Below are 275,670 nucleotides of genomic sequence, written 5' to 3'. Positions count from 1 at the left end.
TCTGTAAACTCATGGCCCGGCATATCCCTCACTCTCTACCATTACCATCAAGCCAGGGGACCGACCCTGGTTCAATAAGGAGTGCAGAAGAGCATGCCAGGAGCAGCACCAGGTGTACCTAAAAATGTGGTGCCAACCTGGGGAAGCTGTAACACAGGACTACATGCATACTAAAAAGCAGAAACAGCATGCTATAGACAAGAGCTAAGCGATCCCACAATCAACGGATCAGATCAAAGCTCTGCAGTCCTGCCACATCCAGTCGTGAATGGTGGTGGACCATTAAACAACTAACTGGAGGAGGAGGCTCTGTGAATTTCCCCATCCTCAATGATGGTGGAGCCCAGCACGTGAGTGCAAAAGACAAAGCTGAAGCGTTTGCAACCATCTTCAGCCAGAAGGGCCGAGTGGATGATCCATCTCGGACTCCTCCTGAGGTCCCCACCACCACAGAAGCCAGTCTTCAGTCAATTCGATTCACTCCACGAGATATTAAGAAACGGCTGAGCGCACTGGATACAGCAACGGCCGTGGGTCCCGACAACATCCCAGCTGTCGTGCTAAAGACTTGTTCTCCAGAACTAGCCACGCCTCGAGCCAAGCTGTTCCAGTGCAGCTACAACGCTGGCATCTATCTGACAATGTGGAAAACTGCCCAGGTATGTCCTGTCCACAAAAAGTAGGACAAATCCAATCCGACCAATTACCGCCCCATCAGTCAATCATCAGCAAAGTGATGGAAGGTGTCGTCGGCAGTGCTATCAAGCGGCACTTACTCACCAATAACCTGCTCACTGATACCCAGTTTGGGTTCTGCCAGGGCCACTCGGCTCCAGACCTCATTACATCCTTGGTCCAAACATGAACAAAAGAGCTGAATTCCAGAGGTGAGGTAAGAGTGACTGCCCTTGACATCAAGGCAGCATTTGACCAAGTGTGGCATCAAGGAGCCCTAGTAAAACTGAAGTCAATGGGAAGCAGGGGGTGGGGGACGTACTCTCCACTGGCTGAAGTCCTACCTAGCATAAAGGAAGATGGTTGTGGTGGTTGGAGGTCAATCATCTCAGCCCCAGGACATTGCTGCAGGAGTTCCTCAGGGCAGCGTCTTAGGCCCAACCATCTTCAGCTGCTTCATCAATGACCTTCCCTCCAACATAAGGTCAGAAGTGCTGATGAGTGTACAGTGTTCAGTACCAGTCGCAACTCCTCAGATAATGAAGCAGTCCATGCCCACATGCAGCAAGACCTGGACGACATTCGGGCTTGGGCTGATAAGTGACAGGTAACATTCACCCCACACAAGTACCAGGCGATGACTATTTCCAACAAGCGAGAGCCTAACCACCACCCCTTGACATTCAACAGCATTACCATCGCTGAATCCCCCACCATCAGCATCCTGCAGGTCACCATTGACCAGAAACTTAACTGGACCAGCCATATAAATACTGTGGCTACAAGAGCAGGTCAGAGGCTGGGCATTCTGCGGTGAGTGTCTCACCTCCTGACTCCCCAAAGCCTTTCCACCATCTACAAGGCACAAGTCAGGAGTGTGATGGGCAATAAATGCTGGCCTTGCCAGTGACGCCCACATCCCATGAACGAATAAAAAAACCTCTTGTTTCTCCATTCCTCTCTGCTACCCACAACACGGTCGAACAAACGCTCATATTCCAAAGGCCACACCTTTGTTAACCAGCTCGGTGGAAATGCCCTTGTTTGATTGCATTCTTGCCCACCTGATTGCAGCCAGAGCCACTGGAAAGCGGCCACTATAACCAACAACAGATTCAGCATTGATCCCGTGTGGGCAGGGTTTCCGACAATCTTCCACCAAAGTTATAGCAGCCAATAGGGAGAACCCACGAGGCAATCCTTGATGTCCATCTCTAACAATGACTTCCGATTCCCACGCCGTCACTTCTGGAGTCCCCCCTCTGATCAGTCCCTGGCCCCCTCCTTCCTCATGTAATTTGCAGATGTGGCAGCTTCCACATATATACCCATGACCCCCAGCTCTATCTCTCCTGAGCCCTCCAATGCATCTGCACCAGCAGACTGCTTGTCTAACATGCAGTTTCAGGTGAGCCATAGTTTCGTCCAGCTGAATATTCGGAAGACTGAAGCCGTCACCTTTGGCCCACACCACAAACTCCATCCCCCTCTCAGCCACGCGCTCGGGCTGAGCTGGACTGTGTGCAACCTTGCCATCATTATTGATCCTGAGCTGCGCTTCTGCCCCCAGATCCCCTCCTTAACAAATACCGCCTATTTCCACCTGCGTGATATCGCCTGCGTTCACCCAAAGCTCAGCCCATTTCTACTGAAACCCTCATCCATTCCTTTGTCATACCAAGTCTCAACTATTCCAATGCTCTCCTGGGCAGCCACCCAGGAAGAATAGGGAGGTCACTTATCAATTCAATTCAAATCGCTTTATTGGCATGACAAGGTACATCTTATGTTGCCAAAGCATCGAAAAACATTCATGTTTGTACACAAAAATACAGATCTATCCATACAGTGTATAAACAGATATATCCCTGAGTGTATAAATATACATTCATATAATTTGTATATACTCTTCTTATATTTAGTGGTTGTCCCTCTGTTTATGGCAAGCTGTAACATAGTGTGCCGCTAATCACAGAAACCCCACAGTGCAGATAGAGGCCATTTCGGCCCATCAAGCCTGCACCGACACATATCCCACCCGATCCCCGTAACCCCTACACCAACACATATCCCACCCTATCCCCGTAACCCCACGTATTTAATCCCCCTAACACTAAGGGTCAATTTATCATAGCCAATCAACCTAACTTGCACATCTTTGGACTGTGGGAGGAAGCCAGAGCACCCGGAGGAAACCCACGCAAACACAGGGAGAATGTGCAAACTCCACACAGACAGTCGCCCGAGGCCGGATTCGAACCCGGGTCCCTGGCGCTGTGAGGCAACAGTGCTAACCACTATGCCACCGTGCTACACAATTTCTCTCTTCCCCTAGTAGGTATGGGAGTTTTTGGTCGTCATTCAAATTTCTGAATTCCGGGCATATTTTTGTGAATTTTGGGTAGAAATTCTCCCTTATGCCCTGATATTTTCTACAAGCTGTGAGGAAGTGCATCTCTGTCTCCACCACTCCCTGACTGCAGTGAGAGCATATCCTGTCCTCTCTTGGTAGCCGGGTCTGCCTGTGTCTACCTTTTTCGATCGCCAGGCTATGTTCACTAAGTCTGTACATTGTCAAGGTTTTTCTTGGAGGGTGCGAGTCTAGGTGGGGTAGAGGAACAAAGGGATCTCAGAGTATAAATACACAAATCACTAAAAGTTGCGACACAGGTTAGCAAGGCCATAAAAAAAAGCAAACCAAGCACTAGGGTTTATTTCTAGAGGGATAGAATTGAAAAGTAGGGAAGTTATGCTAAACCTGTATCGAACCTTGGTTAGACCGCACTTAGAGTACTGTGTACAGTTCTGGTCGCCATATTATAAAAAGGATATAGAGGCACTGGAGAGGGTGCAGAGGAGATTTACAAGGATGATACCAGAAATGCGAGGGTATACATATCAGGAAAGGATGAACAGGCTGGGTCTCTTTTCTCTTGAAAAATAAGGCTGAGAGGTGACCTAATAGAGGTCTTTAAAATTATGAAAGGTTTTGATAGAGTGGATACAGAGAGAATGTTTCCACTTGTGGGGAAGAGCATAACTAGAGGCCATCAATATAAGATAGTCACCAAGAAATCCAATAGGGAATTCAGGAGAAACTTCTTTACCCAGAGAGTGGTGAGAATGTGGAACTCACTCCCACAGGGAGTGGTTGAAGCGAATAGTATCGATGCATTTAAGGGGAGGCTGAACAAGTATATGAGGGAGAAGGGAATAGAGGGTTACACTGATAGAGTGAGATGAGGAAAGACGGGAGGAGGCTCAAGTGGAGCATGAACGCCGGCATGGACTGGTTGGGCTGAATGGCCTGTTTCTGAGCCGTATATCCTGTGTAATCCGATGTGATCCATCCTCCCCTCTCTAAACTTCCACTCATCCAGAACTCTGCTGTCCATATTCTATCTTGCACCAAGTTCCACTTCCCCATCTTTCACGTCCTCGCTGATCTATTTAGACTCCCGGTCCCACAAAACCTCAAGTTTAAAATTTGCAACCTTGTGTTTAAATCCATTGCTATTTCTGTAACCTCGACCAGCCCTACATACCCCCACCCACTTCCGCCCAGAAAATGCTCCATCTTGTGACTCCAGTCTTTTGTGCTCCTGTTCCCTTCACGCCAACATTGGTGGCTGTGCTTTCAGCCATCTGGGCTTCACACACTCTGGCTACCCCTCCCTAAACTCCTCCCTGCCTTAAGACCTCCTTAAAACAACTTCTTTGGCCCCTCTTAATTTAGCTTGCCATCCATTTTGTTTTCCTTATGCCTGGATGATGTGACTCGAGACGTTTTTTTACATTAAGACACTATCACATTATGTTTACAATCCCTTAGCAGAGGGGTCAAAAACCAGGGGGCACAGATTTAAAGTAATTGGGGGAAGGTTTAGAGGGGATTTGAGGGGAAATTTCTTCACCCAGAGGGTTGTGGGGGTCTGGAACTCACTGCCTGAAAGGGTGGTAGAGGCAGGAACCCGAACCACATTTAAAAAGTACAGGAAATTTTTGATTAACTGGCCCCTAAATAACCGGAACGCTCTATCCACCGGCAAAATTCAGGAGTCGGTTCAGGTAACTTTTTTTACTTTTAGTTACTTTTTTTACTCCATTTGTTGCTGTGCAAGGGTGTAGCTGAAGCTGTTGCTAAGCTACAGAGACGCTTTTATAATGGACTCTAGCATTTTCCCCACTACCGATGTCAGGCTTATCGGTCTATAATACCCCGCTTTTTCTCTACCACCTTTTTTGAATAGTGGGGTAACATTAGCTACCCTCCAATCCATGGGTACTGTTCCAGAGTCTGTCGAGTTCTGGAAGATGACCAGCAATGCATCTACTATTTCTAGGGCCACTTCCTTAAAGGCCCTGTACAACTGCAGCAAGACATCCTTGTTCCTGTACTCGAATCCTCTCACTATGAAGGCCAACATACCATTTGCCTTCTTAACCGCCTGCTGCAACTGCATGCTTACCTTCAGCGACTGGTGCACAAGGACACCCAGGTCTCGTTGCACTTCCCCTTCTCCCAATCTATTGCCATTCAGATAATAATCTGCCTTCCTGTTTTTGCTTCCAAAGTGGATAACCTCACATTTATCCACACTATGCTGCACCTGCCATACATCTGCCCAATCACCCAACCTGTCCAAATCATACTGGAGTTTCTCGGCATTCTCCTCACAGCACACACGCCCACCCAGCTTTGTATCGTCTGCAAATTTGGAGATATTACATCTAGTTCCCTTGTCTAGATCATTAATATATGTTGTGAATAGCTGGGGTCCTAGCACCGATCCCTGCGGTACCCCACTAGTCACTGCCTGCCACTCGGAAAAAGAGCCGTTTATTCCAACTCTTTGCTTCCTGTCTGCCAACCAGTTCTCTATCCAAGTCAGTACCTTGCCCCCAATCCCATGTGCTTTAACGTTACATGCTAAACTGGACCAGCCACATAAATACTGTGACAACAAGAGCAGGTCAGAGGCTGGGTATTCTGCGGCGAGTGTCTCACCTCCTGACTCCCCAAAGTCTTTCCACCATCTACAAGGCACAAGTAAGGAATACTCTCCACTTGCCTGGATGAGTGCAGCTCCAACAACACTCAAGAAGCTCGACACCATCCAAGACAAAGCAGCCCACTTGATTGGCACCCCATCCACCACCTTAAACATTCACTCCCTCCACCACCGGCGCACCGTGGCTGCAGTGTGTACCATCTACAAGATGCACTGCAGCAACTTGCTAAGGTTTCTTTGGCAGCACCTCCCAAACCTGCGACCTCTTCCACCTAGAAGGACAAGGGCAGCAGGTGCATGGGAACACCACCACCTCCAAGTTCCCCTCCAAGTCACACACCATCCTGACTTAGAAGTATATCGGCCGTTCCTTCATCGTCGCTGGGTCAAAATCCTGGAACTTCCTCCCTAACAGCGCTGTGGGAGTACCTTCACCACACGGACTGCAGCGGTTCAAGAAGGCAGTTCACCACCACCTTCTCAAGGGGCAACTAGGGATGGGCAATAAATGCCGGCCTTGCCAGCAATGCCCACATCCTGTGAATAAATAAATAAAAAAATATTTTTTTAAAAGATACACGCAGAGGTCAGTGTGCCCAATTGCAGTGCTCACAATTTTCTGGATGATTAAGTTGAGAATTTTATTTGTCCTAGGAAATTATTGTTCCTCAATTTATCCAGTATTTAATTCTTCAGAATATAAACCTGGGTTCACCACATTGTTATTTATAAGGCCACAAATGAAGATACACATCAGTGGGTGTACACCAGTCTATAAAACACCAGTCTGTAAAATCATTTGTTTCTTTTGGATGTAAATTTTTAGGTAATTCATCATATTTTCCAACAACCCTTGCCTGATGAGTAGTATCTCTCGTTTTGCAAGATTGCCATTTCACTTCAGGAGGAGACTTGTTTAGACACCTCCACGCTGCAAACTGATAACATAACCATGATAATCCATCTCTGTTCATGGTAATACATTAGTAGGATGATCAAATGAAGGAAATTAGCATGTTTGGTAGCGCCTTCGTCATTCTTTGAGTTACGAACTTTTCACATAATCTACACTCGCGTAAAACGCACACTTTCAAATGACTGGCTGACTCATGCTGTCCACACTTGCACATGAAAAGCGGTCTCTTAGGGAAAGTACTGGAAGGTTGCTGCTGCCTGTAGGCCTGTAGCGAAGAGGAAAAATGAGAAGGGAAGAGGAGGAGGGATCGGACAAATCTGCAGTCGTTCATAGGAAATCTGTGTTTCTTCCTAAATAATTTTGTATGTTGCACTCTTAAGGGCAGTGCACACAAAACAGACTATAGTGCAAAATATGTTCTTCTCAAATGGAGCAGTTTAAATAAATTAGAAAATATTTATACTAGATAGATAGCAAATGGATAATGGTGTATTAAGAAAGAAAGACTTGCATTTCTATAGCGCCTTTCATGACCACCAGATATCCCAAAGCACTTTACAGCCAATGAAGTACTGTCACTGTTGTAATGTGGCAGCCAATTTGCACAGAGCAAGCTCCCACAAACAGCAATGTGATAATGACCAGATAATCTGTTTTTGTTATGTTGGTTGAGGGATAAATATTGTCCCCAGGACACCGGGGATAACTCCCCTGCTCTTCTTCAAATAGTGCCATGTGATCTTTTACGTCAACTTGAGAGGGCAGACAGGGCCTCGGTTTAACATCTCATCCGAAAGACGGCACCTCCGACAGTGCAGCACTCCCTCAGCACTGCACTGGAGTGTCAGCCTAGATTTATGTGCTCAAGTCCCATGGGATTTGAACCACACAAACCCTTCTGACTCTAGACGGTGACTGTGCTACCCACTGCGCCACGGCTGAACACTAAATGTTCATGTTGTGCAAATATATGGTTACAAAGACAAAACTGTTCAATTAAACAGAAATGGTCCCTCCGTTATACTTTGTGTATAGTTGGATAGATGTTTGCAGAAATTGAGATGTTAGCAGGAATTAACATTTTTGGTTCTTAAACACTTAAGTGTGGTCCTCGTTATTCAGCCGAAACTGATGATATGTCTAATTAAACCCCTTTGTGAAAAAAAGTGCACATAAATGAATTGATGTTTCTGAGAAAGAATATCCCAACATACACCTAATGGAATCTAGATTGCTAAATGATGTAGCTAGGTCTAGAAATCCGATAGCGCTGGAAAAAGGGCGGTGGCACCACGGAATGATGCCAACTCCTGCCCGTAAAAAGAACACAGGCAGCACCGTTATTTTGGTGCTGCCGCTGATTTAAATGATCGGAGCGCAGAACTTAACGTGCAACGCGCTTTTTCAGGCAGTACTCTCAGCAGGAGGCCCAATGTAGCGTGGCCGTGGCGTCCCTGAAGCAAGGCAGCGTTGTCTTAAAGCTAGCCTGTCATTTTAGAAAGCAGTCTCGAGCCCTTAAAGGCAAACAGCCTTCTAAAATGAAAAAAATAAAAATCATTTAAAAATAGGCAGTTTTTAGCCCTTGGAGCTCAACTGCCTTCTGGGAAAAAAACATTAAAAATAATTCCAAAATGGCAGTCTTCAGCTCTTAAAGCTGAATTTCCTTCTGCACATAAAAAAGGTAAAAGTGCTTCAGTACAAACACAAATGGCTCAGCAAGCCAGGGAAGGGGCACCCAGGGTTTCGCACACAGCACTCCAGCTTTGTGCAGGGGGTCAACACTGTAAGAGAGGTCCTCTACCCACGGGGGCCAGGAGGCCCTCCAGAAAGAATGGTGTGGGACCAGATCACCAAGGACGTCACTGCCAGCAGTGTCGCCCCCACCACCTGGCTCCAGTGCCCAAAGAAGCTTCATGACCTCAGACCACTGGTCAAGGTCAGTGAATGCATCTTCAAAAGCCGTCTCCTACCAACTGCACCACTAGCCTCACACACTGCTCAATGCACATCCCCCCCCCCCCGCCAACAACCCCCCATCACTCATCTACCAACAATCTGTTCCAAACACGAGGCTCACCTCCCATTCCTAGCTTCACCTCACCCCCTTGGAGGAGACAATGCCGGCCACTCCTAGCAGGGGCATGGCTGAGCCCTTGGCGAGCAGCGGTGCTGAAAGAATACAAGATGCCAGTATCCTCTTACGTTATCCTTCTCCTCACATCCCACTTCCTCCTCATCCCACAATATCTCCTGATTTACAAGGTGCACATGGTGTAAGCATGCAACTCTTGCTTTCTCGGCCTCCGCTCACCACAGCTCCACCCTTGTGCCTTCTTCATTTCACACACCCAAGAAATGCAGTCTGCCCAGCCAGTGGTTGACCAAGAAGAGGGAGAGGAGAGTGAAGAAGAAAAAGAAGAAACACCATCACTCGATTTCACATTCTCAGCTTCCAGCTCATCAAGGTCAACCAGCAAGGCCATCTGCAGTGTCCCCCACTGAAAGTCAGCAGCCTTCCACCAGCCATGCTGCAGCCACTGGGGTAGCACTGCGTGACATCACTAGGATAGGCAAAGGCACACACAAGACACTCACTAAGGGAATGCACAAGGTTGATTTCTTGATGTCTTATTGGATGCATATATAAAGTTGGATTGGAAAGTTTGCTTTGTGGTGGCTTTTATTTCAGCATCATGGACAGAGAACACTGTGACGGTCAGTAACAGAGGGAAGGGAAGGTGTGGGACAGATGTTGAAAGGGGAATTGGGGTTGTGATCACTGGTACCGCAGGCGGATGATTCCATCCTAGATATCCCGGCCAGAAAGTCTGGGCTGCTTCTTCCTCTTCTGCACCTTCCTCTTCTGCATCTTCCTCTTCTGCTTCTTCCTCTTCTGCTTCTTCCTCTTCTGCTTCTTCCTCTTCTGCTTCTTCCTCTTCTGCTTCCTCCTCTTCTGCATCTTCCTCTTCTGCTTCTTCCTCTTCCTTCTGCGAGCAGCTTGTCCCCTTTGCTGCCTCTGCTTCATCTCCATGTGTCCCCCAGGACTGTGGGCAAGTGGTCTTATCAGAGGTAAAATACTGCGGATGCTGGAAATCTGAAATAAAAGCAGAAAATGCTGGAAATACTCAGCAGGTCAGGCAGCATCTCGACCTGAGATGTTAACTCTGTTTCTCTCTACACGGATGCTGCCTGACCTGCTGAGTACTTCCAGCATTTTCTGTCTTCTCAGAGGCCTTCCTTTATCATCTGAAGCCATGCAAGCATCCAGCAGCACTTCCTGCACACTTTAACAACTTTTTAAATGCATTGCACCAAGCCACTACTTCAATAAAAAGCTGAAATCAAAACGTACCTGAAAGATGTGTGTGTCCCTTTAAGAAGCGCTGACAGCGTCTCTGCAGGGCTGACTCACACACGTTTCTCTGTGCATACTTGGGGCAGGGCGTTATGGCGTGCGAGAATGTCCAAAACAGCAGTCGTGGCATCAAACGAGGCGTTGCACACTGAATGACTTTACGATCTACTTATTTACATTTGAGAGGCTTGCGCTGTCAATGGCCGCGCTATGGCCCTCGCCTAAATGGTGGCTGCCGTGTCCCGTGGCGGAAGCGAGGCGTCCGCCATTTTTTCAATAAAACCAGCCTTAGTGGCCGGCGCTACACCGGGAAATTTCTAGGCCATAGAGTTTAAGCTCAAACCGATCAATCTTTCACCTTCCGTGCAAACATTTTTCAGTGGGATAAAGCGGTTGCCTATAGAGATTTGTTTAATCACAAATCTGTGAAAAGGTTATATTTGCATAACATTTTCTTAAAGAAGTGTGTCTAGGGTTATCCATGAGAACTTGCCTAATTTACAAAACCAACTTTTTCTGTTTTTTTAAGTTAGTGGTATAAAGTCATATAACCTTTGATAAGACTGTAAGCTTGCTCAAATGGCACAGGTTGTGTAAAGAACATTAGCTGCACTAAAATAGCATTACCAAGACCAATGAAGCAAAAACAGGCTCCTTTGTACTTGCTGAGATATAAATATATAGCCAATCAGTATTCCGAGAAATTTAAGCTATTAAAATTGAATTATTTCTAATTCACAGCCTCTGTGGGCAGTTCTAAGGGTTTCCTGTGTCTTGCAGGGTTCCTTTTCTATTTGTGGTTTTCCTTTTGTCAATGAATGCATTATGAAACTAAAGACTTCCTGACAAGCCTGCCGCATTTGACCTCATTTCAGACCTATGAAGTTGCTATTTTCAAGACTCAAACTGGCTCGAAAATAAACTTAGACACACGAGGCCTACTGTTACATTTATTTATCCAAACTTTATATCAAATGCACTTTGATCAGGTTCAAAATCAACCAAAATCTAATCAAGACCTGACACCATGTCCGTGCTGTAATCTTAATGCTGTAGCTTCCTTGCTGGATGCCTGCTACGATGAAGGAGATGTGAACTCATGACTGGATCAGTCTCTTCACCCCCGGTACTGTCTACCACATCTACATGCGCCACCTGCTGACTGTTCCGTATGGTTTGTTTTTTAACACAATGCCAAAAATGCTTCTGAATGTTCAATGTCTGATGTTTCCACGTACGTGGTGAGTGTCTGAGCATTGTACACAAATATAAACCAGCGGCACAATCAGAAAAACTTAATTGAACCTGCACTTTGGTGTTAAATACGGAGCCCAGTTTGTTTCTTGAGGTAAAGAAGAAACATAGAAACATAGAAGATAGGAGCAGGAGTAGGCCATTCGGCCCCTCGAGCCTGCTCCGCCATTTAATGAGATCATGGCTGATCATCCAAATTCAGTACCCTGTCCCTGCCTTCTCCCCATATCCCTTGATCCCTTTAGCCTTAAGAAATATATCTAACTCCTTCTTGAATATATTTAATGAATTGGCCTCAACTGCCTTCTGTGGTAGAGAATGCCACAGGTTTACCACTCTCTGGGTGAAGAAATTTCACCTCATCTCTGTCCTAAATGGCTTACCCCTTATCCTTAGACTGTGACCCCTGGTTCTGGACTCCCCGGCCAGCGGGAACATCCTTCCTGCATCTAGTCTGTCTAGTCCTGTTAGAATTTTATAAGTTTCAATGAGATCCCCTCTCATTCTTCTAAACTCCAGCCCAAGCCCAATCGACCCAATCTCTCCTCATACGTCATTCCTGACATCCTAGGTATCAGTCTGGTGAATCTTCGCTGCACTCCCTCCATGGCAAGAACATCCTTCCTCAGATAAGGCGACCAAAACTGCACACAATACTCAAGATGTGGTCTACTCCTCTTAATTCAAGTTGCTTAATTCAATTTATTTGGAAATACAAAATGTTTATGGCACCCAATTCCCAATTTGCTGCGTTATTTGCATCGCTTAATTCAAATTATTGGATGATTCACTATTATCAGGAGTGGACCAAGACTGAGGTCATCATTTTAGCCAGGAACAAAAAATGTGAGTCACAAAGTGGTGTAGTGTTGGTAGAAAGTGCTGCTGGACTACCGTCGATATTTGTCTGATTTAAGGGCCCAGCACTCGGGGAGGGGGGGGGGAACATTAATGAAAGGTGAAAGGGTTTTAAATGTTTGTTTTTTTTGTTTGTTAAGGCCTCCTTACAATTTAGGGTCTGAAATTATGCCATGGGTTACTAACAAACAGACGCTAATGCGTTTGACCAATATCCTCTACCTGCTGTTTTAATGAAGGCATTAACCCTTTGAAAATAATCACACTGCTGCCTCTGCTAAAATAAAAAATGCATTAGTCTTCTTCCCCTGACATTCCTTGGTGTCATTTCAGGGCTTTTGACTTTGGCTCCTGTGTTAAACTATGCCAACAAAAACATTGCTTGTAAAGGATGATCAACGGAAACCAATAAAAATATATTTTATTACTAGCAGCCCGTGAGTTTGTTGTAAAAAGAAAGGGTAATATTTCACAATTTCAACAGAACACTGAGAGAAGTGAATGGTATGGTTTTTATACTCAAGGTACAGCTACAACAGAAGCAGCTTATAGAACCTGCAAATTTCATAATTAGTTGCTTTCTTTTTTCTAAAGAATCCTGGATTTATATTTTCCTTAAATATAATCATCCTCCATATTCAACTTGAATTTAGAATCATAGAAACATAGAAAAATAGGAGCAGGAGTCGGCCATTCGGCCCTTTGAGCCTGCTCCGCCATTCAGTATGATCATGGCTGATCCTCTAGCTCAATACCATATTCCCGCTCTCTCCCCATACCCCTTGTTGCCTTTTGTGTCTAGAAATCTATCTCCTTCTTAAATATATTCAGTGACTTGGCCTCCACAGCCTTCTGTGGTAGAGAATTCCACAGGTTCACCACCCTCTGAGTGAAGAAATTTCTCCTCATCTCAGTCCTAAATGTCCTACCCCGTATCCTGAGACTGTGACCCTTCGTTCTAGACCCCCCCAGCCAGGGGAAACACCCTCCTGCATCCAGTCTGTCTAGCCCTGTCAGAATTTTATACGTTTCAATGAGGTCCCCTCTCATTTTTCTAAACTCTAGTGAATACAGGCCTAGTCGACCCAATCTCTCCTCATACGACAGTCCTGCCATCCCAGGAATCAGTCTGGTGAACCTTCGCTGCACTCCCTCTATGGCAAGTATATCCTTTCTTAGGTAAGGAGACCAAAACTGTACAGAATAGCACAGGAGGAGGCCATTCGGCCCAATCAAGCCTGTGCCAGCTCTTTCGAAAAGCAATCCGTTAGTCCCACTGCCCCGCTCTTTCCCCATATCCCTGCAATTTCATCAACGCTTGCTTGTAACAGTAAAATTGACAATTAGGAAATAAACATGCAGATGGTTTAGTTATTATCAAAGAACTTTAGGTACCAGTTTTATCAGATTTTAAAAACAAAACTGCTGAACCCAAGGGTACAACAATAAATGTAAGTTGAGCAGTCCTTGATTCCAAATACATAGACTGTTGATCATTGCTAATAGGTCAGCGCCTTTAGCAGTGTTCGAATATTTGTACTTGTAGTTTCAGGCTATTTATATTCACACTTCCTAACCATATGCCAGCAACTATTCCTCACATTATTAAAATGTCTAAAAATGGAACCACTCGCTACCACATGGAGTGATTGAGGCGATTGGCGGAGATGCATTTAAGGGGGAAGCTAGATAAGTACATGAGGGAGAAAGGAATAGAAGGATATGATGATAGGGTGAGACAAAGTAAGGTGGGAGGAGGCTCGTGTGGAGCATCAACACTGGCAGAGTCCTCACCTTTCACCCCACCAGCCTCCACATTCAACGGATCATCCTCCGGCATTTCCGCTACCTCCAAAGTGATCCCACCACCAAACGCATCTTCCCCTCCCCTCCCCTTTCAGCATTCCGCAGGGACCGCTCTCTCCGAGACACCCTAGTCCACTCCTCTATCACCCCAAACAGCCCTTCCCCTTCGCCTGGCACCTTCCCGTGCAAGCGGAGGAGATGTAACACCTGCCCCTATACCTCCCCCCTCCCCACTGTCCAGGGCCCCAAACACCCCTTCCAGGTGAAACAGCGATTTACTTGTACTTCTCGCAATCTAGTATACTGTATTCGCTGCTCACGATGCGGTCTCCTCTACATTGGGGAGACCAAACGCAGATTGGGTGACCGCTTTGCGGAACACCTCTGTTCAGTCCGTAAGGGTGACCCCGAGCTTCCGGTCGCCTGTCATTTCAATTCACCGCTCCATTCCCACTCGGACCTCACCGTCCTTGGCCTCTTGTACTGTTCCACGGAAGCTCAACGTAAACTCGAGGAACAGCACCTCATCTTCCGATTAGGCAGTCTGCAGCCTTCCGGTCTCAATATCGAGTTCAACAATTTCAGATCATAACCTCGGCCCCTATTTCATTTTCACTTATATTTTTCCACTCCTTTCCTTCCCCCCCCCCCCTTTCCTTTTGTTTCTCTCTCACACCTGGCAGCTATCTTTTGCCCTGCCAGTACACTTTACACCTAATCACAGCCTATTACCATCTCGTCTAGCTTCTAATCTCTTTTACTTCTTTTGGTTCTTTTATTCTTTTGTCCGATCGCAGCCCTGCCTTCGATCTAGTTCCTTTTCTCTCCAGTTTTGAAGAAGGGTCAAACCCGAAACGTCAACTCAAATTTCTCTCCACGGATGTTGCCTGACTTGCTGAGTTTTTCCAGCATTTTCTGTTGTTATTTCTGGCAGAGACCTGTTGGGCCTGTTTCTGTGCTGTAAAATTCTATGTAATAATATGTAAATTTGTTAAACATTTACAGAGTTAAACTTTGCTGAGGCATATGCCCTACCTGGGCTCCCAAAACCTTGCCTGATTCTGGAAAGTCCCTTTGACATAAAAATTGAGGATAATAGTGACTTTCACTCCCGCTGGTAAGTGTAGTGCAGGTGATCAAGGAACTCGGTAAGGCTTCTTGGACCAGAACACAAGCCCACAATCTCCCTGCTGAGTCCACGCCTACTTGTGAAGCCATGCCCAAGTAGCTGTCTCTGTTGGGGTAGACCCACTACACGGGTAGTGTGAGCTGTGAGCCTCCTCGGCAGTCTGCAGTCCCAGGCTGTTCTTCTCCTTCTGCTGCTGCTGCTCCGTGAGGTACTGATGATTGCTGCACATAGAAACATAGATACATAGAAGATAGGAGCAGGAGTAGGCCATTCGGCCCCTCGAGCCTGCTCCGCCATTCAATGAGATCATGGCTGATCATCCAAACTCAGTGCCCTGTCCCTGCCTTCTCCCCATATCCCTTGATCCCTTTAGCCTTAAGAAATATATCTAACTCCTTCTTGAATATATTTAATGAATTGGCCTCAACTGCCTTCTGTGGTAGAGAATTCCACAGGTTCACCACTCTCTGGGTGAAGAAATTCCTCCTTATCTCTGTCCTAAATGGCTTACCCCTTATCTTTAGACTGTGACCCCTGGTTCTGGACTCCCCGACCATCGGGAACATCCTTCCTGCATCTAGTCTGTCCAGTCCTGTCAGAATTTTATAAGTTTCAATGAGATCCCCTCTCATTCTTCTAAACTCCAGCGAGTACAAGCCCAATTGACCCAATCTCTCCTCATACGTCATTCCTGCCATCCCAGGTATCAGCCTGGTGAATCTTCACTGCACTCCCTCCATGGCAAGAACATCCTTCCTCAGATAAGGCGACCAAAACTGCACACAATACTCAAGGTGTGGTCTCACCAAGGCCCTGTACATCTGCAGCAAGACATCCTTGTTCCTGTACTCGAATCCTCTCGCTACAAAGGCCAACATACCATTTGCCTTCTTAACCGCCTGCTGCACCTGCATGCTTACCTTCAGCGACTGGTGCACAAGGACACCCAGGTCTCGTTGCACTTCCCCTTCTCCCAATCTATTGCCGTTCAGATAATAATCTGCCTTCCTGTTTTTGCCACCAAAGTGGATAACCTCATATTTATCCACATTATACTGCATCTGCCATGCATCTGCCCAATCACCCAACGCATAGAGTCTAGGGTCATATTTTGCTTTGTTTGCTGATTTTACTGAAAAAGCAGACATGAATATAGAGTTGTGGCACGTCAGCTGAAAGAACTAACAGACTATTGGCCCATGGTTAACACTGCTCTGAGGATTCCCACCACTCCAAAAATGGATTAACAAAGATTGAAAGATGTCACATACTCTTACCACATACTCTTAGGTAGAAAACTCCTCCATGTTGTTCACTTTTGTCAGTGTAATGCTTTCAAGTGTTTCTCTTTAAGCTTGTTAGCACAAGATCTGACTTAGACTTAAATACTTAATTTCTTGAATATCCTCCTCCGTTACAAAAATAAATGGCGGATAGAAGTTGCATTTATATAGTGCCTTTCACATTCTCAGCATGCCTCAAAAGGCTTCATAGCCAATGAGTTACTTTTGATCTGTAGTCACTGTTGCTTTATGGGCAAACACAGCAGCCAACATGTGCACAGCAAGATCGCACAAACATCAGATTAGATTTTGGTGTGATGGTTGAGCGATAACCATTGGCTAGGACACCAGGAGAACTCCTATACTCCCATAATGGTATGGAACCTACCTAAGTAGGAAAATGAGCCCATGACCTTCTGACTCATAGAAACATAGAAGATAGGAGCAGGAGTAGGCCATTCAGCCCCTCGAGCCTGTTCCGCCATTCAATGAGATCATGGCTGATCATCCAAATTCAGTACCCTGTCCCTGCCTTCTCCCCATATCCCTTGATCCCTTTAGCCTTAAGAAATATATCCAACTCCTTCTTGAATATATTTAATGAACTGGCCTCCACCGCCCTCTGTGGCAGAGAATTCCACAGGTTCACCACTCTCTGGGTGAAGAAATTCCTCCTCATCTCAGTCCTAAATGGCTTACCCCTTATCCTTAGACTATGACCCTAGTTCTGGACTCCCCGGCCATCAGAAACATCCTTCCTGCATCTAGTCTGTCCAGGCCTGACAGAATTTTATACGTTTCGATGAGATCCCCTCTCAATCTTCTAAACTCCAGCGAGTATAAGCCCAATCGACACAATCTCTCCTCGTACGTCATTCCTGCCATCCCAGGTATCAGCCTGGTGAATCTTCGCTGCACTCCTTCCATGGCAAGAACATAATTCCTCAGATAAGGCGACCAAAACTGCACACAATACTCAAGGTACTCAGAGACAAGACTGCTACCTTTGAACCAATCTGACATCTTTCAATCTTTGTTAATCCATTTTTGGAGTGGTGGGAATCCTCAGAGCAGTGTTAACCATGGGCCAATAGTCTGTTAGTTCTTTCAGCTGACGTGCCACAACTCTATATTCATGTCTGCTTTTTCAGTAAAATCAGCAAACAAAGCAAAATATGGCCCTAGACTCTATATAGTGTGGTCAAGTATTAGATGAAATATATTTTACAAAATTTGAAAAAACAGAATAAATTGCTAGAGGTTTGTGTTCATAAAAGAAATCCTAGTTGAGATGATGTCAAACAGAGATTTTCCATTCTCCACATATACCTGAAATATTATTTACTGTTGAATAATGCATTCATTTTCAAGGTAAGAATGTGGATATGTTTTTAATACTGTAAGTTAATATTAGTCAACCTCAGGAACAGCCAAGAGGCCTTGGGTTATGTTATGAAACCATCCTTTGGGACTGGTACTTGTGCCAGAGTGTGAGTCATGTAAATTAATACAGCATAGAAGTGAAGAATGTGGTGGCAATTTACAGGAAACTTTGTGTTATCCGGAGGCTAAATGTCCGGCAAGCTCGAGCCACTGGCAAAAATCAGGAGCCGTTTCGTTAGGTTTTTTTTTCTTTTCGTTGCTTTTTTCTCAACAGTCAAGCTCTGCAAGGTCTCGTTGAAGCTGTTGCTAAGCTACAGAGACACTACAGAGAGTACGGCCGACTGTTTAGAAGCTGTTGCTAAGCAACAGGGTTTGTTGCCAGATACGGAGCTCAAAATCTCCGTATGTTTCAACATTAGCGCTGGTGTGTCCGGCAGTTTTGAGGGAACAGCAACAGCTCGGTCCCGTCAGTGCCGGATAGCACAAAGTTTCCTGTACTGATCATCGCAACCGCTGGTGAAGTACTATTTTCTTGAATATGACTAACTTGTTGATTTGAGAAGAAAAACCATTGGCCTTGAACTTCCCCTAGAGTGCTCTCAATCGCCTGCCATCATTTTGAAACCCCCCAGAGAAACAGTGTGAATGGTTGTTTTTTAATTGTTTACCCTATTTCTTCAGGGGTTCCGTTGATCTTGTGCGAGAGAAGCCAATTGTGTCAGCGGGTTGAGATGTGGAGATCACTTAAAGAGCAACACAGTCAAGTGGCAAACTGGTTCTTGCTACCAAAACAAAGGCTACAAATGTTTTGAGTGTTGAGTACTTTTCCCAAGGTTTTAACATGCTCAGGAATCTTGCACAAGGCCAGGGTGCCCAGATCAGACGAGCTGGGCATAAATTGCCTGTAGCATATTTTCACTAAAAAGCATGGCTAGGTATCTGGGCGCCGGTCAACAACCACAACAACATATGGTTTTGTAGGTGCAATGTGTCCTAGTTTATGTTACAGTGTCCAACTCTCTGAGTCGAAGCACTTGCAGAGCTTTCCCAATCCACAATTAACCCTGGTAGAAAACAAGCGATTCAACAAAGGGACTTGTAAACAACTGAGTCAATGTGCCGCTAGAGACCACAAACATCATATTTATTCTGGTGAGCATAATTTCCCTACAGCAGTGGTAGGAAACACGACATTTCTAAGCTGATGCTGCCCTGTGTTGAGGTGAGAGTTCACTAGATCAAATCCGATTGACCAGTTTTTTTCTTTTTGCTATTTTCCCATTTTCCCTTCTCTTTTCCTAATTCAGCTTCAGTTCTATCACAAAGTTAAATATAAATGATGGAGGCATTCAGCCCCTCTACCTCATCCTCCCTTCTTCTTCTTCTTAGGCAGTCCCTCGGAGCCGAGGATGACTTGCTTCCACATTAAAAATGAGTTCGCAGGTGACTGATGAGTCCAATGCGGGACCTACAGTCTCTGTCACGGGGGGGCAGACGGTGGTTGAAGGGGGCGGGCGGGTGGGGTGCTTGGGTTGACGTGCGCTCCTTGCGCTCCCATAGAGCTCCACGGTCCCCAGCATCACTTGCATCTCGCCATTTCTTGAATTATTCCAGAGATTTTGTTTCCACTACCCTACCTGAAAGATCATTCCAAGTGCTTCCTGAATTGGCTTTTACAAGTTTGTATCTATGTCCCCTTCTCCTGAAGTCTTTTTTTCTTCCAGTTTAACGTGAAAGAGTTAATCTTTTCTAATCCACTTAGCGCCTTATATACCTCTGATTCGCCTCCTTTCAAGGCTAGAGTTTGAGATTTTCCACTTTCCTCATAACTCAGTCTTCTAACAATAGTTTCATGGTACTTTTTTGCACCTTTTCCAGTGTTTGAATGTCTCCCTTGTGCCTCTGTGACCAGGCTGAACATACTACTTAAAGAAAGACTTGCATTTCTATAGCGCCTTTCACGACCACTGGACGTCTCAAAGCGCTTTACAGCCAATGAAGTACTTTTTGAAGTGGAGTCACTGTTGTAATGTGGGAAACGCGGCAGCCAATTTGCGCACAGCAAGCTCCCACAAACTGCAATATGATAATGACCAGGTCATCTGTTTTTGTTATGTTGGTTGAGGGATAAATATTGGCCCCAGGACACCGGGGATAACTCCCCTGCTCTTCTTCAAAATAGTGCCCATGGGGATCTTTTACATCCACCTGAAAGATGCAACCTGACCAGAGAAAGATACAATTGAGTATAATGACCTCAGACATACACATACTGATTGGCCATTATAGCTCAGCATTCTGCTTGTGTTATTGATTGGTGCTTTGCAATGACTATACCTGGTGCCGCGTCTACTATCACACTCAGATCTCTTTCTCTATTATTAAATATTCCGTTTGGCATAGTTCTGTCCACTTGCAAATTCTATCTAGGTCCACTTGTAGTTCCTTGGCTGCTCTATCAGACTTGACTGCTCCTCACCCTGTTTAGTAGCTGTCTGCAAATTGGACCAACTTTCATTGCATTTCTAAATCCAGGTTGTTTATGTATATTGGAAATATTGGCATCCAAGTAATGATCCCTGGGGCATTCCACCTAGTACATCTCCCCAGTTGGATCTCACTCCCCTAGTTAGCACCCACTACAAAGATTCTCAGTCAATTCCCTCCTTCCTGGGTCTTGCTCAGAGATTACTGCAATATTGTCCCGGACAGTCGCATGGCTCCAAATGACTAAGAGTGAGTCCACTGTACAGACAGTGACACAGCCTGGGATGGCAGCTCTATGGGGCTTGGAACTGATGAAAACATAAACATATTAACTATAAATATTCCTGGTTTTGTCACGCCGAAGCGTGTTATCAGTATAAACATGAATGAGTTCATGAGAGGCAAAAATGTCTCCAGGTTGGGGTTTGGGTCAAATCAGTGATAGCATCAGGTGTAATGAAGCTGGCCAGATGTTATGAGTAGATCGAGGAGTTACTGTGTGAGCAACTGGCAGTATTCATTAGAATTAAAACCTACTGACTAGCCATCATTGGCATTTATCTCAGCAACTGTGTCTCCATTGAGGACGTTCATCCCGTGGAGGGAGAGACCCTGGACTCTTGGGCCTAGAAATTCGGTAGGCTTAGCGCCGCATTTGAGGCGCTAGAGGGCCTAGCGCCGGAGTTATGGCCAGTTGAGAAATTCCCTGGGGCCCTAAATCGGCGTTGCCCCGGTAGCGCTGCGCCGGCACCGATGACGTCATCGGTGTGCGCAGCGTCCCGGTTGCCGTGGTAACCCGGCCCCAAGCCGAAATTCAGTTGCGCCCGCCTCGCCCGTGGCAGGCGCAACTAAGACTCTGGCAACAGAGTCTTCCCCCAGTGTGTGCCGGCGCATAAAGGTGGAGCGGCGGCCGGCCGCGTTCCCGGCGACCGCCTGCCCGCACCTCCCTTCCCGGACTCCTGCATTCCCCCCCCGCGGCCCTGATCAGTGTCTGATGCGAGCCCGGCACTTCCCCGAGGTGCCGGGCTCAGATGTCGGGTCACTCCGCCGGACAGTTGTCGGCTGCAGGCAGCTCCTCCTTAACAGGAGGAGGAGGCCTGCAGTTCCCCCGCCTGCCGCACCGCATCAGGTGCCGCAGCGGGGGATTAGCGCCGGGAAACCCAAGTTCACGCCCGTTTTGAGGCGCTAAAGGAGGGTTTTAGCGCCCGCCGCCGTCTGGGCCCGGCACACCCGAATTTTTGTCGCGCGCTGCCGCATTACCGCTGGCGCAAACTTTCTGGCGCTACAGCCCTGGCAAGACCAAAACCCAATTTCTAGGCCTTGGTCTTTATTTACCTTTACATTCTCGTGTCTGGATTCTTTTTGTTTCTCTAGGTGAACACACTGACAAATTCCAAACGCGACAAAAAATCATTTAACAAGACGCCCCAAACCATGTGACTTTGATAACGTGTCCACTTCTGTATCATTTCACTTTGTAACTACATGTCTATGTGTACGGTAACTTTGTTATTTATTGTATGCTAACTTTGTCGTGCAACTGGAAATTTCTCTCTCAAAGAAAAGAGAATGTAAATGAATACTTAGTATTAATTTTTATTTCAATTGTGGAGCTATGGAGTACAAACGCTGTTTCAACAGCACCACCTATTGTCTGTGCTCACAGATTTCATCTAAGATACATGTTTCATTTGTCCTTTTAGGTCGTTTAAATGCATGTCATGGAAATCTCAGCTAGATGTGACAAAAATTCAAAGATCATCTAAATATTATCAACATAGATGCATTGATTTGTGTGCAATGTTTTTCATTGTGAATTATTATATAATTCCTAAATGCCCTAACAGTACCTGAACACTTATTGCTGTCTTCCTGCCTTCGCATGTTTCTATTTTACTCCATTAATGTTTTTCTACTGTATATTATGTATTTAGCTATTTATATGTAACTGATATTTCAATCCAGTCTTCTCCCCCGCACGGCTGACCCTTTCTCCCGCTTTCAGAATTCTCGTTCTGCCTGGACCCCTCCCCCCTGGCCTCTTACCCTCTCTAGATCTTTTCATTGCAAACTGCCGGCGTGACATCGGCCGTCTCCATTTCTCTCATAGAAACATAGAAGATAGGAGCAGGAGTAGGCCATTCGGCCCCTCGAGCCTGCTCCGCCATTCAATGAGATCATGGCTGATCATCCAAATTCAGTACCCGGTCCCTGCCTTCTCCCCATATCCCTTGATCCCTTTAGCCTCAAGAAATATATCCAACTCTTTCCTGAATATATTTAATGAACTGGCCTCCACCGCCCTCTGTGGCAGAGAATTCCACAGGTTCACCACTCTCTGGGTGAAGAAGTTCCTCCTCATTTCAGTCCTAAATGGCTTACCCCTTATCCTTAGACTATGACCCCTGGTTCTGGACTCCCCGGCCATCTGAAACATCCTTCCTGCATCTAGTCTGTCCAGACCTGACAGAATTTTATAGGTTTCGATGAGATCCCCTCTCAATCTTCTAAACTCCAGTGAGTATAAGCCCAATCGACACAATCTCTTCTCATACGTCATTCCTGCCATCCCAGGTATCAGCCTGGTGAATCTTCGCTGCACTCCCTCCATGGCAAGAACGTCCTTCCTCAGGTAAGGTGACCAAAACTGCACACAATACTCAAGGTGCGGTCTCACCAAGGCCCTGTACAACTGTAGCAAGACATCCTTGTTCCTGTACTCGAACCCTCTTGCTACGAAGGCCAGCATACCATTTGCCTTCTTAACCGCCTGCTGCACCTGCATGCTTACCTTCAGCGACTGGTGCACAAGAACACCCAGGTCTCTTTGCACTTCCCCTTCTCCCAATCTATTGCCATTCAAATAATAATCTGCCTTCCTGTTTTTGCCACCAAAGTGGATAACCTCACATTTATCCACATTATAGTGCATTTGCCATGTTTCTGCCCAATCACCCAACCTGTCCAAATCGTACTGGAGTTTCACGACATCCTCCTCACAGCTTACCCTCCCACCCAGCTTTGTGTCATCTGCAAATTTGGAGATATTACATCCAATTCCCTCGTCCAGATCATTAATATATATTGTGAACAGCTGGGGTCCTAGGACCGATCCTTGCGGTACCCCACTAGTCATTGCCTGCCACTCGGAAAACGACCCGTTTATTCCAACTCGTTGCTTTCTGTCCGCCAACCAGTTCTCTATCCAAGTCAATACCTTGCCCCCAATCCCATGTGCCTTAATTTTGCACGCTAATCTCTTATGTGGGACCTTATCGAAAGCCTTCTGAAAGTCCAAATACACCACATCCACTGGTTCTCCCTTATCTATTTTACCAGTTACATCCTCAAAAAATTCCAGTAGATTAGTCAAGCATGATTTACCTTTTGTAAATCCATGTTGACTTTGTCCGATCCTGTCACTGCTTTCCAAGTGCTCTGCTATTACATCTTTTATAATAGACTCCGACATTTTCCCCACTACCGATGTCAGGCTTACCGGTCTATAATTCCTCGCTTTTTCTCTACCACCTTTTTTGAATAGTGGGGTAACATTAGCTACCCTCCAATCCATGGGTACCGTTCCAGAGTCGATCGAGTTCTGGAAGATGACCAGCAATGCATCTACTATCTCTAGGGCCACTTCCTTAAGTACCCTGGGATGTAGACCATCAGGCCCTGGGGATTTATCAGCCTTCAGTCCCATCAATTTTCCTAACACCATTTCCCTACAAATACTGATTTCTTTCAGTTCCTCCCTTTCATCAGACCCTATGTTCCCCGACATCTCTGGGAGGTTATTTGTGTCCTCCTTTGTGAAGACAGAACCAAAGTATGTATTTAGTTGGTCTGCCATTTCCTTGTTTCCCATTATAAATTCCCCTGATTCTGACTGTAAGGGACCTACGCTTGACTTCACCAATCTTTTTCTCTTCACATATCTATAAAAGCTTTTACAGTCAGTTTTTATGTCCCCTGATAGCTTACTCTCATATTTTCCCTTAATTAATCCCTTTGTCCTCCTTTGTTGACTCCTAAACTGCTCCCAATCCTCAGGATTATTGCTTTTTCTAGCCAATTTATATGTCCTCTCCTTGGATCTTATGCTATCCCTAATTTCCCTTGTTAGCCACGGTTGAGTCACCTTTTTTGCTTTATTTTTATGCCAAACTGGGATGAACAAATTCTGTAGCTCATCCATTCGGTCTTTGAATGTTTGCCATTGCCTATCCACTGTCAACCCTTTGAGTGCCATTCCCCAATTAATCCTACCCAACTCACTCCTCAGACCATCGTAGTTTCCTTTATTTAAATTGAGGACCCTTGTCTCTGAGTCAACTACTTCATTCTCCATCTTAATGAAGAATTCGATCATATTATGATCGCTCCGACCCAATGGGCCTCATACAACAAGATTGCTAATTAATCCTTTCTTGTTACATAATACCCAGTCTAAGATGGCCTGATCTCTGGTTGGTTCCTCGACATATTGGTCCAGGAAACCATCCCGTAAACACTCCAGGAATTCCTCCTCCACAGTATTGTTACTAATTTGGTTGGCCCAATCTATATATAGATTGAAGTCACCCATGATGACTGCAGTGCCCTTATTGCACGCTTCTTTAATTTCCCTTTTAATGCCATCCCCAACCTCCGCCTTACTGTTTGGAGGTCTATATACCACTCCCACTAATGTTTTTTTCCCCTTAGTATTTCTCAATTCTACCCATACAGATTCCACATCATCAGAGCTAATATCCTTCATTACAATTGTATTAATCCCTTCTTTAACCAGTAATGCTACCCCACCTCCCTTTCCTTTTTGCCTATCTTTCCTGAATATCGAATACCCCTGGATGTTGAGTTCCCAGTCTTGGCCATCTTTGAGCCACGTTTCCGTAATCCCAACCAAATCATATCCGTTTACCTCTATTTGTGCAGCCAATTCATCCACCTTATTATAAATGCTCCTCGCATTAAGACACAAAGCCTTCAGGCTTGTTTTTTTAACGCTCTTAGACCTATTAGAATTATTATCTCCTGTGGCCACGTTTGATTTAAACCGTTGATTTCTCTGACTGCCACTTTTGTTTTTCTCCTTCCTATCTTTTGCTTTTATCCCTGTTTTCCTTTCCTCTGTCTCCATGCTCCGGTTCCCAACCCCCTGCCATTTTAGTTTAAACCCCCCCGAACAGCACTAGCAAACACTCCCCCTAGGACATCGGTCCCGGCCCTGCCCAGGTGCAAACCGTCCCGTTTGTACTGGTCCCACCTCTCCCAGAACCGGTTCCAATGTCCAAGGAATTTGAATCCCTCCTCCTTGCACCATTCCTCTAGCCCTAAAATCAGCTCAATTTTATTTAACTATTGAAAAATCTTTTACAGCCAGTGCACTTCCTACTAGCTGGGGGGAGCCCGGCTTTGCTAGGGCTGTTTTGGGCCAGGCGGTTTAAATCGAGTGCCAGGCTTTGGGGCCTCTCTGTGTCCCTCTGTGAATCTGGTGCCGGGCAACATTTTAAATCGAGTCCCAGGCTTTTGGGCCCTGTCTGTGTCCCTTTGTGAATCTGCTGCCGGGCAACATTTCTACCTTTTAATACCTTGAAAGATGAAAGTGAAAGTACTTATAAAACGTTTTTGGTAAATCTTATGTTATTTTTAAAAGAGATTCTAACTTTTTCAAAGCTGGATGATCAAAGTAGTTTGAGCTGGAAGCTGAAGTAATGGCAGTGAAACAATGGCTGCCACATCCCTGAGATGAAAACGATTAGTCCCGCCCACACACACACACACACCGATTGGCCAACCATCAGGGGACCGTACTGTAGGATTGGTCAATCGTGACGGCACAGGATTGGTCGAACCTTGATGTCAGTCAATCAATGCTAAGTAGCAGATAATGAGTTTAATTTTGAAGGTTTTTTGCATAAGGCGCGAACAATTTACGTCCGACCGAAAAGTAAATATGCTTACGAGCGTCCCGGAAGCGTAAGCTTTCTTCGGAGGTAACGCGCGCGTAGGTACGCTCTATAACTTTTGAGCGCATAGCCGGGCAGATGCACACGTGAGGACAGACAGACAGAAGGACAGACAGACAGACAGATCGATTCCTTTATATATACATATAATAATATACATACCTGTCCTATGATATTTTAAGATCTGTTGTTCGGAATTGTTTTAACTTGCCATATCTGGAACTTTTCAGCTGAACATTGGATGCGAGAGCCAGTTCAGCAGTGCCGCTCCTGTTCTCCTTCAGTTACCTAAATGAGAGCGCATAGAATCGGAGGCAACCTATTGGCTTGTATTGGGAATTGGTTCGGAGGTAGGAGGCAGAGTAGGGATAATGGAAATGTGTTTCAATTTGCTGGATGTGACGAGTGGTGCCCCCCAGGCACCACAACTTTTCACTATATTGATAAATGGCTTGGACGAAGGAACAGAGAGCCGTATATCTAAGTTTGTTGATGACGCTAAAGTTAGGTTTCACGGTAATTGTGCAGATGGGAGCAGAAAGTTGCAAAGTGACATTGATAGATTAAGCGAGTGGGCAAAACTGTGGCAGATACAGTTCAATGTGGGGAAGTGTGAGGTCATCCACTCTGGACCTAGGAAATCTAGATCAGCGTATTTTCTAATTGCCGGGAAGCTCGGAACTGTGGATGAGCAGGGATTTAGGGATCCAAGTACAGAAATCACTAAACGCTAGTGGTCAGGTACAAACATTTTTTTAAACATCTAATGGAATGTTGGCCTTTACCTCACGAGGGCTGGGAGTTATGCTGCAGCTGTGCCGAGATCTCGTGAGACCCCATCTGGAGCACTGCATTCAGTTCTGGGCACCGCACCTCAGGAAGGGTTTATTGGCCTTGGAGATTCACCAGAATGATACCGAGGCTAAAAGGGTTAAGTTATGAGGACAGGTTGCACAGACTAGGATTGTATTCCCTTGGCTATAGAAGATTAGGGGGCGATCTAATTGAGGGATTTGATAGGGTAGAGAGAAACTATTTCCTTTGGTGAGACTCGAGAACAGAGGTGGGCCAAATACGGACCGCCGGCTGCTTCTGGAAATTACCAGAGAGAAAACAAAAGGTTTTTACTCCTGGTGCTTTGATTGGCTGCTGCTGGGGCTCCGTGGCCCTCTAGGGGTCGATGAGTTTGGTATGTTCTATCTGCAGTGTCCCTGGTGTTGGTTTTGTGTGGGTCAGTCTCCCCGACACTCCTCTGTATCTGAGACTATTGGAATACATAGAAACATAGAAGATAGGAGCAGGAGTAGGCCATTCGGCCCTTCGAGCCTGCTCCGCCATTCAGCGAGATCATGGCTGATCATCCAAACCCTAGCACCCGGTCCCTACACCGACAGCCATCCCACCCAAGCCCTATCCCCGTAACCCCACGTATTTAATCCCCCCTAACACTAAGGGTCAATTTTTATCATGGCCAATCAACCTAACCCGCACATCTTTGGACTGTGGGAGGAAACCGGAGCACCCGGAGGAAACCCACGCAAACACGGGGAGAATGTGCAAACTCCACACAGTCTCAGGTACAAAGACTGTGCGCGCACTGGAGACTCTTTTTACAGCACGTGTTGGGTGAGGTCGCAGCTCGAGGATTATCCAGGTAAGTTTGTTTTGATTATCCGTTTGGGGCCCCGCTTTTTAAAAATAAATCTGTATACAGGAAACTCTCTTTTAACCGGCGCCTAAATATCCGGAAATCTCTCTTAACCGGCAAAATTCAGGAGTAGGTTCAGGTAAGTTTTACTATATATTAGTGGCCGTGTAACAGGGACTCCTGGATCTGTGGCCGTGTGACCAGGACTCCTGCACAAGTGCCGTGTAACCGGGGCTCCTGCACCTGTGGCCGTGCAACAGGGACTCCTGGATCTGTGGCCGTGTGACCAGGACTCCTGCACAAGTGCCGTGTAACCGGGGCTCCTTCACCTGTGGCCGTGCAACAGGGACTCCTGGATCTGTGGCCGTGTGACCGGGACTCCTGCACAAGTGCCGTGTAACCGGGGCTCCTGCACCTGTGGCCGTGTACGGGGCTCTCGTACCTTGGTAAGTATACCTCTCTGTAATCCGGACTTTTTGATCAATCGGCACCACGCCGGTCCCGTCGGTGCCGGATTAAAAAAAAGTTTCCTGTACTTAAATTGAATGTGTAGATGGGTTGGGAGCGGAGGTGGCCTGAGTATCATCGGTGGCAGGGAGGCCTGGGGACAGCCTAGACATTCATTCGTGGGTGGGGGGGGTGAGTCCGGGCAGGCGATCGGTGGCATCCTGGGGATGTGGGGGCTAAGGGTGGGGGAAGGGGGTAGGACAAATCAATGCCTGCCCTCTTTGGCTGTAGCTAGTTGAAGCTGTGGCCGTGCAGTGCCATCAATGGAGAGTGCGCGCCATGTGGCCTTGGAAAGGGGGAAGGGGATGGAAAGAAAGAAACTTCAGTCTCTGGGCCTGTAGCAAGCCTTCACCCCCTGCAGGTAGCTGAATGGCCAGTTTAGTGTACTCGAAACTGATTCAAGGTCTTGAGAAGGAAATCATGTATTGCAGGTTTAAGGAGGCAGTAATCTAATTTGATCTATAATCCCTATTATAACTTAATAGAAGTTAAGAGATTTTAAGCTATATGTCTATCAACCGTTGCATTTTAAAACTTTTAAAATTATACCTAGCAAAGTTGATGACAGGTCTGCATAAGAACAATATGTCAATAGACCTTGTGTACAATACTCTTAACTGCTTGACTGAATATTTAGCGATTTGGGTCTCGTTGATTTTGATGTGACTATGTTACCAGGTCTGACCAGAAAAATACGCTCGAAACCTAACCAAAATTTGGAAATGAGTTCATCAAAGAAGAGAAAGGTAGACGCTGAATGCCGAATGTTCAACAAAACACGGACATTTACATATTTTTTTTACTGATGCGGGTGGAAAATCTGTGTGCTTAATTTGCAAAGAAAGTGTGGCAGTGCTCAAAGAATACATTGGGCCAGTAATTCCGGTCCCAACGCGTGAGTACGGACGGGGTAATCACGCGTGGGCCCGTTGGAAGTGCCGGATTTCAGCATGCACAGCGCATGCGCGGGAAACCGGCATTTCCTCCAAGGGGTTCAGAGGTCCAATGCGTGCGCGCAGGACTTTGTGCACACGTGTTGAACTTCCTTCTTTTTGACAGGTTTGCCCGTGTGTAAGGGCCTCAACTTTTTAGAAATGTAAAAAGGAGACGTAAGGACTTGATTCTTTAAGGTAAGTGGTCTATTATTTAAAATTATAACATTTTTTCCACAGCTTTATTGTTTTTAAGGACTTTACAGTAAGGTAAGTTTATTTTTAGACCCGATTTCTTAAAAAATTATTTTTTTCAAAAATTTGATTAATTGTTTAAAATAGTTTTTTAAAGTTATTTATAGTTCATTTAATTAGTGGGATGTTTTTAAAATTTTATTTAAAGTTTAAGTAGTGTTTTGGGCGCCCGTAGTTTTCATGAGTTTGACAGTTCTTACTATCAAACTCATGAATGAAGTTTTCCCTCCCCTGATTGGCTGCACAGTGCTCACCTGATCCCAGCCGGCACATCGCACTAACTACGCCGCTGGATCAGGCAAGCACAGCGCGCTGACAGCTGAACCGGGCCAGTGACAGGAATTCCAAGCAGGCCCAGGCTTCAGCTGTCGGCGCGCCAGGTAAGTGCACATCGGGGGCTTGCACGCGCGGCAAGCCCCCGAACCTAATTTCTGGGCCAATGTGAATCGGCATTTTGAGAGCAAGCATGCATCCAAATATAAAAACTTGTCTGTCGAAGCAAAGATAGCTGATGATACGGTTGCTCGTATGCAAAAAGAGCAACGTTTTTTCATAAGACTATCAATGGCACAGGACGGAGTTACCAGAGCGAGCTACATGATTGCTACACAAAATCGCCAAGACAGCAAACCGTTCTCTGAAGGAGAATTTATTAAGGACTGTATGGTTGAATATAAGAACAATAAGATGTAGGAGCAGGAGTAGGTCATTTGGCCCCTCCAGCCTGCTCCGCCATTTAATAAGATCATGGCTGATCTGATCTTGGCCTCAACTCCACTTCCCTGCCCGCTCCCCATAACCCTCGACTCCCTTACCGTTCAAAAATCTGTCTATCTCCACCTTAAATATACTCGATGACCCAGCCTCCACAGCTCTCTGGGGTAGAGAATTCCAAAGATTCACGACCCTCTGAGAGAAGAAATTCCTCATTTCCGTTTTAAATGGGTGCCCCCTTATTATGCCCCCTAGTTCTAGATTCCCCCACGAGGGGAAACATCCTCTCTGCATCTACCCTGTCAAGCCCCTTCAGAATGTTATGTTTCAATAAGATCCCCTCTCATTCTTCTAAACTCCAATGAGTATAGGCCCAACCTTTCTTCATAAGACAACCCTTTTATCTCTGGAATCAACCTCGTGAACCTTCTCTGATCTGCTTCCAATGGAAGTATATCCTTCCTTAAATAAGGAGACCAAAACTGTATGCAGTACTCCAGGTGTGGTCGCACCAACGCCCTGTACAGTTGTAACAGGACTTCCCTACTTTTATACTCCATTCCCTTTGCAATAAAGGTCAACATTCCATTTGCCTTCGTAATTACTTGCTGTACCTGCATACTAACTTTTTGCGATTCATGTACAAGGACCCCCAGAGCCCTCTGTACCTCAGCATTTTGTAATATCTCCCCATCTAAATAATAATTTGCTTTTTTATTTTTCCTACCAAAGTGGATAACCTCGCATTTTCCCACATTAAACCCCATCTGCCAGATTCCTGCCCACTCACTTAGCCTATCTATATCCCTTTGGAGATTCTTTGCATCCTCCACACAATTTGCTTTCCCACCTATCTTTGTATCATCAGCAAATTTGGCTACATTAACACTCAGTCCCTTCATCCAAGTCATTAATATAGATTGTAAATAGTTGAGGCTGTGACTCTGCTATGATTTTGTGCCCAGACAAGGAAAAGCAGTTTGAGAACATTTCCTTGTCGAGGCGAACGATTGTGAGACATGTCGAGGATATCTCTGAGAACCTGGACCTGCAGTTGGAAAGTGAGTTGTACAATTTCTCCTATTTTGCACTGGCACTCGATGAGAGTTTTGATGTCAAAGACACAGCCCAGTTGCTGATTTCCATTCGAGGTATCACCGAAAATTTTGAGATCAAAGAAGAATTGGCGTCAATGCAGTCAATGAAAGATACGACAACAGGAAAAGATTTATTGGAGGCTGTAAATCAGTGCAAGTCAAAATTAGGAGTGAAATGGAAAAAACTGACGAGTGTGACCACCGATTGAAGCCCAAATCCGACAGGTAAACATGTTGGATTACTGAAAAGAATTCAAGACCAAGTCACAGAAACAAATTCAGAACAGAAAATTATTTTTCTACATTGCATTATTCATCAAGAGGCCCTCTGTAAAAGTGTTCTAAAACTAAGCAATGTCGTGGACACCGTTCCGAAAGTGGTCAACTACATTCGAGCAAACGGATTAAACCACAGGCAATCTATAACTCTGCTTGAGGAATCTGAATTTAAGCTGATGGGTGTTCTGTATCATACCAACATAAAATGGCGGCTTAGTTTGGGTAAGGCTTTGAAAAGAGTGTGGGAACTGAGAGCCGAGATTGGTTTGTTTTTTGAAAATGAAAGAAAAAGGATTCACATTTCCCACAGTTGAAAGAAGATCTCTTGATTTTTTGCATTCACCATTGACATCTTGGGCCAGATGAATGAACTGAACTCAAGACTACGCGGGGCCTTTTGCTCATGATTTGTATTTCAGTGCGAAGTCATTTATGACGAAGTTACCCCTTTTCTCCCGTCAGATAGAAAACAAGGAATTCAGCCATTTTCCCACTTTGCAAAAGATTACTGTTTGCGACGAAAAGCTGAAAAAGTACACGACTTGCCTGTTGAATTTTCTCGCCGATTCCAGGATTTAAAAATGATAGAAAATGACCTCTTTGGTAACCTCGCCGTTCACACTTGATGTTGACAACGCTCCATGTGACCTCCAACTCGAGCTTATCCATCTGCAGTGTGACTCATTGCTTGCAGAGCAAATCAAATCGGGGCCACTTCCTGGATTTTACGCCTCTCTCAATGAACAGAGCTTTCCAAAGCCCGGAAGATGCTTGTGCTGTTTGGATCAACATACATATGCGAGCAGACATTTTCTGTGAAGAAATTCAATAAATCAAGACATCGACCTTGGATGAGCAAAGACCACCTTGCCCGCATTGCAACAATGGAGATGTCTGACTTCAATTCTCTGGTTAGTGCATCAGAGGCTTCATTCTTCCCATGGAGTGAGTTTATTTTTTTTTAACCCAATTTTCAAAATACAAGTGTAAGACTATATTTTCAGTTGTTATGCAATTGCTTCTGTACGCACCACTCAAAAAAATCAGAACACATTTAAAAAAATAAAATTACAATATTTTGTAGATGTTTGTTAGTATCTATAATTGTTACATGTTCTGAAAGTTTATAACTGCGCGCTCACTCGGAGGTCGAACTCCAAACCATCGTAAACACCTTCACCGAAGCATACGAGAGCATGGGCCTTACACTAAACATCCGTAAGACAAAGGTCCTCTAGCAACCTGCCACCCCCACACAGTGCTGCCACCCGATTCTGAAAATCCACGACAAGGCCTTGGACAACGTGGACCACTTTCCATACCTCGGGAGCCTACTGTCAACAAGGGCAGACGTCGATGACGAAGTCCAACACCGCCTTCAGTGTGCCAGTGCAGCCTTCGGTCGCCTGAGGAAAAGAGTGTTTGAAGGCCAGGACCTCAAATCCGGCACTAAGCTCATGGTCTACAGAGCAGCAGTGATACCTGCCCTGCTGTATGCCTCAGAGACATGGACCATGTACAGCAGGCACCTCAAAGCACTGGAGAGATACCACCAACGCTGCCGCCGCAAGATCCTGCAAACCCATTGGCAGGATAGGCGCACCAACGTCAGTGTTCTTGCTCAGGCCAACATCCCCAGCATCGAAGCTCTGACCACGCTCAATCAGCTCCGATGGACGGGTCACATTGTCTGCATGCCCGATACGAGACTCCCAAAACAAGTGCTCTACTCGGAGCTCCGGCACAGCAAGAGAGCCCCAGGTGGGCAGAGGAAACGCTTCAAGGACACCCTCAAAGCCTCCTTGAAAAAGTGTAACATCGCCACCGACACCTGGAAATCCCTGGCCCAAGACTGCAGAAAGTGGAGAAGCATCCGGGAAGGCGGCAAACACCTTGAGTCTCTTTGCCGGGAGCAAACGGAAACGAAGCGCAAGGAGCGCACGTCAACCCAAGCACCCCACCCACCCGCCCCTTCAACCACCGTCTGCCCCACCTGTGACGGAGACTGTAGGTCCCACATTGGACTCAGCAGTCACCTGCGAGCTCATTTTTAATGTGGAAGCAAGTCATCCTCGGTTCCGCCTGCCTTAGAAAGTTTTCCTTTTTTTACAACATTTTACAGCAGTTGTTGAGTAACCGGTTTTAATTATGGCAGAATAATATCAATGGCTAAGTTTTGAGTAAATCTGTGTACCATGTTCGTTAGCATGTTTTTATTTTTATTAAGTGTGGAAACAACACAACGGGATCTTTAGGCAATAAATGCCATAACAAAGTTTAACAGTTGCTGTCAACTTTTTACATGTGCAGCAACGTTCCTGTTGAGCTGTGTGGCGGTCTAGAGGTCCCGTGCAGACAGCTCACCAAAATTTAAGTGGCCCTCCAGCCCAAGTAATTGCCCACCCCCTGCATAACCTTAAAATTATAGCTAAGTCAGGGGGAGGTCAGAAAGCACTTTTTCATACAAAGAGCAATGGAAATCTTGAACTCGCCGCACAAAGCTGTTGAGGCTAGGTCAATTGAAAATTTCAAAACAAAGCTAATTTTGTTGTTAGGCGAGGGTATTAAGGAATACAGTACCAAAGCAGGTAGATGTAGTTAAGGTACAGATCAGCCATGATCTAATTGAATGTCTGCACAGGCTTGAGGGGCTGAATGGCCTACTTCTGTTCTTACATGGTGATGATCTACAACACCTTTGACTGCTACTCAAAAATTGCTTTGCCCCGTCCTGCTGCTACTGGTCACCCATGGAAAGGGGTGCGAAACTACTCGGCTCTACCAAGCAATACATCGGTGCACAGCCGATTGGCTGTTGATGTGTCCAGTGTCAGACTCAACTGTAACATTTAACATTGCAAGCTCCTAGCGTCACGTTTTAAGCTTTTTGCTATTTGGAATGGATTTTTTTGGCTTAAGTTTGTGTTTTTAATGTAAAGTTAAGTTCAGGATCTTAAGGATCAATTTCCAGAATTGCAGCACACTTTTCTAACTCAGCAGCAAAAAAGCCTGAAGCCATTGAAACAAAGGGTGGAGGAAACGACAGACTTGCCCAATAGAAAGTAAACAATTGAGACAGTGTTTTGAGCCGGGGGGGGGTGGGGGGCAAGAGAAAGAAATGAAGGGGAAGGAGAAAATTCGTAGCACCCTCATCACCTAAAGACATTCACTTTAACAAAAGAACTTGCACTTTTAACGTGCATTTACAAGTTTTACAGTCACGTAATACTTTTGAAGTGTAGTCACTGTTGTAATGTAGGAAACGTGGCAGCCAATTTGCACAGAGCAAGCTCCCTCAAACAGCAATGGCCACACTTTTTTTTTGGCACAGGATTAGTTTTATTCAGCAAGACCAAATAGTGTCTTAGTGAACAGGTGATTTAGATGCCGTAGGAGAGAGTAAGATAAGAAATAGGCCCTTTAGAGCCTGCTCTGTCCCTCAGTAAGATCATGGCTGATCTTCTACCTTAACTCAACATTCCCACACTGTCCCCTTATGCCTTCTAAAAATCTATTAATCTGTCTTGAATATACTCAACGACTGAGCATCCACAGCCCTCTGAGGTAGAGAATTCCAAAGATTCACAGCCCTTTTGAAGCAAAAAGACTTGCATTTATATAGCGCCTTTCACAACCACCGGACGTCTCCAAGTGCTTTACAGCTTTTGAAGTGTTGTCACTGTCGTAATGTAGGAAACGCGGCAGCCAATTTGCACATAGCAAGCTCCCACAAACAACAATGTGATAATGACCAGATAATGTTTTTGTTATGTTGGTTGAGGAATAAATATTGGCCCCAGGACACCGGGGATAACTCCCCTGCTCTTCTATGAAATAGTGCTGTGGGATCTTTCAAGTCCACCTGAGAGCAGACGGGGCCTCGGTTTAATATCTCATCTGAAAGACAGCACCTCCAACAGAGCAGCGCTCCCTCAGCACTGCACTGGAGTGTCAGCCTAGATATATGAGCTCAAGTCCCTGGAGTGGGACTTACCTCTGAGTCAGAAGGTTGTGGGTTCAAGTAGGCTACCCACTGAGCCACAGCTGACACTTAAAGGTTGCAGTTTTGATTGGTAGCATGATCCAAACTATGGAGCGGGGCAAAGATTAAGCTGCTGGCTATGTACCTACCTCTGGGGCAAGTACTTCTAAGTGAACACCAGCCAACTCAAGTACTGTCTGGTACAAGTGAAGATAAGCCCAAAGCCTGTGCAAGGTTACAAGGAGCATTAGGAAACAGTACTCAAAGGTAACTAGATGGTGGTTAAGGGACTCTGCAGCTCAGATATATGACCAGTGACAGTGAACCCAAGAGATTATCTTGTGTAGGCCAGCAATTTCAAAAAGGCAGGTTTCAGCGCCAGCTATTATTCAGTAACAGCTTCCTTTGTATTATGTCCCTTCATACATTACTACTTGTATATTCTGAGGAGAGCATTGTGTGCCTCATGCAGTCTGGCATTCCTCCATTGCTGCTCCTCTTTCAAAAGGAATGGGAAAACCTATTGTATAATCTTATATTTGGGACATGACTACCCTACAGTAAAAGGCACAAGAGACAGGACAGTAGTTGGCAATGAGAAAATATCAAAAAAAGTTAAATGAAATTTCTCTACCACTATAGTAGTTCAAAAGGCATGGCTTCTACAAGCCACTAGCAAATAGGAGTCCTGGCAAACTGGAGTGGGTCAGATTTTGCACACAGTAATTCAGTTCTTGTATTCAACTGCCAACACAAACATTCATATCTATACACTGGTGACTAAGTAGCTGGGTACCTGGCACATCTTGAGCTTAGTGACACCCCTGTAAATGGTAACCTTGCAGTATATTTCACACATTTGAGAATCAGCAGCACTATCATAGCAATTGATGTGTGGTTGGATCACTGTTGAGCAAACAATTTGATCACAAAAATATGGATTGTCTAGATTTGGTCAACATCAATAAATAGGTATGAAGCATTTTTTTTGCTCCACCGACCTAGACTGCCAAACTCAATTTCACACAAGTCATTTGACTTGCATTTATATTAGTGCCTTTCACAATCTCAGGGCAACCCAAAAATCTTTTTTGAGCCAATGAAAGTACTTTTGAAGTGCAAGGTAGGAAACATGGCAGCCAATTTGCACATCAGGTTCCACAAAATGTGATGATGACCAGATAATCTGCGATACAATCGCAAAATACTGCAGATGCTGGAAATCTGAAGTAACAGAAAATGCTGGAAACTCAGCAGGTCAGGCAGCATCCGTGGAGAGACACAGATAATCTGTGATGTTGGTTGAGTGATAAATATTGGCCAGGGCACCAGCGAAAACGCCCCAGCTTTTCTTTGAAATAGCACCATGGGATTGTTTATGTCCACCTGGCTTAACATCTCACCTGAATGATGGCACCTCAGTGTCACCTAGATTTTGTGTTCAAGTCTCGAGCAAGATACGAGCCCACAATCTTCCGACTCAGGCAGAGTGCTACCACTTAGCTACAGCAGATACCCAACTAAACATAAACAGTCATCCAATCTAACTGGCAGCATCTGCCAAGTTTAAAAAAAAAAGTTTAAAAATGGCCCGTCTAATCTACTACATTACCCAACCTCAAAGCTACAACATAGCTGGAAAAAAGTAAATTTCCAAATCTGATAGTGTATGGAACAATTCAAGAAGTCAAATCCTTTAACAGCAACATTTAAAATGGCTATTTGTTTCACGCAGTCTATCTAAATTAGACAGAAAGCTCCCTGGCTAATGCGCAACGCTGGCCAGTCAGGTTTGTGCTCACAATTTATGCGGTGCAGCTTTGGTCATTCTGTCCTCCACTTTGCAGTGAAATGTGCTAAAAAGAAAAAAAGGGCATCTTGCAAACTCAAGTTATCAATCCATCATTAATGATTGAAGTCCAAATAAATAGTTTTCTCTTTTATTTCAAGCTCAAATAAAAATACAAAAAAGTTATATAAAAGTGTAAACAAGTTTCCATAGGAACACTTTAGAATGTGATCCCATCTCCTAGTCAACCATTTTGTTGCATACATAAACTAATCCATGATATTTTAAAATTCAAATCACACAGCTTTCTGCATCAGTTACTGGTCCCAAAAGGCAGCCATTTAATACATTACCCAAACCTCCTAGTTCAGCTAATAATTGCCAACTGGTCAGTTAAGAATTATATCTAACAGTTTAGACATTAACTCTTGCTGATGAAGAGCATGAGGATGAACAAAGCAGCTCCATTCCACTTTCCCAGGCACAGGATGCCAGTACAGTATTAGCAGCATGATCCTCAGCTTGGGAGGGAAAGTCCGCTTCCTTGATTTGCTGCATTAATTGCCTACAAAACAATAAAAAAAATTATTAGCTCACACTGCATTCAACTAACCACTGAAGCAACGTGAAAAGTGGTTGCAAATTTAGATAGAAAACTGCACTGTATGGGACGATTCCGAAAGCCTTCAGAGACCAGAAATCTTAAGTCTGCGCTGGATTAATGAGGCTGCAAAATCATTCTGGAAACCAGCAACACCTGCTGGAAGTAGAGTCAAATTTTGCAGGCTTGAATGATCACATTGCGACACCAGAGTGTCACCCATCTGCAGAACTATATCCCCAAATAAGCCACTGCTTTGTTGGAAGAGGAGGACAAGTGGGAAACCATAAATGAGGCTGGTTTCACTAGTACATGCTAAATGTAGGGAAACCAAGATCTAGCGAGAATGGCAATTAAGCCAGTCAACTTGAAAGTACAACAGCAAAAATAAAAGTCTCAATGATGAAACACTGTACCAGGCTGGCCTTGACATAACATAGAAGATCTGGGGTCTTTGAAATCCATTGAAAGTTGAAGCAGCAGCAACGGTGTAAGCTCCCATGTTCTCATACACCATCCAGTCACCAACCTGCAGCTCTGGCATATCACAACGCTCTACAATACGATCAAGCCCATCACAAGTTGGGCCCCAAATGCTGGTCGAGTACAGCCTCTCATCAGACTTTTGTTTCTACAAAAAAAAAGGTTAACGAACAGGTCATCCAATATATAGACATTTGCACAATTTAGTAGGATTTTGATAAAAAAAGGTCTTACCTTGAGCAGAACTGGCATTACATGAGCATGATCATACAGTATGCAGTTGAATGAGCCATAAACACCATCATTTACATAGTACATGAGGGTTCTGTCATTTTCACCATCATCTTCATCTTTAACAAAAATATTGCACATATTAGCTGCATGATGCAAATAAGCCTGTCTATATTAAAACATGTCATTGAAAATTTAGTATGCCAAACAGTCAGAAAATCAACTACTTAATACTGTTCATTTTGTCATTAGCAATGCAAGCAGGAATTTGTAAGAGTTAAACAGATCCACCAACCGAGTCATTTTCAAACTATAGGAAAATAAGCAATAGGTATAACATGGTAAGCAATTTTTAGTTATGGGATATGTAGTACAAACAATACTGCAATAGGGATCTGTACCAAAAAAAGGGAGTCAACACAGCAGGTTAAATAAGCATATAGTTTTACATTGTGCTCAATTCCCTACTGCTATGGATCAGAGTAATTATTTGCCCTCTTCTCCCAATCAAGTCTCAATTCAAAATAACTACAGAGAATGCTGGAAAAACTCAGGTCAGGCAACATCCGTGGAGAGAAATTTGAGTTGACGTTTCGGGTTGAAACCCTTCTTCAAAACTGGAAAGAAAATAAAAAGATCGAAGGCAAAGCTGCGATCGAACAAAAGGAGACAATAAAAGGTATTAGAAGCCAGATGAGATGGTAATGGGCCCGTGGAGACAAAAGGCAGCTGAGATTAGGTGTGAAGTGTACTGGCAGGATAAGGACAGCGGCCAGGTGAGAGAGAGAGAAACAAAAGGAAAGGGGGGGGGGGGGGGGGGGGGAAAAGGAGGACCCAAAACAAAGGGGTGGAAAAAAATTAAAAGGAAACAAGTAATAGAGGCCGAGGTTATGATCTGAAATTGTTGAACTCGATATTGAGTCCGGAAGGCTGTAAAGTGCCTAATCGGAAGAGGAGGTGCTGTTCCTCGAGTTTACGTTGAGCTTCCGTGGAACAATACAAGAGGCCAAGGACGGTGAGGTCCGAGTGGGAATGGAGCGGTGAATTAAAATGACAGGCGACTGGAAGCTTGGGGTCACCCTTACGGACTGAACGGAGGTGTTTCGCAATTCATTGTCTTTTTACACCCCATCTTGAGCAATTCCTACATCCGCCATTTCAGAAATTCTCAGCATGCTCTACAGAGAGCCGGCATGGACTCGATGGGCCGAATGGCCTCCTTCTGTGCCGTTATGACCGACTGGAGAAAAGGATAGATGTTCCATATACTCACATTATAATTAGCTTAAGAATTTGAAGGTTAATATGATTGCGGTCGCTATCTTTCTAATTGGAACTTTCGAGCACATGTTTTAGAGGATGACTAAATGTTAAAAGGATCACAAAAACAGTTTAAAGAAATCCTCAAACAGGAACATTCTGGGGTTAATAGTGCAATAAATGGCTAAACTGCCATTGATATACCTACCATCAGAGCTACTCTGTTCATTGAAGACCACTTTCTTAGCAATGATATTCACAGAAAGGGTGTAGGCAGATGCCACATAGAACCGACCAGGCTCAGCAATGACTTGAACTCCAGAATCAATGGGGAAATATTTGTCCAATGCAGGATTGATAACAGCTGCAATCTAAAAATATTAGAGTTAGAGTTAATCAGCTCTCATTTTCAGGCAAATTCACTTGAGATTAAACAGCAGCACGTCTCACCTCTTCAAATTTGAGCTTGGTGTCTTCTGAGCCGGGGAACCCACCACCGATATCAAGCAAATACATGTTGAAACTGTACTCCACCTAAAATTAACAGGGCAGGGTGAGCAAACTAAACAGTCAAGGTACAAGTCCAAACCAATAACTTTTGGACTTCAAATTGCAATACATGTATAAAAATGGCAATGGACATCATTAAACACTTAATTCTGTTTAAACGAAGACATTAAAAACTGGTGAAATCAAGATACCTACCCCCATATCAAAAACAAAACGAGCATCTGCAATAGCCTGGGCATATGTCTGAGCGTCTGTACAACCACTTCCCACATGAAAGCTTTCACAGGGGAGACAAAAGAGTTCATACAAGTCAGTACCTAATAAAGCTAAGAGATTTCAACCAGTGTGATACAGGGGTGCTTTTTAAACCAAAAGTGTACTTAAACCCTGGTTTCTACTGATCCAAGTACAAACTGAAATGGGGGGTGGGGGGAAGGAAGAGAAGCTGCTTTCAGATACTATTAATTCAAAGTGGTGATGGACAGTAATGGAATGTAGCAAATTGCCCACTTTAAAACCATATTGCATATTTAAGAAACCCAATCTAAAATTCAAGACACCAGTCTTGTGAAGGTGCCAAACATACACAAATTGTGCAAAAGGCTACACTAAAAAAATTCATCCACATTAACTGGCACACAAGATTATTAAAAGCTCCAATATTTTCTGCATCACGTCAAAATCTAGAAGTTTCATACCATAATTACAGTTGGGCCACATTGATTATTTTAACCCCTGTCAGCTAAGATCTGACAATTTTTTGTAGTGTTTGTTTCCATGCAATCAACCTTTACATAACACAAACTATCAGCCCAATTCAAAATAACAATGGCAGATCTACCTCACTCCAATAATGTCAATATTCAGCTCTTTGGCACGTTCAAGGAGAAGTCTACTAGTCTTGAGTGTTGCTCCAAACTTCACACTCAGGCGGCAGACAGCCTTGGAGTCATCAGTAGTAATACGCAGAACTAGCCTAGGACAGAGGAAGAGGTGGATGCATTTTACCGCAGGATTCGACGTTAGTTCTGATAAAGGTGTCAATGAAACAGTATAAAGGAGAATCCAAAATCCAGTAGATGAATCACCACAAGCAACCTAAAATAGGAAAACCTGTGCAGGAAACAACATCCTAGAATTAAGATCCGTCAGACAAAACACCTGACAGAAGCGAGACGAAACAGCACAGCTTGCCCAATTGAGATATTCTGGAATATTTTAACATAAAACTAGTCTAAAAACAAAATAACCTAAAAGATGAAAACGGGGGATATGTAAATTGTAATGCCAACTGTCAATATCACAGAAACCCCACAGTGCAGATAGAGGCCATTTCGGCCCATCGAGCCTGCACCGACACATATCCCACCCGATCCCCGTAACCCCTACACCAACACATATCCCACCCTATCCCCGCGTATTTAATCCCCCTAACACTAAGGGTCAATTTATCATAGCCAATCAACCTAACCCGCACATCTTTGGACTGTGGGAGGAAACCGGAGCACCCGGAGAAAACCCACGCAAACACGGGGAGAATGTGCAAACTCCACACAGTCACCCGAGGCCGGATTTGTACCCGGGTCCCTGGCGCGGTGAGGCAACAGTGCTAACCACTATGCCACACATGGTGGATTAACTTGCCAGGGCAAGCAAAACGTCGTGACCATCCTTCATACCTGGGTTTTCATAACTAAGTTTGATCCTAGCCTCCATTTCCAGCTGAAGCTCAATTTTCCTCAGTCCAGTAGACTCATGCCAATAACTAAACTGAGTATCTAATTGTGAAGAAAGCCACATGCACAGCATATGTTACTTGCCATCCTACATATCATTTCCACTAGACTGAAGTCTCCCAACCAGATTCAATATTTTCCCCTCCCTCAGTAACTGCTGAAAGATCCAAAGGATTGTTGAACATTCGCATTCTCCTCCCACCCCCATGTTCAAAAATGTACAGGAAACTGCGCTATCCGGCACCCATGGGACCAAGCTACTGCCGTTTTTTTTTTTTTTTTTTTTTAAAAAGCTCCGGATAGACCAGCGTCAATGTTATCAGATAGGAGCTTTTCATCGCAGTATCTGACCACAAACACTGTTGCTCAGCAACAGCTTGTAAACACTCGGCCCGTGGCTTGGAAGCGTCTCTGAAGCTGTTGCTAAGATACAGAGACGCTTTCTAGAGCCTGCCGTACCTGACCACAAACACTGTTGCTCAGCAACAGCTTGTAAACACTCGGCCCAGTAGCTTGGAAGTGTCTCTGAAGCTGTTGCTAAGCGACAAAGACGCTTTCCAGAGCCTGCCTGTGAAAAGAATGCTAGGAGAAAAAAAAACCTAACCAAAACGGCTGCTGATTTCTGCCGTTAGATCAAAGTTGCCGGACATTCAACTTCCGGATAGCACAAAGTTTCCTGTAGTATGAAGAACACTTTTCAACTCTGCACAAGCTCAAACACTTTCAGAAGAGCAGTTTATTTACTAAAATGCCCTACATAATTCAGAGTAGACCAACATGCCATGGTCCAGGCTGGTTTCACATTTCCCTCCCACCACACCCCAGTTAGCTGTACTTTCAGCCAGCTGTATCCTACACAAACTCCCTCTCTGCCTTTAAAAGTCCCCCTCACTGTTCAAACTTTGTCAACTTCTAAAATTGTACCACTAATTATCTTGGGATGTATTATTAAAGGTATTATAAAAAAAATAAATCAGAAGTGCCAAAGTTGACATTCAAACCCAATAATTTCCACCCATTTCATTACAAAATTCAAAGCTACGTGCAAGGTTTTTGAAACTGCATTAGCATTTTTGCACAAATTTGAGTTTTCCTCAATAGTACTCGATCAGCAACTTACTTGGCATTTGGGTGGCATCTTGCTACTTTCATCAGCTCCACTTCGCTATCAAATGTCATCTTCTGTACCCCATGTGCTGCAGCATATTTGATCTGAGACAATTGTTTGCAAGGGTTAGCATAGATTATTCTCTCAACTGGAACATCAAGGCTCTGTACCATCTGAATTTCGGTCTGTAAAGAATGATTGTAATGATTTTAATACAAACGTAACATACAGGGAAGCTTAAATTAGAATACAAAGAATTCAGAATATTAGCATACCTTGCTAGCACAATCAAATCCAGCGCCCAAAGTAGCAAGGGTTTTTACCACAGCTTTATCATCATTGCATTTGACAGCATAAAATGGAGTGATGCGAGGAAGGACTCTGTGCCACCGCATGTGCTTCTTGACAATGTCACCCAAGTCCGCAACATAAAAAGCATCTTTGTCATCCTAGGATTAGAATAGGTACAAGGTCAAATTCTCATGCTCGAAATAGTCATAAAAACATTATATAGCACCTTTAAAATGTAGAAAAATGCCCTGAGAGGAGGGGACAAGAGGCCAAAGTCTGATACAAGTTAGGGCAAGGCCACAGTGGAATACTGGGGCAAGGCTACAGAAGGATAACAAAAACTGGCATTTATATAGTGCCTTTAACATGGTAAGATGTCTCAATGCACTTCACGTGACAATTATTAAATAACATTAATACTTACAGAATGAAAAACTTCATTTATTTTGCTCTCCAAGATGTCTCTGGCACTGAATCCTTCCTCAATGAAGGCAAAGTCAAAGTCACCATTGCTGAAGTCATTCATTCTGAGATTTGTAGTAAGTTTCACAAAGCAGGAATTCGCAATATGCAACAAACTGAAAAATAAATAAGTAATAAGCTAAATGATACAGGATAATAAAATCAAACATTCCAAATAGTGTTAACTGGTAAGCATTTATACCCACATGGACAAGTAAGAGATGGAATCTAATTAAAAGCAAAACTCAGCTGTCTCGCCAAGGCGGCTTTCCAACAGAGTTAAACCCTCGAAGATACAACGCAAGGTCTGGGCTCTCCACGTAGCCGTTGTATACCTTTCTGGCTTGTTCGTTCTGAAACAGAATTGCGCACAAAATTATTAGATGGTGAATATTTTGAGCAAAACAACAAAAAATCAAGCCACGGTGCGTCTCCCCCCCCGCTATTCTGAACCCAGTAACAGTCGCGAGTGCATGCTGCAGTGACACCAAGTCGACCAAGTATTGCATTCTGCAGCAACACGCACTCGATTCGGCACTGCACCGGTGCATGGCACCGCGCCGCAGAATGCAGAGCACGGCACCGGTGCATGGCGCCGCGCAGTGCAGAGCACGGCACCGGTGCATGGCGCCGCGCCGCACAGTGCAGAGCACGGCACCGGTGCATGGCGCCGCACAGTGCAGAGCACGGCACCGGTGCATGGCGCCGCACAGTGCAGAGCACGGCACCGGTGCATGGCGCCGCACAGTGCAGAGCACGGCACCGGTGCATGGCGCCGCACAGTGCAGAGCACGGCACCGGTGCATGGCGCCGCGCCGCACAGTGCAGAGCACGGCACCGGTGCATGGCGCCGCGCCGCACAGTGCAGAGCACGGCACCGGTGCATGGCGCCGCGCCGCACAGTGCAGAGCACGGCACCGGTGCATGGCGCCGCGCCGCACAGAGCACGGCACCGGTGCATGGCGCCGCGCCGCACAGTGCAGAGCACGGCACCGGTGCATGGCGCCGCGTCGCACAGTGCAGAGCACGGCACCGGTGCATGGCGCCGCGTCGCACAGTGCAGAGCACGGCACCGGTGCATGGCGCCGCGTCGCACAGTGCAGAGCACGGCACCGGTGCATGGCGCCGCGTCGCACAGTGCACGGCACCGGTGCATGGCGCCGCGTCGCACAGTGCAGAGCACGGCACCGGTGCATGGCACCGGGTGTCACAGTACAGAGCACTGCACTGGTGCATGGCACCGTGCCACACAGTACAGAGCACTGCACTGGTGCATGGCACCATGCCACACAGTACAGAGCACTGCACTGGTGCATGGCACCGTGCCACACAGTAGAGCACTGCACTGGTGCATGGCACCGTGTCACACAGTACACAGCACTGCACTGGAGCATGCTACAGTCAGCGTTGCCCAATCCCCCCCTCTCCCTTTTTTTTTAAAACTGGCTCCCATTCATTTTCTCCCCGCACCAACCCCGGGAGGTCATCCATTTGACTGACGTGTCCGTCGCCCAATGGGAAAGCCGAACGGGTCTGCCCCCAGGTGGGCCGGGCGCACCCCGGGAACCAATGGGGAGACGGAGGGGGCGGGGCCCGCCGCCAGAACTCAGACGGACACCGCCGAGGCCGCAGGCCGCCCCAACCCCAAGGTATTTCATCACAGCCGCCGGGGCCCAACCCGTTTCACTTACACATCCTCACACTGACTCAAAAAAATTACCAGACATTAATTTAAATTAATCCCCCCCACCACCCGCTTCCTCTCCCCGAAGCAGCTGGAAATCGGAGGGGAGTTTCCTCCACTAATTCCATTCGTCACTTGAAATAAAGACTTAATTTTCCCCCCCAGTACAAGTCAGGCCGTTTCATTAAAAAAAAAATTTAAATGTTAAAACAAAAACGAATTTCTTTCCCCTACCACCACCTTAAAATTAACACGTGGCACACGGCAAATTTATATCGGTTCCGTGAGGAGAAAAAAAACCCGCCGACAGAGAAAAAAAAAAGTTTTTTATTTATATTTTTTTAAAAATTACCTTAAAAAACATTTACGAAGACTGTGTCCATCGAAGAAATAAGTTTATAAAAAAAAAAGGAACTCAATCTTCCCTCCCGCTCGCGTCGCTTTCTCTGAGGCAGAAATGAAGCCGGCCGTCGCTCGGCCGCCGCCTTTTATAGCGCCAGGCCGGGTTGCCAGGCGACGGCTCCAGCCCAAACCGGTCCTGATCGGTTTGCTCTCGTCTGCGCTGACTGGGAGCGCGCGCGCCCTCGCCACCGCGCGTCCCCGCGCACGCCCCCGACCCCCCCCCCCGTGCGTGCGCGTCCCCCGCGCCCGCTCAATAGCCAAGGCGCGCACGTCACCCTTCACCTGACCAAGGAGCAGCGCTCCGAAAGCTGTTGGACTGTAACCTGGTGTTGTGTGACTTCCCACATTTGTCCACCCCAGTCCAACACCGGCATCTCCACATCATGTCACCCGCAAGTCGTCCTTGCCCCCCCCAAAATTAAAAATTCGTCGAGGAAAGAGAGGGAACAGACAGCAGCACAGCATATAGGGGTTCTTGGTTTATTAAATAGTGGCAGCTTGTACTGTAAACATTATTCATTTACCTGTAAATATTATTGTTGTATTTACATTGTTGACCATAATTGGTCAATGAATGTAATGGATTTACTATGTAACTGATGAGTTGTATAAGTACTGTTGTACTTGAATGTTAATTTTTTTTTTAAAAGGACAACAGGTTATACCAAGCAAAAATGAAGAGTTACTAGATTGCCAGTATTGTTTTTTACTATGGGTACCTGTATTCACAGAATCACAGAAACCCCACAGTGCAACTAGAGGCCATTTCGGCCCATCAAGCCTGCACCGACACATATCCCACCCGATCCCCGAAACCCCTACACCAACACATATCCCACCCTATCCCCGCGTATTTAATCCCCCTAACACTAAGGGTCAATTTATCATAGCCAATCAACCTAACCCACACATCTTTGGACTGTGGGAGGAAACTGGAGCACCCGGAGAAAACCCACGCAAACACGGGGAGAATGTGCAAACTCCACACAGACAGTCACCCGAGGCCAGATTCGAACCCGGGTCCCTGGCGCTGTGAGGCAACAGTGCTAACCACTATGCCACATTGTTTTTGTTTGAAAAAATTTATTATTGTATTTGTACTGTTAATCTTAAAGCTGTTTTTTTTAAGGCTTAGCCTTATTGTGGTTAATGAATGTAATGGATTTATCATGTAGTTGATGAGTTGTAACAAGTACTACCAGATTTATTTAAATAAAAGAGGTAGGCTGAAGAAAAAAAAACAGCAGCATAGCATATGCTTTCTTTTCTTGGTTTATTAAATAGTGGCAGCTTGTACTGTAAACATTATTGATATACCTGTAAAAATTTATTTTTTGTATTTATATTGTTGACCATAAAGCTGTTTTTTGAGGCTTTATCCTTTTTATTGTGGTCAATGAATGTAAACATAGAAACATAGAAGATAGGAGCAGGAGTAGGCCATTCGGCCCTTCGAGCCTGCTCCGCCATTCAATGAGATCATGGCTGATCATCCAAATTCAGTACCCTGTCCCTGCTTTCTCCCCATATCCCTTGATCCCTTTAGCCTTAAGAAATATATCCAACTCTTTCTTGATTACATAGTAAATCCATGTAATGGATTTACTATGTAATTGATGAGTTAGAACATAAGAACATAAGAAATAGGAGCAGGAGTAGGCCAATCGGCCCCTCGAGCCTGCTTCAAAAGTACTTCATTGGCTGTAAAGTGCTTTGAGACGTCCGGTGGTCGTGAAAGGCGCTATATAAATGCAAGTCTTTCTTTACTTTTGTTTTTTGGGGAGTGTAGTCACTGTTGTAATGTGGGAAACACGGCAGCCAATTTGTGCACAGCAAGCTCCCACACACAGCAATGTGTTAATGACCAGATTGTCTTTTTTTTATGGGATGTGGGCGTCGCTGGCAAGGCCAGCATTTATTGCCCATCCCTAGTTGCCCTCGAGAAGGTGGTGGTGAGCCACCTTCTCAAACCGCTGCAGTCCGTGTGGTGAAGTTACTCCCACAGTGCTGTTAGGGAGGGAGTTCCAGGATTTTGACCCAGCGACGATGAAGGATCGGCCGATATACTTCTAAGTCAGGATGGTGTGTGTGACTTGGAGGGGAACTTGGAGGTGGTGGTGTTCCCATGCGCCTGCTGCCCTTGTCCTTCTAGGTGGAAGAGGTCGTGGGTTTGGGAGGTGCTGCTGAAGAAGCCTTGGCGAGTTGCTGCAGTGCATCTTGTAGATGGTACACACTGCAGCCACGGTGCGCCGGTGGTGGAGGGAGTGAATGTTTAAGGTGGTGGATGGGGTGTCAATCAAGCGGGCTGCTTTGTCCTGGATTGAGGGATAAATATTGGCCCCAGGACACCGGGGATAACTCCCCGCTCTTCTTCGAAATAGTGACATGGGCTTTTTTACGTCCACCTGAGAGGGCAGACGGGGCCTCGGTTTAAAGTCTCATCCGAAAGCCGGCACCTCCGACAGTGCAGCACTCCCTCAGCACTGCACTGGAGTGTCAGCCTAGCTTTATGTGCTCAAGTCTCTGGAGTGGGGACTGTGAACCCACAACCTTCTGACTCAGAGACGAGTGTGCTGCCCACTGAGCCACAGCTGACACTGGAGGGGGAAAACAGGAGCACAGCATTGTAACTGTTTTAAAAAAAAAAAAAAATTAATCTTGTGCTTATATAATAAAGTAGGGAAGTTATGCTAAACGTGTATCAGCTGTAGCTCAGCCCCTGAGTCAGAAGGTTGTGGGTTCACAGTCCCACTCTTGAGCACATAAAGCTAGGCTGACACTCTCCCAGTGCAGTGCTGAGGGAGTGCTGCACTGTCGGAGGTGCCGCCTTTTGGATGAGATGTTAAACCGAGGCCCCGCCTGCTCTCAGATGGAAGGTCGAAGGGTGTTTTTGTGTCTGGAAGGCTGTTTCCAGTGGGATTCCGCAGGGCTCAGTACTGGGTCCTTTGCTTTTCGTGGTATCAATGATTTGGACTTGAATGTAGGAAGTATGATTAAGAAGTTTGCAGATGATACAAAAATTGATAATGAAGAAGAAAGCTGCGGACTGCAGGAAGAGATCAATGGACTGGTCAGGTAAACAGTGGCAAATGGAATTCAATCCGGAGAAGTGTGAGGTAATGCATTTGGGGAGGGCTAACAAGGAAAGGGAATACACATTAAATGGTAGGACACTGAGAAGTGCAGAGGATCAGAGGGACCTTGGAGTGCATGTCCACAGATCCCTGAAGGTAGCAGGACAGGTAGATAAGGTGGTTAAGAAGGTATACGGGATACTTGCAGGGAGGTTATGCTTGAACTGTATAAAACACTAGTTAGGCCGCAGCTAGAATACTGCGTACAGTTCTGGTCACCACATTACAGGAAAGATGTGATTGCACTAGAGAGGGTACAGAGGAGATTTACGAGGATATTGCCTGGGCTGGGGAATTTTAGCTATGAGGAAAGACTGGATAGGCTGGGGTTGTTTTCTTTGCAACAGAGGAGGCTGAGGGGAGACCTAATAAAGGTGTATAAAATTATGAAGGGCCGAGATAAAGTGGATAGAAAGGACCTATTTCCCTTAGCAGAAGGGTCAATAACCAGGGGGCATAGATTTAAAGTAATTGGTTGGAGGTTTAGAGGGGATTTGAGGAGAAATGTGTTTCACCCAGAGGGTGGTGGGGGTCTGGAACTCACTGCCTGAAAGGGTGGGAGAGGCAGAGACCCTCATCACATTTAAAAAGTACTTGGACGTGCACTTGAAGTGCCGTAAACTACAGGGCTACAGACCAAGAGCTGGAAAGTGGGGTTAGACTGGAGAGCTCTTTGTCGGCCGGCACAGACACGATGGGCCGAATGGCCTCCTTCTGTGCTGTAAATTTCTATGATTCTATGCACTGTCGGAGGTGCCGTCTTTCAGATGAGACGTTAAACCGAGGCCCCGTCTGCTCTCTCAGGTGGATGTAAAAGATTCCATGGCACTATTTCGAAGAAGAGCAGGGGAGTTCTCCCCGGTGTCCTGGGGCCAATATTTATCCCTCAATCAACATAACAAAAACAGATTCTCTGGCCATTATCACATTGCTGTTTGTGGGGGCTTGCTGTGGCAAATTGGCCACATTTCCCACATTACAACAGTGACTACACTTCAAAAGTACTTCATTAGCTGTAAAGCGCTTTGAGACATCCGGTGGTCGTGAAAGGCGCTATAGAAATGCAAGTCTTTCTTCTTTCAAAACCTGTATCGAACCTTGGTTAGATCACACCAACTGCTGCGAGCAGTTCTGGTCGCCAGATTATAAAAAGGATGTCGAGGCAGCTGGAGAGGGTGCAGGGAAGATTTACAAGGATGATACCAGAAATGGGAGGGTATACATATCAGGAAAGGATGATCAGACTGTGTCTCTTTTCTCTTGAAAAAAGGCTGAGAGGTGACCTAATAGAGGTCTATAAAATTATGAAAGGTTTTGATAGAGTGGATACAGAGAGAATGTTTCCACTTGTGGGGAAGAGCATAACTAGAGGTCATCAATATAAGAGAGTCACCAAGAAATCCAATAGGGAATTCAGGAGAAACTTCTTTACCCAGAGAGTGGTGAGAATGTGGAACTCGCTACCACAGGGAGTGGTTGAAGTGAATAGTATAGGTGCAATTAAGGGGAGGCTGGACAAGCGTATGAGGGAGAAGGGAATAGAGGGAGGAGGCTTGTGTGGAGCATAAAAGCCGGCATGGACTGGTTGGGCCGAAAGGCCTGTTTCTGTGCCATATATCCTAAGTAATGAATCTTTTGGCGGTTGGGGGGGGGGAGGGGGGCTGCTGTGAAAGTTACATAATATTGATCTAATCATTTTAAAATTAAGGTTATTTGGCATCTGTCACTAGTTTGGAGTTATGTTTCTTTTGAGTCACTTAGGTCTACTACACATCTATCCCTCAACATCCGCACCCTCCAACCCCACTTTCTTTAAAGCGTCTGCCTGCCCCTGGAATAAACTCCAAGTCACTTACAATTGCACATCCAAAGTATCATTCCTCAAAATACTTATGCAGTTGTCAGTCTGCTCAACCGCTCCCTCACCTCCACCTTTGATGTCTTTTGTCACAGATTCATTTTTTTAAATTACACCTCCCTGAAGCAGCTGGAGACATTTTTCTATGATAAAGGCGCTATATAAATGCAAGTTCAAACGTCCTATGCCATGTTATAATGACAACCTTCCATCAGCGGTGGTGCTGTAGAGGCTCAGTTTTCCATCTCCCAGCTCCCCAGATTGTACTGTAGAGAAACTCAAGCTCCAAACCAATTCCACTTCCCTCCTTTCCAAATTACTGTAGGTTCTGCTTTTAACTGTAGATTATAGCAGAACGTTAAATTATTATATAAAAGTAAAGGACAGATGTATGACTTTTAAATGGGGATTGAATTTCATCTGCGTGCCCTGATCCAATTATTGCCCACCCACTAATCCTGCTTCAATTGAAGATTATACTTGGCCTTAAATGCCTCTGTGCAACATCACTGGAGACCGACTAGTAGTTCATTAAAAGTCTTGTGTCTGGTGCACACTTACTCCCATGAACACTTCCCCTATTCACAGTAATGTTCCATTATAAACCACAGTATCCTATGACTAATCGTAATCTGCTAGTAATCTATCTATATATTATTAAAAAATCTTGCATAGGGCAAACACATCCTCGCCATAAATTTTACTTCTTATTGTCATGATTTTTGGTCACGCATCTGACAGCATTTATCACTGTAAATTGTTATGTCAACATTTCCCTTTCAACTTTGCTATGTCAACCGTCACAATGTAGCTGCAGACTCTGTCCACTAGATGGCTCTGTGGAGCAGGTTTCTGACATCTCTCTTCCAACTCCATCACCATTATATATCATGGAACCATAGACTAATACAACACCGAACGAGGCCATTCGGCTCATCGTACCTGTGCCGGTATATAAAAAGAATCTTATATTCATCATCTGACTATAGGCAACTTACTAGTAATATTTTAAATTCCATTCATGTGGCACACATTCTATTGAAAACTTATATGTAAACCAGCTCATATGAAGAATCTTTTGCAATTACAATTACCTGTGATGTCTGTATCATAGAATGATACAGCACAGGAGGAGGCCATTCGGCCCATTGTGCCTGTGCCGGCTCTTTGAAAGAGCTCTCCAATTAGTCCCACTCCCCCCCGCTCTCTCCCCACAGCCCTGCAAATATTTCAAGTATTTATCCAATTCCCTTTTGAAAGTTATATTGAATCTGCTTCCACCAGCCTTTCAGGTAGCACATTCTAGATCCCTCGCTGCATAACGTTTTTTTATCCTTATCCTGTCTCTGGTTCTTTTGCCAATTACCTTAAATTTGTGTCCTTTGGTTACCGACCCTCCTGCCACTGGAAACAGTTTCTCCTTATTTACTCCATCAAAACCCTTCATGATTTTGAACCCCTCTATCAAATCTCCCCATAACCTTATCTTCTCTAAGTAAACAACCCCAGCTTCTCTAGTCTCCACATAACTGAACTCCCTGATCCCTGGCACCATTCTAGTAAATCTCCTCCGCACCCTCTCTAAGGCCTTGACATCCTTCCTAAAGTGTGGTGCCCAGAATTGGCCACAATACTCCAGCTGGGGCCTAATTAGTGTTTTATAAAGGTTTAACATAACTTTCTTGCTTTTGAACTCTATGGGGGATAGGGTTGCAAAATTCTGGGAATTTTTAAAAGGGGAAACTTTCCATGGGAATTTTTGGGAATTTATGGGAATTTTGGGAATTTATGGGCATTTTGAGTTTTTTTGCACACTGATGGTTTTTGTCTCTGACCCTTATATTATCTTTGTCGTCAAAATAGACATACTGTTCCATACAAATAAAAACAGGCTTTCAAAACTTTATTTAGGTTATAATTTTGAACTTTATTTAACCCCCACAAAAAAGACCCATCTAAAATAAAATAAAAAGAGCGTCAGCTTATTTAGCCTGTAATTTGTCATTATTTTGTCCCTTTGAGTCTTCTACTCATGAGTCTTCTGAGTCTTCTACTCCTCATTGCTCCTCCTGATTCTCTGACTCTGGCTCTGACGTGTCCATTTCCTCCTCTGTGTCAGTGTCTAGCTGTGTGGTGGACACTTCTGTATCTGGCTCAATAAGTTGTAGGTTCGCCCGGATAGCCACCAGTTTCTCCACTCTCTTGTTAGTCAGCCTGTTGCGCACCTTTGTATGCGTATTCCCAAAAAGTGACCAGTTTCGTTCAGAGGCCGCTGATGAAGGTGGGATTTGGAGTATCACCGATGCAATAGGTGACAGGGCCTCAGATGCACAAAGTCCCTTCCACCAGGTATGTGCACTGATATGCTTGCATGATTCCCATATCCCATCCCCATTCCAAAGACCTTGCTTGGTAGAGAACTTTGCCAGACTTCCAAGAACTTTGCCCACATCCAGATTGAGATGGTGTGAGAGGGTAGAAATCACACTGTAAGCGCTGTTGATCTGTTCTCCAGAAAGTATTGGTCTCCCAACATGCTTTGGGTCCAGCATGTATGCTGCAGCATGAATCGGCTTGACACAAAATTCTTGACGCGTCTGTATGAATTGAACAATTGCCTTCTCCTCTGCTTTGAGCAGCAGGGATGTGGGTAGGGCAATGCTGATTTGTTCTTTTAAATCAGTAAAAAGCCTGAGAACATCTGACAAGACATCATCTCCTTCAATCTGAGCAATTACAGATGCTACTGGTGAGAGTAGTTTAAGGCTGCTAACCACTCTCTCCCAAAACACATCATCCAGCAGTATTTTCTTGATGGTGGTTTCCATATCCCCAGACTGGGATATTGCCATTTCTTGCAGCGACTCCTTACCCTCCAGAAGGCTGTTGTACATTATGACAACACCACCCCATCTAGTGTTGTTGGGCAGCTTCAGTGTGGTGTTCTTGTTCTTTGTCATTTGCTTGGAGTTGTAGGTTGCTGCAACTACCTGTTTTCCCCTGACATACTTAACAACTTGCTTGGCTCTCTTGTGCTTCCATGGTTCTCAAACCCATGATGTCCTTGAGGAGCAGGTTAAGCCCATGAGCTGCGCACCCAATAGACGTAATATGAGGGTAGGCCTCCTCCACTTGAGCCCAAGCAGCCTTCATATTCGCAGCATTGTCAGTAACTACTGCAAAGACCTTTTGTGATCCAAGATCGTTGATGACCGCTTTCAGCTCATCAGCAATGTATGTGCCTGTGTGTCTGTTGTCCTTCGTGTCTGTGCTCTTGAAGAACACTGGGAGAGGAGTGGAGACGATGTAGTTTATGATGCCCTCCCCTCGTACATTTGACCACCTATCTGAGATAACTGCAACACAGTCTGCCATCGCTATCGTTTCTTTGAGCTTTCCTTGGACTCTGTTATACTCAACCTCCAGCAAATAAGTAGACAAAGCATGTCTGGTGGGAGGACAGTATGCAGGGCGAATAACATTGAAAAATCTCTTCCAGTACACATTGGCTGTGAGCATGAGGGGTGAGCCTGTTGCATATACAGCTCGAGCAAGGCACTCATCTGCATTCTTCTGGCTATGGTTATCCATTGTATCAAAGAACCTTCCAAGTGGGCCAGGAGTTGCTGATGATAAGGAGCCTGATGCTGAATGAGAACCATCATCTTCTTGAATGGAAGCAGAGGAACTCTGGACTGACTGCTGTGAGCTTTGAGTGAAGTTGTTGCATTTGGATAAATGCTGCTGCATCTTTGTGGCATTCTTTACATATGGCTTTCTACAGTGTTTGCACATGTACACAGTCTTTCCATCTTTAATGCCTGGGGTAAAATGCTTCCACACATCCGACGGTAAACGTGGCATTGTTCTATGCAGAGAAATAAAGGGCATTCATCTCTGTGTCGAACTGCGGTCGATCAGCACGATTGCAACAGGGTGAGTACATTTTTGCTGATGCTCCATGTGATGGAAGCATGACCTGTACACACACGACGCTACATCACCAATAGTGTATTATTTTGTATATTTTAAATTGAAGGACAACAGAGTTCAACAAGTAACTGGTTTATTTGGTATAAAGTCTGATTTACTTACTGCATCATCACAACATCAGCAGAAAACAAAATGACTTCCCTCAGGACCCCTAACCTGGATCTTAAAAAAACTATAGCAGTCTTACAGATGCCTGCAGGCCAATCACAATTCGATATACAAATATTACAAATAGAGGGAGCTAATCGCTCATCCACTCATCCAACCAATCAGGACACATTTGTTCACAGTCACACACAAAACTTGTAATTATTAAAACAAGCCAAGTAAGAAGATAAACATATATTGATTAAGAAATTCCTTAATAATTAAGATTCCATCTCTGTTAGTAATTTTAAGAGAGGACCTGTGGAAAAAAAAGAAAGAAATACAAAAAAAACAATATTATGCTAGCATGTGCTTTTTTGGGCAAAATTCCCAAGCTAAACTTCCCGTGGAAAATTTCCGGAAATTTACCGGAAACTTTCCACCCCTTTGCAACCCTAATGGGGGAAAAATTGGGTATCGCCCATTTTGGGGGGCTAATATCGGCCGGGCGCAAAGTTTAGTGCCCGGTGCTAATTATCGCCTCCGACTGCAAAATTCGTCTCTCTCGCCCCTGGAGGTGATTTGAGCGCTAAATCAGGCGCTACACACCTCTCTTAAGGCGCTAACGTTGGGGAGCGAGGCGTTACCTCAGAACACTACCGAAGCTCAGGCGATGTCCGTTACCATGGAAGCCAGACAGACTGGCGCCATCCAGTTCTTAAAGGGGAGGGGCCATCTTGCTGGCCAGCCACACCCTGCTCATTGCAGCCTTGAATCTCGGCCTGGAGAGACCTCGAAAACAATTGTGTTGGGAACACTAATGGATCGGCCCAGGGAAAGAGCTCGGCGATTAGGAACCTCAAAAGTGGTGTTGAGGGCGTTAAATCTCTCCAATGTCTCTCTCCCTTGCAACCCGTCTGTACCAAAAATTTTGCCGACAAGAAAAGGCAGGAAGTGCCCGCCTTTAAATAGCGCTCCCCCAGCCCCTTCCCGACTTGAAAATGTTCCCCTCTACCTGTCGTTCCTAGCGGCAGGCGCTAAGGCAGGGGGCGCGACTCAATATCCGGTCCGGTGTGCTACCGGGGCGTTACACGCTCGACTGACGTCACGATCTGCGGGCGCAGGAGATCGTGGCAGTAGTGTTTAGCGCCACCGCAAAACAACTGGTCAATTTCGCGAGCGACGCTAAAATCGCCGCGCCCGGGCACTAAGTTCCTAGCGCCCCGTTAGCGTCCCCCCCGAGGCATTAACGGGAGGCGCTAACCAACCGAATTTTTCCCCCTGTGCCTCTATTAATAAAGCCAAGGATCCAGTATGCCTTTTTAACAGTCTTCTCAACTTGTCCTGCCACCTTCAAAGACTTGTGTATGTCCACCCCCAGGTCTCGCTGTTCCTGCACCCCCTTTAAAATTAGTTTATATTGCCTCTCCTTATTCTTCCTGCCAAAATGAATCATTTCACACTTCTCTGCATTAAATTTCATCTGCCATGTGTCTGCCCATTTCCCTGGTCTGTGTTCTCTTGAAGTCTGCTACTATCCTCCTCACTTTCATGTCATCTGCAAACTTTGAAATTATTCCCTGTATACCCCAAGTCCAGATCATTAATATATATCAAAAAAAGCAGCAGTCCCAACACCAGCCCCTTGGGCACACCACTGCACACTTCCTTCCAGCCTGAAAAACAACCATTCACCACTACTCTCTGATTTCTGTCCCTTAGCCAATTACGCATCCACACAGCCATTGTCCATTTAATCCCATGGGCTTCAATTTTGTTAACAAGTCTACTATCTGGTACTTTATCAAACGCCTTTTGAAAGTCATATATACATCAACTGCACTATCAGCAACGCTCTCCATTACTACATCAAAGAACTCAATCAAGTTAGTAAAACACGATTTGCCTTTAACAAATCCATGCTGGCTTTCATTAATTAACCCATATTTTTCCAAGTGCCAATTAAATTTGTCCCAGATTATTCTCTCTGAAAGCTCCCCCACCATCGATGTTAGGCTGACTGGCTGGTAATTGCCGGGTTTATCACGCGCCCCCTCTTAGAACAGAGGAGTAACATTGGCAATATTCCAGTCCCCTGGCACCACTCTCATATCCAAGGAGGATTGGAAGATTGCGGCCAGAGCCTCCACAATTTCCACTCTTACATCCCTCAGCAACCTAGGATGCATCCCACCTGGACCAGGTGACTTTTCCACTTTGAGCGCTAACAACCTTTTAAGTACCTCCTCTTTATCTATTTTTATCCTATCCAATTTCTCTACTACCTCCTCCTTTACTATGACATTATTAGCATCCTCTTCTTTAAGAACATAAGAAATAGGAGCAGGAGTCGGCCATTTGGCCCCTCGAGCCTGCTCCGCCATTCAATAAGATCATGGCTGATCTTCTACCTCATCTCCACTTTCCTGCACTGTCCCCATATCCCTTGATTCCCTTAATATCCAAAAATCTATCGATCTCTGTCTTGAATATACTCAACGACTGAGCCTCCACAGCCCTCTGGGGTAGAGAATTCCAAAGATTCACCACCCTCTGAGTGAAGACATTTCTCCTCATCTCAGTGCTAAATGGCCGACCCCTTATTCTGAGACTGTGACCCTTGGTTCTAGACTCCCCAGCCAGGGGAAACATCCTCCCTGCATCTACCCTGTCAAGCCCTGTAAGAATTTTGTATGTTTCAATTAGATCACCTCTCATTCTTCTAAACTCTAGGGAATATAGGCCTAGTCTACTCAATCTGTCCTCATAGGACAATCCCCCCATCCCAGGAACCAGTCTGGTGAACCTTTGTTGCACTCCCTCTATGGCAAGTATATCCTTCCTTAGGTAAGGAGACCAGAACTGTACACAGTACTCCAGGTGTGGTCTCACCAGGGCCCTGTATATTTGCAGTTGTGGCGACACGCCACCACTGGACACAATCCGCTCACGGCGGTATGGACAGTTTAAGCAGACGCCCCCAACCGGGGGCCCTTTCCTCCAGCAACTTGTTTCCCACAGGGACAGGCTGCCGGGAGCACTTCCTGTCTGGGGAGTATTTAAGTCAGGCGCGGGCTCTTCCAGTTCCTGTTTTGCCATGAGGCTGAAATAAAAAGCTATTCCGTTTTACTAGCTCTGGTCTCGACTCCCACGTTTGCCGCGGTATCTCAACACTGGTGACCCCGACGCTCAGGACGAATCCTAAGCTAGCATGGCGGATACAAACGCAGTCACGGTTAAATTACCAGACTTTTGGGAAAACTTGGCCGAAGCCTGGTTCGTTCAAGCCGAGTCCAGATTCCGGCTGAAAGGCATCACAGGCGGCACCACGAAGTACGACTACCTCGTCTCCTCGCTCACGTACGCTACCGTCCCCAAAGTTTGGGCAGCGCTGCAGGACCCACCACAGACTGGCAAGTACGAACATCTGAAGGCTGCGCTCCTTAAAAAATTTCAAACGTCCTCTTACCAGCGCCACTGCCAACTCCTTGACCTCCCTGGTCTCGGTGACGCTTCACCATCAGACCTGCTTTCCCACATGCTGTCCCTCGCGGACGACAAGCCCCCCGGCGCCCTCTTTCGCACGCTTTTCATTCGGCAGCTTCCCGCCAGCATCCGCCCGCTCATTGTGGAGTCCGGCTCCACGGACCTGAATGACATAGCAGAAAAGGCGACCGGCTGCTCTCTGCACAGTCCGCGCGCGACGTCACGCCCGACCTCGCGGCAACGACCACGCGGTCTCCCCGGCCCACCAGGCCCGCCCGCCCTACCACTCCGGGCCACTGTTACTACCACACCCGTTTTGGCACTAAGGCCCAACGCTGCACGCCACCGTGTACCTTCAATTCCCCCCCCGCACCGGCCCCCGCGATGGCCGTGGGGCAAAAGGGGCCTCTACTGTACGTCACTGACGACAGAACCAACCGCCGATTTCTGTGCGACACAGGGGCCCAGCACAGCATCACCCCCGCCTCCACCCTCGAAATCCAACGCGGCACACGAGGTATCACGCTGGCCGCCGCCAATGGCTCGGACATCCGCACATATGGCACCCGCATGGTCACGCTTGACCTCGCGGGCCGCCGCTACCGCTGGGAATTCCTCACCGCCGAGGTCCTCTGCCCACTCATCGGCGCCGACTTCCTACGCGCCCACGGCCTCCTTGTCGACATTCCGAGGCACCACCTCGTTGACGCCAACACTATGGCCACCATCCCCGGCGCCTTTACCCCGGACCGTTCGGCCGGCCTGACGACCTACTGCCTCGCCAGGGCCGTGGACGACTACTCGGCACTCCTAGCCGAGTTTCCCGCCCTCACCAACCCGACCTTTTCGGCCAAAGCCGCCAAACACGGGGTGGAGCACTATATCCCCACCACCGGCCCTCCAGTTTCTGCCCATGCCCGCAGGCTCAACCCGGCCAAGCTGGAAATCGCGCGGGCCGAGTTCACCACCATGGAACAACTCGGCATCATCCGCCGCTCCAGCAGCCCCTGGGCCTCGCCCCTCCACATCGCCCCTAAGCCCGGCGGAGGCTGGCGCCCTTGTGGGGACTACCGCCACCTTAACGACGCCACCACCCCCGACCGACACCCGGTGCCTCACATCCAGGACTTCTCGGCCCGACTGGCCGGACGAACCGTCTTTTCCAAAGTCGACCTGGTGCGCGGTTACCACCAAGTCCCCGTACACCCCGCGGACATCCCCAAAACGGCCGTCATCACCCCATTCGGCCTGTTCGAGTTCCTGAGGATGCCCTTCGGCCTCAAGAATGCAGCCCAGGCTTTCCAGCGCCTTATGGACTCGGTCCTGCGGGACCTGAACTTCCTATTCGTCTATCTAGACGACATTCTCGTGGCCAGCTCCTCCAAACAGGAACACCTCGAATACCTTCGCGTCCTGTTCGGGCGCCTAGCCCAACATGGGCTCATCCTCAGCCCGGCGAAGTGCCAATTCGGCCTAACCGAGATCGATTTTCTCGGTCACCACATCACCCCTGCTGGGGCCGTCCCCCTGCCCAACAAGGTGCAGGCCGTCCAGCAGTTCCCCCGCCCCATAACCATCAAGGGCCTCCAGGAGTTCCTCGGGATGGTGAACTTCTACAACAGGTTCATCCCCAGAGCTGCAGCCCTCATGAAGCCCCTATACGACTCCCTCCGAGGTAAATCCGGCAAGATGGCCGTAGCCTGGACCACTGACACGTCAGCCGCCTTCGATGCCACCAAAAACGCGCTCGCCGACGCCACTCTGCTCGCGCACCCGAGGGCCGACGCCCGGGTCGCGCTCACCACCGACGCCTCCGACCACGCGGTTGGGGCCGTGTTCGAGCAGTGGGTTAATGGCGCGTGGCAGCCACTTGCCTTCTACAGCCGCCAACTGCGCCCCCCGGAGGTCAAATACTCCACTTTCGACCGCAAGCTTCTCGCGCTCCACCTGTCGGTCCGCCATTTCAGGTTCCTCCTGGAAGGCCGCCCCTTCACCGCGTACGTGGACCACAAGCCACTCACATACGCGATGGCCAAGCACACCGAACCCTGGTCCGCTCGGCAGCAACGCCAGCTCGCGGCCGTGTCCGAGTTTACCACGGACATCCAGCACGTCTCCGGTAGAGACAACGTTGTCGCCGACTGCCTTTCCCGTCCCGCCATCTGCGCGAATCACCTCGCGGTCGACTATGCGCAACTAGCAGCGGCCCAGCTCACGGACCCAGACCTCCTCTCGGCGGCTACCAGCCTGCCAGGGCTACGCCTAGCCAAGGTCGCGCACGGGCCCGAAGCCACGGCAGTTACTTGCGACATCACACTCAGCCAACCCAGGCCGGTCGTCCCTGAAACCTGGCGCCGCCGCGTCTTCGACGCGCTCCACGGGCTCTCCCACCCGGGTTCCCGCGCGTCCGTCAAACTCCTCTCCCAGCGTTTCGTCTGGCGCGGCCTCAGCAGAGATGTTCGGACTTGGGCCACCTCCTGCCTCGCCTGCCAACGGGCTAAGGTACAACGGCATACAAAAGCACCCCTGGGAGACTTCGAGGTACCCAGCCGCCGCTTCGACCACGTACACGTCGACATCGTCGGGCCCCTGCCGCCATCGCAAGGCCAGACTTATCTCCTCACGATGGTCGACCGCTACACACGCTGGCCTGAGGCAGTGCCGCTGACCTCCACCACCACAGCCGACATCGCCAGGGCGTTTGTTAACACCTGGGTAGCGAGGTTCGGCGTACCGGCCGACATAACCTCCGACAGAGGCGCCCAGTTCACCTCCGAACTCTGGACGGCCACAGCACGCAACCTCGGTGTGACGCTCCACCGAACCACGGCGTACCACCCGCAGGCCAACGGGCTTTGTGAACGCTTCCACCGGTCACTCAAGGCCTCACTCCGCGCCAGCCTGCAGGACAGTACCTGGACTGACCGCCTACCGTGGGTACTACTAGGCCTACGCACCGCGGTCAAAGAAGACCTCCAGTCCTCGGCAGCGGAGTTAGTCTACGGACAACCGCTGCGCGTCCCAGGCGAATTCCTTCCGGAGGCTACCACGCCTTGGTCGGCCGACCAGCAGCGGCTCAACTTTTTCTCTTCCGCTCAGCAGTTCGCCCCACTTCCGGTCAACCGACACGGCGAACTCACACCTCACGTTCCGCCAAATTTACAGCAGGTGCGCTTCGTCTTCGTGCGACACGACGCGCACCGCGGACCCCTGCGACCCCCGTACGACGGACCGTACGAAGTACTACAAACCGGGGACAAGGTCTTCAAGCTGCGACTTGGCGACAGGGTCGAGACAGTCTCCATCGACTGGCTCAAACCAGCACACACACAACCAGGGGAACAGGTCCCCGTGGCCTGGCCTCCAACTAGAGGCCGTCCCACCAGCAAGCCAGCACAGCCAGCAGCGAACCGCCAGACCCCGCCAACTAGACCGGCAATCACGCAGAGCCGCTGCGGCAGAACCATCAGACCACCGTCACGACTCGTCCACTCCTCCTAAGCGGATTCTGGGGGGAGCTCTGTGGCGACACGCCACCACTGGACACAATCAGCTCACGGCAGTATGGACAGTTTAAGCAGACGCCCCCAACCGGGGGCCCTTTCCTCCAGCAACTTGTTTCCCACAGGGACAGGCTGCCGGGAGCACTTCCTGTCTGGGGAGTATTTAAGTCAGGCGCGGGCTCTTCCAGTTCCTGTTTTGCCATGAGGCTGAAATAAAAAGCTGTTCTGTTTTACTAGCTCTGGTCTCGACTCCCACGTTTGCCGCGGTATCTCAACACAGTAAGACTTCTTTACTCTTATACTCAAATCCTCTTGTAATAAAGGCCAACATACCATTTGCTTTCCTAATTGCTTGCTGTACCTGCACGTTAACTTTCAGTGATTCGTGTACAAGGACACCCAGGTCCCTCTGAACACCAACATTTCCCAATCTCTCACCATTTAAAAAATACTCTGCTTTTCTATTTTTCCTACCAAAGTGGATAACTTCTCATTTCTCCACATTATATTCCATTTGCCATGTTCTCGCCCACTCACTTACCTGTCTATATCCATTTGAAGCCTCTTTGCATCCTCCTCACAACTTACATTACCACCCTGCTTTGTATCATCAGCAAACTTGGATATATTACATTTGGTCCCCTCATCCAAATCATTGATGTAGATTGTGAATAGCTGAGGCCCAAGCACTGATCCTTGCGGTACCCCACTAGTTACAGCCTGCCAACCAGAAAATGACCCGTTTATTCCTACTCTCGGTTTTCTGTCCGTTAACCAGTCCATGCCAGTATATTACCCCCAATCCCATGAGCCCTAATTTTCTGTAGTGAAGTCAGATGCAAATTACTCATTTAGTACCACAGCCATGCCCTCTGCCCCACAATAAGATATTTTTTGGTCTGAATCAGCCCCTCCCTTCCTTTGACTACCCTTTTACTATTTATAATTTTATATAAAAACTTTTGGGTTCCCTATTATGTTACCCACTTACCTATTGTCACAGAATCACAGAATCACAGAAACCCCACAGTGCAGATAGAGGCCATCTCGGCCCATCGAGCCTGCACCGACACATATCCCACCTGATCCCTGTAACCCCTACACCAACACATATCCCACCCTATCCCCGTAACCCCACGTATTTAATCCCCCTAACACTAAGGGTCAATTTATCATAGCCAATCAACCTAACCTGCACATCTTTGGACTGTGGGAGGAAACCGGAGCACCCGGAGTAAACCCACGCAAACACGGGGAGAATGTGCAAACTCCACACAGACAGTCACCCGAGGCCGGATTCGAACCCGGGTCCCTGGCGCTGTGAGTCATACACTCTTTGCCCCTCATTTCATTTTTCAGTTCTCCTCTGTACTTTTTGTGTTCCGCTTGGTTCCCTACTGAATTATGAACCTGTCATTTATCATAAGCCTCCTTTTTCTGTTTCATTTTAATGTCTATGGCCTAGAAATTGGATAAGGCCCGAAAACAGGCGGTGTCAAGGGCCAGCGCTATTTGCCTGCGCCCGTTGAAAGTAGTCCAGGCAGCATGCAAAATTCGTGTTGCCTGCACATTACAATGATTGCAGCGCTGATCTCCGCACTAAGCACGCTGCCGATTGGCTTAGTGCACAACAGCTGGACCAATATCGGGTGCAGTCTGATGACCAGTAATGTTTGGCCTAAGCTCTCTCCACTACTTAAATGGGAGATGCATTGTTGTAGCAGCACCTCATTGTCAGTCTAAACAAAGCCATGGCACAACAGCCCAGAGAGAGCAAGAAGGTTTTCAAATGCTGCACTCGAGGCTTTGGTATAGACAGTTGAAAGGCGGCGGGATGTTCTGTTCCTGCAGGGTGGCAGGGAGCCATTGAAGGCTATCAGTAGAAGGCTCCGGTAGGAGATAGCTACCTAAGTCATGGCCACCAGTGTCGTGCCAAGGACATAGTTCCAGCGCCAAAAGATATTTAACGACCACACACGGCAGATCAAGGTGAGTGAAGGCTTCAGCAAATGCCATATCCCACCATCTGCACCACAAGCCTCACACACTGCTCAATGCACCACACCCCCATCACTCACCTACCAGCAATCTCTAGCTATCACCACTCACACCTCACAATCATGGCTTCACTTCACCCTCACAACCTTACCACTGCTGCAAACATTCACACTCACATCTCACACTTTGCACACACAGACAGCTATTCAACTATGGCAGGCATATCACCCAAACACATTGCACGACACTCACTGATACACACATCACCCAAACACATTGCACTACACTCACTGATACACACATCACCCAAACACATTGCACCACACTCACTGATACACACATCACCCAAACACATTGCACTACACTCACTGATACACACATCACCCAAACACATTGCACTACACTCACTGATGCACACATCACCCAAACACATTGCACCACACTCACTGATACACACATCACCCAAACACATTGCACGACACTCACTGATACACACATCACCCAAACACATTGCACTACACTCACTGATACACACATCACCCAAACACATTGCACCACACTCACTGATGCACACATCACCCAAACACATTGCACCACACTCACTGATACACACATCACCCAAACACATTGCACTACACTCACTGATACACACATCACCCAAACACATTGCACCACACTCACTGATACACACATCACCCAAACACATTGCACCACACTCACTGATACACACATCACCCAAACACATTGCACTACACTCACTGATACACACATCACCCAAACACATTGCACCACACTCACTGATACACACATCACCCAAACACATTGCACCACACTCACTGATACACACATCACCCAGACACATTGCACCACACTCACTGATACACACATCACCCAGACACATTGCACCACACTCACTGATACACACATCACCCAGACACATTGCACCACACTCACTGATACACACATCACCCAGACACATTGCACCACACTCACTGATACACACATCACCCAAACACATTGCACCACACTCACTGATACACACATCACCCAAACACATTGCACCACACTCACTGATACACACATCACCCAAACACATTGCACCACACTCACTGATACACACATCACCCAGACACATTGCACCACACTCACTGATACACACATCACCCAGACACATTGCACCACACTCACTGATACACACATCACCCAGACACATTGCACCACACTCACTGATACACACATCACCCAGACACATTGCACCACACTCACTGATACACACATCACCCAAACACATTGCACTACACTCACTGATACACACATCACCCAAACACATTGCACTACACTCACTGATACACACATCACCCAAACACATTGCACCACACTCACTGATACACTTCCCTTACTCTTGCTGGCAAAGGTGGCTCAGAGCCACCGGGAACAACGGCAGAGGGGAGGCGGCCAAGCTACTGTACAGACCCTCAGCCAACTGGAGACATCCGTGCTCGACAACAATGGAGGGGCAGTCACCGAGTGCCGTGGCAACGGGAGAAGTTGAAGCCCTTGCTGACAATGACAGTATAGTCATTTCTCATCCTTCTTCTCACATCCCACTTCCCCCTCATTCCACAATCTCTTCTCATTTACAAGCTGCTGATGGTGTATCTACGGATATCTTGCTTCCCCCCCCCTCCCCTCACCACAACCTAACTCTTGTGCCTTTCTGCTTTCACATACCCAAGAACTGCCAGCAGGCCAGCCTGTTCCTCATGCTATGCAGGAGAGTGAAGGAGAAGAAGACACATCGTCACTGCATCCGACACTTGCAGTCAGCAGCTCAGAAACTGGTACTGCACACAATGTAGAGGGTAGTATAGAGGCAGCTGCACATGGTGAGGCACTGGGCACGAGTGGGCTGCGGCAAGGCCAGGGGAAGGGGTAGCTCGGGGGCGAGTTCCCCGGAGGGCGAGTTAGCGCACAAGTTCTGCACAGGACTCAGATGAGGACCTTGATGTTGCGGCCTTCAGAAGACGGGTGATGGCCATGCATACCGAAATTCTAGGTGCAATGGCAAGCCTCTTGTCAATGTCAACGAATATGGAGGAGTCCGGCTCCAACAATGGATGTGGCTTTGCGCAGAGCTGGAAATGATGGACACCTCCAGGAGGGAGCTTGTCAACCCAGGCATGATGTTGCGTGTGATGGACGATGTCGCCGCTTCCATTGCAGCACAGGCGGAAGCGACCCAACGTCTCTGCTGTAGTGGAAGTGCAGACTGCTCTCATGCAGTTTCAGCTTCCTGCCACCCAAGCTCAGACTACTGCCATCGTGGCTGGGTGTACGAGTCTCGAAAGGGGCTTGCAGGGTGTCGCAGTAGTCCCGCAATCTGTCCTCCAGCAGATTGCTAGGAATGCTTAAGCACTGCCCCAGGGGAGTGGCAGTGGGTCAGTGGAGCAAGAACCTGCTGTTCTCTCTCAGGATGACAGCATTCCTACTCCCATCACTGCCACTCCGCCATTGCCCTTGCCGCTGCCAGTCAGCCAGCCAGCCCAGACTGTTGCCGCCCATGCCGAGGTGGTACAGTCTACAGCCGGGCCTTCTCGGTCCACCGCTGGTCGAGGTCATCCTGCAAGGCCATCTGTAGTCTCCCCCATGGAAACTCCGCAGCCTTCCACCAGCCATGCTGCAGCCATTGGGGGAGCATTGCATAGGAGCACAAGAATAGGAAAAGGCACACGAACGACAGGCACTAAAGGAATGCACAAGGGCGATTAGTTTATATTGTAATGGTGACTGAATAGTGATAAATTTGTTCTGACGACAAGCTCATCAACCTGAAACGTTAACTCTGTTTCTCTTTCCACAGGTGCTGCCTGACCTGCTGACTATTTCCAGCATTTTCTGTTTTTATTTCAAATTTCCAGCATCCACAGTGTTTTGCTTTTGGATAAATGTATTAATTTTGTTTGGAATGTTTGTTTTGTGGTGGCTCTCATTTCAGCTTTGTGCCCAGGAGGACGCAGTGATGTTCCGTGACAGAGGGATGGTGCGATGGGGATGTGGTGAGCAACGGGGACCTGTGGTTTCATTCACTGGAACCGGAGTCTGATGAAGCCTTCACAGACAGCCCGTCCAGAACAGGGATCTGCAGCCTGCCTCCTCCATTCCTTCTCATCCTCCTCCTTGTCCTCTTCCTCCTTCTCCTCCTCCTGAGGTGGTCCCACAATCCCTGCTGGCAAGGGCTGTGCCCTCATGATGACCAAGTTGTGAAGCACGCAGCAGACCACGACAAAATGGGACACCCGCTCTGGCAAGTACTGGAGGGCTCCTCCCGAGCGGTCGAGGCAGCGGAACCATTGCTTCAGCAGCCCGATAGTCTGCTCGATGATGTTCCTGGTGGCAGCATAGCTGCCATTATATGAGTGCTGGGCAGGAGTAGTGGAGTTGCGGAGGGGAGTCATCAGCCAGGTGTAGAGTGAATAGCTCTTGTCTCCGAGCAGCCACCCCTGGGTTTGACATGGTGGCTGGAAGATTGCTGGCACACTGAAGTGACGCAGGATGAAGGCATCATGACTGCTGCCAGGATAGCGGGCATTGACCATCATGATGCGCTGGGTGTAGTCGCACAACAACTGCACATTAAGTGAGTGGTAGCCTTTGGAACATCTTAGGATTGATATACCAATCATTTCTCCAAATCAACCACTCGTTGACATACTTTGACAATGCTGAACTTCAAGGTCAACGAATTAATGTTTTCCATTTTGCGATCTCTGACCTCACATGATAGTAAAGACTCAATCAATCAATCAATGGCACATTAAAGATGTTTTTACTTGGACTGCTGCAGTGATAGATAATATCTGGCATGACTGGATATTTATTGTGGGTCAGCTCGATATTTGATTGCACATTTGTGGTCTGACAAGTAGTTTTCAGCTGTTGTTTTACATTGCTTCAACCCGTTTATTACTGCATTTTGGGTCTTTTGTCTCAACTTTTAATGTTCAACGTGTAATGAAGTCTACAAGTTTTAGCCTGACAGGTAGGAGCGGTCTGACACTTAGTATTTTGCCCTGCCAAAGGAAATGGGCAAATATGATGGGCATTCCATGTAATCACTGGTGTACTATACACCATAATTAAGGGTAATAATTAATCTTGGGATCGGTAGTCTACACACGGAATGTGCAAAGGTGCAGGTTTCAGATTGTAGGAGGCTTGGACTGCTCATCAAAATGTCTTTTTACCATGAACCCAAGACAGGAAGTTCAAACTGTAACAATTTGTTGGATTAATATTTGATTCCAAGTGGTATCTTGTGTTTCAGCAACTGCAGATAGTGGGGATAATTTTGGCTTTAGGTGGAAATGTAAAACGGGCGATATGGGATCAGCTGCCCGTTTGACATTTCTCTTGATTTTTATTTACATTGACTTCCATTGATGTACAACGAGTGTCCAAACTGATATTGGCTGTTTTACACAATCGCCCAAAGTCAACATTACCTCCAGTGAATCTGCGCCAAAGCTCAGTGGCTTTTGTTCCCAAAGCTGATCAAATTATTGCTGTCTTTAAGAGTTCATTTACTGTTTAACTTTCAACAACTCAGATGGAATTGTGATTTCAATTACTGTCAAACATACAAAAATGACAGATGGGAAAAGACCCACTGGACCATCTATCTTGTCCCATATAGTTGTGATATGCTATGCATTACGATACAGACATCTCATCTACATGCAGTCCCTCAGCGACATCATCTGAAAACATGTCAGGTTCCACATGTACGCTGAGGACACCCAGCTCTACCTTACCACCACCTCTCGCGCCCCCTCCGCTTCTCTGATTTGTCACACTGCTTGTGCAACAGAAATTTCCTCCAACGAAATATTGGGAAGACCAAAACCATTGTCTTTAGTTCCCTCGTCACCAACTCCACCCCTCTCCCTGGCAACTGTTTGAGGCTGAACCAGTCGGTTCACAACCTTGGTGTTATATTTGACCCCGCGATGAGATTCCAAACACATATCCGCTCCATCATCAAGATCGCCAACTCCCAACTCCATCACTCGACTCCGCCCCTGCCTCAGCTCATCTGCTGCTGAAACCCTCATCCATGTCTTTGTTACCTCCAGACTCGACTATTCCTCTGCTCTCTTGGCCGGCCTCCCAGCTTCCACCCTACATAAACTTGAGCTCATTCAAATCTTGGCTGCCCATTTCCTAACTTGCACCAAGTCCCGTTCACCCATTAGCCCTGCGCTCGCTGACCTACATTGGCTCCCGGTTCGGCAACACCTCCATTTTAAAATTCTCATTCTTGTTTCCAAATCCCTCCGTGGCCTTCCCCCTCCCCATCTCTGTAACCACCTCCAGCCCTACAACCCCTCCCTATCTCTCCAATCCTGGCCTCCTTGGCATCCCCGGTTTTAATCACTCCAACACTGGCGGCCGTGTATTCAGCGGCCAAGGTCCTAAGCTCTGGAATTCCCTCCCTAAACCTCTCCATCTCTTCTCCTTTAAGATGCTCCTTAAAACCTACCTCTTTGACCAAGCTTTTGGTCATCTGTCCTAGGATCTCCTTATGTGGTTCGGTGTCAAATTTTGTTTGATAACACTCCTGTGAAGCGCCTTGGGACGTTGTACTACATTAAAGGCGCTATATAAATGCAAGTTGTTGTTGTTGCATGATCCGTGAGAATGATCCTACCCTTTTCAGAAGCAAGTTGTTCAGTGATAAAAAAAGACTTGCATTTATATAACGCCTTTCAGGACATGCCAAAGAAATACATAGTCACTGTTGTAATGTAGGAATGCCCAACGCCCAATCTTATTTCCAACCAAGAAAGTTTAATTCTCCCTCTTGGAATAGTTTAATTGTCCAGTCTTTATGGCTTCCAATATTTTATACAGTTATCGGGTTAGTGCCTCTCGTCAGTCCCCAATCTCCCCTTCTTTTCAACAACAGCACATTAGCAGCCTATAATAAGCAACCCACACTGTTGCTGCTAAAGAAAAGAAAATGATGTTCCCGTGATTGATAAGGAACGTGGGATCGTTCTGTTCTCTGTGGTTACACTGAATCCACATTCTATTCATTTCAGGCCCATGATTTAAATATATATATTTATATATCGTGGCTGCTTCTGCCACTTGTTAGCTATGCTATTTAGGATTCAAAGGGGATTTGCATGCCATTGAGCAGAGCTCATTTGTGAATTCTCTCTGCAGACTGTCTGGGGAACAGCAGCTGGATTACAAGTTTTGAACTGACCTCTTGTGGTGGTGGGTCACCCTCTTCACTCCGCAGATTGAGGGAAAGGAGTGCATTAATTCACCATGAATTAGAAATGGCTATGAAGCTCAAAGAAGGTATTTATTATTTATTAAAGTCGCTTAATTATACGGACCCCTTACTTTTGGCCATGTGTTAGCTTTCGGTACAAAAGGAAAGTACAAGCGAATCAGGAGTGAGAGGAGCTGAACTACCCTGTGGTAGTGCCCAGAGCTGTAGGTGGTTCTACTATATGACTGTGACTGCCAACATATAATAAACTAGCTGGGGGAGCCCGGCTTTGCCAGGGCTGTTTTGGGCCGGGCGGTTTAAATCGAGTCCCAGGCTTTGGGGCCTGTCTGTCTGTCCCTGTGTGAATCTGCTGCCGGGCAACATTTCTACCTTTTAATAGCTTCAAAGATGAAAGTGAAAGTACTTTTAAAAATTACATAACATTTACCAAAAACATTTTATAAGAGATACTAACTTTTTCGAAGCTGGATTAGCAGAGTTTGAGCTGGAAGTAAATGGGGTTTTTAGCTTGAGGCAATGGCTGCCAGACCCCTGAGATGAAAACGATTAGTCCCGCCCACAGACACAGCGATTGGCCAACCATCAGGCGACTGAACTGTAGGATTGGTCAATCGTGCCGGCACAGGATTGGTCGACCTTGACGTCAGTCAATCAATGCTACTTAGCAGATAATGAGTTTAATTTTGAAGGTTTTTTGCATAACGCGCGAACAATTTTTGTCCGGCCGAAACGTAAATATGCTTAGGACGGTTCTGGAATCGTCAGCTTTCTTTCGATGTAACGCACGTGTAGGTATGCTCTATAACTTTCGAGTTAATTCAAGACAGACAGACAGACGGAATGACAGACAGAAGTATCCTTTTATTTATATATATATAGATAGATGTTACAAAAAATTAAAGCAGAGTTTTTGCTATTTTGTTCTTCCAAGTAGTTGCTACTTGAGCATTATTTTATTAGAACTACTCAATTAAATTACTGCCTTTTAACTCACTGTCAGCTACCTACAATATAGAACACCATATAAAGTACAGTATATGTAATAATTGCATGAAACATTGCTGAATTTACAATATTTTTGAATAGCTTTAAGAGAATTGCATTTTTTCATGTGTGAAATTGGTACTGCATTCTCAAATAGCTCATCTAAGGTACATCTAGAATGTGTTCTTATTGCATAAAAGCTCATGTTTGCAATGCATCGCACTGGAGTGGCCAATTTAGAAGTGGGTACACGTACATCCTGTACAGTACACGAGAGCTTTGCTCAGACATTAGTGTCTTGTTTCTCCTTTAATGTTTCAACTTCAGTGTTTCTGTCTCGATTTCCCACCTCTTCTCATTTGCCTCTCTTGATTTTTGTTGTTTTTTCCCCCCTGTTCTAGCTGGAGATTAGAATGAGGCCAGTGAGTTAAGAATGGCACATTTCAGCAGTTTATATATCGATCTTCCTTGCTGCAATGCTCCATCTCACCCTCAGTAAGCTCCCCACTGGAGAGGAGCTAACTTACAGAACAAACGGGAAACTGTTCAACCTCCGTCTCCTCCAGTCCAGATCCAAGGTCGTCCCATCCTCTGTCATCGAATTACAGTATGCAGATGACGCTTGCGTTTGCGCTCACTCGGAGGTCGAACTCCAAACCATCGTCAACACCTTCACCGACGCGTACAAGAGCATGGGCCTTACTCTAAACATCCGTAAGGCAAAGGTCCTCTACCAACCTGCCCCCGCCACACAGTACTGCCCCCCAATTATCAAAATCCACGACAAGGCCTTGGACAACGTGGACCACTTTCCATACCTCGGGAGCCTACTGTCAACAAGGGTAGATGTCGACGACAAAGTCCAACACCGCCTTCAGTGTGCTAGTGTAGCCTTCGGTCGCCTGAGGAAGAGTGTTTGAAGACCAGGACCTCAAACCCAGCACCAAGCTCATGGTCTACAGGGCAGCAGTGATACCTGCCCTGCTGTATGCCTCAGAGACATGGACCATGTACAGCAGGCACCTCAAAGTACTGGAGAGGTACCACCAACGCTGCCTCCGCAAGATCCTGCAAATCCATTGGCAGGATAGGCGCACCAACGTCAGTGTTCTTGCTCAGGCCAACATCCCCAGCATTGAAGCTTTGACCATGCTCAATCAGCTCCGATGGATGGGTCACATTGTCCGCATGCCCGATACGAGACTCCCAAAACAAGTGCTCTTTTGCCTTTATTTAAGTGCTGGCTACAGTACATTTCTACCCTGGGCCAATTGTCCAACTGTTGTAGTGAACCCCAAATCATAGCCTCAAATGGCAGTGGGACACCATTGAGGAGGAATCAGGGAAGAGAGTCTGGGCCTGTGAAAGAGAGTGGGACTAGAGCTCGGGCTGGAGCAAGAGGGGAGGCCAACAATAAGCTGCTCCTTTGTTGCCGAGGCCAGGAGGACTGGAAACTTGTATTCGAGGCTCGGCGTTGAGGCCAGCAGCTGAGTGCGACTATCCTACGGGGCAATGGAAACCAAGGCTGGAATGGCTTCAGAAAACAACCAACAGGAACTGAATCTCATTTGATTGGCCCCTGCTATATCCAATGTTGCTGATAGAATCTGACTCACCGGTGAGGCTACACTTTAACAGCTGTTATGTATTTATTCACTTGCCTTATATAAAAGCTTCGAGAGCGCCTGTCACATTTCAATGACAAGAATGTTACAATCTACAACCTTCCCTTAACAAACAATGATTAAACTCGGATTGACCTCAGGCTGCTTTCTGACACAAATTAAACTTTATGATCTTAAAGAGACTGGGCAACTTAAACATAACTAGCAATTGGGTAATGATGGTTTAGGTGGCTGAAAATTATACATTGTACAATATGCTCATCATTATGAAATAGCATTTCACCTGTCCTGCTGTGGGCAACAGCAGAGGACATCCGCTTGTATAAATGAAAAACAATACTCCTTTTGTCTGTTCATTTCCTGTCTATTGGTCTACACTAACCACACGACCGATAATGAATTCATTTTCATCAACACTGAGACTGCCCTGGCTAAAGTCATAAACTGCATTCTGTGTGACTATGTCCAAGGCTCCGTACTCTCTTTTGACAACATCGACCATGCCCTCCTCCTTCAATTTGTGTGAAGCTCTGGTGCCTAGACTTCCACATGAAGAAGTGATTAGTAAGTGGGGTGGAGAATTAAAATGACAGGCAACCGGAAGCTCGGGATCACACTTGCGGACTAAACGGAGGTGTCCCGCAAAGCGGTCGCCCAATCTGCGTTTGGTTTCCCCAGTGTAGAGGAGACCACATCGTGAGCAGCGAATACAGTATACTAGATTGCAAGAAGTACAAGTAAATCGCTGCTTCACCTGGAAGGGGCGTTTGGGGTCCTGGACAGTGGGAAGGGGGGAGGTAAAAGGGCATGTGTTGCATCTCCTGCGTTTGCACTCCCACCTCTACCTCCGACACTGTTCTAATGAAGCTCAATGGAAGATTGAGGAACAGCACCTCATTTTTCAATTAGGCATTTACAGTCTTCCGGACTCATGATTGAGTTTAACAATTTCAGATAATAAACACTGACCCCATTTTTTTGGACAGCAGCTGTTGATGATTCTGCCATTCCCATTTACACCTCTCTAGACCCATCTTTTGTCTCTTTACTTGTCCCATTACCATCTCTTTTCGCCTTGCACCATCATCCCTTTTGTCATTTAATCTCTCCTGCCTTCCACCCTATCGCAGACCTTCCCTTTTGTTCTTTCCTCTCCCCTCCCCCTGGCCCCTGTACTTGCTTAAAACCGGTTACCTCTATAACTTTTTCCAGTTCTGATGAAAGGTCATCAACTTGCAACGTTAACTTTGTTTCTCTCTCCACAGATGACCCGCTGAGTATTTTTAGCATTTTCGGTTTTCATTTCCGATTTACAGCATCGGCAGTATTTCGCTTTTGTAGGAAATGATCAGACTTGTTTCACTAAAACGATTCTTGATTCTCAATATGACGGTTGGAGCAATGGTGGCCGGAGCAGCACTTTGTTGTTGTGACTTTTAGATTTATCAGCAGTGATTGCCAGGGGATCCATCCAGAGGCACCAGTGGCTGTCTGGTGTGTTACTAATCACTTCTTCAAATGGAGCTCTGGGCACCAGCAACAGCTGTTTCAATATGGCCACAGGAAATATTTAAATTCATGGAAATATATACATCAATGCCCTGCCCGTCAAATAGCCTCTGGTCTCATTACTTTGTCGTGGCACCTGGACATCAGTTAGTTGCTGATCGCACCCAACCTACATCAACTTTATCAGGCCTCTGACTTTACCTCCAGTTTTCCCGCGTGCTGTCTCCTCGCTATGTCCAGTGTATTTCAGAACATAGCTATCTTGATCTTGCATGTAACCACGCCTGTGTAGCTTAGTTTCCCCGTGTCCATTTTGGCTGCCACTCCAGACCCGAGCTCACCACTTCCAGTTCCCCTTTTCTCTTTACCCCTCCTGCTGTCATGCCTTAGTTTGTTTCTCCACCCTCGGATACTCTACCCTCGCAAACCCCAATCCTTTGACACTCGTCGTCTTTCCTACTCTCCTGCCCCTGTCCCAGGCATGACTCTCTCAAATAATCCTACAGCTTCCCCCTGTGCCTCTCTTGGCATCCTCTGAAGGGCTTACCGAGGCACTCGGCGCTACCTCCTAATGAGCAGCAACCTCAATTGTCCCGTCCGACTCTCTCCCCGACCTTCCCGCCCAGCATGCCTGCCGGGGGCAAACCTTGCCAACCTCCTTGTCCTACTCACCACTCCCTGCGTTGGCTCATTAAACTCTGCCAGTGGATCGGCTATCGCCACCCCTCTGCTCATCGCAACAACAACAACTTGTATTTATATATCTCCTTCCAAAATGTACGCTCACTTGTGAACAAGGCCCTTGGCATCCATGAGTTTATTGTGGATGATCATGGTGTTGATGGAGACATGGCTGAAGGGTGATGATCAATGTTCCCTCGAATTTTTATTTGTACTGAGCGGGGCCACAAACTCCTCTGAGCGCAATTTTTTGGTCTATGGGCAAATTTTACAACAACAACTTAAAAATACAACAATGCAAGTAAATAAGGTTAATATTTATTCAACATTACTCAGTTACATCATGCTGGAAATTTCTCTGCTTTCCAGTGATGGAAAATTCTGACAAGGTCCCATTCCGTCTCTCCCCTCGCTGGTCCCATTCCACCTCTCCCCTCGCTGGTCCCATTCCACCTCTCCCCGCGCTGGTCCCATTCCGTCTCTCCCCTCGCTGGTCCCATTCCACCTCTCCCCTCGCTGGTCCCATTCCACCTCTCCCCGCGCTGGTCCCATTCCGTCTCTCCCCTCGCTGGTCCCATTCCACCTCTCCCCGCGCTGGTCCCATTCCACCTCTCCCCTCGCTGGTCCCATTCCGTCTCTCCCCGCGCTGGTCCCATTCCACCTCTCCCCGCGCTGGTCCCATTCCGTCTCTCCCCGCGCTGGTCCCATTCCACCTCTCCCCGCGCTGGTCCCATTCCACCTCTCCCCGCGCTGGTCCCATTCCACCTCTCCCCTCGCTGGTCCCATTCCGTCTCTCCCCGCGCTGGTCCCATTCCACCTCTCCCCTCGCTGGTCCCATTCCGTCTCTCCCCGCGCTGGTCCCATTCCGCCTCTCCCCTCGCTGGTCCCATTCCGTCTCTCCCCGCGCTGGTCCCATTCCACCTCTCCCCTCGCTGGTCCCATTCTGCCTCTCCCCTCGCTGGTCCCATTCCGTCTCTCCCCTCGCTGGTCCCATTCTGCCTCTCCCCGCGCTGGTCCCATTCCGTCTCTCCCCTCGCTGGTCCCATTCCACCTCTCCCCGCGCTGGTCCCATTCCGCCTCTCCCCTCGCTGGTCCCATTCCACCTCTCCCCTCGCTGGTCCCATTCCGCCTCTCCCCGCGCTGGTCCCATTCCGTCTCTCCCCTCGCTGGTCCCATTCCACCTCTCCCCTCGCTGGTCCCATTCCACCTCTCCCCTCGCTGGTCCCATTCCGCCTCTCCCCTCGCTGGTCCCATTCCGCCTCTCCCCTCGCTGGTCCCATTCCGTCTCTCCCCTCGCTGGTCCCATTCCACCTCTCCCCTCGCTGGTCCCATTCCACCTCTCCCCGCGCTGGTCCCATTCCACCTCTCCCCGCGCTGGTCCCATTCCACCTCTCCCCGCGCTGGTCCCATTCCACCTCTCCCCGCGCTGGTCCCATTCCACCTCTCCCCGCGCTGGTCCCATTCCGTCTCTCCCCTCGCTGGTCCCATTCCGCCTCTCCCCTCGCTGGTCCCATTCCAAGTCTACTCACACATCTCACACCTGGACTGTTCAATCCTCTTTCACAACACAAGAGCTTTCAGTAGAGTAGATGGAACGCGAAAGAGCGGAGAGGATACACACACCTTGAAAGTCTGGGCTTAGATCATAAACCGTAAAAATCCATTCATCTCGTTAAACAGTGAAATGAAACTCATATAATCTGGTCTCATCCATTATCCATTAGCCTAGACAGCTTCAATTAACCTGCGGTTTCCAGGCTGGTATATGTGGCTCAGTCAATGCTAAAGGCAATTGTTCATTGGCCATGTGCCATATAGATGATCAATAACCCAACCTGCATCATAAACCTGCCTGTCAGAAAGCATTAGGTGCTCACTGAGAATGAAACTAAATCCATTGATCAACTTCACCCCAGACTGTGTGTATTTATCTGGCCATGATGGCCCATGCCCACTGGTTATGTGACCTTTAGTTGTTGTGGCCATTCGGCTCAAGGTCGAGTCCTGGAGCATTGAGAGCCGCTGAATGGGGAGCACTCCCGAGTCTTGCTCTACTCCAGGGCTGTCAACCAGACTCTCCGCGGGCCCGATCACCAGGAGCGGATTGGGAACTTAAAATGGCCTTGGAAAATATTTTGAAAGTGGCCCATGTTACCCATCCGATAGCAGTCTTATGACTTCATTTTCAGTAACCCTATTCCTTCTTACTCAGTTATTGTTATGGTCATTTGTAGACAAATTACAAAGAACTCACAATTTTATAATAGTTTTATGAAATGTATTTGTACATACTGCTTACTGTACAATTACATGTACTGCTTATGTACAAAGCAACTTAACATTAAACTGAAAATCAGTATGTATGACATTATCTGAAAATAATAACAGTACAATTGTCAGGTTATTGCAGATACCACCAGGAAGAAGCACTGAGAGTAGCAAGGGCACAAAATGTACTCTGGGTGGGGGACTTCGATGTCCATCACTAAGAGTGGCTTGGTAGCACCACTACTGACTACTGACCGAGCTGGCCAAGTCCTGAAGGACATAACTGCCAATCTGGGCCTGCGACAGATGGTGAGAGAACCAACACGAGGAAAAAACCTACTTGACCTCGTCCTCACCAATCTATCTGTCGCAGATGCATCTGTCCATGACAGCATTGGTAGCAGTGACCACCGCACAGTCATTGTGGAGATGAAGTCCCATCTTCACACTGAGGACACCCTCCATCGTGTTGTGTGGCACTACCACCGTGCTAAATGAGATAGATTCAGAAGAGATCTAGCAGCTCAAAACTGGGTATCCATGAGGCGCTGTGGGCCATCAGCAGCAGCAGAATTGTATTCCACCACAATCTGAAACCTCATGGCCCGGCATATCCCTCACTCTACCATTACCATCAAGCCAGGGGACCAACTCTGGTTCAATGAGGAGTGCAGAAGAGCATGCCATGATCTCATTGAATGGCGGAGCAGGCTTGAGGGGCCGAATGGCCTACTCCTGCTCCTATCTTCTATGTTTCTATGCCAGGAGCAGCACCAGGCCTACCTAAAAATGAGGTGCCAACCTGGGAAAGCTGCAACACAGGACTACACGCATGCTAAAAAGCAGAAGCAGCATGCTATAGACAGAGCTAAGCGATCCCACAATCAGTGGATCAGATCAAAGCTCTGCAGTCCTGCCACATCCACTCGTGAATGGTGGTGGGCCATTAAACAACTAACGGGAGGAGGAGAATAGCCCCATCCTCAATGATGGTGGAGCCCAGCACGTGAGTGCAACAGACAAGGCTGAAGCGTTTGCAACCATCTTCAGCCAGAAGTGCCAAGTGGATGATCCACATCGGCCTACTCTTAAGGTCCCCACCATCACAGAAGCCAATCTTCAGCCAATTTGATTCACTCCACGTGATATCAAGAAACGGCTGAACACACTGGATACAGCAAAGGCTATGGGCCCCGACAACAACCCGGCTATCGTGCTGAGGACTTGTGCTCCAGAACTAGCCGCGCCTCGAGCCAAGCTGTTCCGGTACAGCTACAACACTGGCATCTATCCGACAATGTGGAAAACTGCCCAGGTATGTCCTGTCCACAAAAAGCAGGACAAATCCAATCCGGCCAATTACCGCCCCATCAGTCTACTCTCAACCATCAGCGAATTGATAGAAGGTGTCGTCAACAGTGCTATCAAGCGGAACTTACTCACCAATAATCTGCTCACTGATGCCCAGTTTGGGTTCCGCCAAGACCACTCGGCTCTCGACCTTATTACAGCCTTGATCCAAACATGGACAAAAGGAGCTGAATTCCAGAAGTCTTCTTCTTAGGCAGTCCCTCGGAACCGAGGATGACTTGCTTCCACATTAAAAATGAGTTCGCAGGTGACTGATGAGTCCAATGAGGGACCTACAGTCTCTGTCACAGGTGGGGCAGACGGTGGTTGAAGGGGCGGGTGGGTGGGGTGCTTGGGTTGACGTGCGCTCCTTGCGCTGCCTGCGCTTGGCTTCTGCTTGCTCCCGGCGAAGAGACTCGAGGTGTGCGGCGCCTTCCCGGATGCTTCTCCTCCACTTTGTGCGGTCTTGAGCCAGGGATTCCCAGGTGTCGGTGGGGATGTTACACTTTTTCAAGGAGGCTTTGAGGGTGTCCTTGAAGCGTTTCCTCTGCCCACCTGGGGCTCTCTTGCCATGCCGGAGCTCCGAATAGAGCGCTTGTTTTGGGAGTCTCGTATCGGGCATGCGGACAATGTGACCCGTCCATCGGAGCTGATTGAGCGTGGTCAAAGCTTCAATGCTGGGGATGTTGGCCTGAGCAAGAACACTGACGTTGGTGCGCCTATCCTGCCAATGGATTTGCAGGATCTTGTGGAGGCAGCGTTGGTGGTACCTCTCCAGTGCTTTGAGGTGCCTGCTGTACATGGTCCATGTCTCTGAGGCATACAGCAGGGCAGGTATCACTGCTGCCCTGTAGACCATGAGCTTAGTGTCGGGTTTGAGGTCCTGGTCTTCAAACACTCTCTTCCTCAGGCGACCGAAGGCTGCACTGGCACACTGAAGGCGGTGTTGGGCTTCGTCGTCGACGTCTGCCCTTGTTGACAGTAGGCTCCCAAGGTATGGAAAGTGGTCCATGTTGTCCAAGGCCTTGTGGATTTTGATAATCGGGGGGCAGCACTGTGTGGTGGGGGCAGGTTGGTAGAGGATCTTTGTCTTACGGATGTTTAGTGTAAGGCCCATGCTCTCGTATGCTTCGGTGAAAGTGTTTACGATGGTTTGGAGTTCGACCTCCGAGTGAGCGCAGACGCAAGCATCGTCTGCATACTGTAATTCGATGACAGAGGATGGGACGACCTTGGATCTGGACTGGAGGCGACGGAGGTTGAACAGTTTCCCGTTTGTTCTGTAAATTAGCTCCACTCCAGTGGGGAGCTTACTGAGGGTGAGATGGAGCATTGCAGCCAGGAAGATCGAGAAGAGCGTTGGTGCGATGACACAGCCTTGCTTGACCCCGGTTCGTACGTGAATTGGGTCTGTGGTGGAACCGTTGTCAGGATCACGGCTTGCATGTCATCGTGAAGCAGGCGGAGGATAGTGACAAACTTTTGAGGGCAGCCGAATTTGAGGAGGACACTCCATAATCCCTCACGGTGGCATAGTGGTTAGCACTGTTGCCTCACAGCGCCAGGGACCCGGGTTCAAATCTGGTCTCGGGTGACTGTGCAAACTCCACACAGACATTCTCCCTGTGTTTGCGTGGGTTTTCTCCGGGTGCTCCGGTTTCCTCCCACAGTCCAAAGATGTGCAGGTTAGGTTGATTGGCCATGATAAAAATTGGCCCTTAGTGTTAGGGGGGATTAAATACGCGGGGTTATGGGGATAGGGCTTGGGTGGGATGGCTGTCGGTGTAGGGACCGGGTGCTAGGGTTTGGATGATCAGCCATGATCTCGTTGAATGGCGGAGCAGGCTCGAAGGGCCGAATGGCCTACTCCTGCTCCTATCTTCTATGTCTATGTCTATGTTAAAAGGAGCTGAATTCCAGAAGTGTGGTGAGAATGACTGCCCTAGATATCAAGGCAGCATTTGACCGAGTGTGGCATCAAGGAGCCCTAGTAAAACTGAAGTCAATGGGAATCAGTAGGAAAACTCTCCACTGGCTGAAGTCATACCTAGCACAAAGGAAGATGGTTGTGGTGGTTGAAGGTCAATCATCACAGCCCCAGGACATCGCGGCAGGAGTTCCTCAGGGCAGTGTCCTAGGCTCAACCATCTTCAGCTGCTTCATCAATGACCTTCCCTCCAAAATAAGGTCAGAAGTGGGGATGTTCGCTGATGACTACACAGTGTTCAGTGCCATTCACAACTCCTCAGATAATGAAGCAGTCCATGCCCGCATGCAACAAGACCTGGACGACGTTCAGGCTTGGGCTGATAAGTGGCAGGTAACATTTGTGTCACAGAAATGTCAGGCAATGACTATCTCCAACAAGCGAGAGTCTAACCACCACCCCTTGACATTCAACGGCATTACCATCGCCGAAACAAACACCATCAACATCCTGGGGGTCACCGTTGACCAGAAACTTAACTGGACCAGCCACATAAATACTGTGGCAACAAGAGCAGGTCAGAGGCTGGGTATTCTGCGGTGAGTGTCTCACCTCCTAACTCCCCAAAGCCAAAGGTACAAGTCAGGAGTGTGATGGAATACTCTCCACTTGCCTGGATGAGTTGCAGCTCCAACAACACTCTAGAAGCTAGACACCATCCAGGACAAAGCAGCCCGCTTGATTGGCACCCCATCCACCACCTTAAACAATCACTCCCTCCACCACCGGCGTACCGTGGCTGCAGTGTGTACCATCTACAAGATGTACTGCAGCAACTCGCCAAGGCTTCTTCGGCAGCACCTCCCAAACCCACGACCTCTTCCACCTAGAAGGACAAGGGCAGCAGGCGCATGGGAACACCACCACCTCCAAGTTCCCCTCCAGGTCACACACCATCCTGACTTGGAAGTATATCGCCGATCCTTCATCGTCGCTGGGTCAAAATCCTGGAACTCCCTCCCTAACAGCACTGTGGGAGTACCTTCACCACACGGACTGCAGCGGTTCAAGGCAGCGGCTCACCACCACCTTCTCAAGGGCAATTAGGGTTGGGCAATAAATGCTGGCCTTACCAGCGATGCCCACATCCCATAAACAAATAAAAAATATTTATAGCTCCTTGCTACAATAAACTTTTCAATGATTCATTATCAATGATTGCATCAGGAGCTATACGATGTAAATGTTGTAATAGATTAAATCATTGTTTTAAACAAAGAAAGTGCGTGCATCCAACTATGCAATACCAACCTTCCGCTATCTCTGTGCTCCTCCAATTCTGGCTCTTGTACATCCCCGATTTTAATCGCTCCACCATTGGCGGCCGCGCCTTCAGCTGCCGAGGCCCTAAGCTCTGGAATTCCTTCTCTAAACCTCTCCGCATCGCTACCTCCTTTAAGATGCTCCTTAAACCCTGTGGGGGAGAAATTGGGTGAGTAGCGCCACCTGTTAGCGCCTAAAGAGGCAGTCAGTGGCTGTAGCGCCACTGGCTGCGTCTCCGGCGATATTCAGTTGGGGCGCTAATGGTGGCGTTAGGCATTTGCGCTGCGCCGCCACCGATGACGTCATCGGTGTGCGCAGCGCCCCATTCGTGCCCCGTTCGCGATATTTGGTAGCGAATGCCGCAGTTGCGCCACTCGCTAACCGCGCCCAGTTCACGGGGCCTTACTGTACCGGCAGCGGCGCAAGTTAAGGTGGAGGTGCGGGGCGGCCGCTTTTTCGGCGGTTGCCTGCCAGCACCTCCGTCCCCGGCCTCCTAACCCCCCCCCCCCCCCGCAGCATTGGCGGCTGTTTCCCGAGAGCCCAGCACTTCTCCTGGTTCGGGCTCATTTGCCGGCACTCACGATCGGGGATCGCGCTGTTGCAGGCACCTCCCCCTTAACAGTGGGAGGAAGGCCTGCAGTACCGCAGCGTGCCATGCCGCAGCATGTGGCGCTGCGGCACATTGCGCTGCGATAATCAGTTTCAGCGCCCTAAGAGGGACGCGGAGTGCCTCGAGCCTCGCCCCGTCTCCCTCGAGGGGCACTGAAACTGAATTTCTGACGATCGGTATCACTCCGATTGCTGCGCTAAATCCTGCGCTTAGCCGACATTTGCGCCACTTTGGCGCCCCAACCCAATTTCTAGGCCATTTGACCAAGCATCTGCCCTAATGTCTCATGTGGCTTGTTGTCGAATTGTGTTTGATAATGCTCCTGTGAAGTGGCCTGTGATGTTTTACTACTTTAAAGGCGAGATATAAATACAAGTTGGTGTTGTAGACGCTGTTGTTGGTGCAGGCAAACTACGCTTCAAAAATCAATCAAGGAATTTTCACCATTCAGCACGGAAGCGAACTTCAGAATTGATCGCTGATCAGCGCTGGCCTAACAAAAAGATAACGCCTGCCCTACATTCACACAGCAGAGGGTTGGTTACTTGCACATCGGCTCCAACTTCAGGAACTAGGCCTTGGCCGCATTCAATGCCATTTACTCGAGGCAAGCGGTTGCCTGTTGCTAGGAGACATGTCTCGCGAGTGCAAGAAGCACGTGTCGCGGAGGGGGTCTGGACCATGGCCCCGCCCCTTGCTATCAGTGTGCGAGGGAGAGGTGGGGCAATGAGTCCGCTTCTACTCCCAGGTACTTTATTTACAGTGGATCAGTCCCACACTTGGACAGTGTTAGGAGCCGGAAAGACGTTTGAGCACCTGCGCATTAGAAGCCCGCTCCTGCGGGCCTGACAGCCTGCTCCGTTTAGTGCACAGCACCTCCGAGCTTACTGCATGGCCACAGGAGCATTGGTGGTGACACCTTTCCCCTTAATGAAGCTTCCTTGCCTGGCTATACCTTCCACCACTTGCCCCACTCAAATCGCCAGAGTGGTGGTGTAGCCCTTATCTAAATCACACCTAAATCAATCTGTCTGTCTACTCCTATGTCAACTTCTCCTTTGAGCATCTCACCTTGGTCCACCCCTCATTTAAAATCCTCGTTCTCTACTACCCATCCAAGTATCACACCAAGTTTCTCACTGAAATATCTTCTCTGCTTTCCTCCCCCAGCCTCTGCCCCGGGCTACTTCTTATCCTTGGTGATTTCAACCTCCAGCTCAACTCTTCTTGCTCTCTCTCCTGAGTTCACTACTCTCTCTCCCTCCATATAAACTCTCCTACCCATATTCACGGCCACCATTACCAGACTACACGAGGTCTGGACTTCTGATGTTCGGACCAGTGTGTGCTGCTTCCTGGCAGCAGTTCAGAGCAAGGAAACTGAAGCTTTGCATATGGTTAGTTGCGAGCAAACATTAGATTTTGTCAGGAGTCAATAATCAGGTCATTTTAACCTGGAATGCAACTTGTGGGAGGGAATTTCTCCATAAGTGGAGTTCAGCACATGACCAATTGTACTTGTTAGTCTTGGTGAGAACAAACGAGTTATTTCCAGAATAGAATCACAGTGTTAAGTATTTATCTCCAGGGGGCTGGAATACCATGGGGAGGAAGTTTTGCTTCAGTTGTAGAGCCTTGGTCTAGACCCCCCTCTGGAGCACTGCGTTCAGTTTTGGGCGCCCCACTTCAGGAGGGATATACCAGCCTTGGAGGGAGTGCCGCGCAGATTCACCAGAAGGATATGGGGACTTAGGGTTCAATTTTGAGGACAGATTGCATAAACACGGCTTATATTCCCTTGAGTATAGCAGATTGAGGGTTGATCTAATCGAATGTGTAAAATGTTAAAAGGATTTGAAAGGGTAGATACGGAGAAACTGTTTCCTGTGGTGGGGGGAAGTCAGGAACAAGGGGACATAATCTTAAAATTACAGCTGGGCCAGTCAGGAGTGAAATCAGGAAGCACTTTTTCCACATAAAAGGTTATAGAAATCTGGAACTCTCTCCCCCAAAAGGGTGTGGATGCTGAGACAATTGGAGCTTTTAACATGGAGATGGATAGATTTTTGTTAGGTAAGGGTATCAAGAGATACAGAGCAAAGGTGGGAAAATAGAGTTGGAGGTGGTGTAGATCAGCCATGATCTAACTGAATGGTGAAGCAGGCTCACAGGACTGAATGGCCTAATGTTCCTAATATGTGTTCAACATTGACGCCTTACTAAACTATTAAAAAAAAATCAACCAACATTTTTGGGTGTAATGTATGTGTAATTTATCACATGCAAACTGTTTCTGGGGCTACAATTTAAAGGTACATCAGCTATTAGCAATGTTAGCGCGGCCACAAATGAATTTCTGTTTCGGACACAAATGAAAATCGTTAATTTGTGTTTCGGACTAGGAGGGGGGGAGCCGGGCATGGCGGTTGGAGGCCGGACGTGAGCGTGAGAGGCAGGCCCTGGGCCGTTGCAAATTTGAACCGGCGACAGTGCGGGAAGCTCGCAGTTCGAGGGGAAGGAGGGAGAGCCGGGCATGGAGACCTGAGGCCAGACGGGGAGCGTGAGAAGAAGGACACCATATTGTGGAACCGGCAACAGGGAGAAGGAGTCCGCAGAGATGGAGCGGCTGATGGACATCGCGTTCCCACAGCCATTGGACGCAATTGAATTGACTTTTACTGAACATGGCGCTGTAGAATAGCGATGTGTCTCTGTGAGCTCCCACAGCCTATTGTGGAAGTGATCGGGGAGTAAAAACATTCCATTGTAGTAATACATATGGCAAATGAAATTGATTTGATTTGAATTGATTTGATTTGAAATGCTGCATTTATACCAGTCTGACCAATACCCGGTCTACATTGCCAGCTGCCCACTTGGCTCGAGCTCTGATTCTTGTGCCCAGGAGAGAGCCTGTACAGGGTTCCTCTCCCAGAAGTTACATTGTGAATGTTTGCAAATTGTGGACAGTAGCAACTGCATGGTTTAAATTAACTCCAATTAAATTAGCCTAATTTAAACTAGGTTTATAAAACGTACCGCTCAATAAGAGACCCCTCAGGCACTTTTTAAACGTTGCTGAACACCACACTGAAGTCACACTCCATGCAGTGTTGAACCCGAGTGGCGAGAGGCAATGACTGCTGCTCCAGAACAGGTAGGCCCGGGGCCAGGGGCCTCAATTTAATAAGACTGGTGAGCTGCGGGTATCTACCATGCGTCCCCAGGCTGTTCACCGGTGAGGCAAAAATGAATGTCGCATCACTGTGATGCCAGCATAGTCCCTTGGGTAGATCCTAGGAAGGGAAGGGATTAGGAGGGGGCCATGCAGGGACCAGCAGCGGTCTTCGGGAGTGGTGTGGAGCCAGGAGGAGCACTCCAGCTTCTGCAGGCTCCACATTAAGGCAAGTAATTAAAAAAAAAACTTACCTTATTGCATGTAGACTGAGTAATCCCGAGCAGAGCAGGTCTAACACCTGCTCTGCTCGGGGCAAACAAATGTCCGGGATGGGTGATAAACAGGCGTCACGCCCCTCATTAACATATACAAGGGGTCTAAACACCTGTTTTAAGCAGCCGCCAGGGACACCTGAAAAAATGCCGGTTGATTTTCCCCGGATACTTTAGGCCCTAAAGAGCCTCCAAGGCAGCCAAGATGGGGTCTTGACCGGCAATGCTTGGTTAGCCCGCCTTTAGCACAAGACGCCATCTTGGTAAAGGAGTTTAAGCGCACACTTGGAACGGCCGCCCCGAGGATGATTAAGCCTCTGATTACCAATTAAATTGGCCCCTAACGCTCATTAAAGAGGCTGCACAGCATTTTGCTGTTATTTATCGACCTCTCCTAACAGCGACCAACTAAACAGGAGTAAAGAAGTCATTGGCGAGGATTGCGAGCACTACGTGAAGCCGTGATCAGCTTTTACTGTTCACTTGCTGCTGGAGATCGACTGACTACACTGCGTTTGAAGAGGACTTTTGATACACATTGGGAGACTTCGTCAAGGCTTCACCAGCACTCTATCAACATTTATTCCAGAAATTCTATGAGGACTTCACCTAAAGGCAATGAGTTCTGTGCTACTCTACCTTATAGGAGTCACCAGGAGAAACGGAGTGGTTGGTCATGGGGATCTTGATAGGGGTCCGCCTTGGTCTGTAGGAGGACTGGGAGGAGGAGATGAGGCCAGGCAGAGCAGCACCAGCTGCGGGAGGAGAGAGGGACAGGAGGGCTCCAGATTCGTGGCGACTTGCTGCATGCTTCACAATCTGATGATCATGAGACCAGCCATTACCACCAGCAATTCTGCCAGAGGGTCAAGCTCAGGAGCCACTAGAGGAGGAGGAAGAGGTTGAGGAGGAGTTTGAGGAGAAGGAGGACGATAAGGAGACTAGGGGGAGCACCAGAAGGTTCTAGGTAGACGGCTCACACCTGGGAGGGACACTCGCCGCCATCTAAATGGAGAGACGTCCTCCATCAGACTTCAGAGCACGGTTGCCACATGCCTTACCCTCCACAACCGAGAATCCATCAAGAAATCCACCATCTGCACTCAATCCTTTGAACCCCTTCTCCATGAAGAACACAATAAAAAAACACCACCAATTCCAGCACTACCCAATTACCATAATCACTCTTTATCTAGAGCAAAAATAAACAATGAAAACATGACACAATCAACAGCAATTACAAATATTAAACCATTCACCCTGGTGTTTACCCTTAGTGGCTATCCTACAAGTGCTCTTGCCTACTCTGGTGCTTCTATGAAGTGCATCCCGAGTGGCAGCAGTGCGCAAGGCGGATGGCTGCTGAGAATCTAAAGAGGGCAGTTCAGATGTCCTCCTGTCTCGCTCTCGACAGGCTGTGGGCCGTGATGGCCCTGCCTCAGACTGCACCATCTCAGCATGGGCTTGAACAGTCTGGGCCGCCCGGCTGACAGGCAATTGCAAAGGGCAATGATGGAGTGGCGGAGGAGGAAGCGGGAATGCTGGCATCTCGAGAGAGGCCTGTAGGTTCCTGCTCCATGATTCCCACAACATTACCTCAGAGCCTCCATTCAGCCAGCCCAGTGATCTCCTGGAGGACAGATCTTTGGCAGCCGAGACATTCTGCAAGTCCATTTCAACCGAGGAGCCCAGAGCCATCTTAGCAACGCCCTGAGCTTCCATTGCAACACTTTGTTGTTCCATGGAAGCTGCTATGACTGCAGTGGAAGCTGTGACCTCAGTCACCAGACGCTGTATGATGTTGGACTCCACAGGCCGCTGGATGGAATTGGCCAGCTGCTCCACGCTGGAGAGGATGGGTTCCAGGCTCTGCGTCAAGCCACGGGACAAGCTGGAGGCGGTCTCCTCCATCCCTGTAGTCATGATCCGTAAGCTTTCAGGCAGTCTGTCCATTGCACCAAGCATTTGCTTTGTCAGACCCATCAGCCTTCTTCTGAAGCTTGGTCCGGTGAGGTCCTCATCTGACTCTTCTGCGGCAGAACTAGTATGTGACCTTGTGTGCTGCATGGACAGGCTGGCCAATTATATCCAGCGGCCTGTGGGGTCCAACATCACACAGCGTCTGATGACTGAGGTCGCATCTTCCACTGCAGTCTTAACAGCTTCCATGGAATGACAAAGTGCTGCAATGAAAGCCCCTCCGGCAAGGTGGCACCTGTGATGTCTCTTCCACTAGTGGGCAGCAGCCATACCGGGTGGAAAAGACATCACAGGTGCCACCTTGCGTGCGACTGTGAGGATCCGTGTTCTACCCTAGCCTCTAAGTTACGAGTGGTGCCAGTCTCTGAGCTGGTGCCTGCGACGGTGGTAGCAATTGATGCAGTGCATTCTTCCTTTTCTCCTCCGAGGGGCGAGGTGGATCTTGCTCCTGGGAGCCTGCAATGATAAAGTTAGAAGGGTTGGGGCGCAGCACGTGTGGCCACTATAGGAGGGTGTGTGTGATGTGATCATGTGGAGCTTGTGAGTTAGGATAGGTTTGGGGATTAGGGATCAGGAATAGTTGTGGATATGTAAGGAAGCTGGAGTGACCACTTACCTTTAGGCGAGATATACCCTGATCTGCCTGTGGCCATAGCATCCGCCACTCTCAGCCTCCAACGCCAGCACTGCCTCCTCAAGGGGTGTGATCTCATGCGGTCGTGCTTCCCCTCCCCTAGTCAGGTCCTGCTGGCACCTGTTATGTGCTATCTTGTCCTGGAAGAGAAAAAGGAGGTATTGTGAATGAGTGTATTGGCAGGTGTATGTGTGTGTGTGATGCCTCACATGGTCGAAGGGCTGTGAGATGTGTCTGAAGTGTGAGTAGTGCCTGTGAAGGATGCAATAGTGTGGGGTGTGTGAATGTCAGTGTATAGTTAGATGGTGGATGAAGTGTGTTGAGGTTGTGATGCTGGTGGTGGTGCTGTTGTTGAGAAGTGTGTTTGTGAGCTGGGATCTTACCTTGATCACTTGTGCCAAATCGTTAAATTTCTTGCGGCATTGCAGCTATGTCCTGGGGGGCAGGGCTCCTGGCTGTGACCTTCTCGGCGATCTCCTCCCGCATATGCCACATTATTTGCATCTGCGGGCCCCACCCCCACCCCCACCGTGGGTACAGGACATCCCTCCTCCTCCGTACTTCCTCCACCAGGATCTCCAGTGCAGCGTCAGAGAACCTGTGCCTCCTCTCTCTCTCGGTCCCGGAGCCATCCTGATAACGTACTATTGTCTGTCAGCCAGCGCACTTCACGCCTTCAGTGGAAGTGCATGTGTGGAGGTGGTGGCGTAGTGGTTATGTCACTAGACTAGTAAGCCAGAAGCTCAGTCAAATGCTCTGAGGATACGGGTTCAAATCCCACCACGGCAGCTGGTGGAATTTAAATTCAATTCAATTTAATTCTGGAATTAAATGTTAGCCTTAGTAATGGCGACCATGATACCATTGTCGATTGTTGCACAAACCCATCTGGTTCACTAATGTCCTTTAGGGAAGGAAATCTGCCGTCCTTACCTGGTCTGGCCTACATGTGACTCCAGACCCACAGCAATGTGGTTGACTCTTAACTGCCCTCTGAAATGGCCTAGCAAGCTACTCAGGTGTAAACAACCGCTACAAATAAGAATAAAACCGGACGGACCACCCGGCATCGACCTTGGCACCGGAAACGACAATGGCAAACCCAGCCCTGTCGACCCTGCAAAGTCCTCCTTACCAACATCTGGGGGCTTGTGACAAAATTGGGAGAGCTGTCCCACGGACTAGTCAAGCAACGGCCTGACATAGTCATAATTACCGAATCATACCTTACAACCAATGTCCCAGACACCACCATCACCATCACCATCCCTGGGTATGTCCTGTCCCACCAGCAGGACAGACCCACCAGAGGTGGTGGCACTGTGGTATACAGTCGGGAGGGAGTAGCCCTGGGAGTTCTCAACATTGACTCAGGACCCCATGAGGTCTCATGGCATCAAGTCAAACATGGGCAAGGAAACCTCCTGCTAATTACCACCTACCGCCCTCCCTCAGCTGATGAATCAGTACTCCTTCGTGTTGAACACCAATTGGAAGAAGCACTGAGAGTAGCAAGGGCACAAAATGTCCTCTGGGTGGGGGACTTCAATGTCCATCACCAAGAGTGGCTCGGTAGCACCACAACTGACCGAGCTGGCCGAGTCCTAAAGGACATAGCTGCCAGACTGGGTCTGCGACAGGTGGTGAGGGAACCAACAAGAGGGAAAAACCTACTTGATCTCGTCCTCACCAATCTACCTGTTGCAGATGCATCTGTCCATGACAGCATTGGTGGAAGTGACCACCGCACAGTCCTTGTGGAGACGAAGTCCCGTCTTCATGTTGAGGATACCCTCCACCGTGTTGTGTGGCACTACCACCGTGCTAAATGGGACAGATTTCGAACAGACCTGGCAACTCAAAACTGGGCATCCATGAGGCGCTGTGGGCCATCAGCAGCAGCAGAATTGTATTCAACCACAATCTGTAACCTCATGGCCCGGCATATCCCTCACTCTACCATTACCATCAAGCTGGGAGATCAACGCTGGTTTAACGAAGAGTGCAGGAGAGCATGCCGGGAACAGCACCAGGCATACCGAAAAATGAGGTGTCAACCTGGTGAGGCTACAACACAGGACTACTTGCATGCCAAACAACGGAAGCAACATGCGATAGACAAAGCTAAGCGATCTCACAACCATCGGATCAAATCAAAGTTCTGCAGTCCTGCCACATCCAGTCGTGAGTGGTGGTGGACAATTAAACAGTTAACAGGAGGAGGAGGCTCCAAAAATATCCCCATCCTCAATGATGGTGGAGCCCAGCACGTGAGTGCAAAAGACAAGGCTGAAGCATTTGCAACTATCTTCAGCCAGAAGTGCCGAGTGGATGATCCATCTCGGCCTCCTCCTGAGGTCCCCAGCATCACAGATGCCAGTCTTCAGCCCATTCAATTCACTCCACGTGATGTCAAGAAACGGCTGAAGACACTGGATACTGCAAAGGCTATGGACCCCGACAACATTCCGGCAATAGTACTGAAGACTTGTGCTCCAGAACTAGCTGCGCCCCTAGCCAAGCTGTTCCAGTACAGCTACAACACTGGCATCTACACGGCAATGTGGAAAATTGCCCAAGTATGTCCTGTCTACAAAAAGCAGGACAAATCCGACCCGGCCAATTACCGTCCCATCAGTCTACTCTCAATCATCAGCAAAGTGATGGAAGGTGTCGTCGACAGTGCTATCAAGCAGCACTTACTCAGCAATAACCTGCTAACTGACGCCCAGTTTGGGTTCCGCCAGGGCAACTCAGCTCCTGACCTCATTACAGCCTTGGTCCAAACATGGACAAAAGAGCTGAACTCAAGAGGTGAGGTGAGAGTGACTGCCCTTGACATCAAGGCAGCATTTGATCGAGTGTGGCATCAAGGAGCCCTAGCAAAACTGAAGTCAATGGGAATCAAGGGGAAAACTCTCCATTGGTTGGAATCATACCTAGCACAAAGGAAGTTGGCTGTGGCTGTTGGAGGTCATTCATCTCAATCACACGACATCACTGCAGAAGTTCCTCAGGGCAGTGTCCTAGGCCCAACCATCTTCAGCTGTTTCATCAATGACCTTCCCTCCATCATAAGGTCAGAAGTGGGGATGTTCGCTGATGATTGCACACTGTTCAGCACCATTCGAGACTCGTCAGATACTGACGCAGTCCGTGTCCATATGCAGCAAGACCTGGGCAACATTCAGACTTGGGCTGACAAGTGGCAAGTAACATTCGCACCACACAAGTGCCAGGCAATGACCATCTCCAACAAGCGAGACTCTAACCATCTCCCCATGACATTCAATGGCATTACCATCGCTGAATCCCCCACTATCAACATCCTGGGGGTTACCATAGATCAGAAACTGATCTGGACCAGCCATATAAATACTGTGGCTACAAGAGCAGGCCAGAGGCTGGGAATTCTGCGGCGAGTGTCTCACCTCCTGACTCCCCAAAGCCTTTCCACCATCTACAAGGCACAAGTCAGGAGTGTGATGGAGTACTCTCCACTTGCCTGGATGAGTGCAGCTCCAACAACACTCAAGAAGCTCGACACCATTCAGGATAAAGCAGCCCGCTTGATTGGCACTCCATCCACCACCTTCAACATTCACTCCCTCCACCACCGGCGCACTGTGGCTGCAGTGTGTACCATCTACAAGATGCACTGCAGCAACTCGCCAAAGCTCCTTCAACAGCACCTTCCAAACCTGCGACCTCTACCACTTAGAAGGACAAGGGCAGCAGACGCATGGGAACATCACCACCTACAAGTTCCCCTCCAAGCCACACACCATCCTGACTTGGACCTGTATCGCCGTTCCTTCACTGTCGCTGGGCCAAAATCCTGGAACTCCCTTCCTAACAGCATTGTGGGTGTACCTACACCATCTGGACTGCAGCGGTTCAAGAAGTCGGCTCACCACCATCTTCTCAAGGGCAATTAGGGATGGGCACTAAATGCAGGCCTAGCCAGCGACGCCCACATCCCATCAATGAATTAAAAAAAATACACCGCTCCAGGAAAATTGCTCCTAATCAGCACTTTAGTGCTAAACATGCAGGTGTCCGTTTTTAGCGCCTCCAGGCACATTTCAATCCTGGTAATCATCAATTAGTCCCAAAATTACTGGCTAAAACCAGACTTTTAAACAGGCATGTCTTATTAGCACAGCATCCACTTAGCACCTGTTTTCACCCTTTTCCCAAATAACCCCCTGCCAGACCAACTATGGTTTCAGATGTATTTCAGACATCTTTGGGTCTAAGAGCTAGCCCCACGAAATTGGTCCTTTTTGCCCCCGTTTTTCACCTGGATAGCCAAAGTTATAGTGGAAGTGCACCAAAAATAGCAATGGTGAAATTTTGCTTTGAATCCTTTGCACGTTTCAAAACTATATTCATTCGCATTCAATTACAACAAATTATCTTTGGTTAAAGTAAGCTTGAACTAAAACTGATTGAGCGTTTCATCAGAAACTTGTAATCTGGTGACGAATGGCTTACTGTAACTCAGCCTGGAGTTAGTTATCGGTCTCTCCATTTCGTTAATTAGTCAGTAGCATTTTGTCATATGGCTGCTGGCCATTGCATAAAAGAGCACCTCAAAGATCTAACCATCAAAGAGCCCCGCTGAAATCCATTTTTAATAAACAAATGCGGCACGCACTCTTATCAAAACGTTTCAAATATTCACAATAGATCATGAACATGTGATTGTGATTGTGATTGTGTTTTTGAATTGAATATAATTTGAAATCTGAAAAGCCACATCTTCACTTGTTGACGCACAGGATTATATATTGCCAAAATATAATTAGTGTAGTACCAACATAGTACTTATAGACAAAGGGCTCCAACTGAAGGTTATTTCTGGTCATACACTGGAACGCTGCAAAATTGCTTATGTGGCAGTGTGAAGCCTGGATGGAATCCTTCCAAAAGTTATCTTCTTCAGACAGACACACACACGACCAGAACATTTTCATCACATAGCAAACATTGTACACAGGACATCAAATGAACTTTTACATCATTACACTAATGTGAAAACTAATCTGGGAACAAAACATTCCTCCTATGTGATGAAATGCATTTCAGATGCTTAACAGGGTTTGGACTGAAAGGGGAATAAGAAGAAATGTATTGATCAGACAGCTGTTCTGCAACTAGTCATGATCGGAGGAACTTGTGACTGCTGGCCAGACACTGTGGCTCTGGAAATCCACGCCATCCAATGACGTGGCATCAGGCTGCACATGTACTAGGAAGACACTCAACTTTACCCCCCTCGCCACCTCCCTCAAACCCGCCGCCGCCTCCCTCAAATCCTCCGCCGCCTCCCTCAAATCCTCCGCCGCCCCCCTCAGACACTCCGGCAACTCTCGATTTCTCAGAGGGATTCTGAAACAAGCATTAGGCCTCTCATTAGCACGTGCAAAGAGCCTAATGCCGGCTTTAGGCATCCGATCCAGACATCTGAAAATTGTCAAAGACCAATGCGGCGTTGAATGTCTTTCAGGCGCCCTGGGTCTGTCTGGAAAATGGGTACACCGATGACCAATTTCTAGACTCGCGAGTTCTTAATCCCGTAAAGGCCTAACCATTCTCTATTTCTTACAACCTCCTCCAGCCCTAAAACCCTCAGAGCTCTGCGTTCCTCTAACTCTGGCCTTTTGTGTAATCCTTTGCTGCACCATTAGTGGACATGCCTTCAGCCACCTAAGCCTTAAGCTCCAGAATTCCCTTCCTAAACCTCTCAGCCGCTCTCTCCTCTTTAAAACCTACTTCTTTGATCAAGCTTTTAGTCACTCCTTCTACATGGTACTGATGTGGTGTTTTGAGGGAAAAGGCTGATGCCTGGGGTAAGCTATTTTTGGAACTCTCTCCCTAAACCTCTCCACCTCAACACACTTCTCTCCATCTTTAAAAAACCTCATTAAAACACATCCTTTTGACCTAGGCTTTGGTTACCACCCCCACCCCCCCCAATCTTTTCTTTTCCAGCTCCACCTTCTTTCATTATGTCTATTTGTGTCGTGCTTTGGGACTTTATATGTTAAAGGTGCTAAATAAATGCAAGTTAGTGTGTTGTTGTTGTACCAATATGACATGCAGTTAATTCCATAATTAACATTCCTGTAGGCTTTCCAAATACTGGACATCATTTTACATAGAGCTATGGATTTACCCGTTTTCAATGAAATGCAGACAGAGACATTGAAATCATACTGTTTGCAGAGTAACAGAGACAGGGCCATGCTGGTCCGGAGTCAAACATGATCTACAGGCTCACTAAATAACTAGCTAGGATACTATAATCAAGAGATGGTTCTGTAAAGTATTTGTGTGTGACTATTAAAATTCTGATTCAAGTCATACCTGATTTCAGTGCCATGTTGCTCTATGGACTATACTGATTTCAGTGCCATGTTGCTCTATGGACTATACTGATTTCAGTGTCAGGTTGCTCTATGGACTATACTGATTTCAGTGCCATGTTGCTCTGTGGACTATACTGATTTCAGTGCCATGTTGCTCTATGGACTATACTGATTTCAGTGCCATGTTGCTCTATGGACTATACTGATTTCAGTGTCATGTTGCTCTATGGACTATACTGATTTCAGTGCCATGTTGCTCTATGGACTATACTGATTTCAGTGCCATGTTGCTCTATGGACTATACTGATTTCAGTGCCATGTTGCTCTATGGACTATACTGATTTCAGTGCCATGTTGCTCTATGGACTATACTGATTTCAGTGTCATGTTGCTCTATGGACTATACTGATTTCAGTGCCATGTTGCTCTATGGGCTATACTGATTTCAGTGCCATGTTGCTCTATGGACTGTACTGATTTCAGTGCCATGTTGCTCTATGGACTATACTGATTTCAGTGCCATGTTGCTCTATGGACTATACTGATTTCAGTACCATGTTGCTCTATGGACTATACTGATTTCAGTACCATGTTGCTCTATGGACTATACTGATTTCAGTGCCATGTTGCTCTATGGACTATACTGATTTCAGTGCCATGTTGCTCTATGGACTATACTGATTTCAGTGCCATGTTGCTCTATGGACTATACTGATTTCAGTACCATGTTGTTCTATGGACTATACTGATTTCAGTACCATGTTGCTCTATGGACTATACTGATTTCAGTGCCATGTTGCTCTATGGACTATACTGATTTCAGTACCATGTTGCTCTATGGACTATACTGATTTCAGTGCCATGTTGCTCTATGGACTATACTGATTTCAGTACCATGTTGCTCTATGGACTACATTGATTTCAGTGTCATGTTGCTCTATGGACTATACTGATTTCAGTACCATGTTGCTCTATGGACTATACTGATTTCAGTACCATGTTGCTCTGTGGACTATACTGATTTCAGTGCCATGTTGCTTTATGGACTATACTGATTTCAGTACCATGTTGCTCTATGGACTATACTAATTTCAGTACCATGTTGCTCTATGGACTATACTGATTTCAGTGTCAGGTTGCTCTATGGACTGTACTGATTTCAGTGCCATGTTGCTCTATGGACTATACTGATTTCAGTACCATGTTGTTCTATGGACTATACTGATTTCAGTACCATGTTGCTCTATGGACTATACTGATTTCAGTGCCATGTTGCTCTATGGACTATACTGATTTCAGTACCATGTTGCTCTATGGACTATACTGATTTCAGTGCCATGTTGCTCTATGGACTATACTGATTTCAGTACCATGTTGCTCTATGGACTACATTGATTTCAGTGTCATGTTGCTCTATGGACTATACTGATTTCAGTACCATGTTGCTCTATGGACTATACTGATTTCAGTACCATGTTGCTCTATGGACTATACTAATTTCAGTACCATGTTGCTCTATGGACTATACTGATTTCAGTACCATGTTGCTCTGTGGACTATACTGATTTCAGTGCCATGTTGCTTTATGGACTATACTGATTTCAGTGTCAGGTTGCTCTATGGACTGTACTGATTTCAGTGCCATGTTTTGAAGAAGGGTCAAACCCGAAACGTCAACTCAAATTTCTCTCCACGGATGTTGCCTGACTTGCTGAGTTTTTCCAGCATTTTCTGTTGTTATTTCAGTGCCATGTTGCTCTATGGACTATACTGATTTCAGTGTCATGTTGCTCTATGGACTATACTGATTTCAGTACCATGTTGCTCTATGGACTATACTGATTTCAGTGTCATGTTGTTCTATGGACTATACTGATTTCAGTACCATGTTGCTCTATGGACTATACTGATTTCAGTGCCATGTTGCTCTATGGACTATACTGATTTCAGTGCCATGTTGCTCTATGGACTATACTAATTTCAGTACCATGTTGCTCTATGGACTATACCGATTTCAGTACCATGTTGCTCTGTGGACTATACTGATTTCAGTGCCATGTTGCTTTATGGACTATACTGATTTCAGTGTCAGGTTGCTCTATGGACTGTACTGATTTCAGTGCCATGTTGCTCTATGGACTATACTGATTTCAGTGCCATGTTGCTCTATGGACTATACTGATTTCAGTGCCATGTTGCTCTATGGACTATACTGATTTCAGTACCATGTTGCTCTATGGACTATACTGATTTCAGTGTCATGTTGCTCTATGGACTATACTGATTTCAGTACCATGTTGCTCTATGGACTATACTGATTTCAGTGTCATGTTGTTCTATGGACTATACTGATTTCAGTACCATGTTGCTCTATGGACTATACTGATTTCAGTGCCATGTTGCTTTATGGACTATACTGATTTCAGTGTCAGGTTGCTCTATGGACTGTACTGATTTCAGTGCCATGTTGCTCTATGGACTATACTGATTTCAGTGCCATGTTGCTCTATGGACTATACTGATTTCAGTGCCATGTTGCTCTATGGACTATACTGATTTCAGTACCATGTTGCTCTATGGACTATACTGATTTCAGTGCCATGTTGCTCTATGGACTATACTGATTTCAGTGCCATGTTGCTCTATGGACTATACCGATTTCAGTACCATGTTGCTCTATGGACTATACTAATTTCAGTGCCATGTTGCTTTATGGACTATACTAATTTCAGTACCATGTTGCTCTATGGACTATACCGATTTCAGTACCATGTTGCTCTGTGGACTATACTGATTTCAGTGCCATGTTGCTCTATGGACTATACTAATTTCAGTACCATGTTGCTCTGTGGACTATACCGATTTCAGTACCATGTTGCTCTATGGACTATACTAATTTCAGTACCATGTTGCTCTATGGACTATACTGATTTCAGTACCATGTTGCTCTATGGACTATACTGATTTCAGTGCCACGTTGCTCTATGGAATATACTGATTTCAGACTCCTGTCTGTCTCTGCTTTTATCAGTAATTCACCATGTATGTTTCAAACAATGAGGCACTCGATGTGTAAATGATAATGTACTGAACTTGCAGTCAGAAGTTCTATTAGAGATAAAAGGGAAACCTACGAATGCTGGTCATACCCACTGAAGAGACGATTACTTCGATGTGTGTTGTCAGCATTTTCTGTTTTCATACATTCAGCATAACTCACTGTTTATGTTCACACATGAAGAATGGTCACTTGCACTCATAAAACTGTATCCCAACATGAATCGGTAACATCAGGACAGGAATGGAGAAAAGTTCAGGGTAAAAGAAATAAAATGACTCCCAACATATGATTAACGGTAGAATTCACATCACTTTCTTGTTGTGTTAATCTTTCACAGATGGACCTCAATAATGACAAAAGAAAACTGACAAAGTGTTGTCCCTGCATCCCTGCAGTGACCACAAATAAAGATGCTGTATTATCCATATTTAAATGTAATAGGTTATGTTTTGCCTGTCTATTTGTAATACATCTCATTTGGAACAATGACATGTTTTACAAGGTGAAATTAAAGGAAAAAAGCTGCTTTCTTGCCGAGGCTTTCCCATTTCAAGGCTACCAAACAATGAATCTTCAGATTGAAATAACTTACTCAGCACAACTTTTTGCCCATTACTGGTTTCAACAGGTTTCAACAAATGAAAGCGCAAGAGCTTTGAAAAGCCTTTGTATTCATCAGCAGTAAACACAGAGGACTGCTTTCACCATCGCTTTGTGTCAACCCACCATGTCTGATGAAACTCGAGTTTAACACTGAAACACCGCAAAATCTGGCGTCCATCTGCATAAACTACTGCTAGTATCTTTTCTCTTTTTTCCCCCCCACCCGTTAGCGCTTCCTTCCTCCTGTGCTCAAGATGCTGAGTTGTTGCTGAAGTACAATTACGGACATATGAAAAAGACACGCAGAAAAAGACCAGCAACTAGGCAACATGACGCTCAATGTTGCCCACCCACCAGCAGCCACGAAACCTCCCGGGAGAAGCAAAAGACACTTTTTTTAAAACCCTACGCCAATTCAGGGAAACTAGTGGGGGCAGCCCAATTGAGGTTATGTACTGTAACCCTATAGGATGCTGTCCTGTACATTATAGGTCTATATATCAAATATCTGCAAAATTAATTTTTTTAAAAATGCATACACAAATTACACAGCTAAGCTTTACAGACTTGATATGAATCAAATGTCTTTCCATAATGTACAAAATTCAATTAAATGTACCTTTCAATTAATATTAATATTTCAATTAATATTAGGAAAAAAGAATTCTGGCAAATTCCTTTCTACTTCTGAAGACGATCAAGAAATGAGTTCTAGGAGCGAATAGTGACCATGAGGTACATTGCCCAATATCCCACCTATTGTACGCAAAATACTTCCCACAGGGGCGGGGGGTGACGCAGGGCTCGCCAATCTCACCGACACTCTAATATTTACATAAATGAATTGGCAAAACTACTTGAACAATCTACAGCACCCGGCCTCACCCTATATGAATCCAAGGTTAAATTCCTCCTCTATGCAGACGACCTGGTTCTGCTGTCACCAACTAAGGAGGGTCTACAGCAGAACCTGGATCTGCTGGAGTCATACTGCCAGACTTGGGCCCTGACAATAAATCCCCCAAAAACCAAAGTCCTTGTGTTCCAGCAAAGATCCAGACATCAGGGACCCAAAATAAATTTCACACTAGGAACAACCAAAATTGAACAAACCACTAACTACACATACTTGGGCTTAAAAATCAGTTCTACGGGAAACTTCAAACTGGCTGTGAATGAACTGAAAGAGAAAGCAAGAAGGGCTTTCTATGCCATTAAAAAATCAATCCAAATAGAAATCCCAATTAGCATTTGGCTAAAAATTTTCAAATCCGTAATTGAACCAATTGCACTCTATGGCAGTGAGGTATGGGGACCGCTAACACAACAAGAATTTGCAAAATGGGACAAACACCCAATTGAGATCCTACATGCAGAATTCTGTAAAAGTATCCTCCGGACTCAAAGGAAAACAGTAAACAATGCATGCAGGGCGGAACTAGGCCAATATCCATTAATAATCACTATCCAAAAAAGAGCCACCAAATTTTGGAATCACCTACAAATGAGCAACCCCCAATGCTATCACTACGACGCCCTGAAATGCCAAGAGCTGACCATAAAGAAGAATACCCTCAGTCAACTAGTCCTGGGACTCAGTGAAGTAACTACTAACACTACTAACAATAACCAGCCACCGGACAGTGACAGCGTAACACAAAGAATTCGACCCAACACAATCGTCGCTAAGCAAAAGGAAAAATATCTGACATATTGGGCAGAAACAACAAAAACCCAAAGCAAACTCAATTGCTACTTGGCCCTAAACAGACAATACAACATAGCTGATTACCTGACCATGGTAAAGGACAGCAAACTGAGAAAAATCTTGACAATGTACAGACTTAGTGAACATAGCCTGGCGATCGAAAAAGGTAGACACAGGCAGACCCGGCTACCAAGAGAGGACAGGATATGCTCTCACTGCAGTCAGGGAATGGTGGAGACAGAGATGCACTTCCTCACAGCTTGTAGAAAATACCAGGGCATAAGGGAGAATTTCTACCCAAAATTTACAAAAATATGCCCGGAATTCAGACATTTGAATGACGACCAAAAACTCCCATACCTACTAGGGGAAGAGAGAAATTGCGTAACATTAGCGGCACACTGTTACAGCTTGCCATAAACAGAGGGACAACCATTAAATATAAGAGTATATATAAATTATATGAAAGTATATTTATACACTCAGGGATATATCTGTTTATACACTGTATGGATAGATCTGTATTTTTGTGAACAAACATGAATGTTTTCCGATGCTTTGGCAACATAAGATGTAACTTGTCATGCCAATAAAGCGATTTGAATTGAATTGAATTGATATCAGTCCCTCCAGGAACTTGGAGGGGGGTCCCTTTTGAATGTTTGCACTGAACTCACACTCACTGCATGAGCCGGCAACTGGTTTTAGGTTAATGACCCCCTGCGAAAAGAAAAACCTCCCATCATCTAAACTAGTTTAATGCTTACGTAACTTATATGCACATTCTCCATAACCTATCTACCTTAAATAATCTATCTACGTGAACACAGTCATTTTAAATACTTCAATTAGGTCACCCAGAAATCTATGCTTTTCTAGAGTAAAAAGACCCAGTTATTGTGATAGCTAAAGGTTTTTAAATTAGGTATTAATCTAAAAGGCCGTCTCCGAACCTCTCCAAGGCCTCAATATCTGGGGACCAGAACTGGACACGATATTCTAGATGAGTACGATAGCAAAATACTGCGGATGCTGGCAATCCAAAATAACAACAGAAAATGCTGGAAAAACTCAGCAGGCCAGGCAACATCCGTGGAGAGAGAAATAGAGTCAACGTTTCGAGTCAAACTCTTTGTCGAGGCTGGAAAGGCACAGGAAATGAAATAGATTAAGAGGCCAGGCTGGGAGAGAACAAAAGAGAAGTGAAGAGACATTAAGAGGTGTTCAAAACGAGACGAGATGGTGATAGGACTAGTGGAGACAAAAGACGGCTCTAGATTAGGTGTGAAATGCGCTGGCAGAATGGGAGACAGCTGCCATGTGGGAGAGAAAAATTAGAAAAAAAAAGGGGGGGTGGGGGGAAAAGGCCAAAACAAAGGTGGGGATAAAAAAATAAGTAAAAATGTAATAGGGGCCGAGATGAGGCCTGGCCAAGGTTTTGTACAAGGACACTATAGTGGTTTTTGTTTTATATTGGATTGTCCTAGCTATACATCCTAATACTCTATTTGTTTTTGCTATAGCCTCTCAGCATTGGTCGTGAACCTTTAGAGATTCATGCATTCACACACCCAGGCCTCTTTCCCACTCAACTCACATTAATTCAAAACCTTGCTTGGCATTAGCCCTACCCACATGCATAACAGTACATTTATCTACATGAAATGACCATTCCCCCATTCCAACTAGATCCGATTGTTATTTTTTTTCCTCCTCAAGGGTTCTGACACTGGCACAAATCTTCATGTCATCTGCTAACTTGCAGACAGTAACCCCAATGGCTTCATCCAGATCATGAATATAAATTGTGAAGAGTAACAGTCCTAACACTGATCCCTGTGGGACTCCACTGGTAACTTGTTGAACCATTACCATTAATGATAACTCTCTGTCTCCGAGAATGCAATCAATTCCCTATCCACCCTCCAATCCCACAGGACTGTTTTATATCGTAATAACTTCTTCTGTGGCACCTTATCAAAAGCTTTTTGAAAATCCAAATGTATAATGTACCTTCGTCCATTAACCTAGTAATCTCAACGAATTCAACCAGGTTGATAAAACATGACCACCTTTTCCAGAAGCCATGTTGCGAGTCCCTAATAACCCTTCTCTGTCAAGATGGTCGTACAGAGTATCCCTAATGATCACTTCTAAGAACTTTCCTATAACTGATGTCAAGCTAATGGGCCTACAATTTCCTGGTTCTGCCTTGTTGTCATTTTCAAAAATTGGTACAACATGAGCCTCCCTCCAGTCCATAGGAATGATTCCAGACGTTGTGAGCTATTATGTAAGCAAAGGTCTCACTTAGCACAGAGTCCATTTCTTTGACCATCCTCGGGTGAATGCAGTTTTGACCAGCAGCTCAATTTGATTTGAGACCCCATATTCTCTCCAGTATTAGATCTGCATTCAGTTTAACATTTACAACTTTACTGTCCATGGATGCTACCTGCCCTCTAGTACCTCACCCAATTGGCCATTATTTACTCATGATAGTGAATATCTTGGCCCAAAGCTCTGGAATCCCTCTCCTAAACCCCTCTATCTCACCAACTCTCTCTCCTCCTTTAAGATGCTCCTTAAAACCTACCTCTGACCAAGCTTTCAGTCATCCCTCTTAATATTTCTTTCTTTGGCTCGGTCAAGGTTTGTCTGATTACGATCCTGTCAAACACCTTGGGACGTTTTACTACGTTAAAGGCGCTATATAAATTCAAGTTGTTGTTAGTGTGCTATTCGACAATGGCGGCATCACAGTCCAATCCAGTCCAATCATCAGACATCCTCACGTATGCACTTCCACCAGGATCATTAGATAGTGATCAGAAGTGGAAACGCTGGGACAATTTCCCCCTCAGTGGCAGAGGTGCTGAGGTCAATTGTACTGCTCCTTGTGAGTTCAACCAACTCAGTACAGATTAACGATTAAAATTGGGACCTCCTCATCTGTATGGTTCAACTACTCACTGCCTTAACCAGTGAGCTATTGGGGGAAGGCACCACGAGCACATTTTCAACAACAAACCTCATCTCAAGTTATACATTTGGCTACATTAATATATTCACGTCAGCTTAGAACAATCATTTTCTCTCTTGCAATCCCAGTGATCTTTCTGATCCAGCTCGGCTAAATTGGCACAGGTTTAACTTTTTAGACCTTGCTCCGAACATATTATACATTGTGCAAAATGCTTTGCTACTTTGTCATAGTTACATTTGCATGCTAGGAGAGATGTTATTCATGCACTAAAGCCACGCATTTAGAGTTGCAAGGTCATTATATTTTTGACATTGTTGCAAAAGCATACAGCATTAAAAACCCTTCACTTAACAAAACCGGTGCCGCAAGAACTTCATTTAAAAGACCAGTGTCGTGTTTAGTAAATCTCTGAGGAGGCAGAGCCAGAATAGCTCTGCATCATTTTTGCCACGTTCACATTACACAGACTAGGTGCGATGATGCGCCCGATCATGTCATATGTTTACAAGCAAGCAAAAGGTTTATGCAAGATTTTTTTTCATGGTGGTGGTCTTTTAATGTAATTCTAAAATATCAAGAGTAATATATGGCTGTAGTCATGAATCCAAGCAACAATAAGAGTAATATGGCCTGCACTCATGTCATAATATATGGATTATATCAACAATATCAATGTATTCAAGCGGTAAAAACAGGTTTTAGAAGCTGTATTAACGCAGCCAAGCTTGATTTTCCTGAATACGTGTAACTTCTACTGCACCAACCTACAAGGGATCTGGAACTGAAGATATACAACTTCGCCTTATAGGGAGGAGGGTAGAGGAACGATTAGATTCCTTTAAAATAACAAAATAGGATTTCCCTAAAATACAGTGTACAAATCTCCACAAATGAACCATGTGGTTTTGAACCACACAAAGAAAGACTTTCTGTATGAATGCTGGAGGAGGGCCAGTATTGTGATGACTCCCAGATTCAAATAACCGGACTCCCACATTTAAATAACCGGCTCAAACTCACTGGAATAGGTCTTGACTGGATTGCGGGCAAGAACAGAACTAGGGGCCATAAATATAAGATAGTTACTAATAAATCCAATAGGGAAATTCAGGGGAAACTTCTTTACCCAGAGAGTGGTTAGAATGTGGAACTCGCTACCACAGGGAGTGGTTGAGGCAAATAGTATAGATGCATTTAAAAGGAAACTAGATAAGCACATGAGGGAGAAAGGAAAAGGAGGATATGCTGATGGGGTTAGGAGGTTGGGAGGAGGCTCATGTGGAGCATAAACACTGGCATGGACCTGTTGGGCCGAATGGCCTGTTTCTATGCTGTAAATACTTTGCAAAGGCCTATATGGGATATAGATGCGAGCTTGAAAGGGCAGGGGGGTGGGTAATCTTGACTGGGCGATAGTGTAAATCAGGCGATATCAGATCAGCCGCCTGCTATACATCTCTTCCGGTTTTTATTCCCATTGGAAGTTTTACACTATCGCCCAAAGTCAAAATTACCCCCAACAGCTCAGTTCATTTTACACATTTGAAGGCAGACCCATATTAGAACAAAATTGGTTTGATTAACTCCTCAGACAATGTTCACGTTTGCAACTACAACAAAGGCAGAACTGTTATCTGTAACGGCTGTCTCATATGGAGGTATCTTGCTAGGGAAGCTCATATTGTATCAAAATTCACACCAATGACTTGAAAGACTTATTTTTGGTATAAAGGGGCTGAGATTACTGCACGTTGTTAGTTCATTTGAAAAAATGCATGTCCAAATCACTGTGGCATGACAGAACTCAATAAGCAGAAAGTTGGCTGATTGTGTAAATAAAATCAAAGTGTACAATTCCAAAGGCAATCTGAAAAGAGACGAGACAAAGAATCTTGAAAGTCATGTTGGATTTAGCACTGTTGAATGTACTGAGGAAAGCCAAGTCCTGTATTCATATTTTTATCCACTGGTTTAACTTCTGTGCACATTTCCTTCTTGTCATAAACAATTTGTAGTTTAACCCAAAGTATACGATCTGTCAGCATGCTGTTTTTTACCTATTGAAGATCAGGATACTATATCTGGTATAATTCAATAGTAAAGGGTAGCTCATTAGCCCCAAGGAACAATGACCCGGATATTCCGATTGAAACTTCGAATTTGTGGAAATTTGGACGTGGGGATTTCACAGCACTTAGATCTATTGGTATTTCTGAATCCACAAAGGATTATTTAATTGAAACAGAAAATGTTATTTGTAGCATTTACTGACTTAGAAAATGTTATGTTTCTTTTTAAACAGAGTAATGCACAACAGCTTTTTAAGCACCTTCAGACTCCCAGGCCATGTGATTTTTGCGGCCTGGAGGAGTCCATGGATATATAGTGCGAGAGGTTGCAGCCCTTGTATAGTTATCTGAAGGGGCTGCTCTTCAACTTCTGGTCACACTTTAGCTCCACGCTCCTAATCTTTGGTCGCCTGGTGTGGGTAATCTGGGGATCTAATCGTGGGCCTGGCTAAAACAGCAATTTGTAGGTCTACGATGGGCAAAGTCCATGGAGGGGAGGGGGGGTAGGTTGGGGTGTTCGCACTGCCTGGCTGACACACTTCCGTGGTCTTGTCTATGCCCAGGTGGCCATGGAGAGGGAGCATGCAGTGTCCAGCAGTATACTTAATGCCTTCCTAAGCAGTGGGCACTGCAAGGTATAGAGTAAACACTGATAACATTTTGATTTAGTTGGCAATGTATCCCTTTGCTTTTGTTGGGATCTTGTTGCTTATTTTGGCTTCCTTTAGTTTGATTGGGCCATATGATTTTTTCCACATTACTGGTGCCCTAAGAGAGATATTGGTGGTGCTGATTCACCAGAACAACCTAGTGTCACTATTATTGGTCCATCAGAAAAAAAACAGAAGCTGCTATCAGGTATGTAATAAGGTAAGAAATTAAAAATAGATTTATAATTTGGTATAAAATAGAAAGAAGTTATTTTACATTTACTATAGGCAACAAGAAGCTGTTATAAGGAGAATTTTATAACACCAAAGACTAGGAGCCAGTGTTCCAAGAATAACCCAATTTTTCTGCACTCCCACCTGTTATCGAAAGCCTTCATTCCTTGTGGTCCTACAGCTACAATGTGTGATTGTGCACAATCTCAAGGACTTTGCAAAATCAGTTATGTACTCAAGAACTCTCAAGTATCCCAGAATCCTATAGAACATTTTAATTTTTATCTGAATTGCTGCAGATGTATAATAGCTGCTACACTTGTAGTGTGCAGAATTTTGAGGATATATATATACACACACACACAGTGTTATATATACACACACACATACGTACGTGGAGCAGGTCAGTCTATCCTGAAACATAGCACAAGCAGCTGTAATTCAGTTTCTCAGCAACAACAAAAAATGGATGCTAGAAATTGGATTCTCGAATGTACGAGGTTATGATTCCAAAGATTTTGAAAAAAACTAACGAAATGTTCAATGTTCTTTGAATAGGGGCAAGATGCATTTTGAAGCTTTGCCACAATTTCGGTAACTACCTTTGCTAAATTCTGGCTATAAATGGTTAGAATCAAAATTGGAGAACATGCAAGAGTTGACTCACAAAGGCCAAATATTGGTTTTATAAAAGGCATGATCATCCTCTACCAACAGTATTCAAGAATTTAGAAAAAGGCTAAAAATCTACTGTTCCATCTTCTTGAATGCAGGAAAAGTAATTAATCATGGAGTTTTGGAGTACAAGAGTGTTTCTGGACCAGAATTGTGTTTTTATGGGGTCACTGTCCCAATATAAAAGATCCCCGTGTAAGTTCACAAGGGCAGACAATTGGCCTGCTTCCAAACCTCAACCAATGCCTCCTTTGGTTGGTCACAAGAAACTGCTCAGGTTGAACTTCCATGCTCAATCTTCCTTCCTCCTGCTGGGAGATGCTGCAGCTTCCAATAACATGCGACCAACACTTACCATGACTCTGCTCAGAGGACCATACCTGCATCATCCCACTCATTGGCACCTAACATCAGTGCTCCAATGCTTAATGTCACTGTGTTGCGTATCAACAGCAACAACTTGCAATTGTACAGTGCCTGTAACGTAGATAAATGTTGAGGCAACTCCTAGAAGCATAATCAAAAACTTAAGAGGCGCTGGACCAAAGGAAACATTAGATGGGATGACCAAAAGCTTGTTCAAAGAGCTGGGTTTTAAGCAGGGTCTTAAAGGATGAGAGGGATGTGGAAATGTAGAGGGGTTTAGGGCAGGAATTCCAGAGTGTGGATGCAGGGGGCTGAAGACACGGGCACCAATGGTTGAGTAGGGGAGGGGGAGGAATGCACTGGAGTCCAGAGTTGGATTAATGGAGAGTTGCCGGGGGGGGGGGGGGGGGGGGGGTGGTTGTAAGGCTGGAGGAAGTTACAGTGATTGAATAACTGAGCAAGTAAGTACTATCAGGTGGTTTCTTGACATGTTCTAGGCTACCAAATTTAAGGATTAGTTCTTCATTTGAAGAGGGGGGGGGGGAAAGAGAAGGATTTAAGGCAGTGGTGACACAGGTAGACTGTGATTAAACAGAAGAGCCGACTGGTGATCAGTTGTACTCTGATACACCTTGAGGGGTTCTCCGAGTGATGGTCACCCTGATGCTCTCGTTCATATACTTCTGGCTTCAAAGCAGCTAGAGACCTCCCCAGGAATGTCCACATTCAGTCCTTTTTGGGTAACAAATTTGTACAGGCAACGTAACTACATACAACTAGGCAAGGAGCATACCCCAAAGCCGCCTCCCCAACCAACTCTCATGGAACCAAAAGCACATCTTTAAGACATCAACAGTTTGCTCAATCATTACTTTGATAGAGGAATGTGTCTCAACAGCGCACTCCTCTGCAATTGTGCAACTCTTACAGGGTCATTTAAAAAAAAACTAGACTGTTACTTTGCAGATGTGTTTTATTTAGCCTAAGACAACCAACCCAACTCGATGAGTATTCAGCTCATCTCTTTCCAATGTATTATCAGGGTACATTTCACATTTGACAGCACCGTTATCATTCAGCAGGCATCAACTACAGGTAGAAAGTTTTTGCCTGCTAAATGACAAAGTGACAGTGTCCTTGACCCTGCTCCACCATTCAGTAAGATCATGGCTGATCTTAGAGCTCAATTCCACTTTCCTGCCCAATTTCTATATCTCTTGAATCCCCTAGAGTTCAATTTCTATCTATCTCAGCCTTGAATATACTCAACGATTCATCCATAGGCCTTTGGGGTAGAGAATTCCAAAGATTCACAACCCTCCGAGTGAAGAAATTCTTCCTCATCTCAGTCTTAAATGGCCGACCCCCTTATCCTGAGATTATGCTACCCTGTCATTTCCCCTCAGAATCTTATACGTTTCAATGAGATAGTCTCACAGTGCTGTTAGGGAGGGAGTTCCAGGATTATGACCCAGCGACGATGAAGGATCGGCGATATATTTCCAAGTCAGGATGCGAGGGAAACTTGGAGGTAGTGGGGTTCCCATGCACCTGCTACCCTCGCTCTTCTAGGTAGTAGAGGTCGTGGATTTGGGAGGTGCTGTCGAAGAAGCCTTGGCAAGTTGCTGCAGTGCATTTTGTAGATGGTAAACACTTTCAGACCCAGGACATTTCAACTGCTGGGCCTCATCTGCATGCCGCCATTCAGCTGTCCACCAGAAACTGATGGCTAAGAGTCAGTGGGTGAGAGAGAAAGTTCAGGCATCAAGGAGACTATCTGCTGGTACTAAGGGAAGGATCGCTGGCACACAGGTAAGTCTCCCAGGAGGGAAAGGGGAGGCCCATACACTCCTGCTCCTTCTGGCCCCACAAAGAAAATTCTTACACCTATCTTGGAGGGCCCCTTCTGTCTAGCAGGAAATCTAGCATGGCTTGCCCACTCAGGTCCCAGTTAATGATATTATAGGACCCTGATTAGCAGTTGTGTACAAGTCTTCCACCAGAGTTCAGTAGCTGCCTCACCCACCGACAAAACCAGCAGCAGCAAAATCAGAAACTAGGGGGATTGGAGTGAGAAATGGAGCCGCTCCATTTTAATGGTTGCCTATTCTATTCCTGCCCAGTGAGGAAAGAGAGCGCGCGAGGAAAAAGAGCGACAAAAAGGGAAATGAGGAAGGAGCAGGGGAAAGAGTAGGAAAGTTCAAATCCCCCCAAAGTTGGGGATTAGGAGATTCAAGTAGATCAGGCAAATCAAATACAAACAGATCTGGTTATGTAAAAAAGAGTTTTTACATGACATTTATAAATCATCTGCAGTGTTTCAGCATCCTTTTAAAGGAATGCTTGAGGAAATCCACCTTCACCAATAAAAACCATCAACACACCTACATTAAGGCATTATATACTGATCAATCCATTCCATACCACAAGATTGCTGCTTTCATTTAAAGGAAAGGAACAATGCTAAACTAATAGAACAAGTTGTTTTCTGTTTCTGCTTGTGGATATGGAAAAAATGCTGATTTCGAAAAAGTGTGCTGCTCAACAGACAAAACATGGACAAAATAGTAATTTTTTTTTTTTTAAAAACCCTTGTGCTGATAAATATACATGATATTTTGTCTGTACAGTGGAGAATGTTATCAAAAAATACAAATTTTCAAGGTCTCGCATCTAAGTTCTTCCACGTTGTCTAATCTGAAGTAGCAGATGGCAAGAGCTCCTGTCTGAAGCTACTGCAAATAGCCTTCATTGTTGGTTTTCATTTTACTGATGGTGCTTTGACTCCACAGTGTTTGGAACTGCTTGGCACCCAGTTATTCATTGAGGGAAATAAAATGGAAACCCAGTAACGTTCTTTGCTTCAGAAGAATGGCTTCCCTTTCACTGCTTTGCTTCGGAGGTGTCCTGCAGAACGCCGGAGTCGTCTCCTTTCTTCATGATGCTGCTTCTCAGCCTCTTGTCGCTTCTTTTGTTGTTCAGACTATGAAGGGAAGGTTAAGAGATTCAACAACTTGCATTTCTACAGCTCACGCAGAAAGGCGTCTCAAAGCACTTTACACCGAGGATAAAGCAGTGGATGTGGAACAGAATGGGAAAAATGGAGAGGATTAAGCTGGGGGAACCAAAAGCAGAGGTTTTGGGGAGGTTCCTGAAAACAGGGAGGAAAGGCCAGGGATTTCTGGAGGGCAGAAATGTAGTGGCTAAATAAGTGGCCTCCAATGATGAACAATACACAAATCAAGTGTAGTAGTTATTGCAAGGTTATCAGGGAAATAATCTGCATTGCAGCCAAAAGTCCCATTAATAATTTAGCATAATTTCTAAGTACTACATCCTTTAATAGTTTGCGCTGTTTTTTCCAGAATTGTTGAGTTGATTTTGCGCATCAGAAACCTGAACCTGTAAGACCACAACAGTTGCATATAAAATGTGCATCAATATACAGTACTTAATCAAGATGTTCATGCAAACCTATTTGACACAGAACCTGAAAAGTTTGTGCTTGTTAAGAGGCTTAAGTTTGGAGCCCCTCAGGTTTTTGTTCTTTATAAAATTTTCTCTTAAAATATAAAAATATTTAAAATGCAAACCTATTTTGGGCTGTCAGATATCTGAAGGTACTTTGAATTGAAAGGTTGAGCATCCCGGATTATAATCGCTCCACCATTGGTGGCCGTGCCTTCTGTTGCCTGGGCCCTAAGCTCTGGCATTCCCTGCCTAAACCTCTCCGCCTCGCTACCTCTTTCCTCCTTTAAGACGCTCCTTAAAACCTACCTCTTTGACAAGCTTTTGGTCACCTGCCCTAATTTCTCCTCATGTGGCTCGGTGTCAAATTTTGTGTCTTATAATACTCCTGTGCAGCGCCTTGGGACGTTTTACTACTTTAAAGGCGCTATATAAATACAAGTTGTTGTTATTGAACTAGTACTATGAATTTAGACTTATTACATGCATCAGCTGTGATTTTGTGTCTCAATAAATCTCATTAGTGGTAATTTATTTTCCCCGTTGTAAAACTTTGGAAGAACCATTAGAAACGTCAACAAAAATTTAACATTTGTTGCTTGTAACTAACACTTCCAAACACCAATTACAAATGGAAAGAAAAGTTAGATACTCGAAAAACTGCGAGGGTTCAGAATACTTTCCCAACTTTTAGAATCAAAATTAATGCATGCAACAGTAAGGACAATGCACCTTTTAAATGTTAATCTAGTCTGTATATCTACGGCAGTTTGAAAGTAAAAAATTACACCCAGAAATTTAGGCTGCAACTACTGACGTACTTAAAGATTCACAAATAAAAATAAGGTAATGCCAAGGTAAGGACGATGCTTTTTCCTAGCTGCAGGAAAAAACATTTTTTCTCTTACTTGTGCATGGAAGTACAGATCTTTTAAATTTACCACACACATAAAAAACTTAATCATTAGCAGGACAGACTTTGCATTGTTTTATATATTTTTTTAACCATCAAGGGACCGGTCACTCATTTCCTCCCAAAAAGAGGCTTCTATGCCAGATTCTCCTCCACCTCAATGTCTCCGTCTCCTCCTCCCCCCCCTCCCAATTTTTTTCACATACTGAATTTCAGGAGGTTGCTTTAATTTAATAGCAAATGTTTGTGCGCAAAGAGAACAGAACACTTTCTACTTTTGCTATCCAGTGTCGGCATCAAATGTCAAATACAGAGCAATGCTTCATCAACTCTGTCCAACAAGGCAACCTTATTCCCAAACCAGAAGAGTGCCCCTATTGTACCAGGATGATTTTGCTCCACTCCCACATCAGTGATGAACAACTTCATGCCGATTTGATGTGAACACTGTAGTTCTGTAAATAATCTCCACGAAACAGAGAATTAATGTGACGTAGATAAGGTGCCCATCTGGGGCATCACTTTGTTGGTATTGATGACACTTTGGGGTAGATTTTTGTCTTCACTGTCCGAGCGATAATCTGGAAGATTGCCTATCTAGCCCATGGTCTCTATACCTTATCCAATCGCCTACTGATGGAGGTTTGTGATTTTCTCTAAGGCAGTTATGCAAGATACTAAAAGGGCCTGTGCTCTATCTCAGACACAATGGTGACAGGTTATATCCACTGGGTCAGAGTATTCTTAACTGGAGGATCAAATTGAAACTTCACTAAAAAAAGAAATTATTGGAAGTTTGATTTGAATGTCAACTGCAATGTCCACACAAGGTCACTGTACATCACATGACCCGGTGACAGATCAAGCAAACCAATCTGTTGAACTGGCTCGAAATGGTAAATCTCTGTTTTGCAGTGACCTGCCTTTCAATCTGAGGTTAGTCTCACAAATCCCAGAGTAGCCAACACACTGAAAAAATGTTTGGAATGAGATTTTTACATTTAAAAAGAGTGAGACCAACTATAATCCAGATTAAACATGGAGTGGCATTTACTTTTTAAACAGATTACATATTGAGACCAAGATGAGAGAGAACTCATTCAGAGATTTTAAAACAGGTCTGTGAACCAGGAATCTGTATTCCAAACCAGACTAATAGCAGTGGATTGCAGCTGACAAGTATTTTGTCAAGCATGCATTTATCAAGATACAACACTTTCTTTGCCTGCAATTAACCATTTACATAAAATTAGAAGTTGTGGGTCTGATGCATATCTGTAAGATGTCAGAAAGCACGGGTCCCTTTGCCTGTGTGGGCATGAAGCATAACAATTGTTTAAATTTACCAATCAAAGCAGCATTTTTACAACTGCATGCTATTTGGCTTAAACTTTTCATTCACTAAAAAAGCAATCAACAAAAAAACAGCAACCGTCAAACACAACCATGAAATTTTAATAAGATGACCTCAACAATTTTAATCTCCTTTCAGCTGCTGTGCTAGTTAGCAACCCCCCCCTCCATATATACTCTAGAAAATACAATTTATTCACACGATTAACACTAAATCCTAGTTAATTCAATAATTGTACTCAGTTATTAACTTACTCATCCATCCCCCCCACACACAGCCTAATGTACCCATACTGCAAGCCTCAACAGTCTCAATCCGATACACCCTAGCCCAATGGCAGCCAGTGCCATTTCCACCAACCAGCCCAACCCAAACCCCACAGTCATGGCACTTACAGCACATCCACGTCCTCATCACTCACAATGCCTGCTGTCTCCAAGGCAGAATTTTTTTCCCCTCCTGAATGCCAACCTCTCTCCTGCTCCCCAGCCCATGTTTGGGATCTACATCTGCTCTTCTAGTACCGTGTTCCACCAACTAGGTCCAGCCTCTCCTGTTCTGCCCGGACTGTCTGCCACAGCTGCTAAAGCAACTTACTTGGTCTGAAAGTCAGTTGTTGGGGAGTCAGGCAATGGGTATTATATTTCAACTCGAGCACAACATTTCAACTCGAACACAAAAAGAGCCAATAGATGGTCAAGTTCTGCTCCCAAAACTCAACAGCAGTTCATCATGTTTGAAGCTAAAAGTTTCACTGAAAGAATGTCAGATATAATGGCCTAAATTTTCCTGTCAAAATAACGGGCGAGGCTAATGGCGCACTGTTATTTATGCACAAATGGTACAGCAACTTTAGGCAAGGGGCACATCCAAAAGATGCGGTCAGAGTTGTGTTACTCCGCCGTTATCTCTGCAAAAACAGCATCTCGCTGGTTGCCTCACCATTAAAATACATTGAGTGGCGTGAAGTTGCTGTATTTGTGCGGTAGAAACAAACTAAACTCACCACAGAAAGTTAAGTCTGGACCATTCCAGTTTAAGTATCCTTTTAACAATCTGATAAGTGTTAATTACTGCCAAACAACCTCTCCAACACTGAAAATTAACACAAGCGTGGAGTCTCACTCCTTCAGGTTTTAATTGGAGATTTTTTAAATGTCAAATTGTAATTTGTTTCTGTAAAATGTTTTCCTTTGTCTCTTTTCTCACGCTCAATCTGATCTCTCTTTCCTTCTCTTTCTCTACCCGATTTGATATTGAATTCACATGCTCTAATTTACACTTCCATCTCAGTCCTGCTGTTAATGTCACAATCCTTTAATCTTATTGATTATGGAGATGCACAGTTGCTTGCCCAGCTCACTTGGTCTCAGATGCCCGGTTTCCCTTGCTATGGCTTTATCAGCTCGCAGTTTCAGCAACTTGTCATGCACAAAATTTGAAAACCTAAAAGTGCAAAGCAAGTCTAACTAACGGCAGACACGGTTAGATGCCCTGCTACAACAACATTTGGCCCAACAATTTCAATTGGGTTTTGTTTATTAATTTAAAAAAAGAGTAGGGTAGGACAGCCTGCAGATAATTTTTAAAAAATCTGCTCTATTTCACACACCCACCCACAAATACATACACAGTCATAATGGCACAGAAGGAGGCCATTCGGCCCATCGAGTCCGTGCCGGCTCTCTGTAGAGCAATCCAGTCAGTCCCATTCCCCCGCTCTATCCCCGTAGCCCTGCAAGTTTATTTCCCTCAAGTGCCTATCCAGTCTCCCCTTGAAAACATTGAGTGTCTCCGCTTCCACCACTTCCGTCGGCAGCGAGTTCCAGGTCCTCACCACTCTCTGCGTAAAAAAGTTTTTCCCTCACCTCCCCCCGTTATTTCTTGCCCAAAACCTTAATCTGTGTCCCCTAATCCTTGTACCATCAACTAGTGGGAACAGCCTTTCCCCGTCTAGCCTATCCAAACCCATCATAATCTTGTACACCTCGATCAAATCACCTCTCAACCTCCTTTGCTCTAATGAAAACAAATCCAGCTTCTCCGGCCTGTCCACATATATAACTGAAAGAGCCATAATAATGAATTTTAAAATGCACAGATCCTCCATGAATGTCTACTGTTCAGCATCAATGCAGTAGTAAAATTCCATTCCATTATGAAATGCCCCATCTGCTGCAGCAGATGAGAATGCTAACTGACATTACAGTTACTTTGTCCTCAGACTCAAATTCATTAGTGCTTTTTTGGTCAAACTAGGACGGCTGAGTTTTAGGTGTTGACATGCCCAAAAGATGTGAATAAAAGTAACATTAAAATGCTCAAAATATTGGAAACAAATCAGGTAGCTCATGTGGTAAACATAATTTGACAGGAATGTAAAGGTTTTTTTTTAAAAAACTGAAGCCTCCAAAAAGTAATGGAATTTTTAAGATTGCAGGCTTACTTCAGTGACTAACCACTTTGAGCAGTGTGAAAATAATATAACTGGTCTTATGAATAACACTATTTCCATACAAACTAAGCTTTTCAGTCTCAGCCAAGATTTATTTTTCCTGAGAAAATGCTTAATTATTGATTGACATGAACAATTGTGAAATTTGTATTATTCAAGAGCTCATGTTGCCAATTTCAGGACTACATGCTCATCCTCATTTATCACTGTAAAATGAATTATTTGATTACATTAAGGCATTTTAAGAGGTTTTTTTTGATACGATCCCCCACCACACCCCCCAAAACACAGGATAGAAAGACTGGAAGCATTTAACAGCTTCCTCTCATTTCTGGTTAATCAGGATCAAATTAAGTTACAATCTTCCATAAGAATTAGTTTCTGCTCTGTAACAATCCTGGCACTTCATTTATTTATGTCTTTTTTTGTTCCAATCACAATGTTTTAAAAATTCTTAGGCTGTGGTTGTAGCTTTGAGTACCTGATAAGGATATAAAAACATTGGAAAAAAGTGTAGATTCACTGGGATGTTAGAGATATTTGAGAAGTTAGGGCTTTTTTCATTAGAGCTGAAGAGATTAAGGGGGTGATCGGATAGAGGTCTAAAAGATTCTGAAAGCTTAGAAGGAAAGAAGTGATAGTTTGTTGTCACTGGTCAGCAAGACATTAACAAGAGGATACAAATTTAGGATGATCACAAAAAGAATTAAAAGGGAGGTTAGAATTTATATTTTATGTACACAGGTGGTTAATAAGTGTTACAAATTAGTTGAAGCAGTGTCCATAAATTCTTTTAAAAGGGAGTTAGTTGTTTGAAAAAGATTAAGGGTCTTGGGGCGCAAACAGCGGAGTGGGATTAGACTAGGTGGCTTATGTGGAGAAAAACACTGGCACAGACTTGATGGGCCAAACACCCGGTTTGTGTACTATAGCATTTAATGATTCTTATCTATAGGGATAGATCACAGTACTGACTACAACAACTGAAATCTTCAAAATGGATCAAGGTGAAATTAGATGCTTGCATTGTTAAAACTGCAGTAATTGCAGCTGCATTATTGTCCAAATATATATGTTTTTTATTTCGAAGGGAAGGATTTCTGCTCATGAATGAATGCTGCCTAATCCATTTAACAATAATAGAATTTTCCAAGTGAGGACTGTAATGAGAGTGCTATGTAACTGGACACAAGTTTTCAGCCCTCTTAATTGATGGTCAACGTGATAATTTTGTAGTTTTACCTTATTTGTTCACTCTTACTTTATCACATCTATGAGTATTCCAACCTTATTGTAAATAACACTGTAGAATTAACTCACCTTTTTGAGGGTGAATGTTAACTGTTTACTGCCGACAGTGGTGTCAGATAGATGGAGTGTTCCAGACTTTTCCTCATCTTTCAAGCGGTCTTCAAGTGCGGTTCTGTACAATATCAAGTAAAAAGAAAATAATGGCAAGCAGAGAAATTTGAAGTGTTTTATACACCTCTATAGGATGCTACAAGTGCCAGAAATGTAAAATATGTAGAATGGTTAGAATGAAGTTGCTCAGCAATGTAACGTTGGATGACTATCACTGCCCGCTCTCAGATTCCGTTTCCCATGCTTTCTGAAAGCAGGGGGGGTCACGCTAAGATAGGGTTTCACTGTGTGAATGTCAAGTACCTCAACCGTAGAGGCTATATACAGTCACTTATCATCAGGCTATTCAGCCGAGGAAATAATCCAAATGGCTTCTTCGCTGACCCAACAGCCACACATGCGTACTTCCAGTAGGTATTATTGCATAGTCATTGAGGATTAAGATTCCTCATTGATTTTTTAAAATAAAGCCTTGGGACACTGAAGGCTCCTGTACGCCTACTGATGGTTGGCTGAAGTCAGCTAATGCAGCACAGGCAAGGAAGCATTCGGGTTCATATGGTTCAATACCACATCATACATTGCATTTACCCACAAAGACATGGAGTAGGGACACCTCGGTAATGCTTTTACATAAGATTACACAGGATATACAGCACAGAAACAGGCCATTCGGCCCAACCAGTCCATGCCGGCGTTCATGCTCCACTCGAGCCTCCTCCCGTCTTTCCTCATCTAACTCTATCAGCGTAACCCTCTATTCTCTTCTCCCTCATACGCTTGTCCAGCCTCCCCTTAACTGCATCTATACTATTCGCTTCAACCACTCCCTGTGGTAGCGAGTTCCACATTCTCACCACTCTCTGGGTAAAGGAGTTTCTTCCGAATTCCCTATTGGATTTCTTGGTGACTATCTTCTATTGATGGCCTCTAGTTTTGCTCTTCCCCACAAGTGGAAACATTCTCTCTGTATCCACTCTATCAAAACCTTTCATAATTTTCCAAGAGAAAAAAAAGAGACCCAGCCTGTTCCTCCTTTCCTGATGTGTATACCCTCTCATTTCTGGTATCATCCTTGTAAATCTTCCCTGCACCCTCTCCAGTGCCTCTATATCCTTTTTATAATATGGCTATAGGCACTGGAGAGGGTGCAGAGAAGATTTACAAGGATGGTACCACTCTTTGGATAAAGAAGTTTCTTCTTTATTGAATCAAAATTGCATTACTTGGGTTTTCTGGTGAAGGGGTGAAAGGGGGAAGGGTGGTTGGGAGAATAGGGCAGTTACTATAAATAACTGGCTTAGCATTTTAACGGTTGGTCCCATCATTTTTACATTTTACAAATTTGCAACTATAAGAACAAACTTCCTTTATACAGTGCCTTTCATGTCCTCCGAACATCCTCAAGTCAACAGATTAACTCGAAGTGTCATCACTGTTATATAGGCAAACGTGGCAGCCAAATTGCATACTGCAAGGCCCCAGAAACAGGAAATGAGATGAATGACCAGTTAATCTGCTTTTGTGGTATTAGCTGGGGAAGAATACTGACCAGGACAGTGAGAGAACTCCCCGTGCTTCTTCAAATGATGCCACAGGATCTTTTATATCAGTTGAGTAGGCAGACAGGGCCTCAATTTAATGTGCCGTCCAAAAAATAACACCTCTGACAAAGCAGATCACCTCACGGAAATGCCAGCATAGATTATGTGGGAGAAATTCGGTTGTTTTAGTGCCCCGGCCGCGATCTTCGGTAGCACCCCGATTTACCGCCGGACGCTATGTCCGACGGGGTCAGGGAGCCTACCTACAGCCGGGGCGGCGCTAATTAAAGGCGAGGTGCCGGGCGGCCATTTTTGTTGCTGGCCGTCTGCCAGCACCTGCCGCCGTTGCCATCCCTGGCCTCCGGATGCGCTCCATGAGCCCGGCACTTCTCTTTTGTTTTGGAGAGGGTGATGAATTTTGGCCACGCGGGGGGGGGGGGGGGGGGCTAATTTTTTTTCGGGGCGCGACTCAATTTCCCCCCCTATGTGTCCAAACCCAGAGTGAAACTTGAACCCACAACTTTGACTCAGAAACAAGAGTGCTACCAAATAAGCAAAGCTGACCCTCAAATATTGATAAAATATCTTCAAATACTTAAAAAAGAGTTATTGATATCTTCGATTAGAAAAGGTAGACAACTTTGCCCAGACGTCCTTCATTTGGGGGCAGGGGAGGAAGGCAGAGCATCAACACGCCTCATAGGATCAAGGAGGCCATTCAGCCCCTCGAGCCTGTTCCGCCATTCAATGAGATCATGACTGATCTGTATCCTAATGCCGCCCACCTAACTTGACTCCATATGCCTTAATACCCTTGGTCAGAAAAAAAAATCTATCGCTCTCAGATTTAAAACTATTAATTGAGCTAGCATCTACTATTTTTGTGAGAGAGCTCACCCTTTGTGTAAAGTGTTTCCTAACTTTTTTCCTGAATGCCCTGGCTCTGATTTTAAGATGTCCCCTTGTCCTAGACTCTCCCACCAGCAAATAACGTTTCTCTCCATCTACCCAATCAAATCCTTTCAAAATCCTAAAAACCTCAATCAAGTTACCCCTTAACTGTCTATATTTCAGGGCCTATTTTAATTTATGTAATCTCTAAACCTAGTTTATATAATCTCTTATTATCTAACCCTTGGGAGGCCTGGTAACATTCTGGTGAATCTCATCCATCTACTACTAGGGAAATTTGTATTATGTACACGATCAGAAAGGTAAAAACCATCAGTTTACTGAAACACAGAAGCCACACTCACTTGAGCAGCTTTTGTTTTCGGGCAGCATCTTTAAAACTTCTGAACTCTTCTCCAGTTTTGATCTCAAAGAATTTTGGCTTCAAATGCGTTTGCTGATCATGTTCCATCAGTCTCAATTTTTGTTCTTTGCGCAGGAGTTTATGCTGCTTTTGGACCTCTTCAACCCAGCCTCGATCATCATCGGAACTTTCAGAGCTCTCCGCGTCACTAGGTTTTCCTTCCAACTCCTCCTCTTCCTTCTACAGATTGTAAAAGTACATTTGTAAGTACAAACATAAATTATGAAAATGTCCAAGATTTTAAAACATTTTTGTATTGTCACCATTATTCGTATGCTTAAATCATTTACATATGGCAACATTGAGGTTAACCAGTTTTTAACATACAGAATTATACAAAACTATGTCCAAATGAGCTACACATTAAAAGAAATATTTTCTAATAAAATAATTAAACACCAGTTTAGGGACTTTGGCCTAGAAATTCAGTGGGCTGCGCCACCCGTTAGTGCCTTAAGAGGGCGCTAAGTGGGTCGGAAGCCACTGGCCATGCCTCCCGCTAAATTTAGCGGGACGCTAATGGCGGCGCTAGCCGTTAGTGCTGCGCCACCAACGATGACGTCATCGGTGCGCGCAGCGCCCCGCTACTGCCCCGATCGCGATATTTAGTAGCGCCCCCTGCTTTAACGCTGGACGCTATTTGCGACCGGTTGAGGGGGGCCTACCTGCGGCGGTAGAGGCGCTGAGGTGCGGGGCGGCCATTTTTTTTGCTGGCCGCCTGCCAGCACACCTCTGCGCTGCCGCCCCCGCCCCCCCCCCCCGCGGAGTGCTGACTGCATTCCAAGAGCCGGGCACTTCTCCTCGGTGCCGGGCTCTTTTGCCGGCACTTGCGATCCTCGATCGCGCTGCACAAGGCCCCTCCCCTTTAAGAAGGGGAGGAAGGCCTGCAGTACCGCAGCGCGCCATGCCGCAGCGTGTGGCGCTGCGGCACATTGCGCAGCGATCTTCAGCTGCAGCACCGCAAGAGGGATGTGGGGCGCCTCGAGTAGCGCTGCACTTCCCTCTGGGGCGCGCAAAGTGAATTTCCGGCGGGCGGCCGCGACTACTTCCGGGGCGCTACTTTTAGTGCCCTGGCGAGGCTGGCGCCCCAAACGGGGCGCTACTGAATTTCTAGGCCCAGACCGTTTCACATATCCTAACTTTCAAACTATATTTGAATACACTGCACGTTTAAGGGAAATGCTAGACAAATCTTCACACCTTACTCTGATCTGTTTGCTTCTTCATATAAATGACCTCCATTTATCATCCAACCCTATTTTATCCTTTGCTACTGGTTCAACAACTTCCTTCAAATCACAATTTCAGTGCAAACAATCTCCAGACAGAAATCTTCTCTTGCAATGGGGCAACAAAATTTTTATTTGTTTCACTGCTTTTAAAGAAACTGTTTCTAATCAACAATTGAAACCCAATAATTATGATGGCCCCGCCATCATTACCGACCAATATTCTTGGCCTTTGACCTAAAACGTACCTCATACATCTGCTCCATGGCTATGGCCAACTCAAAAATCACCTCAACAATTCCCAACTGCCTATGAAGCCCACATCTATCCAAGACTGGAATCGGTGGGGCTCTTCCACCAATTATTTTGCACTGCTGGACATGATGCAAGGAAATGCTCATCTCTTACCTCTACTCTCCGAGACCTCTCGAACACAGCTTTTATTTTATCTATTCTACTATGGCCAGCATTCCTCTGAACTTTAATCTCATGCTCCTTCCAAATATGCTGTCTCACATGCTCATCTTCTACTCTACATTCCCACTTGTTGAAATCAGGACTTAATGCACACATTTCTACTTTAATCATTTCCCAGGACCTCAAAACCGTGAAACATCCCAGGCTTTACTTTTGTTTTTTTTAAAACTCCAACACCTCTACGTTCTTCAACATGAAAGACCTCTACTGTAAGTGAGCCCATGCTCCCTTATCTTTAGATTGTAGCTTAGGCTATAAACTAGAGCAGTTTAATTAACAGATATACAATATGAATATTGTACAAGGAAGATCTATATCTCGTCAAACATTGGAAGTAAACAGACTCCACACTTGCCAGTACTCTTATTAATACTGGACCTGGGATTGCGTCCCTTAATCATAACTTTAAAAGCTTCTTTGCCCTCAAGAAGACTTTTGCTTTTCTCTTGATGGCCTCAGAAGAACTGGGTAAATGCTCTCCCAGATATACCCCGGCACCCTTTGAAGTTTGACCAGGAGTCAAAAAATGTATCTTTCAAAATCAAATAAAGCTGGCAATCACGTATGTACTTAAAACACACACTGAATGTTTGCAGTTCCAGAGAGTATCCTCTGCAGTGTTCATCCAATAACTACAAGACCCAAATTCATCTGCCACCTGGACTGCACATTCTTCTCGTCTTAGTGAGCCAGTTACAGAACAAAGCCAGTCGTTGTACATTCCAGTATGTTTAACAAGTTTTGCAAACAAAATGTATTTGCTTGGGAAGAATGTTCTGTTATTTAACGGATTATGAAAGCCATAGATTTTATCTGCAGCAGCTTATGTAATTTTAGCTGAATATAACTTACAGTAACCAATATTTGAAGTGACTGGCAGTTTCCTATACATAGATATCAAATACATGGAGGTTTATGGTTAGAATAGAGACTGAAACACGTGTTTCATCACACCCTCTTCCTACAGTCTTCGAGCTTTTAAAAACCTAATGCTGATTTCACCTAATCACTACTCATCTTCTACTTTACTCTTTTCAACTTTTATGGTGTCCAAGCTTATGGGGCTTTGTTTCTCAAAGAAATGGACCAAGCTTTGTTTTAGCGGATGCACTAAGGACAAATCCTCTATCCCGGTTATCACCAACAATGCATTTTAAAACTTTAACATATTTAAAACATCACATATTCTCATTTATTTCCAATGCTATTAGAGCTTTGTACCTTAAGATGTTGCTGCCAGTTTAATAAAGTGTTACCTGTTCAGTCTCTCCGTGCTCTTGCAGTTGCTTAAGTTTTTTCTTCCTTTTTTCTGAGGCTTTGGACACAATTGGATTGATGAGCCGGAATTCTTCGCTGGCTTCATCCACTTGGAAGTCTGGATTTTCAAACATGACCTTGAACCGCTCATCTCGTAGAATGTTGGGTAGACTCTGACAAAACATAGAAAAGGCTCCAGATCTTTACTTGCTTTTTATTTGTAAGTCATGACAGAGCAAATAATTATCTTTGAGTGTAATAGGCCAAATTTGTGTCTGTTTTGCTTAGAAAACAAATTTAAATTCCCCATGCTGTTTTACACCTTTATTAGTCAGTTTTGAAACGGTGCTCCTGGGGCAGTTCAGATGAACTTACTTCTCCAATTTCCTGTTCCCTTAATCTAGAGAGATGCCTCACCTTTGCTGGCCAGGTAGCCTCGCTTCCCACGGATGGTTTAGCCGAAATCAGGAACTCAACATGTGCAAAATCAGAGATGAATCAACATCCCATCAATCTATGGTGCATCATGTTAATGCACCAGCCAGTTGCCAAAGTTTTGGTATTTTATTTAGAGGATACTGTGCACACAGAAATAGTCCATGGTTTCACATATTCCTTCAAATCCAACTTACAATTCCAACATTCAACGAAAAACCTGTTTGGTTTAAAAACCCAGGTGTGAATTTTGAAAGTTACTACTGAAATTCAGTACTCAACAGGATTAGAGTAAAGTTGTTTTCATTCTTCCAGATGGAAGAGCCTTCCACATACAGGAGTAACCCTGGACTGCTCCTCTGGCTTACTCTTGTACGGAGAACTTAGGAATGTGGGGGGGGGGGAAACACACAAAGATACCATACTTATTCAGATTAATTGCAGATCAACTAACTGAGCAATATTGTTTCAGATCAGTGAATATCCATAACTGCTTATATTTGAAAGTATTAAACTCCTATATTAAAAAGGATGACTAAGCAGTTGATTAAGAAACTTGTATCTCATGCTCCTTGGCTCAGTTCTTCGCACATTTGCTTGAATCAGAGGCCTCACCTAGGATTTGAGAACATAATCTGCGGTGGCACTTATGTGCTATACTGAGAGTGTTGTATTGTTGGAGTACTCTCTTTTGGATGTGCTGTTAAAACAAGGCCTCATCTATCTGTACAGAAAAATCCAATTGCACTATTCAAAAGGAGAGCAGGGCGGCCTCCCTATGTCCTGACCAATATTTGCTCAATCAACATTAACAAAAAGATAGATTCATTAGTCATTCATTTTACTTGTTGTATGTGGAATCTTCCTGCGCACAAATTGGCTGTGGTGTGGAGATGCCGGTGTTGGACTGGGGTGGACAAATGTAAGAAGTCACACAACACCAGGTTATAGTCCAACAGCTTTATTTGAAATCACAAGCTTTCGGAGCGCTGCTCCTTCGTCAGGTGCGGTGACTTCACCTGACCAAGGAGCAGTGCTCCGAAAGCTTGTGATTTCCAATAAAACTGTTGGACTATAACCTGGTGTTGTGTGACTTCTTACAAATTGGCTGAACACTTACCCAACAATAGTGACTACACTGAATTGGTTCTGAAGCAATTTGGGATGCCATGAGGAGGTGACAAGTTGTAATATAAATGTAAATTTGTTATTTCTTTCAGAAGACTTGTATCTTCCACTGTGATCCAAGCTATTTTTATTACAAATGGAAAATCTGTTCATAATGCCCATGTACCTTGGACTGGCTTCAAAACAAACCAAACATTTCCTAAAGAACACAGTGTGACTTCTTCATGCAACGTCAGTCAAACTGGGAGGGGGGGGGGGGGGGGGGGGGAAGAGAAAGAAGAGGCATGACCAGAGATCAGGTGAAGCAGTGCATAAACTGAAGAGCTTTTGGTTAGAATGTCCTTTCTCTGTAAAAGCACAATTCGGACTTATTTACCAGATTTTTTGCACCGAGCTGAGAAAATAAAAAATAAAAAAAAGAGTACAGACCAAAAACTACAGAAAAAGAACCATATATGGAGATAAAATGAATGATTTAAATAGGGCCAAAATTAAACACATTATATGCAGTATTTAGCCATGAACTGGAGTTCGCCCAATTAGTCAAAAATAGTGTGAATATAGGAAAATAATTAGGCTGGTGTTCAGTTGCTTTGAGATTTCTTGATGGCACACTGAATAAAATCAGGGGAGTTCTATGATTTGAGAGTTTTGAATTAGCATTTTTGATCACAACCTTGAAGTAGCTTGATTTACACCTTGTGAAACATTCCAATACATTGGCAAGTGGCAAGACATATAAAATAAAAAAGAAACTTTCATTTACACAGCACATTATCACATTTCAAAAGGGTTACACATACAAAGAATGACTCAGAAATGGTGAGATTATTGCAAAAGTACACAGCAATATTCCATCAACAGGAATTAAATAAATGACCAGTTAATCTACTTGTGGTGGTGCAGGTTGAGGGTGGAAAGTTAGTCGGGTCACATTGAACAACCTGCTCTTTTTCCAAATAGTGCCACAGGATCTTTAACATCCACCTGAACCCATATTGTCTGTTTCACATCTCATCCAAAAGGACTGCACTTCCAACAATGCAGCAATCCCGCAGCATGCACTGGAGCGTCAAGGTCTGAACCCACAACATTTATTATTGATTTATTTTGTTCACACATAAATCATGGGAATCAAAGGATTGAAACATGTAAAATCAGAATTCTTTAGCGAACACCAAGTCAGTGTGAATAGAATTTAGAAATTTTAAATATGCCAAGATCATCCACTTTTAATTTAGGATTTGTAATATTATTAGATGGATCCATCAGCCATTGAATAATCTAAATAACGATTCTTCACCAACTTGTAAATCATGTGCCTTTTTCCTCGAAGTATCAACATGATTACAGGATTAACCCTGCTGCAGATTATATTACAATCACTTTGAAAATCACATTATTTCCTTTGATAAAACAGAATTTACAACTTTCAGTTTTCAAGTATGCCATTTTAAATATTCTCAACTGAAGGAATTCAGAATATTAATGGTCACCATTTTCATGATAAAGTTATCACACCGTTTCACTTATTTGCAAACAAATGATGAACGCGTAGAAACTACACATTATGTCCGTTGCATGTGACATCATGAAAAAATAAGATAGGTCCTCTTCCTAAAGAAAAAAAATTGCCAGTTCTTTATCAATTTATCAATTCTTTAGCAATTTATTATGGAGTAGAGTATGATCAGCAAGTCTTCATTCACCTGATCTTAATAATAGTGTTATCTGGATTATCTGCATTAGACATATTTTAGTACAGCTCTACAGTAAAATGCAAAAGTTTAAAATCAGCTTGAAATATGTAGTGTTATTTGGCACTTTAACTTGAACCAGAGTGAATGCCTGGAAACCATCATACAAAAAGAGAACCATTGATTCATTTTCATTTCCGCTGCAAATTCCATGACAAGAATCTATGATTCCAAAAATTGTTGAATTTTACAGGAAAAAAATTCAGAAAATTAAATGTGTTTGAATGTATGCATGGTGGATGGGTCTTCATGTATGAATCTAGATAAGGAATAATGGTAGGCTATCGAATTGTTGGGAGTATCACAGATTAGTCTAACTCCCCTCTTCACACCCATGCATGCAAATTTTCAAAAACGGGTCACTGGGTAGAAATTTGGTTGATATTTTACCCTTTCCTTCCCAGCCTGGAGAGAATGCAATTGGCCTCAGCGCCCTACTACAGGAAACTTTGGTTTATCCGGAGGTTGTATGGCCAGAAACCTCGTTCTAACGGCAGAAATCAGCAGCCGTTTTGGTTAGGTTTTTTTTCTTCTCCTAGCATTCTTTTAACAGGCAGGCTCTGGAAAGCGTCTCTGTAGCTTAGCAACAGCTTCAGAGACGCTTCCAAGGTACGGGCCGAGTGTTTACAAGCTGTTGCTGAGCAACAGTGTTTGTTGTCAAATATGGAGATTTTCATCTCCGTATGCTTCAAGTTAACTTTGTATGTCCGGCAGTTTTGATATATCAGCAACACGCCGGTCCCGTCGGTGCCGGATATCAGAACTTTTCCTGTACCACTCTGCCAAGATTAGCTAACTCAGCATAGACCAGAGATTGAACTTGGGCCCTTCTTTGTCTATATGGTCTAATAATATACAATGCAACACAAATGCCCACTAACCTGCCAGAGGGGCATTACACACACATTTAAGAATTAAAAACACACATTTATATGATGTGAACAGGTGTGTCCAATTGCAAGTGTCCTTTGATTTGAATTGCACATAAAATACACTACTTGTAATCTTCAACACCACAGTTACAAGTCAAATTACCAGCAAGCAAAACAGCCTGTACTGTTGACCACTAACACAATGGTGCAAAGTACTGGCATCTCATTTTCACCAAAAGTGTAGGGAAATTCCCCTGAAACGAGGGAGGCAAGCAGTCCTACTGTTCACAAGGGACCACTGGAGTCTGCCACCAATTCAAAATTTTTTTTACTTACCTGAATGTGGAACCAGGAGAGCCCTTCCTGGCTCAACATTAAAACTGCATGCTGTTGCCGGCCACCACTTGCCCCCGTCTCTTGACTTCACCCTGCAGTATTCACAGTAGGTCCGGGACAGGAGCCAATCTTCGACTTCTTCACGACCGGCGTACTTACTCTCAGGACATGACTGGCATCTCCAGCACGCTGGTCACGTCCAGATGACGCAAGAGAACCAATTTTGCACGGCCCTCTTGCGCATCAGTTTCAGCACAGCGGTTCATGGTTGCCGCTCGGTTTGTACGTGAAGCCGGGTGCAAACTAATTTCTAGAGCCGTGTAATTTTCTTCCTAACATTTGGTAAAATTCAGGTTGAAGTAGAAGAATCATAGTAGCAGTGGATTGAGAACTGGTCAGTAAGATGAAAAGTTCATGTGCAATAAAGAAATATATATATGCAGAAAGCAATTGAACAAAATCCGGAGAAACTTATGAAATACCTCACACTCAACATGGCTACAGAATCTGTGGAAAATTAGGTACCAAGTTCAGAAACTTCCTGGCTATTTTGCATAGTTGCTAAAGTTTAAAAAACAAAGTCAGCTTTTTCAACAAAATTTCACATTAAACAAAACACAAGAATGAATAGTTTGTTACCTTCCCCTTCTTCTTCCTTTGTACCTGCTCTTCCGCTTCCTCTTCTTCAATAAACCTCATTGCTAGCTCTTTGTTTACCTTTGGCAGTTTCTGTTTACAGGATTATTAAAAGTGAGATTGTTATACAAATTAATACACTGCCTCAAAACTAAAGAAAACAAAGGATCGAACGGCGTAGTTGTCAAACGCTTGCTATTTTATATATCGGTTAGCTGCACTTTTGGGAACACTTGCACACTTATCAAAAACTCTCATGCAAGTGTGATGCTGCATCCAGAATTAATTAGATTATCACAATGCATTATTACAAAAACAATTGTGTGTTCTCCCAAAGTATTCCTTAGATTCAAATAGAGGTAATTGCGAATTTTTGGATACCATGCCATCGGAGTCACTTTAAAATGACATAATTAATCACTAGATAGTTCGAGGAGATTCAAAATTGGACAGAAACACATCAACATTTCAGTTTTCAGCTGTGATTCATTTGAGTTTGTACTAATCAAGACTTGCAGTATATCCAAAACCACTTTCTAGACCAATAATTAAAAATAAATGTTCCATGTTTGGAGGGGAAAGGCCAAGAAGCTCGATCACCAATCATTAAACCTAGTATCATTCAAGAAACTACCACTTTGGGATGGAGCAGGGCAAACTGAGATTGCATTGGGATTAAAAATAAAATCAAACATTCTGGCTTCCAGATCTCCAGGACCAGTTTAAGAACCTTCACATTTTCTATTTCATTATTGAGTAGATTTAGATTTGTACAATTCATTGCAGATGGTGTCACGTTTACAACATCATGCGAGAAGTAATGAACACTCAAAACTTAAAACATTCTGTTAACCCCAGAATGAATCATGTAAACAAAAAAAGTTGTAAAAAGGGGGAAAGGCATTTTACCAGTTACTTTAAAAAGGAAAATAGTCTGTAAATTTGAGTGAAATTTCATTCACTCTTGGTTTTTAATGGTGAACATAAATCACTCAGCACTACCACTTCTTAAATGTGCATAGTTTCTCGAGAACAAATCTGAAAAGAAATCAATTTTCTTTGTTATGCCATTAACACCACTACTAGCTGAGCAGTGACCTCTTACCTTTACTTGGACTCTTTGAGCACGTGTTTCCTCTATCTTCTGCCTGATCTTATCTTTTCGGTATTCCTCATAGGCAAATGGATTTGCCATAGCTTTCACCTTTTAATTACACAACATAACAATTAGTAACCCTCTTTAGAAAACATTCTCAACAATTTATGTTCCAATAGGCCCTCTCAACATAGGTTTGAGTTGAAGTAAATAGATTTAAAAAAAAATCAAACTTGCAACGTAGTCATCATTTTTATGTATGAAAGGGATAGATTTAGTATTGGAAAGGCCAAAAACACAGACTGTGCATTGTATAGTCTTTAAACAGAAATTTGGGGATCAAACCCTGAAAGCAACTGTACTAGCAGACTTGCATACCTTGTGATATAGTCGAATGTCCATGAAGAAGCCATGCATGTATGCACGAAGCAGTGAAGAGCCAATAAGATGAACAAGACCTACAAGAAAATGTCAAGCACATAAGTACACTTACAAATTATTGCTAAAAATATAGAATCATAGAATGGGTACAGCACAGAAGGAGGCCATTCGTTTGTCGAGCCCGTGCCAACTCTCTCTAAGATCACCTCAGCTAGTCCCACTCCCCCTGCCCTTTCCTCGTAGCCCTGCAAATGTTTCTCCTTCAGGTACTTATCCAACTCCCTTTTGAAAGCCACGATTGAATCTGCCTCCACCACCCTTTCAGGCAGTGCATTCCAGATCCTAACCACCATATATTGCAACCAATAATAGGATCCTTATGTGCAGCTTTCACACACAATCAAATTTCTGACAATTGTTACTATTCTCCCATAAACACGCGCACACGCACACGTTTTTTGTTGGCTGGGAAAGTGTTTGGCCCCAGTAAAGCTCAGGTCATCAATCCTGGCAATGGCACCAATATCATTTAAAATGTAAAAGATTTCCCTATCCTTCAAAGTGAGTAGCAACTCTACTAGGTGGGCACACAACCAGCTTCTGTATTTGTGCTGATGTAACCTAGCTCTACCTCTCCACCACTTCCCTCAACCCACAACAACCTCTGTTCTGTCAGAATGCTTGTCTTGACATTAAGTCATTGAGGAGTCAAAATGTTTTGCATCTGACCAACAGGAAGCCATCATTTTCAGTCCATTCCATAAAATCTGTTGCCTTGTTACTGATTCTAGCCCCCTCCCAAGCCACTCGCTGCGGCTAATCAGGCTATGCAAAACCTCAGCGTCCGGTTAGACGAGAGACAAGTTGCAACTGTCAAATCCCATCAATCACCAAGACCCTTCACTTTCATCTCTGCAACATCGCCCATCTTTGCCCCGCCTCAATGAGACAATTATACAGACTTTCAACACCTTCAGACTTCATTTCTTCCTTACCGGCCTCTCATTCTCCACCCACCATCAACTCCAAACTGTCTAAACTCAATCATATGTATCCTGTCCCGCACTTGGTCGCACTCACCTATGCCCTCTAATTGTGCTGACCTATATTGGCCCCTGGTCTTCCAACACACTGAATTTTTGAGGATGTAACTGGTAAAATAGATAAGGGAGAACCAGTGGATGTGGTGTATTTGGACTTTCAGAAGGCTTTCGATAAGGTCCCACATAAGAGATTAGCGTGTAAAGTTAAGGCACATGGGATTGGGGGCAAAGTATTGACTTGGATAGAGAACTGGTTGGCGGACAGAAAGCAAAGAGTTGGAATAAACGGGTCTTTTTCCGAGTGGCAGGCAGTGACTAGTGGGGTACCGCAGGGATCGGTGCTAGGACCCCAGCTATTTCACAATATATATTAATGATCTAGGCGAGGGAACTAGATGTAATATCTCCAAGTTTGCAGACGACACAAAGCTGGGTGGGCATGTGTGCTGTGAGGAGGATGCCGAGAAACTCCAATATGATTTGGACAGGTTGGGTGATTGGGCAGAAGCATGGCAGATGCAATATAACGTGGATAAATGCAAGGTTATCCACTTTGGTGTCAAAAACAGGAGGGCAGATTATTATCTGAATGCACTTCCCCTTCTCCCAATCTATTGCCAATGAGACCTGGGTGTCCTTGTGCACCAGTCGCTAAAGGTAAGCATGCAGGTGCAGCAGGCGGTTAAGAAGGCAAATGGTATGTTGGCCTTCATAGCGAGAGGGTTCGAGTACAGGAACAAGGATGTCTTGCTGCAGTTGTACAGGGCCTTGGTGAGACTACAGCTTGAGTATTGTGTGCAGTTTTGGTTGCCTTATCTGAGGAAGGATGTTCTTGCCATGAAGGGAGTGCAGCGAAGATTCACCAGGCTGATACCTGGGATGGCAGGAATGACGTATGAGGAGAGATTGGGTTGATTGGGCTTCTAAACTCCAGCGAGTACAAGAATGAGAGGGGATCTCATTGAAACTTATAAAATTCTAACAGGACTAGACAGACTAGATGCAGGAAGGATGTTCCCGATGGCGGGGGAGTCCAGAACCAGGGGTCACAGTCTAAGGATAAGGGGTAAGCCATTTAGGACAGAGATGAGGAGGAATTTCTTCACCCAGAGAGTGGTGAACCTGTGGAATTCTCTGCCACACAAGGCAGTAGAGGCCAATTCATTAAATATATTCAAGAAGGAGTTAGATATATTTCTTAAGGCTAAAGGGATCAAGGGATATGGGGAGAAGGCAGGGACAGGGTACTGAATTTGGATGATCAGCCATGATCCCATTGAATGGCGGAACAGGCTCGAGGGGCCGAATGGCCTACTCCTGCTCCTATCTTCTATGTATTTAAAATCCTCATCATGGTCCTCATCTTCAGATCCCTCCATTGCCTTGCCTCACCCCATGTTTGCAACCTCCTCCAAATTTAGAACCACATCTACGCCTTTGGCTCTCCAAATCTGACCTTGGTGCATCCCCCTCTTCCCACCATTTGTGGCACGCCCTTCAAACATCTTCGCCCTACTCTCTGGAACTTTGTTCCTGAAAATCTCTGCCTTTACAAGCCTTCTTCAAACACAACTTTTCAGCAAGTTTTCACTCAACCATCTCACCATGGCTCAGCATCCATTCTTTGCCCCCACGCCCCCCCATTTTTCTACAGTAACATCACTCAAAAAAGTACTTGCTGTTAAGATATAGAATGGTATAGTAGTGTAATTGGAGATTTTCAGACCAATAGTTTTTAATTCTCAACAACTGCAGAATACAATAGTTGGATTCTTTTCTGAAAATTCCTTCTGTAACCACATTTATATTTATAAATAGCAGTCATTTTATTCAAAATATCCTCAAGAGGATGGCCTTGAATCAAAGAGTAAATGCAGTTATGATCAAGGCATCATGAACATCCAGACAATACTGTACATTGAAAAGTTAAATGGAAAAAGCACTGCAACAACAGTTTGATATACAAAAAGTAACAGGTAAATGGCACCAAAGAAATGCACTGATATCAAACATGGATATAAATTACTGCTCAAGAAAGGTAATTAACCCAAGTGCAATACATTGGGAAAAATGGCAATATAAAACTGACTCAATAAACTTCCTAGGAATATCTACTTAGCAATGCTAACTATAATTCATTTGTTTGAAATATTTGGCATTTTTCATCTGATCAGTGTAACCCAAGTAGTACATACTTGGCAAAATTCAGGATTGGATATGGGTTAACCAGATTTTACTGAAGTAAACACCAACTTTTTGGTTCAAAGAGCCAAGGCTAAAGTTTGGACCACTGGTAACCTGAAAATGTAGTCTGGGTTATCCAAAGACCTGAACAGATATTGCAAAGTACAAGCTTCTTTAAAAAAAAGTTATTTGCTGTTCCATGGAAGTAATTTCACAATTCAACTAGCCACCCTCGCCAAACATAAAATTGAATCCGTAATATAACTTACCCAGGTTTTCAAGATCCTTTCTGGTGACAAATTTATAATCATCATACACTGTAGTTTCTGGGTTTTCTTCTAGTTCTTCTGTTAAATTATCCAGGAATGAACACCAACGGGGTGCAGGCCCCAAAGTCTATGTTTAAATTGAAATGTTGACCGTTAGATCATAAACCCCCAACTAAAATCAGCATTTGCTCCCAGTTATCCAGAGTCGCAGCAAAAACTACTCAATCTGGAGAGGTACAATAATAGGTTTCATTTACAACCCATGACAAGCTTCATCGTGATTTGGGGGTGGAATGAGGTAAGGGAAAAAACAAACAACCTTCTAAAAAGGTATGCCTCATTTAAAAACTCTAAATATTAGTTTTACTCACAAATACAAACATATCTTAAAACAATGAGCACTGCAAAAAAAAACACCGTATGCGTTCCTTTATTTCCTCGTTGCCTATTTATTTCCTCTTCTCCCAAAGGTGTTGACACTAGGCTATGGCTGTAGGGTCAGAATTCAAGCTCTGGTACCTCACCCAAATGGTCATTACAGATGTATGCCTTGATAGTCAATGCTGGCAAGCTCCCATGCGAAGCTAAACCCATTCCTCTTCACCCGACACCCATACACATGTACTTGTTACAGTACTCAAGGGATAGCAATCAGAAATGGGAATCCTCGCCAATTTTCTACTGACTAATCCAAGGTGCTGCCCTGATTGCAACATCCATACCTTCATCTAGGCTTAGATTAGTAAGTTAGGTATCGAACCTGTAAACTTACTCAGCCATTGATAATTCAATATTTTCCTATCCATTAGAATGCTTTTTTCTTCTCCTCCTTAAAGCTGATTTGTTCCCAAGTCTCTGCAAATACTATGTCAATTTGCATTGGGTAAACATTTGAGGTGCCTAAGCTTGCTTGGTCCCAGCAACATTACTATGGGTATTGATGGAAGTGCTCTATCCACATTCGTTGCGATGCAGCATTTGAAGCACACACTGGAGCAGTTCTCTATTCTTTAATATATTGAGTGAAGTCTCCTAATAACGCAATGAGTAAATGCACTGTATGGAGGCACCCACAACAAGGCAAGGGGCCAAGTTCAAAAGTTCATCAGTGCTGATTCAGCAAGGGTAGTAGTGGAGATGCTATAATTAGTGGCAGTATCCTCAGGCTATGGATGGAGAAAAAATATCAGCCACTGTTACAGATCCAAATTGCTGTCTGGCTGCCCTCTTCTACCCAGTAGGCATGTAAGGAAATGCTAGAAACACTAAAGTGGGATTTTTTCCTATTCATTCATGGGATGTGGGCGTCGCTGGCAAGGCCAGCATTTATTGCCCATCCCCAATTGCCCTCAAGAAGGTGGGTGAGCCGCCGCCTTGAACCGCTGCAGTCCATGTAGTGAAGGTACTCCCACAGTGCTGTTAGGGAGTTCCAGGATTTTGACCCAGCGACGATGAAGGAACGGCGCTATATTTCCAAGTCAGCATGGTGAGAGATTTGGAGGGGAACTTGGAGGTGGTTAGACACTCTTGTTGGAGATAGTCATTGCCTGGCACTTGTGGAGCGAATGTTACTTATCAGCCCAAGCCTGAATGTTGTCCAGGTCTGGTTGCCTGGGGCATGGACTGCTTCATTATCTGAGGAGTTGCGAATGAACACTGTGTAGTCATCAGCGAACATCTCCACTTTTGACCTTATGATGGAGGGAAGGTCATTGATGAAGCAACTGAAGATGGTTGCCCTGCCCTGAGGAACTCCTGCAGCGGTGTCCTGGGGCTGAGATGATTGACCTCAAACAACCACAACCATCTTCCTTTGTGCTAGGTATGACTCCAGCCAGTGGAGAGCTGCCCCCCCGATTCCCATTGCCTTCAGTTTCACTAGGGCTCCTCGATGCCACACTCGGTCAAATGCTGCCTTGATGTCAAGGGCAGTCACTCTCACCTCACCTCTGGAATTCAGCTTTTTTGTCCATGTTTGGACTAAGGCTGTTATGAAGTCTGGAGCAGAGTGGTCCTGGCAGAACACAAACTGGGCATCAGTGAGCAGGTTATTGGAGAGAAGTGCCGCTTGACAGCACTGTCGATGACACCTTCCATCACTTTGCTGATGATTGAGAGTAGACTGATGGGGCGGTAATTGGCCGGATTGGATTGGTCCTGCTCTTTGTGGACAGGACATACCTGGGCAGTTTTCCACATTGTCGGATAGATGGCAGTGCTGTAGCTGTACTAGAACAGCTTAGCTGGAGGCACAGCTAGTTCTAGAGCACAAGTCTTCAGTTCGACATCCGGGATGTTGTTGGGGCCCATAGCCTTTGCTGTATCCAGTGCGCTCGGCCGTTTCTTGATATCACGTGGAGTGAATCGAATTGGCTGAAGATTGGCTTCTGTGATGTTGGGGACCTCAGGACGAGCATGATCATCCACTCGGCACTTCTGGCTGAAGATGTTTGCAAATGCTTCAGCCTTGTCTGCTGGGCTCCGCCATCACGGAGGATGGGGCTGTTCATTGAGCCTCCTCCTCCAGTTAGTTATTTAATTATCCACCATCATTCACGACTGGATGTGGCAGGACTGCAGAGCTTTGATCTGATCCATTGGTTGTGGGATTGCTTAGCTCTGTCTATAGCATGCTGCTTCTGCTGTTTAGTGTGCAAGTAGACCTGTGTTGCAGTTTCCCCAGGTTGGCACCTCATTTTTAGCTATGCCTGGTGCCGCTCCTGGCATGCTCTTCTACACGCCTCATTGAACCAGGGTTGGTCCCCCGTCTTGATGGTAATGGTAGAGTGAGGGATATGTGGACCAGGGGGTTACAGATTGTGGTGGAATACAATTCTGCTGATGACCCACAGATTTGACTATGACAGCCCCATAGTTGAACAATCCCAGCACTGACTGCCCAGACTTCTACAATAATGGCAAACACACAAAATACTGGAGGAGAAAAGCACTTAAGAGCTGTACTGCTGGCTCATGTTTAATGAAAGCTGCTGTTTAATGAGCAAAACGCAAGTGAAAAGTTATATAGCACTAGGACAATCACACAGTACAAGCAAATTATGTTATTTTACCTAAAATAAGCTTCTCAATAGAAACCTCCAATTAAAAAGGCGGATGAAATCCTAGAAGCTAGACAAGTACAAAATAATCTTTCCACAATTTTGTGAAAACATCACAAAGAAATTCACCAATCTGCTTTACTTACTGGAACATAGAATGTATTCATCTTCGGCGATTCATTAGCCAGGAAGAACATTCCTGGAAAGGTAAAAATAGAATTGGGAAAACAAATCAAGATATATTCAGGAAAATAGAGAAACATAACTTGTTCTGCTCTAGTGAGTGTGGACAGCTTTCATAAATGTTTACTTGGACCACTTGCTTCTGTATTATTAACCTTTCACTGTTTCCCCCCAAGTCTCCACTGCATCAGAAGTCTTTCTGGGATGATTAAGGCCATAAATACAGGAAACTTTGGTTTAACCGGAGGTTAAATGTCCGGAAAGCTCTATCTACCGGCAAAATTCAGGAGCCGTTTCCTATAAGTTTTTTTTACTTCTCATTGCTTTTCCCCCCCCCCCCCCCCCCCCAGTCGTGGCTCCCAAGCGTCTAGCTGAAGCTGTTGCTTAGCTACAGAGACGCTTTTAAGCTGCGGCCAACTGTTTTGAAGCTGTTGCTAAGCAACAGGGTTTGTTGTTTCACACGGAGCTGAGAAGCTCCGTATGTTTTAACATTAGCGCTGGTTTATACGGCAGTTTTGATGGGACAGCACCAACTCGGTCCCGTCAGTGCCAGATACCAGAAAGTTTCCTGTAAAACTATAGCCACCATTAATATTCTCCCAGCAGAAAAGAGGGAGGGCGGGGAAGAGAGGAACTGGTCTGCTATTTAAAAAAAAAAAACCTGCCCCACCTTCATAAAATCAAAGAGTCCAATTTAACCAATTTCCTATATCCTTTTTTTCTTCCTTCCTATGGAAGGGATTCCAGATCCCCTGTGCAGTGTGAAAACATTGAACATGCTAGAGCTCAATGTCAAAACAAAAAGGGGAAAAAATTTAAATAGTTTTTCCATGGATTTAATTTTGTCATTGTTAAATTAGGAGTGAGTGAGCACTTAAATAAATGGATAGTAGAGTTGAGAGCTCCTATATTTTAATTTTATTATACTGGCATTAAACAAAAATGTACAACACAATTGCAACATGCAAGATAGCAGAAAGTAGATGGTGAAAAATAAATCTGTTCTTTTCTTACATTGACACATCATTACTATATATAAATATTTATTTTCCTTATACTGAAGCAACTGTGATAAATTGATGGGAATAGGCACTTCTATGCTTTGGGTTGAACATTTGAATCATTAGCAGAGATAATTTAGATATAATGGCCTAGAAATTCGGTGGGCTGCACCACCAGTTAGCGCCCAAAGAGGGCACTTAGTGGGCTTAGCGACACTCGCGAAATTTAGCAGGGCGCTAATGGCGGCGTTAGCCTGTAGCGCTGCGCCACCACCGATGACGTCGGTGTGCGCAGCGCCCCGCTAGCGAAATTTGGTAGCGCCCCCCGCTGTAACGCCGGTCGCAATTTGCGACCGGTTCAGGGGGGCCTACCTGCAGCAGTAGAGGCCCTAATTAAAGGAGGGGTGCGGGGTGGCCATTTTTTTTGCTGGCCGCCTGCCAGCACCTCTTCGCGCCGCCGCCCCCGGCCTCCTGAGCCCCCCCCCCACCCCCCGCGTTGTGCCGTCTGTGTCCCAAGAGCCCGGCACTTCTCCTCGGTGCCAGGCTCTTGCCGGCACTCGCGATCTCTGATCGCACTGCAGCAGGCCCTCTCCCCTTTAAGGGGAGGAAGGCCTGCAGTACCGCACGCTGCAATTTTCAGTTGCAGCGCCCCAAGAGGGATGCGGGGCGCCTCGAGCAGCGCCCCGCTTCCGTTTGGGGTGCTGAAACTGAATTTCCGGCTGGCGCTCGCGGCTCCTTCCGGGGCGGTACTTCCGGCATCCAGGCGAGACTGGCGCCCCAAATGGGGCGCCACCGAATTTCTAGGCCAATATATCCAACACCACAAGATCTTCTGCAGGCAGGAGTAAGTTATTTTTAAGACTGAGATCCCCATTTCATTCACATTAGCTATAGGCAGATCCCAGAATTTTACTGTATCCTGTTCACCATAGGATTGCAGAATGTGTATATTTGAATGTAAAACACAGGAATGACAAGCTGACTTGGACATCAGCAACAGCTTCCCTCATGACATACAAAAATTTAACCCAAGTGTAGGAGTACATCAAATGAGATGCTGCTGTTCTTTCTCTCTTGGCCCAAGGCCTCCAGAGTGGGAAAAACCAAAGATTATAAAGAACTAAAATAAAACACATGGACAGACAGCTTTTGCAGAAAAAGTGCTTTAGTAATGCAGGCAGGAATGAAGTCAACCAATGTAGCGTTTATTCTAGAGAAGTGTTAAACGCAAAATACAAACATTATACGGTCAGTTAACAGGAATGCATTCCTAATTAGCTTTATTGAGAGTCTGGGGCTTCAGAATTCAGTTCACAAGACAGATGTTCAAACACTAAGGGGGAGAAATTCATTATAGCCCAGGAATGGGTGGTAACTTTTGAAAAGGTTGAGAATTAGCACCAGGCAAAATTCCATCTCACTGCACAAAGGATTGGAGTGCTAATGACCTAGCTCAGTGGCGTTAAACTCAAAGCAGTGACCAATATCAGGTGCAGTCTAATCACAAGTCATCATTGGCACAGGCTCTTTTTTAGTTCTTAAAGGGGAGGTTCATTGATGCTGCAGAAACTAATTTCTCCCATCCTGCCCCCTCCCCTTAACCTCAAGCTTGTGCTTTTATGATTTCAGATAATGAGCAAGCCCCCAAACAGCCTGTCCAAGGGCACTGTTGAGAGTGAGGCAGAAGAAGAGAAGGAAGAAGACACTATGTCACTGCATGTCTCACCCACAGGCACCAGCTCAGATACTGGCACTACACGTTCTTTAGAGGCTAGTATAGTAGCGGGATCTGCACAGGGGACGAGCGGGCTGCAGCAAAGCCAGGGGGAAAGGGTAGGTTGGGAGCCAGCTCCCCGGAGGGCAGGTTTGCGTGGAAGTTCTGCTGCACAGGACTCAGATGAGGACCTCGATGGGGAGGTCTTTAGATGAAGGGTGATGGGCATGCACACTGAGATGATAGGTGCAATGGCAAGGGTGCCAGAGAACCTCTCGGCAATAGTAAGGAGCATGAAGGAGTCCACCTCCAACATTGCATAGAGCTCTGTGCACACCATGGAGCCCATCATTTCCAGTCTGCAAAGGATGGTCGGCTCCCAGAGAGATCGTGACGACCCAGACCTGATGCCGTGTGATGGGTGATTTGGCAGCTTCCATTGCAGCACAGGTGGAAGTGACGCAATGTAGTCTATGCTTGGTGGCATTCAATCTCAGGCTGCTCTCATGCAGTCTCAGCTTGATGCAACGCAACCTCTGACTGCTGCCTTCGTGGCTGAGTCTACCACCGTTGCAGCAGGCCAGCAATCTGCAACATCCGATTGCTAGGGATGCGGAGGTGCTTCTCCGGGGGAGTGGTAGTGGGTCAGTGGAGCAGGAAGCTGTTGTCCTCTCAGGATGACAGCGTTCCTGCTCCTACCACTGGAACTCCACCACGGTCCATGTCGCAGCCCATCATCCAGCCAGCCCAGACAGCTGCCGCCCATGCCGAGGCGGTGCAGTCTACAGCCGGGCTTTCCAGGCCCAGAGCTGGTCGAGGGCGTCCTGCAAGGCCATCTGAAGTCTCCCGCACGGACACTCAGCAGCCTTCCACCAGCCCTGCTGCAGCCACTGGGCCAACACTTTGTAGGAGCACTAGAGTAGGGAAAGGCACAGTAACGAGAGGCACTAAGGGTTTGCATAAGGGTGAATAGGTAATATTGTTGTTGTAGTAAATATGTGTTCACTGATCATTGATAAATTTATTAATTCAGTTTGGATTATTGTGTTTTAAAAAAAAATTTGTTCATGGGATGTGGGCGTCGCTGGCAAGGCCAGCATTTATTGCCCATCCCTAATTGCCCTTCAGAAGGTGGTGATGAGCTGCCGCCTTGAACTGCTGCAGTCCGTGTGGTGAAGGTGCTCCCACAGTGCTGTTCGGGAGGGAGTTCCAGGATTTTGACCCAGCGATGATGAAGGAACAGCCGACATATTTCCAAGTCAGGATGGTGTGCGACTTGGAGGGAACTTGGAGATTGTGGTGTTCCCATGCGCCTGCTGCCCTCGTCCTTCTAGGTGGTAGAGGTCGCGGGTTTGGGAGTTGCTGCAGTGCATCTTGTAGATGGTACACACTGCAGCCACGGTACGCCGGTGGTGGAGGGAGTGAATGTTTAAGGTGGTGGATGGGGTGCCAATCAAGCGGGCTGCTTTGTCCTGGATGGTGTCGAGCTTCTTGAGTGTTGTTGGAGCTGCACTCATCCAGGCAAGTGGAGTGTATTTCATCGCACTCCTGACTTGTGCCTTGTAGATGGTGGAAAGGCTTTGGGGAGTCAGGAGATGAGACACTCGCCACAGAATACCTAGCCTCTGACCTGCTCTTGTTGCCACAGTATTTAGTGGCTGGTCCAGTGATGTTTCTGGTCAATGGTGACCCCCAGGATGTTGATGGTGGGGGATTCGGCGATGGTAATGCCGTTGAATATCAAGGGGAGGTGGTTAAACTCTCGCTTGTTGGAGATAGTCATTGCCTGGAACTTATGTGGTGCAAATGTTATCTGCCTCTTATTAGCCCAAGCCTGAATGTCGTCCAGGTCTTGTTGCATGCGAGCATGGACTGCTTCATTATGAGGAGTTGTGAATGACACTGAACACTGTGCAGTCATCAGCGAACATCCCCATTTCTGACTTTATTTTGGAGGGAAGGTCATCCTGCAGTGTTGTCCTGGGGCTGTGATGATTGACCTCCAACCTTCATCCTTTGTGCTAGGTATGATTACAGCCATTAGAGTGTTTTCACCACCCCCCCCCGCCCGATTCCCATGGTGTCTCTCATTTCAGCTTTGCGCTATGATATAGCCTGCGACAGAGATGGAATGATGGGGATGTGGTGAACAACGGGGATCTGGGGTTTAATTTATTGGAACCGCAGTCTGATGAGGCGGTCGCGGACTGCCTTCCGGAAGGCCGATTGAGTGTCCGCCTCCCCCTCCCCGAGGTGGTCCCGCAATCCCTGGTGGCAAGTTGTGGAGCATGCAGCAGACCACGACGAAATGAGACACCCGCTCAGCAGAGTACGGGAGGGCTCCTCTCGAGTGGTCAAGACAGTGAAACCGTTGCTCGAGCACCCCAATGGTCTGCTCGATGATGTTCCTGGTGGCGGCATGGCTCTCATTATATGGGGTTGCGGAGGGGAGTCATGAGTCAGGTGGAGAGCGGATGCTTCTCCTCCAGTTTGTGCGGTCTTGGGCCAGGGCTTCCCCGGTGTCAGTGGGGATGTTGCACTTTTTCAAGGAGGCTTTGAGGGTACCCTTGAAGCATTTCCTCTGCCCACCTGGGGCTCTCTTGCCGTGTCGGAGCTCCGAGTAGAGCTCTTGTTTTGGGAGTCTCGTATCGGGCATGCGGACAATGTGACCCGTCCATCAGAGCTGATTGAGCGTGGTCAGAGCTTCGATGCTGGCCTGAGCGAGAACACAAGACATTGGTGCGCCTATCCTGCCAATGGATTTGCAGGATCTTGCGGAGGCAGCATTGGTGGTACCTCTCCAGTGCTTTGAGGTGCCTGCTGTACATGGTCCATGTCTCTGAGGCATACAGGAGGGCGGGTATTACTACTGCTCTGTAGACCATGAGCTTGGTGCCGGGTTTGAGGTCCTGATCTTCAAACTCTCTTCCTCAGGCGACCGAAGGCTGCGCTGGCACACTGAAGGCGGTGTTGGACTTAGTCATCGACATCTGTCCTTGTTGACAGTAGGCTCCCGAGGTTTGGAAAGTGGTCCACGTTGTCCAAGGCCTTGTCGTGGATTTTGATAATTGGGAGGCAGTACTGTGTGGCGGGGGCAGATTGGTAGAGGACCTTTGTCTTACGGATGTTTAGTGTATGGAAGCCAAGCGCAAGCAGCGCATGTCAACTCAAGCACCCCACCCACCCGCCCCTTCAACCACCGTCTGCCCCACCTGTGACAGAGACAGTCGGTCCCGCATTGGACTCATCAGTCACCTGAGAACTCATTTTTAATGTGGAAGCAAGTCATCCTCGGTTCCAAAGGACTGCCTAAGGAGGAGGAGAGCGGATAACCGTCGTCTCCAACCAGCCAGCCACAAGCTTGACGGGGTGGCTGGAGGAGTGCTGGCGCAGGATGACGGCATCGTGGCTGCTGCCAGGATTGTGGGCATTCACATTGAGGATTCGCTGTCTGTGGTCGCACACCAACTGCACATTAAGTGAGTGGCAGCCTTTGCGGTTATGGAAGATCTTAGGATTGTTATGTGGTGCCCGCAAAGCCACGTGGGTGCAGTCAATGGCGGCCTGCACCATGGGGAAGCCCCCTATCCTGGCAAAGCCACATGCGCGCTCGTCCTGCTTCTCTCTGGTGATGGGGAAGGAAATGTAGTCTCTTCTCCTACTGTAGAGAGCCTCGGTGACCTTCTGGATGCAGCGATGGACGGCGAACTGCGAGATGTGAGATGTTAGCTATGTCTCCTGTTGCAGACTGGAAGGATCCTCTGGCGAAGAAATTGAGCTCCTCGGTGACCTTGACTGCCACTGAGAGCTGTGGTTGCCCTGATCTGAGACTAGAGGTCTGGTTGCAGGAGGTGGTAGAGTTCTGTGACCACCTCCTTGCTGAAGCGGAGCCTTCTAATACACTGCTCCTCACTTAATTGGAGGTAGAAGTGCTCTCGGAATACCCTATTGAGAGCCCTCATGGCCCTTCACCTCCCTCTGGCTACATGTTCCAATCTTTCTCGCTGCCTCTGCCACAGATCCTGGAGGGCGAGGTCGACTGCCAGTACAGCCCCCATTAATGAAACCAAGTGTAGCATTTTGACATGTTGAGAGAATAAATGTAACTAATTGTGCGTAGCCACAACACTCCTGATACTAAACAACCTCTAAAATGACTGAATTAAACTGTTGCACAATGTCAAACTGCAATCTAGTATACTGTATTCGCTGCTCACGATGCGGTCTCCTCTACATTGGGTGACCGCTTTGCGGAACACCTCCGTTCAGTCCGTAAGGGTGACCCCGAGCTTCCAGTCGCCTGTCATTTTAATTCAACGCTCCATTCCCACTCGGACCTCACTGTCCTTGGCCTCTTGTATTGTTCCACGGAAGCTCAACATAAGCTCGAGGAACAGCACCTCATCTTCCGATTAGGCACTCTGCAGTCTTCCGGACTCAATATCGAGTTCAACAATTTCAGATCATAACCTCGGCCCCTATTTCATTTTTTCTTGTAATTTTTCCACTCCTTTCCCCCCCCCCCCGACTTTCCTTTTGTTTCGCTCTCACACCTGGCAGCTATCCCTTGCCCTGCCAGTACACTTTACACCCAATCTCAGCCTATTACCATCTCGTCTAGCTTCTAACACCTTTCATTGTCTCTTTTTTACTTCTTTTGTTTCTTTTATTCTTTTGTCCGATCGCAGCCCTGCCTCCGATCCATCTTTTCTTTCCAGTTTTGAAGAAGGGTTCGACCCGAAACGTCAACTCAAATTTCTGTCCACGGATGTTGCCTGACCTGCTGAGTTTTTCCAGCATTTTCTGTTGTTATTAAGGAAGCAGTGAAACTGCACTAACATGACAGCTGCGACTCATTACCCATGATCCCTATAAGTAGCGCCCCTGGAGCCAGCATCCGCTTCTTGACGCCTCCTCTCCGTCGTGGCGAGGCACTAAGGCCGTGGGGGGGGGGGGGGGAAGACAATAAATTTTGCCGATCGGGCACCCAGTGAGCGCTGTACTCTCACTGACACCACGATCTGCTTGGCACTGAGGTCCCTGGTGGTAACTCGTAGCGGCGGTGCTACGGGGGCAGGGGGGGGTATTTGGCATGCTTTGCTGGATTCGCCTCGCACCAGCGTTACTGCATCAGCGCCCCAGCCAGGTGCTAACTGGAGGCGTTAACCAACTGAATTTCACCCCCTCCCCTTTGTGTATTTTTCTAGGAGACATCAGACTGACAAAATGCATCTTGTAAAATGTACATGTAGCAGCACTTTCATGTGCAAAGTGATGTTGCACTTACCAGAGTTAGGATAAAGGCAAAGGTCATTGATGTCATGCTCCGCTTCAATGGAGGTGAATATTTTCCCCTAAAAAGAAATGAATTTCTGGTCACTAAAATATTTGTACATCTTGGTATCATCTCATCTTTCTTCCCCTTCTACTACCCCACTTCCAGTTTTTTTCCATGTTTATCTTGATGCCCTTTTATTCTCAACTCACTGCTACATTGCCGCCAGAAATATTAGGCGGGCCACACCTATTGGAGACGATCAAACACAGTTGCACAGCAAAGTCACTGGATTGTTGGAGATTTGAACCTTTGGGAAATTGCCCCATCAGCAGATGAAAATCCTGGTATAATCACACTGCCAGTTTATTTACTCTGTAGTTGTGTTTGGGAGACACTGCTGATAATGCCCTCCAGTAACTGTTGTCCAAAGTCTGAAGTTTCCTCACCAGACATACGTCTGCATTCATCATTGTGGAACGGCCTACACAGGAAAGCTTGCAACATGCTAGACAACATCATGTTCTAAATGTCCAAATCCAATGCCACATACCAAGCTGGCATGTCACAAGCTCCATGTGTAAGGGACTTTAGCAAAGAGGCGACAGTGGGTGTAGGCAAGTACATTACCCGTAAGTAGCATATAAAAGTAGTGAATCACTGAACCAACAAAGGAAGTAGATAAACACTTGGAAGAAAAATAAGACAAATAAGACAGGATACAGGAAGAGTGCAGCTCCAACAACACTCAGGAAGCTCGACACCATTCAGGATAAAGCAGCCCACTTGATTGGCACCCCATCCACCACCTTCAACATTCACTCCCTCCACCACCGGCGCACTGTGGCCGCAGTGTGTACCATCTACAAGGTGCACTGCAGCAACTCGCCAAAGCTCCTTCACCAGCACCTTCCAAACCCGCGACCTCTACCACTTCGAAGGACAAGGGCAGCAGACGCATGGGAACATCACCACCTACAAGTTCCCCTCCAAGCCACACACCATCCTGACTTGGACCTGTATCGCCGTTCCTTCACTGTCGCTGGGCCAAAATCCTGGAACTCCCTTCCTAACAGCATTGTGGGTGTACCTACACCATATGGACTGCAGCGGTTCAAGAAGGCGGCTCACCACCATCTTCTCAAGGGCAATTAGGGATGGGCACTAAATGCAGGCCTAGCCAGCGACGCCCACATCCCATCAATGAATTAAAAAAAAATTAAAAATTTTTTTGGAAACCAGATTAGAGCAGGTAGCTCAGATATAATGCTAGCACTGACACACACACAATCAGCCAAATGGCCTTCTGTGATTAAAGTTTCTAGCTAGCAATCAGCAAACAGACTAATTTGAAGTGATGCATGTTTTGCAACCAATGTGTTTAAATTGAGAAGCTGCTTGTCTTATAGCAACTGAATTCAGAGCACCTGTGACAACACAAGCTGCACAAGTGGAGTTACTGAAAGTCACAACTGCAACTAAGTTTCTGGCCACGGATGACAGATACTGGGAGAAGATCTGCACAGGCAATACATACAACTAAAATACATTGCTGGTTTGTACAGGTGGACTGAGTGCTCAGTCACAACGAGGTGGGTTTCTGTGCCACTGGAGTCAACACGACCACCTCATTTATATTCAAAACATTAATAACCTACCGTATTCTGATTCCACATTTTTACAATCCTGGAATCTGCTGAAATGACCAAATCCAACTGTTCCTGGAATTCAATGGATTTAATTGGTAGTCCATAATGATGGTCCTTGACAATCAGCGGACGGCTTGAACGAAGATCATATAACAAAACCTTGTATGGAATATCAAAAGAACATTTGAATTTTGATTAGAGTTGGTAAATGATTAACTGAATTGCATTACTGTCGACTTTACAATATGCAAACAAAGGTCACGTTCATAAAAAGAGAAATATTCTGAACGCTTTGCAAATGCTAATTAATTAAAAAAAATTTATCTTAGGGATGCGAGTGAAGCTGGCAAGGCTACATTTATTGCCCATCCCAAGTTACCCTAGGAGCGCGATGGTGGACCTCTCTCTTCCTTGCGCTGCATTCCTTGTGGTGATGGTGCTCCCACAATGGTGATAGGTCAATGATAACCCCCCCCAACATATTGATGGCAAGGACTCGGCAATGGTGGCGCCATCGAAAGTCAAGGATAGAAAGAGAAGAGCCACTCTCCTGACCTTATGACAGAGGGAAGGTCATTGACGAAGTAGCTGAAGATGGCGGGACCGAGGACGCTTCATCGAGGAACTCCTGCAGTAATGTCCTGGGGCTGTGATGACTAGCCTCTGACAACCACAACCACCTTTCTTTGTGTTAGGTATGACTCCAACCAATGAAGAGGTTTCTCTTCGACCCCCATGGACCTCAGTTTTGCTGGGGTTCCATATTTGGTTGAATTCTGCCTTCATCTCAACAGCAGCTATTTTCATCAAATACCAAGTTCGCGGTTGTGAGAAAAAGATTTGGAGAATGCAGTCAAAGCTTTTACAAATCAATTATTTTATTGATTGCCAAAATTGATTGCACAGTTCTCTCTCTCTCTCTCTCTCTCTCTCTCGTGTGCCAACACCCAAATACAATTTTTTTTTATGGCTGTAGCTGGGCAAAGGAAGCAATGCCTTAAAGTAACAAGGTCAAAGAGTAATAAAATCCATTTATGTGTTGCACAAAAAATGTACCATAAATCTGGAGTATAATAAAATCGCGCTCCCAATTTGAGGTCACAACCTTTGTAGTTTAGTATCCATGAGGAGTGTGTTTTATACTTGAAAGTTTATGACACTTTAGGCACCCAGTGTTACTGGAACAGGATTCAAGACAAAGCTAGCTTTCGTACAGCAGAAGAGAAACAGTGTGGTGTTAGGCAAACTGTCCATAGCTGTAATTGGCAGCTTGAATATTTGCTGCTCTGGTGATTGAGAAGCATTTCAGTGAAGTAGAGCAGGCATGGCTTAATAATAGGATGAAAATCATTAAGTTCACAAGCAAATTATAATTGGCCCAGAAATTCGGGTCGGGGGCTTCCCGCGGGTGCAAGCCCCCGACCTGCACTTACCTAGCGCGCCGGCTGTTGAGTTCTGGGCCCGCGTGGGATTCCGATCCGGGGCCTGCTCCAACTGCCGGCGCACTGTGCTTGCGTATCCCAGGGGCGCAGTTAGTTCGATGCGTCCCCTGGGATCACGTGGGCCATGGGCAGCCAATCGGAGCAGGAAATGCTCCATTCATAAGATTGACAGGAAGAGCTGTCAAGACTTATAAATACTACGGCCCCAAAATAGCACTAAACCTTCAAATAAATTTTTAAAAAATCACATTTTTTAAATAAACTATAAATTACATGAAATAACTATTTTAGAACAATAATTTAAATTTTTGATTTTTTTTTTAATATGCTAACGGGGCTAAAAATAAACTTACCTTGCTTTAAAGTATTTATTTAAAAATAATAAACCTGTGGAAAAAATGTTTTAATTTTAATTAATTCACCACTTACCTTGCAAAAAGCAGGCCTTACGCCTGTTTTTTACATGTCTAACTTCTGCAGGCTTACCCTCCCGGGAAAACCTGCAAAAAAAAAACCCTAAGTTCGACGCGCACGCGCAGCCTCCCCCGCGCTCAACCTCTGAACCCCTTCGTTCAGAGGAACGGAAGTGCCGGTTTCCCGCGCATGCGCAATGCATGCAGGAAACCGGCACTTCCATCGGGTGAGTACCCCGTGCGTACTCACCCGTGGAGACCCGAATTTCTGGGCCATTAATTTCTAGCTTTTTAGATTATTTTTTAATGCCGGCTCAGCGGGGTAAACAACATCCAGAGCAATTACATCAGCTGGTGTGGTGTATTGGTAATATGACCATGACAACAGAGTGGGAGCTTCAATTGTTTTGTAAATTTGTCTTGGTCTTAATTATTTGCTAATCAGCAGCATTAGGGCTGCATTCATGCTGCCACTTTTGCACTGATGCAGAGTGGTTTTGAATTCAATGCAAAAATGGCAGTGTAACTCAGGAGACTACTGAGGGCGCTAAATTCCTGAGGAATGAGACCCCTGGACTGATTCGATTTCCCAAAGTTTGCAGTACAAGTCCAGCCCAAGTAGATTTCTAAAACAAATCACTGGTCCCACTCAGCCTACATGTGTCAATGCAGCACACCTCTTTTCATGTTGGCATGGAGTTTCCAATTCATGAGGTCAGATGCTGTAGGAACTTTTGTAATAAAATTCATACAAAAAGGGAGAGAAAAAAATTTCACATTGAAATCTTTTCAATTTAAAAAAGCAATTTATAAAAAGATAAGAATTGATGTTTCTGAATGAAATTGCAAGATTATGAATTTCACACGTTGCATCATGACAAGGACAACAAAGTCAATACTTTTTTTTAAAGTAAAGAAAGTCTAAATGAGTACATTTAACAGATCAGACATATTCTGGAAAACATGATACTCACCTGGCCTGTTGTGGTGCCAACAACCATATGTAATGCTCCTTTAAACTTCAAAGCAGAAATAGAAGGCAAACCATCAATCCTGTAATTAAAAAAATACAATTAAAAAGTGCAAGAAGGATATTATACACTATTACTTTTAAAAGCTGGGTTAATTCCCTTTTTGTCTGCCAGGTATCTCCAGACGGAGAACAGGTGATCCAGACCTCTCCTCCTGCCAATGCTGCTCTAAACCTCTTTAGCGGATGGCAGGTGCTCAATAACATTCCAGGATAGGAATGTTCAAACTTTTATTCTTCATGGAGGTGCTTAGGTGCATACTATGGAGCCCGAGGGACCTCACAGAAAGTTTGGAATCAATGTTCCAACAAATTTATATAGGTGTCGAGTTACCCACAAATTCTGGTGTTCTGATTTAGGATTTATCCACATTGGGGCAACAGCATCAACAATAGCCAAACCCACCCCCAACATTCAAATAGGACAAACCAATGAGTAGGAAATAAAAATGGAAGTAGAACCGAGCTGCTTGTACATCATGGGTGAGATTGCCAGGACTTGCACATGGCTCATGGGTCGTAGTTTGGACACTTATTTGAGGATAATTCCTGTTTCCCCCTCCTTGTGGAGAAGCAACACAGTTTATATTGTGAACTCAATATAAAAGAACAGAAAAAAAACTGAGTTATCCTACCACTGCTACAAGGCACTGCAGCAGTATACTCCTAGTGAGCTATAAACCAGACTGAACATGACTGTACTTTCAAAATACTAGATTGGCCTAAGCAGTCTGGTTGGATTGAAACTCAGCAAACAAAGAAGAATGTTCACCTAGTCTGAAGTTTTTATGGCTGGTAAATCAAATCATATTACAGGAAACTCTTTTTACCGGCACCTAAATATCCGGAAATCTCTCAACCGGCAAAATTCAGGAGTAGGTTTAGGTAAGTTTTACTATATATTAGTGGCCGTGTAACCAGGGTTCCTGGATCTGTGGTCGTGTAACCGGGGTTCCTACACCTGTGGCCGTGCAACAGGGACTCCTGGATCTGTGGCCGTGCAACCAGGACTCCTGCACAAGTGCCGTGTAACCGGGGCTCCTGGATCTGTGGCCGTGTACGGGGCTCCTGCACCTGTGGCCGTGTAACCGGGGCTCCTGCACAAGTGCCGTGTAACCGGGGCTCCTGCACCTGTGGCCATGTACGGGGCTCTCGTTCCTTGGTAAGTATACCACTCTGTAATCCGGACTTTTGATCAACCGGCACCACGCCGGTCCCGGATTAAAAAAAAGTTTCCTGTACTAGCAGGTGATTGAGAGTCCTAGTAGCAACTTTTACTCTAGCATTTTCATTATCAACTGCAAACTCAGTGGGCTAGCTCCAAGTTTGGAACTTAGTGACTGACTTGAGCTAATCTACAATTCTGGAACTGCTATCTAAAAAAAAAGGGGAAAAAAACATGTGCCAAATAGCTTTCATTGGCTATATTAGCAAGATCTCGGATTGTGTTGGGAGGATATGCTATTTCATAAATGAGAGGAGCATTATACCATATAATACATAAAGTATAACATAACAACAAGAGTCTTGATGGCTCTTTCCTACAGGAGCAAAGGAACTGCCTTGATAAAAGCTGTTTGCTAAGGTGGATCTCTGTTTTAACATTACCCGGCCCTTTAAAGCAACAAAAGCCTAACTAGACCAGGGCAAAAATCTGAGTTTCTACTTGCTCGATCACTCGAGATGTAGAGATACATACTGCAGGAAGTGGTTGACTGTTGTTCCTCAGGGCAGTTTATATGCAAAACGAAATTGAAATTACTTGTGCAATATGTTCTCCATTTTGCTGCTTGTGAAACACACTAGAGTTTGTAAATTAGCTGCCACATTTGCCTACAAACCAACAGCGACTGCACTTCAAAAGTAATTAATTGGCTGGAAAATGCTATGAGATGTTCTGAGAGCATGAAATAAAGTTATTTCTTGAGACGATATTTATTTTGTTAATTTTCAGTCATTTCTAGCCAACAGTGAAAATGACTTGGTCTAGATTAATCGTCCAGGCTCCACACACAGAAAACAACTAGCTCCAATTGAAGAGTCCGAGGTAGAGCATTATATGGGCTTGGGTCTGCAATCAGGTTTCTCAATCACTGACATTATTATTGGGATGAACTAGTGGAGGATCCCTACATGGAGGAAAAAAATTAAATCAGACAAAAGTAAAGTCAGAGGCACGGGTTATCAGATTGCAGCGCTAAATCTAATCAATATTGATAGAACTCCCATAGTGTTCCAGAGAGTCAAGACTAAGTATAGTATTCAGGTCAAGGTGGTTAGAAAATGGTAGGCTAACTGAACCCAGTGGGCAAAAAATAAAGGGCGGGGGGGGGAGGAGAATCAGGAAAGGGATGGGAGAGGTAGATGGAGAAGGGGAGATTAGAGGATGAGGAGGGAACAAGTTCCAATTTGAATTGTTATTTCACTTTACTTACGCTATTACTAGTGAAATTATTTTTTTCCTGTATGTTTGTTTCCCTTTCAGTTCCATGACTTCTGATGTGTGCTTATTTTTCAGCTGACGAGCAGACTGAAGTTGAACTGCTGAGAAGCTGTTTCCCAAGCTTCGCTTCAATGATTTGAGTCCGCAAGTGTTTTTCCATCATTTTTCGGTTTCAATACTTAATTTTTTTTTTTTTTTTTTTTTTTAAACTTGCTTTGACCTGGGGCAGCCAGAAATCTGATTTTTCTGCGAACAGGTTACATTGGGAATTTTTATGTCCAAGTAAAAGGCTGTCGCCCCCACTAAACTCAATTATTCACATTTACATTCACAGTGCCACCTACATGTGTCTTTGGTATCTTGAAATCACTCAATGTTTTTTATTATAGATGCATTCACACTATATTGCTTACTCTGTATCATTTGTCACACTGCTCAAGGCACAGTCAAGTATTCCTACTCGATTTCTTGTTCGTGGATCCCAACATTCTACTTTACCCTAAAATGGACAAAAAATATTTTAAGAGGTAAAACATTAAAAAAATCTAAATAATTACTAGCTGCAACTTTATCACCCAATTAATCTCACTTCAACACCTAAACTGTGCTGCTATGACTATAAAGAATTTAAATGCGACAATGCTCTTAACTGAATATTTTTAATCTAGTATGTGCTCGCCAGAATGGTCATAAACATGAGCAGTTCAAAACTGCCACGGGCTGTGGTGGAAAGGGTGGACAGCTTTAAGTTCCTCGGAGTCCACATCACGGAGGACCTCTCCTGGTCCCTCAATACCTCCTCTCTGGTGAAGGCGGCCCAGCAGCGCCTATATTTCCTAAGGAGGCTGAAGGGATGTAACTTGTCACCCCTGATCCTCTCTAACTTTTACCGCTGCACAATAGAGAGCATCCTGACGAACTGTATCACAGTATGGTATGGCAGCTGTAGCTACTATGACCGGAAAGCCCTGCAGTGGGTAGTCAAAACTGCCCAACGCATTACCGGCACCCGGCTACCGACCAGAGCACATATACCAGAAACGCTGTTTACGGAGGTCACGGTCCATCATCAAAGACCCTACCCACCCCAGCCACAGTCTGTTCGCCCTCCTGCCATCTGGGAGACGCTACAGATGCATTCGCACCCGAACGACCAGATTTAGGAACAGCTTCTTTCCCAGGGCTGTCATCCTACTGAACTCCACAAATAAACTCTAAAGCCTGCACATCTGCCAATGCACTTTATTAGGGTTATGTTTATGTTAATGTATTACAAGCCAAATGTATGTTGAATGTTTAAATGTCTTAATCTAAATGTACACTCTCGGGAGCCGCAAGCCTACATTTCGTTGTACTGCACTTGTGCACTAACAATGACAATAAAGTTGATTATTATTATTATATTATTAAATCCACAAAACTAATCAGCAATATTTTATGAATTTCTGATCAAAGTTGATCAAGATTGAATACCCCATCTCCTGAGGAAGCAATGGCTCATCCTGGAGTACTACTCCATGGGCACTGCCAGTCCAGAAAGTTAGTGCTGACAAGTTATTTGACTAAGGCGCTTGTCCGAATATAATCATCATGTAATAGTAAAGAAATTGTAACTCTGCATCAGCGGCAAGTACACAAATTTTTGAAGGTGACAGGACAAGTTGAGAAGGCTGTTATAAAGACGGTACAAAAGCAAGGAAGTTATGCTAAATATTTATAAAACACTGGTTAGGCCCCAGCTGGAGTACTGTGGCCAATTCTGGGCACCGCACTTCAGGAAAAATGTCAAGGCCTCAAAAAGCAGCAAACACTTTACAGCCAATGAAGTACTTTTGAAGTGGAGTCACTGTTGTAATGCGGGAAAGAATCAAAGGCGACATGAGGATTTAAAAAACAACAGGAGTCGTGATGATCTGGAATGCACTGCTTGAAAGGGTGGTGGAAGCAGATTCAATTAATAACTTTCGAAAAGGAATTGGATAAATACTTGAAGGGGAAAAGAAATTGCAGGGCTATGGGGAAAGAGCAGGGGGAGTGGGACTAATTGGAGAGCTCTTTCTGGCACAGGCATGATAGGCCGCATGGCCTCCTTCGGAGCTGTATCATTCTACGATTCGAAGTATACCCACTGTATGTGGTATCTGGTATCTCACTATATTCTGACAAGGAAACCAGTGTTTTAGGTATTACCTCAGTTGTCCCAGTAGCAAACAGGTAGTGTGTCGGGTTAATATCACAAACATTGTTCTGCCTGAGAATATAAATAAATAGTTAACATTAAAATGTATATTTAAGATAGCATTTTGTATGACATCTTGCTATAAAAGACACACACACAATGTAATCAAATTCATATTAAAATAGGTATAATATACAAAATAAATCAAATGCTATATAGTGTTCCTCAAATTACACTCCGGCCATGACTAATTTGAATTTTTGTTGAAAGTTTGTCTGTTTTATTTTTGAATTTCAACTCCAAAGTCCTGCTTCTCTCCTAACCCAAGCTTAAACTGAGCAACCTTTCTTTATGGATTCATTAGAAAGCATACATGGTTTCCCTTTTTACCTTCTGATGATTCCCCATTTCTGTTGGAGAAATGTTAGCTTGTTCTTTCCATGTTGTGTACAAACCTTAAGAACACAAACATAGAACAAGAAAAGGCCATTCAGCCTATCAAGCTCCTATGCCTTTGCGATGTTTAAAATAATTAACAAAAATGATGCAATGACTTAACAATTCCACATTCCTCTCCCGCCTTGGACTACATGTTATACAGGTTCCGTTGGTTAAAGTAACGTGCATTATAGCAAGGCAATAGCTCCCCCCAGTGGCAGACTTGTTTACTTGCATAATATAGGCCACCTCATACAATGTTCCATGGTTCAGCAAGAGAAGGACGCAACCTCGGTGTCCTGTGAGCGAGCTGAATTTCAAACTGAACATCCTAGCCACCACTGCTTATTTCCATGTCTGCTTCATCTCCATCTCTACTATAACTCATTCCCACATGTTGGCCTTGCTGGCCTCCACAAAGTACAACGCATCCAAAACTTCACCACTCATGCATTGATTTCAAAATGCTTGTCCTCATCTAAGAGTCCCTCTAAGGCCTCACCCTGCCCTACCTCTGTAACCTCCGTGCGTGCCCTTGCTCATCCAACTCTGATCCATTTTGTACCTCACCTCCCCTCCAGTTTCAACAGGAGAGCTTTCAGCCACCTCGACCCGTACTCTGGTACGCTCTCCTTAAACTTGCTCCCCTCCCTCAAAGTCCACCTCTCTTGACCATGCCTTTAGTCATTGACCCCAACCTCTCTCACACTACTGCTCGGTGTCCAATTACCTTTGGCTCTGAAATGCTGTGGGACATTTTATTATATTAAAGAGCGAGAACAATGCAAGTTAAGATACTTACGAAGCATCTGTCTGTAAGGAATTTAGGAATCGTCCCTGCTCCAAGTTCAATCTGTAGACTTCAGAACTGCAGAGGAACAAAAAAGTTAAGCAAAACAGCATTTAAAAGAAAAAGTGAAGTCAGTAAAGGTTTTTATTTTCATTAGTCTTTAGTTTATCACTGTCAACAGCATTTTCCCTGCAGTCTGGAAGTGCTTATGATGGCATCTTGGTGTTGCAGAGGTGCTTATTTTTCTATCCATCCCACACCGCCCCACCCCCGAGTTTATAAAGTTTAATCATTTTTCACTCCCAATTATTACAAAATTTTTGGTCATGATTCATTATAATTTCAGTCAAGAAGACAACTGTACAATTTTAGAAAATGTTCAACCGTGTAAAGTGAATTGTAACACTTATACAGGAAAAGTTCTGATATCCGACACCGGCGTGGTACCGATCTATCAAAAGTCCCGGAGTGGTGAGCGGATTATCTACCCAGGCTGTTTTTAACTAAGAAAAATTTAAAAATCAAGAAATGTGCAGTATACAGTAATTGGGTACTCACCTACAGAATGTTGTGTTAAATGGATGGTGAAAGATGCTTGATTAAGTACAGTACTGCCAGTTGATGGTAATCCATAACTCTTTAATAACTTAACAGTAAAACAAAACTTATAAACGACTGTGCAGTGCACCAAAACTTAAACGGCTGTACAGTACAGTATAAAGTACTGTACGGTGGTTGACTGTGCACTTATTCCAAGCCAACTGGGTCATCAGGATCATGCACTTCAACAGATTGTTCAGGCACTTCCACTGCTCCAACTCTTTTGGAAGCTTTCTTAAACAGGTCCTGGATGTCTGATTGCTTAGTGGACTCTTGCCTTCTTTGTAAAAAGGTAGACTGCAAAATATGGAGCTGCATAACTTCTTGGGCAGAATAGCAAGAACGGCTTTCAGCAAATTTCATGAATGAAGCAAGCTCTGCTGCAGCTTTAGCCCAAGAAATCTTGTTCACTTCAGAAATCTCATAGTCTTCATTTTCCATCACACTTTCCTTTCTTTGGATTCAAAAGTCTCCATTATTTCATCATCACTTAGCAAATGCACAACAGCAACTTCTCTATCGGCATCAACCCATTGCTCAATATCACTTTCACTGAGATGATGTAGAGGGTTTGCTGGGCCTACATCTGTCACCATGTCAGCCATTTTCATTACTGCAGTCTTCCGCGGACGAAGATTGAACCCACGAAATTTCTCCTCTGAAGAAGAACCTTCAGCAAACATTACAGAAGGCCACAATTTGCGCCAGGCTTGTCTCAAAGTGTGACCTTTCACCAATTTCCAGGAACATGCAACATTAAAGATGGCATCTTTAAGATTGTATTCCTTCTGAAATGCCTGAATACCTGTATTGTCATCTTGGCTTATCAGTCTACGTAGGAAGTCTTTCTTGTAATGACACTTGAGATTTTGGATAACGCCCTGGTCCATGGGTTGTGAGAGAAGTTACATTTGGTGGCAAATAAATGGTGAAAATATTTCCAGAAACCAACTCGGATTCATGCGGATGGACTCCACAATTATCCAGCAATAAAATGCATTTGCTATCTTCAGGTTTCCTTATTCTACGGAAATGTTCCCTCACAGATGGAGCAAAAGTATGATGGAACCAATTTGAAAAGATTTCCTTATCCATCCAAGCATTTGCTTGAGCTTTGTACTCAACAGGTAAGTGCCTCACATTTTTAAATGCACGGGGATTTTTATACTTCCCAATGACGAGAAGTTTAACCCGGTGTGATCCAGCAGCGTTCGCACATGTTAGCACGGTTACACGATCTTTATTTTTCTTGTAACCTGAAGCATTAGCCTCACTAGCCCCAGGAAGTGTTGATTCTGGCAAAAACCTCTAAAATAAGCCAGTTTCATCGGCATTGTATATCTGTGCTGGCGACAAATCATGATGCTGCACAATCCGATTGAAATAATCGCAGTATTCTTCTGCGGCGTCGTGATCAGCTGATTTCTTCTCCCCGCAAACATCGAGTCGTCGTATCCCATGCTGTGCCTTGAAGCACGATAGCCATCCATCAGAGAAAGCACACTTGTCAGTGAGCTCCATCTTTGCGTAAAAATCCTTCGCTTTTTCGATTAGCATGGGTCCGGAAGTCGGAACACCCTCTGAACACTTCAGAGCAAACCACTCAAAGCACGGTATCCAGCTCTTCAAGCTTAGGCTTACGAAGCGTGCGCCGTTTCTCTACACTCTTAGATGTCTCCGAGCTTGCATAAAACTTGAGCAGCTTATCCTTCTGCGCTTTGATGTCGTACATTGTTGACGAACCGATTTTGAATTCCTTCATAATGTGCATACGCTTTGCTCCCATTTCTAGTCGTTTGCATATATCAATTTTCTGTTTTAAAGTTAACACCACTCTCTTCCTTTTGGTTGGATCAACTTTTGGGATTTCCGTAATGCAGTCCAATGAGTTGCAGCAGCGTTGGAGACACACAGTACTGTACTGGAACCCCAAAAAATGGCGGATCAGAAGAGGCTACCGGCAGCGTGGGAGGGTGAGACTCCTGATGCAGGGTTTCTGAGGTGATCCGAGTTCCGCTGGCGCCAAGAGGCCGAGTAGTGGCAGTTTGTAGAACTACCCCCACTGACCAACGGTTGCCGAGTTAGAGACTCGGACTCGGAACCGGCAACATTGCCGGTTACTCAGGCGCTGTTTTCGGGGGGGGGGGGGGGGGTGAATTCTGCCGGTAGAGCGAGGTTTCCGGACATACCACCTCCGGTTAAACCAAAGTTTCCTGTAAATGCTAAATTTTCTGCAGTCACTGTCACTATAGCTGGAATGCCCGAAACATCCTCCAATGGCTCTAGTTAGGCATTCCTCTACTCTACCCAAAGTGCATAGATAAAGCAAAACGTATTTCTTTTGTAAAATAAAGACAGATGTGGATCTCCAAGGTCAAAGTGGTACTACAAGCACGGATAAACCATGGTCTAAGCCCATTGGCAAGGTTATAAATAATTCCCAATGGAAGAGAGTCAATCTCCCCCTTTACAGCAGTGTGAAATCTGATGCCCACACCAATAGGGTGGTGGGGTAAGAAACAGTGTGCAAGAGAGTTAAATACAAATCACTTTGTTTGACTATCAATAATAGCACCGCGACACATATTTAGCAATTCAAAACAAAAAAAGTGTCCCATTAAAACAGAAACTATAAAATTCAGAAATATAGGTCTACATACTTAGTTTCACAGCCTAGTGTTAAGAACACATTTCAAAGACAATTGTGAGGACTTACTTGTTAAAAGTCACCAAAATATTGTGTACATTTTATGTAAATGCCCCACATTATCCAGTGCTACTTATCATCAACTATCTGGCTCAGAACTGAAAAGTAAAATATATATTTTTTTAAATCCCATTTGCATACCTCGCTCCTACAAAATAGAGATCACATGATGGATAATGGTAGGAAAAATCTCTACCAAACTTGGGGATTCGTGTCCTATAATAGCGACCATGCTGTGAATGAAACTCGACATAACGGTCACACTGCAAAAAGACTATCTATAAAAGCAGAAAAACAACTATTAAAATGAGAACAGAAGCATAATTACTTGCAATTTGTTTGAAGTGCTGGGAGAGGTTTCGCAGAGACACATTAAGGCACTATATAAATGCAAGTCTTCTAATCGTTTAAAATACAAACTGTACATTAGTAAAATACAGCAGGACGTACATACCTTTGAATAATCATCTGACAAAATCTCAAATGTTACAACTGCAAAACAAAACCGATTGAAAATGACCACATTATGTTTACTTTCACTATCAATATTCGACTACAAACTGAAACACAAAATATAAGTAAACAAAATTCAAATTTAACTCTGAAATTAATGCTTCCTGGCACTCAAGTTTGCTGCAATTTCACAATTCCTAAAATGATTTTATCATCTCATGTTCTTAATTCTAAGCAAGTCTTACTGCTCAACAGGCCGCCTTGTTTGGAAACACACATCAAAGTTCATTATGCCAATACATTTTTTAACTAGTTCAATCAAACCTGAAATCTGATCTTGAAATAAAATGTCTGCTGGAAGTTTTATTCATTTCAAAATCAATATAAAATGAGAGCCATCTCAAAAGATTGCTGCCAGTTTTTTCTCCCCATCCAAGTTGGAAAATTGCCTGGCTACCATTTGATACCCCCAAAAAAGCAGCAGCCAATACTGTAAGAGTGCAGGCATAATCCACTTATTCGCCAATCTCGGACACCCATGTTGAGGTGCCAGGGTCCCAACCACTACATAGCCTTAATCCAAAGTAACATAAAAGTTAAAAACAATTGGACATAAGGTTATGTTCACTGACATTTTACAAATCACTCAGATCTAAATATGGTTCTTTAAAGGTATCTAGGGGCTAACCGTGGCAACCTCCTTCCTGTCTCGCTCACCCCACCAACCACTACCCCTTGGACTCTGGTAGTGGATCACCAATCACCACCTTTCTCTCGACATTTCCCTCCAGAATGTCCAGTCACACATGGACAAGGCCCTTGCCACCCATGATGTTCTTGTGGACGGCTCCAATAACATGGATGTGAAAGAAACATGTCTCGCAGGTGGAAACATCTTGCACCTTACTGAAGCCTTCCCACCTGGCTATACTTTCTACCTGCTTCCCTGCCCAAATAGTCATGGTAGCAGTGTGGCCCCAATACCAAATCACATCTTCCCCAAGGTTTCCACTTGTCCTCCCCCATCTCCCCTCGACCACGTTCCCACTAAACTCCTAACCACCCAACTTTCCCTTCCTGGCCTCCATGCTGGCTTTGTAAATGGTTCCCTCTCCTCAGGTACTGTCCCCACAACATTTCAAAACAGTGGTCATTACACTCCTCTTGAAAAAAAAAAAAAACACCCTCAAGCCCTCTGCCCTTGCAAACTACTTTCAACCTCCTTTTCCTCTCCAATTTCCTTGAATGTGCTTTTGCCTCCCAAATCCACGCCCACCTTTCCTGCAACTACGTGTTTGAACTCTTCAATCAGGTTGCCCCCCTGCTACAAAACTGAAACATCCCTAATCAAAGTCACAAATGACTTCCTCAGGACTGTGATGCAATATTCCTCCCTGACCACCCTCCTTCAGCGACTCGCTTTAGTTTCCTCTTCAGTAGGGCTGCTTTTGCATGGTTCCACTCCTCCAATCCAATCACAGTCAGAACATCTCCAGCAATGACTTTAGTTACCTCGAGTCTCCCAAGGTCTATTCTTGGCCCCTCCTCTTTCTTATCTATATGTTGCCCCTTGAGGATATCACACAGAGACATGGGGTCAGGTGGCACATGCATGTGGATGACATGCAGCTCTACCTCACCACCTCTCAATCCCTCCCACCGTTTATGATGTCAGTGTGCTTGACCGACATCCAGTCCTGAAGAGCTGCAAGTTCCACTAGTTAAACATTAAAGCCACTGTCTTGGTCTCCACTACAAACTCCATACTCTTGCCACTGATTCGGTCTTCTTCCTTAGCCACTGTCTCAGGTTGAACCTGACTTAACCTCGGCGTCTTATACGACCCAAGCTAAAAGTTTCTAATTCCATATCCTCTCCATCACAAAGACTGCCTCTAACATTGCACGTTTCTACCCGTCTCTGCCCATTTGCTGCCAAAACCCTCATCCATGCCTGTGTTACCTCTAGACTCGACTATTCAAATAACCTCCTCGCCAGCCTCCATAACCTTCAGCTCCTCCAAAGCTCTGCTGCCTGTATCCTATCCTGTACCAAGTCCCACTCACCCATCACCTCTGTACTCACTGATCTACATCGTCTCCCAGAACCCCCACTGCCTCAAGTTTAAAATTTGTATCCTGATGTTCAAATCCCCTCATGGCCTCGCCCCTTGCTATCTCTGTAACCTTCTCTATACCTACAACCCTTCAAGAGCGCTGCGTTCCTCCAGCTCTGACCTGGTGCATCCCAAGATCCCTTTTCCCCACCATTGGTGCCTGTGCCTTCAGCCATCTATGCCCCAAGCTCTGGAATTCCCTCCCTAGACTTCTCTGCCTCCCTCCAAGACCCTTCCTAGATCCTAGCTCTTTGACCAAGCTTTCAGTCACTCCTCCCAATACCTCCTTCTTCGTATCAGTGTCAATTTTTGCCTGATTAAGTTTTGGTGAAGCGCCTTAGATCTTTTTTTTTTTTTTACAGTAAAGGCACAATGTAAATGTAAGTAGTTGCTGTTTAAAGTTAATCATACAAGTCAATTTCTTTGTACAAAATTATATTAAATGGAGAACAATTTTCCTTGAACATAGCTGCAAAAAGAAAAAACAGGAAAAAAAACAATAATCAAATTTTAGGTGGGTGTTACAAACTTATAATTAAATGTTGCATGGTGTAGACTGAAAGTAGAGTCGAAATGTATTACATTTTCTTTAGGTCACTCATTAGAAGTGTTATTTAAACATTGACAGTTAAATTATTAAAAGATAGAGAAAATTATTTATCCAACCTTCTGAATCTAGGCATCGTTCAAACTTCATTGATAACTGGTATGTGTCGTAACATCGAATCCGAGGTTTGTATGTGCCTGCAAAGATAAAAGGTTTGTATTAGAAATGGAGAGCGAAAGTATTATACACATTCATTCTCAAAAAGAAGTTGCTCTAATATCACCCATAAATTCTGTACTCTTGCCGCTGATTCAATCCCCCTTCCTGGCCACTGTCTCGGGCTGAACCATACGGTTTGCTATTTCAGATTTACAGCATCCGCAGTATTTTGCTATTATATTATATACGGTTTACAACCTCAGTGTCCTATTTGTTCCCGAGCCAAGATTCTAACGCCATGTCCTCACCATCACAAAGACCTCCTACTTCCACTTCTGCAACACTGCCCACCTCCACCCCTTCCTCAGCGCCTCTGCTGCTGAAAAGCTCATCCATACCTTGGTCACCCCCCCAGACGCAGCTATTCCAACACTCTCCTGGTTGGCCTTACACCCTTCACCCTCCGTATATTTCTACTCGTCCAAAGCTCTGCTGCCCATATCGTATCCCACATCAAGTCCCCCTTGCCTATCAGCGCTGTTCTTGCTGACTTACATAGGCTCCCGGCCCCCCCCAATGCTTAAAGTTTAATAATCTCATCCTTGTGTTTAAATCCCTTTATACCATTGCCCGTCCCAATCTTTGTAACCTCTTCTAGCCCTACAACCCCCGCTCCCCCCAAACTCTTCATTTTGTGGACTCTTACGCCCTCCTTTCATCCCACCGTCAGCAGTGATGCCTTCAGCCACCTAGGCCACACACACTAATTCCTTCTCTAAACCCGTCTATCCTCCCTCTCTTCCTTCAAAACCCTACTAAAAGCTCACCTCTCTGACCGATCTTCTGGTCACTCCTGCTAATATTGCCTTCTTCGGCATGACGTCCATTTTTCTGTCTCTGAAGAGCCTTGGGCTTTATTTTTTTTACATTAAAAAGGTACTATATAAATGAAAGTATTGTTGTTTACACTCCTCAGCATTAACTTTCACCTGCCATTATTCTGCCCACTTACATATTTTGTCTAAATACTTCTGTAATTTCTGACCTGCCTTCTCCAATTTCCTCCTCCTGTTTTGGTGTCTTGTGCAACTTTGGCCACTTTGTAATGAGCCTCTGAATCCAAGTCATTTATGTGAATTAGAAAGAGCATGGTCCCAGCCCGGAGACTCCCCACTCAGTGCTCCCCGCCCACTCCTAGCCTTTAGCCAGCTTCTTATCCATTCCCAGAGTTTACACTGAATCCCCACAGCTTTGAACTTAATTAGTAGCCCTTATGGGGCACTTCTATCAAACATAGACCACATCATACAGCTTGCCAGTCCACTTGGGTTATCAATTTCTCAAAGAAGTCGAGGAGCTTAGTCAGACAGGATTGTCCCCTTCTGAAGCCTTACTGACTGCTGTTAATTAGGTTGTTGTGTAGACGATCCTCAAGTTTACTCCCGATAATCGATTCCATTATTTTACACAAGAACATAAGAATTAGCAGTAGACCATACGGCCCCTCGAGCCTGCTCTACTATTCAATAAGATCGTGGCTGATCTTCAATCTCAACTCCACTTTCCCACCCGATTTCCCGCCTTGATTCCCCTAGAGTCCAAAAAAAATCCATCTCGGCCATGGATAGACTCATCGACTGAGCATCCACAGCCCTCTGGGGTAGAGAATTCCAAAGATTCATAACCCTCCAAGTGAAGAAATTCCTCCTCATCTCAGTTTTAAAAGGCCAACCCCTTATCCTGAGACTATGCCCCCTAGTTCTAGACTCTCCAGCCAGGGGAAACCTCTCAGCATCTACCCTGTCAAGTCCTCTCAGAATCTTATATGTTTCAATGAGATCACCCCTCATTCTTCTAACCTCCATGGAATGGACAGAAGACTGATGGGTCTGTAGTTGCCGGTTTGTTTTGTCACCGATTTTGAATATGGGCACCAAACAGCCCATTTCCAATCTACTGGTACTGTCCAGTGTCCAGGCACCCTTGATGATTGGCAGCACCTCACATATCCTCCCTAGTTTTTCTTCAGAATTCTGGGATAAATGCAACCTGTTCCTGGAGATTTGTTGGTCTTACTGTAGTCTTCTGCACCAAGTGGTGGATTTTCTATCTAATAGATTTCAATGCTGTATAAAACTTTCAGCTAAATAGCAGTTTAAAGAAAATAAAAAAACACAAATGTTAACTACCTTTTTTTTGCTTTATCTTACTGGGAGATAAAGTAAGAAACCAATTTAACTGATAATACTACTCCATAATGGTTAAAATGTTATATACTGTACATCGAGGTTTTTATAAACCAAGTTGAAAGATGACCAATAAATGAAACAATTAAGCACGAGAAATAATAATAAAAGTTCATATAAAACAGTCATTTAATTTACCAGTTGCAATGATATACTGGCCATCTCTTGAAACCTTAATGGTAGTACTAACTGTTGGCATCTCAAAGTCCTGGATAAGCTCAATTCTTCGTCGTATATCTAGAGAGAAAAAAAATATTTGTTTTTTGCTCCCAGACATCAACCAGCTGATATCCCCTAGCACTGCTGGTTTATAAGAAGTGTTAGATCATATAGTGCTACTAACTGAAAAAAAATCTGACACTGTATGTTATCACTTGTCATCCATAATGTACTGTTGAATTCCCTGAACCGTGCCCCACCCCTTCTCTCAGGACTCAAGGAATCAATAATAATGTAGAATTGGTAAACAGACAGATATCTCTGACAAATGTACCAATAGGAAGGATCCTAGGGTCATCATCAGTTTCTGTATCCGACAGCGAGTGACTGATTTAGGAGAAACGTATTATTAGTTGATCTGGCTTGGTGTGGCTGCATCTCACGCATGATGTTTATTTTGATCAGTGTTACAGGAAATGGGTATAATATTGGAGAAAGTACAGAGAAGAATTACAAGGATGATTCCTAAATCTAGAGGCTGAGTTATGAGGAAAGATAGTCTACCCTGGGACTTAACTGTCAAGAGAAGAAGAATGAGGGCAGACTTTATACATGGAGGTCTTTTAAAGATGTTCACAGGCACATCGAACATTCTTCTGTCGGGCGTGGGATTGCAGGACAGTTTAAAGGTAACTCCGAACTAGAGCCCTTTGCCACTCAGTAATCTCCTGAGCCTGCTTTGTTCCACTCTTTCAAGTCTGTCTTCACACACAAACACACACCCACCCTGTGCATTATCCCAATGCCCTACTCCACCCATTGTTATTTTCTCTCAGATCCTGGAAATTCTTTGTGGGAGTTAAAAATAAATATATTTAATAAGTTATATAAGTTCTGTAAAATGGTGGGTAAATAGCATTACAAATATTATACAGTAGCCTGAGAGACAAATGAGTGATACCTGTACCTTTCAGTATCAAAAAGGTGTGTATGGTTTTTATCTCGAGTCAGTGGCATGTTGATTATGCTGAATTGGTGTTGTCTGAACCAGTGTTGTATCTAAGGCACCAGCAGGGCCCGAGAAACCTGGTAAACACCAAACCAAACTCCAAGTCCCATACTATCTGTTACCAATACCATGGGAGACCTACTAATATATATACACAATAATATACCAGTCCTGTCTCTACAGGAGTAACAGCTTGCAGTTATACTGCTTCTTTAACATTCAAGATGCTGTAAGGTGCTTAACAAAGGGAATAATCAGGGGAGCGTACAACCATCACAGTTTTTATTTTTAATACACACACATTAAAAATCTTAATTTGTTCACACTTCCTGACTACGAAACCTTGTGTAATCATCTTTTGATCACACTATTGTGTCAACTGTTTCTCAATTATAAATTCCCATATCTGTATTTATAAGAACTACTTATGTAAACGTATCATACTGCAATTACATCCTCCCAATGAGGGTGTTCCATTGCCCTACTTTTGCTTCTCCCAGCTCCTCACCCTGTACTGCAGCATAAATGCTATGCTCCCACCACTTTACTTCTCGGCTTCCTAAATTGCCCCAAGTTCTGCTATTTTTAAACTATAAATATCAAATCAAAGCCTCATACAAAAATAAAGACAGACTGTACATGGGAGTCTGAAAATCTTACATATGCGCACCTTGGTCCAACTAGACCCTGCCCAGTAACTACCATTTCACCTGAAGACCACACTTGTTCTGGACTAGTCATGCTCAGTGTTACAAATGATCAACTAATGTGTTAAAAGTTTTGCAACTGCATACACTTCCTGTCAAGTAACAATTATTTCCTTCTGCCAGGCTATTTCCATCACATTAAACTTGCCTATTAACTTTACAAATCTGTGGTTGAGACATGGAGTGCATGTCCACAGATCCCTGAAGGTAGCAGGCCAGGTAGATAAGGTGGTTAAGGCGGTATACGGAATGCTTGCTTTTATTAGCCGAGGCACAGAATATAAGAGCAGGGGTTATGCTTGAACTGTATAAAACACTAGTTAGTCCACAGCTAGAATACTGCGTACAGTTCTGGTCACCACATTACAGGAAGGATGTGATTGCACTAGAGAGGGAACAGGAGATTTACGAGGATGTTACCAGGACTGGAAAATTTTAGCTATGAAGAAAGATTAGATAGATCGGTGTGGTTTTCTTTGGAACAGAGGAGGCTGACGGAAGACTTAATTGAGGTGTATAAAATTATGAGGGGACTCGATAGAGTGAATAGGAAGGACCTATTTCCCTTAGCAGAGAGATCAATAACCAGGGACCATAGATAAAGTAATTGGTAGAAGGAGTTGAGGGGAACTTTTTTTCACCCAGAGGGTGCTGGGGGTCTGGAATTCTGTGTTAGATTTCAGGAGATGGTTTTATTCCTGTTCCTGGCTGGGGTGGAGATCGCCTTTACAGAAGGTAAGTACTGTAGAAAATATAGGGACAGAGTGATCTCCTGGACGAGTTTTGATCGCCTAGATGGGTCGGAGAGGAATTTCCCAGATTTTTTCTCCCAAATTGGCCATTGGGTTTTTTTAATCTGGTTTTTCGCCTCTCCCGGGAGATCACATGGGTGCGGGTGGGATGGAGAGTGATAGAAGATTTGAGGTTAGGATCAGATCAGCCATGATCTTATTGAATGGTGGAGCAGGCTCGAGGGGCCGATTGGCCTACTCCTATTTCTTATGTTCTTATGAACTCACTGCCTGAAGGGGTGGTAGAGGCAGAAACGTTCATCACATTTAAGACGTACTTGGACGTGCACCTGAAGTGCCGTAACCTACAAGGCTACGGACCAAGAGCTGGACAGTGGGATTAGACTGGAGAGCTCTGTCGGCCGGCACGGACACGATGGGCCGAATGGCCTGCTTCTGTGCTGTAAATTTCTATGATTCTATGCCTCCTAGCTGCAAGTCCTAACTTGAAGCTCCAAAATCAAGCATCACCAACTGACCTCTGGGATAAGCGTATTTAGACTCCTTCCCCAAAGGAAGTACTTGAGCATTGGCCTTAAAGAGGCAGGCCAGGTTACGCACAGTCCCATCTTACTAACTGAACATCACAATCAGACCTGTCTGATCTCAGACTCGCCATAAGCAATGCCATGGAAGCAGCTTAAAAATACTGCCATGTGTAAACAGAAAAAAGGTGATAGCTCTAAAATATTACATTAAAAATCACATTTCAATGGGTTATGATTAAAAATTTGGTCTGAATCTTGTACTCACCAACATCATTCTTCTGTAAAGTTCTCTTTTTTCTATCTGAAAGCCACTGAAATGAAAATAAAAATTCAAATAAATGCAGCTGCTGTTATAGTTCAGGCAATAGATATTTGGAGTTCTTGGAGGTGATGTGACTACATAATCATCTGGCCACATGATCATTCTACAAAAGTTAATAATAGTCAACTTCTGAAACTTAAAACAATGACACTCAAATACAGGGCTTAAGATTGTAGCCAATTGTTAAAGCTTTGGCAACCATACAGTAGCCCGTGTTGAGATGCATCACTAGAGCTACATTTTTTGGAAAGCCTTCACAACCCTACAAAAATGTCAAGCACACACCTAGCTTTGTTTCTTTCTATAACTGTATCTCAGCACACTTGGCATTGCAGATATTTTGCACATGCTAGGCAGTTTAAAAAAAAAAGTTCCAATGATCAAATGGTTAACTACAGGAAACTTTGTGCTATCCGGAGGTTGAATGTCCGGTAGCTTCGATCTAACGGCAGAAATCAGCAGCCGTTTTGGTTAGGTTTTTTTTCTTCTCCTAGCATTCTTTTCACAGGCAGGCTCTGGAAAGCGTCTTTGTAGCTTAGCAACAGCTTCCAAGCTACTGGGCCGAGTGTTTACAAGCTGTTGCTGAGCAACAGTGGCCTAGAAATTCGGTAGGCTTAGCGCCGCATTTGAGGCGCTAGAGGGCCTAGCGCCGGAGTTATGGCCAGTTGAGAAATTCCCTGGGGCCCTAAATCGGCGTTGCACCGGTAGCGCTGCGCCGGCACCGATGACGTCATCGGTGTGCGCAGCGTCCCGGTTGCCGTGGTAACCCGGCCCCAAGCCGAAATTCAGTTGCGCCCGCCTCGCCCGTGGCAGGCGCAACTAAGACTCTGGCAACAGAGTCTTCCCCCAGTGTGCACCGGCGCATAAAGGTGGAGCGGCGGCCGGCCGCGTTCCCGGCGGCCGCCTGCCCGCGTTCCCGGCGGCCGCCTGCCCGCACCTCCCTTCCCGGACTCCTGCATTCCCCCCCCGCGGCCCTGATCAGTGTCTCATGCGAGCCCGGCACTTCCCCGAGGTGCCGGGCTCAGATGTCGGGTCAATCCGCCAGACAGTTGTCGGCTGCAGGCAGCTCCTCCTTAACAGGAGGAGGCCTGCAGTTCCCCCGCCTGCCGCACCGCATCGGGTGCCGCAGCGGGGGATTAGCGCCGGGAAACCCAAGTTCACGCCCATTTTGAGGCGCTAAAGGAGGGTTTTAGCGCCCGCCGCCGTCTGGGCCCGGCGCACCCGAATTTTCGTCGGGCGCTGCCGCATTACCGCTGGCGCAAACTTTCTGGCGCTACAGCCCTGGCAAGACCAGAACCCAATTTCTAGGCCAGTGTTTGTGGTCAGATACGGCAGGCTCTGGAAGGTGTCTCTGTATCTTAGCAACAGCGTCAGAGACGCTTCCAAGCCACGGGCCGAGTGTTGACAAGCTGTTGCTAAGCAACAGTCTTTGTTGTCAGATACGGAGATGAAAAGCTCCTATCTGATAACATTGACGCTGGTCTACCCGGAAGTTTTGAGGCAACGGCAGCAGCTCGGTCCCGTGGGTGCCGCATAGCACAAAGTTTCCTGTACTCAGCACTTCACAAGCAAGGACTTACTCAAAGTTTTAAAAAGTACCATTCCTAATGTCAGGGGTCTTTCCCAGTGCCAGAGTATTTTGACCTAAATGACATTCCTTACTCCATTGAATTTTCAATGGAAACTAAACAGCTACTTTACATAGCATTCAAAATGTACGCTGCAACTGTTGAAACATACCAAACTAAGCCAAGTGTTTAATTTAACATCCAGAAAAAAGAAAAATCCTTACTAGTTATAGGTTAGTCAAGGCGAGTAATGTACAACCTCTGCCTAAAGCTCAAGAAATATTACCTTCCTGGAGGCCTACATGACATTATTTCCTCCAATGTGGTACAGATTAACAACTCAACTCAATTCTACCCCAAATGTAGACTCCAGCAAATCTCCGATCTCATAACTTCCCCTCGGTCCCACACAATAAACCAATAGTTTCATTCATGAGCAATATCAGTAACGGACAATTACAAACAAATCTATTGTCTCAACACATGCTTCTGTAAATACCGCTAAACAAAATATGACAATACCTGTGGAAATCAATATAAATGCAATGCTTGGGGGGGGGGGGGGGGGGGGATAAAAATAAAGTTATTTGAGATTAAAAACAAATATTGGAAATCTGCAACAAGAACAGAAAGTTTTCAAATGCGGAGCGGTGTCACAATTTGTAGTCACTGAATGATGCACAGAATATCATTCACATTACAGTCTAACTACATGGTGGAAAACCATGAAATATTAAAATATGTATTTAAAACTTTAAAATGATCTAATTAGGGGTTCAGATAAAATCGTAAAGTATTTTCAAATGCGTGAATCTCGTGTGACCAAATCATCCCCCACCACTCCCAGCTGAACCAGAATGTGTTTCCTTCTCTTCCATAATAGGTAATCTCATTTCCTTTCCCCAACAGGATCTCTGCCCTCCACTCCCTCCCTCCCCAAAAGGGGATTTATCTTCTCCCCCTGAATATGACCGATGCATATCTTGCCCTCTCTTGCTCTCCCCAAAACCAGATCGCAAAGAGGGACTCTCATACCTTCCCAACCCCAAACAGGTCTTTTCCTACTCGGGGGGAATGGTCTCTCGTTCTTTCAACTCAAGAGCAACTCTCACTCCCTCCACTACACAGCATCTGCCTCTCGGTCCCCCTTTCACCTAGGCCATACCACAGCTGAAATAAATATATTCATCAGAAGACTGCTGCACATGAGTATATTAGGGCTATTTATTGTAGATTATAGGAAGCAATAAGCTCATTCCTTTCTTGCACTGAAGTCATCGCCATGTGGTGGTTTCTGGGTATTGTAGATAGGACTCCTGCACATGCACAGTTGGTTTGTTTATAGTGGCTCTCCAAACTTAAGGAATGAGCTGACCAGGTGGGGATCATGAAGTAAACAGGAGGTGGGTGTATCCCGAATCCAGGATGTTCAGACACCCTGCCGGGTGTATCAGAGTTAATGGAAGTGGGTGGGCGAAAGTGTGATATGTTTGTATATTTATCATGTGATCAATTTTATTGTAATATGTAATGGGGTGAGCAAAGAAATGCCTGAGCAACTGTATCCCACTTTTGCTTATTTTGTGATTGCATAGAACTTCTTTGGTGAAATGTAATCAGTGAAAAAATTTAAACCTTGAGAAAAACCTGTAATACAATGGGCGAAAACACAAAAATAACCACAAAGAAACTATCCATAACCATAAGGAACAAAATAACTGATGCATTATTAAGTCTGCTTAGAATTGACAAATAAAGCCCAAATGGGAAAAGTAATGGGACATAATTTGCTGTCAAAATAACAGATGCTACTGGCGCTCGCCGCGATTTATGCACATATGATACAGCAACTTCAGGCAAGGGGCAGATGTGCGGTTAAACTCAAATATTCAAAAGTTGCGCCGCTTCACAAAAACAGCATCTCACTGCCTGCCTCACCAGTGACATGCACTGAATGGTGTGAAGTTGCTGTATTTGCGCAGAAGATACAAATTAGACTCGCCACACAGTTAAGTCTTGTCCATTTTAGTCTAAGTGCCCAGTTAATAACATAAGTATTTATTACTGCCAGTCAACCTCGCTGGCCCTGAAAATGAACTATTACAAGTTTTGTGTCTCATTCCTTCAGGTTTTAATGGTTGGAGGTTTTTTAAATGTCACTTTAAAACAAAAATGTACATTTCCTCTGTCTTTTTCCTTTCTCCCTTAATCCAATCTTTCTTTCCCTCCCTCTATTTCTCTTTCTGTACCTGATTTGACATTGAATTTACCCACACTAATTTACACTTCCTTCTTAGTCCTTGCGCTGTTAATTTCACAATCCTTCAATCTGATTGGTTAAGGAGATACACAGTTGCTTGCCCTGTTCACTCAGGTCCCAGGTGCCCAGTTTCCCTCACTGTGACTTTATCAGCTTGCACTTTCAGCAACTTGCCACACACAAAAAAGTTAAAACGTAAACATGCAAGGGCAAGTCTAATTAACGGCAGACACCATTAGATGTCCTGCCATGGTAAATTATGGCCCAATATAAATTTTTAAAGAAAACTGCAACTGAAATTGTAAAAGCAGAACAGCACAGGTGTGGGAATTCGTGAAAATAAACTACTTGTTTAATCGCCACCGTAAACCAGGCCACCTGCCAGGTATTCAATTGTGCTACTTGCCATTTTATTTTTCTGTAAACCATCACTTTACCATGCACCCTCTATTGACATGATTACTGGAGTCAGTCGCATCAGCACCTGGCAGATTTAGATGCAGGGGCACTACAGAACTAGACTGCAATGCAACACCCTCACGGAGCGGTCACAGCAGTGAAAAATTCAATGTTGATTTTGATCTCACCATGATCAACTTTCAATTTAAATTTTCATAAATTATGCTTTTTACTTCAATAAGCCTAAATTTAAATTAACAATTTACTGAAATTCACTCAGCACTTCTGAAATGTCTTTTAATTTTAAAAATTGCATTTGCATATAGTTGCTGTGCTACAATTACAGGAGCTAGAGGCATTTATGGACACATCAAGAGATGGTGATTTACAAAAAGACAGTCACATAACTCCCGAGTGCTGCAAGTACATGAGTTATGCACACCCTTTTCAACTTGTGTTGTACGAAAAGACTGGTGACACACTGTAATATCACAAGTTATTGCTGCATGGTTGTTGAAGTTGGAACATTCTCAGTTTAACTTTAGACATTAGTGGCGTATTAGTGAAAGCAAAGGCACATACAAACACACACATAGCTGACTGCAGTGGGTAATGTACTCTCTGCAGATGCTGGGGTTTTGCAGAATAAGCTATACCCAAAAACAATTAAATTATCCTAGGATTTGGATGACATTGTAAGCCATTATTATAGCATTCTCTGTCAATATAGGCAACAATTTTTGTTGTACTGTATACACAATATACACCGCATCAGCATGTTTCTTAAAACCTGCTGCCAGAATGCTTTTGTTTAGGGCATAACAGTTCAGTGACAGGCAATAACAGATAGTCCAGGTATACTGTGAAATTTACCCACGTGGTTTTTGGGAATAACAGAAATACTCAGGTTGTGTTGAGGTACCAACAGGCAAATCAATCTACTCTCCAGCAGATTTATTGTGCAAATGAAGGTAATCTCCATCTTCAAGCTTCTGGTGACGACACTGCATGGGGGCATTTTGCAACCTGGTACAGGACTGACAACCCAACCAGAGCTCTTCAAAGTTGGCGAGGGTGGGTTGTACCATACTGCAGCCCTTCCTCAAATGCAATGCTTTTACAAGAAACTCTCTGGTATCCGGCACCGACGTGTTGCCGGTTGATTAAAAATTCTGGATGACGGAGAGGGTTATCTACTGAGGCTATTTTTAACAAACAAAGAGTCAGACTCCTGTTATTGAGGTGTTCCGACTTCCGACAGTGCCAAGAAGCCGAGTAGTGGCAGTTTGGAGAACTACCCCCACTGACTAACTCGGCCACCGCGGGAGACTCGGACTCGGCAACATTTCCAGTTATTGAGGTGTTTTCGGAGTATGAATTTTGCCGGTTAATAGAGAATTCCGGATCTTTAGGTGCTGTTTAAACGAGAGTTTCCTGTACTTGGCTGTCTAGTGCATGGAGTCCAGAAGAAGATTGGCTTTCTGCATAGCCAAATACAGTTACAAATTTCTGTTGATCAGCAGACAGGCTTCACATAACACTGAAGCTGCAAGGGGGGAAATAAAGTTATACTTTGGTGGGGATTCCCTCTCTTCTGCCAGCTTTTTGTATCTGTTTCCCCAACGTAGATTAGATGTGGTTACTATGCAAGAGCTTTGCATGGAGCTGGAGTTAGATTATCCTGCTGCAAAGCACTTTTTTTTTATTTTTTATAAACACTACCTACTAGAAGTAGGTGCACAACTCTTTGCTTCACTGCTCAAGAGTCAGATTGTGGCCAGACTCCATAATTAGACTGCTGCTATACATCAAAGCAAAAGTAAAGAAAATAATGGTTGCTTAAGGGTGCAACACTGCTACTTTCAAGTCAAGGTGAAATGGTTTTCAGTGCCAACTAATGTAAAAGTGGTATTATATGGGAACGGTAGCACAGTGGTTATGTTACTGGACTAATGATCCGGAGCCGCGAGTTCAAATCCCACCACGGCAGCTGGGGAATTTAAAGATAGTATCAGTGATGGTGACCATGAGACTAATCGGAGCGTCATAAAAACTCATCTGGTTCACTAATTTCCTTCAGGGAAGGAAATCTGCCGTCCTTACCTGGTCTGACCCACAGCAATGTGGTTGACTCTTAACTGCCCTCTGAAATGGCCCAGCAAGCCACTCAGTTGTAACAAACCGCTACGAAAAACAAGAATAATAAAACCGGACGGACCACCCGGCATCGACCTCGGCACCGGCTACGGACACGACAACGGCACACCCAGCCCAGTCGACCCTGCAAAGTCCTCCTCACCAACATCTGGGGACAAAAATTGAGAGAACTGTCCCACAGACTAGTCAAGCAACAGCCTGGCTTAGTCGTACCTTTCAGCCAATGTCCCAGACTCCATCATCATACCTGGGAAGGACAGACCCACCAGGGGTGGTGGCACATAGTCGGGAAGGAGTGGCCCTGGGAGTCCTCAACATTGACTCCAGACCCCATGAAGTCTCATGGCTTCAGGTCAAGCATGGGCAAGGAAGCCTCCTGCTGATTACCACCTACCGCCCTCTCTCAGCTGATGAATCAGTACTCCTCCATGTTGAACACCACTTGGAAGAAGCACTGAGAGTAGCAAGGGCACAGAATGTAGTCTGGGTGGGGGACTCAATGTCCATCACAAAGAGTGGCTCGGTACCACCACTACTGACCACGCTGGCCGAGTCCTGAGGGATGTAGCTGCCAGACTAGGACTGCGGCAGGTAGCTAGAGAACCAACACGAGGGGAAAAACCTACTTGACCTCGTCCTCACCAATCTACCTGTCGCAGATGCAGTATTGTTAGCATTGACCACCGCAGAGCCCTTGTGGAGACAAAATCCCATCTTCACACCAAGGACACCCTCCATCATGTTGTGTGGCACTAACACCGTGCCAAATGGGATAGATTCAGACCAGATCTAGCAGCTCAAAACTGGGCATCCATGAGGCACTGTAGGCCAGCAGCAGCATTGTATTCCACCACAATCTGTAAACTCAGGGCCCGGCATATCCCTCACGTTACCATTACCATCAACAAGCCAGGGGGCCAACCTTGGTTTAATGAGGAGTGCAGAAGAGCATGCCAGGAGCAGCACCAGGCATACCTAAAAATGGGATGCCAACAACATCCCGGCTGTCATGCTGAAGACTTGTGCTCCAGAACTAACCGCGCATCCAGGCAAGCTGTTCCAGTACAGCTACAACACGGACATCTATCCAACAATCTGGAAACTGCCCAGGTATGTCCTGTCCACAAAAAGCAGGAAAAATCCAATCCGGCCAATTACCACCCTATCCGTCTACTCTGAATCATCAGCAAAGCGATGGAAGATGTCGTCGACAGTGATATCAGGCAGCACTTACTCACCAATAGCCTGCTCACCAATGCTCAGTTTGGGTTCCGCCGGAACCACTCGGCTCCAGTCCTCATTACAGCCTTGGTCCAAACGTGGACAAAGGAGCTGAATTCCAGAGGTGAGGTGAGTGACTGCCCTTGACATCAAGGCAGCATTTAACCGAGTGTAGCATCAAGTAGCCCAAGTAAACATTAAGTCAATGGGAATCAGGGGGAAAACTCTCCACTGGCTGGAGTCATACCTAGCAAAAAGGAAAGTGGTTGTGGTGGTTGGCGGTCAATCATCTCAGCCCCAGGACATCGCTGCAGGATTGCTCAGGGCAGTGTCCTAGGCCCAACCATCTTCAGCTGCTTCATCAATGACCTTCCCTCCAACAGATGGTCAGAAATGTGGGATGTTCGCTGATGACTGCACAGTGTTCAGTTCCATTCACAAATCCATATATAATGAAGCAGTCCATGCCCGAATGCAGCAAGACCTGGACGACATTCAGGTTTGGGCTGATAAGTGGCAGGTAACATTCCACCACACAAGTGCCAGGCACTCATTATCTCCAACAAGCGAGAGTCTAACCGCCGCCCCATGACATTCAACGGCATTACTATTGCCGAATCCCCCACCATCAACATCCTGGGGGTCACCATTGCCCAGAAGCTTAACTGGACCAGCCACATAAATACTGTGGCAACAAGAGCAGGTCAGAGGCTGGGTATTCTGTGGCGAGTGTCTCACCTCCTGACTCCCCAAAGTCTTTCCACCATCTACAAGGCACAAGTCAGGAGTGTGATGGAATACTCTCCACTTGCCTGGATGAGTGCAGCTCCAACAACACTCAAGAAGCTCGACACCATTCAGGATAAAGCAGCCCGCTTGATTGGCACCCCATCCACCACTTTAAAACATTCACTTCCTCCACCACCGGTGCACCTTGACTGCAGTGTGTACCATCTACAAGATGCACTGCAGCAACTCGCAAAGGCTTCTTCAGCAGCACCTCCCAAACCCACGACCTCTACAACCTAGAAGGACAAGGGCAGCAGGCGCATGGGAACACCACCACCTGCAAGTTCCCCTCCAAGTTCCCCACCATCCTGACTTGGAAATATATCGCCGTATCTTCGTCGTCACTGGATCAAAATCCTGGAGCTCCCTCCCTAACAGCACTGTGGGAGCACCTTCACCACACGGACTGCAGCGGTTCAAGGCGACTCACCACCACCTTCTCAAGGGCAATTAGGGACGGGCAATAAATGCTGGCTTTGCCAGCGATGCCCACATCCCATGAACAAATAAAAAAAAATTCAGGTGAAGTCCCAATCACACAAAAGCCAAGTGGTGAGAGACCCCTCCAATAGGGCCATAGGATCTTTTACATTCACCTGGACGGGCAAATGAACAGGAAGACAATTTGAGGGGGGAAAAAATAGGGCAAGCAGCATCACACTGTTGAGCTGCACCAAAATCCTGGTCGGAATCCCGCAATATCCTATATGCAAGTTTTGGATGCATTGAACAAGAACTTAGAATGAGGTACCACCTAGTAAAGATACAGCAGTGCTACCTGTATTCTAAACATAAAAAGCAGCAGACTATAGACAGAGCTAAGTGGTCCCACAAGCAACGGATCAGAGCAAAGTTCTATAGCCCTATTGCATCCAGTCAAGAAGTGTGTTGGACAAACAAGCAAAGGAGGCTCCATGAACATCCTCATCCTCAACTACGGCACATTGCTGAACGAGACAAAGCTGAGGTGTTTCCAAATGTCTTCAGCCACATGTGCCAAGCAATTTTCCCTAATTTTTTTTTTGGCCTGCACGGCCCCTTAACGGGCTGCACGGGCCATTCAAAATTCCACACAAGCGCTGTTTTACTATTTAAAAGCCAGCTCACCGGCTGTGCGGGACCAGCAGAGCTTTGCATGTCCGCGCAGCTTAAAAGGGAACATTGGTTCCAAGTGCTCATGCTATCCCAATGCAGCTATGATACTGGCATCTTCTAGGCAATGTGGAAAATTGCCCAGGTGCGTCCTATCCAGGAAAATAAAGACCAAATCTCACCTGGAAAATACAGCTTAATAAGCCTCTTCCCAATCATCAGGAAAACTGATGAAAGGAATCATCAACAGTGCCATCAAGCAATACATACTCAATAATAACCTGCACACTGCTGCTTAGTACATGTTCCACCAAAACTGCCCAGTCCCAGACCGTGTCATAGCCTTGATCTAGACATGGACACAAGAGCTGAATGCCAGAGGTGAAGGGAGAAAAGCTACCCTCAACATCAAATAAGTATTCAACCACGTTTGGCACCAAGAAGTCCTAGCAAACCGAAGTCAATGGGGTCCAAGTGGAAAAATCCTCCAGTGGCGGAGATCATGCCTGACACACACAAGATGGTCATAGCCTTGGGGGGAACCAGAAGCTTAACTGAACCATCCAAATCACAAAGGGGCTACAGGAGCAGTGCAAAGACCGAGTACTTTGCGACAATGGGCTCCCATCCGGACTCCTCAACCAGCTACAAGGCTCAAGTCAGGAGTGTGACCGAATGCTCACCTGGACAGGTGCAGCCACAATACGAGGCTCACAGAGCAGTCGAGTTGATTGGCACTTCTACCCCCGCCACCACTGGCACACTGTGGCTGCAGTATCTGCAGCAACTCACCCAGCTTATTATGACAGCACCTCCCAGACCCACAACCTTTACCATCAAGAAGGACAACAGCAGCATCATCATGGGAATACCAAGGCACACTGTGCCAAATTGGACATATACTGCCATTTCTTCAAAATCCTGGAACTCCGCAGTATAGTGTGTGTTAAGGACAGGGTCCACCACTATCTCCTCGGGCAGCTAGGGATGGACAATAATAATGCCTTTGGTAGCACTGCCCACTTCACAAGAACACATTTTTTAAAAGAAGCAAAGTTCCATCAGCTACTTGATTTGACGCCTAGTGGTTCAGGAGGGCAAGTGAAAAGGGATGAATGAACTTACACTTCTACTGTGTGGTACTACACAGTATTTAAAGCACGGAAACAGACCATTCAGCCCAACTGGTACACGTCAGTGTTTATGCTCCACGAGACGACGACTCTTCTAACCCCATCAACATCTCCTTTCTCCCTCATGCACTTATCTAGCTTCCCTTTAAATATATCTATGCTAGTCATCTCAACTACTCCACGAGGTAGCGAGTTCCACATTCTAACCACTCTCTGGGTAAAGAAGTTTCTCCTGAATTCCCTATTGGATTTAATAGTGACTCTCATATTTATGGCCCCTAGTTCTAGTCTCGCCCGCAAGTGGAAACATCTCTCCGTCTACCCTATCAAACCCGTTCATAATCTTAACGACCTTGATCAGGTCGCACCTCAGTCTTTTTTCTAGAGAAAAAAAAGAGTCCCACAGCCTGTTCATCCTTTCCTGATAGGTATAACCGCACACTCGCATTTCTGGTATCATTGCAGCTTTTTTGCACCTTCTCCAGTGCCTCTATATCCTTTTTATAATATGGAGCCCAGAATTGTACACAGTACTCCAAGTGCGGTCTAACCAAGGTTCGATAAAAGTTTAACATAACTTCTCTGCTTTTCAATCCTATCCCTCTAGCAATGAGGATGCTGGTTTACTGCCAATGAATTACCCTTGAAGTGCAGTCACTGCTGGTTGGTAGGCCAATTTGCACACAGCAAAATCTCTCCCCCAGTGCAGAGATAAAGATTGGCCCCGACACCAGGAGGACTCCCCTGCTCTTCCATGTCTTTAAGCTCCAGCCAGCCAAGGCCTCAGTGCAACATCTCCTTTGACAGTGGGGCTGCCCCGAGAGCCACCACCAATTAGGAAAGCAAATGGTATGTTGGCCTTTATTACAAGAGGATTTGAGAATAAGAGTAAAGACGTCTTACTGCAATTATATAGGGCCCTGGTGAGACCACACCTGGAGTATTGTGTACAGTTTTGGTCTCCTTAACCAAGGAAGGATATACTTGCCATAGAGGGAGTGCAATGAAGGTTCACCAGATTGGTTCCTGGGACGGGGGAGATTGTCCTATGAGGAGAGGTTGAGTAGATTCGGCCTCTATTGATGAGTTTAGAAGAATGAGGGGTGATCTCATTGAAACATATAAAATTCTTACAGGGCTTGACAGGGTAGATGCAGGGAGGATGTTTCCCCTGGCTGGGGAGTCTAGAACCAGGGGTCACAGTCTCAGGATAAGGGGTCAGCCATTTAGGATTGAGACGAGGAGAAATGTCTTCACTTAGAGGGTGGTGAATCTTTGGAATTCTCTACCCCAGAGGGCTGTGGAGGCTCAGTCGTTGAGTATATTCAAGACAGAGATCGATAGATTTTTGAATATTAAGGGAATCGAGGGGATAGTGCAGGAAAGTGGAGATGAGGTAATAATTTTCCAAAACTCCCTGGACTCAGCAAAGGTCCCAGCAGACTGGAAAACTGCTAATGTAACACCCTTATTTAAAAAGGGCAGCAGACAGAAGGCTGGAAACTATAGACCGGTTAGCCTAACATCTGTGGTAGGTAAAATTTTGGAGTCCATTATAAAGGAGACAGTAACAGGACATTTGGATAATCATAATTTAATAGGACAAAGTCAGCATGGTTTTATGAAGGGGAAGTCATGTTTGACAAATTTGCTGGAGTTCTTTGAGGAAGTAACATATAGGGTGGATAAAGGGGAACCAGTGGACGTAGTGTACTTAGACTTCCAAAAGGCATTTGACAAGGTGCCACACAAAAGATTATTGCTTAAGATAAAAAATCACAGGATTGGGGGTAATATTCTGGCATGGATAGAGGATTGGCTATCTAACAAAAGGCAGAGAGTTGGGATAAATGGTTCATTCTCAGACTGGCAATCAGTAACAAGTGGTGTTCCGCAGGGGTCAGTGCTGGGTCCCCAACTCTTTACAATCTATATTAACGATTTGGAGGAGGGGACCGAGTGTAACATATCAAAGTTTGCAGATGATACTAAGATGGGAGGGATAGTAGTGAGTGAGGAGGACATAAAAAACCTGCAATGGGACATAGACAGGCTAAGAAAGTGGGCAGAGATTTGACAGATGGAATACAATACTGGAAAGTGTGAGGTTATGCACTTTGGCAGGAAAAATCATAGAGCAAGTTATTATCTTAATGGCAAGAAACTGGAAAGTACCGAAGTACAAAGGGATCTGGGGGTCCTGGTGCACGAAACTCAAAAGGTTAGTATGCAGGTGCAGCAAGTGATTAAGAAAGCCAATGGAATGTTGGCTTTCATTGCTAGGGGGATAGAATATAAAAATAGGGAGGTATTGCTTCAGTTGTACAAGGTATTGGTGAGACCGCACCTGGAATACTGCGTACAGTTTTGGTGTCCATACTTAAGAAAGGACATACTTGCTCTCGAGTCAGTACAAAGAAGGTTCACTCGGTTAATCCCGGGGATGAGGGGATGGACATATGAGGAGAGGTTGAGTAGATTGGGACTCTACTCATTGGAGTTCAGAAGAATGAGAGGCGATCTTATTGAAACATATAAGATTGCGAAGGGGTTGGATCGGGTGGATGCGGGGAAGATGTTCCCGATGATGGGTGAAACTAGAATTAGGGGGCATAGTCTTAGAATAAAGGGCTGCTCTTTCAAAACTGAGATGAGGAGGAACTACTTCACTCAGGAGGGTGGTAGGTCCATGGAATATGCTGCCCCAAAAAGCTGTAGAAGCTACATCATTACATAAATTTAAAACAGAAATAGACAGTTTCCTAGAAGTAAAGGGAATTAAGGGTTACGGGGAGCAGGCAGGAATTTGGACATGAGTCTAGGTTCGGATCGGTCATGGCCCCGTGGGTAGCAGAGCGGGCCCAGGGGCCGTGTAGCCTGATCCTGCTCCTATTTCGTGTGTCTAATTCTGTTAGATTCAGAAGATGGTTCTGTGATAGTAGATTGGCGGTTAGGATCAGATCAGCCCAGCCATGATCTTATTGAATGGCGGAGCAGGCTCGAGGGGCCGATTGGCCTACTCCTGTTCCTAGTTCTTATGTAAACATAAAAGATAGGAGCAGGAGTCGGCCATTCGGCCCCTCGAGCCTGCTCCACCATTCAATGAGATCATGGCTGATCATCCAAACTCAGTACCCTGTCCCTGCTTTCTCCCCATATCCCTTGATCCCTTTAGCCTTAAGAAATATATCTAACTCCTTCTTGAATATATTTAATGAATTGGCCTCAACTGCCTTCTGTGGTAGAGAATTCCACAGGTTCACCACTCCCTGGGTGAAGAAATTCCTCCTCATCTCAGTCCTAAATGGCTTACCCCTTATCCTTAGATGAGGTAGAAGATCAGCCATGATCTTACTGAATGGTGGAGCAGGCTCGAGGGGCCGAATGGCCGACTCCTGCTCCTATGTTCACCTGCCTTCCGACTCAGGGGCTGCCGCTCTAGGCGGCGATGGCGACTGCACAGACTGACTGAGCCCGCCTCTCCCCCCGGGCTTCCCAAATCCCCTCCCCAGATCCCCCCGGGCCCCAGGTCAGCCCCAATCCCCTCCCCAGCTCCAGCGCGCTCACCTCCGGCAGCGACCTGCCGTCACTCAGGTTGTAAATCTTCACGTCGTTCACACTGGAGACCTGCATTGTCTCCTCAGCGGGCGGGCCAGCCGGCCGTCGGTCGACAATTTAATCGCGGCGCCTCGTGCGGCCTCCCCGCGGACTCAAACCGCCCCCGCCAGGCGGCGCACAGGTCAAAGGCCAACCCCAACAGACGTGATATGCAAATGTAACGCGTCTGCGTCACCGCCCGCTGGCGTTTGCAAATAAGGGAGGCGTGGTTTATGTTAATCAGGGGGCGGTGCTCTGTGCTGCGCTGCGCAGCCAGTCCTGCGCACCAGGAGATGCGCTTTCTGCCTCACCTGTAACAGTTTCTTCCTTGTTATTGTTGTTGTATCGGCGCGTTGGAGTTTCAGAGCAGAGAAAGGGGAGCCCAGGTCAGTAACTTCAGACAGACAGAGAGAGGGGAGCCCAGGACAGTAACTTCAGACAGACAGAGAGAGGGGAGCCCAGGTCAGAAACTTCAGACAGACAGAGAGAGGGGAGCCCAGGTCAGTAACTTCAGACAGACAGAGAGAGGGGAGCCCAGGTCAGTAACTTCAGACAGACAGACAGAGAGAGGGGAGCCCAGGTCAGTAACTCAGACAGACAGAGAGAGGGGAGCCCAGGACAGTAACTTCAGACAGACAGAGAGAGGGGAGCCCAGGACAGTAACTCAGACAGACAGAGAGAGGGGAGCCCAGGTCAGTAACTTCAGACAGACAGAGAGAGGGGAGCCCAGGTCAGTAACTTCAGACAGACAGAGAGAGGGGAGCCCAGGTCAGTAACTTCAGACAGACAGAGAGAGGGGAGCCCAGGTCAGTAACTCAGACAGACAGAGAGAGGGGAGCCCAGGTCAGTAACTTCAGAGAGAGGGGAGCCCAGGTCAGTAACTCAGACAGACAGAGAGAGGGGAGCCCAGGACAGTAACTTCAGACAGACAGAGAGAGGGGAGCCCAGGTCAGTAACTTCAGACAGACAGAGAGAGGGGAGCCCAGGTCAGTAACTCAGACAGACAGAGAGAGGGGAGCCCAGGTCAGTAACTTCAGAGAGAGGGGAGCCCAGGTCAGTAACTCAGACAGACAGAGAGAGGGGAGCCCAGGACAGTAACTTCAGACAGACAGAGAGAGGGGAGCCCAGGTCAGTAACTTCAGACAGACAGACAGAGAGAGGGGAGCCCAGGTCAGTAACTTCAGACAGACAGAGAGAGGGGAGCCCAGGTCAGTAACTCAGACAGACAGAGAGAGGGGAGCCCAGGTCAGTAACTTCAGAGAGAGGGGAGCCCAGGTCAGTAACTCAGACAGACAGAGAGAGGGGAGCCCAGGTCAGTAACTTCAGACAGACAGAGAGAGGGGAGCCCAGGTCAGTAACTTCAGACAGACAGAGAGAGGGGAGCCCAGGTCAGTAACTTCAGACAGACAGAGAGAGGGGAGCCCAGGTCAGTAACTTCAGACAGACAGAGAGAGGGGAGCCCAGGTCAGAAACTTCAGACAGACAGAGAGAGGGGAGCCCAGGTCAGTAACTTCAGACAGACAGAGAGAGGGGAGCCCAGGTCAGTAACTTCAGACAGACAGACAGAGAGAGGGGAGCCCAGGTCAGTAACTCAGACAGACAGAGAGAGGGGAGCCCAGGACAGTAACTTCAGACAGACAGAGAGAGGGGCTCTCAGTGACAGGACTCACTCGCTCAGCCACACAACAAAAGTCAGTTGTTAACAACTCATCGGCAATCACTGAATATTATTCGCCGAACGAAATGACAAGCGGATTGCAAAACTGAGAGGCAAGGAGATTATTATTTTTTTAAAATTTTCCCCAGGGACACCGCCAAGTCCAGTAAATTCAGAGGTAATGTGAATGACGTTTCTTTTTATTTCACAATTCAGTTTTTAAAAATTATTTTATATGTAATGCAGCAGTTGAATTGTGGCAGGAGGCCGTAATCTACCTGATTTATAGTTTTCAATGCTTCCATAGCGAATACAACAACCGAACTCTTCAGTAAAACAGAAATTCTCAAAAGAGAAAAACATATAAAACTGCATATACAGAACAAGAATTGCGAAAGGCGGATCTGATCTGGCTGGCTACAACCACCATAGTGAGTATGGTACAGTAATTCGTTCCGTTCCAATAAAGACTTTTTCCCTTAGTAGAAGGGTCAATAACTAGGGGGCATAGATTCAAGGTAAAGGGCGGGAGGTTTAGAGGGGATTTGAGAAAGAACTTTTTCACCCAGAGGGTGGTTGGAGTCTGGAACTCACTGCCTGAAAGGGTTGTGGAGGCTGGAACCCTCACAACATTCAAGAAGCATTTGGATGAGCACTTGAAATGCCATAGCATACAAGGCTACGGACCAAATGCTGGAATATGGGATTAGATTAGACAGGGCTTGGTGGCCGGCGCGGACACGATGGGCCGAAGGGCCTCTATCCGTGCTGTATAACTCTGACTCTATGACATGACTTTTTTCGGTGAGGAACAGAAAATCAGTTTCGTGAACTTTCCTATTTTACTATAGCAGTGGAATTGTCTTCTAATAGGTGTAATTAATTGTAAAAGTAATTATTTAGTCTCGCGAATATATTTATGTGCAGTTTGTTAATTGTGTTATTTTACATTGAACTTCGAAAGCCGAAGCACAGTCAGCACGTGTGTTAATTTAACTGTTCACATTTTGCACTGTAAGTGTGATGATTTATCACAGTTTATGACACAATAGTATAGATCAAGGTATGTGGATCGTCAAGCAGATTTTTATACAGTGAAATCAGTCGCAAAAGGTCCCCTGTGTTGAAGGGGATAGATAACCCCACTATCGACAGTGTCATGAATCCTCCAAGCTTGTGCCAAAAGATCCCCTTTTTCTATCCCAAGATTGGTTGTTCGACAGTTTCCATTGAAACCGGTGGTCTGGTCTCCTAGTTCAAGTTGAAGTCCGAACAATTAATTTGGTGTCGACATTGAATGGCAGATGGTTTGTACATAGAGTGAATGAACCTCAATCATCGTCTGTCAGCCTGTTTTTCTCTGATAACTCTTTCTGACACACAGGTGCAGTGAAGAGCCCGCGTTCCAAAGCCTCACAGGACAACATGAGCGAATACTGGTTAATTTCAGCCCCGGTAGACAAATCGAACCAACAAATATGGGAAAGAATGAACACTGTAACTGAAAAAGCCAGTTTATCGAATAATTTTAAATTCCCGATCCCTGAACTCAAGGTACCTTCTATTTCTGCTTAAGACAACCTGTAGTGAAACCTTTAACTGGAAAGTTGTAGCACTGTATCGGGGCGTTTTTCTAACAGGATGTGTGACGAGAATGTAATAGGGATACAGTTTATCAAACACTTCAGTATCTTGTGGAGCAGGGTTATTTCAGTTCGGTTACATTTGCCTTTTCCGTCATGTGACCATTACATTACTTTATTCCCAGTTTCAAACTTCTTTAAATTGCATTTATTATTTTTAAAAATGACTTGATTACACATTTTTACTAAGTCCAGTCGTGTGATTGTTTGGGATTTCTTATTTCACTGTTTCAGATAGTTTAATTGTTATCAGCAACAAACATCACGATGTTCTGCATTCTCTCTCAGGTGGGGACATTAGATTCATTGGTCGGACTCTCGGATGAACTAGGAAAGCTTGATACGTTTGTTGAAGGGTAAAAACATACATTATTTACTGTATACAAACGAGTTTTAAAGCGTGTTTGAATCGTGCAAGGGTGTCCTGCTGTGTAACTGTTCCTTAGTCCTAAACTGACCGAGTGCAGATTTAACTCGGTTTAGGCAGCTTGATCCAAACTGATGTCACCGCATAGCAACAGAGATCTGCAAGGCTCTGGTTTCATCTGACAGCCAAACTCAGAACCATTCGCAGCCCAGCAGACAAGGTGACATAAAGATGAAAAATATAAACGGATAATGATTTTTAAAAAATTAAAGGGACAGGCAATGTTAAAATCTAGTGGTTTTTCTTGTGAAAGCAGAATATAAAAGTTTGCCTTAAACATGTGGTCAATCTGCCTTAAAACATTTTTGTTCTCTAACCATGACTTTCAATGTTATTTAAATATAACTAAATGCTTGAAACATTGTGAATCACAAATATATGTAAAATAAATGAAAAAAGTGTGTTCCAGGTTAAAATATAATTCCAAACTAATCTGCACAATTTATTTATTATCCGGCCAGGCAGCATCCGTGGAGAGAGAAACAGAGTTAATGTTTCAGGTCTGGGACCCTTCTGACCTTAACTCTGTTTCTCTCTCCACGGATGTTGCCTGGCCTGCTGAGTATTTCCAGCATTTTCTGTTGTTATTTCAGATTTCCAGCATGTGCAGTATTTTGCTATTTTATTTATTATCCCATTGACAGATTTGCAGAGGGCAAAGAATGTAAAAAATTGAGCTATTTTTGTCAAGCCAAAAAATATAATTATAAGGATACAATATCGGTCTTCTCCAATCACTTCGTGGGTAAATGCATTATTGATATATTACTGAGCCATTAATCTCCCAGACTTGATCTCTGATCAATGTTGCCTCAGTTGGTAGCACTCTTGCCTTTGAGTCAGAAAGTTATTAATTTAAGCCCTCTGACCATGACTCCAAATGTACAGACCAACTTGGGCAACACATTGATTCACAAAAGTCTAATCAAATTGCAATAGTGTGCCACCAAGTCCTCTGTGCATCAGAGGGCCACATAATTACAGATAGTTGTTAAATCACATCAAACCATGGTTCCCCTCCTGCTCATTTAGAAGATAGGAGCAGGAGTAGGCCATTCGGCCCCTCGAGCCTGCTCCGCCATTCAATGAGATCATGGCTGATCATCCAAATTCAGTACCCTGTCCCTGCTTTCTCCCCATATCCCTTGATCCCTTTAGCCTTAAGAAATATATCTAACTCCTTCTTGAATATATTTAATGAATTGGCCTCTGCTGCCTTCTGTGGTAGAGAATTCCACAGGTTCTTGCTGCCCTTCATCAAAGACCAGATACGGCATGCTGGACTACAGACAACAGTCCATATGTAGCACCCCAGGGAGAGATCCACTGTCTTCAGCATTCTAGTTCACTGAATGGTATAGTTACATTTCGTATTAAATGCATGGGAGTGCCTGCAGCGACCACTACCGATTGATAGAATCTGGAATGTTGTCATTTTTTCCCCTTATGTTCGATAAAGTACAATTAAAAAGCCCCCATATTGGCATTTAAAGTTTCCCTATGTCTTGTAGTAAGCAGTATTACATCATCACGAAATATTGCCAATAGCTGTTTAATTATATTTCGCTTGTTGGTGATTAACATGAAGTTTTCTTTTCTATTAATGATTATCCTGCATGTTAGTGAAAGAAAAATGTAGTAAAACACACAGCACATAATTGCAGCCAGAAATGTACTATTTTCATTGCATGATTGAAGGCTGTTACCAGTCTTTCAGCAGCAGGATATAGTTTGAACTTTTTAATGTAAATTAAACACTAATTAATTGTTACTAGCACAAAATATTGAAATAACATTATGTATATTAAATACAACATTTTTTAGAACCAGAGTATCTCCCTCACAGCATCAGTTTACATGCAATTCAAAAGTAACATTTAGGGATTTTGAATGATACTGGAGGACTGGGTGGTCCAGAGGGTTCACACACATCGGAACATGAGCAGCCCATTCAGCCCCTCAAGCCTGTTCCAGCATTCAATTAGATCATGGCTGATCTGTATCTTAACTCCATCTACCTGCCTTGGTCCCGTAACCCTTAATACCCTTACCTAACAAAAATCTATCAATCTCAGTTTTGAAATTTTCAACTGACACCCCCCCCCCCCCCGCCAGCCTCAACAGCTTTATTGGACAGAGAATTCCAGATTCCCACTACCCTTTGTGTGAAGAAGTGATTCCTGACGTCACCACTTTCTGACACACTGTCCCTTCTTTTCTGGCGTTTGTGGTTGAATCCTCCCAGACTGATGGAATACAAGACTTCTCTTTCCTCTTGCTGTATGAAATGTGTTTGAGCAGTCTCAACTGAATTCCTGATGGTCATGGACCCCTAGCATTAACTTGACTAATTTGGCACTAAATTTGTCAATTATCATTCAGAGAGGCCACAAGGATGACTGGTGTGGAAAAGGAAAAAATAATTTATGCAGTGGGGCATGATTAGGAACATGAGTAGGCTATTCAGCCCCTCGAGCCTGTGACGCTCTCTGAGGTTGGAACTAAAGCACAGTGTCAGGCCAGAGTAGAGGATGCTTTATTCAGCAGCCTCCTGTGCTATACATACCGCCACTGTTGGGGGCCATGTCAGGTGCCAACCTGCCCCAAGCTGCCTAGAATTCTAGCCCTGCTACCAGGTCTAGGGGAGAGGGTGTCGGTGCCTCCTATAAAACCAGAGAAATTTAGCTTCAAGCAGCCTCCTCTATAAGGAGCCTCAGTTTCATAAACCAAAAAAAACCTCTTCAATCTTTGGGAATCCAGGCCACAATCCCAGCCTGGACCTTCCCCGCCCTCCCAGTGGGGCCCACTTATGTCCTTCAGAAGGCTGGTACACCTCTTCTCACTCAAGTAGTTGAGTCGCTGTGAGGGCACGAGAACTGCCAGTAATAGGGAGTACCCACTCACTAGCCCTACCCCCTCTGATACAGCTGAACCTTGCCTTGTACAGGAAACTTTTTTTTATCCGGCACCGACGGGACCGACGTGTTGCCGGTTCATCAAAAATTCCGGATAACCGAAAGCTATAGTAAAAGATACGGAGCTGAGAGCTCCGTATAAAGCAACAAACCCTGTTGCTTAGCAACAAGTGCAGAACAATGGCCACAAGTTCCAAGCGTCTCTGTAGCTTAGCAACAGCTGCAGCCACATCCTTGCACAGCAACAGATCGAGGAAGGCAAGTACAATATGAAGTAAAACTTACCTGAACCTACTCCTGAATTTTGCTGGTTAACCGAGATTTCCGGTTATTTTAGGTGCCGGTAAATCGAAAGTTTCCTGTAAATGGTTCCATTCTTAACTGGCCAAGTTCGGCCAGAACCCAGTGTAACTGGGTCCTGGTGGATTTTGCAGCCTCTCATGAGTCCACTGGAACAACTAAGGAACTTCAGCCCTGTTATGTCTATTGCAATTTAATAAGAAGAAATGGGGAGGGGGCTTACCAATGGGCCATAGCTTTCTTCTGTTCTGCTATATGGGAATCGGATACACTTTTACAGTTCTTGTAAACCTGGTTGCACTTTTTCAATGGCTTTGTTAACAATATTGAAATTGTCCAAATATTACTTCAGTGTGTTAGGAATTATTTTTTAACCATGTGTGCTCCATGTTTCAGGATAAATAACACATTTAATTGTTGCTTTCTTTATAGAAATATATTTTGCTTACTTGGTTACCTTTTGATTGTTTCAAGTTTTTAGCAAAAGTATTTCTTTAAAATTTAAGATCTGTGTACCAATATGCTCTCATCAAAAGGGATATTAGCTTTTCTTCTGTCTCTTCTCTTGGTAATAATTTGTAAAAAACATTGTCAGTAAAAGCTGCCAATGCAGATAGCAGTTGTGGCCAAATGTTGTCCTCTTACAAATGCATCAATTTAACTTTGAGCTTCAACTATTCAAATCTATGGTCTCTCATTCATTGACTGAGTTTTGCTGCTTTTGATTAGGTTGAAAGATCTACAGAAGTAAGGCAGTTTATAGAATCATAAAATGATACAGCACAGAAGAGGCCATTCCTTTGAAAGAAGTATCCAATTAGCCCCATTCCCCCGCCCCTCCCCCATAGCCCTGCAAATGTTTTCCCTTCAAGTATTTATCCAATTCCCTTTTGAAAGTTACTATTGAATCTGCTTCCTCCGCCCTTTCAGGCAGTGCATTCCAGATCACAGCAACTCGCTACGTAAAAAAAATTAGCTGGTTCCTTTACCAATTACCTTAAATCTGTGTTCTCTGGTTACTGAGCCTTCTGCCACTGAAAAGAATATCTCTTTATTTACTCTATCGAATCCCTTCATGATTTTGAACACCTATTAAATCTCCCCTTAACCTTCTCCACTCTAAAGGAGAACAACCCCAGCTTCTCCAGTTTATCCACATATAACTGAAGTCCCTCATCTCTGGTACCATTCTAGTAAATTTCCTCTGCACCCTCTCCAAGGCCTCGACATCCTTCCTAAAGTGCGGTGCCCAGAATTGGACACAATACTCCAGCTGGGGCCTGACCAGTGATTTATAAAGATTTAGCATAACTTCCTTGCTTTTGTATTCTATGCCTCTACGGAGTCCCACTCCAGAGATTTGAGCACAAAAATCTAGGCTGACACCTTAGTACAGTACTGAGGGAGTGCCGCACTGTCGGAGGTGCCATCTTTTGAATGAGACGTTAAACCGAGGCCCCGTCTGCCCTCTCAGGTGAACCTAAAAGATCCCATGCACCAATTTGAAGAAGAGCAGGGCAATTCTCCCTGGTGTCCTGGCCAATATTTTTCCCTCAATCAACATCACTAAGAAACAGATTATCTGGTCATTATCACATTGCTGTTTGTGGGAGCTTGCTGTGCACAAATTGGCTGGCACGTTTCCTATATTACAGCAGTGACTACTCTTCAAAAGCAGTTCATTGGCTGTAAAGCGCTTTGGGATGTCCTGAGGTGTGAAAGGCACTATATAAATGCAAGTCTTTCTTTCCCTGTTAAAGCCGAGGATCCCATATGGTTTTTTAAAAGCCTTCTCAACTTGTCCTGCCACCGTCGAAGATTTGTGTACATACACCCCCTGTTCCTGTATCCCATTTAAAATTGTACCATTTAGTTTACAGTATATTGCCTCTCCTCATTCTTCCTACCAAAATGTATCACTTCACACTTCTCTGCGTTAAATTGCATCTGCCACCTGTCTGCCCATTTCACCAGTCTCTGTATGTCCTCCTGAAGTCTGTTACAATCTTCCTCACTGTTTACTACTTTTCTGAGTTTTGTATCATCTGCAGACTTTGAAATTATGTCCTGCATACCCAAATCCAAGTCATTAATATGTCAAAAAAGTAGTGGTCCCAACATGAACCCCTGGGGGACACCACTGCACACTTCCTTCCAGTCTGAAAAACAACCATTCACCATTATTTTCTGCTTTTTGTCTCTTAGCCAATTTTGTATCCACGCTGCCACTGTTCCTTTAATCCCATGGGCTTCAATTTTGCTAACAGGTCTATTATGTGGCACTTTATCAAATGCTTTTTGAAAGTCCATATATACAGCATCAACCGCATTACCTTCACCAACCCTCTCCATTGCTTCATCAAAGAACTCAATCAAGTTAGTCAAACACGATTTGCCTTTAACAAATCCATGCTGGCTGTCATTTATTGACCCATATTTTTCCAAGGGGCAAATAATTTTGTCTCGGATTATTCTCTCTAAAAATTTCCCCGCCACCGACGTTAGGCTGACTGGCCTGTAGTTGCCAGATTTATCCCTCGCCCCTTTGGGGCTGGTGTGCGGCAGGAAACAGAGCAAGGAAAAAGTGCAGGATGAAGCCTATTTAGCACCAGCACTCTTCATGTCAAATGATTAGGGGTATTTTCAATGGCAGCTAATATTCTACAGAGATCTATTCTTTCACTAATTTAAATGTTTATTTCAAATGATTTCTTACCATATTTACAGTTGGTTACTTAAAGAATTGGTTCTGTTTATGTGTGTTTGATCTAAGCATCGTAAAGAAGCTGGCACAGTACACAGCAGATATTATGGAGGATTCCAAGGAGAAAGCTCAAGAAAACCTATTGGCTAATGGAGGTGGGTTCGAAAATACACTGTAGTACACGCCCATTAAAAGTGACATTTATTCAACAAGATGCTGCAGCTTTGAAAGATGTGTGATGTACATTGTTCAAAAATTTAATGCTTTTAAACTATTCTTAATTTCCCTGCAATAAAGATGGTGAGTATATTTGTTATGTATTATACTCCTATATTTAAAATAATCACACCTTTAAGCCCTAACTCTTATTTCTAATGTATATCTTTCCAATCAGTACACTTTATTTCTTTCAATCAGTACACATTTTCATTTTGTGATGTCTCTTTCAAAAATAATACCCATACATAAAACATCTTGTCTAATAATGTCTTGCAGTTGGTAGTGATCTCGATGTGGTACTGGGCCCTGTGATACTTGTACAGATCTGACACTTACGCTGAAGGCTCACTAATCCTGACATTTAAATTAATATTTGATCAGTGATTGAACATCAGCAGCCTGCTTAGATGAAGTTGAGCATTAATTTTCAAACAACTGAGAATAGTCTGGCCTGTTTAAAGATACTTTTCTACATATGTGATTGGCTACAAGGGAACGTTCTTTAAACTGCACACTGAGGATGACTTTTGAAAACTGTAAAGGACTAGAAAACCATATTAATGGCTGATCTGGTTTCTGTTTTCTTCGTTGTGAACTTGAGCACACCAGCACTAAGAGTAGCACCAGTCTCCTGGTCTCCACTTCATTGGCCAATCAACTGCTAATTATTAAAAAAAGAAGGTTCATACCAGTGAATTAGGAATATTGTGCTACTTGAAATGCTGAATCTGCAATCTTACTATGCCTATTCCCAGTACAGATGGCTACTACTTTAATATTACTTGGTGACGGTCAAGAAATGTAGGGAAGGCGGCCTACTTCATAACCAAATGGTTGTAGAATATGCTTCATTATACAGTACCTAACTTGCCAATTGAAAATTGGGCACATTGAATAATTTTGTCTCAATTCTACTCGCCAGATCATTTGGTGCTTCAGATTCCTTCAAAATTTGGAGCATCGCTGTAGATGCACCATGTCATCCATTGTATTTGTGCCTGAAAATCTGTAGTGGTGCTCTGAGTTTTGCTCAGTTTATGTAGCCAATATAATTTGGTTAATCACACATTGGCCTAGAAATTTGTTCGCCCCTGAAAACGGGCACACAGGTGTGCCACACCTGTTCATGTGGGTGCAGGGACCAGGTGAAATCTAGATCACCATGTGTCAAACTTGCAGCCAGCAATACCTGCACTGCTTATTTGCTGTGTGCCTGTTTGTGTGAGTGGGAAACCGAGCATCTCTGACTGGTGGTGAGGACAAGTGAGCGTAAGACCCATGAGGCTGGACTGCAGGAGAGCAATCAGATGGTGGTTGTAAGGATGGTAATTATAAGGGTGGCTGGACTGTTGGTGTAACGGGGAGGGGAGGGATGGTTCCGGTGTAGCGCTCTCGTATCAGTTGTTCTCTAAGAGCTCTGGCAGCTAGTGGCACTGAGGGCCGATGCTGCTCCTGCTCTTCCTCCTTCTCCACATCTTGCTGCCCAGGTGGTGTCAAGGGTTGGTCCCTCAGTATAGCAAAGTTATGCAGCATGCAGCAGACGAATACAAATCTGGAAGCACGGTCTGGGGTATACTGCAGAGATCCTCCCAAATGGTCTGCTCAACGATATATCTGGTGGCGGCATGGCTTTCATTGTAGGCATCTGTGGCCAAGTTCCTGATAGGAGCCATAAGCAATGTCCGGAGGGGATATATAGAAACATAGAAGATAGGAGCAGGAGTAGGCCATTCGGCCCCTCGAGCCTGTTCCACCATTCAATGAGATCATGGCTGATCATCCAAACTCAGTACCCTGTCCCTGCCTTCTCCCCATATCCCTTGATCCCTTTAGCCTTAAGAAATATATCCAACTCCTTGTTGAATATATTTAATGAATTGGCCTCTACTGCCTTCTGTGGTAGAGAATTCCACAGGTTCACCACTCTTTGGGTGAAGAAATTCCTCCTCGTCTCTGTCCTAAATGGCTTACCCCTTATCCTTAGACTGTGACCCCTGGTTCTGGACTCCCTGACCATCGGGAACATCCTTCCTGCATCTAGTCTGTCTAGTCCTGTTAGAATTTTATAAGTTTCAATGAGATCCCCTCTCATTCTTCTAAACTCCAGCGAGTATAAGCCCAATCGACCCAATCTCTCCTCGTATGTCATTCCTGCCATCCCAGGTATCAGTCTGGTGAATCTTCGCTGCACTCCCTCCATGGCAAGAACATCCTTCCTCAGATAAGGCGACCAAAACTGCACACAATACTCAAGGTGTGGTCTCACCAAGGCCCTGTACAACTGCAGCAAGACATCCTTGTTCCTGTACTCGAACCCTCTCGCTACGAAGGCCAACGAACCATTTGCCTTCTTAACCGCCTGCTGCACCTGCATGCTTACCTTCAGTGACTGGTGCACAAGGACACCCAGGTCTCGTTGCACTTCCCCTTCGCCCAATCTATTGCCGTTCAGATAATAATCTGCCTTCCTGTTTTTGCTCTAAACTTTGCACCCAGCCAATATTAGCGCCCCAAAATGGGCGACACCCAATTTTTCCCCCTGTAACTTTTCCCAGTGATTGATCAGAAACAATAATGACAAGGAAGTGCTTTATGGAATAGCGAGGGTTGTTATTTTTGTTGTGCTTAATTTAATAATTCTTCACTTTCTTAATTACTCTGTGCCCAAAAGCTAGAGTAGAACCAGCATTTCTAAACTGTATACTATCGCCCTGTCTGAAAGGCACGACATTTGTAAGAATTTGTGCAGTTATTCAGTCCACCTTGTGAAAAGGAAGCAATCAAATTCTAAGGCAAACTTGCTCAGGCGGGGAGAAAGCTGAGACTGAAAAACATTAAGGGGCAGACATCCTGGTCTAAGTGCAGGGATGGTGACCTCTGCTCCTGACCTTGCCAAAGTACCCAGGGTTGGGGGGAGATTACTAAGGGTGAATCTTGGACTTTCTGGGGCACCTCTCGAAAACACGCTGCAAGTTTGCCAATGAGGTTCAGGCCACGAGCCAGGCCTCACTTGCAACCCCTTTAGCTGCTGGTATACCTCTTTTTATTGGGCTATTGGCTGCTGCCGTTGTCCCAGCCCAGGGACAAGGAAACTCCCAGTCTCGCCTCTGCCCTGGGCTTTGCCCCCAGTCTCCTCCAGCCGCAATCAGCATGGATCCTCCTCCTGCATGACTTACCTGGCATGGAATACAATGCATTACGTCTCAAAGTGCTTTACAGCCAATGAAGTACTTTTGAAGTGGAGTCACTGTTGTAATGTAGGAAACGCAGCAGCCAATTTGCACACAGCAAGCTCCCACAAACAGCAATGTGATAACGACCAGATAATTTGTTTTTTGTTACGTTGGTTGAGTGATAAATATTGGCCAGGACACCAGGGATAACTCCCCTGCTCTTCTTCGAAATAGTGCCATGGGATCTTTTACATCCACCTGAGCGAGCAGACAGGGCCTTGGTTTAACGTCTCATCTGGAAGACGGCACCTCTGACAGTGCAGCACTCCCTCAGCACTGCACTGGAGTGTCAGCCTAGCTTTATGAGCTCAAGTTCCTGGAGTGGGACTGTAAACCCACAACTTTCTGACTCAGGCGAGTGTGGTACCCACTGAGCCAGAGCTGACACTACATGGTACATAGGACAGTAATGTGATGATGCTATCCATATCTATCATGGCCTCTTCTTGGGACGTTGACTGTGTTGTGATCCTAATTGTTCATATCTCACAAAATTTGTTTACATCAGATAGCCAAGTCACCTTATTTTCTGGTTTTGTCAGACAGGAGCTTGTTTAGGTTGATGTCGATCATTCATTGTCAGTATATGACCACAGGATTGCTATTGATGGAGCCTCATCTTCTTTATCAAAGAAGTTGTCTACTACTTCTTCAGTCACTCGTTGCCACCCAATGTTCTTCTCAAATGTTTGCTTTCAACCCTTTGCACTTTCTTTCAGACCTTTCCAGCACTTAGCGCATCAAATATATTAGTGCAATCAATTACTCATAAAAGACTGAGAGTTAAGAGAGTAACTAAAGGCTTTTATTAACAAAAGAATGAAGGTCTGCCTCGAGTGGTCGACCGGTCCAGAAATACAAAGGGCTGGGGAGCAGTCACCTTTATACTAGGACTTGTGGGAGGAGTCAGCCGAGGCATGTCCAGGCATGTACACAGTGGAATACAAACAGTGGTTTACCACATTCACCCCTTGTTTAAAATTGAGTCCGGCGGGGTGAAGTGTATTAAAAGTTAGTGTATTGGAGTCTCTCCAGAGGTCTTGTCTGCCGCTGTGATCGGCGTGGTGACGGCAAGGGTAGTGGAGCTTCCGGCGTCGAGTCCTGCGTAGGCTGTGGCACAGGCGTGTCATCCTCGTAGATGTCGAGCGGGTCGCGGGGCCCAGGCCTGCCGTCTGCTGGGGCTGGATATCGGATCGTGGGGGGGGGGGGTGGTAGTGAGTAGTGGGTTACTGCGGCCCCCGAGGGTGCAAGGTCTCTTATGGAGACTGTGTCCTCCCGCCCGTCCGGGTATGCAATGTAAGCATACTGGGGGTTGGCGTGGAGGAGGTCGACCCTCTCGACCAGGGGGTCCATTTTATGGGTCCTCATGTGTCTTCTCAGTAGGACCGGCCCTGGGGACGTCAGCCATGGCGGTAGCGATGTCCCCGATGTGGACTTCCTTGGGAAGACAAACATTTTCTCATGAGGGGTGGCGTTAGTGGCAGTGCAGAGCAGTGACCGAATAGAGTGGAGCGCATCGGGGAGCACATCCTGCCAGCGGGAGGTTGGAAGGCCCCTAGACTTTAAGGCTAGCAGGGCGGCCTTCCAAACTGTCGCATTTTCTCTTTCCACCTGTCCGTTCCCCCGGGGGTTGTAACTGGTGGTCCTGCTTGTGGCAATACCCCTAGCTAGCAGGTACTGACGGAGTTCGTCGCTCATAAACGATGAGCCCCGGTCGCTATGGATATAGCTGGGGAAACCGAACAGGGTGAAGAGGTCGTTCAGACATTTAATGACCGTGGCACTGGTCATGTCCGGGCAGGGGATGGCGAACGGGAAACGGGAGTACTCATCAATAATATTGAGGAAGTACACATTGCGGTCGGAGGAGGGGAGAGGCCCTTTAAAATCAACGCTCAGGCGCTCGAAGGGCGAGTGGCTTTTATCAGGTGGGCCCTGTCTGGTCTATAAAAGTGCGGTTTGCACTCAGCGCAGACTTGGCAGTTCCTGGTCATGGTCCTGACCTTCTCAATAGAGTAAGGCAGGTTGCGGGCCTTGATGAAGTGGAAGAACCTGGTGACCCCCGGGTGGCAGAGGTCATTGTGGAGGGCCCGCAGTCTATCGATCTGCGCGCTGGCGCAGGTGCCACGTGATAGCGCATCCGGGGGTTCATTGAGCTTCCCGGGCCGGTACAAGATCTCGTAATTGTAGGTGGAAAGTTCGATTCTCCACCTCAAGATCTTGTCATTTTTGATTTTGCCCCTCTGCTTGTTGTTAGACATGAAAGCAACTGAACGCTGGTCAGTGAGCAGGGTAAATCGTTTTCCGGCCAGGTAGTGCCTCCAATGACGCACAGCCTCCACAATCGCCTGGGCCTCCTTCTCAACAGCGGAGTGTCTGGTCTCCGGGCCTTGGAGGGTTCGTGAAAAGAAGGCCACGGGTCTCCCCGCCTGATTGAGGGTAGCGGCCAGGACAAAGTCGGACGCGTCGCTTTCCACCTGGAAGGGGATGGATTCATCCACTGCGTGCATGGTGGCTTTGGCAATGTCCTCCTTGATACGGTGGAAGGCTAAGCGGGCCTCTGCCGTCAAGGGAAAAGAGGTGGACTTGATCAGCGGACGGGCCTTGTCCGCATAGTGGGGGACCCACTGGGCGTAATAGGAGAAAAACCCTAGGCACCTCTTCCGGGCCTTGAGGCAGTGGGGCAGTGGGAGTTCCATAAGGGGACGCATCCGGTCGGGGTCGGGGCCGATGACTTCGTGTTCCACAACACAGCCAAGGATGGCGAGGCGGTTTGTGCGGAATATGCACTTCTCCTTGTTATATGTCAGGTTCAGGAGTTGGGCGGTGCGGAGGAATTTTTCGAGGTTTGCGTCATGGTCCTGCAAGTCACGGCCGCAGATGGTCACATTGTCCAGATATGGGAAAGTGGCCTGCAACGCATTTTGATCTACCATCCGGTCCATCTCCCTTTGGAAGACGGAGACCCCGTTGGTGACGCCAAAGGGAACCCTAAGGAAGTGATAGAGGCGGCCGTTTGCCTCAAAGGCGGTATACTGGCGGTCCTCAGGGCGGATAGGGAGCTGGTGGTACGCTGATTTCAGGTCAATGGTCGAGAAGACGCGGTACTGCGCGATCTGGTTGACCATATCAGCTATGCGGGGGAGTGGGTAGGCGTCCAGCAGGGTGTAACGATTTATTGTCTGGCTGTAGTCGATGACCAGGCGCTGCTTCTCGCCGGTCTTAACGACCACAACCTGGGCTCACCAGGGGCTGGTGCTGCCCTCAATAATCCCTTCCTTCAGGAGCCGCTCCACTTCGGTTTTAATGAAAACCCTGTCCCCGGCACTGTATCGCCTGCTCTTTGTGGCGATGGGCTTACAGTCGGGGGTGAGGTTAGCAAACAGTGGGGGGGGGGGGGTGACTCTGAGTGTGGAGAGGTTGCACCTGGTGCGCGGCGGGCAATTTGGAAGCTGCTGGCTGCGGACTGTGAGTGGGGGTAGGGGTCCACCGTACGCCATCGTAACACTTTTAAGGTGGCACTGAAAATCTAACCCCAGCAGGACGGCAGCGCAGAGGTCGGGCAGGACCAGAAGTTTAAAATGATCGTACACAGTCCCGTCTACTACGAGTGTCACCACGCAGTAGCCGCCGATGTCCGCCGACTGGGACTCGGAGGCCATAGAAATCCGCTGGTGCGCAGGCAGGACTGGGAGAGAGCAACGCCGCACCGTGTCAGGGTGGATGAAGCTCTCCGTGCTCCCAGAGTCAAAAAGGCAGATTGTATCGTGACCATTTACCTTAATGTCCATTGTGGAACTGGCCAGCTGGTGCGGTCTCGCTTGGTCCAGTGTAACGGATGCCAGCGTAGGGGTCGGTGTGTCGCTGCGGGTATCAGATGAGGCGGTGTTGGGGGCCTGCTGCGTTCCGGCTGTCGTCCAAGATGGCGGCGTCCATGATCCCCATGTGGCTGGAGGCGTCCAAAATGGCTGCTGTACCGGTGGTTCGCACATGGCCGGGGAGGCCCAAGATGGCGGCCCGCATGGCCCACATGCGGCGCTGCTGGGGTTCGGGGTGGCTTTGGCCCTGCAGACGCTAACGTAGTGTCCCTTCTTCCCGCAGCCCGAGCAGATCGCGTTTTTCGCCGGGCAGCGCGCTCTGGGGTGTTTTGCCTGGCCACAGAAGTAGCATTTCTGGCCTTGGGGCACTGCTGTCTGGCCTTGGGACACTGCTGCGGTAGTTGGGCCGTTGCTGGGGTGTGGCTGGGGTGGCACGGCGCTATGAGGCGGTCCTACCGTGTCCCAGGCTGTCATTCCCCGCGGCGTCCACGGTGCAGAGGAGTAGGCATCCATGCCCCGGTAGGCTGCATCCAATGATAGTGCGAGTTCAGAGGCCTTGTTGAGGTCGAGGTCACTCTGCTCCAACAGTCGCTGTCGGGTGTAATTGGATCTGTGGCCCGCTACAAAAGCGTCCCGGATAAGTTCCTCTGTGTACACGGCGGCCTTTACATCCTTACAACCACAGGCCCGGCCAAGCACAGACAGTGCCTGAAGGTATTCCACGGTTGATTCCCCAGGTTGTTGTTTACGACTCCCCAGAAGGTGCCTGGCGTACACTTCGTTCACTGGGCGCGTGTACTGGTCCTTGAGGAGCTTGATAGCGTCCGCGTACGAGGTCGCGTCTTGGATGACCGAGTACACTCGGTGGTTCACTTTGGAGGTCAGGACATCCAGTTTGTCCTCGTCCGATTTGATTGCTGCGGAGGCGGTCAGGAATTTTTCGAAACACTTAAGCCAGTGAGTAAACTTGGTGGATGAGTCCGCCTCCCGATGATCTAAGTCCAGGCATGCTGGTGTGAGGATCTTCTCCATTATAAAATTTTTAAAAATAAAATTGATGCGCTATCAATTACTCATAAAAGACTGAGAGTTAAGAGAGTAACTAAAGGCTTTTATTAACAAAAGAATGAAGGTCTGCCTCGAGTGGTCGACCGGTCCAGAAATACAAAGGGCTGGGGAGCAGTCACCTTTATACTAGGACTTGTGGGAGGAGTCAGCCGAGGCATGTCCAGGCATGTACACAGTGGAATACAAACAGTGGTTTACCACAATATTACAACCATTTGAATTCAGAATGAGCATCCCAAATTTAATTCGGAATTGGTGCCAATGGCCTAGAAATTCAGTAAGGCCCCGCCAGGTCTTCAGCGCCCGAAATTTAGCGCTCGCCCGGATTCCCGCAGCGCCCGCCTGAAATTCAGTTGCGACGGGCCAAGACGGAGGCGGGCGCTACTGCAGGGTTTGGCCGCCTCGCTTGGGGCGATGAAAGTCTATTTCAGGCGTCCAGCTGCCGCTGCGCCACCCGATGCGGTGCGGCAGGCTGGGGTACTGCAGGCCTCCTCCTTCTCTTAAGGAGGAGCTGCCTGCAGCCGTGAGATCGCCGCTGGATTCCCCCGGCAAATGAGCCCGGCACCATGGAGAAGTGCCGGGCTCGCGGGAGTCAGACAGCAATGCCGCGGGGGGGTGGTGCAGGAGTCCGGGGAGGGAGGTGCGGCCATGCGGCCGCCGGGAAAGCGGCCGGCCGCCCCTCCACCTTTATGCGCCGGCCTCTCGGAGCTGCAAGGCCCCGTTTTCCAAACGTTGTTTGCGGCCGCTGCAGGCGAGGCGGCCGCAACTGAATTTGGCCTTGGAACGGAATCGCGTTGGAACCGGGGCGCTGCGCACACTGATGACGTCATCGGTGCCGGCGCAGCGCTACCGGCTAACGCCGATGTTAGGGCCCAGCTTAATTTCGGGCACTAAAAAACTTCCGGCGCAACCCACTCTTTCGCCCCTAAGTGGGCGCAAACGCAACTGAATTTCTAGGCCTTTATCTTTTGAAATGTTATTTCCTGCACTGATTTCCAAATCATAGGCTGTGAGGTTGCTTGTGGGCCTTTTGTTGGCTGTTTTGGCGGGCAGTAGCAGTGTTTTTGAATAATTTGATGAACATTTTGGAGGTGCAGGTGTCTTTCAGCACTATTATCTTTATAATGGGCATTCTGTTGGATCTGCCATTGTGGCTGGAGGTTGATGAGCAGCAACACCAGCAAGGAAGAGCGCACAGACCAGGAGATGTTGGTAGAAGTGGGCAAAGGAGGAGAAAGCTGCCGAAGGTCGTATACCCTGTGTGCATCGAGGAAGCGGATCTCCTACCTAAACCTGACTGAGGAGCAGTGTGTGTGGTCGCTCCACACCCCTGAGTGAAGCTGTCACGGAGCGGTGTCACCTGTTGTGGCACCCACTGGAATCCTGCACTTGGGCAGGGGTGGCGGCACTGCCTTGTGGCCGTTGAGGGGTCACTGGCCCTTCGTTTTCGTGCCACAGGACCTTCCAGGCTGTAACTGACACCAGCGACATCGCACAGTTCGCTGCCCACTCCTGTGTCATGGATGCGACAGAGGCACTGTACTAAAACAGGAACCAATTCATTTCATGCCCCAGTGGAGGCAGTAGAGCAAGAGGGAAGAGCTGCCAGCTTGGCCAGGCCAGCTGGTCTCCCACGGGTGCGTTGCCTTGCGTGCTCCATGTGAAGACCCAGGGATTTAAAAAAAAATATTCGTTCATGGGATGTGGGCGTCGCTGGCAAGGCCAGCATTTATTGCCCGTCCCTAGTTGCCCCCGAGAAGGAAACGGGAGGGATTCCCCACCTTGAATGTTCAGCTCGTGTGCAGCAACAGGCAGTGCATTATGCAGGTCTGTGCCCAGTTTCCTGGCAGTAGTCATGATGCCTTTATCCTGCGCTAGTCCTCAATACACCTCCTCTCTTCCACCCAGACCACTGGGGCTGGTTGCTTGGCGACAAGGGGTATCCCTTGACCACCTGGCTCATGACTCCTGTCAGGAACCCAGGGACAGACTCTGAGCAGCGCTACAGTCAGAGCCATGCCGCCACTAGAGTTCTGTTAGAACAAACCATCGGCCTTGTGAGGCAGAGGTTCTGCTGCCTGGACAGGCCTGGAGGTGTTTTTGCGGTACAGCCCCGACAGAGTCTCCAGATTCACCGTCTGCTGCAGCGTTCACATTTGCCCTGCAAAGGGACCAACCCTTACAGACATCCGGAAAAGAAGAACTGCGTGAGGAGGAAGATCAGCAGGAAGATGAAAATGCCAATGAAGAACAAAAGCCACAAATCCTGCTAGCTCTGCGGCAGCAACTCATCGAGCAGAGAGAGGGTCACTTGAATAATCCCTCCCTCCCCCTCCGACAGTCCCTCCTCCCATATTACCAAGATCATTACACCCACCACATGAATGCCCTCAAGTCTGAGCTCTCATCGAAGCTCTCAGAGCTACCACCAGAGGTTCCCGTGGGCCCCACTGCCGTGTTCATTGAGCTGACCACTCGCTCCGTGGTCGACTGCGTGGTCTTGCACGCCGTGCACGAACAGCCCGCCCAAGTTGGAGCTGGAATCCTCCATGTTCTCCGACGTTAGGCACAAGTTCGCTGACAGAAAGGTCTGTGCATTTAGAAGGTGCTGGTGTACAGCCACCAGTCGTCTTCTGTAGCCTGGGCCCTCAAAGTCTTTCTCTGTGCCCTCTGAGCAGGGCTAGGCTGCGAGCTCTCCCTCCTGCTGCTTCGTGAGCTGTTCTATCCTCCTGGTCTTACTCCTGCACACTTGTGCAGGGTGAATCTCCCAGTGCAGACCCCTCCCGCTGACCTTTTAAAGTACACGCGGTGCCACTATCCGAGCTGGTGCTTGTTAGGTTAAGGTCGAGTGATGCTTCATGTTCTGGAGGGCTGTCCTCCTCGTTCTCTGCTCCCATTGTGCTCATTTCAGCTGCTGGACCTGAAAAAGGAAGAGAGGGACAAAGGTCAATATTTAGTGTCGAGGGAAGCAGAGACCGATGATTATTGACTGCTGAAATAGCAGCACTTTGTAATGCATCGTGTGTGAGGGTGAGATTCCAATGAGAAAGAGAAGGTGGTCAGAAACCCTGCGGACGGCTGCTCCAGCCTCGCTGATCTCTACGCTCCTGTTGCGCCTCGTATCCCTGGCGTTATCTTCCAGTGGACAGTACATGGAGGGACGCTCACCCTCCTCCTGTCCTTCCTGCTCCCTCCTATTGTGGACTTCAGTTCTTCCTACAGTATAATTACAGCTAAAAAGCGTAAAAATATTAAATTTATTTATTGAATTTTTAAAAATTCATGGGATGTGGGCGTCGCTGGCAAGGCTGGCATTTATTGCCCATCCCTAGTTGCCCTTGAGAAGGTGGTGGTGAGCCGCCGCCTTGAACCTCTGCAGTCCGTGAGGTGAAGGTACTCCCACAGTGGGAGTACTTCTTTGTAATGATTTGGTACAACTGAGTGGCTTGTAGTTAAGAATCAAGCACATTGCTGTGGGTCTGGAGTCACATATAGGCCAGACTGGGTAAGGGTGGCAGATTTCCTTCCCTAAAGGACATTAGTGAACCAGATGGACTTTTACGACAATCCGATAGTTTCATGGTCACCGTTACTGATACTATCTTTTTATTCCAGATTTATTTAATTAATTGAATTTAAATTCCCCAGCTGCCGTGGTGGGGTTTGAACTCGTGTCTCTGGATCATTAGTCCAGGCCTCTGGATTACGAGCCCAGTCACATAACTAATGCTACCCGTGCCCGATAATGATTTTGGCCTTCAACTGTATGTCTATTTCAGTAATCTGGAGCAAGACATAAAAATATATAATGAATACCCCAAAAGAGACGAATATGTGAGAGGACCTAAAGCAATGCTGGTTTTTAATATTGCTCTTTACTGCCACGGGTGTAAAGCTTGGTGGGAGGTCACTAAAGGTCATCCAACTATGAATCACCTGTTTTCTTGAGCATGTGCATTTGAATTTGAATTTTTTTTCCGAGTGATAATCTGGACACGTGGCTACAGTGGTCAGGTTACGATGGATTAGAACCAAATAGCTTGGTCGCGTTGTCCATATGATCAGGAAAACTTCAACCTTTGAAGTAAAACAAAATTGGCCATGAAAGTTTATTTTTATCAGGGATCTTTACAAAATCAGTTAGGCAACCAAGCTAGCATTTATACAGAAACGTAGAGGATAGAAGCAGGAGTAGGCCATTCGGCCCCTCGAGCCTGCTCCGCCATTTAATGAGATCATGGCTGATCATCCAAATTCAGTACCCTGTCCCTGCTTTCTCCCCATATCCCTTGATCCCTTTAGCCTTAAGAAATATATCTAACTCCTTCTTGAATATATTTAATGAATTGGCCTCTACTGCCTTGTGTGGTAGAGAATTCCACAGGTTCACCACTCTCTGGGTGTAGAATTGTAAATCATATGAATGTAAATCAGTTCCATTAAGTTGAGTGGATTGATAGACTTGTGAGGATACATCAGCCCTCTTTTAGCTGGTGGGTTTTTAGGGTTGTGTGTTAGTGCTGCTAAGTAGAAGTACAAATTTTAACAAAAAAATTGAACATGAATTTGTATATCATCACTGTGCTACATAACAATGTGTCAGACGTGTAGCTCTACTGGTCAATATTGTTGTGACGGGCAAGGATCGATTCAGGGGCTGACATTTCAAAAACAAATTCTTTGTAATTTTTCCCTAAAAGGCTTGTTGTTTTGTAGTTATTTTCCCCAAGGTATCTAATCAAACAATTTTATAATAATTAAGAGTATTTTTGAGAGTCTGCTCCATATCCATTATCAATGATAAAAATACAAATGAAAGAATTGTGACAGTAAAAATGATCAAGATGTACTTTGGAATCATCGCCTCTCACTTCCCCCACCCCTTGACTTTTTTTAGTTAGAATCCATATTAGTCAGGTCTGGCTGGATTTTGAGTGAATAGTTCTGATGCCAAGTGATGCTTATAAACCAGTTGGAATATGGGAAGGAGCAACAAGACTCAGGCAGAAGGCAGAGGCACTGTTTTCCTACATCACTTTCACTATGGCTACAATTCCTAGTGGTAGGAAGCAGCGTCAGAAGTTGTGCTTATTATCGCTCGCTTCTGAAAACCCATCAAATGGGATTTTCTTTTGGATTTGTAACATTTATAAAGGTAAACAGAAGCTGGACTATGTATTCATTCAGCTCCTATTGGCTGCTATAAGTGAAATAAGACAGGGGAAGTAATGACCAGCCACGTAACAACAACTTGCATTTATACAGCGCCTTTAACATAGAAAAATGTCCCAAGGCGCTTCACGAGCGATTATCAAACAAAATTTGACACCGAGCCACATAAGGAGAAATTAGGGCAGGTGACCAAAAGCTTGGTCAAAGAGGTAGGTTTTAAGGAGCGTCTTAAAGGAGGAGAGAGAGGTAGAGAGGCAGAGAGGTTTAGGGAGAGAATTCCAGAGCACGGCCACCAATGGTGGAGCGATTAAAATCAGGGATGCTCAAGAGGCCAGAATTGGAGGAGCGCAGATATCTCGGGGGGGATGTGGGGCTGGAGGAGGTTACAGAGATCGGGAGGGGCGAGGCCATGGAATGATTTGAAAACAAGGATAAGAATTTTAAAATCGAGGCGTTGCTTAACCGGGAGCCAATGTAACCACACTTCAGCCTTGTAATTTATTATTTAACGCATGAACGTAAAATATTTTCACCTTTTTTTGGTCAATACTGTATTTGTTTGTGGTGGTGTATGGTTTGCTACGTGTGGCTAAAGGAACATCAGCCATGCCCCTAATTCCATCTTGTTTTCTTTATTTTTTTAGTTGATCTTCACAGATACGTGACACATTTTCAGTGGGACATGGCTAAATATCCTATAAAACAGTCACTACAAAATATAACAGAAGTTATTGCCAAGGTGAGATTTGATATTGATTCATATCCAGAACAATTTGTCAGTAAAATTTTAGTAAAATAAGCCTGTACAAATAAAATTTGTCTAGTACCTATATATTATTAAAAATCTTGCATAAGGCATACTCTTCCTGTCCCTTATCCCTTACTTCCTCATGCCATGATTTTTTTTTGGTAATGCTTTGATTTTACAATGTCAAGATAGAGGGGATAAAATTCAACTTCGGCAGGGGCGTAAAACAGTATTTCGACAGGCCATTATACACCCTGCCCGATTTTCCTCTCTATTGACTTCAATGGGTGTACAACGGGTGGCCAATCCACTACCACCTGTTTTGTGCCCCCGTCGAAGTTGAATTTGACCTCCGCCCCCCCCCCCCACCCCAGTATGTAAACATTTGTATTTGAAAATGCGTATAGCAACACTTGCTATCGTAATGTAGTTGAAGTCTCTGGCCACTGGGTGGCACCATGGTGTCGTTCCCTTTCCGTCTCCCAGCTCCCCACCTACTCCGCCTCCACCTCCTTCAGCTCCCCACCTCCTACAGCCTCCACCTCCTTCAGCTCCTCCACCTCCTTCAGTGCCTCCACCTCCTTCAGCTCCTCCGCCTCCAGCGCCACTCCTCGGTCAGCTCCTGCACGCTGACCCCTAACATTCTTAAAATCTTTGGTAAGCTTTCTGTGCTCTTCCACACCTCTGCAAATCTTCCTGCCCTTTGTACCTCTGGCTCCATTTGTCTAGTCCCGCTGCCTTCTGTCTCCAGCCTTGTGGTCCATTTCAGCCATCAACCCTGTCACTCGTGCCTCTTCTGGGCCACTTTAGGCCTGTTTGGTGCTCTTCACTACTCCTGCTCTTCACCACTTTTCCCGTGTCTGAATTGCACTTTTCCCTCGGCCATTCTCTGCTCCCAGACCTAATCCAGCTATCAATTTGGGCTGTATCTATTTGCAACACCAGATTTCTGATTGGTCCCCTTGGAGGACAAGCCACAGCCATTTGTCTGGATTGTGCAATTTGATCCTGGCTGCAAGATCTTTGCAATGTGTAATTTGATCTATTCATTGTGACAGCCAGGCTCCAGAGCTCACAGTGCTAACACTACTGCTTTCAGAGAACAGACAGGGCTCACCCTCCTGGGTTAGGAGCACTCACAGCGCTCACACAGCCAAGTTCAGATAGGAAGGGGTGAGGCCATGGAGGGATTTTAACATGAGGATGAGAATTTTAAAATCAAGGTGTTGGTGGGCAGTGTTCCTCCTAATATTTTTTGGGTGTGAGGTCCCTTTAACGGGCTGCGCGGCTCATTCAAAATTTTGCACGTGCAAAATCTCCTGTTCAAAAGCCGGTAAGCGGCCTGCGTGGGACCTCCAGACAGCTGTGCGGCTTAGCGGGCACGTCATTGGTGGACAATGAGCCAATGTAGGTCAACGAGCACAGGGGTGATGGGTGAATGAGACTTCCTGTGAGTTTGGATACGTGCAGCAGGGTTTTGGATGGACCCAAGTTCATTGAGGGTGGAGACGGGAGGCTGGCCAGGAGAACATTGGCATAGTCGAGTCCGGCATATAACACATAAATGTAATGTTCTGCATGTTGTAGGACCAACACGGAATACACTCTCACTTTTTAAAATTCATTTATTTATTGCCCATCCCTAGTTGCCCTTGAGAGGGTGGTAGTGAGGTGCCTTCTTGTCTCGCTGCAGCCTGGGGTGGGGGGGGGGAGGAGAGGGAGAACGTGATCCAGGCCTAACGGGGCGGGAGAACGTGATCTGTCTTCCCATCTGGATCACGTTCTTGCTCTCATCGTCCCCCTCTTTTAGACATGGCTCACATTCTTCCCCGTCCCCCCACTGTTCTCACCGTGCTCCCCCCCCAACAAGTTCCTGACCCTCTCCCTCCCCATTCCCCCGAGTTCCTGACCTTCTCTCCCCCTCTGAGCTTGTCTCGCTCTGCTCTCTGAGCTCCTCTATCTCCTCTCTCCTCTCCCCCCCCTTCAATCCGCTTTCTCTTCCGTCCATTCGATCCCCTCCTCTCTCCCCCTTCCATCCCCTTTCCCCCTCCTCCCCTTCGATCCCCTTTCCCCTCCTCCCCTTCGATCCCCTTTCCCTCTCCTCCCCTTTCCCCCTCCTCCCCTTCGATCCCCTTTCCCCCTCCTCCCCTTCGATCCCCTTTCCCTCTCTCCCCCTTCGATCCCCTGACCTCCTTCGCATGGAGCCCAGGAGAGGGTGGCGGTGCAGGCCGCTGCACTGTTCGTTACTGCGCCTGTGTGACTGGGTGGAGTGCGCAGGCGCAGTACCAAACAGATGCGCATACGCAGAGTGAGTCAAAAAGACCGTGCAAATAATCACTCATCAGTTTGTGACTTAAAGACCATTCTGTCATCGTCCCTGCTCTCAGACACAACCTTTTAAATTTACCCTTGGGTGCTTGGGCTTTGGCAGGTTCCCAACGGTTAGTTAGCAAAAGTCTTTAAAATTTTTCACCGGCCAGAAGCATCAAAAAAGCTTTTCAACCTCCAGCCCCAGTGTCCACATTTGGGCCTCCAAAGAACCTCTACCTTGACCGACTTTCCCCCTTGATGCGCCATCAATTACTCAAAAGACTGAGGTTAAGCGAGTAACAACCAGGCTTTTATTAACTAAAGAATGAAGGTCTAGTCTCGAGTGGTCGACCCGTCCAGAATACTAAGGGACTGGGAGGTAGTCACTTATATACCTGGAATAGTGGGAGGAGTCAGCCGAGGCATGTCCAGACCTGTACCTAGTGGAATACACATACAGACACAGACAGGTTATAACAGTGGTTTACCACATTCACCCCTTGTTTAAAAATGAGTCCGGCGGGGTGAAGTGTATTTAAAAGTTCGTGTATTGGAGTCTCTCCGGAGGTCTTGTCTGCCGCTGTGATCGACGTGGCGACGGCAGGGGTGGTGGAGCTTCCGGCGTCGCGTCCCGTGTAGGCTGGGGCACTGGAGTGTAGTCCTCGTGGGTGACGGTCCAAGGCGAGCCGGCTGCTGGGGTTGGATATCGGGTCGTGGGGGGGGGGTGGTAATGGGTAGTGGGTTACAGCGGTCCCCGAGGGTGCGAGGTCTCGTATGGAGACTGTGTCCTCCCGCCCGTCCGGGTACGCAATGTAAGCGTACTGGGGGTTGGCGTGGAGGAGGTCGACCCTCTCGACCAGGGGGTCCGTTTTATTGGTCCTCACTTGTCTTCTCAGTAGTACCGGCCCTGGGGACGTCAGCCATGGCGGTAACGCTGTCCCCGATGTGGACTTCCTTGGGAAGACAAACATTTTCTCGTGAGGGGTGGCATTGGTGGCAGTGCAGAGCAGTGACTGAATCGAGTGGAGCGCATCGGGGAGCACCTCCTGCCAGCGGGAGGTCGGAAGGCCCCTAGACTTTAAGGCTAGTAGGGCGGCCTTCCAAACTGTTGCATTCTCTCTTTCCACCTGTCCGTTCCCCCGGGGGTTGTAACTGGTGGTCCTGCTTGTGGCTATACCCCTAGCGAGCAGGTACTGGCAGAGTTCGTCGCTCATAAACGATGAGCCCCGGTTGCTATGGATATAGCTGGGGAAACCGAACAGGGTGAAGAGGCTGTTCAGACATTTAATGACCGTGGCACTGGTCATGTCCGGGCAGGGGATAGCGAACGGGAAACGGGAGTACTCGTCAATGATGTTGAGGAAGTACACATTGCGGTCGGAGGAGGGGAGAGGCCCTTTAAAATCGACGCTCAGGCGTTCGAAAGGGCGAGTGGCTTTTATCAGGTGGGCTCTGTCTGGTCTATAAAAGTGCGGTTTGCACTCAGCGCAGACTTGGCAGTTCTTGGTCATGGTCCTGACCTCCTCAATGGAGTAAGGCAGGTTGCGGGCCTTGATGAAGTGGAAGAACCTGGTGACCCCCGGGTGGCAGAGGTCATTGTGGAGGGCCCTCAGCCTATCGATCTGCGCGCTGGCGCAGGTGCCACGCGATAGAGCATCCGGGGGTTCATTGAGCTTCCCAGGCCGGTACAAGATCTCGTAATTGTAGGTGGAAAGTTCGATTCTCCACCTCAAGATCTTGTCATTTTTGATTTTGCCCCTCTGCTTGTTGTTGAACATAAAAGCAACTGAACGCTGGTCAGTGAGCAGGGTAAATCGTTTTCCGGCCAGGTAGTGCCTCCAATGACGCACAGCCTCCACAATAGCCTGGGCCTCCTTCTCGACCGCGGAGTGTCTGGTCTCCGGGCCCTGGAGGGTTCGTGAGAAGAATGCAACCGGTCTCCCCGCCTGATTAAGGGTGGCGGCCAGAGCGAAGTCGGACGCATCGCTTTCCACCTGGAAGGGGATGGATTCGTCCACTGCGTGCATGGTGGCTTTGGCAATGTCCTCCTTGATACGGTGGAAGGCCGAGCGGGCCTCTGCCATCAGGGGAAAAGAGGTGGATTTGATCAGCGGACGGGCTTTGTCTGCATAGTAGGGGACCCACTGGGCGTAGTAGGAAAAAAACCCTAGGCACCTCTTCAGAGCTTTTAGGCAGTGGGGCAGTGGGAGTTCCATAAGGGGGCGCATCCGGTCCGGGTCGGGACCGATGACCCCGTGTTCCACAACACAGCCAAGGATGGCGAGGCGGTCTGTGCGGAATATGCACTTCTCCTTGTTATATGTCAGGTTCAGGAGTTGGGCGGTGCGGAGGAATTTCTCGAGGTTTGCGTCATGGTCCTGCAAGTCATGGCCGCAGATGGTCACATTGTCTAGGTAAGGGAAAGTGGCCTGCAGCGCGTTTTGATCGACCATCCGGTCCATCTCCCTTTGGAAGACGGAGACCCCATTGGTAACGCCAAAGGGAACCCTAAGGAAGTGATAGAGGCGGCCGTTTGCCTCAAAAGCAGTATACTGGCGGTCTTCGGGGCGGATGGGGAGCTGGTGGTACGCTGATTTCAGGTCAATGGTCGAAAAGACGCGGTACTGCGCGATCTGGTTGACCACGTCGGCTATGCGGGGGAGTGGGTTGGCGTCCAGCAGGGTGTAGCGGTTTATTGTTTGACTGTAGTCGATGACCAGGCGTTGTTTCTCGCCGGTCTTAATGACCACAACCTGGGCTCGCCAGTGGCTGGAGCTGCCCTCAATAATCCCCTCCTTCAGGAGCCGCTCCACTTCGGTTTTGATGAAAACCCTGTCCCCGGCACTGTATCGCCTGCTCTTTGTGGTGATGGGCTTACAGTCGGGGGTGAGGTTAGCAAACAGTGGGGGGGGGGTGGGACTCTGAGTGTGGAGAGGTTGCATCTGGTGCGCGGCGGGCAATTTGGAGGCTGCTGGCTGCGGACTGTGAGTGGGGGGAGGGGGCCACCGTACGCCATCGTAACGCTTTTGAGGTGGCACTGGAAATCCAACCCCAGTAGAACGGCAGCGCAAAGTTGGGGCAGGACCAGGAGTTTAAAATTATTGAACACAGTCCCGTCTACTACTAGTGTCACCACGCAGTAGCTGCCAATGTCCGCTGACTGGGACTCGGCGGCCATAGAAATCCGCTGGTGCGCAGGCAGGACTGGGAGAGAGCAATGCCGCACCGTGTCGGGGTGGATGAAGCTCTCTGTGCTCCCGGAGTCAAAAAGGCAGTTTATTGCATGGCCGTTTACCTTAACGTCCATTTTGGACTGAGCTAGTTGGTGCGGTCTCGTTTGGTCCAGCGTAACAGAGGCCAGCGTAGGGGTCGGTGTGTCGCTGCGGGTATCAGATGGGGGGGCGTTGGCGGCCTGCTGCGTCCCGGCTGGTGTCCAAGATGGTGGCGTCCATGATTCCCATGTGGCTGGAGTCGTCCAAGATGGCTGCTGCTGCGGTGGTTCGCACATGGCTGGGGAGGCCCAAGATGGCGGCCCGCACGGCCCACACGCGGCGCTGTTGGGGGCCCAAGATGGCGGCTCGCACGGCCCACACGCGGCGCTGCTGGCGTTCGGGGTGGCTTTGGCCTTGCAGACGCTAGCGTAGTGTCCCTTTTTCCCGCAGCCCGAGCAGGTCGCATTCTTCGCCGGGCAGCGCGCTCTGGGGTGTTTGGCCTGGCCACAGAAGTAGCATTTCTGGCCTTGGGATACTGCTGTCTGGCTTTGGGACACTGCTGCAGTGGTTGGGCCGTTGTTGGGCTGTGGCTGGGGTGGCACGGTGCTATGGGGCTGTCCTACCGTGTCCCAGGTTGTCGTTCCCTGTGGCGTCCACGGTGCAGAGGAGTAGGCATCCATGCCCCGGTAGGCTGCGTCCAGCGTTAGTGCGATTTCGGAGGCTTTGTCGAGGGTGAGGTCACTCTGCTCCAGCAGTCGCTGTCGGGTGTAGTTGGACCTGTGGCCCGCTACGAAGGCATCCCGGATCAGTTCCTCCGTGTACTTAGTGGGCGTTACCGCCTTACACCCACAGGCCCGGCCAAGCACGGACAGTGCTTGGAGGTATTCCTCAGTCGATTCCCCAGGTTGTTGCTTGCGACTCCCCAGGAGGTGCCTGGCGTAAACTTCGTTCACAGGGCGCATGTACTGGGTCTTGAGGAGCTGGAGGGCGGCTGTGTACGAGGTCGCGTCCCGGATGACTGAGTACACTTGGTGGTTCACCTTGGAGATCAGGACAGACAGTTTGTTCGCATCCGTTACGACCGCAGTGGAGGCAGTCAGGAATGCCTCGAAGCACATGAGCCAGTGAGCAAACTTGGTGGAAGCGTCCGCTTCCCGACTGTCCAGGTCCAGGCATGCTGGTGTGAGGATCTTCTCCATTATAAAAAATTTAGTTAATAAAATTGATGCGCCATCAATTACTCAAAAGACTGAGGTTAAGCGAGTAACAACCAGGCTTTTATTAACTAAAGAATGAAGGTCTAGTCTCGAGTGGTTGACCCGTCCAGAATACTAAGGGACTGGGAGGTAGTCACTTATATACCTGGAATAGTGGGAGGAGTCAGCCGAGGCATGTCCAGACCTGTACCTAGTGGAATACACATACACATACAGACAGGTATAACAGTGGTTTACCACACCCCTGTTTATAGAGTCAGCGTGGCCTGTGCTGCTTCAGTCTACCCTCCTTTCTCTGCCTCGCTCTCGCTCACCTGCTGGCTCTGCTACGCAGCCAGGATTGACACCGAGCTGCAGAAAAGTGGCAACAGAGATGGGTTCATAATAGGTGTGTTCATTCCTTGGTTCACTTGTCTGCCTTGTGCCCGTTGCTGTATTAACTTATTGATTTGCTGGTGGCTGCTGCTTTATTCATCAATTCACTGGTACCTGCTCTTTCTTCAATTTTTGTTGTTGTTGATGTGTTTGATCCCAGCTCCATCCATCCATTCATTCATTTATTCAGTCGTACCCACTTTGCCGTTGAATTGTCGGTCTGCCTGCTGCTTTATTAAGTTACTCATTCACAGATGCCGGGTTCTCCATTATTATATTAATTTGCAAGCGCCTGCTGAATAACTAATTTATTGATTCGATGGTGGCCAATGCTTTATTACTTTTTTTTCTTTGCCTGTGCTGCCGTGTTCATTAGTAACCTTTTGTTGTTGTGGTTGAGTTGGTCATGCATGTGTTTTTTGTTATTTTGCCTGGGGTTGAATTTTCCTGCTACAATTGTACAGTGTCAAACAAAACCAATAACATACTTTGTTGCAATTTAAATTCCCTCGTTTATTGTATTAATTTTTAATCTCCATGTTATTATAGTGGCAGCTTCTGTTCTCCACTGCTTTAGGTTATACACTCATCACATTCTTTGGGAACATTGAGATAAAACTTTTCAATACTGTACAGGTCTTGACTCTCCATGTGCAATGTCACAAGAAATTGACTAGTTATCACTGAGAACTTGTTTGATGTTTAAACTTGTTTCCCCTTCTTGAAGTATTTCGATCCCTTCTCTAGTTTTGGTCTCCCAGTGTCATGAACCAACCCCTGATGGAGAGGGTAGGTCAGTAACCTGTTCCATCAATACCACTCTGAAGCCACCTGTGAAGGAATGCGCATGTGGCCAAGAAACCCCAATTGCCATTTAAATTCCCCCTCCTTCCCTATGGAAAAGTGAGTGTGAGTGTGAGTGTGTCATGCCACCATCCCATCTATCAAAGTGCTATACAGTTACTAGTACAGCAACACATACAACAGACTGATCAGTATGCCAACACATTTAGTTTTGTAAATAAAGTTGTTTCGAGAATGTGAGATTATAGTTTAGAAATTTTGGTTGGCGATATTAGCATATGGATGCGTTATGTGTTTGTATGGCATTCTTCAGTCTGTTATTTTACTGGAAACACTCTCCCATTTAAAATACAGATTAACTCCTCCGTTGAAATAACAGTCGTACAAAAATATTAATTGTTTGTATGTTAATATTGACAACCATAGTTTTGATGCTTAGATGTCTCCAGTAATAATCTAACTGTGTATCATTGTATTGTGTAGGCATTTTCTCTTGTAATTGTAAATTGTCGTAGAAGTGTTGGTGCATGTATTTAAAATATAGTTGAAGAGTTGGTTATTTAAAATGATTGTAGTGACATTGTGAAAGCCAGCAGCATTTTAGTCAAACAAGGAATGGTTCTTCGAACACCAACTTCTGTCTTGCTCACTCATACAGTTCAAATTGGCTCTGAAACTGGCCACAACTCAACCTCATAATTTTCAATGTAATCTACTTGAATAATGGCTGGCAAGTTGATGGCCATTGCAAAACACTGCAATTGTTTGCATGCTCGGACCAGAATAGATGCATGGGAGTGTAACTTGGCAGCGGACTGAGCTGAACCGCTCCGCTCCGCTCTGCTCCTACCAGGCATTCCAATCATACCAGCTGCTCCACCCCCCCCCCCCTCACGTGTCTGTCACAGTTGCTAAGTTTCAGCCAATGTCTTGCCTAACTTTGCTTCACTTTAATGGACATGGGTAACATATGAAGGCCTATAAAATGTACCCAGTATAACTAGGAAAACGCCACCAACCTGCCCCCCAGTATCTTGGATTACAGCATCAGATGTTGTGATAGCGTTTCTCATGTATTTTGATGGCTAGTGGTGTACGGCCCTTTCCCCCTAAAATTGTATCTGTTTGCATGCCAGAAATGGCTACTTTTCATCTGATTCTTTAAAGGTATTATTAAAAAAAAAATCAACTATGAAATAATTGAAAATAATGTCATAATTTATAACAAAGTAACTGTTCACTACGTTTCTTATTTTCAGCAAATCTCACAGATTGATACTGATTTAAAGTCTCGTGCAATGACATATAACAACACCAAGGGAAACCTACAAAATCTGGAAAGAAAAGCAGTGTATGTAAACTGGCATCATTTCTTAATCTATGCATGGTGGAAAACCACAAACCTAGATGTTTGGAAAATACACCAACTACAAATACAAGTCTTGGTACAAATACAAATGCAGTGTCAGCTGTGGCTCAGTGAGTAGCACACTTGCCTCTGAGTCAGAAGGGTGTGGGTTCAAGTCCCACTCCAGGGACTTGAGCACAAAAATCCAGGCTGACACTCCCATTGCAGTGCTGAGGGAGCGCTGCACTGTCGGAGGTGCCGTCTTTCAGATGAGACGTTAAAACCGAGGCCCCATCTGCCCTCTCTGGTGGACCTAAAAGATCCCACAGCACTATTTCAAAGAAGAGCAGAGGAGTTCTCCCTGGTGTCCTGGCCAATATTTATCCCTTAACCAACATAACAAAAAAAAAGCAGATTATCTGGTCATTATCACATTGCTGTTTGTGGGAGCTTGCTGTGCGCAAATTGGCTGCCACGTTTCCCACATTACAACAATGACTCCACTTCAAAAGTTCACTTCATTGGCTGTAAAGTGCTTTGAAACGTCTGGTGGTTGTGAAAGGCGCTATAGAAATGCAAGTCTTTCTTTGTTCTTCCAAACTCATGAAATATGAAATTAAGCGGTGTACCATGATACTGATATTCTCCAGTGCAGAAACGAGCAATACTGGCGAGTTTCTTTTCTACCTATTACGATTGGTGTACAAGACATTAGGGGGGTAACTTTCAGCTTGGGTGGCGGCCTAAAGCTGGAAAGAAAAGTCGGGCGGGGTTTATACCGTGCAGCCGATCCAATACTGGCACATTTCCCCCACCAAAGTTGAAAGTTAATCCCAAATGACTGAGTTTTCATGCAAAGCTACTGAGAACTATTTCAGTCAGGGGTGCCCCCTCGTGTATGGTTTCCCACCTGTAGGCTTTAAAGTGTGATATTTTTTAGTAGTACCCAGTCCAATCATTGAACTTGAATATTCTACATAACTTAATTTAGTATATTGTATTAAAAAAAAATAAAAGGACAACAAAATACCCACTTTCCAAAACAGAACTGAACCCAGAAATTGTATATGACTGAATGACTTGTTTGGATGTGGGAATTTTATTAAATATCTGTCCGTAATATAAAATTTTAAACTTAAATAAAAGATAAAAAGACTCTCACACGCAACAAATCTATAGCTGCATCCGATATTGACATTTGTTAAGTTCCTCAGATTGCGACATCAATAATGCACTAAAAAGAAGATTTAATGGAGACAAAAATGGAGTCTGTGTCTGTAGAATGGGTTTATCATAATTAACCAATACAAAATATTAGTTGTATTTTTAAACAATGGTTTGGAGGAGATTTGCCTTTGATAACTTATTAAATGTTTTAATGTTTTACTTGAGTCTAGACACTATGGGGGAAATTTTAACCCCCAAAAACGGGTGGGTTGAGATCGGGTGGGAAGTTAAGTGTTAAAAATCTGAATCCTGACCAGAAGTTGCCTACAACCCGCCCACTTCTGGTTTTAACGGAGGCAGGATGAGGGGTGGGCAACCAACCCGCTCCCAGGAGACGGGTTGTCCATTTAAATACATTAATGAGGCTAGAAGCCTCTGATTTAACCTCCATTTTGAATTTAACTTTAGCTGGTTGGGCTTTGCAGGCCTCATGAAACCCGCCAGCTAAAGTAAGGCGAGGACTGCTGGATCCAGGAGGTAAGTGCCTTTACACTCACCTCCTGAATCGTGCCTCCCTGTCTAACCCCACCCCTCACGATCGGACACCCCCCACAAGGCCTCCAATCCGCCCTTCCGAGGCCTCTGATTCCCCCCCCCTTTCTCCTCTGGCCCCTGATCTGTTGCTCCAACCCCCGATCATTGCCGACCCCCCCTGCTCCTCTGGCCCTCCCCGTGCCAATCGTCCCTTAACTCACGCCTCGCTTCGCTGGCCTCTGATCATTCCCAGGCCTTACTTCTGCTTTTACCAGGCGTAAGAATTTCACGGGCATTCGCTGGGCAGAATAGCGCAACTCTCCGCCCACGAACACCCATCTCCCGGGGATGCGGATGATCTGTCAGGAAGATTCTTGACAGATCGCAAGTTCCGGCTTTTCGCACATGCCTCAACCCGGAACCTGTGCGGTCCCTTACGGGTGCATGCGCACCTCGCACGCACCCACAGGGGTCGCAAATTACAGCCCATTGACCCCTTGGTGGGTTATGTTTTCGCTTGCACCACTTACCAGAACCGTACCCAAATAACCATTATTCGTTTGTGTGCTTTGGCGCATGTGCCCTTCCAGCAGGTGCCATTGGATAATGATTAGGAACAGGAACAATTTTCCTTCCTTCAACACAAAAACTAAGGGGTGAAATTGGTCAATGCCATTAGCGTAAAACGGGTTAATAGCAAATTTATGAACGGGGCAAAGTCAATGGGAAAGAAACTCTGGTGTGGTGTAAAACGGGCTGTCGCTTGTCCATCAACCCATTTTACTCTACCGGCATTGATCAATTTTGTCCCATTTGAGGCCAGTTATCGAACCCCTTACTGCTGCCTGTCTGAAATTAGTTAACTTAGCAGAGAATCTGGGACTTTCATTGTCTGTATAGCTCCAATATTCACTGCTATAAACTGTGTGACTCATCAGAGCATCTCGGAAATGGCTTATAATTGTACAGAAGGAAAAAGTTTGTTATAATGGCAGGATTGTGATAGCATGTTTGTACGCAATGATGCTTGAATGAAGATGATTGAAAAAACAAATGACTTAAAAATAAAAATAAATGTATCACACTTAAAGATTGATATTTTTTGACACCTAATAGGGTGCAAATTGGTATACAAAGAATGATGATTGCAACATTGTGTTACTAGTATATGGCAAATATTATGGCTTTACCACAATAGCATATCAGATTTTTAAAAGCATCTTAACACAAAAGAAAAAAATATTACTTGGAAGTGAGGGCTGTATTGGTAAAAGAGTCTCCAATGAGGGCATTAGGTCAAGTTGCAGAATCTTTACCCTTAGGCTTTCCACAAGCCTTTATTCAAATCTTAATAATACATCATAGTGATCTTTAGATAAAGTTACATTTTTATTACCAATTATTATAATTTTGCAAGTTATTTCAGTTCTACAATCTGGACCCACTCTCAAGACAATCACAACACAAATATTATTTGTTTAATTAGCTGTCAAAAAATGTGATATATTTGATGTTATTGAGCAACAATTTAAATAAGGTGCCTTACACTTGTCTCATTCTCAAGATTATTGACTAATAACTCAAAGACTAGTTACTCACGTCCTGAAGGAGTATAGTTTTATTGCTTTTACTGACATTTCAGTCTGAAACTATAAAAAAAAAACTGCTGTGAAGAAAGAATTTTCTTCTTCTTGGCCAGTGACTAAGTGAAGCTAATTACTTTCGTTGGAAAGAGTCCAGTCTTCCGCCAACCCAAACAAGATCACACACAGATCTCTGACTTCGCTTAGTTTAGATTAGCTGGTTAATAATAACTCCAATTAACTTCTCTAAACAAAACTGTCTCACAGTTAAACCTTGCACTGAGGGTCAGCAGGAGACTGGATTCCATTTGAGTTAAATTAACTTACTTGGAGGAATCCAATTTCTCTCTAACCCAAGCTAAATTGAGCTCCGCCTATCGTTAACCAAAGTGAATAAGTGGTCGCCTTTCACTTTATAAAGTGTGCAACTTTGCAAAATATTAAGAAAGTTCACTAGAATGAAATTAAATGCTTGAGGGTGTACTTCAATATCAGTAATTGGCGAGAAGGAAACAAAAGAACCGAAAATGAGTTATTTATAGAAAGCAAATATTAAAATGGTGTTCTGGGAGATATTTAATTGTTTAAATCATAACATAATTAATTTTATGATTCATTGTCATTGAATTTATACAGCTGGTCAATTGAGAGTTATATTAAAGTTCTGACAGCTTTAATTTTATATAAAGCAAATACAATTGCCTATAAAGAAGTGGTTTGTATCATATATTACTTTCTAACAGTGATATAATTATTAGAGGCTGCATTAATGGAACTATTTCAAACATCTAAAATAATTGAAATAACAGAAAATGCTGGAAACACTCAGCAGGCCAGGCATCATATGTGGAGAGAGAAACAGCGTTAACGTTTCTGGTCGATGACATTTCATCAGAACTCTGACTAAGGGTCCCAGACCTGAAACGTTAACTCTGTTTCTCTCTCCACGGATGCTGCCTGGCCTGCTGAGTGTTTCCAGCATTTTCTGTTATTTCAGATTTCCAGCATCCGCAGTATTTTGCTATTGTATTAATCTAAAATAGTTGGTTTGTTATTAATATTTGATTTGATCTATTTTTGATATACTGTATAATGAAATTAAAACCCAACAAATGGGGGCAGTTTTGCTGTTATTGTGCTTGGGTACATTGGATTACCTGGGTGTAATGCGCAGAGGAAAAAACAGAGCCCGCTCAATTGTCAATTCATTAATTTAAATAGAAAAACATCGAAACATCGAAAAATAGGAGCAAGAGTCGGCCATTCGGCCCTTCGAGCCTGCTCCGCCATTCAATATGATCATGGCTGATCCTCTATATCAATGCCATATTCCCGCTCTCTCCCCATACCCCTTGATGCCTTTTGTGTCTAGAAATCTATCTATCTCCTTCTTAAATGTAGATGGGAAATTGGACAAGCCCACTTAACAGCATGTGATTCTCCGGTCGGGTTTTCCTCTCTCTGCTATGCCCAGGGTGATCCAATATGTCAACAGCACAATAACAGGAAGTTTGTGTAGGATGTATCTATGCTTACAGAAGAAGAGGTTGACAAATGTGATCTGACACAAAAATTGAACATTCTAAAATGTTCAGGTGCCAGGGCACTGTCTTTGTATCTTACACTCACTAAATATGGTCTGATTTTCTCCATTCATGTTTTTCCAGGGGTAGCCTTTTGACCCGTACCTTAGCAGACATTGTAAATAAGGAAGATTTTGTGTTAGATTCAGAATATCTCACAACACTTCTGGCTTTTGTCCCAAAGTAAGTTCCCTGCTTGGTGTGAGTTAGTGCAATTGGGCTTTGATGGTCCCGTTAAATGCTTTTATAACTAGTTATTATTTGTATTACTTTTGTTATGCATCAGGTCTAATTACTTTAACTGGCAAAAGACATACGAGTCCCTGTCTGACATGGTGGTTCCTCGATCAACCAAGTAAGTTTATAAAGAATAATTTGCATAAGCTGAAAGATGATTTGTGTATTATTGTTTGAGGAACCTCATTAACCAAATTACTTATCATAAAATTTTTTCCTCAACAAAATGTTATAAATTATTATAAGAACCCAGGTCGAGACGTGATGATGCAGAGACATTAAAATGGCCGGAATTTTCCTTACCTAGGCGGGTCCGGGGGCGCCGGTGTCCGTGGCGGGTCGTGACCCCGCCGCTGGCTCCATCCCGCTGCAGAAAATGAACTTACCTTAGTGGAGCCTATTAAGCTCGCCCAGCACGTTACCCAGCCCAATGAGATGGAGCGGGTCCAGTGACATCACTCATGACGCGTTTTAAGCCGGGATCCTTAAAGGGACATAGTTTAACATAGTGGGTGTTGAATCTTTACTGTACAATAATATATTAAAAGCTATATATGAGTGACAAAGAAATATTTACATAATATTATTAAAGTAAAATGACGCCATCTACAAATACGATCAAGAACACAATTAAAAAAAGTGCATTAATTGGGAAGTTATTGGTGCTTTAGTCACAAATCTATAGACTTTTGTATCAGTAACTGGTACAAATAAAAGATGTGTGTGTATAGGTAATATGTAAAATTAAGCAGATTTTAAATGTAATTGTAAAGGGGTAGATTTACAATCTTATGCAAATTCAGCAGAAGAGCTGCGGAATCCCTGACAAACAGTGTAAGTGGTGCTTACAATGTTTTTCTGGGATTTCTGCAGCTCTTCCGTTGAAGTTAACAATGGACAATTGAGAGAACCTCCTCAGAAGTTCACCCTAAAGTCTCAGACTGAAAAATTAAATTAGTCATATTCAGGGACTGAAAGCAAATTGAACCAGTGGAATGAGTGATGAGAATGAAATTGTTATGGTTGATGACGTGGTTTAATGTGTAACTGGACAATCACAGTATACTGTGAGAAAAACCTGACCAGAAACAACACAAACATTTCTTTAAATGGTATGTCATTTTTTATAGTGCCGATCAATTCACTGCAATTATTGTTGAGTCGGAAGACAACAGCCGAGAATGGCCAGTGAAAAATATATTTCCCTCACCATCCAGGGTATCACTTAAGTCCCTTCAGGAATTTCTCAATTAACGTTTACCAGTAGTTTTTCAAGTAGAACAGAATCTCCATCAATCTGTTAGCTGATGTAATCCACATGTTTTTATTTTGGTTTGTTTTCCATGCTGTCAAGTAATCAGCTGGATCAATGGCCACTGAGCTCACGCCTCAGGTTGACAGACATGGTTCCCGAGCTGCGTGAATCCCGTGGCCGTGCAGGGAAATTTGAAACATAGGGGGGACAAAGGCTCTTAAGTGCTTGTAAAGTACCTCATAATGATTTCAATTGGGTCGCCCGCTGCTGCCGGTCGGGTCGGCTCCGCGATGACAGATGCGCCGGGGGGAAAGGCGCGTGGGAGCGAGATGACAGCGGGTTCCCGACCCACGGTCAAAAAATACAACTTTCCCACCCGACCCGCCACCGATCGCGCCGGCTACCACCACGGAAAATTCAGCCCATTAAGCTATGTCTGCACAGAGTGTTGGGATGCAAGTTCAATCCTACATTCAGTTCCAATCTCTGATGTGCTATTGTGTGAAGCCGTGACCCCGATATTTACGGGGAGGTGGGGAGGGAGGGAGGTGTAGCGGCCAGGAATCCTGGAAATACGGGTTTCCCAGAAGTCCTGCCGAACTTAACCATAGGACCTCATTTAAGTTTTTTGACTCTGGATTGAGAGGCTGTCTGGCAGGTGGACGGGCGGGAAGGCCTGCGGCATCAAGTGGCAGCTGGGAGTGGAGAGGAGGGAGGGAGGAAGGGAGAGATGGTGGGCAAGTGGACCTCGTGGCGGGGGCGGAGAGGTCATCGGCGGGGTGGGATGGGGTCGGAGAGGCACTGGGAAGGAACCTCTGGTTCCCGATCAGGAGGGGGAGGGAAGTCGGCAATCGGGGGGCAGGGGTGGAGATTGGGGAGTGGGGGGAGGGGGAGGGCTGGCGATCGGCGCTGGGGGAGGCCAAAGGCTTCCTTGAGCGGTCTGGGGGGGCAGCACTCCCGTTCCTCCTGGCCCACAGAGAGTGCTGAAAGAGCCACTCAGCTCGGGAGCCAACAGTTCCCGCCTTAGACCAGCTGCCTGGAATCCCACAGCTGGGGCCTCCCACTCACTTTCTGCTAAATTTACGTCACGGCAGCGATGATGTCACCAGGCCATGACTTTGGTATGTTAATTAGGCCCCCGCCTGCCTTTTGTGGGAGCCTCGGCCGCAATGGGGTCGGGTTTCCCGATCCTGATATTTTAACTCCCGCCCCCCCCGACCCGCTCACACGCTTTGGTGGGAGAGGGGGAGGGGTTAAAATCGAGGTCTCTCAGTGATACAAACATCGATGACACTGCCTGCAGATCTGTCTATTTTTATAAACGCCCCATGTCTCTTCAACATCAATGGAATCCCGCCCTGGATGGGCAAACAATCACGTGTTCAATCAACATTCGGAGAAGAGGGGAAAGCAAAAGGAATGAAATTTGTTTATTAAAGTGAAACCTAGCTACTGCTAACCATTGGCACTAAGCATTGGCCCCTCCTTAATTGTGACTTAATTTCTGACCTAAATGCTGCCAGCACACCGCCAAGGAGCCAGTCAAATATTTTAGTCTGCTCGTCATTGCTAGGGCTTGAAGAATTGTCAGTATGCGAGGTAAACAGATTTACCATTGATGGTAATCAGTTGAAGAGAAAAATCTTGGCCCCAAGCTGTAAATGGCATTTGGTGCCACTCTCCATCTTTTTTTCCCCCCTATAATTAATGAGGAATCTATTTGTAATCATTTAGTTTGATTATATTTGCTCACAAAATGTAATATTTTTAATCAAAGAACACGCTACCTGAAAGTGTTTCACAAAATGTGACTTATTTCTACATGCTGATGGCACTATACGGGAGGAATAATTAACTTTGGAAGCTGCATTATAATGTGCACTTTAGAACTCGGTTGGGCACTGAGTAGTGGAATCTTCCTTTCATGCATTATGAATGAAGGGAAAATTCCAACAAGTTGGACGTATGTGCAGTGTTTTTTGTCTGTACCAATAAAACATTTCTGATGGTTATAATTAACAGGGCAACCTTTCGATTTTTACTCGTTCGGCACATCCTCTGTTAAAGCCAACCTTTAATCAATATTCCAAAAGTCAGTTGTTTTAATTTCCTCAAATTAAAAATGCTGGGCTAGATTTCACTGTCAAAATAAAACGGTGAGGCTAATGGAGTCGCTGTTATTTATGCATAAGTGGTTCAGCAACTTCAGGCGAGGGGCAGGTGCGCGGTTAAATGCCAATATCCAGATGTTGCTGCCAGAGTTGTGCCACTCCGCCGTTAGCTTCACGAAAACGGTGTCTCGCCGTCTTCCCCCGCCGTTGAAATGAATTGAAAGGCGTGAAGCTGCTGTATTTGCGCAGTAGATCCGAACTAAACTCGCCACAGAAAGTTAAGTCTTGTCATTACAAGCGTAAGCAGCCTTTTAACAATGTGATAATTGTTCATCACTGCCAATCAACCTCTCTGGCCCTGAAAATTAACTATTACAAGCGTGGAGTCTCATTCCTTCAGATACTAATTGCTGTTGGAGATTTTTTTAAATGTCACATTTAAAATTTTTCCTTTCTGTCTCTCTCTTAATCCAATCTTTCTTTCCCTCCCCTTTATTTCTCTTTCTGCACCAGATTTGACATTGAATTCACTCACTCTAGTTTACACTTCCTTCTCAAGCCTTGCGCTGTTTATTTCTCAGTCCTTCACTCTGATTGGTTATGGAGATACACAGTTGCTTGCCCAGTTCACTCAGGTCCCAGATGCCCTGTTTCCCTCGCTGCGACTTTATCAGCTTGCACTTTCAGCAACTTGCCACGCAAAAAATGTTAAAACCTAAATGTGCACAAACAAGCCTCACTAACAGCAGAAGTCGCTCGATGCCCTGCTACAGCAAGATCTGGGCCAATATTTATGGTTAAGTTGGACAAACGTTGCATTAAATTGAATTTTACCGTTATAAAATTTAGGCAATGGTGTATCATCTGTGGGTATGTAAATATAAGAACATAAGAAATAGGAGCAGGAATTGGCCCTTCGAGCCTGCTCCGCCATTCAATAAGATCATGGCTGATCATCGACCTCAACTCCACTTTCCTGCACTATCCCCATATCCCTTGATTCTCCTCAATATTCAAAAATCTATCGATCTCTGTCTTGAATATACTCAACGACTGAGCCTCCACAGCCCTCTGGGGTAGAGAATTCCAAAGATTCACCACCCTCTGAGTGAAGAAATTCCTCCTCATCTCAGTCCTAAATGGCCAACCCCTTATTCTGAGACTGTGACCCCTGGTTCTAGACTCCCCAGCCGGGGGGGGGGGGGGGGAAACATCCTCCCTGTATCTACCCTGTCAAACCCTGAATATAGGGGAGGAAAAGAAAGATTTAGATAAAGCACACAGTGGTAGCTGGAAGCACACAAGTGGTAGTAACTGGTAAAAAGCAGTATTTCATGTCTTTGATGTTGCCACCTCCTTAAGTGCCAGCGGTTTGAACTTTGCCACTGCTTAGTGAAGAGGGCGAATGGACCAGTCTTCAAAGAGCTGACGTACTATTTACCCGCAACTAACTGCTTATGTTTTCTGGGGGGCTGCTACTATTGATACAGATGAGGAAGATGGGCCTATCCAGATGACTAAATGTGATTTAAACTCCAAAGAACCCATTTGTTAATGAGATCTGGACATCTGTTTTCAGTGGAGCTTGACTCCAGTCAGACACTGCGATGGATTTCCTGAAAATAAATACTAAGCCACACCTCCCAAAATGAACCTGTTGCACAGATGGATTTACATTATACATCACTGGCAGCTACAATGGATGCTACAGTGCTCAAAGAGAGCTGTGGAGGCTGGGTCATTGAATATATTTAAGGTGGAGATGGACAGATTTTTGAACTATAGGGGAGTCAAGGGTTATGGGGAGCGGGCAGGAAAGTGGAGTTGAGGCAAAAATCAGATCAGCCATGATGTTATTAAATGGCGGAGCAGGCTCGAGGGGCCGAATGGCCGACTCCGGCTCCTATTTCTTATGTTCTTATGTTCAAACCCACTCTAAAGGCATTTAAAAATTCAATGCAATTTCACTTAGCTGAATAAAACGCAGATCTTAAATGGCGTTGGATTTTCCATCAGCATTGGCAAACTCCCTAACAATTATCTATGTGCTCTTTTTAAAAAAATAAAATAAAAATAATTCTGAATCTGTTAACTGGAGGTTTCTTTGAACTAAAATCAAAAGTTTTCTGATGCACAGAATGATCATAGAAGATACAGAGGGAGCCCTCTTTACAGTAACCCTCTTCAAGAAAACGGTGGATGAATTCAAAATCGGAGCCAGAGAAAACAAGTAAGTTTTGAAAGTGTTTTAAATAGTTTTTATCAATCAAAATTTGACTCTCCTGCCTTTAGTATTTTAAATAGGAATAAATGACTGAATCATAAATTTGTGACTGAAAATACTAAGGGATTGATTTTCACTTCCATCAGTCACTTAGTTTATTCAGTGAGGAGTTGTTTGACTCCTCTGATGTCTCAGCGGTTAATGCACGGTATGTTCTGGGTACAGGTAATGTCCATTCAAAAAAAACGAGGAACAATTTCTTTCCCATATTCAGAAACGAGCATCTTCTAGAAGCCTAGTAAAGCAGCATTTTCGTTCACCTTGTAAGTTTTTTTGTTTTAATCATTCAGGGGGATGTGGGCGTCGCTGGCGAGGCCGGTGTTTATTGCCCATCCCTAATTGCCCTCGAGAAGGTTGGTGGCGAGCTGCCTTCTTGAATACAACCGAGTGGCTTGCTAGGCCATTTCAGAGGGCAGTTAAAGGTCAAGTCATGCAAGACCAAAAAAAAAATCAAGAAAAATAAAATCACCTCTAATAGTCCTGCCTTGTGTATGTGCTATATGGGACTGTGCCACATGTCAGGAAATAGCAGATGAAAAGATGACAGTTGTAGTTTCACTTAATGATTTGTTTGAGCAAGCGGCATTAAAAAGGAGTAGCGCGATGGGAATACTTTAATTTTCAGTCTGGTAGCAACAGTAATTACACGATACTGGGCGTGGGGAGGAGGGACACAGTCATCAAAGGAATGAATCAGGAATATCAAAATTAAATGTACAACTCTGTTACGACAAAAAACGATATCAGTCTTTCTGTGGTGTATACTGTCTTGCCACTGTATTTTGATGAGTATTGGCACATGAATAGTGCAGACTAAGGACCTTCAATATAGTATTTGCTATTGTACAATATCTACTATAAAAATTGTTAATTAACATTTTTAAGCTAAGTTTACAGTAAAAAAAAACACATTTTTAATAAGTGTATGTTTTGCTTTAAACAAGAAGATACCCATGTGCATTATTAATAGAGACTTGGCCATATAGTTCTTTCGTGGCAGTAAATAATTTTGCCCCCATTTCATTTTATTTTAGAAATCTTAATTTACAAGGTGCCTCCATGGAACCCTTGACACCTTTGTCTCAAGTCATCTGTCTGGGGTGGATATGCTGAGGTGACATTAGTCAATAGACTTGGGGTGGGGGGGTGGGGGCGGTGCGGAAATGGAAAACTCAGCCAGGACCTGTGAGACTTGGAAAGGAAATACTGATTACATAGAAATACAGAAACATAGAAGATAGGAGCAGGAGTAGGCCATTCGGCCCCTCGAGCCTGTTCCACCATTTAATGAGATCATGGCTGATCATCCAAATTCAGTACCCTGTCCCTGCCTTCTCCCCATGCCCCTTGATCCCTTTAGCCTTAAGAAATATATCTAACTCCTTCTTGAATATATTTAATGAATTGGCCTCAACTGCCTTCTGTGGTAGAGAATTGCACAGGTTCACCACTCTCTGGGTGAAGAAATTCCTCCTCATCTCTGTCCTAAATGGCTTACCCCTTATCCTTAGACTATGACCCTTGGTTCTGGACTCCCCCGCCATCGGGAACATCCTTCCTGCATCTAGTCTGTCCAGTCCTGTTAGAATTCTGTGGAACAGACTCATTAAACAGGGATTCCCTTGGCAGAGCTCACCCCAGTGTATCCGCTCTGCACAAACTGCTTAAGACGGAGGACTCCATGAAGAAGCCCTGTGAGTTCAGACTTCTCAGAAACAAAAACATTGAGGAACTTGATGCTTACGGAGTTACCTGAGATACCTTCTTTAAAAAGACAACAGGGCAGATTTTTATCTTCACTGCTCGGGTGGTCATTTGACGGAGTGGATTGCCCACCCTTTTATAGAACCTGCCTGACTTTCATTCCAGTCATTTCAATAGAATGACAATCGGCTGGGTTCTATAATAGGTGGACAACCTGCTGTGCCCGATTACTGCCCAGGTGGTGGAGGTGAAAATCTACCCTCCGTTCCTTGGCGATTAAGTTCTTAAGTGAATTCAAATACAAATAGCAGCAAGAGTTTTAAAAAGAAATGTTCTGTGCTAGATTTATGGTACGTGAATTTAACTACAGTGAAGAGGAATTGTACGCCGAGAAGGAGGAAATGACACGACTAAGTGCAGACAAGAAACAACAGTATGTGAGTACAGGAAACTCTTATTTATCCGGCACCGACGGGACCGGCGTGGTGCCGGTTTATCAAAAAGTCCGGACTACAGAGAGGTATAGTTAAAAGGTACGAGAGCTCCGTACACAGCAACAAATCCAGGCTTCCCTGTTGCTTAGCAACAGGTGCAGGAACTCCGGCCACAAGATCCAAGCATCCCTGTTGCTTAGCAACAGGTGCAGGAACTCCGGCCACAAGATCCAAGCATCCCTGTTGCTTAGCAACAGGTGCAGGAACTCCGGCCACAAGATCCAAGCGTCCCTGTTGCTTAGCAACAGGTGCAGGAACCCGGCCACAGATCCAGGAACGGCCACTAATATGAAGTAAAACTTACCTGAACCTACTCCTGAATTTTGCCGGATTTCCGGTTATTTTCGTACCTTGAAAATAGACGGGCAACTAATTTCACTTTATTTATAATGTGCTTTAGGAAAGTATTATTGTCACCAGTTATGGAAAATAATTGATGCAATGATATGTGACAATTCATGAAACACGAGGTGCTAATTAAAAAAAAAAAAATTTCACCAAATTATATACAAAAGCAACCAGACCCCCATAATCCTGTGTATAAACTGCATCGACTATACCCCACCGAGGCAGATTAGCAGAGAATACACAGAGGTGGTGTCAAGCTCAAATGGCTCTGAACTGGAATGTGGATCAATTTGGTTTCTGGAAGTGCTTTTAATTCCTAAAAGTATACTTTTGCCAATGTGGTCGAGCCACAAGTGCCAGCCCATCACTCGCCACACTAACTAAGAACTAGTGGAACGCCAGTGCAGTTATAAATGATATTTTATCTATCCGTACATATTAATTAATATTGCTTATAAGGAACAGGCAGCGCCAAGCCCAAGGTGGGCCAAATGTAAGTGAGGATAAATCAGAACGGGTTCAGTTCATGGATTTGTAATTCAGCATGCTGCCCAAACCGAATACAAACTGACATTTATAAATAAAGTTCACTCGGAAATCTGAATGTAAGGGGATGGGATCGGAAACCCGAAGTGAATTTGCTGTTCCTCTGACATGCTCCTGAGGGTTGATCTCGGGTGGAGCGGATTTTCTGCCTGCCTCGTGTATGCATCCCGAAACTCCATCCCAAATCATGGTGCCAGATTCATTAGCTTGCTTTGGCGTGAGGGTGAGTAGCAGAAAAAATAGTGGGAGGGTGGCTGAAAGCCCAAAAAGGACCAGGGGAGGACAGGCACATTCTCTTGGGTTTTCTCCCCCTCAATGGCAACATATTCCAGCTCTGCCCCTTTAATACTGCCAGACTCTGCCCCTGCAATGGTCCATTCTTCTTCTCCCAAGATTTTGACCCAGCGACAATGAAGGATCGGCGATATACTTCTAAGTCAGGACGGTGTGTGACTTGGAGGGGAACTTGGAGGTGGTGGTGTTCCCATGCGCCTGCTGCCCTTGTCCTTCTAGGTGGAAAAGGTCGTGGGTTTGGAAGGTGCTGCCGAAGGAGCCTTGGCGAGTTGCTGCAGTGCATCTTGTAGATGGTACACACTGCAGCCACGGTACGCCGGTGGTGGATGGGGTGCTAATCAAGCGGGCTGCTTGGTCCTGGATGGCTCTCAGACTTAAGAGCCTATTCCCCAATGCTTTCTGATCCTGAGAGTCCCCTTTCACCACTACCAAGCCCTAAGACATCAGTCACAAAGCTCCCACACACCAACCTCCCATCCGTGCTCCAACTTCCTAGAACGTCCCAATGCCCCTATACCCTAGAAATATCCTCCCCACTGCTCCCATACCCGGAGACCCTTTCGTCCCAATGTTTGCAGACCTTGAGATCCCTTATGCACCCAAATTCTGGAACCCTTACCGATGCTGAATCCTGTAGGATGCTTCCAGACTCTAAGGCCGAAATTTTACCGGCGCTGAGAGGACGGGATCGGAGGCGGGTCAGCTGTGAAATTTGAAATGATTGACAGTGGGTCGGGACTCTGCTGTCAACCCGCCTCCACGCGAGTCTCCCAGGTGTCGGGTCTGTCGGCGCTGAACAGACCCGACACCAAGCGGCGGGGGTGGCAATTTAAATCATTAGCTGGATTGTTAAGACTAATTAAATAGTATTTTAAGCTTGCTTCAGATTTTTAGAGTTCGCCAACAGCTTCCCCACTGCTTGGGGATCACGTCAGGTAAGGAGGTCGGGTGTTGTGTCAGCACGGGATGATTTACTAACTTGACAGCTGCAAACGGTCTATAAAAGCTCCCATTTCATAGCTGTTCACTTTCCAAGGTCAGAAGCTGTTGCTTACTGCAATTGGAAAACAGATTAAGCTTTATGCAGCTTGCAAGTATTTGGAGCAAACTCTTTATCCAGTGTCACCTCATTGGAACAACCTCTCTCACCATTGACAGATCGCGTCTGTCATCTCATGTTCACCTGCCATCTATTCCATCAGCATCGGTGCCCTTGAAACTATCTCACTTTGGTCCTCAGAATCCCACCATAATCAGCCCCAACACCAGTAGCATCAGGCACACCAGCAGCACCAACATCAACACCAACCTTCTCTGCAATCAACTGATGCTGTACAGGACACAGGGCATCAGCACCCGACAACATTGCTGCCCAGGACACCAGCGATGGCCTCACCATGTCCAAATTTACTTCACTTGACGCTGCCACATGATGCGCCAGGCTGGCACCACCACACGCCATAAAGCATTCCTACAATGCCCAAGTCATTCCTTTCACACTCATCACCATTGCGGGGGGTACCGTTATGTCTCACCATTCACTGCAACTCACTAAGCCACTTCCAAAGGTGCACACAAATCTGTCCAAGAATGCAAAGTGTTGAAAATAAAGATTTCAATGTTTGCCAACACATTAACAGAAACTTCACATGAACGTTGGCTAAAACACCCAAGTGCCTACCCTTGTGTGTTGTTAGTTGGTATGATTGGACTAGGATGAGGGTGAGTGTGAGGGGTGGCTAGTGAGATGAGGATGTGATAATGTAGACAGAGAGGGATGGGTGGAGGTGCAAGGTAAGTTGGTGTGAGTAAGGATGTGCAGGAGTAGGGTAGGGAAGGCAGAGTGATGGGGATGTGATGAGTGGCACAGCAGGATGAGGTTGAGTGAGGCATTGCAGTAACGTTTTGTGATCTACTGAGATCATTGAAAGGTTTACGCCACTGCAGCCAGGGACTCCAGACAACATCCCTGCTTGTGCCCTCCTGTGCAATGTGCAACCAGGCTGTGTTGATCTCCTGTGGAGGTCTCTTTTGCCCATTAGAAGGGAAGAGGACCTCCCTGCGTGCTGTGACTCCCTCCAGGGTGTCATGGGAGAGCCTGGGTGCAGCCGTGCACCTTTGTGCAGTGCTTGTCAGTGTTTGCAGCACCTCAATGCTGTAGAACACTGACAGCACAACTGTCAAAGTAAATTTGGACATGGCCCCTTTAAGGAAACCGGCTGATGACGTGTCATCAAATGACGTCATCAGACCCGCTTCCTTTTAATTGTCCGGGAACCTCGCTGGGAGGGTTTAACAAGCCTAATCAACATAAAATCACTTCAGAGTGGGCTGGAGCAGGCAGCGGGCTGGGACTGTGCTGCCGCCCCGGACCCGCCTCGGTAGGTGAAATCGTGACCTAACCCCACCCCACCCCCCCATTTCTACCTAATTGTATCACTCAACCCAAACCCCAAGAACCTCAGGAACCCTCCACCTAGTGTCGCTAAGCCACACAAACCTTCCTCTCAGTTCTGCCAAATCCACAAACCCTGCCCCCCCACCCACATTCCCAAAGCCCAAGGAACCCTGTACTCCTCAATTACAAGACCCCTCCAGTCCTGAAAAATATCAGCATAGTGCTTAGAGGCTCCAGCACTACCACCCCACTCCTATCAAACTGCACCACCCCGCCCTTCCCCAAACCCCAGGAATCTCCCACTCTGTGTTGCTGGATCTCATGACCTTCTCCCCCAGTACTCGTGAATGGCAGTACTCCCCACTTCTGCAATGCTGCTACACATCTGGCACCTACCTGCAGCCAATGCATTATAATAATATAAAAGACCACCGATACACAGTTTTCACAGGAAAAATATATAGAATCACAGAATTTGATGCCCAAAACACGGGTAAAAATCCAAGAATATACATAATAAAATAAAATTTCACTTAATCAGTAACCATAAATTAGTGGCCCTGATAATATCATGGGACCTAGCACCCTATTATCAAACCACATATTTTTTGACTTATCATTAGGAATACCACGGGAAATCTACTCCTGTATTCAGTCCGTGATGCTTTAGACATCACATTTAGTTATCGGTGCAAAAACAATCTTTAAAAATAGAGGAAGACACTCAGTTGTTTCACTGTCTTTTCTGACTTGGGGAAGAACTTGGATTTACAACCACTTGCCAAAGGCCTCCTAATTAACTTTGGGATATGCCTAAGGGGAATTAGCCAGTAATTGACATCAGGAGGGTCCTTATTTACAGTAATTAGGCCTTGTGGCTTTAGCAACGGAATAGTATCCTGTGAATTACATGGTATAATGCTAATTTCCTTATAACATAGCGCCTTCTCTGATTTACCGTGTGCAGCACCACAAGAGAGCCACTGGTCAGTAACAAATTCTAAACAACTTTTGTGCTGTGTAGTCCGCTGCAGCTATCGGAGAGAGGAAGCTTTCAACATATTGCTGTGGGCTAGATGTAAATTAGGGTGCCAGAGGTGAAAGTACAGTGAACGAACCCATTGTAACACCAAGTTTCCTTGAAAAGTGGTTTAACAGTGGCTGATAAACATTACATCCGAATAACTAGACCATAGTTCTATAGTTTGTAATTCTCCATTTATAATTTACCTTGGACACAAGGTCCCTTTTGTCTTTGTTCAGCCATGCAGCATTGGATTATTGCCACTAAGTTGATAGGACGAGGCACGAATAATCACAGCATCCTTTCATGCATTTTGTTCAGTATGCACCTTGTTTCACCATTTTGTTCCACACCCACATAATATCCACTCACGTTCATGCCACGTTCCTACAATGAAGGGATCAGATAGTTCAGCTAATTGTAATTGTTCCGGTGCTGTAGCTCTTTGGCTAGGCCAGGGGTGGCATGCTCTGAAGTCAGACAAGTTGTAACTTTGACCCACCTAATGTTACTGACTAAGAATACTGTGAGCATCGATTACTCATGGAAATCCATGTCCATCAGGGTGATAGAGTATTGACTTCCATTAGACAGTGAAGGTATAACTTGGAAGGAATGAAATAAACACCTTAATCACTTGTTTCCCTTTTTTTAGAAGTTACAAATACAGTCATAGAGTCATAACGGCACATTCTGACCCATCGAGTCCGTGCCGGCTCTCTGTATACAATCCAGTCAGTCCCATTCCCCTGCTCTATCCCCCGTAGCCCTGCAAGTTTATTTCCCTCAAGTGCCTATCCAGTCACCCCTTGAAAACATTGAGGCCTAGAAATTCAGTCGCGTTTGCACCCACTTATTGGCTATAAAGTGGTTTGCGCCAGAAGTTTTTTAGCGCCCGAAATTGAGTTGGTCCCTAACATCGGCGTTAGCCGGTAGCGCTGCGCCGGCACCGATTACGTCATCGGTGTGCGCAGCGCCCCGGTTCCAATGGTAATCCGTCCTGATGGCCAAATTCAGTTGCGGCCACCTCGCCCGTCGCGGCCGCAAACAGCGTTTGCAAAACGGTGCCTTGCAGCTCCGAGAGGCCGGCGCATAAAGGTGGAGGGGCGGCCGGCCGCTTTCCCGGCGGCCGCCTGGCCGCACCTCCCTGGACTCCTGCACCACCCCCCCCGCATTGGTGTGTGACTCCCGCGAGCCCGGCACTTCTCCGTGGTGCCGGGCTCATTTGACGGGGGAATCCAGCGGCGATCTCACGGCTGCAGGCAGCTCCTCCTTAAGAGAAGGAGGAGGCCTGCAGTACCCCAGCCTGCCGCACCGCATCGGTTGCCGCAGCGGCAGCTGGGCGCCGGAAACTGACATTCTTCGCCCCAAACGAGGCGGCCAAACCCTCCAATAGCGCCCGCCTCCGTCTTGGGGCGGCGCTACTGAATTTCAGGTGGGCGCTAGGGGAATCCGGCCCAGCGCTAAATTTCGGGCACTAAAGACCTGGCGCGGCGATACCGAATTTTTAGCCCTGAGTGTCTCCGCTTCCACCACTTCCGTCGGCAGCGAGTTCCAGGTCATCACCACTCATTGCGTAAAAAAGTTTTTCCTCACATCCTCCCTGTATCTCTTGCCCAAAACCTTACATCTGTGTCCCCTGGTCCTTGTGCCATCAACTAGTGGGAACAGCCTTTCCCCGTCTAGTCTATCCAAACCCGTCATAATCTTGTACACCTCTATCAAATCACCCCTCAACCTCCTTTGCTCTAATGAAAGCAAATCCAGCTTCTCCAACCTGTCCTTGTAGCTAAGATCCCCCATCCCCGGAACCATTCTGGTAAATCTCCTCTGCATCCTCTCAAGGACCTTCACATCCTTCCTAAAGTGTGGTGACCAGAACTGGACGCAATACTCCAGTTGTGGCCTAACCAGCGCTTTATAAAGGTTCAGCATAACTTCTCTACTTTTGTACTCAATACCTCTATTTACGAAGCCCAAGATCCCACATGCTTTGCTAACCACTTTCTCAATATGTCCTGCCACCTTCAGGGACCTATGCAGATTAACTCCCAGGTCCCTCTGTCCCTGCACACTCTTTAAAACTGTGCCATTAAGTGTATATTGCCTCTCCCTGTTCCTTCTGCCAAAATGCATCACCTCACACTTCTCTCTATATTAAATTCCATCTGCCACTTGTCTGCCCATTCTGCTAGCCTTTCTATGTCCTGTTGCAGTCGATTGGTATCATCCTCACTGTTTGCCACACCCCCAAGTTTGGTGTCATCAGCAAATTTAGAAATTCTACTCTGTATTCCAATATCCAGGTCATTTATATATACAGTATCAAAAAAAGCAGTGGCCGCAGCACTGACCCTTGAGGAACACCACTGTCTACCATCCTCCAGTCTGAAAAACAGCCATTTACCACAACTCGCTGTTTTCTGTCCTTAAGCCAATTCGTTATCTAAGCTGTCAATGACCCACCTATTCCATGAGCCTCAATTTTGTTAACCAGCCTTCTATGTGGTACTTGTCAAATGCCTTCCAAAAATCCATGTAGACAACATCCATTGCATTCCCTTCATCAATCCTCTCTGTTACTTCATCAAAAAATTCAATTAGATTAGTCAAACACGATTTTCCTTTTGCAAACCCGTGTTGGCTCACCTTAATTAGCTTAAATCTCTCCAAATGCCCGTTAATTTTTTCCTTGATTATTGTTTCTAAAACTTTACCCACCACTGATGTTAAACTGACCAGCCTATAGTTACTAGGATTGTCCTTACACCCTTTCTTGAACAATGGTGTCACATTTGCCACTTTCCAATCCTCAGGCACCTCCCCCGCATCTAGGGAAGATTGGAAAATGATGGCAAGCCCTTCCGCTATCTCCTCCCCCAATTCCCTTAACAACCTGGGATGCAAGCCATCTGGACCAGGCGACTTGTCCACTCTAAGCATGCCCAGCCTTTCTAGTACATCCTGTCTATCAATTTTCACCCCTTCCATTGTTTCTACCTTTTCCACTTCTACCGATATTTTGTCAGCATCCACCTCCTTAGTAAATACCAATACAAATATTCAAGGTTTTGAAATATTTAGTTTCAAATTCAAAGAGAATACAAAATTTAGTGGATTGAACAATAAACCATTGAGTGACTTCAGCTATATAACTCCAAGATTAGTGAGTTATATAAGCTTATGTCAGTTGGCGCTTCATTTTCTATAAACATCAGAGGGTTAAATTTTCGACTCCCTGGATGGTAATGGGTGGAATTTCGGGGTGGCATCTAGTTACGCCAAGTTGCTGCCCCTTTTCTACTAGGTTTCCAGATTCCGCTGGAAATGGCGGTGAGCAATTCTTGCATCCACCTCCTTCCATACAGACATCATAGAAAGAGACGCGACTGGGCAGGATAACGTTATCTGTCAGAATTCCCGCCAATTCCACCTGCAACATATACCTGCATGAAGCAGGCGTACTTGCTTGCCAGGTCAGTGGAGGCAGTGATATTTACAATTGATTGCCATTAGGAAAGCAGCAACTTTAAATTTCTATTGCTTTAAAAAAAATTCTCGATCATCAGTTGGCACAGCGACACGACTTACGCTGCAACTATATGCCGCAGTAAACCCCCCGCCCCCCCTCTGTCCAGTGAGACGAGCACACTAGTTATGCTGAAAATAGCATGGGCACCTGGCCAAAAAATGCTAATATTCCTGGCCCCAGGAATCTGGGACAGGGTCGAGGTCACATCCATCAGTTCTTCCCCGCCCCAGATCCACTCCTAAAAACCCTCCTGAGGAATTTCAGCTCTCATCATCTATCTTGCTCATGCCATAATTATTAGGCAAGCAGTATAAATTACAAAAAAAATGACACTTTCCAATGGATTTACGGTTACAATTAGTGTCAACAATGGACAAGGCAGGTTCACCGAGAGTGAGAAATGTGCTACATACTAGGGGTGAAATTGGCCACCTCCAGTAGCACAACACAGGCTGATACTGAATTGGCAACCTGTTTTACACCACACCCAATTGTCCTTTCCATTGACTTCAACGGAAAAGAAAATGGGGCCCGGTATCAAATGGGCAGTCGGTTCACTGTGAGCCTGTTTCACACTATTGGCGGTGGCCAATTTCACCCCCATTGAATCTTGTTAGAGGGCAGAAGGGCTAAAGGCTTTTGCCATCAGCTGCTGCTTGGTGAAACTTTGACAGTTGAAAAGTGGCAGTGGTTAAAGATAAACTTGCAAATAAGCCACCAATTTAGAGTCCACAGGGCTGATCTTTGTCCGCTGGTGTAAGTCAGTTCTAAATGGTTGTGAACTGGTGCTGGTGGTACTCACAGTTTGTGGGTCAGTTAATTTGCATAATTACTCAGATCCACGAGCAGACTTAGGTGTGTATAGGGAGCACAATAGTGGCGACAGTAGAAAATTGGGTGTAAGTAAAATTTTAAGGGATGAGGAGAATAAAAAGAAGCACAATAGTGTGATCAAATTTCTGAAAGCCTTAAAAACCATCTCCATTCATTAGCGACTTTTTTCAAAGCTGAAGGTGCAGGAGATTTAAGTGACGAACAAAAGTGAAGTGAAAGTAAACCAAAGGTACGGCCTTGAATCAGCAGGCAAGTGACTGAGCAGTCCAGCATCTCAACCCGTGTGATGGGCGCTGCATGAGGTGGTTACAAGGTGGCTTACCCTCTGTGTCACTCTAAGGGCAGCATGCCAGGGAGGAGATAGAGGCAGGCTTAAGGCTGCAGTTGACTGGTACGGTCACTGACCTTGCTTTTCCTATGCTGCATGTTAGCAGCAGGTGCCCTTACAGCAGAGAGCATCATTTTGCATCTTGCTCTCTGCTGGCCTGGACCCTTTGAAGACTGTTCCCCACAGCTGTTGCTGTGTAGATGCGACAATAACAGCAAATATGGTTGGTGGCATCTTTTGCAGGTGCAAACCAATCAGTCTTTGTTGGCTGCAGATCACGCTGATGTTTTTTCATGCAGCATTGTGAAAAGCGGGACATGTTGTTGGAATAGATATTTGTGAAGGCCTGATTGACCAGTGTAATGGTTAATCAGGTTTTCACACATATCTATTTCAACCAGCCTTGAGAACTGGAGCCCCTCCAAGTAAGAATTGTCTGGCAGTGAGGTATGATCACCTCTGCAGATATGGGTATGTGAGCACCAACAGGTAGCCATAGTGCACCTCTTATGTAGCCTGACCTGTTTGTTATCCCTCTATTAGTCCTCATCTTCTTCCAAATGTATCAAATGGAGCGATTCATATTGGTAAACCCATTGGTGCCAGTAATAGTGCAATTGTCACAAATGCTTATAAGAAGCTAAGTTCCAGCAGAATAAAATGGTGCAGAAATAATCTTAAAAGTGTTGAATGAATCTTTTTAGTCGGCCTTTTCAACTTGCTTCCTCTCTGAGGTGGGGGGCTTCCACTGCTTGGCCCACTCTCCCCGACCCACCTTGAATACACGCCACACACAAAAAGGGCAGACACCTGACATTATGAATCTCCACCCTTTTTCTGATCCATTGTGCCCGATGAATTGGTCCACGTGAAGCATTAAGGACATGAATATCAGCCCCTACATGTGTGGTATGATTCAAAATATGAGTGAATAAAATTCCTTGGACCAAGTAGCACGTAGATATCAAAAAAAAGAATTGTGACAAATATACTTTAGTTTCAATAAGACATGCCTACCTGAATTTATTACTTAATTTTATATTATTTGCATTTCCAGGGTCCTTTGCTGCGCTGGCTGAAAGTTAATTTTAGCGAAGCATATATTGCCTGGATTCACATAAAGGCTTTAAGGGTTTTTGTTGAATCCGTCCTTAGGTACGTAATATTTGTTTTATCTCGACAAATCACTGAGAGCACTTCCATTTAGACATTATCGCCAAAGCCTAGAGATTGCTTGTACAATTCACATGTTATTGAACAATCATGTATTCAATGTCAGTTTCAGAGCCCGCAGAGAGTATTGGCTTCAAAAGGTACATAACTGTTGTGAGGTGAAAGCTGAGTCTGAATGCTACAGCACTGAAGACATGCATGAGAGTCATTGTCCTTCATTTTTCCAGCGTAATAGCTTATAAATAGCACAGTTCATCATATTGCAGTGCTAACGCATAACATGTACGACAGATTGCTCGCCCCCATACTAAACTGGCATTGCTACAGAGGCTGCAGTCCATGGAATCCTTAATAAACAGTGAGCTGCTGCTAATTTTATGGGATTGCTGGCCTTGACACAGGAAGGCAGCCAGAGCAGAAAAGGGCTGCCCTGTGATGGCAGGTGACCTGCATGGTGCACCATCAGATTCTGCTGCTGTGCGCCACAGTGGAACGACTGTAATAGACAAAGTTCTCTGGGAATGCCAGAAGAAATCTGCCTCACGGGGCTCAGGTTTATCAGGGAGGCTGCGACAGAGCTTTGCCACCTCCTTCAGGAAGGCCTCCATGCAGCATGCCGACATCTGCACAACTCCGCCAGTGGCCATAAAAGTCAACTTGCTCCCCAAGTTTTAGGGATTGAGCTTCTTCCAGGCTCTTACTAGGGACATTACAACGGCGACCACACGCCCAAAAGTACTTCAGTGGCTGTAAAGCGCTTTGAGACGTCGCGAAAGGCGCTATATAAATGCAAGTCTTTCTTTCTATCTGCAGTATTGGTTAGTTTGCTGTCCACAGATGTATCAAAGAGGTCACAGATGCATCATTCAGCAGTGGAAATTACCTCGTCACTTTCAGTGACAAACCGCAGCAGCTTGAGAGGGCAATATCTACAAGGCTTCCCAAGAGCCCAGGAAGTCACAGATTATGTCCACTGTGCACAGGGGCCTGAGTAGCACCATGTTATGACCTATATTAACTAAGGTGGACTTTACTCTCTCTTGCTGAATTACCTCCTTGTAAATGATTCTTAAACCTAAATTACTTGCAAGAAATAAATGCTCTGGCTTGGTGGCAAGCTTTCACCGAGAGTCTCTTGGGATTTTGCTTGTCGTGGATCTCCTTGGGCTAAGCAATGTGAGGGCCACATCAGGTACTAGGATAGCTGATTGCCCCTGCCTTGTTTCTGTCACTTCCTCTCATTCCTGCTGCTGTTTCTGGGGGTACAACCAGTCCCATAAATGCCTCTCTCCTCTTCCTTTCCGGCAGCTGGCTGGTAAATCTGCCTTTTGCAAAACTTCAGCAATTTTACCCAGTTAACAACCCCCTCTGGCCAGCTAAGTGATATTTCCATTGTTTAACCGGCTTCCAAATGCAGTTCAGAGCTAAGAATGATAATTGCTCCCTTTTCTGTCTTATTGTCTGGCTGCATGGTGTGGACATTAAGGACAACGTTTTAGCCCACGCATCGAAAACAGTAAAATTACCAGCTTTTTTTTTGTCACCTCGGTTAACTCCTGAAAAGTACAACAACAGTAATTTCCAGACTTAAATCTTTAAGCAGAATGTCCTAAAATCCTTTCTGGCTTAAGATCTCAAATCTTTCAACAAGTTGAAAATGAAATTTCATTTCATTCTGGAAGGTATTTGAGCAAATGACAGATGTATTTCTGTCTGCCAAACTGAGCAAAGACGGAACAGCTGAAGGACAAGACCGAAGGACAGATCGACCACTGTTCAGGCCCATACTAAATTTGCAAAGTCAGAAAAATAAAGTATGTTACATACTATGTAATTAAATTTTTAAGTCTGTCACCACCAGTACTCTTTTTAAAAATTACAAAGAATTATGAACCTTTGACTATTCCTCTGCCTTCCTACTCTCTGACCCCCAGCCCAGGCTTGACTCCTCCTGGGGTAACCCCACATCTACCCTCTGCACCTCTATGAAGGGCCCGCCAAGGTATCAGTTGCTGCCTCCTTGGACTATCAATCTGTTTCAAGAAGACCTGGAGACAACCAGTAACATAGGATCAGTTTCTACAGGAAACTCTTTTTTATCCGGCACCGACGGGACCGGCGTGGTGCCGGTTTATCAAAAAGTCCGGATTACAGAGAGGTATAGTAAAAGGTACGAGAGCTCCATACACAGCAACAAATCCAGGCTTCCCTGTTGCTTAGCAACAGCTGCAGGAACCCCGACCACAGACCAAGCATCCCTGTTGCTTAGCAACAAGTGCAGGAACCCCGATTACACAGCCACAGATCCAGGAACGACCACTAATATGAAGTAAAACTTACCTGAACCTACTCCTGAATTTTGCCGGTTAACAGAGATTTCCGGTTATTTAGGTGCCGGTAAATCGAGAGTTTCCTGTATTAATGCTCTGGATAGTTGAGCACAAAATGATTTTCAGGTTATGAGGGTAGACTTTGTGGCATGCATACTAGGAACAGTGAAATCTGTACAATAGAATCCTTTTTGAGGACGGTTCTCTACTGTCCCATCAGGACAGCACTCCTTTCTCACACTTCATCAATCAGGACCTCCTGTGCTAGGTCATCGAAACATGCTATTTTCATGCTCCCTACCTCTATTCTACAGCAAAATTGTGGAGAAAATCCCTGGGCTGGGGTTTAAGTGCCAGTTTTGCCCATTTAGCTGTTGCTAAGGATGTCAATCATTGGCATTGCTAGATTGAATAACCTGCTCTGTGGGCACAAAGTCCCATGGCCTAAATATGCAACTAAAGATAGTGATATCGAGGCTTAAAGAACAGGCAGTAATTCTTCCAAAATCCTTAGAGACTCCAAAATAGCACACCAACAGCAAAATCTGGGCTGAACAAAAGTAAACGGGAAGACAAATCAAATCAGGAAATAGTGATTAGATGATACCAAGCTTTGGTTTTAGAAGCCTGAAAAATGTTGGAGTAGAGGAACAAAAGTAAGGTGACCGAGACCGAGACCGAGACCGAGACCGAGACCGAGACCGAGACCGAGACCGAGACCGAGACCGAGACCGAGACCGAGACCGAGACAGAGACCGAGACCACAAATCAGGCAACAAGTTTTTCCTTTTTGTCCTGTTCAGGAGCATGGAGAGAAGTGGGTTGGTGGGGGGTGGGGAGGGGGGGGGTGCGGTGTTGGGGGGCAGGGAGTGGGGGCGTTGGGGCGGGTGGGGGACGGGGAGGGGGTGTTGGGGGGCAGGGAGTGGGGGTGTCAAGAGTCTTCAAGTATTCAAGCCTTGATCAGACTGCGGCTTTATTGAACTGAGTTTTTGAAAGATTTTGGCACAAAAGAGGAAACTAAACTTTTTGGAGGCAGTTTTTTGGGGGTGCAAGAGGTTGAATTGAGATCAGAGGAGATGGCGAGGCTAAGAATACCATTGGATAATGAAGAACTAAGGGTAAAGGCATCAAAGGGAAGACATTATATATGTTGATGAGGCATGCAAGAGGCAATGTTTTTGCAGATGTTGGTTAGACATGCTTTTGAAGAACTGAAATAAACATCTTTATTGCCTATTGGAGGGCATGTAGCTCAAAATATGCTTTTTTATATTTCTTTATAATTGCCGGCAAGGCACCTGACTCAAATTGGCCCGATTGGCATCCACAGCCTGCCCGAAATATGCTGATGAGGCCCAAGGCACAATTTTGGTCAAGCTTCGAGCCTCTGGGTCTTGCTCCCAGCGTGCCGACCATTCTGCACCCAAAAACATGCCAAAACAAATTTCTCTCCCTATATGCCTGAGTCAGGATGGTGTGTGACTTGGAGGTGATAATGTTCCTATGATATTGCTGCTCTTGTCCTTCTTATTGGTCGGGGTTGCTAGGCTGGTAGGCGCTGTTGAAGTAAGCTCAGTGAGATAGTACGTACTATTGAAGTACGCTCCTGTAGATAGTACGTACTATAGCCATTGTGCACCAGTGGTGGAAGGCTGGATATGAAGTCAAATAGCAGGGACATTAATCTGTGAACTGTTCGTGTTGGTTCCTTTACTTTCTGATGCAGGTCCAATTTCACAGCTACGTCCTTTGAGGTTTCGGCCAATGGTGGTACTACTGAGGCACTCTTGATGGTGGACATTATAGTGCCCCAACCAGGGAACATTCTGTACCTCCCCAAGTGGTGTTCAACATGGAGGAGTGCTGATTTGTCAATTGAGAGGGGGGGGGGGTGGTAGTAGTTGGTAATCAGCAGGAGATTTTCTTGGCCTTGTTTGATGTGAAGCCATAAAACTCTGTGGGGTCTGGAGTCAATGTTGAGGACTCTCGGGGCCAACCCCTCCCATCTCTATACTACGGTGCCCTCTCCTCCCTCTTCTAGTGTGTCTGTTGTGCTGCAGAACTGATAGATATGATTTGGCGAGTGTTACTGTGTTGCTTGACTAGTTTGTGAGACAGCTCTTCCAATTTAAACACCAGTCTCCTGATGTGTGTGAGGAAAGCTAGGCTGGGATTGCTGGAATCTTGTCCTGATCAGATACCTGGGTTGTTGCTGGTAGGTTTATCCAGTGTTGCTCTGACGATTGTGATATGTAGCAATTATTTATAACTGGGTGGCTTGTTAGGTCACTATAGAGAGCATTAAGAGTCAACCACAGTGGGACTGACAGGGGTAGCAGATTCCTTTCCCTGAAGGGCATTAATGAAACAGTTGGATCTTTACAACAATCTGGCAGCTTTGATGGTAATCTTGTCTGGTGCTAGCCCACAAATGATCAGAATTCAATTTCATAACTTACCACGACAGGATTTGTAGTCACAACCACTGGGTTACTGGTCCTGTGCTATAACCATTACATTGCCGTACCCTTAACTCAGTCATTGCAGTGAGAGAAATAAAGGTCGTGCGCATCGAGGGCTGTAATTTGAAGGAAGTTGATGAACGTAGGGTGAAAACATTGGAGCAAGGTGGATAGCATTGGATAATGAGGACAAGTTATTTTGTTTGTGGAGGAACTGGATTTGTTGAGCCAAGTACAGCCGTCACCTAAATGGCAAACACAATCTATATCTTCTGTCCCGATGGCTATAGCTGTCCAAATAATATATCTGCATTCGTATCAGCTTTTATGTTGTGCATACTGTAGGTCAGTGGGGTGTAAACGATTTCTTCATAGCATGTTTCTGGGATCAGATGTACATAACTTATGATTGATCTTTGTATGGTGGGAGTGGGAGCTGGAGCACCATCAAACCAGTGAAAAGTTAGAATGAATTCTTGGAAATTCCTCTCCCATGATTATTTAAGCCAAAAGATACTGGTACTGTAAATAAGGACGGCACTCCCATTTCTGAATTTCTGTGACTAAGTTTCCTTCTAAGTTTAAAAAATTCTGTTCGTAGGCTATTAAATCTATCAGCTACCTCTCTGTGAAGTTGTTCGCATTACTGTCCTTTTGCCTTTTACCTGCTGTCCTTTGCTCTCTTTGTTTTGGTCAGTTATATAAAGGAGCTGTCCCACTTTCCTTTATCGGCTCTGACAAAGGGTTACCATTAACCTGTCTATTCTCTTTTCAGATATTGATGGACATGCTGTGTATTTCTAGCATTTTCTGTTATACCCTGAATCCTATGTCCGACTGCCTCCCAACCCACGCTGAACATAAGCAAAATACTGCGGATGCTGGAAATCTGAAATCTAAACAAAAAATGCTGGAAATACTCAGCATAGAATCATAGAAATTTACAGCACGGAAGGAGGCCATTCGGCCCATCGTGTCCGTGCCGGCCGACAAAGAGCTCTCCGGCCTAATCCCACTTTCCAGCTCTTGCTCTGTAGCCTTGTAGGTTACGGCACTTCAAGTGCATATCCAAGTACATTTTAAATGTGATGAGGGTTCCTGCCTCTACCACACTTTCAGGCAGTGAGTTCCAGACCCCCACAACCCTCTGGGTGAAGAAATTTCCCCTCAAATCTCCTCTAAACCTCCAACCAATTACTTTAAATCTGTGCCCTCTGGTTATTGACCCTTCTGCTAAGGGAAATAGGGCCTTCCCATCCACTCTATCTAGGTCCCTCATAATTTTATGCACCTCAATTAGGTCTCCCCTCAGCCTCCTCTGTGGGGTTGGTGGGGGGGTGGGTGGGTGGTGGATGGTGGGAGGGTGGGGGGTGGGTGGCGGTGAGGGGACAAAAGAACAAAATGAACACAGTTGGTTGGAAATGTTAAGCCGACTCAATTTTGTATTTTTCCTTTTTTTAAAAAAAATGCACGCGATTGTTTTAAAGCTAGTACCACAGTGAGGGGGCCTATTTGATTTTAATCTTCTCAGGATTGGTTTATGACCACATTTTGAACGTCTCAACTGTTATATACTACCTGCTTGCATCACTGATTAATGTCTTATTCTGTACACAATTGCAACTTTTCCAGATACGGGCTTCCTGTTAACTTCCAGGCCATGCTTCTGCAGCCAAACAAGAGAACCATGAAGCGACTGCGAGATGTGCTCAATGCACTTTTTAAACACCTCGATGAAGTTGCTGCAGCGAGCACCATTGACGTAAGTGTGCGCAATAATGTGCTCATAGTGGGTGCTATAAGCTGTCATGCCTTTGCTTGCGTGATTGAAAAGGTTGTGAAGTCAAGCCCTTGCCAGTACGCTGTACTCATTCTGTACTCCAATTTTTCTCACCTCCCTGCCAAAGTCCCTGCTAAGCCCAGCAGTCTGGAGGTCACCGGCTTTACAATGGAAATGGAGTGGGCCGCGCAGCCAGTTAAAGGGCCCGCGCACCAGAAAAAATAAATTACAGGGACCATTGCTCCTTGCCCAGCGCTTCTCAGCTCCTCTAATCTGAGGGGGGGGGGGGGCGGTGGGGTGGTGCAGGCGTAAGGCCCAAGACTTCTTTTCGGCCCCTTTCCTAATGGGGACTCATCCCGGCTTTGGGGTGGGAAATGAAGCAGGAGGTTCCATGACATCATTCTTGCCACATTTAACTCCAATTTCAATGTTTGCACCAACTTCTTGGCAAGCCCCTCCTTGGGGGAAATTCTGCAAATCCCAGGGCAGTGCAAAAAACAGTGCAGACCTGACATCATACATTTACTTTGAAGGGTTTACATCACCTATCGCCATTTAACCATTTAACAGCTTTTAAATTGAATTCTCAAAACTCTACATTCACTCATATAATATATCTATCTCCTTCTTTGGGCCTGGGAACTTAACATCCCCTGGATGCAAAGCAGAAGAAAATCAACCCCTACAGCTCTCATACTGCTGTTAGGGGCACTAAATGTCTTGTACAATTTACAGGAATATCTAGTGTATTCTATACCTTTTTTTTCTGGTCAGCTGAGTGGCGTGTGAAAATTGTTGACCGTGGTTAAGAGTCTCCAGGCTACGCTACTGAGAATTACATACAGGTAGGGGGTAAAAATTGGCTAGCGCCCGAGAGGGAGGAGGGGTGCTACTGGAAGCACCCCGCGTCCCTCTTGGGGCGCTGCGAACCAATATCGTGGTGCGGTACTGCAGGCCTTCCTCCCCTTATTAAAGAGGTGGGGCCTGGCGCAGCCCGTCCCAGCGCCCAGCTGGGCCACCAGGGACCGGGAGTGCCGGCAAACGAGCCCGGCTCTCGAAGAGCTAACGGTTAGCGCCGCGCAGCTGGTGATGGTGTCATCGCCGTGGCAGCGCCCCGCTTGCTAACGGTTAGCGCCGCCGCTAGTCTTCCACTGAATTTCGCGGGAGGCATTAGCGGCAAGTTGCTTCCAGACACGGGTGGCCTGATGGGGCTTCCTCTGGGAATTGAACGTGACTGGGAGAATGAAGAGAGGCCACGCAGAGCAGGACAAGTTGCTCGCAGAGGGAGGAGGAGGGGGAGGGGAGAAGAGCACTCAACAGGAAGCCATGTCCACTGAGGGTCTTCAGGGAGCAATTCTCTTACCTCAACTTCAGTAAGGACCAATGCTTGAGATGTCTTCGCTTCACTAAAGAGGTTATGACTGAAATCTGCCAACTGCTGCGGCCACAACTGCAACCTCAAAGCAGGGCAAGGACCGCATTGCATTGCCTGTGGCTGTTAAGGTGTCTGTGGCTCTTAACGTTTATGCATCTGGTCCCTTCCAGCCTGCTGCTGGAGATATAAGCAACAATGCTCCCGTTAAGCTGCGCGACTGAGCGGCCACGCAGCGCTCTGGAGGTCCCGCGCAGGCTGCTTGCCGGATTCACGATAGGAAAAGCTGCACATGCGCGGGAATCTGAACGGGCCGCGCAGCCCCTTAAAGGGGCCACACACCCAAGCAAAAATTAAAGGGAACATTGATGAGCAACATCTCGAAGTTTGCAGTGCATTGATGTGTAAAGGAGATTGCTGACGCTCTCTATACACAGAAAAACACTTTCATCTCATTCCCTCTTGCCAGAGACAAGCATGAGGTTTTGCACGGATTGCAGGTTCCCCCACGATGCAGAGTGCCATTGACTGCTCGCACATTGCCTTGCATGCGCCTCGTGTGAACTCGGCCATTTTCATGAACCAAAAAGGATTTCACTCCCTCATTGTGCAGCTGTTGTGCGACCACAGGCAGCGCACCGTACAGCTGAATGCCAGTTATCTCGGCAGCAGCCATGATTCCTTCATTCCGTGGCAGTCCTCTGTTCCACTTGTATTTGAACCACCATGGCAAATCAGAGGCTGGCGACTGGGCGACAAGGGTTATCCACTCATGACATTGCTCGTGACTCTGGTCCAGAACCCACAGCAGGCCTACAATGAGAGCCAGGCTACCACAAGGAAGGTTATAGAGCACACCATCGACATCCTCAAGCAACGCTTCCGCTGCCTGGGCCGCTCTGGAGGAGCCCTGCAGTGCTCAGCTGAGCAGATAGCAAATTTTGTGGTAGTATACTGCGTGCTGCACAGCCCGGACATTATGAGGGGGAACAGCCCTTGCCACCACCAATCAGGCGCAAAGCTGAGGAGCAGGAGCACGAGGAAGAGGAGGAGGAGTGTGATGAAATATTTCCATTCATCACTGCCTGTGACTGAGATCGGTTTCAGTGTCATTTCCCTTCCCCCAGACCTCATTGTATTGTGTACTGGAATGTGCTGTATTGTATACTGGAATGTGCTGGAATGTGCTGTGTGTAGGGCTCTGCCCATACCTGGCCCCGTTTGTAAGCTAACTCAGTCTGGCCTCAGTCTCCAGAAGGAAGATATCTCTCTCTCTTACGTGTTACGTTCTAAGTTAATAAAAGCCTTGTTTTGTTCTGCTAACTTTGAGACTCGGAATTATTGAGGCACATCAATTTTATTAACTTATTTTTCAACACTATGGATCAACTCCTGAAACCCGAACGTTTGGATTTGGATCAACATGCTCCGGACGCATCAGCACGCTTCGGACACTGGTTTGAGTGTATGGAATTCTTCCTGGACAATTCCGCAGCCGTCAAAGACGCTACGGACGCTGCGAGGATGAGACTCGGAATTCTGCGGAATTGGGTAAGCCACCGGGTTTACCCCCTCATCCAAGACGCCGAGACGTACCTGGCCGCCTGCGACATCTTAAAGGCGCATTACCAGCAGCCTACGAATGAGGTGTATGCTAGGCACCTGCTCGCCACCCGCGCACAGCGACCTGGGGAATCGGTGGAGGAGTTCCTAAGCACCCTGAAAATGCTTGGCAAAGACTGCAAGTGCCGAGATGTAAAAGCCGCAGTGTACACTGACGAGCTTGTTCGCGATGCCTTCATCACAGGCCTCAGCTCCACTTACATCCGGCAAAGACTGCTGGAAAAACGGGGTTGGACCTGAAACAGGCTGCGGACACCGCGCGATCCCTGGATGTGGCCCAGAGAAACTCGGACGCCTACTCTTCAGCCCGCGCCGTCCACGCCGCCACGTGTGCACCGAGGGCGCCGCCATCTTGGAAGGCATCTTCCCCGCCCGACAGCCCGACACTGGCTGGGCCCTGCTCTCCCCCCAGAAGCCCTACGACAGCCGCGACGCGTCAGGGACCCAACTGCTACTTCTGCGGGCAGCCAAAGCACACCAGAAACCTGTGCCCGGCGAAAGGCACCACCTGCTTTAAGTGTGGTAAGAAGGGGCACTTTGGGAAGGTGTGCAGAGGGAACCCCGCCGGAAAACCAACCGCCGGAAAACCCGCCACCGCCGCGTGTGCGCCGTGGGAGCGGCCATCTTGGACGCCATCTTGCCCGACCTCGTGGGGTCCGCCATCTTGTGAGCAGACAGCGTGGACGCCATCTTGTATCGATCAGGGCCCTACAGTGGCATCGGTCACAGTGGACCAGACCAGGCCGCACCCGCTATCCAGATCAATGGTGGACATCGAGGTAAACGGGTGCCGGGTTAAATGCTTAATTGACAGTGGAAGCACGGAGAGCTTTATCCACCCAGAACTGGCACAACAACTCTCCCTAAAGGTGGTCCCTACTCAGGGTACCATCTCTATGGCTGACAAAACCCAGACATCGACCATTCTGGGTTACTGCACGGTACAATTGTGCGTTAACGGAACTGTATATGATAATTTTAAAGTATTAATCATGAAGAACCTATGTGCGAGCGTGATCTTGGGCCTGGATTTCCAGTGCAACCACCAAAGCATCACGCTCAAGTACGGTGGGTCCCAGCCGCCCCTCACAGTGTGCGGTCTGGCTACCCTGAAGGTAAAGCCGCCTTTGCTATTCGCGAACCTTACCCCTAACTGCCGGCCAATAGCGACCAAAAGCAGGAGGTACAGCTGGGAGGACAGGCGGTTTATCGCGACCGAGGTAGACAGGCTCCTGAAAGAGCGCATTATTGAACGCAGCAATAGCCCGTGGCGCACCCAAGTGGTGGTGGTAAGGGGTAGCGAGAAGAAACGGATGGTGATCGACTATAGTCAAACGATCAACAGGTACACCCTACTAGACGCCTACCCGCTACCCCGCATATCAGAAATGGTGAACCAAATCGCCCAATACCGGGTGTTCTCCACCACCGACCTCAAGTCAGCGTACCACCAGCTCCCTATCAGAGCAGAGGACCGCCCGTACACCGCCTTCGAGGCGAACGGACGCCTCTACCAATTCCTCAGAGTCCCCTTTGGGGTGACGAATGGGGTCTCGGTCTTCCAGAGGGAGATGGACCGCATGGTCGATGACCACCACTTGCAGGCAACCTTCCCCTACCTCGACAACGTCACCATCTGCGGTCACAACCAGCAGGATCACGACTCGAACCTCGAGAGGTTCCTGAAAACCGCACAAAAACTCAACCTCACCTACAACGAGGACAAGTGCGTTTACAACACCACGCGCCTCTGCATACTAGGCAGCGTGGTGGAGAATGGGGAAATCGGACCAGACCCCGACCGATTGCGCCCCCTACGGGAGCTGCCCCTGCCCAACACTCCCAAAGCCCTGAAAAGGTGCCTGGGGTTATTTTCTTATTATTCCCAATGGGTCCCCAACTACTCCGACAAAGCCCGCCCCCTCTTGAAAGCATCCTCTTTCCCGCTCTCTGCTGAGGCCCACGCCGCCTTCAAAAGCATTAAGCAGGATATTGAGCGGGCCACGCTACAGGCAGTGGACGAGAGCACTCCATTTCAAGTGGAAAGTGATGCGTCTGACTTTGCCTTGGCGGCCACCCTCAACCAGGCGGGGCGGCCCATAGCTTTCTTCTCGAGGACCCTCCAAGGGCCCGAGATCAGACACTCCTCCGTGGAAAAGGAGGCCCAAGCCATCGTGGAGGCAGTGCGCCACTGGCGCCACTACCTAGCCGGCAAACGCTTCACCCTACTTACCGACCAGCGGTCGGTAGCGTTTATGTTCAATAATAAACAGAGGGGGAAGATTAAAAATGATAAGATTCTTAGGTGGCGGATCGAGCTCTCCACCTTCGAGTACGACATCATTTACCGGCCAGGGGCCCTTAACGAATCCCCTGACGCCCTCTCACGAGGGATGTGTGCCAGCGCCACCGGGGATCGGCTACAGACCCTCCACAACGACCTCTGCCACCCAGGGGTCACGCGGCTGTTCCACTTCATAAAGTCCCGTAACTTACCCTACTCGATTTAGGAAGTTCGGTCCCTGACCAGGAACTGCCGCACTTGCGCTGAGTGCAAGCCTCGGTTCTACCGCCCAGATAGAGCCCACTTAATCAAAGCTACATGGCCCTTTGAGCGGCTCAGCTTAGATTTCAAGGGCCCCCTCCCGTCCGTCGACCGCAATGCTTACTTCCTGAACATTGTGGACGAATACTCCCGGTTCCCATTCGCCTTCCCCTGCCCAGACATGACCAGCGCCACGGTCATTAAATGCCTCAACAGCCTGTTCTGCCTGTTCGGTATGCCGAGCTACATCCATACGGATAGGGGGGCGTCCTTCATGAGTGAAGAGCTACGCCAGTACATGCTGTCCAGGGGGATCGCCACAAGCCGTACCACCAGCTACAACCCCCGGGGTAACGGCCAAGTGGAGCGAGAGAACGGGACAATATGGAAAGCAGTCACTCTAGCTCTAAGGACCAAGGGCCTCCCTATCTCCCGCTGGCAGGAAGTCCTCTCGGATGTGCTCCATTCGATACGGTCGCTATTGTGTACGGCCACTAATACCACGCCTCATGAACGAATGTTTGTCTTTCCCCGGAAATCCACCTCAGGCGTATCCATGCCGTCATGGCTCTCCACCCCAGGTCCGGTACTCGTGCGAAGGCATGTGAGGGGCCACAAGACGGACCCTCTCGTGGAGCCAGTACACCTACTCCACGCCAACCCCCAATACGCATATGTCCGGCACGCCGACGGAAGGGAGGACACCGTGTCCATAAAAGACGTCGCCCCAGCCGGCATTGACAACAACCACGGCAATAGCGGCAACGACGATCACAGCAACTCTTACCCACCCACTACTCTTTCATCACCCCCGGAAGAACACCGACCAACGGCACCCCCACCAACTACCCCTTCAACAACCCTGGCGGCACCCCCGGCAGAGACCCAGGAGGCTACCGGGGACACCCAGCCGACACCCGCGGCACCGCAACAGCCACGTCGGTCGCAGAGGACTATCAAACCCCCGAACAGACTAAATCTATAGAAGGGGTGAATGTGATGAAATATTTCCATTCATCACTGCCTGTGACTGAGATCGGTTTCAGTGTCATTTCCCTTCCCCCAGACCTCATTGTATTGTGTACTGGAATGTGCTGTATTGTATGCTGGAATGTGCTGTGTGTAGGGCTCCGCCCATACCTGGCCCCGTTTGTAAGCTAACTCAGTCTGGCCTCAGTCTCCAGAAGGAAGACATCTCTCTCTCTTACGTGTTACGTTCTAAGTTAATAAAAGCCTTGTTTTGTTCTGCTAACTTCGAGTCTCGGAATTATTGAGGCACATCAAGGAGGAAGTGGAGGAGGAAGAGGAAAAGGTGCAACAGGAAGTGGAGGAACAGGAAGAGGAAGGGAGGCTACAACGTAGAGAACCCCTTTCTTCCCGGGCTCTACGTAATCAAATTATTCATGAGCGATACGAGTAACCTCAACCACACCTCCCCATTCACCAACCGTCCCACACTCCTTACCTTTCCTCCAGCACATCGTCCTCTCCCTGAGCACAAAAATAAAAACCACCAGAAAAAGCACATTCCAATCCAATTTTATAAATTCACTACTATTGCATGCAGCTAATGAACAGTGCGGGTAGCGTTGGCTGCATGCAGCAACCATTTAAAACAGCAGGCAGCACGACTGTTAACATGCTGCCTGCCTCGCAATGAACGGCAGGGGTTAATCGCGCACCCCACACCTGTTTTCGGGGGTTATCCAATTTAACCCCCAGCCTCTTTTGAGCTAAGTTGGCTCTAAGGTGACAGAACTGGCGATAAGAGTATTGTGACAAAAACTGAATATAGTACAGTACTCCCAAGTGTGCTCTGAGCAGTGCTTGTAAGGCTTTACCATAATGTTACATATGAACATAAGAAATAGGAGCAGGAGTCGGCCATTTGGCCCTTTGAGCCTGCTCCACCATTCAATAAGATCATGGCTGATCTTCGACCTCATCTCCACTTTCCTGCACTATCCCCATAACCCTTGATATATTCAAAAATCTATCAATCTCTGTCTTGAATATACTCAATGATTGAGCCTCCAAAGATTCATCACCCTTTGGGTGAAGAAATTTCTCCTCATCTCAGTCCTAAATGGCCGACCCCTTATTCTGAGACTGTGACCCCTGGTTCTAGTCTCCCAGCCAGGGGAAACATCCTCCCTGCATCTACCCTGTCAAGCCCTGTAAGAATTTTGTATGTTTCAATGAGATCACCTCTCATTCTTCTAAACTCTGGAGAATATAGGCCTAGTCTACTCAATCTCTCCTCATACGACAATCCCCCCATCCCAGGAACCAGTCTGGTGAACCTTCGTTGCACTCCCTCTATGGCAAGTATATCCTTCCTTAGGTAAGGAGACCAAAACTGTACATTGTACTCCAGGTGTGGTCTCATATATAATTGCAGTAAGACGTCTTTACTCTTATACTCAAATCCTTTTGTAATAAAGGCCAACATACCATTTGCTTTCCTGATTGCTTGCTGTACCTGCATGTTAACTTTCAGTGATTCGTGTACAAGGGCACCCAGGTCCCTCTGAACACCAACATTTCCCAATCTCTCACCATTTAAAAAATACTCTGCTTTTCTATTTTTCCTACCAAAGTGGATAACTTCACATTTCTCCACATTATATCCCATTTGCCATGTTCTTGCCCACTTACTTAGCCTGTAGACATGTTCTGTAGACTTGCACTCTGATGTTCTGGCTACATATCCTAGCATCCTGCTAACATTTTTAATCACTTCACTACATTCTCTAGACACTGAAAGTCTACTATTATTCCCTTTATAAGCCTTATATATCCACCTTCCTCTCCCTTCTCCAGTTGTGGGAGGAACCTCAATTCCGCAGCTCATGTCTCATATTTTTATAGTAATTCTTTAGTGCGTGTGGGGGAGTGTATTGGCCTATCTCATTTTCTTGACATGATTGCTGGGAGTAATGCAGATCAAATGGTTATGTTTGTTTGGTTTTCGTTCCTGGAGATTAGTTAGTTCTGGGAGTGGTCATGTCAGCGGGAGTAATTGTCCTTCATGGCCAGTGGATGGGGTACTGTTCTGAATAAGTTTCCAAATATGGGCCCCAGATTGATGGTATTTCGCACAGTTTCAGGCAGAGGCTGAACATCACTCGTTCTGTTTACAGTATGTCCCACATGTGCTTCAGATGTCTGTAGGGTGGGCTGGATTTTACCACAGGGAAGGGATGCACTTTTTAAAACTAATAATGAAAATTGTGCTAGCCTACTCCTTGTGGGGCCCATGTCCTCCAGGAGGTAGACTCAGCAAGCACCCAGCTGGGCCCTCTGCATTTACAAGACCAGGCATGATCTTCGTGGTCTCCCAGATTGCTGTTCTGGAATGGCTGAATGTGAGAGCCTGATCAAAATATGTGTAGGAGGGTACCTTTACGGACACAGCCCTTCCAGCAGTCATCTCGTATGGAGAAATAAAATTCATGTGCTTGTGTGGGATGCAGTATGTGTGATCTATGATCTTGATTTGGCCGTCATGCATATCACTGCAGATGGTGGTGTTGAGGAACTTTCTCCATTCTGCATTATTTCTTCTCCATTGACAGATGGCCTAGATCTTGTTCCCAGGCTTTTGCCACATTTTCTGCCCTATATTTGGTCATGGAAGTGATCACGCTGCTTAGGGTTGTGATATGTCTGTGGGAAATTATTGGGGAGCAGAGAGTTCTGGGGGTGTCGGCAAATGGTGAAGTCTGCAAAGTATTGCAGAGTTTTGGAGGTAATGCCTCATCTGGAGTTGGCAGTATTGATCATGTTAGGAGAGCTGAAATTTGTCAACTAACAATGGCATAATTCTTTACCATGGTAAAGAAAATTGGGCAGGGTGTAAAACGGACTGCCAATTCACTATTGCCCATTTTGTGCTATCACCAAAGACCAATTTCACCCATAGTGTTCAAATAGGGGAGGAGGCAAGCGGTCAGAGTGGGTACATTACACCTGGAGGATGACAAAGTAAAGGTATTAATAATTCAATAAATCTAAAAATAAGCACATTTTAAAAAGTGAATGATTTTTTAAAATGACTTTTTAACTTACCTGGGCCTAGAAATTGAGTGCCCTTCGCGCCGATTTTGCGGCGCTAGAGGGCCTAGCGCTGCATTTGGCGCCGGCGCCGAAATTGCCTGGGGCCCTTACGCCGCGGTAGACCGGTAGCGCTGCGCCGGCACCAATGACGTCATCGGTGTGCGCAGCGTCCCGGTTGCCATGCCGACGGGCCCCAGCGCCGAAATTCAGTTGCGGCCGCCTCGCCCGTGACAGCCGCAACTAAGACTCTGGCAACAGAGTCTAACGAGTCTTTGCGCCGGCGCATTAAAGGCCCCGCGGCGGCCGGCCGCCTGGCCGCAGCTCCCTCCCCGGACTTCCCCCCCCCCCCCCCCCCCCCCCGGAACAGAAGCAAGCCCGGCACTTGTGCGAGGTGCCGGGCTCATTTTTTAAAAGATTTTCGCGGGCCGCGATCGGGTGCAGGCAGCTCCTCCTTAAGGGAAGGAGGAGGCCTGCACTTCCCGAGCCTGCCGCACCGCATCGGGTGCCGCAGCGCCGGAATTGCGGCGCGAAACGGCAGTTAGCGCCGATTTACCGCCGCAAAGACCCTTCAGTAGCGCCGGCAGCCGTTTGGGCGCGGCCCTGCTGAATTTTTGGCGCGCGCAGGGGGACTTAGCGCCGGCACTAACTTCCGGCGCTAAAGCCCTGGCTAAGCCAAAACTCAATTTCTAGGCCCTGGTGTCTTTTTAGGCACTGAAAAAATCCAATATGGAGAGATCCTGTCTGCAAATAGGAGAGCTCTATAGAAACATAGAAACATAGAAGATAGGAGCAGGAGTAGGCCATTCGGCCCCTCGAGCCTGCTCCGCCATTCAATGCGATCATGGTTGATCATCCAATTTCAGTACCCGGTCCCTGCCTTCTCCCCATACCCCTGGATCCCTTTAGCCTTAAGAAATATATCCAACTCCTTCTTGAATATATTTAATGAATTGGCTTCTACTGCCTTCTGTGGTAGAGAATTCCACAGGTTCACCACTCTCTGGGTGAAGAAATTCCTCCTCATTTCAGTCCTAAATGGCCTACCCCTTATCCTTAGTCTGTGACCCCTGGTTCTGGACTCCCCGACTATCGGGAACATCCTTCCTGCATCTAGTCTGTCCAGTCCTGTCAGAATTTTATAAGTTTCAATGAGATCCCCTCTCATTCTTCTAAACTCCAGTGAGTACAAGCCCAATCGTCCCAATCTCTCCTCATATGTCATTCCTGCCATCCCAGGTATCAGCTTGGTGAATCTTCGCTGAACTCCTTCCATGGCAAGAACATCCTTCCTCAGATAAGGCGACCAAAACTGCACACAATACTCAAGATGTGGTCTCACCAAGGCCCTGTACAACTGCAGTAAGACATCCTTGTTCCTGTACTCAAACCCTCTCGCTACGAAGGCCAACATACCATTTGCCTTCTTAACCGCCTGTTGCACCTGCATGCTTGCCTGCAGTGACTGGTGCACAAGGACACCCAGGTCTCGTTGCACTTCTCCTTCTCCCAATCTATTGCCATTCAGATAATAATCTGCCTTCCTGTTTTTGCCACCAAAGTGGATAACCTCATATTTATCCACGTTATATTGCATCTGCCATGCTTTTGCTCAATCTCCCAACCTGTCCAAATCATCCTGGAGTTTCTCGGCATCCTCCTCACAGCACACACGCCCACCCAGCCTTGTGTCATCTGCAAATTTGGAGATATTACATCTAGTTCCCTTGTCTAGATCATTAATATATATTGTGAATAGCTGGGGTCCAAGGACCGATCCCTGCGGTACCCCACTAGTCACTGCCTGCCACTCGGAAAAAGACCCGTTTATTCCAACTCTTTGCTTTCTGTCTGCCAACCAGTTCTCTATCCAAGTCAATACCTTGCCCCAATTCCATGTGCCTTAACTTTACACGCTAATCTCTTATGCGGGACCTTATCGAAAGCCTTCTGAAAGTCCAAATACACCACATCCACTGGTTCTCCCTTATCTATTTTACCAGTTACATCCTCAAAAAATTCCAGTAGATTAGTCAAGCACGATTTACCTTTTGTAAATCCATGTTGACTTTGTCCGATCCTGTCACTGTTTTCCAAGTGCTCAGCTATTACATCTTTTAATATGGACTCTAGCATTTTCCCCACTACTGATGTCAGGCTTACTGGTCTGTAATTTCCCATTTTCTCTCTACCACCTTTTTTGAATATATAGACAGCTCTGCAGAGACACCCAGTAGCAACAACCTACAACTGCATGTAGGTTGACTGGGCCATAAAATTCCACATGGGTTCCTCTGATCTCCCGCCACAACTCGCATTAGACCCAGTTATACCTATCCTTTACATAGAAACATAGAAAAATAGGAGCAGGAGTAGGCCATTCGGCCCTTCGAGCCTGCTCCGCCATTCAATGAGATCATGGCAAGAGGCCTGGACGCCTGCAAATCTCTCACTTCTTTTTAAAAAAAACAGTCAGGTTGGCCCCCTTGGCAACCCCCCCCTCTTAAAGGTGGACAATCGAGTGCATTTCAATGGGCATTGGGCAGGCAGATACCAGAGATATACCCGACGTGGCGCTTGCACCCACTGCCCAAGGCTAATGAAGTGCCCTCTGACTGAGCCTATGGGAACCCCCTGCACTTGCTTCACACCAGCAGAAATGTGCAATTGTGTAAGTTGTAAGGGTAAACCGGGAGAGCTTCTTCTCTCCAAGACGGACCCTCTGATATAAAGGGTCGACGTCCACCTTATTCCCAATCAATCACTCGGAGTCCGGAGGTTCGTTCAGTAAATCAACTTTATTTACAAGTCGACAGGGGAGACACTCATGCTGGGACGAATGCTCTCCGATTGCTAAGATCCCCTGCCTTATATACAGTTTTTTGTTCTAAGTCGTGGCTTACATCATACAGTTGATTTCGGGTGCAAATTCTTGCGACCCGTGTGCACATTTTGACTGTTACATAGTCCTGTGACCCCATATGTTATCTTTACCATATTCCTCAAATTGGTAGCTAATGGTTTGTGCACTTTATTCAATTAGCAACTGACAGTTTGACCATTTGACCACATTACACCATACTTCCCTATGGGACGTGTACATAACAACTCTTTGTATGGTTGGATGTATGCTCGGTTTCTCGATTCCCTTGTTTTAGCTCTGTTAACTCTTTCAAAATGAAGGGAAGACCTGGGGGGGGGCAAACTTCGGTTGTTTTGTGGCTCCCGTTAGCGCATGGCGCTGCGGCACGTAGCGACGCGATATTCAATGGTAGCGCCCCAAGAGGGAGGTGGAGTGCTTCCAGTGAATTTCTGGCGTGGGAGCGCTAACTTTTTCGGGGCGCTAGGGGGCGCGACCGAATTTTTCCCCCCCCCGATGTTTTGGCACAAAAATGAGCCTCATAAAATCTAGCTGTTTAGCTAAGCAAATGGAACAGCAAGATTTGCAGGATGGTTTAACATTATTTGAGTATATGTTGGACATATATCAGCATTCCTTCATTGCTGATACCTAATACCATTGTGAGAGCACCATCACCACAAGGACTGCAGTGGCTCAAGGGAAGACCCACCACCTTCTCAGGGTAACTAGGGCAATATATGTGGCCTTGCTAGTGCTGCCTACATCCCAAGAACAAATAATTAAAAAAAATATTTTAAAATTTATGAAATGCCTTAATTAATTACAGTAATGCCTCAAATACTTATGATACTGTGCAGCATGCAACAGTGAGCGTTATCAGAGATTGCCGACTGAAAATTAGTTTTCTGCATGACAAATTATTGCATCTATGGAGTAATTTAAGTTTACAGCACAGAAGGAAGCCACTCAATCCATCATCTGTGCTAGAGCAATCCAAAACGAACCCCATTCTCTCCCATAGTCCTGTATCTTCCTCTGTTTGGAAGAAAATGGTTTCTGTCTCAGCAACGCTCTATTCCGACAATTTTAAGGTGGAGGCTTAATTTCCTATGCAACTTTTTAAAATACATAATATCAATAGTGATTTTTATGTAGTATAATTTCACCTTCGTTAAGCATGGTAATGACATTTGACTATCACCAAACACCCAAGTACAAACCCTAATATCAAATGGCATTTGCATTGTTTTTAAAAAAAAGTCATTTGCCCAGCATTAAGTGGTGCAGATTTATTCCATATCAGTCTAGCAAAAACCTTTCAGAGATTACGGCCAGAATTTTAATCTAGAGGCGGGTCGGGAGTGGGGGGGGAGTGGGGTTGGTGGCGGGTGGGGTTGCTAGAAAGTGGTCGGGAAACCCAGGAGAACGGATTTCCCGCAGACCCTGCCAAACTTAACGGCAAGGCCTGATTGGCATTTCAAAGCTCTGTTTCCCACACGCAGCCAGGCAGATGGAGAGGCTGGCTGGCTGCGGGGGATGGCGGGGGCAGGGGGTAGGCCTGCAGGGATGAGGGGGGGAGGGATCGGGTTGGGGGTGGTCAGAAGAGAATCGGGGCCAGAGGAGCATGGGGGGGGTGGGGGGCAGGATTGGGGCCAGAGGATCTCAGACGGAGGACTGGTGACCCACCTCCTGGGAGCGGGTTGGTTCCCCGCCCCCGTCACGACTCCGTTAAAACCGCAAGTGGGCAGTTTGGAGGCGGGTTCGGGTTAGGATTCAGTTTTTAACACTTTAATCACCCACCCGACCCCCAACCCACCCAATTTTTGGGGTTAAAACTCTCCCCGCCCCCCCCCCACACGTTCCCTACTACTTACATGCTACAAACATTCCACCCTCCTTTCCTGACAGCACTGATTCTTAGTGGGATACAGTTCCACGTGCAGTGACAATCCTCTGATACCTCACTTCATCCGTTGGTTCTTTATTGGTGAGCTTAAACAGTGGGGGGCGGGAAGGTTAACCTTGGTATCATAGCCAAGACGATATCAACAGAGAAAGGGTCTTCTTTCCGCTTTCTTTCTCGTTTCCCAACTTGGGCCTTTTAAAATATGAAGCAATATTTTCTTGTCTAGCTCTCTGCTCGAGTAGGCAGGTGCACAGCTATCAGTGTTGGTCTCTACTGACTTTCTTACTGAGCTGGAGAGACAAGGGGCAGGATTTTCATTGGACCGTGGAGTCGGGATTGGAGGCATGCGGGGGGTTAAAATCCCAAAATCAGGGGTCCCGACCCCATCCCGCCTCCATGCCAGTTTCAAAGGAGGCGGGTACCCGCCCCGCACTGGGACCCGCCTACCCAAGGCGGGAAGGGATTAATGCCAATTAACTGCCTGTTAACAGGTAGTTAACAGGCAGTTTTTAGCCTAATCCCTATTTTTGTGAAGTGTGGGATTCCCGACGGCTCCAAACCACGCCAAGTTAGAGGAGGCGGGCCGTCGGGTTGAAGGACTTGGAGGGGTCGAGATGTCGGTGTTCAGGTGAGTGATGTGTGCATGAGTGCAAAGGTAAGTGTGTTTGGTGTGTCTAAAGTGATTAAATAAGTTTTACATACATTTTCTTACCTTTTCAGCCTTCCTTCCTTTAGGTCTCGGGAGTCCCTCATCTCACCGGCACCGAAAGCAGAATGGCTGCGAACTGTCAAAAGTGACAGCCTGCAGCTTTCTGTGCAGGAGAGATTTCTAACTGAGTCTGTGGAGAAGGACTCATGTTAGAAGTAAGACTGTCAGTGTTTGACACCTTCAAACAGCTGTGAAATGCTGATATTTCATCTGTCAAAACCTCTTGACAGATGAAATTTCAGTCTGTGACGTCTCCTGTTGCCGGGTGGCCCTTAATTGGCCTGCTGAGCCCGCTGGGTGGGCTCAACAAGGTCAATCAAGTTAAAATCGCGTGGATTGGCCGCATCTCGATGGAGGCGGGACTACAACCCCGAAAGTTGTAGTCCCGCCTCCCACCCGACTCCTGAATGAAGATCCTGCCCAAGGTGTAAGGCAACAGTGACACCCTCTGTTCAGCATTGTGTCATCCAGAGCTGAGGTAATGATCAATGTCCTGTAACTAGCACTGACGAACTGAAAGAGAACTTTAGACACCTCAGGGGGAAAAGCATGTGCCAGCTGATACACATTTAATGGAGAATCTATGCTGAGAACTAGGACAGGAAAAGAAAACAAGTTGGAAAATGACACAAAACTTAAATTAGCTACTTAACTGATTAAAACTAATTACTGATACATGGCAATTATAATTTATTTTTGTGTGAAGCACCATTTGAATAATAGAGGATGAATGAATGAGCAGGAAATCTTCAAGCTTCTTCGACAGCACCTCCCAAACCCACGCCCTCTACTGGCAGCACTGTGCGGAACATTGATCAGCGCTCTGCCGATCCCGTTCCTCTCGCTCCCTTTAGCGCTCTAAGGGAAGTGGTAGCGCTTGATTTAGCGCCCCACACCCCTCTTGGAGCACTACAACTGAATTTCACAGGAGCCTCTCATCATTAGCTCCTGGCGATAATTTATCCGCTTCCGAAGTTTTAGCGCCCCAAATGGGGCTATAATGAATTTCTCCCCCTAACGTCTTTCATTCAGGCCTTGGCTGAGGTGGAGGCCTGAACGTTTGGTGCTGGGGGCCATTGCTAGAGTATTGGTTGACTTCAGGGACTTACTGAAGATGGCTACTGCCATCTTTCCCCTGGTGGTCCCTGCAGTTGATGCAGGCAGTGGCAGTAATGAGGGAAATTGGCCAGGAAGCTGAACCCTGCGCCTCTGATGGCATTTACATGCAGCAGAGGAAACTCTGGCCTGCAACGTCAATCGATTCAGCAGGCAATGAGACAGGGTTCTGCGGAATTAAAAAAAAAAGGAATTCACATTCGGCAAGCCATTTCAGTTGGTCTAGTGTGGTAAGTGTAGTGTAATGTTTATTTGGCAGATATCCAAAAATACATTTTATATACAGAGAACATAATTTAAAAACTATATAACAGGTTATTGATATTTTATTATATACACATGGTAAATAGGTTAATTTTTCATCTTCAATGTATTCAACTATTGTTTTTAATGACAAACTCTTAGTTATGTACTGTAAATATCAGGGTAACTAAACAGAATTGGTTTTGTTATTGAAATTTAAAACATTTCCTGTAGTACTGTGTTCCTACCAAGAGATGGTAAGAGAGTGCTTTGTAAGTCAAATTGACATCTACTGTCAGAAACACTGGCTTGAGCAAAAGTGTGGTTCCATTCTTCCCTTTACCAGAGATATTTTTTTAAACCCTTAATACTGATATTAACTTAATACTGATAACTTTAATAATAACCGTAATACTGACATTAACCCATGGCATTTCATTTCTACTACAGGCCAACATGGATATCCCTGGACTGAATGTTAGCCAACAAGACTACTATGCCTATGTCTACTTCAAGATTGACATTGACTTATTTAATTTTAAGTAAACCTTTGGCTAAAATGTGAAAGAATAAATGCCACTTGGTTTTCTGTATAGGATGAGTTTTATACATACTTACATATATATATATATCGCACACACATACACACAGAAGTAGATCACTTGGTAATTTTTAAAAATGTTTATCTGAACTTAAATAAGATTTAAAAATATTATGATGCTGGTTAAGGCTTGTCTTTTACAGAATGTTTTTAAACGGTAAAATCTGTACGCTGCTGCCTTATTAGAAACCTTTGTCTGATTACAAATAAAATATTTCTTTGTGCATTTACCCTCTTTAGTCATTCCTGCTATCCATATTAACACCCCATTTTATGCTTTTATTTCAACCAAATTATTCAACATTCCAATGATTTAGCACCATCTATCGTCATAGTGTTGCACCTTGTCTTTACATAAAATATTTGTCTATGTCCACAACATCAGTTTCCTTTGTGATTTAATAAAACTTACATCAGCCTAGAAACTGGATTAGGCCCGAAGACCGGTGGTGTCACGTCCAGCGCTGTTTGCCTGCACTGGTTCAAAGTGGTCCAGGCAACATGCAAAATTCGTGCTGCCTGCTCATTATAATGATTGGAGCGCTGCTGATTGGCTTCGCGCTCCACAGGAGGAACAATATCGGGTGCCGTCTAGTGGCCAGTAATCTATGGCTCAGGCTCTCTGCACTACTTAAAGGAGAGGTGCTTTATTGCAGAAGCACCTCATTGTCATTGTGGATGAAGACATGGCTCAGCAACCAAGGGAGCGAGCACGATGATCCTCAGATGCTGTAGTGGAGGCCTTGGTCATGGCCGTGCCACGAAGGCGGGCTGTCCTGCTCCTGCAGAGTGGCAGGAGGCCAACCAAGGCCGCTGGCAGAAGGCTGTGGGAGGAGATCGCTGACTCCGTCATGGCCACCAGTGTGGTCTCGTGGGTGTGGATCCAGCGCCGAAAAAAGTTTAATGACCTCACACGGCAGGTCAAGGTGAGTGAAGGCTTCAGCAAATGCCATATCCCACCATCTGCACCACAAGTCTCTCACACCGCTCAGTGCACCACACCCCCATCACTCACCTACCAGCAATCTCCAGCTATCACCACTCACACCTCACAATCATGGCTTCACTTCACCCTCACAACCTTAACACTGCTGCAAACATTCACACTCACATAAGAAATAGGAGCAGGAGTAGGTCATTCGGCCCTTCAAGCCTGCTCCGGCATTCAATGAGATCATGGCTGGTCTTCAGCCTCAACTCGCATCTCACACTTTGCACACACGGACAGCTATTCAACTATGGCAGGCACATCACCCAAACACATTGCACTACACTCCCTTTCTCTTGCAGGCAAAGGTGACACATAACCGGAGGGAGCAGCGGCAGATGGGAGGCGGCCAAGCCGCTATACAGAACCTCACCGACCTGGAGGAATCCATCCTTGACATAATTTGAGGGGCAGTGACGGAGTCCCTGGCCACGGGAGAAGTTGAAGCCGTTGCTGATAATGACGTTATGGTCATACCTAATCCTTCTTCTCACATCCCACTGACAAGCTGCTGTTGGCGTGTGCATGCATATCTTGCTTCCCCCCCCTCCCCTCACCACAACCCGACCCTTGTGTCTTTCTGCTTTCAGATACCCAAGAATTGACAGCTGGCCAGCCTGTCCCTGAACCCGTGGAGGAGAGTGATGGAGGAGAAGACACACTGTTGCTGCATCTGACACTCGCAGACACCAGCTCAGAAATTGGCACTGCGCCGAAGGTAGAGGGTAGTGTAGCGGCGGGATCTGTACTTGGTGAGGCACCAGGTATGAGTGGGCTGCAGCAAAGCCAATGGGAAAAGGTAGCTCGGGATCCAGCTCCCCAGAGGGCGAGTTCATGCACGAGTTCTGCTGCACGTGACTCAGATAATGACCGCGATGGGGCGGCCTTCAGAAGAAGGGTGATAGGCATGCACACGGAAATCCTAGGTGCAATGACGAGCCTGCCAGCAAGCCTCTCGTCAGTGTCAAGGAGCATGGAGGAATGCGGCTCCAACATTGGACGGGGCTTTACGCAGAGCTTGGAGCTCATGTTTTCCAGGATGGAAATGATGGACAACACCGGGAGAGACCTTGTGGACCCAGCCATGATGCTGCGTGTGATGGGTGATGTCGCGGCTTCCATTACAGCACAGGCAGAAGCGACCCAGCGTCTCACTGCTGCTGTGGAAGCTCGACTGCTGCCATCGTGGCTGGGTTTATGAGTCTCAAAAGGGACTTGCAGGGTGTCGCAGCAGGCCAGCAATCTGCCCTCCAACAGATGGCTAGGAATGCTGAGGCGCCACCCTGGGGGAGTGGCAGTGGGTCTGTGGAGCAAGAACCTGCTGCCCTCTCTCACGATGATAGCATTCCTACTCCCACCACTGCCACTCCGCCATTGCCCTTGCCACTGCCTATCATCCAGCCAGGCCAGACTGCTGCTGCCCATGCCGAGGTGGTGCAGTCTGCAGCCGGGCCTTTGAGGTCCAGAGCTGCTCGAGGTCGTCCTGCAAGGCCAGCTGAAGTCTCCCCCACTGAAAGTCAGCAGCCTTCCACCAGTCATACTGCAGCCACTGGGGGAGCACTGCGTAGGAGCACTAGAGTAGGTAAAGGCACACAAACAACAGACACTAAGGGAATACACAAGGGTGATTAGTTCATATTCTAAAGTTGATTGGATTCAGGTAAATTTATGATTTTTGTTTGGAATGTGTGTTTTGTGGTGGCTTTCATTTCAGCTTTGTGCTCAGGAGGATGCTGTGATGTTCCGTGACAGAGGGATGTTACGATGGGGAAGTGATGAGCAATAGGGATCTGGAGTTTCATTCACTGGAATTGGAGTCTGATGTGGCCTTCATGGACAGCCCAGCGGAACGGAGATTTACTGCCTGCCTCCTCCCTCCCTCCTCCCTCCCTCCTCTTCTTCCTCCTCTCTCTCCCTTCTCCTTCTCCTCCTAAGGTGGTCCTGCAATCTCTGGTGGCAAGGGCTGTACCGTCATGATGACCAAGTTGTGAAGCATGCAGCAGACCATCACGAAGTGGGACACCCGCTCCAGTGAGTACTGGAGAGCTCCTCCTGAGCGGTTACGGCAGCGTAACCATTGCTTGAGCATTCCGATGGTCTGCTCGATGATGTTCCTGGTGGCAGCATGGCTGCCATTATATAAAAGTGCTGGGCACGAGTGGTGGAGTTGCGGAGGGGAGACATCAGCCAGGTACAGAGTGGATAGCCCTTGTCTCCGAGCAGCCACCCTCGGGTTTGGTGGTGGCTGGAAGATTGCTGACACACCGGACTGGCGCAGGATGAAGGCATATGACTGCTGCCAGGAGAGCGAGCATTCACCATCATGATGCGCTGGGCGTGGTCGCACAACAACTGCACATTAAGTGAATGGTAGCCTTTGTGGTTACAGAACATCTCAGGACTGGTATATGGTGCCCGCAAAGCCATATGTTTGCATTCGATGGCGTCCTGCACCATGGGGAAGTCCGCTATCCTGGCAAAGCCACATGCGCGCTCGTCCTGCTTCTCTCTGTTCAGAGAGAAGATAATGTAATCCCTTCTCCTGGAGTAGAAAGCCTCTGTCTCCTCCTGGCTGGAGTGATGTACAGCGAACTGGGAGATGTGGGGTATGTCTCCTGTTGCAGACTGGAAGGATCCGCTGGCAAAGAAATTGAGCTCCATGGTGACCTTGAGGGCCACTGGGAGAGCTGTGGTCGCCGTGCTCTGAGGCTGCAGGAGGTGGCAGAGTTCTGTGACCACCTCCTTGGTGAAGTAGAGCCTCCTAATACACTGCTTCTTGCTTAAGTGGAGGCAAGAGAAGTGCTCTCGGAAGACCCTAGGTGGGTAAGGCCTCCTGTTGAGAGCCCTCCTGCCCCTCCCTCTGTGAGTATCTTCTCCTCTTCGCTGCCTCCGCTCCCTCTCCTGAAGATACTCGAGCGCGAAGGGGAATGCAGATAGAGTCTGTGAGAAAGTGGTGTGAGCAGAAGCCTTTAAATGAGAATGAAGGTGTCTCCAATTGCATCAACTCTCCCTGTCACCTCAGGAACTTTAAACAAGTTTAGAAATCTGCAAGAGTTGCAGAAAGTTACATAGAGCCAGTCAAACTAAGAAACCACATCAGCTGAAAGTTGTTGATGATGATCCCTTTCAATATCACTGCTGGAGGCTCCTTCCTGCTGCTGAATGCTTGGTCAGCTGGTCATGATTAAGAGAGGCCAATAAGTGTAGCGGCCACCCCAGGAGCCACCGGAAGGGGGCGGAAGCAAGTCGGCCGCCACTTTTTTTCAAAACGGGCCTTAACGGCCGGTGCTAGACCCCTGAATTTCTAGGCCATGATGTTGTAATTTTTTATTCCATTTAGAATAAATTGAGCTCCCTCTTATCATAGCTTAGTGATCCCAAAAGCCATCTTTGTTCCTTTTCTTTGAATCTTTTAAATTACCTTTGCCATTTTGTCAATATGATGATCAAAACCTATGCACAATACTCTGTATATCTTATCAATTCTTTATAAGGAGTTAGTATGTATAGTTGTTTAGAACATAAGGCGTAGGAGCAGGAGTAGGTCATTTGGCCCCTCGAGCCTTCCAGATACTTAGTGGAGGTATTTATTCACACTAACATTTTACTTGTTTCACTAAATTTAACACTTTGATTCTTAACTATCTCATCTGAATAGCTTCCAAACCACCTTCTTGACTAATATATTCCATATTGTGTAATTTTTTTGTACATCATTTACCATGTATTATCTTACATTTCTCAATATTAGATGTCAACTATTATTCACCTAACCAGTTACTAAGGCCGGAGTTTTCCCTTCCGAGTCAGGTTGGGTTTGTGCGGGCCACGAGTGGGTCGGTACCGCGATGTCTTGATCAGCCCGCTCTTCAGAGCGACTTTAGTGTAACGGTCCCTATTAAAGCAGGCATGCGTGTTTCCCAGCCCTTTTAAGTAGGGTCTGATGATGTAATCGATGACTCATTTCCAGCGGGGATATTTAAAGCAGCCTTGGCCTCGTCGCATTTGAAGGTTCATGTAGGAGTGTGGAGGGAGTATTGGAGAGGAGTGGGTTCTTGCTGAGAACTATAAAAATGAGTTCCCAAAGACAGAGGGCTGCACCCCAGTTTTTGGATGATTCCCTACAGATTCTTGTGGAGGGAGTCAGAGCATTCAGGGAGGTCCTCTTCCCTGCTGATGGGCGGAGGAGACATCCCCAAGAGATCCAAAGGACATGGATCCAAATTGCTGAGGAGGTCAACAGCAGGGATGTTGTCAGGAGGACATGGGTACAGTGCAACAAAAGATTCAATGATCGGATGAGATCAGGAAAGGTGAGTGCAAAGCCACACTCACTTTCATCCTGCTGTGCTTGTCACCACATCCCCATCACTCTGCCTACTCCTGCTCATACCAACATACCTTGCACGTCCACCCATCCCTCTCTCTATGTACATCCCCACATCCCCATCTGACTAACCACCCCTCACACTCGCCCTCATTCTAATGTAATCATACCAAGTAACACCACAGAAAGAGGCCATTTGGCATTGGCACCACACTCCCTCATAGTCACCTTCTACAGATATTACCCACACATTCCTTACACTCATTCCATCACTCGCACTCAAACTTCTCTTCTTTCCCTCCTTGCAGGAGGGAGGGAAAACTCCGGCCTCAGTAGCTGGTTAGGTGAATAATAGTTGACATCTAATATTGAGAAATGTAAGATAATACATGGTAAATGATGAACAAAAAATATTACACAATGTGGAATATATTAGTCAAGAAGGTGGTTTGGAAGCTATTCAGATGAGATGGTTAAGAATCAAAGTGTTAAATTTAGTGAAACAAGTCAAACGTTAGTGTGAATAAATACCTCCACTAAGTATCTGGAAGGCTCGAGGGGCCAAATGACCTACTCCTGCTCCTACGCCTTATGTTCTAAACAACAGGGAGAGTGAGAGAACCGGAGGTGGCCCTCCATCCTTCAGTACTTTTATTGCAGCAGAGGAGGTGGCCCTGGAGGTGTTGAGAGTTGCAGAGCTGCTGGCGGTGGGAGACGGAGGGAGGGGGGCCTCTCAGCAACCCAGTGACAGAATTACATCTCATACAACCACATGGCATACAGCAGTCACTCATATGGTGACTGATGTCAGCAGCCAGTAAATGTTCATTATGTGCATAATGGTATCATTACCCATTCTTAATATAACATTTCTAAATCATCTCTTTACTCACCTGCAGGTTCATCAAGAGCCCGCCTCCCCCCGCACCCCCCCCCCCCCCATCCAGCTGGAGTTGGAAGACGACTCCTCAGAGGAGCCTCCAGCCTCTTCTTAGGCAGTCCCTCGGAACCGAGGATGACTTGCTTCCACACTAAAAATGAGTTCTCAGGTGACTGATGAGTCCAATGCGGGACCTACAGTCTCTGTCACAGGAGGGGCAGACGGTGGTTGAAGGGGCGGGTGGGTGGGGTGCTTGGGTTGACGTGCGCTCCTTGCGCTGCTTGCGCTTGGCTTCCGCTTGCTCCCGGCGAAGAGACTCGAGGTGTCGACACCTTCCCGGATGCTTCTCCTCCACTTTGTGCGGTCTTGGGCCAGGGATTCCCAGGTGTCGGTGGGGATGTTGCACTTTTTCAAGGAGGCTTTGAGGGTGTCCTCGAAGCGTTTCCTCTGCCCACCTGGGGCTCTCTTGCCGTGTCGGAGCTCCGAGTAGAGCGCTGGTTTTGGGAGTCTTGTATCGGGCATGCGGACAATGTGACCCGTCCATCGGAGCTGATCGAGCGTGGTCAAAGCTTCGATCGGCCTGAGTGAGAACACTGACGTTGGTGCGCCTATCCTGCCAATGGATTTGCAGGATCTTGCGGAGGCAGCATTGGTGGTACCTCTCCAGTGCTTTGAGGTGCCTGCTGTACATGGTCCATGTCTGAGGCATACAGCAGGGTGGACCGTCAACCGCCAACAGTCCCAAGCGCACCCAACACCTGCGCAGATATGCACACCTCGGTGGGTCCTATGCGAGATAGAGTAGTGTTGTCACCTGGTGTCTCACATTTCACGAGTGAGAGCAGATGGTGTTGACAGGGACAACGGTGGAGACTCCTTGCTGGAGGGTGCAGGACGCTCCCAGCTCTGCTCAGCTGCAGATGGCAGAGGCTCATAGACCTCCTCGCCAAGATGGATCTAAATGTAGATTTGGGTCCTCATGGCCCACTGATGTGCAGCAAGGTGCTCTCCAGCTCCTTGCTAGCAGGGAAGTGCGGGTGGCCCATGAGAGGGATGATGGTGAGAGGGGACATGGAAGTGGGGGGGCTCCTCTCAAAGCGCTCACATTTTTCATTGCCTCCCCCTCAGTCAGAGCCCCAGATGGCTCCTCGAATCACGATGGCTGAATACGCTCCTGCACAGTCACAGGAGGAGCAGTCTTCCGCGGGGCCCTCACAGGCTCCAAAACCCAGAGCATGTTCGCCAAAAGGGTCTAAGCAGTCGCAGCAGGGAAGTGAGCAGCCTGCCTCTACCTCTGCTGAAGCCACAGGACTTGCACCTCGTAGAAGCACTCGGAAAAGAAAAAAGCCACCCGCCCCCAAAGTACTGAAATGAGAGCCTCCACAAAACAAACATTCTAAACATAATTTATAAATTTATCAATGCTAAACTACACAACAATGTCAACTAATGATCACTGTGCATTCCCTTAGTGTCTGTCTTTCATGTTCCTTTACCTACTCTAGTGCTCCTATGCAGTGCTACCCCAGTGGCTGTAGCATGGCTGGTGGAAGGCTGCTGACTTCCCGTGGGTGAGACTGCAGATGGTCTTGCAGGACGACCTCGAGCAGCTCTGGACCTAGAAGGCCCGGCTGTAGACTGCACCACCTCGGCCTGGGCGGCAGCAGTCTGGGCTGGCAGACTGACAGGCAGCAACAAGGGCACTGTCGGAGTGGCAGTGGTGGGAGTACGAATGCTGTCATCCTGTGAGAAGAAAGCAGGTTCTTGCTCCACAGACCCACTGCCACTCCACTGGGGTGGTACCTCAGCATTCCTAGCCATCTGTTGGAGCACAGATAAGCTGGACTGCTGCAAGGCCCTGCAAGCCCCTTTCCACACTTGTAAACCCAGCCACGGTGGCAGCAGTCTGATCTTGCGTGGCAGCAAGCTGAGACTGCATGAGAGCAGTCTGAGCTTGCATGGCAGCAAGCGGAGCCTGCAGGAAAGCAGTCTGAGCTTCCACTGCAACAGTGAGACGTTGGGTCGCTTCTGCTTGTACTGCAGTGGAAGCTACGAGATCGGCCATCACACCCATCATCATGGTTGGGTACAGAAGTGTCCTAATGGAGATGCCCATCATTTCCATCTTGACACAATGCTCCAGTTGGGGCCGAACCAGTGTTTGATACAGATTCATCATAATTTCCACACTTTTGTACTCTATACCTCTATTTATGAAGCCCAGGATCCCGTAAGCCTTTTTAACTGCTTTCTCAACCTGCCCTGCCACCTACAATGATTTGTGCACATCTACCCCCAGGTCTCTCTGTTCGTGCACCCCCTTGAAGATTGTACCATTTAGTTTATACGTCCTCTCCTCATTCTTTCTACCAAAATGTATCACTTCATACTTTTCTGCGTTAAATTTCATCTGCCACGTGTCCGCCCATTTCAACAGCCTGTTTATGTCTTCCTGAAGTCTATCACTCTCCTCCTCACTCTTCACTATACGTCCAAGTTTTGTGTCATCTGCAAATTTTGAAATTGTGCCCTGTACACCCACGTCTAAGTTATTAATATATATGAAGAAAAGCAGTGGTCCTAGAACCGACCCCTGGGGAACACCACTGTGTACCTTCCTCCAGTCTGAAAAACAACCGTTCACCACTACTCTCTGTTTCCTGTCACTTGGCCAATTCCGTATCCATGCTGCCACTGTCCCTTTTATTCCATGGGCTTCAACTTTGCTGGCAAGTCTATTATGTGGCACTTTGTCGAACGCCTATTGGAAATCCATGTACACCACATCAACCACATTACCTTCATCTACCCTCTCTGTTACCTCATCAAAAAACTCAATCAAGTTGGTTAAACACAATTTACCTTTAACAGTTCCGTGCTGGCTTTCCTTAATTAATCCACACCTATCCAAGTGACTGTTAATTTTGTCCCTGATTACTGTTTCTGAAAGCTTCCCCACTACCGAGGTTAAACTTACTGGCCTGTAATTGCTGGATTTATTTTTACACCCTTTTTTGAACAATGGTGTAACATTTGCAATTCTCCAGTCCTCTGGCACCACCCCCGTATCTATGGAGGATTGGAATATTATGGCCAGTACCTCCGCGATTTCCGCCCTCAATTCCCTCAGCATCCTAGGATGCATCCCATCTGCTCCTGGTGATTTATCTACTTTAAATACAGCCAGCCTTTCTAATACCTCTTCTTTGTCAATTTTTATCCTATCAAGTGTCTCCACTACCTCCTCCTTCACCATGTCTATGGCAGCATCCTCTTCCTTGGTGAAGACAGATGCAAAATACTCGTTTAGTACCTCAGCCATACCCTCTGCCTCCATGCATCGGTCTTTTTGGTCCCTAATTGACTCCACCCCTCCTCTTACTACCCTTTTGCTATTTATATGCCTGTAGAAGACTTTTGGATTACCTTTTATGTTGGCTACCATTCTATTCTCATACCCTCTCTTTGCCCCTGTTATTTTCTTTTTCACTTCTCCTCTGACCTTTCTATATATAGCCTGATTCTCAGATGTATTTGTAACCTGACATCCGTCATACGCACTCTTTTTCTGCTTCATCATATTCTCTATGGGCTGGATTTTGCTACGGGGGGCGCGTTGGAGGTGGGAAACCCACATTCGGGCTTGTTGTCCCGCTTCCATGGAGATGTGGCCAACCCACTGGATTTTCCTCTGATTGACCTTGTTGAGCCCGCCCTGTGGGCTCAGCAGGCCAATTAAGGGCCACCCGGCAACAGGTGACGTCAGAGATTGACATTTCATCTGTCAAAAGCTTTTGGCAGATGAAATATCAGTGTTTAACAGCTGTTTGAAGCTGTCAAGCACTGAAAAACTGCTAATTCAGCTTCAGTCCTTTCTCAGGATAACTTTAAAATCATTTTGCTGTAGAAACAAAGAAGCTGATTTTTTTTTAAAAATCGGAGCTTCTGTGGTTCTTGCAGCCGACTCCCGACACCGGAATGCAGGACTCCTGTAAAGGTAAGTAAAAGTAAGTTAAACTTATTTAAACACTTGCAAAACACTTACCTTTGCACTCCTGCACCCCTCACTCACCTGAACACTGGGCATCTCGACCCCTCCAAGACCTCAGACCCACGTCCCGCCTCGAAAACTTTTCGTGGTTTGGAGCTGTCGGGAAGCCCACAAACCAGCAATAAAAATCGCGAATAGGCAAAAAACTACCTGTTAACTACCTGTTAACAGGCAGTTTAATTGCCTTTAATCCCTTCCCGCCTCTGGGAGTCGGGTTCCAGCACTTGTCGGCAACCCGACTCCTATGAAATTGACATGGAGGCGGGTTGGAGGCGGGATGGGGTCGGGACCCCCGGATCTCCGATTTTTATCGCCCGCACGCATCCAACCCGACTCCAGGGGCTTAGGAAAATCCAGCCCTATCTGTTTCGTCATCCAGGGAGCCTTGACTTTCCCCCTAGTGGAAATGTACCTGAACTATTTCCTCTTTAAAGGCAGCCCATTGTTCCATTACAGTTTTGCCTGCCAATCTTTGATTCCAGTTTACCCTGGCCAGATTCGTTCTCATCCCACTGAAATTGGCTTTCCCCCAGTTAAACACTTTTACTCTAGATTGCTCCCTGTCCTTTTCCATAGCTAATCTAAACCTTATGATACTGTGATCACTGTTCCCTAAATGTTCACCTACTGACACTTGCTCCACTTGACCTACCTCATTCCCCAGAACCAGATTCAGCAATGCCTCCTCCCTCGTCAGGCTGGAAGCATACTGATCAAGAAAGTTTTCCTGAACAAACTTCAGAAATTCTTCCCCTTCTATGCCCTTTACACTATTACAATCCCAGTATATATTAGGATAGTTGAAGTCCCCCATTATCACTACTCTATAGTTCTTGCACCTCTCTGTAATTTCTCTGCAAATTTGCTCCTCCATATCTTTCCCACTGTTTGATGGTCTATAGAATACACCTAGTAGTTTAATGGCACCTCTATTATTTCTTAACTCTAGCCATATAGATTCTACTCGACACCTCCAGGACATCCTCCCTCTGCAGCACTGTAACATTCTCCTTAACCAATATTGCCACACCACCTCCTGTCTTTCCTGAACACCTTATAACCAGGAATATTTAATACCCAATCCTGCCCTTTTTTGAGCCTGGCCTGGTCTATATGTGACTCCAGACCCACAGCAATGTGGTTGACTCTTAACAGCCCTCTGTGGTTCAAGAAGGTGACTCACCACCACCTTCTGAAGGGCAATTCGGGATGGGCAATAAATGCTGGCCTTGCCAGCAATGGCCACATCCTATGAACAAAAAATAAAAACTTTCAACCTCGCCATGACCTCAGTGACGACCCCTCCAAATATCTCCAGCACTGTGTCCTCCAGCTCCATCCAGTCAGGCTTCCCCTCCATCCATCTTCTGCTGCTTAGAGTGGTTGTGTGCCACCTTTGCCTACAAGAGAAAGGGAAGTGTGTAAGTGAGTGTGGTGCAATGTGTTTGGGTCATGTGCCTGCCATGGTTGAATAGCTGGTGGTGTGTGCAATGTGTGAGATGTGGGCGAGAGTCTTGCAGCAGTGGTAAATGTGGGAGGGTGAGGTGAAGCCATGATTGTGAGGTATGAGTAGTAATTGCTAGAGATTGTTGGAAGGTGAGTGATGGGGGCGTGGTGCATTGAGCAGTATGAGGCTAGTGGTGCAGTTGGTGGGATATGGCATTTGAAGATACATTCACTCACCTTGACCACTCATGTGAGGTCATTAAACTTCTTGCGGCACTGGATCCAGGTCCTGGGGTCAACAGTCGTGGTACTGACAGCTTGTGCTATTTCCTCCCACAGCCTTCTGCTGTGCTGCCTGGTAGGCCTTTTGGCCCCTAGCGGGTAGAGGACCTGACATTGTCTGTGCACCTTCAGGACTAAGGCCTCCAGTGCAGCATCAGAGAACCTCCTTGCCGTCTCTCTTCCCTGTTGGACCATGACTTCAGAGTGACGATGAGGTGCTTCTGCAACAAAGCATCTCCCCTTTAAGTGGTGCAGAAAGCCTAGGTCAAATTTTATTGGCCAGTAGACTGCACCCAATATTGCCCCCCTGTTGAGCATTAAGTCAACCAGCAGTATGTTTAGCGCTGAGATCAACACTGCAATCATTATAATGAGCAGTCAGCACAAAGTTAGTGTGCTGCCTGTAACACTTTGAATGGGCGCAGGCATGTCGCACTGCATGCTCCCTGCATTCGTTTTTAAGCTTTATCCAATTTCACCCCACTAATTTTGAAACCTGAGTTGAGGGCGGGAAAGTTAGTTGGGTGTTACGTGGGCCGAGGGCGAGCCTTCCTTTTTTCAACCCTTCTTTCCCTCGCCTCGTGCGGAGCTGCCCAAGGCCCTGTTGGTTGGAAGCCGGTTGCGCTTCCTCATTAAACTGGTCAGTGGTTGAAATGGGGAAGGGACGCCATCACTGGAGAGTGTGTGCGCCACGTGGCCTTGGGGGGGTGGGGGCGTAAAGGAAGAGACTTGCAAGTCTCTGGACCTGCAGTAAAGCCGTAACCCGCGTTGGGATGTGGTATTGAGATAAGAGGAAATAGGGGCTTTGAGACCAATTGTAGCATCGCTGCTGCCACCCTAGCTCAGATCTGGTAACTCCGCATCGGCCAGGGGTCGAACCCACGCAGCTTTCTGCTCTTACATCAAGGAAAACAAAAATAATAATAATAAATATACAGTATATGCTTAATTGTATAACTCATTTTTATACAGAAAAAACACTCATTGTGTTACAGGGGGTCTCTGAATATTTTTATAACACGGGAGGGGGGCCTCGGAAGCAAGAGGCCCGGGGATTGATAGAAATCGGTCCTCGGGCTACATCTGCATTCTCGGGGCGAGGTGCCGACACTGGTCACGTCTCCACAGGCAGCTTGGTTGAGCAAAGACATCAATGCCAGCACCAGCCCTCAGTCAAGTCCCAGGAGGGGGCTTGGAGCGGCTTTCAGCGGGGCGGGGGTGGGGTGATTGCGAGGTGGGCATTAGTTGGTGATTGTGACTCCTGTCTCCATGGGAAGGTGTTTTTGATTTTTTTCCCCCAAAAACGTACCTTTGGTTGACAGCTGCAAAGACTGCATTACATGGTGGTTGTGTTGGGCACCAGGTGATTAACGGGTAGGATTTTTAAAAAGTTTTTTGTAAAGCATTTTCAGATGCAGTACTGTAATATAGTTCTTGTAAAGAGCTGTGACCTGTTAGAGGTTACATAAAGCCACTAATGAGGTTTATAAACCAACTGTTAGTCTATATTGGTTTATGTTTGAAAAAATAGCAACTCATGATTGCTGTAACCTTTTGAAGCACTAGGCCGTACTTGAGCGTAAGAATTGTGTTTTGCTAGTGAGTCAGCTTGTTAACTCTGTGACTGCTGTGTCTTCTTTTAAATCTATTAATAAAATATACTCGCCACGCACCATATTGGTTTTGTCTCCTTCAGAATCTCTTACACAGCCTCGCATCAAAATACAGGTGGGACCGCTGGGATGGCATCACTGCTAGAACTCCCGTTCATCCTGCCTCCAGTGCCCCCAACGTACTGTACGCCTACTAGAAAGAAGCAGGCACACGGTACTTGACAGGGTGGAAGTGGCGATCACAGGGCTGTTTTAGATCAGTTTGAAAGCCTGCTACAGTTATTTCAAGGAGCGTCTACAAAGGGATGAGCGGCCTTCTTCCAAAGAGGCAGATTTTTTGACTTTCACCAATCTTCTGCTGGCTGTGCCCGAGTGGCTCGCCACCGCTGCATTTTTCTGCCTCCCTACCCCACCCCTGGCAGACACTCCAGTTTTGTCAATTTACGCATGGGTGCCCGCCAGTATTATGCAAATTGCCGGAGCCCGGGCAATTCGGACAGGATCGGGCACATAGGTCCCTTACAGGTCAGAAGTTGCACTCACCACTGTAATGGTGCCAGAGCAGAATTTTGGGTTTTCAGGCCCTATATTTATAAGTTAGGTATTTTCCATGGAGTAGCTCAACACAAAAGTATTTTTATCAAAAATAAATTTTATTCTGTAACTGAAGTACATAAATTTCCAAAGAACTTCAGA

At 46.1% G+C, this 275,670-nt stretch overlaps 4 protein-coding genes across 8 annotated transcripts; 2 read left to right on the top strand and 2 right to left on the bottom strand.

Moving 5' to 3' along the window:
- Positions 1 to 37,473: 37,473 nt before the first annotated feature.
- On the bottom strand, positions 37,474 to 46,209 carry odc1 (ornithine decarboxylase 1). Its single transcript, XM_085996322.1, has 12 exons — positions 46,055 to 46,209; positions 44,225 to 44,371; positions 43,981 to 44,134; positions 43,541 to 43,714; positions 43,278 to 43,450; positions 41,263 to 41,397; positions 40,617 to 40,698; positions 40,362 to 40,445; positions 40,120 to 40,282; positions 38,655 to 38,770; positions 38,354 to 38,568; positions 37,474 to 37,901 (listed from the first exon to the last, which is right to left on the bottom strand). The coding sequence occupies exons 3-12, from the start codon at positions 44,080 to 44,082 to the stop codon at positions 37,751 to 37,753; spliced, it is 1,395 nt and encodes a 464-aa protein (XP_085852448.1). The 5' UTR covers positions 44,083 to 44,134; positions 44,225 to 44,371; positions 46,055 to 46,209; the 3' UTR covers positions 37,474 to 37,750.
- LOC147112239 (uncharacterized) lies at positions 45,601 to 77,703 on the top strand. 2 transcript variants are annotated; one of them, XM_085996323.1, is made up of 3 exons: positions 45,601 to 45,667; positions 70,392 to 70,532; positions 71,853 to 77,703. In XM_085996323.1, exon 3 carries the CDS (start codon positions 75,638 to 75,640, stop codon positions 76,853 to 76,855), a length of 1,218 nt encoding a protein of 405 aa, XP_085852449.1. In that variant the 5' UTR covers positions 45,601 to 45,667; positions 70,392 to 70,532; positions 71,853 to 75,637; the 3' UTR covers positions 76,856 to 77,703. The 2 variants fall into 2 exon arrangements, with proteins under 2 accessions (XP_085852449.1, XP_085852450.1); XM_085996324.1 differs by lacking the exon at positions 45,601 to 45,667 and adding an exon at positions 66,802 to 67,800.
- Positions 77,704 to 109,800: 32,097 nt separating this feature from the next.
- nol10 (nucleolar protein 10) lies at positions 109,801 to 181,337 on the bottom strand. Its single transcript, XM_085996316.1, has 21 exons — positions 181,153 to 181,337; positions 166,910 to 166,955; positions 163,629 to 163,727; positions 161,205 to 161,282; positions 158,424 to 158,461; positions 158,111 to 158,247; positions 154,675 to 154,740; positions 153,446 to 153,506; positions 151,669 to 151,754; positions 148,757 to 148,835; positions 145,937 to 146,086; positions 144,291 to 144,357; positions 136,252 to 136,304; positions 133,047 to 133,173; positions 129,548 to 129,627; positions 129,179 to 129,277; positions 128,077 to 128,166; positions 122,909 to 123,082; positions 119,888 to 120,126; positions 117,046 to 117,148; positions 109,801 to 110,518 (listed from the first exon to the last, which is right to left on the bottom strand). Exons 1-21 carry the CDS (start codon positions 181,216 to 181,218, stop codon positions 110,399 to 110,401), a joined length of 2,058 nt encoding a protein of 685 aa, XP_085852442.1. The 5' UTR covers positions 181,219 to 181,337; the 3' UTR covers positions 109,801 to 110,398.
- Positions 181,338 to 182,927: 1,590 nt separating this feature from the next.
- On the top strand, positions 182,928 to 261,617 carry LOC147112237 (V-type proton ATPase subunit C 1-B-like). 4 transcript variants are annotated; one of them, XM_085996319.1, is made up of 14 exons: positions 182,928 to 183,017; positions 183,147 to 183,270; positions 184,224 to 184,393; positions 184,771 to 184,838; positions 190,898 to 190,983; positions 204,983 to 205,077; positions 214,264 to 214,355; positions 219,304 to 219,402; positions 219,506 to 219,574; positions 224,960 to 225,052; positions 227,154 to 227,247; positions 237,666 to 237,763; positions 244,206 to 244,335; positions 261,237 to 261,617. In XM_085996319.1, exons 3-14 carry the CDS (start codon positions 184,265 to 184,267, stop codon positions 261,330 to 261,332), a joined length of 1,149 nt encoding a protein of 382 aa, XP_085852445.1. In that variant the 5' UTR covers positions 182,928 to 183,017; positions 183,147 to 183,270; positions 184,224 to 184,264; the 3' UTR covers positions 261,333 to 261,617. The 4 variants fall into 4 exon arrangements, with proteins under 4 accessions (XP_085852445.1, XP_085852447.1, XP_085852446.1 ...); XM_085996321.1 differs by having other exon boundaries at positions 183,147 to 183,279; XM_085996320.1 differs by having other exon boundaries at positions 182,930 to 183,017; positions 183,129 to 183,270.
- Positions 261,618 to 275,670: the final 14,053 nt, after the last annotated feature.

Source organism: Somniosus microcephalus, chromosome 9 (genome assembly GCF_052327205.1).
Source record: "Somniosus microcephalus isolate GS21.2 chromosome 9, FLI_Smic_1.0, whole genome shotgun sequence".
Classification (NCBI taxonomy): domain Eukaryota; kingdom Metazoa; phylum Chordata; class Chondrichthyes; order Squaliformes; family Somniosidae; genus Somniosus; species Somniosus microcephalus.
Note: the sequence above shows the minus strand (reverse complement) of the source record. Positions and strands in the feature narration are given on the sequence as shown.

Excerpts from the sequence above, each read along its gene's own strand:
- odc1 (XM_085996322.1), bottom strand. The coding sequence starts at position 44,082 with ATGAATGACTTCAGCAATGGTGACTTTGACTTTGCCTTCATTGAGGAA. Across the intron at positions 41,398-43,277 it reads AGATGCCACCCAAATGCCAA|GCTAGTTCTGCGTATTACTA; the intron begins GTAAGTTGCTGA and ends CCTCTGTCCTAG. Across the intron at positions 40,446-40,616 it reads GTTTTGTTTTTGATATGGGG|GTGGAGTACAGTTTCAACAT; the intron begins GTAGGTATCTTG and ends TGTTAATTTTAG.
- LOC147112239 (XM_085996323.1), top strand. The coding sequence starts at position 75,638 with ATGGAAAATTCTGACAAGGTCCCATTCCGTCTCTCCCCTCGCTGGTCC.
- nol10 (XM_085996316.1), bottom strand. The coding sequence starts at position 181,218 with ATGCAGGTCTCCAGTGTGAACGACGTGAAGATTTACAACCTGAGTGAC. Across the intron at positions 151,755-153,445 it reads TTGCTACTGGGACAACTGAG|GGTAAAGTAGAATGTTGGGA; the intron begins GTAATACCTAAA and ends TGTCCATTTTAG. Across the intron at positions 136,305-144,290 it reads TTGCCTTTATCCTAACTCTG|GAATGTTCTTCCTGGCTAAT; the intron begins GTAAGTGCAACA and ends TTACCTTTCCAG.
- LOC147112237 (XM_085996318.1), top strand. Across the intron at positions 184,394-184,770 it reads TCCCGATCCCTGAACTCAAG|GTGGGGACATTAGATTCATT; the intron begins GTACCTTCTATT and ends ATTCTCTCTCAG. Across the intron at positions 214,356-219,303 it reads AATCTGGAAAGAAAAGCAGT|GGGTAGCCTTTTGACCCGTA; the intron begins GTATGTAAACTG and ends ATGTTTTTCCAG.